We start from the raw sequence: 283,936 nt of genomic DNA, 5'->3' as shown, positions 1-283,936 counted from the left end.
AACTGTGTAAGGACCAATGTAACGGTGCTGGAACGGTCCAAAGTAACACCTCGTCGCTGGGACGGAACGAAACTTGGCGATGGGTTGCATCATAGCGGCACTTGCGGTCTTTCTGGCTAGCTTCCGTGTTGACGCGAGCAAGTCGGCGAGATTTGGCCACTCGGGAAAGGAACTGGTCAGGAAGAGAGGATGAGGAACTGGCATGCGTAGAAAGGAAAGAGGCATCAAGAAAGGTAGCGGGAGAACGGCCGTAAACGAGAAAAAACGGGGTGTAACCTGTGGTCCGCTGTACAGCCGTATTGTAGGCGAACGTAACAAAAGGAAGTATTGCGTCCCAGTTTCGGTGGTCCTGGTTGACGTACATAGACAACGTCAGAAAGCGTGCGGTGGAACCGCTCAGTCAACCCATTGGTCTGCGGGTGATAGCTGGTCAATTTGTAATGTGTGGTTGAGGCCTCAAGAACTTCGGCTACAATCGTCGACAGAAATGTCTGACCACGATCGCTGAGAAGCACTTTAGGGGCCTCATGGCGCAGTACGAGCGATTCCAAAAAGAAGGTCGCGACCTCATGTGCTGAGCCATTAGGCAGGGCAGCGGTCTCAGCGTAGCGTGTTGGTGGTCGACGGCGGTGACGATCCAGCGATTACCTCGTGCGGACAATGGAAGTGGCCCGTATAAGTCTATGCCAACAACGGCGAAAGGAGTAGCAGGGCAAGGTAGCGGCTGTAGTAGGCCAGCAGGAGGAGAAGTCGGCCGTTCGCGGCGCTGGCATGGCAGACAAGAGGCGACGTATTTTGCCACGTTTGAGGTGAGGCCTGGCCAGAAGAAACGGGTTTTCACGCGGTGGTAAGTGTTATAAAAGCCTAAGTGACCGGCGCTGTAGCATCATCGTGGAAAGCCGCCAGGATACGGGTGCGAAGCGCTCTCGGAATAACGGGGACCCAACGGGTGCCTTCAGAACAATAAATATAACGGGAGAGCACGCCGTTGTCAAGTTTGAACTTTTGGAGTTGCCTGCGCATCCTAGCGGTAGGAGGGTGAGAAGCATCGGTGAGAAGGTCGATTAGGGAAAGACAGTAGGGATCTGTTCGCTGGTACGAAATAATGGCGTAGCGATCTGGAGCAGCGGCAGGAGTAGCAGGTGATGTTTGGAGCTCTGGACGACATTGGGACGTCGAGGGTGCACGCAGGAAGGCGCGAAGAAGCACTAGGTGGTGATTCTGGGAGCGGGCAACGGGAAAGAGCATCGGCATCTCGATGTTTGCGACCCGATTTGTATGTGACATCGAAGTGGTATTCCTGCAAACGCAGAATCCAACGGCCCAGGCGCCCAGTAAAATATTTGAGGGTTGATAACCAACACAGAGCGTGGTGATCGGTAACGATCGTGAAATGGCGGCCGTAGGGGTAGGGGCGGAATTTCTGAACTGCCCAAACTACGGCGAGGCACTCTTGCTCAGTGATGGTGTAGTTGCGTTCCGCTGGTGTTAGAGTTCGACTGGCAAACGCAATTACCTTTTCCCGAGAAGCGGTATCACGTTGCAGAAGTACGGCGCCGATACCGATCTGCTGGCATCGGTGTGGAGAATGGTGGCAGCAGTGTCGTCGACGTGAGCGAGAACAGGGTTCGAAGTGAGGACATTCTTCAGGGTTTGAAAAGCTTTTTCGCATTCTTCGGGCCAATTGAAAGTAGTACGGTCGGTAAGGAGGTGGTGGAGCGGTGCAGCAATGGTAGCGAAATTGCGGATGAAACGGCGAAGGTATGAAAATAGGCGAAGGAAACTGCGTAGATCCTTAGTGCGCTGAGGGCGTGCAAAGTTGAAAACTGCAGCAAGCTTGTCGGGGTCGGGTCGAATGCCATCGCGGCTGACGAAGTGGTCCAGTATCATTGATTTCTTTCTTGGCGAAATTACACTTTTTTGTGTTCAGCTGGAGGCAGGCGGATGCCAGGCACGTTAATACTTGATCAAGGCGGCATAAATGATCAGAAAAAGTCGCAGAGAAAAGAACTATGTCGTCCAGGTAGCACAAGCATGTTTTCCACTTAAGTCCTCTAAGAACAGTGTCAATCATGCGCTCAAACGTAGCGGGGGCATTACAAAGTCCAAAAGGCATGACATTGAATTCGTAAAGCCCATCGGGAGTAGCGAATGCGGTCTTTTCTTTGTCGGCTTCGTGCTTCGGAATCTGCCAGTAACCGGAACGCAAATCCAACGTGGAGAAATATTCGGCGCCCTGAAGACAGTCGAGGGAGTCGTCAATTCGTGGCATAGGGTAAACATCTTTGCGAGTGACTTTGTCAAGTGCGCGGTAATCAACGCAAAAACGCACGGACCCATCCTTTTTTTTTTTGTTGACCAAGACGACCGGAGATGATCAGGGGCTAGCTGAGGGCCGAATAATGTCTCGTCGGAGCATATTGTTACCGGGAAACGCGGTACAAAAGTGATGTGCTCACTGACAAAGACGACGACCGAGGAACGCGGGCACGACGAAGCGTTGAAAAAGAGGACGACGATAACAGAGTGGATACTGCATGGCTACTGAAGTCTTAGCGTCGAGTTCAGCCCATCGCAGTGCCGTTACATTAAGTACATCCGCGTAACATCTTGGTGGAGGTCGCGGGTTCGACACAATCTGACGCTGGATCTCCGCAGTGGCCGGCACCTCGGAACCGTCACGATGACAACCGACGCGGCTCCATCTACCTCCGCAACTCCAACTGTCGTCGTAGCCCCCCCCCCCCCCCCCCCGTGACCCTGGCCCATTCTGCGGTACAGATGAGGTCTATGTCGAGGACTGGCTTTCGCTTTATGAGCGTGTTAGCCAGCAGAACAGGTGGGACGCCACGCTGATGCTGGCCAATGTCATCTTCTACCTTACTGGCACGGCACGCGTGTGGTTCGAAATACATGAAGCAGATATACCCTCCTGCGATGTTTGCAAACTCCGTGACCTGTTCGGAAAACCGGTTGGCCGTCAACTCGCCGCAAAGAGTGACCTCGCCACACGTGCCCAGACATCTACCGAGCCTTATATTACGTATATACAAGACATTCTGGCCCTCGGCCGAAAAGTTGAGAATGACAGAACCTGATAAGGTGGGGCACATCCTCAAAGGCATAGCCGACGATGCCTTCAATCTTCTACTCTGTCGGGACTGTTCTACGGTTGACTCCGTTCTGCAGGTTTGTCGACATTTCGAGCAGGCCAAACACAGACGCATTGCACATCGCTTCGATCGGCTCCCCAACACTGCCCCTAGCGCACGTGCGAGGATCTGCCGACCCTAAGGCAACCTTCCAACACTGAAAATGTGACCCGCATCGTGCGTCTTGAACTGGGATAGAGAGATATATATTTTAATGGCAACAGGAGATGTCTGCCTGGTGGTAAGCCTAGCATGCTACTCCTGATGAGGGTTGAGGGATGAGGGTGACAGATAGTGGGAGGGGAAGGGGAAATAAATGAGAAAAAAAGAGAATCGGTGTCGCACACTTTCACACGCACATAAGCACACACAGATGAGTTTTAAAGGGTATTGATGAACCCTGTGTCCTTAAGAAAAGTTAACTTTCACACGCACATAATCACATACAGATGAGTTTTAAAGGGTATTAATCAACCCTGTGTCCTTCAGAAAAGTTAGTAAGGCCTTGGTAGCTCGCGCAGCAGACGATCCGTCGCACCAAGGACCCAGGACATGTTCAAGGCGCAAGGCTGTTTCTTTAGGTAAGCTTAAATTATTGCGCAGTGTCCTGCGATGAGCAGTAAATCGTTGACAGGAGGTTGCCAAATGTTCAAAATTTTCACACACATCACATGTAGAGCACAGAGGCCTGCTCGCTATGCCTATTTTATGTAGGAAGTAGTTTGTGTATGACACATTTAAGCGGATTCTGTGTAGACAGTTTCGATGCCACCTGTTCAAATTGTGAGGAATTCGAAAGACGCAAGTGGGATCTATTCGGTGTAGAGGTCGATATTGATGGTTCGGGTCACACCACAGAGAGCGTTGCAATCGCCACGATCCAGTTGCAGTCGTGAACTGGAAGCGCTCGCTCCTGCTGCATCCTGCTGCTAGGAGGTTAAGATAGATACACAATGAGATGACGAGGTCCATGTTGGCCGTTCCCATCCGTTGGTGTCTGCACCTCCTGTACACGCGGGGAGCAGAATACCAGTTGAGAACCCTTCCGCCGGTGAGAGATATGGCAGCCGTCCGCTGTGTAGAACCCCGGTGCCAGGTCTCGAGGACGTTTGAGGCCTCACAACCTGGGATAAATCTAGATCCAGTCGTGAACTGGAAGCGCTCGCTCCTGCTGCATCCAACCCGCCCTCCTCGGACAGCAACCTAGCGACGATATCCCTCATTCAAGCCGTCGTTCGTCAAGAGGTTGCCAACTTGGGCGTCCCGTATAGCCGCACCGTCGAACACCACAGTTCGAGCCCCGTCCCTCCCATGGTCGCCACCGCTACGCCCCGCAACACCTACACGCCACGCTACCGATACCGCAATCCTGATGAGTGGCGCACCCCTGACGACAGGCCGATCTGTTTCACGTGCTCGCATATTGGCCACATCTCTCGCCACTGCCGCAGCCGCTGGACATCATCACCTCGACGTTTTCCTTACGTTGGCCGCTACTCCGATTAGGGTCACCGCCGTTTCACGCCTCGTTATGAGCCGCCCCGCACCGATACCACTCCGCCTCATCCGGTGTCCAGTCGCTCTCCTTCCCCGCCAGCCCGCCCTTCCCGTTCACATCTTCCTAGCCGCAGTTTCTCGCCGTCCTCTACCGGCCGCTTCACGGGAAACTAGCCAATGCAGCTCCTGCAGGTGACGCTGCATTGGTACCCCGACCTGGAAATCCTCTACTGCCCATTTCTTCGCCCTGTAACCTCCTCTCCCTGTTCGTGGATGGTGTTCCCGTCTCTGCTCTCATTGACACTGGTGCCCAAGTCTCGATCATGAGCTCATCGTTTTGCCGCCGCCTCAAGAAAGTACAGACCCCCGCCGCTTCGCTCACCGTTCGTGTTGCCGATGGCAGTACGGCTGCCGTCACTGGGCTGTGCACTGCCCGAGTCACCCTTGCCGGTCATCACATCCCTGTTTTGTTCACTGTCCTCAACCAGTGCCCTCACAATGTGATCCTAGGCCTTGACTTTTTAACGGCCCACTCTGCCCTTATCCACTGCTCCAGCGGCCTTCTTCGTTTGGACCTACCTGTCTGCTCAGAACATCCTCCATCTACACCCCGCCTTCGCTCCACCGAGTTCGCTCGCCTGCCCCTTGACTCTGCTGTCTACCTACCTCTGTCACCTTTCCCGCCTGTGCCTGATGGTGACTATGTTGCTTGCCCTATCACCGAGGTCTTTCTTGACCGCAACGTCGTTCATCTCATCGTGCACGTTACACAGAACAGCAACTACCTTCCTATCCTGAACTTCAGTCTGTCACCCCAAGTTCTCCCCGAAGGAATATCCCTTGCTACCTTATCCCTTCTCACAGACTGCACCATTTGTGCACTCACTCCTGGCCCACATTCAAGCGTCCTTCCAACACTCGTACTCCCCACCACAATTACCGACCCTATTTCCGCAATGATTGCCTCTGACCTGAGCCCCGAACACGCTCAGGACCTGCACAACCTTTTGTTATCCTCCGACATTTTTGACTTTGCTGCCGGTTCTCTGGGCCAAATATCAGTTGTGATCTAACCGCATTGACACCGGCGATGCAAAACCTGTACATCAGAGGCCTTATCGTGTGTCCTTTCTGAGCGCCAAGTCATCCAGCAGGAGGTCGACAAGATGTTGGGCAACGATATCATCGAACCTTCGAACAGCCCCTGGGCATCTCCTGTCGTGCTCGTTAGAAAGAAAGACAACAGTTGGCGCTTTTGCGTCGACTTTCGACATCTGAACAAGATTACAAGGAAAGATGTTTACCCGCTGCCGCGAATAGACGATGCCTTGGGCTGTTTACATGGAGCCCGCTACTTTTCCTCCATCGACCTTCGTAGCGGCTACTGGCAGATCTCTGTTGACGAACAAGACCGCGAGAAGACAGCTTTTGTCACACCCGATGGACTTTACCAATTTAAGGTTATGACTTTTGGACTTTGCAACACCCCTGCTACGATTGAACGAATGATGGACTCCTTACTCCGCGGCTTCAAATGGATGACTTGTCTATGTTACTTGGAGGACGTGATTGTCTTCTCGCCCTCGTTCGAAAGCCATCTTCGTCGCCTTTCTTCCATCTTAGCACTTTTCAGCCGTGCCGGACTTCAACTGAACTCAAAGAAGTGCAGTTTTGGTCGCCGCGAACTTAAAGTGCTTGGCCATTTGGTGAATGCCACCGGCGTGCAACCCGATCCCAACAAAGTTCGCGCTGTCAGTGCTTTTCCATCTCCCCGTTCACCCCGTGATGTCCGCAGCTTTATAGGACTGCGCTCTTATTTTCGCCGGTTCGTCCCAAACTTTGCCGCTGTTGCTCGTCCTCTCACCAATCTGCTGAAGAAAGGCGTTCCTTTCTCATGGGGACCAGAGCAGGCTAACGCATTCTCCACCGTCATCGCTGTTCTCACCAATCCTCCTGTGTTGGCCCATTTCAACCCGTCTGCCCCGACGGAACTTCGCACCGAAGCCAGTGGCCACGGGATTGGTGCCAGTCTTGCACAGCGACAACGCGGCCAACACTGCGTGATTGCCTACACCAGTCGTCTCCTGTCATCAGCGGAACAGCACTATTCTATTACGGAACGGGAGTGCCTGGCTCTCGTTTGGGCCGTTGGAAAATTCAGACCCTACTTGTTTGGCCGACCCTTCACTGTAATTACCGATCACCACGCCTTATGTTGGCTCTCTTCCCTCAAGGATCCTGCTGGCCGCCTCGGCCGCTGGGCACTGCGCTTGCAGGAGTATACCTTTTTCGTTGTATACAAATCCGGTCGGCTCCACCAGGATGCAGACTGTCTCTCCCGTTATCCCGTCGATCCCCCTTCCTCTACTGACCATGATTCGGACCCCTGTGTCTTCTCTATATCGGACTTTTCCCACATAGCCGACGAACAGCGCTTGGACCCAACCCTCAGTTCTCTTATCGACCGCCTACGCACACACAGCCGTGACTATTCCCTCGCCCTGTTCTTCCTTCATGGGAATACGCTATACCGCCGCAGCATGCGACCTGATGGCGCTAAGCACTTGTTGATCGTTCCCCAACACTTACGCTCTGCCTTTCTCGAACAAATGCACGACGCCCCTACAGCTGGTCATCTTGGCCTCTCACGCACATACGACCGCGTGCGCCGGCGTTTCTTCTGGCCTGGACTCTACCGCTCTGTCCAACGTTATGTAGCCGCTTGCGACCTCTGTCAACGCCGGAAGAAACCCCCTGTGCTACCACCTGGACACCTGCAGCCGATTGCTATCCCGACTGAGCCATTTTCTCGTGTTGGCCTTGACCTCCTAGGGCCCTTCCCCGAGTCCTTGTCAGGAAACAAATGGATCGCTGTGGCCACCGATTATGCCACGCGGTACGTGAGTCCTTGTCAGGAAACAAATGGATCGCTGTGGCCACCGATTATGCCACGCGGTACGTGATCACACGCGCCATTCCAACCAGCTTTGCCACAGACGTTGCTGACTTCCTTTTGTACGACGTCATACTTCACCATGGTGCTCCCCGTCAACTACTTACCGACCGTGGCCGCTGTTTCCTTTCCCGAGTTGTTGATAAAATACTTCGTTCTTGTTCCGTTCGGCACAAGTTCACCACTGCGTATCACCCTCAGACGAACGGCCTTACGGAGCGTATTAACCGCACACTCACCGACATGTTCGCAATGTACGTACCGACAGTCATCACGACTGGGATATTAGTCTGCCATTTGTCACCTTTGCATATAACTCTTCGCGTCATGACACTGCTGGGTATTCTATCTTCTCTTTGGAAGAGACCCCTTACTGCCCTTCGACACTTTGCTTCCCGCCGCTGGCCCCGTCACAACCTATGGCCGCGATACCATCGCCCGAGCCGACGCTGCTCGCCAGATTGTTCGTCACAATCTCACCATCTCTCAAGAAGCTCAAAAAGCCGCTACGACGCTCACCACTGCGATGTGCACTATCCTCCCGGATCTCTGGTGTTGCACTGGCTTCCGTGCCGTCGTGTGGGGTTGTGTCAAAAACTTCTTCCCCACTACACAGGTCCTTACCGTATACTACGCCCAGTGACCAACGTGACCTATGAGATTGCACCGCTTCACCCAAAGTCACCGACTGCTACACCCACTTCCGAAATCGTACATGTCGCCCGCCTCAAGCCATATTACTCCCCCTCCACACCGCACGCCTAATACGCACCGGGATGTTGCCTTTTGCCGAGGGGGTAGAGTTACCGGGAAACGCGGGACCAAAGTGACGTGCTCACTGACAAAGACGACGACCGAGGAACGCGGGCACGACGAAGCGTTGAAAAAGAGGACGACGCTGACAGAGTGGATACGGCACGGCTACTGAAGTCTTAGCGTCGAGTTCAGCCCATCGCAGTGCTGTTACATCAAGTACATCCCCATAACAATATCATTCACATTATCTTCTATGATTTTACGTTCTGATAAGAAAACACGGTAAGGGCGGCGGCTAACAATAGAAGTACCTTCTGTAATAATGCGGTGCTGTGCAGAAGAAGTTCGGCCCAAAGTTGGAGAAGTGACATCAATGGAGGCTTGGTGTTTTCGAAGTAATTCCTGCAAAGCTTGGCGGTGAGTCACAGGAAGGTCAGGTTTGATGGTGCCAAAGAGAACACAGAGAGAAGCATCGGAAGAAGCTGCTGGTGAGGAAGAGGGGGTGATAAGGGTGGTGAGGGACACCGGGTGAATGTCCAGGGCACAAGGAAAACATGTCCCTTTGGTCAGCACAATGGGCTCTGGGTAAGTGTTCGAAGCAGCGACAAGCGCTGTGCCATGCTCAAACCGAACAAGACTTGGTGGTAGCGCGATTCCACGGGTTAGATGGCGATCAGAAGGCATGATCAGCACATCTCCGTTATCAATGTCAGTAGAAGTAAGCGCGACAAGTTGTTCGCATCCAGGGGACAACACTGAGTCAGTAGCTGCAAGCAGGCGATGACGGGGCTCGGGAGGTTCAGAAGACAGATCGCTCTCGTTCATGTAAATGACCCTGTCACTAACGAAATGCTGGCTGATGCGGCAGACAGAAAATTTCAGCCTAAAATAATTGGGTGAGCGCACGGTGACATCACGGCAAATTGTACATGGTGGCGGACACCGTCAACAAAAATTCGCACAGTACACTTAGCAAAATGACGAATTATTGCATCATTAGCTCCACGGAGTTCAGGTCAGCCCGTGTCAACCAAAGCCTCAACAGATAAACCTTCAACACAAACTAAAATAATATTCGAGGGACTTTCCGGAGGATTTTTGGGATGGCCGAAGAGTGCAGTTTTCCCTCCTAAAGCCGCAGTGGTCAGTTTTCCGATAGGCGGGGGGGGGGGGGGGGGGGGTTGTCAGAGAAGCTTGGCGGAGAGGCGAGGTTGAGCGGCGAAAAGGTGAAGGAGAACGGCGTCTTGAAGGCCTGTAACCACTAGGCGGAGCGGGGCTTTCTGGCGGGGGTGATAAACGTCGGGGATAATCAGGGAATGAACGGTGGTTAGAGCCGGAGAAGCGAGGAGGGTAGTCTGCTTCAAATGAGTCGTAGCCGCGGCGTTCATTCTGGAGCCTACGACGACAGAAGCGGGAAATATGGCCTCGGTACCCGCAGTAATAACAAACAGGGCGGGCTGGGCGCCAGGTGGGGTAGTATGTCGGCGTCGTGGCAGGTGGTGCCAATGCGGCGACATGAGCAGTGGTAGGCGTCGGTGGCGTAGGCGCTCCAACTGCAGGCGGCAAGGATGTGACCTGGGCGTACGTTGGCATCTGACAGATGGTAGGAGCGACCGGTGTTGGGGGGGAAAAGGTGCCAGCTCTTCTTTGACAATGCTACACAGGCCGGTACCTGAAGGATGCGGCTCAGATGCAGGGCGGCACAAATTACCTTGAGCCGAGAGCTCTTCACGAATTAATCCGCGAATAAGCGCACGGAGATCAGCGTCGGCAGTGAAACCAAATGAAGTGGGATCAGGCTGCAGGCGTATTGACTGTAGTTCGTCAAGGCGTTGACAAGTCGATATGATGGCGTCGATCGTGGTAGGGTTCTGCACGGCCAGGGCGTTATAGGCGAGTGGCCTAATACCTTTAAGGACGTGTCGAACCCGCTCGGCCTCTGGCATGGTGTCATTTATGCACCGACAAAGTGCAAGAACATCTTCTATATAAGAGGTATAGGTCTCAATGGACCGCTGAAGTCGGACTTCTAGCTTCTTGGCGGACTCCGTGCGAACAGTAGGAGCGCAGAAAATCTGGCGTAACTTTTGTTTAAAGGTAGCCCAGTCCGGAATCGTCGATTCGTAATTTAGGAACCACGTTTTGGCCACATCCGTCAAATAAAAGGACACATTAATTAGTTTAAGAGAATCGTCCCACCGGTTGAAAGCACTGACCCGGCCGAAGCTCTCGAGCCAGTCATTTGCGTCGTCGCCGCGGAGACCGGCGAACATCTGCGGGTCGCGTTGACTGTTACTGACAGTCCAAGTGGCGAGGGGAGCTGGGATCGAGTTGGTAGTAGCCAGAACAGCGGAGTGGCCCTCTTGGGTCATGACGATCGATGGTGGACGGGGTCAAACGGCGGCCAGAACGGAGCTCCAGGTGGATGCAGGTAACGAAACAGCGGGCAAATCAAGGCGCACCTCCACCACGTGTAAGGTAACGCGAAGATCGGACTTAAGGGATCAGGTTTTATCGCAGACCTGAAGCCTTGGTCGCACACTGCAGCCAACCACACTCCGCGGCGACGATGGGTATCTACAAGAGGGAGCAGGATGAAGATGAAGCAGCACGTTCAGCCGTGTGGAAGATGAAGCGCCACACAGTGCTCACAATATCTACACACATACAACAATGATCCGAAGTTTAAAATATGCCAAGTGGAAGGAAAGTTTCGGAAAAAGGTTGACATACGGACTAGCGTCATCATTATTACACTAGTGCTGCCTTTAACGCTGCAGTAAATTCAGAATATGATATAATCAGATCTATTTCATGTGGGAGTAAATTCCAAGTCTTATTGTGTGTGGAAAAAATGATTGTGCAAAGGCTGAGACATGGACAGATATTTCTTTATTCTTGTTGAAGCAATCCTGACACTGCGAATTGTATGTAGGTGGGAAAAGACAGTCATCATTATTCAGTATTGTGCGGCTGTCACGCATGTCACGTAAAATGCTGAGTTGAAAGAATTCTTGGCGAGAAGAAAGGAGAAGCCATTCAAAGTTATTTTTGATGGCTGCCTTGAAATAAATAGTTGTGTGACACAGAACGGGCGGCTCAGTTTCGAATTGTTTCAAGTTTGCTAAGGAGAACGTGCCTGTACGGGTCCCATATGTCGTATGGGTACTTTACTATAAGGCAAACGTTTGTGATGTGCAATAGTTCTTTGATTTCTTGAGGTGCATTTATAAAGCTTGGTGATGAAACAGTGCAGAGGACGGGACACAAGAAAACGAAGGACACAACAGCAGAGAAGGCAGGACGCAAATCCAGCCTGGTAGAAGGCCGCGGCTCGACTTTGTTTCCACTTTCCCTGTTTGGTTACAGTGCCTCAGGGACAAGGGGAGGCGGCACACATCTATTTAGCTAAAAAGAACGAAGCCAGGTTGGCTGGTGACTATTTGGCGGGCGGAGCGCAATACAAGTCCTTTTTTTTTTCTCGGGGCGGTGTACGATTTGAGAAAGCATGCCGGAGGCCGTTTTTAATTGCCAATAGATTTGCTTCTGCATAAACTGGATCGAAAGTGTTTGTGCAATGATAGGCGATTTATAATCTCGTATCGTCAGTTTTTCGTACCCTTCATGGGCAACTTTAACCACAAAATAGCTAGGAAAATGAATAAGGCTGCAGTTAAAGGGCCCCTGAAATGCCACTTGCGGTAAAATTGTAATGCGAGAAATCCATAGAGGTGGCCTTCGTGAGTATTTCAAGCTAAATTTTAAAACTTTGCGTGGAGCCGGTAATTTGAATGCTGAACATTTCAACAGATTTGCCTGTCAGGATGGGTTGATAAATAAGTGAAGTGACTGTCCATGGGTACCTCGAGCGAACGACTCCTCGAACTCTGGGTGCATAACACGTGGGCAGAATTGGCGGAGGCAGTGCCAGTCTCCGAATTAGAGAGACTAAGCACGACTGAGAAGGGCAGGGTGATCCTTGCAAAAGTAGCCCTCAACCCAGACAGAGGAGCTAAAAAAAAATCAAAATTAGTAGGGAAAGCAGGAATGCCTTGGTAGTCACCCCCTGCCCTAGAAACATGAATCCAGAATTTAATGTTGAAAGAAGGGCCAAACGAGCCGAAGCTCTAGAGCCACGGTTCAAGAACATGGGAGTGAAGGAAGTAGTCTATGTTGATAGTGGCAGAACAGGTGCGGCGGTAGCCTCGAGACTGCTCGGACTCTGGGTGCAAAACACGTGGGCAGAATTGGCGGAGGCCGTGCGAGTCTCCCAATTAGACTAAGCACGACCGAGACGGACAGGGTAATCCTTGCAAAAGTAGGCCTCAACTCAGACAGAGGAGTTCAAACAAAAGTCACAATTAATAGTGAAATCAGGAATGCCTTCGTAGCCCCCCCTTCCCTAGAAATATGCATCCAGACTTTATTGTCGAAAGAAGGGCCAAACGAGCCGAAGCTCTAGAGCGACGGTTCAAGAACATGGGAGTGAAGGAAGTATGTCTATGTTGATAGTGGCATAACAGGTGCGGCGGTAGCCTCGGTAGCCGATGGCCGAGGGGCGCCGGTATCCGCGGCAGCCATCAGAGGCCGCAACATAGAGACTGCGGAGGAAGTCGCGATAGCGCTAGCTTGCGTAGGAACGGAAGCCAAGTTCATAATTAGCGACATCAAAACTGCCATCTAAAATTTTGGAAAGGGTAAGATATCGCTGGAGGCAGCCAAAATCCTCACCCAAAGAACGCTGAATAGAAAAATTCAGTTAATTTGGACACCTGCTCACGCTGCCGTCCATGGTAACAAGGCGGCTCACGAGCTAGCCCGAGCTCTTTACTTCCGGGTAGCCGTCGAGCTCCCCGAACACTGGACATACGACAAGCGTCTGCAAAATTACGGGGAAATCATCGACCATTATAAATTGGGATGTAGACTGGTATCCCCGCCTAAATAATAGAGAAGCTGTCGCGCGGAGGCGGCTACAAACTAATACGTTCATGAACCCGGCCTGGGCGTTTCACGCGCTACCATACCGTACACTGTAAAAACATTTTGTGGAAAAATACAGAAATTTTCTGGCAGCTGTCCTGCCAGAAATTTTCTGTTCTGCTATGTTGTCTGTCTTTTTTTATTTTTTTCTGTCATTTTACAGTTTTTTTTTCTGCTCACTACTGATAGAAAGTTTTTGTAAACTGCAAAAATGTTTTGTTATACAGCATTTTTTATTTTTTTTATTTCTCCGTCACAGTAAAAAGTATATGATACAAAAATATATTTTTTACTCGTCTTTTTTTATTTCACGTTTTCTGTCATTAACAAATTGCGTTAAGCGCCAATTTCTTTAATGAAAACCATTTCTAAGGCGAAATCCTTGCCAACTCCATCTCACAAATATCTCGAGCGCTGGCAATACCCTATGGCACCCATAAAGTTGGCCGCGCCACAGTCGTTGACTCAGTTCAGTTCAGTCATTCAGTCGTGTCCGACTCTTCGTGACCTTATGGACCATATCACGCCACGCTTTCCGGTCTCTCGCTATCTTGCTAACATCACATAACTTCATCTGCAGCACCTCGAGGATGCCATCTAACCACCGCATTCGTTGCCTACCCCTTCTCCGGTGACCCTCAACCCTTCCCAACACGAAATCTTTCTCCAGCGACTCCTCTCTTCTCATCAGATGACCAAAGTAGCTGAGCTTTAACTTTAGAATTTGACCCTCCAATGAGCAGTCAGGGTTTATGGTCGACAATATCGACTGATTTGATCTTCTGGCAGTCCAAGGAACTCTCAGGAGTCTCCACCAGCACCACAATTCAAACGCGTCAATTCTTCGGCCGTCAGCCTTCTTCACAGTCCAACTCTCGCATCCATACATCACAACTGGAAAGACCATAGCACGAGTTATACGGACCTTGGTTGGTAGTCTAATGTCTCTGCTCTTTACTAGGTGGTCAAGGCTAGCCATAGCTCTCTTTCCCAGAAGCAGGCGTCTCCTAATTTCATGGCTGCAGTCTCCTTCCGGGGTAATCTTGGAGCCCAAAATGGGAAAATCTGTCACATGTTCCACTTCTTGTCCCTTGATGCTCCAGGACTTGATTGGGCAAGACGCCATAATCTTTGGCTTTTTAATGTTCAGTTCAAGCCCAAACTTCTCACACTCTTCTTGTACGCGCATCAGAAGTCTCTTGAGTTCCACTTCACTTTCTGCCATTAAAGTGGTATCATCCGCATATCTAAGGTTGTTGATACGTTTTCCAACAATCTTCACTCCAGCTGAAGACTCGTCCAGACCGGCCTTCCTCATGATGAACTCAGGATATAGGTTAAATAGGCAGGGCGACAGTATGCAGCCTTGTCTCACTCCTTTCTCAATCGAACCATGCCCAGTTCTGACTGTGGCCTCTTGTAGTTCATACAGGTTCCCGAGGAGACAGATGAGGTGAATTGGAACTCCCATCTCTTGGAGAGCTTGCCATAGTCTGCTGTGATCTACACAGTCAAACGCTTTCGCATAATCAACAGAAGCAGATCGGATTCTGGAACTCTCTTGCTTTTTCCATGATCCAGCAAAGGTTGGCAATCTGGTCTCTAGTTCATCTGCCCTTGCGAAACCCAGCTTGCACGTCCGGAAGCTCCCGATCCATATACTGCTGCAGCCTACCTTGGAGGATTTTCAACATCACCTTGCTAGCATGCGAAATAAGCGCGATCGTGCGGTAGTTGGAACAATCTTTGGCACTGCCTTTCTTTGGAATGGGGATGTAAACTGACCTCCTCCAATCCTATGGCCACTGCAGGGTTGTCCAAATTTAGAACGTTAACCTATCGTTGCCTAGCCACCGAAAAGAGGCAAGTGAGAAATGCCTAGCAGATACCACTGTAGCAGGGAGCCAACCAACAACGGACCTCAATGTGGCGCCACTATTTATATTCTTTCGAATCGAAATTGTTGCGTACCCGTTTGTCGGACTGTGCTTTTGGGGTTGTCATAACATTTTACTTTCCATTCAGCATTTATCTACTATTCAAGTAAAAATGAGTTTCCGGTAGAAAATAGAACAGGCGAGAAAAATAAATCAAATTGTTTGCCTTCCAATTGAGGTTTCGGCTGGAAAACAGAAAATTGTTGTTTTTTTCGTGAACGTATTTCGTTAAATGAGGTAGAACAGATGTTCTCCGTACGGGGACAAATTTTTTCTTTAAAAATACCTGTAATTTCACATACATTTTTTGCAGTGTAGGGACAATGATCTGTGCAAACACTTAGGGGCGAGAGGGACCCTCGACCATATAATTTGGGAGTGCCCACAATCTCCAGGGATAGGACAAACTATTACAAGTAGAGAAGCCTGGGATAACCTACACCGCACCGTCCATCAGGCGGAAGAGGCCGCAACAAGCCAAGGACGACCTGCCAGCCTCTAATCTGCGGGCGCACGATTCCTCGTCTTTCCCGGCTCGAATGCCTGGGGCGGGGAAGAGGACGCGAATTTCCGATAGAAATGAAAATTGTGCAACCAACCAACTGCACGTCGCATTCGCCATGTTTTTTTTCGCGGCAGCTGCCTCAAGTGGTTCGAAATGCGGCGCATAATTAACTTTGGTCATATACAGCAATGGCAGAATATCCTTTACATAATGAAACGTCATCTTGTCGTCATCATTAAATGTTTATGCATGACGTATTTCCCACCACACAACGTCAGCCAATCAGATTGCAGGAGTCGGCTTTTAACAGTGGGCAGTTCATTTCTGCCCATTCGTAATACAAGCGCAAGTGCTTCCCTTCCTATCATATATACCTGTTTTTCCTCCACAGTTACTTCCATCCAGACATCATGAATAGCGCTGCTCACAATCAGTTTTCATGTTCATGTCATTTTTACGTCACCGCAAATAGCCATTTCGACAGACCGCAATTTCGCGTCACAAATTTGAAACACGTGACTTTTCTGACAACCAATCAGAGAAACAACATGGCGCAGGCCATGTGTCGAAAATAGGGCCCCCGGCCACAAGTATAAACCCCAGAACTACAGGAAGAGTGACTGAGCAAGATCAAAAAACAGCGCGGCTACTTGGGACAAACAGAGAAGGGAGAATAACGGACAAGCGCTGACTAACAACTGAAGTTTATTCGAAAAAAAGCACAGGTAATATACACTTTTTTTCTTCAAGAACCAGGACGCATGCGCTCCCAAACAAGCATCAGTCTAATCATGGGAATCCAAATATACAATCTCAGTGTCATGCAGAAGCACCGATGGCGTGCTCACGCAACTATCCCCTTTTTTATGGATGTGATAGGCTTCCGATAACTCCCTGGTTAGTTGATCCTTATGCCTGTAGATTACATTAGTGTTGTTAAAAAGAGGTGTGCATAGTTTTTTATCAGGATATCTCTGATCATTATTTAAAGGGCAGTCCCTGTAGTGCAGGGCAAGGTTCGAAGATGGGGCATTTTTCAAAGATGCCTTATGTTGGCGTAGCCGGGTGTTGATACATTTACCTGTTTGGCCTATATACCTCCTTCCGCAAGAAAATTCTATGTCATACACCACGCCTTCAGCACATGGTACGAACTTAACCTGGTGATTTATTTTACACGACCTCCTCTCGCTTTTTTGTTGATTCTTCATTCTTCTGTCTACTATGGCACATATCTTGGTATGGCACATAGTAGACAGAAGAATGAAGAATCAACAAAAAAGCGAGAGGAGGTCGTGTAAAATAAATCACCAGGTTAAGTTCGTACCATGTGCTGAAGGCGTGGTGTATGACATAGAATTTTCTTGCGGAAGGAGGTATATAGGCCAAACAGGTAAATGTATCAACACCCGGCTACGCCAACATAAGGCATCTTTGAAAAATGCCCCATCTTCGAACCTTGCCCTGCACTACAGGGACTGCCCTTTAAATAATGATCAGAGATATCCTGATAAAAAACTATGCACACCTCTTTTTAACAACACTAATGTAATCTACAGGCATAAGGATCAACTAACCAGGGAGTTATCGGAAGCCTATCACATCCATAAAAAAGGGGATAGTTGCGTGAGCACGCCATCGGTGCTTCTGCATGACACTGAGATTGTATATTTGGATTCCCATGATTAGACTGATGCTTGTTTGGGAGCGCATGCGTCCTGGTTCTTGAAGAAAAAAAGTGTATATTACCTGTGCTTTTTTTCGAATAAACTTCAGTTGTTAGTCAGCGCTTGTCCGTTATTCTCCCTTCTCTGTTTGTCCCAAGTAGCCGCGCTGTTTTTTGATCTTGCAATGCACCAACTAGCTCAGATTTCCGTTCTTCTGCAGTGACTGAGCCTGCATCGACTTCCGGATGGCTACCATCAGATTCGAGACGGTTAATTGTTTCTGTGGATTTACCACATACTGTACATGTGTAACTTCGTCGTTAAATTTCTTTTTGTAGCTGCGTGTTCTAAGGCACCCTGATTCTGCCTCTTCAATTATCAAAGAAAGCTTCCTTCTTGATCTGCCTCTTCCACTTTCAGTATGCTAGCCTGCTTAAGGCTCCTCTATTTAATAAAGAGGAGCCTTAAGCATCAGTTGACTGCAGCGCCACTAGTTCTGGCGACTGCCACCGTGGACACACTCCTCCGCTGGGCGGTATGGGAAGCTGTGAAACTAAGTTTGTTCTAGTAACATTGGTAGTGGAGGGCTTCTGACCACCGCGTGATAGTGAGTGAGTGAGTTAATCAACTTTATTGTTCGACAGAAAAGGCTCTTTTCTACCCCAGGTGCTCCCCTTCAGAGGAGAGGCGCCTTGAGGCAGTTGAGAATCTGCTTCAGATGCTGGCCGAAATCCTCTGGATCGCGGTGGCCTCTTCAGCCAGTCGGACCGCTAGTAGCTGGTGTTCCGGGGTTGGGCTTTTCAGGAAAGCAGTCTCCCAGGCTTCTCTACTTTCAATTTTGTTTGACCTGCCTGGGGAATGCAAGCACTCCGGTTCAGGGTGCCCCTCTTCCCGCAAATCCTACAGCTCTCATCTTCAAAATCTCGAAATATATATTTATTTAAGACCGGATTTGGATAAACATCTGCGATCGTCATGGAGGACAGACGTATTCATATTGGCTCCGTCGCTAATTCCCGCTTTCGCAGGGCTAATTAGTTTGGATCGAGAAGGTTTTAATACCACGGTGTTCGTGAAGGTATCCGCCATCATTCGATACCTGACTTTTATAAAAGGTGCGTCATTTTCGAATTAGCAGACTTCCTGATTCACCGCCAAGAGGAGACGCTAGGCCGAAGCGAACCCTGGGCTCGCTAGGCCTAGCCGGCCCTACTTCAGCCACGACATGGAGGATTCCACCTCCACTTCGGTGCATATCGTCCAGGTTTCCCCGGTGAGCATACAAGTAGCAGGAAAAGAAATTACCCCCGAGGAATTTCAACGCTCGCCCGGATGGCTGCACATCGGCGGGCACAAGAGCCGACCGCGCCTGCAAGGAACGCCGGGTGTGTCTACTTCTCAACCTGATACACTGAGCTCTCAGAAAAACCCTAAATTCATCAAGAGCGTTAGGGCCGCAGTTATTCGGGCGGCTCGCATGCCCGCCATGCCAGCAGAAGAAATTAAGATCGTCGTGCGTCCCCGCGGAGGGCTCGATATTTCCAAGGCAGGAGCTATGCGTCACTACTGCCATCATGGTGGCAGCAGGAATTGAGGTGCCAGATCGAGCTCAGGATACGGCGTGTCCCAATGCACAGCAGAACAATATCGTGGTCAGCACTCCGAGCGAGGAGCGAGCGGAAAAGTATGCTCGAATTCAAGCTATTAATGTCGAAGGCAACACGTACCAAGTGAGTGCTTACGGAACGGCCTCCCACGACACAGTCAAGGGCGTTATCAGGGGCATATCGCTCAAAGACAGCGAAGCTGAAATAATGCAGCAGGTCGTAACCACGTACAACCTCCTCGCCGCGGGTGCGAAGCGTATCGGTAATACGACGACAGTCATCGTAGTGTTCAACGGTATCAAGGTTCCTAAGTATGTGCGATACGGATCCACGCTGTACCCGTGCAGTCTATACAAGAAGCAAATAGAAGTTTGCAAGGTATGCGGCAAGGTCGGCCACAGGCGCGACGTGTGTCTTACACCAAACACACGTGTGTGCCTTGCATGCGGTGCTTCTAATCCAAGAGAGGGCCACACATGTGTCCCCAAATGCAAGCTCTGCGGTGAGCAACACCCCACCGGGGACCGCGTCTGCAAAGCCAAATACGAAGTTTCATACGTCGTGCGGCAACGGCGATGGGAACGCCATAACGTCGAAGAACAGCAAAAGGAAGCAGTTGAACGCAGTAACGCCGAAGAACATCACAAGCACGCACTCGACACAAGCTCGTTTCTACGTCTTGGACGCTCTCACTCGCGCAGTGCTTCCCGTACCGGATACCGAAGAGCGTCGCGCAGTGCGTCGCGTGGCCGTGACTCATCTCACACGAACAGACGCGACGCTAAGCGTTCGCGCTCCCGTGACAGAATCAGTTGGGCGGACGCAGCGAAGGACGAAGTTTAAAGCAGCAACGCAAGCTCTAACAGCGCCACTAGTGGCCGAAGCACACAGAGCAGCTGGCAGGAATGGACTACTACAAGGAACTCGAACAACTCCATGTCGCCAACACAACGCTGTTGGAAACCACGCGCCGGCTTACCCAAGAGCTAGCCGACGCCAAGAAAGAACTACAAGCACGGCGATCTCAGCCAACCATTGGCCCAGCTCAGTCACCCGAGACACTTACACCCGCCGTTATCCCCGAGAACACCGACACGCCATCACATCAAGGTACACAATCAATGAACATATCACAAGACGAGCCCGAAGAGGCGAAAACCACTGACCCAACCCCCAAGAAACGAGCACGGACCTCATCACGACATCATAAGGACGTAACCCAATTGGAAACTCAGCTCGAAACCAAAATTGAAGCGCTCACCAACACCTACGCCGACACGGCTGCCGTCACTGACCAACGCCTGGCGCGGCTGGAGGAACTAATCACCACGTCCTACGGAACCATACAGGAGCGCTTCGACTTCGTTGAACAAACCCTCAAGCCCATAGTATGCAGCCCCATCTCTGCTGCGCAATTTGCAAACCACCCATATCTCCAAAACAGACGCAAGCCTCAACTCCATCACAACCATGTCCCAGCCCAAGCCACAATAGAATCGCTACCGGGCCTTACGGTCTGGCAGCGGAACTGCCACAGTTACAACAACAAAAGAGCAGTGCTGCAACAACACATCACCACGGTAACCAAGAAACCTGACATCGTTATGCTGCAAGAAACGGTGACGGCGAACCCAACCCTCGCTGGGTATCGCGCTCACGTTAGCGCAGCGGAGGGACGAGGCGTCTGCACATTCGTCCGCAAAGGGCTCCCGTTCATTGAACATCAGCTCAGACACGGCCGCCGCAGGGTGGAATACACCTTCACCGAAATCATTCCAAGCAAACAACGGAAAGACAGCGTGTTCATAGCTAACATCTACAGTTACCCCAAGCACCCAACACAGAAATTCAAGACCCTGCTACACACAGCCAGCACCCAAGCCAAAGGCAACACTTTGCTGATTGCAGGAGACTTCAACGCCTCCCATCGAGCGTGGGTGTTGCGCTCATCAACGCGACATACCACACCGCCGGCTTCTGGACTGGCGCCTGCTCGTCGAGAGCGCAGCTGCGGGGCGTGCACTTGAGAGCCGGAGCGCGGTGCGTGCCTTTTCGTTAATTTCGCGTGACCCTGGATCGCGGATTGCCTGGCTGGCGCGGATTTCAAGTCGCCGACGCAACGCCGCCCGCAAGACGACTCCGGATGTCCCGCGTCGGCAAGGCGAACAGCACTATTCCAAACCGCAGATCATGCACAGTGTGTGGAGGTGTGTGTTTGTGTGTGCGCGCGCGCTGGGCTCTTGCGTAAAGGAGCAGCGGAGGCCAGGAAGCTCATTCCCACGGGACTCGGGCTGTCCGGCAAGGACGCACGTGACGACGGCTGCGGATTCGAACTCCATGAAATGTGCACGCGTGATGTGCGTACAGGACTACGGGTGTGAGGAGGAACTATGCTGGATCCTATTGGCCCCGCCCAGAGAGTTTACTTCGTCGCTATTGGCTTAACGATATGGTCTTGTTTAGCGAGCCTATTAACGAGCTGTCAGGGGTGATTTCGGGGGGAAGAGACCAGTTGCAATAAACATGCTGTAAACCTGGTTCGACTCCGAGTAGTTCTCCAAGGTGCCCAGCAGGTACACCTCAACAGACCTCCAGTCAGCGCAACCGAGGACGGCGGGTGAGAGAAGAACCCTTTCAAATGCCAGCAGCTGAACAGACCGTCGCCCTCTGGACGAGCACGGCGGTGACAGCTTAGAGAGCGGCTTCGAAACCTAACTGGCGCAGTCGACAGGATCTGCTGTGGCTGAACTGGAGTCTACGGGAACGACGACGGCGACACTACGAGCCTTGTCAACGACGACGCCTGACCGTGACAACCGCTTGGAAAGCCAATTCGTGAAGACGCTCCCAGCTTCTTGAATCCGGCGCAAGGGAACATACCCCAAGGGACACCAGCGGCAGTCAGGCGAGTACCCCTTTGGCAGCTGCGGGCGCATGCTATGTCAAAGCCCTGGGGTTTGAGGAGCGATTGCGCCAAGGAAGGGGGAAGAATGGCAGAGGGGGATCAGAGTGACGAGTTGGCAGCCGCCGGCAAGGCAGGCGAAGATGAGGTAGACTCCACGCTGGAGGCTACATCAGAGCAGTTGGCACTACTACAATTGCAAATAAAGATTGTAGAGGCCCCGAAAGAGAATCAAAAATTGATTCTAGAAACAGAGCGATTGCGCTATGGACAGAGAGCGAAGCTTAGCGATAGCGGCAGCACCGTCGCGGCTAATGCTGGAATAGATGAAGATAGAAGGCTAAAATACGCGAGCCTATTGAAAGGCGTCCTGGCACCTATGCCGAATCAAGAGCAATTTGTGCCTGGATGGTTTGAGGAGGTGTAGGCGACCCTATGCTCGTACGACGTCCCGACCGAGTGGTGGGCCGGACTGGTTTTACCGAGGTTGAGCGAAAGGGCGCGAGGGCTAACCTCGTACGGTTATCAGCAGACGAGAGGAAAAACTTCGCTAGTTTTAAAGACAAAATTCTTCGCGGACTGCGACTGTCAGCCGCAGAATACAAGAGATTGTTCTCGTCAAGCAGCAAAGCGACAGGAGAAACCTGGGAACAGTTCTCCGTACGACTGGAGAATTATCTCGACTACTACCTTGCGGTTTCTACGTTGACATAGGCCACCAACCACCGCGGGTTCGAGCGTCGCGCGAGCCGAAGCCTCGATCAGCCGTCACCACATGCACACTGAAACACCGCAGCGCGCACTCAACCTCCACCGGGAGGAGAGCACTTCGCTGCAAGGACATAAGCCTCCAAGTTCACAAAGGAGACGTTTATTGAAACGCCACACACACACACACACACACACACACACACACACACACACACACACACACACACACACACACACACACACACACACACACACACACACACACACACACACACACACACACACACACACACACACACACACACACACACACACACACACACACACACACACACACACACACACACACACACACACACACACACACACACACACACACACACACACACACACACACACACACACACACACACACACACACACACACATATATATACAAACGCACATATACACGCACATACTCAGTCACCGTGTTTCGGAGCGCGCGGAACAAGGCTCCCCTGCGCGCACGAAGTGACACGGAGTGCGCGCCGCAAGCACGCAAGGGCGTGCTGTGATCTCTCGCTCGCAGTGATCAGAGGGTTCCTTTGAGAGAGAGTGGGCAACCACCGCAAGGTACGCCTGTCGCGGATCGTTGGATCACGATCGACAGGCTCGAGCTTCGCTCTCAGGTACGACCCGGAGCAGACGAACTCGAGTACACACTGGTGCCGTTGTCAGATGGGAGTAGGTTTGGCACCAGAAGGCATCGCACCTCGAGGTCTCACATAACCTATCTGCCCGTCATCATTCATACATCATCCCCGGCACGTCCCCCCCCCCTCCCGGATGTCCGGGGGGCGAAGGGTTTTGTTTCGGGATGACGGCCGTACCCTGGCAAGGGGGCAGTCGTGTGGTGACAAGCACACAGCAGTCACCGAACACTATGCCAACTGTGTTTAAGGTCCCCGCTGTGACAGCAGGCCGGACTCAGGGAGACCGGACCTTCTTTGGACCTCGGATGTCCTGAAGGACAACTGTAAGCTTAAAGTGCTTCATATTAACACTTATGGTACGCCCAGAAACCTCGCAAATAATCGGTGGCCTGCTCCACGTGTCTATGAACTCTTGCTCGCTGAGGTGACGCTGCTCACGGCTTAAATGAAACCATACCTCCCTGCGGACTCGTGCGAGCACCTCATGAAGGCCTGGAACACTGCGCGCAAACGCAGCGGCGCACCTGGCAGACCAGACATGGTACATGCACTCAACGAGCAAGAGCACAAACTGTCTCACCGCATGCCTGGGTAACAGGTTGAGGTACCTGACAGTTTGATACGGCACTACTGGAACACTAAACAAGGTAGCCACTCTTCGAAAGAGGGCTGCTGGGAGAAGACATTGTGTAAAGATGTGCACCATGTCTTCACGACCACCACAGAACGGGCAAACTGGATGCAAGCTCGCTCGTGTGAATGCCCGGCTGCGGATGGGGAGCCGACCGTGTGCAAAGCGATACATGAACGTTCTGCGCGGACAAAGGCCGGCAGACAAGAACAGTTGCGTACGCACCTTGCGGTGTCTCGGAGGGGTCTCCCCTTGGGCCCCGCTCGGAGGGTTGCGCGAGCGCGGCCGTCGAGGCGGTGCCATGTTCCCACCAAAAGGCGCCAATGGGAACAGCCACTGGGACGCGAGGGCCGAGCTGTGGCCTGAACGACAGTGACAAGTCGTCCGAGCCTCTTTCCGCCGCCTCAGGCGGGAGAAAGGGAACGAGGAGAACAACTGGGAGGCGGGCGGCGGCCGCGCAAAGGGCAGCCGCAACAAGCTCGAATCCCAATCCTCCTCTCCTTAATTGCCCTCCTACCCATCAGCGAAAGCACGCGGCAGGTCCCCGGCATGAAGAAAAGAATGCTATCCTCACGCAACAAGCGAACTACGCTTCAGCTCCATCTAAAAAGATCTCGAAAAGACAGACACTCAAGAAAGACAAACATTAGCAAGGCGCACAAAAAATAACAAGATGGCATGAAGAATAATGTACAAAGTGCCACAAGTTCCGAAGGCGAAGTAACAACAACTATGTACAGAAGTCCCAAAGTTCGTCGGTGCAGCTCAGGCAGCCTGCGGTGACTCACCGCTCGCTGACTTCTGGGTGGCCAACGTTCATCGTTGGCTGCAAACGATCTCGGTCGGTGGTGGTACAGGTTAGGTGCAGGGACAGCGAACACGCCGAAGGGGCCCCAGGTGTGGAAAGTTCGTGACTCCGTGGCGATCAAAGCCGCACATGGGAAGACCGCGCGGGGCTTCCTTTCCACCGCGCTCCGCAGACGCCGGCACATACACATGGCGCGACGTCGTCGCCTCCACGCCCAGGCACGCGCACGCACAGCCACTCACACACCAAACAAAGGGTGATGCCGACCTTCAGCGGCGAACCTGTCCTGAGCACCTTCGCAATCGCGGCGGCCTCGGGTGAAAGGGGCATCGTCCGTGCTCCCCATCCCCAAACGGCCCCAACACACTGAAAAAACCGCGCGTCGGGGCTGCCTAATGAGCAACCCTCGCAATTTCAAGAAGAGGAGAAATGACGCTCTGTACAAAAGAAGGCACTCGCTGTACAATATTCACAAGATAGGAAGCAAGAACGGAAACAGAAGAAAACGAAAAATAGAAAAAGAGACACACAAAACATAAAGCACAAAGGCTGGAACTGAGCGAGCCAGAAAAGGGGGAGACCAACCTTGCTTCCGGGTAGGGTTCGACGAGCAAGCTCGCTCGGTGAGGCGGTATGCCTTCGGTTGCGGAAAAGGCCCGCCGTCTGGCATCAATCACACAGGTGAACGTCGCCTCACCTTGTACCGGTGAGGGGCACGGCTGCGTTCCACCGCATCGGGTGTGCCTTGGCGTTTGCCTGTGGTGACAATGGGCACCAGCGCAAGCTCGTCAGACCGTTACGCATATGCCTTCGGGTCTGCAATGCAGGCACGGCTGGCATTTCCCGTTGGGGGATTCTCCAGCAAAGAGCCCCTGCTTGTTACTGAGGAAATGCCCCATGAAATCGCAGGTGGCCATCTGCCACGGACGCACACTGTCAGTTGGTTTCGTCATGCCCTGTGGCTTGCCACCCCTCGACTTCTCCATTTGACAGACATGGCAGGAACGGCAACAGCGGAAAATGTCGCGCTTCATGCCAGGCTGCAGTCACCGATTGACTTAGTTTCTTGAAACCTTGGAGCCGCTCAGATGACCAGCCAATGGTTTGTCGTGAGAGAAACGCAACAAAGCGCCGCTCAGACATTGGGGAATAGCCACTTCAAATGGTTCATGGACTCATTATCCATGGCTATGTATTTCAGCGCGAGCCCGTCATGGCCGAGCAAATATGAATCCCCGGGCCACGCCGCGACACACGCTGGCTCGTACCCCCCTGCGCTCGCTCAATACAAGTAGCGTAACGGCGCTGAGCCCGCTGCAATACAAGCAGCGTAACGGCGCTTCGTCTCCCAGAGACCGTCTCTGACACCGCGACAAAACGGGTGATTTTGCTGGACCGTCGTAGCTCTTCATGGCCGAAAACGATCCCAGTCATCCCAAAGGAGAGCCTGGTTTCATCCCCCTGCAGGTTCGCAGCAAAATTTCCGCTGGCATCGGCGTCTCAGATGTGCTCACAAAGAGCTTTCACCCTCGCCTGCTTTGCCAAGCGCTGCTTACCCGGATAGCGGAATGGGGAACCCGTCTGCGGGCGTCCCCTCCGTGCCGATCTGCGGCTCGTCCGCTGTTTCGCCCCCTGCGCCCGCCGGCGTAAAAACGCCGCCGCGGGCGAGTGGGGCACGGGATAGCGCGTCAGCTACCACGTTCGTTCTCCCCTGTAGATACTGCACCGAAAAGTCGAAATGCTGTACCAGAAGAGAATGGCGCGCCAGCCGGCTCGCAAGTTCACGAAGCCGCATCAGCCAACTTAGCGCCCTGTCGGCGCGGTTTCCAGAGGGAGCCCGGCAGACGCCTCGCCGTTCCCCAGACAGAAATGACTGCTAGCGGAGTACGGGTGCTGCTGTGCGGACATGCCGGGAGCGGAGGCGTCGCGCACATTGCTTCCGCAACGGCGTAAAGCTGAAACAGCGGAGGCATAGGGTCAATGGTCGCACTGCAAGGCGGTCCGAAGAACCATGTAGCGTGTTTCAGTACCTTTGCCGAGTGCCGCGCAGGGGACGGCAGGCATGGCGCATGAGCTTGATCGTCAAGGCGACCGGCTCGGCCGATGGGCTGTCCAACGACTCATGGAGCCAAGGACAATTCACGTTGGGCGCCAGTTGTGGTTTCTACGTGGACATAGGCCACCAACCACCGCGGGTTCGAGCGTCGCGCGAGCCGAAGCCCCGATCAGCCGTCACCACGCGCACACTGAAACACTCCAGCGCGCACTCAACATCCACCGGGAGGAGAGCACTTCGCTGCAAGGACACAAGCCTACAAGTTCACAAAGGAGACGTTTATTGAAACGCCACACACACACACACACACACACACAAACAAACACACACACACACACACACACACACACACACACACACACACACACACACACACACGCACACACACACACACACACACACACACACACACACACACACACACACACACACACACACACACACACACATAGTCACCCTGTTCGGGAGCGCGCGAGGAGCAAGGCTCCCCTGCACGCACGAAGTGGCATAGAGCGCGCACCGCAAGCACGCAAGGGCGTGCTGTGATCTCTCTCTCGCAATGATCAGAGGGTTCCTTTGAGAGAGAGTGGGCAACCACCGCAAGGTACGCCTGTCGCGGATCGTTGGATCACGATCGACAGGCTCGAGCTTTGCTCTCAGGTACGACCCGGAGCAGACGAACTCGAGTACACACTGGTCTGCGCGGACAAAGGCCGGCAGACAAGAACAGTTGCGTACGCACCTTGCGATGTCTCGTAGTGGTCTCTCCTTGGGCCCTGCTCGGAGGGTCGCGCGAGCGCGGCCGTCGAAGCGGTGCCATGTTCCCGCCAAAAGGCGCCAATGGGAACAGTCACTGGGACGCCCGGGCGGAGCTGTGGCCCGAACGAGTGACAAGTCGTCCGAGCCTCTTTCAGCCGCCTCCGGCGGGAGAAATAGAACGAGGAGAACAACTGGGAAGCGGGCGGCGGCCGCGAAAAGGGCAGCCGCAGCAATCTCCCACAACCTATACAGGTGTAAAATGCGCTCAATCGAGGAGTTCAAACAGCTTACGGTGACAGACCGAATCAAGGAATGCTTAAGCGCCGGTGCAAGAGCACACGTTGCCTTGAGCGAGAAAGGAGGTTTTCTCAAACCTAGTGACCTCGTAGAGCTCGGACAGAACTTCGAAGAGAGTCGGAGGTGTAGGTCAGCGGTAGGACTAGCTGCGTCCGCAACGGCAAACCACCATGCCGAGAAGCGAACCGCTACGGTATCTCAATTGTGAGGCAGCACGGCTGAGAGGCGTCCCGGCGACAGTGCTATAAATGTCACGAGAGAGGCCACTTTGCAAGAGAATGCACGAGAAAAGAAACGGCCTTAACAAAAGATGGATGTAGCAGTCACAGAGGCGAGAGGCAGGTTGTTGCTCCAGTGGAAATTCCAGTTAGCGAGGAGATTGCGACAGGGAGTGTCAGGCGACAGAACGAGGCACGCGACAAACGTATTTTCACAATAGAAAGCACGAGTCAGCAGCTCAGAGCCTCGGTTAATTCGGGTGCCCATGTGACTGTCCTTCGTAAGTCACTTTGCCGCAAGTATAAAGGCGTGGGGTCAACGCTGAAGCTGAGAGGAGCGTTTGGGAGTCAGGTAGTCACCGAGGTGGCTTACGTGCCATTAAAGGCAACGGAGGGTGCTCCCCTAGTGTCGTTCAACCCATCCGAACGAGGAGTGCTGTGTGCGCTTACCGATGATCTAGTCGCAGGCGTAGATGCACTGATTACGCCAGATGATTACATTGAGCTTCTCAGGGAGAGCGCAATAACACAAGCAGATGAGTTGGTAGCTCTGGAATCAGATACAGATGGGCCAGATACAGGACACGCTAACGCGGATGCTATGGCGTGCGTCGTCGAGGCTGCCAGCCAAACCGAAACAAACCAGACAGCTATTCCAGAACGCTGAGCTTGCCGACGAATCGCTAGAAGAAGCATGGGCACAGGCTAAAGAAGGCTCGCATGGCATGCTTATACGAGACGAGCTACTCTTCCATCGAAAGCCAGTTGCCGGACACGAGTATTGTCAATTGGTACTACCTTCGGAACGGCGCTCGGAGGTTTTAAGGTTGGCGCATGATTCGGCGTGGGCAGGGCACCTGGGCGAACTTAAAACGCTTCAGAGATTAAAGGGGTCGTTTTACTGGCCAGGCTTAGCCAGAGATGTCAAGCAATACCGCCGTACGTGCCATTCATGCCAGGTAAAGGCCCCTTCGCGCACTCTCGATCGTGTGCCGATCACACCCCTCTTTAGACCAGACAGCCCGTTTCAAGTCGTCAACATCGATTGCATAGGGCCAATTGAACCACCATCTGCGCGATGGCACAGTTACGCATTCTGCGTTGTTGATGTTAACACTCGGTGGCCAAAGGTCGTATGCTAGCGCGCGCTGACAGCGAAGGCTACGTGCGAGGCGTTGCTACAGATCTTTGCACGCATGGGTATACCGGAAACGATGTGCTGTGATCAAGGCACAAATTTCACGGCTCAGTTAACTAGAGAGATGCTGTCCAGGCTTGGAACATGCCGAAGGGTCTCCACGCCCGACCACCCGCAAATCAATGGACTGGTTGAGCGCTGGAACGGTACCTTCAAGTCCATGTTATTCCGTATTGTGGAGGAGCACGGCAGGGATTGGGACAGATTTGTTACATTTCTGCTGTGGGCATACAGAGAGTGACCTAACGAAACGACGGGCCGCTCTCCGTTTGAGCACATGTACGGGAGGGTGCCAGTGGGGCCTCTTTCCATCTTGCAGAAGTCGTGGAGTGGGGACTGGTCCGTCCTGGACTCTCTAACAATCCCAGCTGAGGAATATCTTTTGGAGCTGCGCAAACGGTTAGCTGAGGCACATGCAACAGCTGAAGGTAATTGCACAGATTCTCAGTGAAAGTACGCGAGTCGCTACAATCTCAGCGCGACGGATAAACAGTTCGCGGAAGGGGACGAAGTGTTGTGGCTGGAGAAGGAAGGCCAAGGCAAATTGATGGGAAAGTGGATAGGACCGGTCAAAGCTGTACAAATGTTGCGGCCCTACAGTCACCTAATCGAGTTGGAAGGCGGCACACGTCGAGCTGTGCACGCCAACAAACTCCGAGCTTACCACGCACGCGGTAATGTTGTGGGCACAGTTTTCGAAGGGGACAGTGACTTCGGCGACGTGCCCACATTCCTAACACCGTCTGACGAAGGAAGTAGCGTGTCAGGCGAAGCTTTGAGCCACCTGACCCCTTCGTAACGGGGAGAGCTGACCGCGGTGCTTGCTAAGCATTGACAAGTATTTGGTAGTAAACCGAGCAAGTGCACCGCTGGCATGCACAGAATAAGGCTGAAGGTAGGATCTGAAGTGGTAGCCGGACATGCGTACAAGGTACCAATGGCGTTTCGGAAGGAAGTGGAAAGGCAGATTAACGAACTGTGTGAGTGGGGTCTGATTTTCCTGGTAGAGAGTGCCCATGCCCATCCCATAGTCTGTGTATCTAAGAAGGACGGCGGCAAAAGACTCTGCTGTGACTATCGCAGGCTCAACAGCATTACGGAACCGGACGCAAAGGCGGCAAAGGCGCGTTACATCACCCTCATTGACATGCTGAGGGGATATTGGCAAATACCTTCAGATGAGCAGTCTCAAGCATTGGCGGCGTTCGTAACGCCGGTCGGGCAATACGCTTGGAAAGTGATGCCTTTCGGGCTGCGGAACGCTAGCTCCACGTTCCAGCGAATCATTAACGAGGTATTAGCACCACACAGAGAGTATTCCTGCGCTTACATTGATGATCTCGCCGTATTCTCCGAGACGTGGGAGGATCATCTGAGGCACATCGACAATGTTCTAAGTTCCGTAGCAGCTGCGGGATTCACTGTGAATGCAACTAAATGCCGATTCGCAAGAAGGGAGGTAGAGTTTCTTGGTCACATAGTAGGATCGGGTAAGCAAAGCGCGAATCCTGCAAAGGTCAGCGCTATCCAGGAGATTCCCCCGCCACAGACGAAGCGGCAGCTGAGGAGTTTTCTCGGGTTGGCAAACTACTATAAACAGTATGTCCCTGACTACTCGCGTATTGTTCTCCCGTTGACTAACCTGGCGAAAAGGAGGACTCCTCATCCGCTACCTTGGGACAGCGAGGCACAGAATGCGTACGAGAGCATTAAAGAGTGGTAAGGACGCGCCACATCGCTGTATGCACCAGATCCTAGTAAGGAGTTTATACTATCCACCGATGTCTCCGCCTACACCGTAGGAGCATGTCTCGCACAGTGCGACGAGGAGGAGAACGAACGCCCAATCGCATTTCCAAGCAAGAAGCTCAGTCCGACCCAGACTCGGTGGGCCACAATCGAGAAGGAAGCCTACGCGATCATATGGGCACTCAGTAAGCTCGAGGCTTGGCTATTCGGTGCACAGGTGTGTGTGTGGTAACGGACCACAATCCCCTCAAGTACCTTACCCTTACCAGTCCGCATAGTGCCAAGCTAACTCGCTGGGCTCTCGCTCTGCAAAGGTTTATTCTTACGATCGAACATAAAAGGGGCACTCAAAATGCCAACGCAGATGCTATGTCAAGGCTGGTGGCGGCCAACTAAATGGAGCTTAGCACATCGAGGGAACGTTTTGGGCTTTGTCATTGCGTGTGGCCGCGGATGGCGGGGGGTATTGAACCTGACGCCAGCCGCGTCGCGTTGTTCGCTTGTGTGTTGTGTGTGGCTGCAGTATAAAGACTTATGCAGCACACTTAGTGGGGAGGTGTTGCGCTCATCAACGCGACATACCACACCACCGGCTTCTGGACTGGCGCCTGCTCGTCGAGAGCGCAGCTGCGGGGCGTGCACTTGAGAGCCGGAGCGCGGTGCGTGCCTTTTCGTTAATTTCGCGTGACCCTGGATCGCGGATTGCCTGGCTGGCGCGGATTTCAAATCGCCGACGCAACGCCGCCCGCAAGACGACTCCGGATGTCCCGCGTCGGCAAGGCGAGCAGCAGTATTCCGAACCGCAGATCATGCACAGTGTGTGGAGGTGTGTGTTTGTGTGTGCGCGCGCGCTGGGCTCTTGTGTAAAGGAGCAGCGGAGGCCAGGAAGCTCATTCCCACGCGACTCGGGCTGTCCGGCAAGGACGCACGTGACGACGGCTGCGGATTCGAACTCCATGGAATGTGCACGCGTGATGTTGTGCTTACAGGACTACGGGTGTGAGGAGGAACTATGCTGGAGCCTATGGCCCCGCCCAGAGAGTTTACGTCGTCGCTATTGTCTTAACGATATGGTCTTTGTTTAGCGAGCCTATTAACGAGCTGTCAGGGGTGATTTCGGGGGGAAGAGACCAGTTGCATTGAACATGCTGTAAACCTGGTTCGACTCCGAGTAGTTCTCCAAGGTGCCCAGCAGGTACACCTCAACAGACCGCCGGCCAGCGCAACCGAGCACGGCGGGTGAGAGAAGAACCCGTTCGAATGCCAGCAGCTGAACAGACCGTCGCCCTCTGGACGAGCACGGCGGGTGACAGCTTGGAGAGCGGCTTCGAAACCTAACTGTGGGGTTACGTGAAAGACACGGCAAAGGGACGGGACCTACTACAGGATACCCTGGACCACGACTGTACCCTGATCACGGATCCCAATCATCTTACCCGAATCGGCAATTCCTTAGCACGAGACACCACACCAGACCTTATATTCATCAAGAACGACCACACCGGCAAAGTAACGTGGCGCAACACAGGCGTTAACCTGGGCAGTGACCACTACATCCTCGAAATTACGATTCCCAATCAATTCCGGGGCAACACCATTACACACAAATGGACGGACGGGGACGGTTTCCGTAAGGGACGACCAACCACACCGAAAGACATCACAGACATTGAAACCTGGTCGGCAGAGCTCCGCGATGCAGTGCACTCGGCCACCAAAACCATTGAAACGGACGAGGACATCATAGCTATGGACAGTCGTCTGGCCCAGCTCATCGAGGCCAAACGTTCGATACAGGCGCGCTGGAAGTGGCAACGGCTGAATCGCAAATTGAGAAAAAAGGTGGCCGACTTAAACAGGGCCACTTAACATCACTGCAAGGTGCTATGCCGTCAGCAGTGGAACGAAGTCTGCAACCGAGCTGACGGGCAACAACATCATGGTTGCACATGAAATCTATTTCGACACCTCCTAAACGAAACTAAGACCAAGTCACACCAGCGCGATTGCCTCGCCTGCCTCATACACACCACCACACAACAGGCAAAAGACGCCGTTATCAAGACCCTGGAAGCCAAGTATCTGCCATACACGCCAATTGAAACCCACCCGCCATACGGGGGGCTGCCCAACGCGTGGCTCGACCGAGACATTACCATGTCAGAGGTACGGGTAGCGCTGCACGAGCTCGACACCCGCTCAGCAGCCGGCCCCGATCGTATTACCAATAAGATGCTACGCAACCTCGACTATGCATCGATCGAAGCCCTAACCCGCTACTACAACGAATGCTGGCGTTCGGGCAAGCTCCCCCATCAGTGGAAAACGGCAAGAACAATCCTAATCCCGAAACCGGGCAAGCCATCGGACATCGGCAACTTGCGTACCATCTCGCTCACGTCCTGCGTGGGCAAGGTGCTAGACCACGTGCTTGCCAACCGGTGGCAGGAGTACCTGGAAAAGGAAGACTTATATCCGGATACAATGATCGGCTTCAGGCACAGACTCAGCACACAAGACCCCATGATACAACTCAAACAAGAAATAATCGACAACAAGACACAAGACAGCAAAGGAATTCTGGGACTTGATTTACAAAGCGCATTCGACAAAGTCAGCCATATTAGCACAAGTATCGAGACTCAACATGGGGATAGTGAGCTACAATTACATCCAAGACTTCTTGACCAACCGCACGGTGGAACTGCATGCCGGAGACCTTAGGGTCCCCGAACACAAACTCGGCAGCACGGGTACCCCGCAAGGTTCAGTCATCTCGCCGTTGCTCTTCAACCGGCCTTGTCATGATCGGGGTAGCGAGGGCAGTAGAAGGGACCGGCGTCCGGCATACGATCTACGCCGACGAAATTACCCTGTGGGCGGCAGGCGGCACCGACGCCAGCATTGAGCAGCAGCTCCAAGAGGCTGGTACTGTCATTGAGCAACATCTTAACGGTACAGGCCTAGTGTGCTCGCCCGCCAAATCCGAGCTGTTCGTCCTCACACCATTACAACGGGGACGGAAACGCACTCCCCCTCGGGGGTGCAATCACATAAAGATCGTGACTGCATCGGGGCAGCGCATCCCCGAAGTTCCCAAGATCAGGGTTCTGGGCCTGCTACTAAACAAGAACGGCCGCAACGACAAGACCATCAACAAGATTACCACCAAGGCAATGGACACTATCCGGCTCATACACCGAGTCTCGACACGACGGGCAGGCATACGTGAAGACAGTCTTCTGCGCCTCGTCCAGTTGTTCGTGATCAGCCACATCGCCTACGTTGCGGCTTACCCCAATTGGCAGGCCACTGACCGGACAAAGATAAACACGCTGATCAGACGGGTTTTCAAGACGGCGCTGGGATTAATGGGGACCACGAGTACGGCTCGGCTCCTGCAGCTCGGCGTCCATAACACCTTGGAAGAAATAGCCGATGCGCAGCTCACTGCGCAAATGGAGCGCCTCTCTGCCACCAAGACAGGCCGCAGTATATTGACGTCCCTGGGTTACAATCCCCGAGCTCCCAGTCGGCAATCGTGCGAGATCAGCAATGAGGCGTGGGCCCACATCCACGTGGACGCCATCCCGAAAAACATGCACCACGAGTACAAACAAGAACTGCGGCAGGCGCGGGCCAAAGCCCTCGTCGAGCAACACACCCAGGACCCGCACGCCCGGTTCGTGGACGCTGCGGAATACGAGCGAGAAGGATTCGTGGCAGTGGCCGTTGCGGCGGCTACCGGCATCAAGACAACGGCAGCGAGCGTGCGGTGCACGGACGCCACAGACGCCTATGATGTTGCCATCGCTCTGGCGATCTCAGAGGCCGAGTGTCGCACCGTGCTCAGCGACACAAGGAACGCTGTGCGCAACATTGCCAAAGGGCGAGTGTGCGCGCCCGCGGCCGCCATCACCAGTAAGCTCCAGCTTCAAGACCGCGGCAACACTATCCACATCAAGTGGTTTCCGGTGCACGCGGGAGAGTGCGCATCCTCACCGAATCACAACGAGACGGCCCATTTGGCGGCGCGAGCGCTTACCTTCTGCGCCCCCGAGAGGGACCGTTCCGATTGGTGGGTCGAAACAAAAGACTGAATGACCAGTTACAAGGAAGTGACTAAATTTTACCGCCTAGCTCGACGGACAATGCCGCCGCCTCACCCCGCACTTAGTCGGGAGGAAGCGGTCATCCTCAGGCAAATGCAAACAGGGTCACTCCTAGCCCTGGCAGTGCTACACGTCCTCCACCCAGACATCTACACAAGTGATATGTGCAGTGTATGTCAAGTAGGCCCGGCGGACCAATGGCACATCATGTGGCACTGTGCCAGGTTCCCGACCGAAGCTGCATCAAGGACATACCTGCCGGAACTTCAAAGTGCTGTGCAGAATACAGACAAGGACATTCAACTATGGGCCGTCCAGCAGGCCTGGGGTGCGCTCGAAAAGCACAAGCCTCACAACCCACCACAAACGGGCCAAACGAGGTAGCGCAGAGTAGGGCTTGACCCCGGGTAGACGCTTGGCCAGCGTCACGACGCTTTAACCCGTCGTTTGCCGGCTCCCTAATAAAGGTATACATACATACATACATACATACATACATACATACATACATACATACATACATACATACATACATACATACATACATACATACATACATACATACATACATACATACATACATACATACATACATACATACATACATACATACATACATACATACATACATACATACATACATACATACATACATACATACATACATAAACATCTGCTTGTAGATGCCGTCATCTGTTTCCCATCTAGAGTCTTGTCTGAAGGGGGCAGTTTCAAATGAAGCCTTTATAATATTGCGTCACATCATAATACGACAGCAGACGCCCTTCTCTGTTGTAGCCTTCCTCAGGTTACTCATAGGGAACCAAAGCTGGAGTTTGGATGGATGGATGGATGGAATGGAATACAGGAGCGTCCCCTTTGAAACGGGGTGGTAGCAGTAGCTATCATGCTCATTTTTCTCCCTATATCTTAATTATTGATTTAGAATGGTTAACTAAACCACCATTCTATTTATTAAATTTTGTTCCTACATTACTAACATTATGTCAATTCTCTGCTTTTAAGCCCCCAATCTTCCGGTCGTTTTTTGCTAGTTTCTACCGCCGGTTTATTCACCCGGCCACTGTTATCTCTAAAGCCCAGAGCTTCAGGAACAGTGATTGCGCCTGCACCAACTTCCGGATAGATACCATTACATTCGAGTATAATATGGTCAATTGTTTCACTGGAGTTTCCACATACAGCACATGCGTCATCTCCATTGTTAAATTTCTTTTTGTAGCTGCGTGTTCTAAGGCACCCTGATCTAGCTTCAAAAAGTAGGGCACTGCCTCTTGAGTTATCAAAGAAATCTTCCTTCCTGATCTGCATTTTCCACTTTCGGTATAATTCCACACTCTGTTTCTTTTCCATCGAATTTATCCAGTTTTTACCTTCTGTGTTTTTCACCCGTTGCTTAATGCTTTTTATTTCTCCGTCCTTGTTACTAGCATACTTACTAGTTAGTTTCCTAGTTCTTTTCCTCCATTGTGAGTCAACGCTTTTTAGGTACAGGTGTTTAAATACTTTAGCTGCCCATCTGTTACTGTCCAATTTCCTCAGGCGTTCCTCATATAATATTTTACTCTGAGCTTCCCGTACTTCGAAAGATGTCCAGCCCATATCTCCCTGTACCGCCTCATTTGTAGTTTTGCCGTGGGCACCTAGTGCTAATCGTCCAACGGATCTCTGATTTATTTCTAATGTCGACTGTACCTCTGATTTTAGGCACAAAACCGCATTTCCGAAAGTAAGTCCGGGCACCATAGTTCCTTTCCAAATACCCCTCAAAACCTCATACCTATTGTATCCCCGCAATGCCTTATGCTCCGCGACGCCAGCGCTCGGTTTCTAGCGGAGCGGAGAGGAACTACAAAACTTACGCGCATCCGCGCCCACGCTGCGCATGGCTGTCTGCGGAGTCTGCGCAGCCCACTCGCTCGGGAGCGCGTGCCACAGGCAGACGCACGTGCAAGCGGAGCGGGAGAAGGAGAGTGAAGACGAGGGGGAATGGTCGTGCGTCTGCGCGAGCAAAGCCGGCGCTCTTTGCCAGTGGGGCTTCTTATTTTTGCTTTTTTCTGTGCCCCGGCTGACATAGAGGCTGGCTGGAGGCACGTTTTTTATCGGTGCTTTCGAAAGTGAGAAATTATGATTAATTGACAGCCGCGGACATCGTTTTCAAAGAGCGTTTTTTGGCAGGTTCAGACAATAAAAAAAAAAAATAAAAACATGAATGCGAATTCGCTACTTGAAGGTAGAGGCAAGCGACAGGTATTTTGAAGGACTTGAGGCGGCACCTCTTGATGTCTCTTCCATGTTGTTCAGAGAATGAAGGGTCGAGCCTTCTCGTTGAGAATTGATACGCGTGTACACAACGACGAGTGCTCCGGGCGCTGGTTGGGGAGCTTCGTTTCCATTTGTGACTGCTGAATTGAAAGGGGCCTATTAAACTCTTTGGGGACAGACGTTTTAGGCGATGCTGCCGGCGCCGTGGTGCCTGTTTTCGGCGCGTTTAGGACGCGTTCCCTACAAAGGCACAAAGCATGCCGCCTTACCCTTTGGTTCCTGCTGACAGCGGTCAGGGGGAGTTCGGTGCTGTGGCGCTGCCATCCGAAATCAATTGTCTATCTACCTTTAACGATGAGGGGTTTCTTAACGACCTGTGTCACTGACGAGAAGCCGAGGCATGCTCTTTTTGCGGCAGTTTCCTCTCTCCACGAGACGAAGAGCGAGGAAATGCTTGACGACTTTTCATGCAGGCGGGGACATCCCTCCACGGAAACCTTTGTCTTCTTAATTCCACAGATACGCTGTGCAATTGCTAGTTCAGTTATCTCCTCTAGCGAATGCGCAGTCTTAAGCTCCCGACGCAGGATCGCGTATGAGGATAGAACGATTGACGTATGTGTTTTCCCTTTATAAGCGCCGAGTGATGGCATTAATGACGTATATCTGTTTCTTGAGGCCGACTTGGTTCCTCGATGGCTGCTGCGGCACCGCCAGTTACAAACAGAGGTGCGAGATGCGAGCTGTACGAGATACCTAAAAAAAAAAAAAACGACAACCACCGTTTCAACAGGAGTTTTGCGAAAAAGCGCGCCGTCCCTTTTTCATTCCAGTTCTTCTTTTTCTTTTTGCCCCCTTTGTTGGAGCGCGACGGCGGCCAGAACGCGGCCGAAGGAGGCGAGACACAACCGAGCGCGCGCGCGCAAACACGTGCTGGAAAGCAGCGCGGAACAGACGACAGCATGCTTTTCGATGCGGTGGGGAGCAGACGACGCGGACGGGGTTTCCACGGAGGGCGCTGACGATGGATGGATGGATGGATGGATGGAATATAGGAGCGTCCCCTTTGAAACGGGGTGGTAGCAGTAGCTATCATGCTCATTTTTCTCCATATATCTTAATTATTGATTTAGAATTGTTAACTAAACCATCATTCTATTTATTAAATTTTGCTCCTACATTACTAACATTATGTCACTTCTCTGCTTTTAAGCCACCAATCTTCCAGCCGTTTTTTGCTAGTTTCCACCGCCGGTTTATTCACCCGGCCACTGTTATCTCTAAACCCCAGAGCTTCAGGAACAGTGATTGCGCCTGCATCAACTTCCGGATGGATACCATTGCATTCGAGTATAATATGGTCAATTGTTTCACTGGAGTTTCCACATACAGCACATGCGTCATCTCCATTGTTAAACTTCTTTTTGTAGCTGCGTGTTCCAAGGCACCCTGATCTAGCTTCAAAAAGTAGGGCACTGCCTCTTGAGTTATCAAAGAAATCTTCCTTCCTGATCTACATTTTCCACTTTCGGTATAATTCCACACTGTTTTTTTTCCATCGAATTTATCCAATTTTTACCTTCTGTGTTTTTCACCTGTTGCTTAATGCTCTTTATTTCTCCGTCCTTGTTACTAACATACTTACTAGTTAGTTTCCTAGTTCTTTTCCTCCATTGTGAGTCAACGCTTTTTAGGTACAGGTATTTAAATACCTTAGCTGCCCATCTGTTACTGTCCAATTTCCTCAGGCGGTACTCATATAATATTTTACTCTGAGCTTCCCGTACTTCGAAAGATGCCCAGCCCATATCTCCCTGTACCGCCTCATTTGTAGTTTTGCCGTGGGCACCTAGTGCTAATCGTCCAACGGATCTCTGATTTGTTTCTAATGTCGACTGTACCTCTGATTTTAGGCACAAAACCGCATTTCCGAAAGTAAGTCCGGGCACCATAATTCCTTTCCAAATACCCCTCAATACCTCATACTATTGTATCCCCACAATGCCTTATGCTTCATTATCCCGGCATTCCTTCGCCCTTTGGCCTTAAGTGATTGCTCATGTTTTCCCATGTATGCCAATTCTTCGTTTATCCATACCCCCAAATATTTATATTCTGCTACTCTAGGTATTTCAAGGCCTTGAATTTTAAGACCCTGATCAGTTGAGCCGTTGAAAATCATCACAAATGACTCACAGAGCGACGCAGCGCCCCCTGGCCCAGGTTTCCTCCCCTATTCCGTCCTGCTCGGCAGTGGAGATCTCGAGCCAGGTTGTGAGCAGCCTCGTTGCCACTAACAGACTCGTGCGCTGGGGTCCAAATCAGATTGTCCTATCCAATTCTTTTTGTCTTAGAATTTTGAGCGCCATGGGAGATATCCTCCCACTACCAAAATTTTGAATTGCGGTTTTACTGTAGCTCAACACGTACGTGGCCTTTGTGCCAACGCAAGCAAGAACTGTTGCAACCTCCTCTGCCACATCAATATCATCACTTTTAATCGATAGTGCCGAGATCGAGCCCCCTCCCCCGTCAACCACTACCGCTAAGGTGCCGTCCTCCCTTTTCCCGCCCGCCGCATTTACAAATGCGATCTGCTCTTTAGCTTCCTTGAATATATGCATTCCAGAGCCTCAGCCTTTTTCTGCCTTCTCTCTTTATTGTACTCCGGGTGCATGTTTCTCGGCAATGGGGGGACTCGAATACACTCTCGTGCTTTCCACCTTATGATGGCCTGCATGCTCCTTCCTCTAATCGGATTCAGCCCCGCTTTTTCCAAAATTACCCTCCCCATCCTTGTGGTGCTGAGCCTTTCTAGCTGCGAGACATTTACCACCTCAATCAGTTCCGCCAAAGTATTATGCATTCCCATAGCCAACAATCTCTCTGTGGATGCCGTCATAAGCAGCCCCAAAGCCCTCTTGATACACTTTCAAGGGTATCAATTTTGCTCCTTTCTGCCGCCTTTAAGTTCAAGTAAGGTGTCGCATAGCTCATTCTACTCGTAATAAAGTTCTTAATCAATTTAATCAAATTTTTCTCTCTAGGCTCCTATCTTACTTGATATCCTCATCTCACTTTAGTGGTCCAAAGTGCCCCCTAGAATTCTTTCACGCACTGAGCAATATGTGGTTGGAAAAGCGATTGACATTGGGAAAAGTGTAGTTGCGGTTACAGTGCGTACTTGCAGCTCGTGGGTCCCCTTCCCCGCCAGCGGTTTCCCCGACCGGGAACAATAGGCGAGCGCGAAGTGCACCCACAATCGGGTTGGGGGGAGGGTGGCTGATCCTGGCCCTGATGGCGCTGGGAAATGTAACGATTTTTATATGTTGTAGGCCGTCATTGCACCTGCCACCGCTTCGGTGGTAGACGACGGCTGCTGCGGCGCGCGTTTCTCTCCCTCTTCTTTTTCTTTCTTCTCTGTTTTCTCTCTTCTGTCCGCACTAGGCATCGGAGGTGGCTCAGCTACAGAGCCAGTAGCAGGCCCGTGCATTTTCTTTTCCTTCTTCCTACAGCCACTACAACAACCCACAATCGGAAAAGAGGCTGTATGAAGATTCTGTTGCCACATGACTTTTAATGAGAGCATTCACAACAGTTATGCACAGGTGTACCACAGAAAGTCAAAATACAACAATAACAATTAACCACCAAAACATGAAAAACCACACAGGCAACCCAGACGATTCACTGACGGCGAAGACTCATCCCGCCGATCCGCGTTTCGGTTTAGCGCTGTTAGCCCCGTCATGCGTGATGCTATGTCACGTGTTTTGTGTATCCCGCGCCACCCGAGCCAAGTGAAAAAGCGGATTGCAAACAGAGCTCGCAAACAGTATTTACAACTACATCATTTAAAGACACTACCTCCATGGTCGTACTGCCAGCTCACGGACAATCGCCCCACTGCTTCCCCGTCGGTATAATCCGCACATCTGCGTGAAGGGTGCATATTATATACCGATGCATCACACACTGCAGAGCGAGGAGTTACTTCTGTGTATAGTCCCTCTCATCCGCATCTCAACACTCACGTGACATATACCGCGGATACGTGCACCCCTCTGGCACTGGAACTTCAAGCCATTTACAATGCCATACATTCCCTTCCGCCAGTTCCTACATTCAATGCAGTTCATCTTTACACAGACTCTCTCACTGCCCTTAAACAGCTTAAGGCCGTTCGACGCATTTTCCAAATAACACAGTCCATACATTTGCTCTGTTCAAAGTATCCATGTCCTGTGCACATACACTGGATTCGCGGCCATGCTCGCGATCCACATAATATTCAAGCGGATGCTATGACGCATATAAACACATCAGGCGATCCACCACCTTCCACTCTTCCTCCAGATCCGTTCCTGTCCCACGTTTCCGATTCGCAAGTTCTGCGCCAGCGAACACGCGCTCTCATTCCTCCGTGTTCGCACCCTCTCCCCCGTAGTCTTACTCGGCAGGAGGAGGTAACAGTGCGCCGGATCCTGGCAGGGGCGGCTCTGACCCCATCTGTTCGACATCGATGGCGTGATAAAGATCTACCAGTGATTGACAGGCGCCCTCACTGTGACACTCCACCTGACGTCTGCGATGTGCGTCACTTGTTGTGGACGTGTCCATCAACGACTCACATTAGGCAACGGATAATCATGAAGGTGGGCATGCGGTGGAATCGCGATTGTGATTATGAGAAGTGGACAATGGACAATCGCTACACTGCTAACCTCAACTTATGCCTTGAGACAAACTTTTCGAAAAAAAAAAGTGAAATAAACGTCTTTCTACGCTCGCCGAGAGCAGACGCTCGTCTGCCAGCTCCGCTAGCACCGGATGCACAGCGTCGAGTGGCGTCGCGCGGTACCGGCGCCTGAGCGGCGAGGCGAATACGTTTCGCGTCCTGCACTGCGTGTAGCCTAAGCTTGACCTCTGTACATTTTTTATCGTGGAAATTTTGACCAATCTTTCCAACTGCACCGAAAAAAATAAAACGGGGAAAAACTAGTTTTTATTACTCCGGAATTTTCCTGTTTCCTTTTTTCGAGCTTCGCATCTCTACTTGCACCTCTACGCTAGTGGATGTCTGCGAGAGCATACAATTCCCAAACTGAGGGATTAGTCAATAAGCGAGCGCGAAATTTCGAATGTACACGCGAGTGAGCCGCAGACTGGAACCATTAAATGCTAAATGTACCAAAGCCATTTAATGAACATGAAAGGCTCAGCTTGAACGTAAACTGACAGCTAAATGATCCCACCAGGGAAGCGAAAAAGGCATCGTATTTGCTCTAAGCACGTGATTATATATAATGGAGACATAGGCAGGCGTCATCTTGACAGTTTTTTTTAATTATGCATGCGAAAAAAGTTAAGCCTCGAGATTTGGACTACAGCAGCAAAAGCACAAAAGAGGAAGCTGGCAAATTTTACAGGAGAATTGTTTGTACACGCGAACAAAATCGTGACATTCATAATAAATATGTAAATAATTTGCAAATATTTAACAGTGTTGCACCCACTGTTTATTTCTCTGGCATTTTTTGTGTGCTGAATTTGGAACTTCGGATGTGCTATGCGCAATCTTTGACAATATACTTATCCGATCCCTTTATTAAGTACGAAAAAATACATGCAACGCAGCCCTTTCTTAAAAAAAAAAAAAAAAAAAAAAAAAATCTACAGTGTGACTAAATGCCTAGGGAGAAATTGTTACAGCACGCGTACAGCTTGCGCGATAGGCTGTGGGTTAAATTTGGCTAGGTCAAGATGGGGGTGATGTCAAGGATGAAGTGCAGGTTATGGTTTGGCGGTGGTCCACTCCTTGCGACGCGAGTGTAGCCTGGCTGTCTCGATGCCAAATGGGGCGCAAAAGCACTGACGCATTGGTCTACTTCGGCCACCCGTTGCTGTTTGTCGCGGGGTTGGATATTTGCGCCAGATTGGGCTCGCTCTGTTGAATGCTGTGCATGTATTCGCAGTAGTTGGTAAGAGGCGATGCACAAAGACGTGCACACAGAAGACTGACAAAGCGCGTAATTTCAAGCAATTTGTTTAGTATGATATGGCGTTTTTATTTCTTCATCTAAAAAGAATGACGTGAAAGAGCAGCAAGAGATAGATAAGATAAACAGTTTGCATCCAAAAAAATTACCTCGACCTTCTTATCTAATCTGGCATGCAGTGACCCCAATCATTTAACTGAGTATACTGTGGAGCTAGTAGATCCATTCAGTTGTAAGTTGTAGCTCTGTCCTATCCTCGTCTCCCTAGGACTGTCTTAACGCTACTTTTTTCCTTGAATTACCCCAATAGCCTTGATCTTGAAAATTTTGATAATATATTTGCCTCTTTTTTTTTCGCGAGACCTAGGCTATAGTATGGTGGTGCCGTCCAGGTGAGGCTTGCATACTACTTAGGCGTAATCTTAGACGGCAGGGTCGTTGTGATCAGGTTTCCATTTGCAGAGGTGACAGTGGGAAGCCAGATTTATGTCCACATAACCGGGGTGCGTTGTCTGGCCACACGAGTTGGCATATTCTCTCAGTCGTGATGCACCTTCCGGTTTATCCTATGTGGGACATTTTTGCCGCATTTAAATTGCATGTCGTAGATTACTTACTTGTCTCACCCAACGAATCTTTGGGCGATTTCGCATGGCGGGTTGCGTCCTTCAGTGATGTTTTTTGCACACACGCCGATAAGTTTTCTACGGGAAGAATACCGTGATATTGTGCTTGCCTGCTATCTTTTTAAGGCCGTGTGACACCCTATGAATATTCAGTAGAATGATCTGCCACATTTTTTTCTTGTAAGGTTCTTCCTTTCTCGAGCTCTTTTTAGTTATTTTTCGTAGCAGCTTTCCTGCGACTGAAATCAATAAGACGCCCGGATTACCGCTTGCCTTTAGTCTTGAAACTTGAGGATTGTACCATTTGTGCAAGTTTTCAGTTCCACAATGACCTATATGCTCATCTGGATGCTATCCTTGACGTTGACGCCATTTTTCTGGATTATGCTAATTCGACATCAACGGTTGATGTTATAACTTTCTCTGCTAAACCCGCTTCCTAAGGTGCTAAATTGGATCGACCTTTTCAGCAAATCGCTCTCAATCAGTGATCGCAAATAACCACTCCTTCAACCCTCTTCTTGTAACATAAGGCTTCCAACGAGATTTCGTCCTTGACCTCTCTTGTTTTTAATGCACATACATTAGTGATCTCCCGCTTCATATATCTTCCCAAATTCGAACGTTTGCTGATGACTGCATAATCCGCCGCCGAGTAACTTCTCATCACTACTTACTCCAACAGGACCGAACGGTGTGAAAATTGGGTCATGACCCTCAACCAAAAAAAATGCAAGCTCCTTTCCATTACCAGTCGACGCAAGAGTCGTGCTTTAAGTACAAATCGCTATCGAGTCCGTAGAGTTTTATCTTTCAAATACTTAGGTGTAACATTATCCAATGACCTATCATGAAATGCACATGTTGCTAACGTGATATTGTCAGGCAACAAAACTATATAGGATTTCTTAAACGTCATTTTCGCCCGCTCCTAAACATGCGCGTTATTCATACGATTTAAAATAGAATATGCACCCGCCATACGGAACCCGCACCATGCTAACTTCAAAAACGATCTAGAAGCGGCCCAAAATTGCGCTAAGAAGTTCATTCTCTTCATTATTATGACGTCAGTGTTGCAGCTTTAAAAATTAAAGCCGTGCAATAGCCTCTTTCCGTTCGTCGTCACATAGCCACTCTATCACTGTACCACAAGTTCTATCACTCAGCCCTTAATATGTACATCATACCAGCATCGTACAACCGCACCAGCCATACGCTTCAAGTTTTGCGCCCACGTGCTCGAACTGCTACTTTTTCAGCCTCCTCCTTCTCACATGCAGCTAAAGATCGGAACGGCCTTGCGTCGACATCACCTGTCCGTTAATATTTGCTGAAATGTTGAAAATTCATGTTTGTATTCGAACACATGTCACATTGTCATTAGCCTTTTCCTTTCACCCATTATGTAATACCCCCCCCCCCCCCCCCAGGGGTATTTAAGAAAATAAAGTGAAAGTGACGTGTAACATGCGAGAGAATTGATCTCTTCATCATCATCAGCCTGACTATACCCACTGCAGGGCGAATGCCTCTCCCATATTTCTCCACTTGACCCTGTTCTGTGCTAGCTGCATCCACTTGACCCCCGCGAACTTCTTAACCTCATCCGCCCACCTTCTGCCGCCCCCTGCTAAGCTTTCCTTCCCATGGAATCCAGTTTATTCTCTGGGTGAGCCAGGAATCGTATTCTTGATGCGACGGGCACTCCACACGTGAATGGCAATGCAGCAGAGGCGCACTGGAAGGGATGCTGCCACTTGCTAGCCAGAGCGAGTCGTCACAAATGTCACCCGCCTATAAAAAGATAACATACTGACCCTGTGTCTCGCTTGCAATCATGCTCAATCGTGCTGCGTGTGACTACTACTATCGCCTGCCACGCAGGAGTTGCACGGGAAGCACCATTTACTGAAGGCATTGCCCATGCCTTGCTTGCCTACGAAGCGCAGTTATCCAGTTAGCACTGTCTGCAGAACTCGCGGGAATGTGTGCTACTGCAGGGCAATTTGTGCAGCACGAGGGGAGGAAGGAAGACGTGGAGGTTTCCGAACGTCTCAAGCTAGCGCTCTTCAACTTTTCTGGATTTTCAATCTCTGTAAGATATTTGTAACCTCGTCATCCTTCAGGGTGGCGGGTGCACGACCCCTGCGCCCACCCGCCGCCGTCGAGCAGGCTGTGGCCTACTCAACGCGTCACCTCAACGTCGCGGACGTGGAGCTTCCAGACTCGGCAGATGAATCTGCAGTGACTGAGATGGACTCCGACAGCAGTTACACGCCTGTTCAGTCACGCCGTCTGAAACGGAAGCTGCGTAGAACATCATCAATGAGTGAGTCATCAAAGAATGCTGACATGCAAAGGATCTTTTCCTTTGCCTTCGTACCAACAAAGGCGACGCCTAGTTTGAATGCTATAAACAGACAGCCCCTTACCCAGTTTTTCGATCAGCTGGTTCGCGGTGAAATTGACGAGGTCAGAATTAATCCCTTGAAGAATGTCCTCACCGTGAATGTCAAATCACAGGCTGCAGTGGACAAGCTGAAAGGAATTAGTGCGCTAGGCAACATGCCGGTCCGTTCCTTTCTTGCACACGGAAAAAAGACTACTGCAGGTGTAATCACTGACGTTGACCTCGAGATAAGTCAAAGCAATCTCTGCACGCGGATCAAATCTACGGCGCGTATTGTAGATGTTCATCGTTTCGGCCGCTCAAAGTGCGTTAAACTAGTCTTTGAAACTGAATCCCTCCCTTCCCACGTTAAAGTGGGCTACGTGAGACATCCAGTTCGGATGTGTGTTCCAAGACCTGTTCAGTACCACAAATGCAACAAGATCGGACATGTGAGTGCCGTATGTCGAAACGAGGTATCCTGCCGTCGATGCGGCGGTACGCACCCTCATGACACATGCCAGACGGATACTGTGAAGTGTGGGAACTGTTTGGGTGCTCATGAAGCGACGGCTAAGGACTGTCTGGAAATTCGGAACGAAAGACGTGTACTAAAGAAGATGGTGAGAGATAACTCGATTCAAGAAGCGGCTTCGTCTATTCATCGTCACAAAAAGCAAGCCTTGCCTGGATAAGACAACTTTACGATTAACGTCACCTCAGGTGCCACAACAGCTTGAGCCGAATCCCGCTAAGAATATTCTGACTGCGATATCACAGGCTAATGCAAAGGATCAGTCAGAAGCTGCTGTATTACCTGCCTCCTATGATGTTGAGTGGCCTGCTCTACCATCAAAGGCCATTGCCATGCCTCATCCCAGTTTGGTTGCCACACGTGCTGACAATACCGACAACCCTGACAGTCAGCAGGTGAAATAAATGATGAAACAGCATATTCATTCAATACGTGTACTGCTCTCTAGCATCAACACGCAAACAGCAAAGTTTGGTTTTGGACGCATTTGATCCGCTCTTGGCGGTATTGCATTGTGAATTATTATTCACAATGGAGCAAAACTAACGCTACCTCTGTGACGATGCACATGCGCCGCAGTGTAGTGATGCACTGGAATGCCCGATGCCTGCATGGTCGTCTGAGTGACTTTCGACAGCGGGTACAGATGTACCGCTTCCCTGCGATTGTGATCTGTGAGCCCAACATGCCGTCTGCTTTCTGCCTTTCTGGATATGTTCTGCAAAGGTCTTGAGAAGCAGACGAAATAAGCAAAGTGTTGGTGTGTGCACACCAAAGCATTGCGCACGTTCGCCATGCTCTACAGCGCCACAACACGAACCACTACATTTCTTTAACGCTAATCCTGAAAGGACGAGTATTTTCTGTCATTGGCACTTAAATTCCCCCGAGAGATGGATTTGACCAGTCATATCTATTTTCAACAATCCAGTGTTGCGCAGCTCCTCATATTATTTTGGGTGACTTTAATGCTCACCACTCTCAGTGGGGTAGTGCCATAATTTGAGCAATCGAGGAAGAGACCTAGCAGACTTTATGCATGCGCAAGATTTCGTCAATATAATTACGACTCACCGACGTTTCTAGGTGGAACAACTTACGGCAGCTGCTTGGCGTTTGTTTCCAGAAGCCTCCATCCCTCTGTTTCTTGGTGCAGTGATGTGGAAACACATAGGAGTGATCACATACCAACGTATGTATACGTCAAGGGGTTTGCACGTACTACTTCGTCTCGTACATGTCCCGCTTTTAGAGCATCTGTGGAGACTTCCTGCATGCACCTCCAGTCACCACCTCAAATAGAGGGCCTCATTACGTCCTCTCTTAGTGAGAACACTCGCTATGTCTGTGTGCCTGTGTCAGTGTCTAACATCGACGTAGAATTCGAGAGGCGTCGGCCGGCTGAAATGAACTACAGGACGAAATCCGCGTACGATCTCGCACTTCCTCGCCCAGCTAAACGACATGTTTTGCGCCACCTGAAGAGGTTAGGACGACAACGTTGGAGACAGTTCTGCTCATCACTAGATTCCCGTAAGCCACTGTCATGTACTGTCAGCAGCTTGCACTAACCTCCGCAAGAAAGGCACCCGTTTCGTGTCCTGGCCCTTTATCAATGCCGCAGTGAAGTTTACGTAGCTGAAGAGTTCGGTAAAATGGTTGTGGGCACAAACCATTCACGGTCACCAATTTCAGAGGTCCTTGCGCCGCATTGGCCGAATGATCAATACGACTTGCCCTTTTCAATACCTGAATTAGACGCCGCTCTTGCCTCTTGTTGGCATTCATCTGCGCCTGGTTCCGATGGGATTACTTATTCAATTTTTATCAAACCTACGCAAGGATAGTCGAACTGCGCTTCTTAATTACTTCAATGATATATGGGCTTCTAGTACTGCTCCTGAAAAATGGAAGATTAGCCGCCTGGTTGCTCTTTTGAAGCCTGGAAAGCCCCCTCTCGAACTTACCTCATACTGGCCAGTTGCCCTTGCAAGCTGTGCTGGTAAAGTTATAGAACGAATGGTTCTGGCAAGACTTGAGTGGTATCTAGAGAGTAATGATCTTTATCCGAATATGATGACTGGATTTCGTCGGGGCGCTTTTCCATCGACAGCGTCACCGACCTTGTGGCGACAATAGAAGAGGAAAAGCGTCACCGTCGACTATTAGCTGCTGTCTTTTCAGATATAAAGGGGGCTTACGACAACGTCCTCCATGATGCTATTCTTGATATGACTTAACGACTTGGGAGTTGGCGGCCGGCTGTACTTGTGGATTGTGAGCTATCTCAACGGCCGCTCTGTTTACATGACTACACCTGATGGAGATACTTTACCCGCTATCAGGCCAGCATATCCTAAAATATATTCACGTATACACTGGCGGATCTGTGTCAACACAGGCATCCACTGCAGTTGTGGTCATATCCGCTCAGAAAACGACTCTACATTTCCTTTTGGGACATACTTGTACGTCAACCGCTGCTGAACTTGTAGCTCTTCGGGAATCTATCTATTCGCTACATATGTGGGGAGCCACCTCAAAAATGGTGTATATTCACGGACTCAAATACTGCGCTGCAAGGTTTGGAAAATTTCTTACGTCACACCGCCTACCAGTCTGGAACTAAACATTATGGAGCTCCTTATATCTGCCCGACTGCAAGGTTACAGGGTAATGTTCCAATGGGTCCCTGCCCACTGCGGGCTCGATGGAAATGAACAGAACGATGTTGAAGCAAAAAGTGGACTCGGCTTCCAAACAGCTGTGCTTTTTTCAAGATACGACGTGCCTTCTTACGAACTGCATGAAGAATGCTACAGCAGCTTACTGGGCGCAGCCGGACACATTCGTCTAAAAAGGCCCGTTTGAACATTGAAATTTTGTGCTCCGCGTGATATTCCGCGTCATTATGCATCAGTCATTGGCAGTATCGAAGATACATGTATCTTCGATACTATCTTTAAGTACATTTTGTATATCGGTATCAAGTATCGAGCGCTGAAAATGAAAGTATCGGAGTATCGGTATCGAAAATACATTTTTGGTGTATCGTGTATTTTAATGATACTCGATACTCTGCAAAATATTGAAGTCGCAGTGTGTCAGAAATTTGCTTGACGGCGCTCACTCAGGCGCTAGTACAAGCCGGGAGGCATCTTTGCTTGCAGTGCATCCTGATTTCCCTCCTGCTCGAAGTTTACTTCAAACGCGCCCGTCTCCTTAGCCTCCATCTATCCATATTTCCTTTCTTTAAAATTGAAGGAGCCAATTGCAAGTAGGCGCTCATGAGGTTGCTCACTTGTGAGCACTGAGTGCGCACCACGAAGCCACTAAGCCGTTAACAGACACGAAGAAACAAAGAACAAAATTGGCGAAGAAACACTAAAGAAGACAAACAGGGAGCAGGTACCACACGCACTTCATCCCTAGCTGCTCTCCCGCCCTTTGCACTGCCCCCTTGTCGGTTTCTCAGGCATGTGAATCTTGTCAAGCAGCATGCTCAGTGTACTGACGAACTCGGCAACTTATGCATGACCCTAACTCTCTAGACCCTTGAGCTTCGCATGGTGGCTTTGCTTGGCGGCAAGAAAATGAGCGTCTAAGGCCTCAGTCGGGCATGATGCAGTCGCCATTATTTTTGTAGCTTACAGCGTTTGATTCGAAACATACAGCTTTTTTTGTCGGGAAGAGGCTTCCACTAGGCTTTGTCTGTAAAAACTATTACGTCTTAAATATTAAGAAACACACGACGTAAAAGCTATGTAACAACACTTTTGTAGCACATAAATTTGAATAACAAATACATGGTCAAAGAATTTTTTTTTGCCAGAAACATTTCAGCGAAATGTGAATAAAACTTGTGATGATACCCTTGTTTCATAAAGCAATACACTGTTAAAATGTTTTTGAAATATGCGAATTGATTGACATCATATTAGCCTCTCTCTCTCTCTTAAAAAGAACACTTCTTTCTTTTTTTCTAAACCTGACTAAGTTATCAAGAGCCGCTAGCGAATCTTGACTTTGTTAACTACCGTCAAGATCCTCGAGTCGACGCGGCTATGCTTCACTCTTATCTTCTGGTAAAGGGCCCCTTCATCAAATGCCACAGTGCGGCGTACTCGACTAATTATATAGAGAGGCGTTTCTTATTTGACACGCTTATAGAACGGCCACAGGGGAAGGGAGTGGGGGAGGGGGAGCTATTTCGGAACTAAAAAAAAAATCATTCAGCCATTTTATTTTTGTTATCCGCTAGCTTTTAACACAGAATGCGAGCTTCAAAAGTCAGCTCACACACTAATATCAAGATACCTGCTCAGTTCCCAAAGCGCACGCAGCACTAAGACTTATAGCAAAGAAAAAAAAGGAGGGGTCCATCGGGTAACTAACGTGTAATAATGAAATGGAAAGCCACAAAAGAAATTCCAGATTCAATTGTATGTAGCCAAGTGCTCACAGGGTGGTTCGTATGAAGAACACTAGCTTAAAGAAATTGTTCGCTAGGCTGCTTGTGGACGCTTTGTAACCATGGCTTCAATTCAATGTGAAGTTCTGACAAGGACAGCAGAGCTTCAATAAATCCGTGCTGTCGGATTCGTTTAAGCCCTTTCAGAGAAACAGAAACTGCGATATATGTACCACTGAAAGGTCTAGAAAGCTTAGTAAAATTTTCTAGCTTCGCTAATAGTATGACCGCCTTACATTGGGATTTCAGAGATGTATCGAAGTATCGAAAATACAGTATCGAGTATCTGTATCGGAAATCGATTTCGGTTAAGTATCTTGTTCGGTATCGAAAATACAATTTTTCAAGGTATCGAGTATCGGTATCAAGATACTTTCTTGCCCAGCCCTGTTATGCGTGCTTGCTGCATAAACTTCGACTTAACATTCACGCGCAGGTACTTACATTTAATTGGAGAGGTGGACTCCCTGGAATGTTCAACTGGTGACATCCCCGAGACATGTGGACCATATATTATTGGTGTGCCCAGTGTATGCGCGTGAATGAGATTAGGAGGAATCTGTTGGAGGAACTGCTACTCGGCGTTTAACAGAACAAGGGGAAGGGTGTCCGGGCAGTGCGGGTGCTTTGCCGTTTTTGTGTGCCACCGGACGCGATTCGCGCTCGTAGAGCAAACTGCCGTGCCTTTATATTTTTTCATGTGCCTTTTCCCACATCATCACCCATCGTGATCCTCTTTCTTCTCCCCTTCCTCTCTCCCAGTACAGGCCAGATTTAATCATTCCGGCCAGACATGCCTTTCCTTTCAATAAATCCATCCATTTATCTATTGTGCAGCACGAGGTCGGGTCAAATGGAGTGTCAAAGCGAAGGGGCACACGCCGCATTGCCTGAACTGGCGCAGAAAGTGCATCAGCGTATGGGTCGGCGCAGCGGACAATGCACACGAGGAAGCGCGTAGAGAAGCTATTCATTTTGCTGAAAAAGAGAAGGTGAAGATGGCAAGCGCCAGCAGGGCCAGCGTCCAGGCGACGTTGGCTCCGACGGCGTACTGCACTTGGCGGTTGGACAAGGTGTAGTTGCGCAGCATGGCCCCGCGTAGCCCGTGCACCGGAAGCGCCTGAGGCACCGCATAGCTCACCGGCCGCAAAACAGTGGGCGTGCCTTCCACCGGCCACAGCACGCCTGCGACATACGAACAGTCAACCTCTGCACTCATGGCCGCCACGCACGTTTTTTTTTCTCGAAAAATAAGTATATTATAGGAGCACATTGCTGGATATACAAAAAATGGCTAATAATAATAATAATAATAATAATAATAATAATAATAATAATAATAATAATAATAATAATAATAATAATAATAATAATAATAATAATTGGTTCACAGGAAGGGAAAGGCGCAATATCTGTCACACTAGTTTTGTGGACACCTGGCCGCGCCGCAAGGGAAGGGATGAAGGTGGAAGTGAAAGTGGAAAGAGATAAAGGGGAACTGTAGTGGAGGGCTACGGAGTAATTTTGACTACCTGGGGATCTTTAACGTGTCACCGGGCACACTGGCGTGAGGTCTTCCCTGATGGGGAGACCTCAACTCGGACAGGCTAGCCTCTCCGAATTTTTACCTGTTGTAGGCCGTCATTACACCCGCCACCGCTTCGGTGGTGGACGAAGGCTGTTGTTGCGGCGCGCGTCTTTCTCTCCCTCTTCCTTTTCTTCCTATTTTACCCGGGTTCGAACCCGACCTCGGCGGCTGCGTTTCGATGGAGGCGAAACAAAGAGGCGTCTGTGTGCTGTGCGATGTCAGTGCACGTTAAATATCCCCAAAGTGGTCGAAATTACTCCGCAGCCCTCCACTACGGCTCCTCTTTCCACTCTCACTCCCACCTTCCTCCTTTCACTTACGGCGCGGTTGAGGTGTCCACAGAAAACAAGTGAGACATTTACCGCACCTTTTCCTTCCTATAAATCAATCAACCTCTTCTGTCGGCACGAGGGAGCGGAGATGGCTCAGCTCCAGAGCCAGCAGCAGGCCCGTGCATTTTAACGCGGTAGCGTTAAGGAGCTCGTGTCGCAAAAGCCGGTGTCGTCGGCGGCGTTGGCCCTGAGCGATAAATCCCGGCATGCACTTCATAAATAAAAAGCATGGAGGAAGGAAACAACTTAGGAGAGGCCCTTGCCATTCCCAATGCATTAGAGAAAGTGTGGCGGAAGTGACGTCAAAATTTAGGGTTAGCCAAGTCGGGCCATTAGCAACGGCGACGCGTTGCTATGAAAACTCGGGCCACTAGCAACAGCGTTGCTAAGGGCCCTACCTACGTGAGCGTCGCGGAGAAAGGTTAAAGGTGGAGGAGAGACGTTGCAGCGCCCGGTCGCGGCGCGGCCGCGCCGGCTTCAAAAAAATGACGTCAGGGCCTCTCCTAAGCTTTCCTTCCTCCATGATAAAAAGCAACTTCCAAGATGGGCGACAGTTTCCGCTACAGTTCTTCTGCGCTCTGCGCACATGCAGAGCCATCTTGCGGCAAACACAGAAGAACCCCTCCTCGCAATGTGCGGCGCTGCCCCGACACGTGGCGCGCCACTCGCCCCTGACGTTTCGCCGTGCACCCTTACGGGTTGTAAAATCAAGCGTCTTTCCTTTCTTTAGATCACTATCTTCGCTCACCCGCTTCTCCCCTTCGGGCCGCGCGGGTACCGGTGCGAGGATGCCCCAATACCCTTGCGTTTAACAAGTTTTCTCGCTCTCTCCCCTTCCAACATCCAGCGTGCGTCACTCGAACAGTGGTGTTTAGGCGACGCGGCTCCTCTTTCCGCTCACAGCGCGATTGCTAGGTGCAGCGTCTGATGCCGGACGCCTCTGATGTGATCGCTGCGCCGTAGCGCTTCTGCTGGGAAAGCGTCCCCTGCGATGTGTGCCGAGCTGCTTCCGAGAAATCATGCTTCTGCGTGGTGCTCCCAAGCGAGATAGAGGACGATCCCATCAAGGCGTCAGCCCCATGATCGCGTCCGCCTTCATGGCGCGTTGCTGCCCGGCTTTCTCCCTCCGAGACACCGAGTTCTTTGGTTCGTTCCGCTTGCTCAGGCGCACGTTTCGTTGCCGCTCCGAACGCTGCGTTGCTCGGCGCTCACCGCGTGATTCGTGAGTGAAGTCCGACGCGGGGCGCCTCATCAGTGATTGCTGCGTAGCGCGTTGTCTTACACTCCTTGGCAGGTCGACGGATGTTGTATTGCAGGGCCTTGCGCGCACGCTCTTGAGACGCGTGTGATGGAAGCGGCGCCGTCTACCAGTGCCGGTAGCGCTGGGCGGTGCGAACGAGGTGCAATAACGCTATCGCGTTCCACTCTTGAAGGCGAAGCTTAAGCGTCCTCCAATTTTTTTCCTTCTTCCTACAGCCACAACAACAACAACAACGCTGACATCGCACAGCACACGGACGCCACTTCGTTTTGCCTTCATCGAAACGCGGCCGCCGTGGTCGGGTTCGAACCCGGGAACTCCGGTACAGTAGTCGGGTGTTATATAATTATAATTGGTTCACAGGAAGGGAAAGGCGCAGTATCTGTCACACTTACTCTGTGGACACCGGAACCACGCCGTAAGAAAAGGGATGAGGGTGGGAGTGAAAGTGGAAAGAGAGAAAGGGGAGCCGTGGTGGAGGGCTACGGAGTAATTGCGACCACCTGGGAATCTTTAACGTGCGCTGACATCGCACAGCACACGGACGCCACTTCGTTTCGCCTCCATCGAAACGCAGCCGCCGTAGTCGGGTTCGAACCCGGGAACTCCGGACAGTAGTCGGGCGTCTTGCCACTGCACTACCCCGGCGGGGCTCGGGAGTCTTACCACTGCACCACCCCGTAATGGTTCAAGCTGGTATTTAGGGAAAGAAGCGCAGTATCTGTATAACTTTTAAATAGATATCTAGCGCATTGATGTCAAATGGACGGGCCGAGGAGGCCGTCACGTGGTAGCCGCCGCGCCGAGAGAAGGAACGACTACGGCCGAAGAGACGAGTTGGGGCCCCTGCTCTCCTTTGGTCGTGACGTCACGCTGTCACGTGGTAGCCGGAGCGAAGGAACGACCTCGACCGACGGCAGAAAAGTGCTAGCAGTATTGCTTTCGCAATAAAAATTCGGTGGCAGGCCAGCCCCCGCCGCAAGCGGCGGTGACCTACCTGTCCCAGCTCCATCAGGGGAGTTTCTTGTCTACCGTGAGGATGATAGCGGGAGTCTGCGAGTGACAGTTAAGTTAAATTGGTTCACAGGAAGGGAAAGGCGCAGTAACTGTCACACTTGCTCTGTGGACACCCGAACTGCGCCGTAAGGGAAGGAGGAGGGTGGGAATGAAAGTAGAAAGAGAGAAAGAGGAGCCGTAGTGGAGGGCTACGGAGTAATTTCGACCACCTGGGGATCTTTAACGTGCGCTGACATCGCACAGCACACGACGCCTCTTCGTTTCGCCTCCATCGAAACGCAGCCGCCGCGGTCGGGTTCGAAGCCGGGAACTCCGGCACAGTAGTCGGGCGTCTTACCACTGCACCACCCCGGCGGGGCTGCGAGTGACAGATACTGCGCCTTTTCTTTCCTGTAAACGAATTATAGAACGCCGGTGAACTTTGATGCCTTCAATGAAATGCTGGTTATGTTCGACAAGGGGTGCGCGATCTACCGTCACGACAGGTCATGACGTCACCAGGCGATTCATGCGAAGCTGACACCTCCGGACGTCCGATCCAGGCGTCCGCGCAGTACCTTTCATTTGCCGCTTTCTCCAACGCCGCACCACACAGCAAACAGATGTCTAGGACAACATTACTAGATAGCGTCAGTTTCAAAACTCGGCTGTTTTGCGCGGAACCAGCACCGGTTCGTGGTGCTGCCGTCGAATCCGGCTTCACGTGCGACCGGTGCCACGGCCAAACCGGCGGCAACGACGGGGCCGCACGCGTCGCGACTCTCCTCGGCCTTTTCGCGGTCACCATGCCCACGTGTTGCGTGCCCGGCTGCACGAGCGGCTACAGGAATGACACGAGCAGCTCGTCATGGAATTGCTTTTCTGCACCCAGCGACGACGCCTTGCGTGCTGCATGGAATAGAGCCATCCCCAGGGAGTTATCTGCCAAGTCGAGAGTATGCGACCTTCACTTCCACGACCAGGATGTCCTGAAAAATTACGTGCACGTAATTGACAGAAATTCCTCGTCGTAAGTGGACCCTCGTCAATGGGGCTATTCCGAAAGTTTTTCCTAATCTTCCTACGTACATGATTAGGAAATATTAGTGCGCACTGCAAATCGCAACGATTTGCAGTGCGGTGGTTATCAGGACGCCGGCTTGTCAAGCTTTGAAGATGCACAGAAATGCAGCCTGAATGACATGGAATGTGTTCAGTTGCCGGGGTCGTGGAAAAAAAAAAACATATTTGAGGACGGAAGCGACAAATTCGACGCATTCTAAACGCTCGTCTCAAGACAGGCTACTGCTGATTGAGAAGTGTGTTGCTGTCGGTGAAGATAATGTGGCCGCGGTAAGTGCTCACGGGCGCGCAGCGAAGGCGTTTAAAAACATGCACATGCGCAACGTCAGTGAGATTTCCTCCCTGGTGGATTCAGTAAATAAGCTGCGCGTCTGCCAAGGCTGCACTGTTGTCGGGAGTGGTTCACAAATGTGTGAAACTCTTTCAATACAGACAATATGTGCTCGATGCCGCACAAAATAGAACAGGAAAGTTAAAAAAAACGTGCCATAAGAAAGTGTGCCTGGCATTCAGGAAGAAGAAAACCAAGAATCTTCACAAAAAGGCCCTGAGAGCAGCAGCTGCCAGAGCGTCCTTTGTGAAGAACATAAACACTTAAAAGGAGCAGCTGAAGAATGAGCGTTCTGAGGTGATGAAGAAAGCACTGAACTCGTTACCTCCACCGCAGCCTTTGGAAAGGAAAGTTGAAGCAAAACGACCGCAGGGGATAAGATACACACGAGTGTGGATCATGAACTGTCTTTTGCTACGCATTGCCAGTCCTAAGGCATACAATATGTTGCGCAGCATGAAGCTGCTTGCACTACCAACGTGTAGCCGCTTAAACCAGATTATTTCAGGTGTGCCATGTGAATATGGTTACAATCAAATAGGCCTGGCAACAGTCCAAACATTCTTTAAAGGACTGCCTTGTTTTGAAAAATATGGCACACTCGTAATTGATGAAATTAAGTTAAGACCATCACTAGATTTCAACAAATCCACGTACAAGTTTGACGGATTTGTGGACTTCGGCGGTTTAAACGGGCCAAGAGGGGCACAATACAGCTGACCAAGCTCTTGATTATGTTTGTGGCAATGTTTCATAAGTGGTTACAGCCAATCGCAAGTTTTACCACAAAGGGTGCTGCGCCTGGGAGCGTACTTGCAAAGCTCGTTCTAGAAGCTGTGCTTGAACTCGAGTGTCATGGAACATTGGTTCTAGCTGTCATCAGCGATGGTGCGGGGAACAATCGTCCTATGTGGACACATGTAGGGATATCAGGGAAACTCTGTGGGCCAGTGAACAAAGTCCCACATCCTTAACTTGAAGATGGACGCTTTCCTACACTTCATGTGTGATGTGCCACATATCATGAATGGTGTGCGAAATAATCTTCTCACTCATACATATGCAAAGGTAAGGGGCATCTTAACTTTTTTCTGATTCAGTTTGTAACTTTTACCTTGTGCTTCATTGCAGGCTGACTCTGATTGCATTAGTTTTAAAACTTTCAGCATCTTTTCGACACAGAAAAGAAGGCGCACCTAAAAGTCGTCCCAAAGCTTACGGCTTCGCATGTGAACCCTGGGAAGCAGGAAAAAATGAATGTCCGGCTAGCAACTCAGGTACATCCATACAACTTCAGTGCTTTTTGTTTATTCTGGCTGACGTTTGATATTGTAGGCATTTTCAACTGTTAATCAGGTTTGAATGCGCCTTTTCTTATCATTTCTTATTGTCCAAATTTTTTTTCCATCTGTTCAGCAGAAGTGTTGCAATAGGTCTAAAGTTTTATAGGGAGCAACATACACCAGGCTTTGAATGCACAGAGGGCACAGAAAAGTTCACCTTGCGCATGAATGATCTGTTCGATGCACTTAATGCCAAGTTTTCAGTTGAGGGAATTGGGAAGAACTCTCACCAAATCAAGGTAAAATTAGGTTTTGTGCCTTCAAACAAGTGCTGTTAACTGAAAGAGAGAGAGAGACATTTATTATCAGTAGGCACATTCAGCCTTAGGTGGGCAGCCTCCTCAGTCCAGGAAGCCGTGGACCTGAGCCACCACCCGAGTCCGGCTGACCAGACTGCGCTGATCCTCCAGGCTGGGGCTTGACAGCAGAGTCTCCCACTGCTCTTCGGTTATGGCCATGGTGTTTATAGTTCCATTTGGTCCCTTGCATCCCCACACCATATGCTGTAGGGTGTTTGGTAAGTTGCAAAATGCGCATTCATAACTGTAGGTGGTGGGCGAGATTCTGTGTAGTAAGGTGCCGTGGACGTGGCTGTTGGTTTGAATTTTTCGGAGGGTGACTGCTTCTTCTCTGGTTAGTTTCTTGTGGGGTGGGGAATATTTTCTTATGTCAAGTCTGTAATGCAGGAGGATGTCAGTATATTTCTTGGGTACATCATGTGTGCTCCTAAATCCCTCTGGACGTGATATCCGGTTAGCATATCATAGGGCTGAGGCGTTGGCGGCCTCGTTTCCTTCCAAGTGTGTGTGTCCCGGAGTCCATATGATGTAGGTGTCTGGGAGGTGATGAGTTGTGGTGCGACGGAGGATTTGAAGTGCTATGCTGGAAATTCTTCCTTTTTGGTAGTGTCTGCATGCAGACTGTGAATCAGTGAGAATGACGACGTGATATTTGCTCGTCGAGACCGCGGCCTCTTCGGCTGCGTCAGTGTCATTTGTTGGAATAGTTGCAGAGGTCTTTTCTGTAAATGTGGAATCCATAACGTTAATGGAGTGGGCTTCTCTTCCCGGGTATTTTACTGCATCAGTGTATCTCGTTTCCGGATTTGTTCTGTGCGCTTTGCTCAGGGCCCGAACTCTTGCCAGGCGCCGGTCTTTGTTGTATGTAGGATGCATATTTCGCGGGATGGGGGCTACGGTGATGTATGAGCAGATTTCGTCCGGGATGCGCTGCTTGGTGTTTGTTCTAAGCCCTCTTTGTGTTCCAGTTTCTTGAGGGTTGCACGTCCAGTTTCTGTTAGTTTTAAAGGGAAGCTGCACCGGTTTTAGAATTTGATGCGCTTCAGAGGGTCGAATCTGCAGGGTTTGTATGTTAAGTATACGAAATATTTTGGCTTTAGCTTTTGAAATAGGGACGTAATCATCGATTAAAGTTGCTACCGCCTTCAGGATTCTCCGCAGTGCACAGCGCTGGAGGGGGGGATGTCAGTAGCAGACGACAGGAGTACGACAGGCGGTAGTGACGTCAAGGATGGCGTCTACCTCTCTTCCGCTTCTATTGACCGAGCAGGCCATGCATCACCTGTCGCTTGCAGGCTACGCAGTGCAACCTTTTTCTTGCCTCGCGCTTGTTTTCTCCTTGCGAACGTTACCGCAAGCTTTTTCAGTGCATCTTGCACCGTTCTTCACGAAAAGAACGACCATGCCGTGCTTCTGCGCAGCCTATGGCTGCACGAACACTGGCGGCCGAGAGGATGTCGCGTTTCATAAATTCCCAAAGGAGCGCAAGCTATCGGCGCTTTGGGTTGCCGCGGTCAAGAGGAAGGATTTCAAGCCTACAAAATCGTCGGTGATCTGCTCAGATCATTTTCGCGACAGTGACTATCACCAAAGCTTATCGTTGATGCGATCTTTTGGGATACTGATCAAATCTGCGCGATTGAAAACCGGTGCTGTGGCTTCTGTCTTCGCACACAAGAGCACCTCTCCGCCGCCAAGAGCTGCTTTCGCAAAAAGAAGAAAATTCGAGGTAAGAGGTCCAATACATCATATTGCTCTTCTGTTCTGTTTACGTTTTATGCGAAGCATAATAGCCGCACAACCGAGCTCTTCCTTGCTGCGCCGCGCGCGGCCGCGTAGCTACCACTTGACCTACATCGGCGCACCACGTGATATGACGTCACAACAGCTGTGAAAGCTGGGGCTCAACTCGTGCGCTCGCTTGCGGACGCGCAGCCTCCGCCGGCGGCCTAACTCCCGCTCCTACAGCTAGGCGATACTGACGTCACGCAATTGTATTAAAGGCGACGCACTCGTTGAGTCAGTTGAGCAGCGAGATGTCGGCCAGGGAGAGGGCGGCTCGCCAGACCGCAAAGCGCAAGTTACAAACAGCCACGGAAACGGGAGAAGAAAATATGATATAAGCGATGTTGAAACAAAGAGCCATTACTTTACTGATCATCATAGTGTATTAATTGGTTTGAGAAAAATAAAGGGAGAAGCAGAGTAGCACATGAGTTGTTCTTGTCTATGAAATGGCTAACCAGGCATAGCCAGGTAATGTCTTGTCTATGAATGGCTAACCAGGTATAGCCAGGTAATGTTTAATTTTTTAGGCTAGTATGCTTCGCATCCTAGGCTTAACCATTAGCTAAGCCAGATGAATTGTTTTGTTCTGTGGGGCAGATGGGTGGCCGGGCAGATGAAGGCACAGGTGAAAGTAAAACAATTCAGCATTGGCGCCCGCTGACGCGGCCGGAAAACTGTGAGAAGTAATGTCAGAGAGTAGGACTTTCTTTTTTTTTAAGAGGAGGGAGTGGGTAATTAGTGGGATGTGAGGAGTGCCATACCTTCTCCACGCGCTCATGCATAGGCGGGAACCCCAACGCCGCACCCAGTGCACGAAGTGCGCGCCTTGCTTTGTAACTTGAACCGGGAGAACGCGAACTACCGCGCTAGCCGCGCGCGTCGGACTGGGGCGCGTTATATATTTCTCTCAAGGTGATCCTGTATTCTTTTTCTCTCTCTACTCGTCCACGGCACTTAGGGCGTTAGCTGCGTTAGCTCCTTTTTGTTTGTGCAATCGGGGCTTGTAGTGACTCGTATTTCCCGTGCAAGATCCGCTCCACTGGCTTGCTCGGCCGTCAATTGAGTACCACCAGGGCTCGCCGGATTTCAGTGCACTAATGTTTTACTTTTCTTTTGAAATTGAGTTGGCTGTCTCAGGGCTAACTACATGCATCATTTTTTTTTTTACCTGCGCCTTCACCTGCCCGACGCTCGTTCGCCTCACGGTGCATTTGGTGGCATGCTCGGCGTACAGACGGGAGCGCGCCTATCTATATGCGCCGGAGAGGAATTGACGGTGTGCTCCGGGATGATTAGAATGAAGGCTAGTGCATATACTATATGGGAGACTCGGCGTTCGTGGCTTTTTTGTTTCACATGCACGCTGCAGCGCTTGAGCGCAATAATTTGTTGTGAAAACCATTATGCGCTTCAAATGTCAGTCGCGCGACAGCCAGCCAGCCTGCCTAATTCATGAAAGTGCAGTGCCGGCTGGCACGCTTATGTTCTAATTTATTTATTTATTATACTGCGCTCTTGTTTCCAAGATCTTGGCGGGGTGGATAGAGAAGTAAAAAAAAAAAAAAGCAGCGGTATATAACTGTAGGTGCATGAGGTCACTCGCTATGTGCAAATGCAAGCATCAGATGACATGTGACACAACACAAAAGGACAACCATGAGAGGATACAGAAATACAGTAAGGTGTCACAGTAAAAATATCGGGCAAGAGCTGTTGAAATTTAGCACAGTGAACTTAATTTCTAAACGATTGCAGCAGGTGTGCTCAGCCAATGGCCACAACGCTGCAGTGTGTGAGCATATTGGCTAATCATGATTAGGCTATCGGTGCGATGCGGAAAGAGTCATCACACTGCTTAAACGACGAATGGAAAGGCAGCCCTTATTTGCTCATGAAAAGTTTTGTTCAGGAAAACGAGCAGTTTTGGACCTCTATACGTTTTGCACTTGGCGATCCATTCTGTTTCTTATGTCGTGTTTATATCTTATGGCCATTTTCTTATTTTCAGGTTCTTGGAGATCTCCTGGGAAATTCAACTATCCCAATTAAGAAAAGAAATCGGGGCAGCATGATGTCTGTGGTCGAAGTCGCGATGTTAAGCGCAGCTAAAGAAGTGCGCTAAACTTACGACATGGCAGCGCGTGACTGCCGATAGCTGTCCTAGCGTTTCGGTATTTTTACCGGTGTTCTACACGGGATTACGCGCGCGCAGCAAGGCAGTGGCCTGGCTTCTCGTCGATACCGCGCTCCCGCGTTAATTTGCTAAATCCCGCCAGAATAAAATGTATACGTACTCGAGGTTGCGGGAGCTGAGAGCATGACTTTTGCTGCTCTTGCTGACATATAAATGACTAAATCCACGCAACAAAACTGGGGCGACAGCTCGTCTGGTGAGCTCATTTGTTCACAATCGTCACATCAAGCGCATTGACGTGACACTGCTTCGTTCGAGTCTGGCAGGAGATTTAGGGCACGAGTAACGCAGATATCTTCAATTGAGAGCGGATCACAGGCGCATACAGCAGTGCAGCGCAGCGGTACGTACCAGTGTGAATTTCCCATGCGGGGAAAGGTTAGCGCTGTCTCCTCTCTCGTCATGTCGCCGCTGCCGCCAGTGTCACCTTGTTCCGAAGCCGCCGCTGGTTCGAACAAGTACGGCTCAATATCATATTCCCCTGAGCAGCGTGATCGTTGCATGTTCAGCAGCATACATCCACAGGAAAGCACGTGAGTGCATGCACAATCGCTTGGACCGCCACTACCACTGAATGGCACGCCGTCATTGACGTCACGGCGCGCTTGACCAATCAGAGGCAAGAGCGCCACTTTCAAAACGCTCCACGGCGTTGGTGCACGTTTTTCTGATTAAAAAGTAGTTTGCGGTCACTTATGACCAAATTTAACGTCGTATTCGTGTTCAGGGGGTCGTAAACTATACATCTGTATTCCGAACTCTTTTTTTTTTAAAGTGATGCAGCTGCTCTTTAAGCGTTCCAACTGATTTACTTTGTGGGCCTCGGCAAGCTCCTCCCACGTGTTATGAAGGCCGAGGTGGAGGAGTCGTTGCGTAGATGCACGTTCGGATATACCGATGGCGATTTTGATGGCTTTACGATGAGGCTATTGAGTTTTTCCACTTCTGCTTTCTTTAGACCTAAATATGGTGTTCCGTATGTTATGCGGCTTATGACGAGAGCCTGGATGATGCGGACGGTATCTTGTTCTTTCATACCGTGTCTTCTGCTGGCCACGATGCGGACCAGGTGCGCCAATTGAGTAACAGTAGCCTGAAGTCTCGGGAGTGTTGCAGACCCTGATCCATCTTTCGGGATGATTAGGCCAAGAATGCGAAGAGAGTCGGCTTGAGGGATAGGGGTTCCGTCAAGAAAGATATCCGGATCAGGAATGTCATCTTTTGGTGGCCTTCCTCGAGTTCTGGCTTTAAGAACCAGGAGTGCAGATTTCTCTGGTGCGCAGATGAGTCCGCAATTTCTTCGGTAGTTATTCGTGCAGTCGACGGTTTCCTGAAGGGCGTCTTGCTGCTGTCCTGGGAAGCCGCCTCGAATCAATATTGTTATATCATCGGCATATAGAGCATGTCGTATGCCGTTGATTTTATCTATAGATCCCTCGGGAGTTTCATCGTAGCGATATTAAATAAGAGGGGCGATATAACAGAGCCTTGCGGGGTGCCTTTGTCCGCTACCAGGAATTGTTCCGTCTTGAGATTCCCCATGCTTATGGTGGCCGTACGATTCGTCAAGAATGTATGAACATAGTTATATGCTCGCTCTCCGCAATTGGTGTCCTGCAGGTTGCGAAGAATTGCGGCGTGTGAAACGTTGTCAAACGCTCCCTTTATATCCATTGCAAGAATGGTACTCTTACTGTATCTGTCAAAATGGTCAATAATATCCTCTTTGAGTTGGAGTAGGATATCTTGTGCGGATAGGTGTTGTCTGAATCCATAGAGCGTATTGGGGATGTGCCCTTGATCTTCCAAATGGTTTGTGAGGCGGCTCAGGACCATGTGTTCGTAGAGCTTCCCTGCTCATGAAGTGAGGGATATATAGGTCGTAGGTTCCCAAGTCCTGGTGGTTTGTGAGGCTTGGGAATCATGATCATCTCAGTGTGTTTCCACGCTTCTGGTATGTCCTCCGTCTCCCAGCTGTTGTTGATTTGCTCAAGGAGGTACTTCGTTGCTTCCTGGTTAAATCTGCGTAAGAGTTTGTTGGTTATTCGGTCCTTGCCAGGTTTGGTATTCCGGGTGAGCTTCGCCAGGGACGCCAGTAGTTCCGTCATCATAAAAGGCCGATTTAGGCCCTCATTCCGGCTCCCTTGGTACGTCGGGTGTATGTTGTGGTGTGAACGTAACAAACTTCCGTTGGTGAATTGCTTCTTAATCTCATTTAGGATTTCTTGCTCCGTTCCATCGTGGGAATGTAATATTTTAGCCAAGTTTTTCCGATATATAGGTTTAGACTCTGTAGTGCCGATGAGATTTCAGAATGTTTCAAGTGTTACGCGTACTCAGAGTTCCTTGTAGTCGATCGCAAAACTGGTTCCAGTTTCGTCTTCCGAGGTCTTCGGCATACTCTTCGGCCTGTTTGGTGATTTTGGCAATCCGCTTTTTTAGGGTTCTGTTTCTTTTCTGCTTTCTCCATCTTTTAAGGAGTCCTCGCCGGGCTTCCCAAAGATGTGGTAGATGAGAATCCACTGCCGGTGTTTGTGTCGTGAGTTGGATATGTTTCGTGTGACGTTCGACCTTTTCAACTAAGGAGTTGGTCCAGGCTTCGAGGTCGACCGTGGATGGGGGTGCGATGTCTTTCCTGAAAGCATCCCAGTTCGTAAGGCGAGCTTTGCCGATGCGAAGCGGTGTCTTCTTATGGAATTTAAATTTGTATTATGTGGTGATCACTGCCAAGAGTCTCTTCGAGCCTGTTCCACGCAACTTGCGAGATGCCCCTGGTGAACGTCAAATCAGGATTTGTGTCTCTGTAAACACTGTTGCCAATTCTGGTGGGCGTGTGGGGGTCGTTCCACAGAGTTAGTTGGTGATGCTGTATCGTATCGTGCACCCGGACACCCTTTTTGTTGGTTTTGATGTATCTTCAAGCAGTGTGGTGGGCGTTGAAATCTCCTACCAAAATAAGCTCCTACCAAATAAACCTGTCCACTTCCCATATGAGGGCATCGAAGCCTGCCAGGGGATCTCTGGGAGGACTGTACAGATTAAGGAGGAACAGGCTTTGCTCACTCTTCCTGTTAGGGATTACTTCAACGAAGGCGTGCTCGATGAGGCAGCTCAGGTGGTGCTGTTGTGCATTGAGAGATTTCTGCACCAAAATGGCTGTACGACTTGTACTATTAGGAGTATATGTTTCATATCCTCGGATATCAGGTGACTTGGTGTGGGTTTCCTGTAGACCTATTATGTCCGGATTATCTTGCTCAGCTAGTTGAAGAAGGTTTTGTTTTTTTGGTCGGAAAGATCTGCAGTTCCACAGCCATATTTTCTATTTTGGTGGCGATGTTCTTCCTTCACTATTGTTGGGAACCATCTTGTTTACAATCGAAGGTGGCACCCGCCTCGTTTGCGTCTGCTTTAGCCTTCTTGCGGGCCTTCTCCTGTTTACCGAGATTCTGTTCGAGGTCAGCCTGGGTAATGTAGTTTTGTTGACCATGCATGCGGAAGTCTTGGAGGGTTGCGTTGATTTTCTGCATTTCATGACTTAACAATTGGGTCATGTGCTGCATGACCTGCGGCGTCACCTGCTGCGTAATTTGTTGTGCCAGAGATGGGAGGGCTTTCTGGATCCCTTCGTTGATAAGTTCCTTGACGCGCTCTTCTGTCAGCGCTGGTGGGTTGGCAGCTTGTGCTTTTGCTCTGGAGCCAGTTATAATGACCTCTTGTTCTTTGCATTTTTATTATTTTTATTTCAGAATACTGTCAATCCCGATTGGGATTATTACAGGAGTGGGATCATGGTAGTCAAACACAGGTACAATGCAGGCCAGACAACCCACACAGGAACCAAACATACATAAAACACAGGCGATTACAATACATGGTATTTCACATTAGTTTTCACAGCTGTTCTTCACAGGTGTTGGTTGTGAAAAACAAGTTTTAGTCACACTGTTCCTTCCAGAGCATTGGTTAATTTTTCGATTGTAGGCTGGGCAGTAATAGCAGGGTTTAACGAATTCCATTCCCGAGCAACTCGCGGAAAATAAGAAAAGCGAAAAGTATCATTGTTACCAAAAAATTCTTCTAGTGTAAAGTCGTGCTTATGTCGTGTCGGTCTCACGAAAGCGGCGGGATTCAGCTGCAGAGCATTGTTTAAAACTGCGTATAAGAATTTTAGGCGTAGGTCATTCAAGATTTCCTTGAATTGTTGAACACAACTGACAAAAAAAAAAAAAAAAAAAAAACAGCCTCCAGCAAAGGAGGCTTTTTGCCTCTCAGATGACAACAGTCTCTCTCCGCGTGACTCTCATGTCGGTCCTGGATATAATTTCTGTGCTACATGAAAAGAATGTCCTATACGTCCCGACTGCAAAGCTTAATCAGGATCCCTTGGAAGTAAGTATCCATTAAATATCATAAATGTTATCTTTATTCTTAGGGGTCACTTCCATCGCAGATTAACTGTTTTTTTTTTTTTTTTTCAAGCTAGTGCCGCGTCAACATGACGCCCATTGAAAAAGCATGCGCCGCTAATCGCTAGGCTGCTCGGCTCCTGGGGGCGGTAGATGCTAGTCGGAACAGCCCGCTTTCTTCCTCTCTTCTGTCGTTTTGTCCCTTGCGGAGCCACCGTACCGAGCAAACCCAAATACGCGTGCCATGTCAGCGCACGGTGGTCGAAATTACTCCGTAGCCCTCCACTACGGCTCCTCTTTCTCTCTTTATACTTTCACTCCCACCTTCCTCCCTTCCCATAAGGCGCGGTTCAGGTGTCCACAGAGCGTGTGACACATGCTGCGCCTTTCCCCTTCCTGTGAACCAATTATTTATTTTTTTATTCTTTGGTACTTAAAATTGCACACCAATCCCTTCCTATGCCTTTTTTTCGGCTCTACTTCCGGTTGCATGACGTCACATGTTTGACGTCATATCCACTAAGGCACCCCTTTTTTATGCTATCACTTCCGCCTTCCCCCCTTCCCTTACGCTCGGTTCAGGGGTTCAGGCGTCCACAGAACAAATGTGGCAGATACTGTGCCTTCTCTTTCCTGTGAAACAGTTATTCTATTTAATTACGTAATAACCCTTTTGGCCTAATTATTTTTTGGGCAACAACATTATGTCACCTTTTACCGATTGACACCACTCATTAACCTCTACCACTTCTCAGTCACTCACAACTGCTACGGACACGATTTTGCGGACACGTTCTGCGGACGCGGCCTGCGGACACGATCTTCGGACACGGCCTGCGAGCACGGTCTGGGAACAGAAATCTGGGGCCGAATCCACGAAAGAGTTCGCTTTCTCTCTCGCCTCCTCGCTCCATTGGTCGCGTGCCGCCACCGCTGGCGGTGACGCCATTTCACGAAGGCGGGACCACGGATTTCGTTGACGTCACGAGACATGTCAATCAAATGAAAGCGAACGCGTTCGGTCGCTGTGTGTGGAACTCGGTAAGTGGCGTTCGCTTCAGCGCGAGAATCATGCCGTACGTGCCCCCTCGTCGCCGCGCTGTTGTTCGCAGTGCTCAGCGAATGTGATCGGTGGCTTCGGCGGTCGCGCGCACATGACGATCCTTTCGACATGCCTGACGATGCCTTCCGAAGGCCCTTCAGACTGTCGAAGGGGCTTGTACGCGGGCTATGCGAAGAGCTAAAACCCCACCTTGGCCTAACGAGGAAACGCGCTCACAACACAGCGGAAAGTACTCGGCGCGCTGCGGTTCTTCGCTACTGGAGGCTTCCAGGCGGCAGTCGTCGGTGAGCCGGACAAGTTTGGCCGTCGCTCAGGCAATCGTGCGTGTCGGCATGGAGAAAAACTGCGTGTCGTTTCCTCCGACTCCCGAGGAGAAGGCACTCGCCAAGGCAGAGCAACCGAGATGGGACCGCCCAGAAAAGCCGATTGGCTGTTCTCTGCCCACAGCGTTCATCCCACCCTTCTCCCCCCAATGCCTACGTCAAATTGACGTCACGGCAAAGCGAACACGTTCCAAAGCGAACTCTTTCGTGGATTCGGCCCCTGTAAACATAGCTAAGTAATGCTTTCGCATTAATAACTATTAGTTTGCAGGAAAGGAAAGGCGCAGCATCTGTTACACTTGTTCTGCGGACACCTGAACCACGCTGTAAGGGAAGGGAGGAAAGTGGGAGTGAAAGCGGAACCCCGCTCCAGTTTAGAAACTGGCTGTGGTTTGACCAATGGTGATCCCGAGTAGAAGCAACATCTGCGGCGAACGCGGCGGCGGCACCTCTGAGACACCGTGCCACGGAGGAGTCGATGGTGGCCCAGGCGCGCCAGCTGCGCACCGTGTGACGTCGCTCCCTCGTGGCGCATGCGCAGCTGGCGCAGTCACCCGTGCAGCGCAGGGGTCGGCGGCGGCTCGGACCATGGCTCGGACCTTGCTGCGACGCCACTATAGTGAACTAGAATATTCTATTCTAGTTCACTATAGACGCCACTCTCCAGCTGTGCTCCGTGCGACTATAGTGCGACGTCACTCGCTCCTCGCGCATGCGCAGCTTGGCTCATCGGGGGCTCCGCGAAATGGCTCATCGACTAGCGTGGTGTTGCTTCCGCAACAAGATGATTTCGATTCTCGTGAAAGGTCACCAGCCTATATCTCATAGATGTCCTCGAAACAGCCGGATTACCTGCTTAGGTGACGAAACCTCAACCATTCATATGAGCCACTTCGTTCTCAGCGTTCCCAGAGTGTGCCGGCCCCGAATAATAATATAATTGGCTCACAGGAAGGGAAAGGCGCAGTATCTGGCACACTTGCTCTGTGGACACCTGAACCGCGCCGTAAGAGAAGGGATGAAGGTGGGAGTGAAAGTGGAAAGACAGAAAGGGGAACGGTAGTGGAGGGTTGCGGAGTACAATTTCCACCTCCCTTGGCTCTCGTCCTGTGGCACGGTTATGACTTGTGCCACTGTAACAGATATTCTGCCCGGCGCCAAATTTCGGATGGCTGTTTTGGAATGGCTCAAAATCAGGCTGGTGTTAGTATTAGATATAGCAAACGCTATTGTTACCTTCTCTGCAGTAACCCTTCATTGTGGCACCTCTTTCCACTTCACTCCTACCTTCTTCCCTTCTCTCACGGCGCGTTTCAGGTGTCTACAAGCCCCGCCGGGGTGGTGCAGTGGTAAGACGCCCGACTACTGTGCCGGAGTACCCGGGTTCGAACCCGACCTCGGCGGCTGCGTTTCGATGGAGGCGAAACGAAGAGGCGTCCGTGTGCTGTGCGATGTCAGCGCACGTTAAAGATCCCCAGGTGGTCGAAATTACTCCGTAGCCCTCCACTACGGCTCCTCTTTCTCTCTTTCCACTTTCACTCCCACCTTCCTCCCTTCCCTTACGGTGTGGTTGAGGTGTCCACAGAAAACAAGTGAGACAGTTACTGCGCCTTTTCTCTTCCTATAAATCAATGTTTTTTTTTCAGGTGTCTACAAAACATTTGACGACTACGTTACTTCCTAAACGCGAAATTTGAGTGCAGCTCACCAGCTGTTTCACCTTTTCGATAGATTGAGGCAAAGATTTTGAGCAAGACATGTATGTAAAATGACGGACAATTCCTTCTAAATTTTTCACACATGTTTCTTCACTGTCAGTTCTTGACTGTCATGAAAGAAGATTTGTGGTCGTTCGAAGCCTTCCACTACGGCACCTGTTTCTTTTATTGCGAAAGCAATACTATAACTTTTCAGCCCTTCGCGTAGCGAGGCGGTAGCTACCATTGACATTTAGCGTGACCTTTGGCGCGCCGCCAAGCACAGCTGCGCAAAAACAGGGGCCCAACCCGCGTCGTCAACTCGCGAGGCGGTAGCTACCAAACGCGGCCTAACTCCCGCTCCCTCCGTGAGGAAGCGCTACAGCCGGAGTGACGTCATCCCATCTTCCGCAAAAACAGGCGCCCCAAACGAGGCGGTAGCTATCAACCACGGCCTAACTCCCACTCCCTCTGTGAGGGAGCGCTACAGCCGGAGTGACGTCATCCCATCTGCCGCAAAAACAGGGCTCGCAACTCGCGCCGTCAACACAGAGGTGATAGAAAGTCCATCCCGCTACTTCATAGTCTGGGCTCCGGCCTTTTATCTCCTACGGCCACTTATCTGCTCGGAAAGAGACATAAGCGCCCAAGGAAAACAAGGAAGCCGCCCATTCTGGGCGACATTCGGCCACCTAAGTGATTATTGGACTGAAACGCTCAGCTTCCGAGCTAAGCCTAACCCAGCTTCGATACCTCGCCGACAATAACGGCGACACCGGCCGTTACCATGGGAGTAACGGTTGAACGTCGCACCGTAACCGCAGAAGAGCTCGAGTCTGGCGACTGGACGCCAGTTATATACAAAGCCTATGCCTGAAGACCAGCCACGTCAACGAGCCTACCTCACCACTCCGGTAACGCTACCAGCGAGGCACATACCCTGAACGCTCGGCAAGCGTTCCATGGAGGTGCGACCACACGGCAGCAGCAAGACGGGGGCCCGCCTTCCGCCTGCGACCAAGGAGGCCTACATCACAGTGCAGCGCAGCAAACAGCTGCCACCACTCTCGCCCAACGCTGTTCGAGTAGTCGTTCGACCGCGCGGTGGCTACTTCGAGAAATTCCAACCCCTCGACTCTGGAAAGCAGTGCAGACCGAGCTCAATATCATACTACCAGAGGACTTCTGCCTGCGCATTCACCCCACCAACAATACGTTCACCGTGGCAACGACTTACATCCCAACAGTCGAGACACTCAGGACACTGACCTCCCTCACCATTGGAGAGCGAGCCTACCCATGCGTGGCCTACGTGGCACCCCCACCGGGTGCTACCAGAGGTATCACAAACGCCTACGACGACGAGAGCCCAACAGAGCTATATCAAGATCTGGTCAGGCGAAATCCAGAGCACACCATACTAGCCGCCCGGCGCATGGGCAAGACGCACTCAATTCTAATCACCTTTGACGCAACCACAGTGCCGCGTTCCATCAAATACATGGGAGCCATCCACCGCTGCACCCCATACCGCGGCAACCCGGACGCCTGCACCAACTGTAGACAGCCGGGTCACTGTCATGACGTATGCCCAAGCCCCAAGAACAATCTCTGTCCCCGCTGTGGAACGCAGCATCTGCAAGACCAGCCTTGTACACCCAAGTGCATTCTGTGCGAGGGTCCTCACCTTACAGGCACGGGATCGTGTAAAGGACGCAGCCTTCACCAGCCACGCAAGCAATCAAGCAAGCAACGAACGCAGCTACAAGAATCGGACGCACCCAAGGACCAGTTTCCCCAGTTGCCCGAACTCAACCAGCATAAGCAGGCCTGGGTAGTGCCGCTAAAACAACCCTGGAACTCCTCTGCCTCTTCACCCACTCAAACATCCGCGACGCCGACTACGAGTCTACAACACGCTCTTGTGAAATCTCGGGAAGAGGCAGCGGCGGCGAAAGCGGAAGCTACAGCAGCGCGAGCAGAAGCCGCCGCCCTTCGGCAACACATCGCCAGACTGGAAGCCCAGATAAGTGCCATCGCCACTGCATCTCCAGTTCCTCCTGCCCCCACTACTACCGTATCTAAGTTTTCCTCACCTTACTTATCAACCGTCGATACCTTGTCCAAAATCTCAAACGCTAATTCCCCTCCTGATTCACTACCAATGGAAGCTGACACGGAACCCCATACAAACACTACTCCGTGTATAACGACCCCTCCTTCCACCCCCAGCTCACTATAGATGGCTTGCCAGCCATACGTGAGTCATTGGCTGCTCGATTTGAGGCAAAGTTGCAGGAAGCTATAACACACATCAATCAGGAATGTCCTACACTCAAAGATGCGGTAATCCGCATAACGCAAGACAACGCTATTCTTAATCACAGATTAGATGCCCTAACGCAAGAATTCTCTATCCGCTATATAGATATTGAGACTCGGCTCAATACTAGCGCAACGCGTCTTCCAAAGCGCAAAAAACCCAAAGCAGCAGGAGGACAGGAAAATCATCTCCCTGCTATAGCTCAGGAATCCCACCCCACCGTTTCGACTACTCCTCCGATATGTTCTCATGATGGCATATCGAAACCGTAATCTTACCGTTTGGCAGTGAAACTGCCCGGGCTTTGGCCAGAAGTGTCATGTAGTCCACCAACTGCTGTCCTGCGCTACGGGACCCGACATCCTTGCTCTACAGGAACCCTCCAACCCACTCACCCTCCCCGGCTATACTCCCATTCTGCCTGCATCTCCTGCTTCCTCTCGAGTAGCCCTTTTAGTTAATCGCTCTCTCACCACCATCTCACATCCCCTAGCGATTACTGACATTGATAATCTTCTAATCGAACTTGTGCCACAACACACTCGAGCGAAGAGTGTTTTTATCTTAAATATATATAGCCATCCTAAGTGCTATAAAAACAACCATGAACGGCTATTTACAATTGCGAAGCGCGTAGCTAACAAGTGTCCCTTACTCGTTGTTGGTGACTTTAACGCTCCACATACAGCCTGGGTTATACCCGCATGACAAACCTAAAGGACGTCGCGTGTGGTTAGCCGCGCAACTAACCGGTCTCTCTCTCACTGACCCTACCTTTCCTACCCGCACGGGGACCAGTGTCTGTAGAGACACTACACCAGACCTTACTTTCGCACATCGTCTCCCTCACGCGTCTTGGTGCAATACAAAAGAGAATCTAGGAAGCGATCATTTCATCATAGAAATTCTTCTAAACTGTTGTAACTCAGTCGGACGCCAGGGTGGAACTGAACAATCTTTATTGATGCACAGCCGTTTTTATAGCATGAAGAACGAGTGATACGCCCACCGCTACTTGCGTGGCTGATAAGTGATGGCGCAAGAAATGCAGTGTCGTGACGATGCGATAAAGATACACTACATTCCTTTCCCCTAAGATTATTAACACAATCATGATGTTGGCTAATCATTAATGCCGTAACGCACAACAGGTCGTCGAACACGTGCTGATCTTCTCGGTTCGATTGATTCCTGTGTAGCTTGACCTGAACGTGCTTCCGGCGTTGCTTCCGCGGTGGCAGGCGATTTCTCTGGCCGCCTGGCAGTAGGAGGGAGCCTGACGTGGTAGTCCGCACTTGTGAGTTGGTCAGGCTCGGGTCTGGTCCAGGCGCACCTCAACTGGTTCCGGTGCCTGTGATGGCGCTCACCGTTGTCCAGCAGAACCGTGTACGACACAGGGCCTCTCACAGCCACAACCCTGGCCGCTTTCCACCTTGGACCTGGACAAAAGCTTTTAGCATAAACTGAGTCACCGACACGAAACCTTTTAGTATCTGGCCGTGGGAGCTCAGGCACGTGTTGCCTATCCGGATGAAGCTTGTCCAACGCTGTCCTCAGCCTACGCCCGAACATCAACTCTGCCGGAGATTTCCCTGTGATGGCATGCGGCGTCGTGTGCTGTTTAAACAGGAACCGCGAAATCTTGCACTGCGTCGACCCTTCCTGCTGCTTCTTTAATGCTTCTTTAACTTCTCTTACCATCCTCTCCGCCCTGCCGTTGCTGGCTGGATGATAAGGTGCAGTGAAAACTGCACGCACACCATTACACTTCAAAAATGTTTGCATCTCTGAGCTTGTGAAGGCTGTGCCGTTATCTGAAACGATAACATCTGGCACGCCATGAGTCGCGAACATCTTTCTTAAACTGGTGATAACCGCCGTAGCCTTCATGGAAGGCATGATTTCGACCTCTGCCCAGTTGCTATATGCGTCCACTACGACTAAAAATACTTCTCCCTTGACGGGGCCCGCGAAGTCAATGTGTAGTCGACTCCAAGGTTGATCTGGCTTTATCCAAAAATGCACTGGAGCCTTCGGATCGCTTTGCCGATTACTCTGGCATGGTTGACAGTGCCGCACGAATTCCTCAATTTCGTGGTCCATTTTCGGCCACCACATGAGTCCTCTAGCTGAAGCTTTCATGGCACTCATCCCTGGGTGATTGGCATGCAGGAGTTGAAGCACCCTTTCTCTAGCTGCGTTCGGAATGACTACGCGATTCCCCCACAGTACGCAATCACGATGCAGAGACAATTCAGTCTTCCTCACCTCGTAAGGCGCGAACTTGCTGTCCAGTTGCGTTGAAGGCCAGCCACTGAGCAGCCATTCCTTTACCGTGGATAGGACTTTGTCCGTCTTGATCAGCTTTGCGATGTCCGTCGCCTGCAGTGGCGCGTCTTCAACAGCTTCTAACAGCAGCACGTCTCCAGGTGGTTGTGGCTCATCTTCGTCTCCCGGAGCTGGCAGACGACTAAGTGCATCGGCATTGGCGTTGTCTTCGCCTCGTCTGTACTCCAAGCGATAGTTATATGCAGACAACAACAAAATCCAACGAAGCATTCTGGGCGACAGAACTTCGGGCACTCGCTTGTCTGGGTTAAACAAGCCGAGTAGCGGCTTGTGATCAGTTATCACCGTAAATTCTCGTCCTGCCAGATACTGGTGGAACCTTTTTACGCCGAATACCACAGCCAATCCCTCTTTATCAATTTGGGCATAGTTTCGCTCACTACAGCCAAGAGTTCGTGAAGCATAGGCAATAGGCTGCTCTTTTCCATCATCTGCACGATGAGCTAGTACTGCCCCCACCCCAACAGGAGATGCGTCGCAACACAAAACCAAAGGACGCTTGCTGTCATAAGGAGCTAGTACAGAGTCTGAGCTGAGCAATTGTTTCAGCTTGTCAAAGGCACATTGGTGCTCACCTGTCCACTCCCATTCATGGTCACGATCGAGGAGTCTGTACAGTGGCTCGGCCGCTTCCGTCTTTCCCTTGAGGAAACTGCTGTAAAAATTGAGCAACCCCAAGAAAGCTTGCAGCTCTCTCTTGCTCTTGGGCGCCGGCGCTTGCTGGATGGCGTCCGTCTTGCTTTGACTGGGGTGTATGCCTGCGTCATCAATCTTGTGACCCAAAAATTCAATGCTTGTTTGTTTGAATTCACACTTTTCTTTATTTACTCTTAGCTGTGCCTTCTGAAGACGCTCTAGTACGGTCTGCAATCGCTCGGCGTGCTCCTCGGCATTGCTTCCAGATATCAAGATGTCATCGAGATAAGCTTTCACGCCGGGAATGCCTGCTAAGAGTGTGTCGATGACGCGTTGAAACACCCACGGAGCCACTGAGATACCAAAAGGTAAACGTTTAACCTTGAAAAGTCCTTTAATCGTGTTAACTGTGAGCACCTCAGCCGACTCGTCGTCTAGCGTAAGCTGTTGATAAGCCTGGGCTAGATCTAGCTTAGTAAACCACTTGCTTGAACCCAAAGTAGTCAGCATTTCCATTGTAGTGGGCAGTAGGTACCCGCTGTTTTTTAGAGACTTGTTTACTGTGCTACGATAGTCGCCGCACAAACGCAAAGTGCCGTCTTTTTTTCTTACCACTACCAGTGGCGTAGCCCAGTTTGAGTATTCAACGGGTTCCCATACGCCTTGTTGCACCAAGCGGTCAATTTCTTCGGCCACGGCATCCTTGAGTGCCAGTGGCACTGGTCGACTTTTGAGAAACACTGGTTGGGCGTAGTCTTTCAGCTCGATATGAACTGGGGGTCCGTTGAAGCCAGGAAGGTCCCTGCGAAACACTTCACAAAATCTTGAAGGCACGTCTTCCACGCTCATTTGTTGGATTCCTCGCAAGCCAATGCCTAACGGAGTAAACCAGTTTCGTCCAATAAGGCTGTTGCCTTGCTTCTTTACTACCAGCAAAGGTAGCTTTGCCTTCCGGCCTTTGAATTCCACAAAGACTACTGCACGACCCAAAACAGGTAACGCCTCTTTGGACCATGTTACGATAGTTGTTCCGGAATCTTTCAGCGGAATTTTACACCCGCTTCCCTCGATTGCTCGAAATGTGTCTTCACTCACAATTGAGCACGACGCTCCGGAATCAACCTCCATCGGGACTTCATGCCCTTCAATTACGACTTGAACAATGAACTTCTGGTCCTGCTCATTCACTTCGCAGAGTGAAAATAATGCACTCATTTCGTACACGCCCTTGTCGTTATTTGCCCTTTTTTCCTGACGTATGGTCTTCCGGGCCTCTCTAGGTTCGTCTTTTGAACGGCAAGCCTTTGCTATGTGGCCAACGTTTTTGCATTTGAAGCATGTCGCTTTTCTGAAACGGCATAAATGAGGAGCGTGCTTACCGTTGCACCGGTAGCAGTTCCAGCTCTCTCTCTTGAAGGCTTGTTTCGGGCGGGTTACTTGTATCACACCCTGGTTGTCCGCTGTCTCGTCTCGGCCTTGCTTCCGTATGTCTTGCTGTTGCTTGGCTGTTGCTTCTGCGGTCGCGGCCAAGTCGTATGCAACCGTAAATGTAAGGTCGCTTTCTGCGAGTAGTCGCTGCTGAACTCCTTCGTTTTGGAGACCACATACGAAACGATCCCGCATCATGATGTCCAGTGGGAGTTGCTTGTCGCTGAACCCGCAGTCTTCGGCTAGCTTCCGCAGCGCCGTTACGTAGTCCGCAACAGATTCCTCGGCAGCCTGGTTTCTTCTGTAGAACAAAAATCTTGCGTACAGCTCTGAAGGCCTCGGATGCAGGTGCTTGCGAACCGCTGTCTTAATTTCATCGTAAGTTGCTGTTGTCGGTCTTGCTGGCTTCACCAAAGTTACGATGAGCCCGTACGCCTCTTCGCCGCAGCAACTCAGCAGGACTGCCCTCTTCTGCTCTTCCTTCGTTATCTGGTTCGCTTCGCAGAACATTTCCAGGCGCTCGACGTATTCGTCCCATGACGCGTTCGTGCCGAGACGGTACTCGCCGATCCTGCCGACGGCCATCGCCGGCCGTCACCGTCGCCGCCTCGTCGCCAGCTGTTGTAACTCAGTCGGACGCCAGGGTGGAACTGAACAATCTTTATTGATGCACAGCCGTTTTTATAGCATGAAGAACGAGTGATACGCCCACCGCTACTTGCGTGGCTGATAAGTGATGGCGCAAGAAATGCAGTGTCGTGACGATGCGATAAAGATACACTACATAAACATTCAGCTGCCCTGTAGGCCTCTCAGAGGTTCAACTTTCACGAAGTGGGATTCTTTCCGAACGTGTAGAGAAGCCCGCGCCTACGCCCCCATAAATGACATAACCGAATGGCCCAAACAACTACAAAGCGATGTCCAATCAGTAACTTGTCCCCTACCAGATGACTGCCCAAGCGACATGGTTGACTCCCGCCTCCTGCATTTATGGGAGGCTAAAGGCGGTCTAGAACGACGCTGGAAACGGCAGCGTTGGAACCGGACCCTGAAACGCCGCCTCGCCCGTCTGAACAGAGAGATAGAGACGCATGTAGCGACTCTTTCACGACAGAATTGGGAATCGCTATGCAGCAAGATAGATGGAAATATGAGTGTATCTCAGACTTGGAACCTTTTTAGGCACTTATTAGACTCTAGTAAGACTAAGACAACCCAACGAGATAACCTCACTAGACTAATACATACTTGCGATACACCTCCACTGGAAATTCTCCAAGAACTACGCGATCACTACTTCCCCAAGTATCCTTCTATAACATACCCCGACTATTCAGGGCCCCCTAACGACTTCCTCGACCAACCCATCACAGTATCAGAGATGCAGGCTGAGCTTCAGAGGCTTAACACATCTTCAGCCCCCGGTCCAGATGAAGTGTATAATAAGGCACTTCGGAATCTCGATTCCCAATCTATTGCCACCCTTACTGAATACTTTAACGAGTGCTGGAAACGGGGAACCCTTTCGCCGCAATGGAAAGAGGCCAAAGTTGTGTTTATACCAAAACCTGGGAAACCTCTGCTAATTTCAAACCTTAGGCCCATCTCTCTAACCTCTGCGATCGGCAAACTAATGGAGCATGTACTTCATACGAGAATTTCTCAATATCTAGAAGGCAAAAATCTCATGGCCGCCTTCATGTTTGGATTTCGTCCTGGCCTTTCTACACAAGATGTCTTCTTACAGCTAAAACATATTCTCGACTGTCAAGCCTATGATTCCAAAGCCATCCTAGGTGTGGATCTTACCAAAGCATTCGATAATGTTACACATTCAGCAATCCTTCAGAATCTTACAACCCTGGGAGTCGGCGCCAAGTTGTATAATGACGTCCGAGACTTCCTCAGCCAGCGCACAGCCACACTTACCTTACGCAACCGCTGCCTTCCAGAGATCACGCTAGGTGCACGAGGTACGCCCCAGGGCGCCGTCCTCTCCCCTATACTATTTAACATAGCACTTCTCCACCTACCTAAAAAATTAGCCCAAATTCCCGACATTCATTTCAGCCTCTACGCTGACGACATCACTGTCTGGGCTAACCGCGGCAGTGATGCCGGATTAGAGGGACATCTACAATTGGCACTAAACACCATCGACACCTATGTAAGGAAACGTGGCCTAACTTGCTCCCCTTCAAAATCAGAACTCTTTCTCTACCGCCCCAAACAATACAATTCAGGCAGTCCGCCTATTTCCCTCAAGCTAGGTACCCATTTGATCCCACTAGTATCCACAATCCGTGTACTGGGTCTAGTTCTTCACTCTCATGGTGCGCACGGAGAAGTCATAAAGACTCTCCATGCACAAAGTCAACAGACCACCCGATTGATTTGCCGCATAGCCAACCGTTGGGGTGGCTTACGGGAGCGAAACACACTTCGCCTCACCCAGGCTTACATTATAAGACGCGCCACATATGCCCTCCCATACCTCCCCCTCAAACAAAAGGAGAGAGACCGGGTGAACGCGCTCCTACGAAGTTGCACGAAAACGGCTCTACGACTTCCTCCCAGCACATCTAATGCCCGACTCCTTAAACTCGGTGTACACAACACTTTAGAGGAACTTACAGAGGCTACATTAACGGCACAAATAGCCCACCTATTCAACTCGGCGGCTGGCCGCACTTTATTATCCCACTTAAACCTAAGCCCAGTTACACATCCCATTGACGGTGTTCCCCTTTCTCCTAACCTCCGCTCTAATCTCATCGTACCTACAATCCCTAAAAACATGCACCCTGAGCGAGACCAGGGCCGCAGAATAGCCAGAGCTCATGCCCTTCACAGACAATATAGCGAGGACCAAGAGGTGGTCTACGTGGACGCAGCAGAATATACGTCAGGCTCCCGTATGGTCCTGGCTGTAGCTGACAACTAAGCAAAGCTGCTTACTTCCAGCTCTATAATCACCAATTCTACCACAGAGGCAGATGAGGCAGCCATCGCGTTTGCTGTCATTTCTACATCTGCCACAAAAATTATCTCCGACTCCAAATCTGCGATTCTAAATTATGCCAACGGCTATATATCCCGCACCGCTGCTCGCATATTACGCTTCTGGCAGCCCCGGCACCCCATAACCCTCATCTGGACGCCAGCACATGCTGGCCTCCCTGGCAACGAGGAGGTTAATTCCCTAGCCCGAGGTCTTACATTCCGGGCTAGTGGAACGGAGCCCTCGCTACAGGCCGGGGAGCGCCTTCTCTCTTTCCGTGATATTCTCTTGTACTACCGGGACAAACGAAGGAAATATACACCCCCAGCCCCCTCTCTCACCATAGCGCAGGCCATACACTGGCGAAGCTTGCAGACTCGGACGGCTCCATATCCTACACGTCTACATGTCCGATACCCAGACCAGTTTTCCTCATCATGCAGACTCTGTGGCAAACCAGGACACTTCCTACACATCCTTCTTACATGCCCCACCTTTCCTCATCCCCCATCACCGAACGTCGCAGAGTCCTACTGGGAGTCTCTCATGAAGAGCACTTCAAGTCAACAACAACGGAAGATTATCTCCAGTGCTATGAGGAGGATTGCTCTTCAAGGACTTTCTTTGCTTTATAAGGGTGTCTCCCACATAGTAAGGGAGCACCCAAGTGCCATGCAGGGGGCTTCGCCCCCACTGTTTGTTCAATGGCAATAAAATGTTTCTACCACCACCACCATTCTGGGCTAGGAGGAAACGAGGCAGCAGATGCCGCCTCCCGCGCGCTTTCTAACCGGGCAGCATCGTCTCCTTCCTCCTCAGAAGAATTCACACCAGCCTACACTTTCAGAGAAATTACGCAACTGTACCAAAACAGACAAAATATCTACCCCCACCCGTTTAAAGGGTTAACAAGAGCGGAGGAACGCATGTTTATTCGCCTCACGAATACCATGATGTGCCCGGCGTCACTTAAACACTTTGACAGTGCCTTCTCCGGGGAGTGCCCGCACTGCGGGGAAATGTCCTCGGACCTTTTCGACATGGTGTGGGCGTGCCCCTCCAACCCTGCCTTTGCACCTAACCCAAACACCACCTGGGAGGACTGGGAGGTGACCCTACTCGCCTGCTCCGACCTGAAAGCCCGAAAGGCCTTGGTCAAACGAGCAATGGCGGCAGCGGAAGTCACTGGGGTCCCGTAATAGGTACTCCACCTTGTGTTTGTGAGGGGAAGGGCACTAAGCCTGACCCCAGAGCAACCTTTATGTAAATTTTATTAAACGTTTTCACCACCACCACCAACCGCGGCCTAACTCCCGCTCCTACCGCAGCGCTGTGGGTGCAACGTTGGATACTATAGGAGGTGGCCTAGCGGAGGTAGAACAAACGCAGTCTCCAGGGATGCTTTCATTTCTGCTGGCGTAAAGAATGCCGTTGCAGCCGGTGCTGGAGCGGCAGTTGTACATTCTGCCTTAACCTCACCCACAACCAAGTATATACCAAGTATATCGCTGCAGCCGCGGCACTCCATGCCTCGCTACTAGTTATAGTTAAACAATAGTTAAACCATATGCCGTGGCCAGAGTGAATCACTGCATAACCATAAGCATAACCACAAGCACCACAACCAGCTACACCACCAGCTGAACCTAGGCGTAGCCATAGCTATTGCTTTCGCAATTACCAGGCTTAACCAAGCTAAGCCACTGCCAATTTTTACGCTGCCACCTTACTCTTTTTCTTTACAGCTCGGTTAAGGTGTCCGCGCAGAATTGTGACAGATACTGGGCCTTTTCTTTGATGTCAACCAATTTTAAACGCCGCTGATGCCTGCTGTACTGCATCTATTTCATATGCTCTGTGGTGCGGCGTTCAATTGACAGGTGGTTTTCCTTGCCGTACAGGGCTGGACTGGTAGGTCATTGCCGCTTGCTGTGGGCTAGCCAGCCAGCATAAATTTATCGGTTGTAAGCCGTCATTGCACCCGCTACCGTTTCGGTGGTGGATGACGGCTGTTGTGACGTGCGTCTTTCTCTCCCTCTTCGTTTTCTTTCTACTCTAATTTCTCTTTTGTCCGCACGAGGCAGCGGAAGTGGCTCAGCTACAGTCAGTAGCAGATCCGTGTATTGTCTTTTCTTTCTTCCTTCAGTCGCAACAACAACGATGTTGGAGGAAGCGCCATACGAAAGGCGTCGCACGGACGCCTGGATCGAACGCAAGGCGGGGTCAGCTTGAATCTCTTGAGGATGTCATTGCCAGTAATGATGTCATGACAGGATGTGATGTCATTATCACTTCCGGTTATTAAAATTGGCTGGATGTGATATTATGATGGCGTCACATCTTTTCATGACGTCACCGATGGCGACAGCAATGGCGATGACGACTCTAAATGCAGAAACGGGTGCGATGTCAGCGCACGTTAAACATCCCCAGGTGGTCGAAATTACTCCGTAGCCCTCCACTACGGCTCCTCTTTCTCTCTCTCCACTTTCATTCCCACCTTCCTCCCTTCCCTTACGGCGCGGTTCAGGTGTCCACAGACACAAGTGTGACAGATACTGCGCCTTTCCCTTCCTCTGAACCAATTTAGTTAGGCGCCCTGTGGTTTCACTAATGGCCATCCCAAGCAGAACTGGGGAAAATATGTGGCGAACGCGGCGGCGGGGGTGGCAATTCCTTTCCTGGCTCTACGGGGCTGGGACTGTAGGTCAACGCCGCTTGCGGCGGGGGCTGGCCAGTCACCGAATATTTATCTGTTCTAGGCCGTCATTGCACCCGCCACCGCCTCGGTGGCGCACGACGGCTATTTTTGCGGCACGCGTCTTTCTCTCCCCCTTCTTTTTCTTTCTTCTCTATTTTCTCTTCTCTCCGCACGAGGCAGCGGAGGTTGCCCCACCGGGGTGGTGCAGTTTAAGACGCCCGACTACTGTGCCGGAGTACCCGGGTACCATAACCCGGGTTTGAACCCGACCTCGGCGGCTGCGTTTCGATGGAGGTGAAACGAAGAGGCGTCCGTGTGCTGTGCGATGTCAGCGCACGGTAAGATCCCCAGGTGGTCGAAATTACTCCGTAGCCCCCCCACTATGGCTCCTCTTTCTCTCTTTCCACTTTCACTCCCACCTTCCTTCCTTCCCTTACGGCGCGGTTGAGGTGTCCACAGAAACCAAGTGAGGTAGTTACCGCGCCTTTCTCTTCCTATAAATCAATCAAATCAATCAATCAGGCAGCGGAGGGGGCTCCGCTACAGAGCCAGTAGCAGGCCCGTGCATTTCCATCTCCTTCTTCGTACAGCCACCATGGTAGAACAAATGGTAGCGTAACTCCCATAGAAGCCTGCGTGTCGACTCTGAGCGAGGCTTTAGTTTCCCAGCGCCCCCTGCGAACTGTGAGGCACATCAAACACGTGACGTTGCTTGTGACGTCAGTGACGTACTTTTCGGCGGGGAATTTGATTGTCTTTTTACTTATGGACGAAAAACAAGGCCAACAACGACGGAGGCTGAACGATGCTCGGATAATGCAGAAAAATGGACACCGTAACTGTTCAGCCAACTTTACTTGACATGAATTTCTACTGTCAAGTTTTACGTTAACTGAAATGTTACGGCATCTTTAACCACCTTATCATAGCATCGTTCTGCCTCCGTCGTCGTTAGCCTAGTCTTTCGTCGCGCGTCATGTAAACGCATTCTGGGGCTTATTTCTTCGGGCACGTTTGTGAACAAGGGCCTTCAAGTGAATTCGGCAAGCACATGGATAGAACCAATGGCTTGAGGCATTTCACTAAGGGCATAAATGAGTGAAGCTGCGCTGCACAGAAAGCCAGGCTTTATTAATTCACGATTACTGACATAGAGGCTTCACGACAATGAAATCTAAGTGTAGGAGAGCGACCGCCGCTCATTCGTCACGGTCTTCATGAAATCCTCGTGATAACAAAATGACCTGAGCGTAGGTCTCCAAACGAGACGCGGTGAGATTATAAAAGGGTAAAAGATCTTGCTAACAAACAAAGTATACATATCAGCTTCAAAGAACAACAAAAACAAACGAACGGAATAACTAACGCTAGCGCTAGAACGCCAACCTGTAAGAGCTTAGGTAAGCAATTCAAATTGGGATTGCTAGTATTTAGAAGTTAATGCGTCTGAGAAGTGAAAATATCTACGATATAGCTTCGCTCCAATAAATCTTGTCCTGTTCATGATTCCCATATTTTACTCGCGCTTCATTTGCCACTGAAAGGAGTCAATGTGAGGTTACAAATTTACAACTTAAGCATTTAACATGTTCATGAGAAAGATCCCATTGACAATAGGAACATCACTGTAATAACAGCTAAAGCACGTTCAGCGAACGTTGGTGCGGTAATACGACGCAGTAAGCAAAACACGCAGCAAGGGGAGCGGAACGGAAGTCTTTGAGCAATGCGACACGCTTCTTGGGGGCAATAAAATCTCACCTTCACCGCTCAATTAAAACATGCAGCGATACGCCGCTCAAGCAGACGTGTATCCGTAAAACAAGCCACCACTTTTGCGACGTGCCTGGGAGGCCGAGCCGAGCCGCCGAGCTGTGACGCAGCATTGTGGCATTGTCCCATCGTCCGGAAATGCGCACATGCCGCGGCAATCAGTTTCTCATCGAGTACAGACAGTCTTCGCCTTGCAGTAAAGCTCTACCAAAACCAGCAGAAGGAAATACTGACTGTTTGTTACAGATAACCCACTCTGTACGCAGCACGCAACGATGAACGTTGAACCGGGGCCGACGACGCACCCATTCCGCGGATGAAAAGGCAACTACGCAGCGGATAACAAGTGGCCGAGAGAGGCCGTTAGAAACAAGTTAAAATATTATTAAAAACGTGACACGTTTTTTCTTACGCAAGAAACAAAAACTGCATTCATTCCTGAGCGCGAATATTATGTTTACTTTCTAGTTCTTTGGAGTTCTGGCAGATCTTATTTTCTGTGCGTTAGTAATTTGCCTCACAGTTCGCAGGAGCCCTCATCATCGAGTTGATGCCGCTGGCAGTAGGCAGCTGCACGCGTTTTCTTCCGAGTTGCGCGACCAGTTGTACATTGATCTTGCAGCCACAACAAAGCGGCGGCGGAATGGCCATTGGTTAAACCACAGCCAAATTAAGTGCAGCTCTTTGTACCCCGTTCCTGCGTTTCGCGTCGTCGTCGCCCAGTAGAATTTGCGGAAAATATGTGGCGAACGCGGCGGCGGTGGTGGTGGCTGCTCTCGGCCGTACGGGGCTGGGACTGGTAGGTCATGCCGCTTGCGGCGAGCTAACATGCCACCATATTTTAACGCGGTAGCGTTAAGGAGCTCGTGTCGCAGAAAAGCCGGTGTCGTCGGCGGCGTTGGCCGTGAGAGATAAATCCCGGCATGCACTTCATAAATAAACATGCACTTCATAAATAAAAAGCAACTTCCAAGATGGGCTGGGTGGGAATCAAACCAGAGTCTCCGGAGTGTGAGACGGAGACGCTACCACTCAGCCACGAGTTCGATGCTTGAAAGCGGTAGAAAAGCGCTTCTAGTGAATGCGGTGTTGCCTTAGAAACGTGCCGTAGAACGTTATACTGCGGTGTATATCGGTAATCATGAGCACAGAAGTCGCAGTTACACGAGTAGCGAAGTACGTTTCCGCTACATTTCTTCTGCGCTCTGCGCACATGCAGAGCCATCTTGCGGCAAACACAGAAGAACCCCTCCTCGCAACGTGCGGCGCTGCCCCGACACGTGGCGCGCCACTCGCCCCTGACGTTTCGCCGTGCACCCTCACGGGTTGTAGAATCAAGCGTCTTTCCTTTCTTTAGATCACTATCTTCGCTCACCCGCTTCTCCCCTTCGGGCCGCGCGGGTACCGGTGCGAGGATGCCCCAATACCCTTGCTTTTAATAAGTTTTCTCGACGAGGTGCAATAACGCTATCGCGTTCCACTCTTGAAGGCGAAGCTTAAGCGCCCTCCAAATTTTTTTAGCTTGTGTAGGCTGTCATTGCACTCGCTACCATTGCTGTAGTGGACGACGGCTGTTACGGCGCGCGTATTTCTGTCGCTGTTTTTCCTTCTCTATTTTCTGTTCTGTCCGCAGGAGGCAGCGGAGGTGCCGCGCCGGGGTGGTGCAGTGGTACAACGCCCGACTACTGTGCCGGAGTACCCGGGTTCGAACCCGACCTCGGCGGCTGCGTTTCGTTGGAGGTGAAACGAAGAGGCGTCCGTGTGCTGTGCGATGTGAGCGCACTTTAAAGATCCCCAGGTGGTCGAAATTACTCCGTAGCCCTCCACTATGGCTCCTCTTTCTCTCTTTCCACTTTCACTCCCACCTTCCTCTCTTCCCTTACGGCGCGGTTGAGGGGTCTACAGAAAACGAGTGAGACAGTTACCGCGCCTTTCCCTTCCTATACATCAATCAGACAAGGCAGCAGAGGTGGCTCAGCTACAGAGCCAGTAGCAGGCCCGTGCATTTTGTTTCCTTCTTCAGTAGCAAGAACACGGCGGTGGCACCACTGAGTCACCGCGCCGCGGAGGAGTCGGCGGTGGTGCCAGCGTGCCAGCTGTGTATCGTGTGACGTCACTCCCTCCTGGCGCATGCGCAACTGGCGCGGCGTCACCCGCGCAGTGGAGGAGTCGGTGGCGGCTCCGACGCGCCTCTCCAGCTATGCTTCGTGTGACGTCACTCGCTCCTCGCGCACGCGCAGCTTGGCTCATCGGAGGTTCCGCGATATTGCCCAGCGACTTGCGTAGTGTTGCTTTCGCAACAAAAAGGTAGATACTGCGTCTTTCCCTTCCTATTAACCAATTAATATTATTCTTAAGTGAAGTGGTATAACGTCACTCTGAACACGGCGCAAACTATGGGTGCGTCACAGTTTTGATATGAAATCACGCGCGTATTGTTCTGACACGTTTTGTTAAGAGACATTTCTATTACGTCGTACGGCGACCGCTTTTCGGCCGAACAATCCGAATACGACATCGTCTAATGGCCTATTGAGAGCTGCTGAGTTTCTGTCCCTGAGTTTCGCTTCGGCGTAGCGGTAATCGGCGTATCCGGAAAGTGGTTTATAGTAAAAATAAAAAAATAAAAAGGGTGTTGTCCTGCTCACTCTAAACTCAAATAATCCGATAAGAAAGTAAGAATAGAGTAGCATGTTCTCTTGCGCAGTCCCTCATAGGGGCAAGGTGTTCTCTCCAAGCCATCATATCGAGACCTTGCACCGGCCGCGTGCGATGCAAAGTGTGCGCTGGCCCCCATTCGCACAAAACGTGCACCTCGAGAGCGCAAGCTAAATGCGCAAACTGCGATGGCTCACACCCTGCTTCATACGGAGGGTGTGGTAAAAAGAAAGCTGCTACACTTGAACGCTCAATGGAGCAAGCACAAGGGAAACCGCCCAAGCGTCATAATCCATCACCTAACCCTGACTTGGATTTTGCAAATACGTTACATGCATCCCAAAATCAGTCATCACAACGTGAAAAAACACATGATGAAAAAACGCGTGATGACACATACACGGCTGCAGACAAAAAGAAGCGTGGAAAGTCCGTTGGCTTTTCTCCTCCATCAAAGCAGCAGTGATACTCCGCACAAAACCCGACAGACAACCTCTCTAACTTTCAGCCTAAGGCAATGCAACGTAACAGAAAGATCAGCGAAAGGCAGCAAAACGGAAGCACCGAACAAGAAATCACATGCCTACTGATTCCGATGCTGTTTGCCGCCGTCAAGGAACTTGATTTCTTGATACTTTCTTGATAGTTTTTGTTGGTTTCTTTCGTATACAGGAAAAAGCGAAGGGAAGGCTAAAGGCTGCTAGCCTGACGAGGCCTTCCATCCGGATACAGTTTGACAGCATTACAGTGAGACACTTTTAAAATACAATCAAAAACACTTCTTTGTCATGCAGGCTTTCGTCATGGGTATAATACAAATGCAAGACTTATTGCCGTACAGGTGTCAAAAAACAAACAAACAACAACAAAAAAACCAACATCAGAAGGGTGAACACAGACGCAAAGCTCAGTCATCTGGACAGACGTGTGCAGATAAAAAAAAAGTAAGAACATGTAACATCAAAATTCAGGAAAAAAAATTACGGTTTTACAGAGGTCATGCAAGAATGGCAAGTAAAAGTCACTTTCTTTCTCCATAACCAGTGCTTTTAGTTTTTTTCTTCATTCGTTTGCTCAAATTGACATCATGTGGTAGTTTATTCAAAAGGAGTGGAATTTGGTAATCTAAATTTTGTTTACCATAATTTCTGCGCGTTCGAGGCTTTCTGCGCTCTTGTCTGCGAAGGGTGAGGGTGTGTGTATGGGCAGAATTACCAGTTACGTGGAGTTTATGTTTTTGCACGTGCTGAAATAACCTGAAGTAATAAACTTCATCAGCTCTTAGCAAAGAGTACTTCGCAAACAGGGGACCTGTTGACAAGTCTTGTGGGTGTCCAACATACCTTTCAAGTAACCGAAGTACGCGCTTCTGTAATTTTAGTAACCGGAGGTAATTTGTACTAGTTGTTGTGCTCCAAACCAAAATGCAGTACGAAAGTCTGGAATAAAAAGTCTGGAAAGTCTGGAGTATAATAGAGAGAGATTTTCAACCACAAAGGTATAAGTTAACTTATTCTGTATAGGCACCCGAGAGTTCAACTTATTTCTGGAGCGAGATTGTCAATGTGGGTGTCCCAAGACAAGTTTTTCTGGAACCATACTCCCAGAAATTTTTGCTCTTGTCTTGTTTAAGCTGAGTGCCACGGAAGGTGATATGAACATCTTTGTTCATGGGCTTATTAATGGGAGCGATTATAACGTATATGGTTTTATTAGTTTTCAACTGCAACTTGTTGGTACATAGCCCGGCGGAAAGTGATTCCATATCAAAATAACGGCTTGAGGGGCTAGTTGGTGCTGTATCGTATTCAGAAATGTGGCGCAACAAACACAAACTGAAGAGAAGATACACAACACACGCGCACACTACCAACTGTAATAAGAATCTGAAAACACTTCCTCTTCACCACTCCTCCTCTTCTACACTCAGGCACATCTCATCTTCCTCTTCTTCTCATCTTCCTCTTCTTTGCCAAGTGGATGGTGGAACTTTCTTCCTCGCAGACCATACACATCGTCCAAACATGGCAGTGACCAATCTCATCTTCCTCTTCTTCTCTTCTTCCTCTTCTTTACCAAGGGGCTAGTGGCACTTTCTTCCTCGCAGACCATAAACATCGTCCAAACAAGACAGTCACAAATTCTACACTGTCTTGTTACTCCACACCTCTGCTTTGCCCAGTAACTCATACCACCCTGGACAAGCAAATATCACCAAATAGTCACATAGTCATACACTAAAAACCACCGCCACACATATACAGTAGGACATGTCCATCCACACCAAATAACTTGTGTAGTCCCTATGTATTGAAAAACTTTACCCTGCCAACGTCTACGAAGCCACGAATCCCATGTACTTGAGGAAAAAGATTCATTAAACTACCATGGCCCCAAAACGTAAGATCAGTCCAAGAATAACAGCTTTAGGCCAAGAATAACAGCTTGAGGCCCGATAATAATCTCATTCTTTGCATTACTCAGGAGGGTTGCTCAATAAAAGTAAATTCTTTTCTACGTAAACTCAACGAAGCTTCACTAATACATCTCTCTTCTTTCTTCTGTATCCAGTACGCCTCTAAAATTTCGCGCGCCATCTTATCCCGACTCTTTCCTAAAATGTTAAGCCTGCTAAACAACGGCTCACACTTGCACTTTTGACAGTGCAAGGGTAAATTTGACCCCTTGCCATTTTCTATGGACTTCTCGGGTTCCCTCATTCTATCATTAATACATCTTCCTGTTTGCCCAATATATACTTTACCGCACGTCAGAGGCACGTCATAAATCACTCCCACCCGACATCCAATCAAACTCTTTACATGCTTCTTCTCGCATTGTCCTTTCTTTTTCCTCCCTATTAATGCACATAACCCACCCAGTTTTTTGGGGGCAGAAAACACTACTGGCACCTCAAACCTACCTGCCACCGTTTTCAGGCAGTGTGCAACTCTATGTATATAGAGGATCACTTGTGGTCGTTTATTTCTCAACTTATCTGGCGTTCTTTTTTTCCCTTTCATTTTCTGAAGCAGAGACTGCCACCCCACATATAATCATAACCGGGAAACCAGCCACCTCAAGTCTTTGTAATTGATTATTAAAGCTTTCTTCTGCCATATGTACACATGATTTTAACAAGGCCGACTCCAAACAAAGGGAAGCTATCCCTCTTTTAATAGTCTTTGAATGGGCTGATCCATATGGAAGTAACTCTTTTTTAGCCCTGGGAAAATACTTCCAACACACTTCCCCATTACAAACTTTCATATTTAAATCAAGAAACTGCAATTTGTTGTCCACCGGTAGCTCATGAGTAAACGTAAGCCCTTTTCCTTGTAGCTTAAAAATAGAAAGCACACTTTCCACACTTTGATTCACTGCAGAGCCCATATCCACAATGACTAAGAAATCGTCAACATATCTAAATATTTTAAAACCTGAACCATTAAGGGATGTATAAATTGCTCTGTCAACACAGGATAAAAAGATGTTACATAGAACTGGGGCAACATATGACCCTATACAAATGCCCTTCTCTGCACATACAAATCGGACCCAAACGACACAACAGTGGACTTAAGGTAAAACTCAAGTAGGGCTAGAAAATTGTCCACATTGACACCAGCAGAGTTCTGAAAGTCTATAGTCCCATTACTTTCAATGCGTTCCCGCACCGATTCAAACAATTCTAAATGTGGCACCGAATAGAACAAATCCTCTACATCAATAGAAAAAAAGTACCCAAGTACCCAAGTAATGCAAAGAACGAGATTATTATCGGGCCTCAAGCTGTTATTCTTGGCCTAAAGCTGTTATTCTTGGACTCATCTTACGTTTTGGGGCCATGGTAGTTTAATGAATCTTTTTCCTCAAGTACATGGGATTCGTGGCTTCGTAGACGTTGGCAGGGTAAAGTTTTTCAATACATAGGGACTACACAAGTTATTTGGTGTGGATGGACATGCCCTACTGTATATGTGTGGCGGTGGTTTTTAGTGTATGACTATGTGACTATTTGGTGATATTTGCTTGTCCAGGGTGGTATGAGTTACTGCGCAAAGCAGAGGTGTGGAGTAACAAGACAGTGTAGAATTTGTGACTGTCATGTTCGGACGATGTTTATGGCCTGCGAGGAAGAATGTGCCACTAGCCCCTTGGGAAAGAAGAGGAAGAAGAGAAGAAGAGGAAGATGAGATTGGTCACTGCCGTGTTTGGACGATGTGTATGGTCTGCGAGGAAGAAAGTGCCACCATCCCCTTGGCAAAGAAGAGGAAGATGAGATGAAGAGGAAGATGAGATGTGCCTGAGTGTAGAAGAGGAGGAGTGGTGAAGAGGAAGTGTTTTCAGATTCTTATTACAGTTGGTAGTGTGCGCGTGTGTTGTGTATCTTCTCTTGTGTTTGTGTTTGTTGCGCCACATTTCTGAATATGATTCCATATATTCATTAACGATCGCCTGCAACTCGGAAAGGGTGCATGCAGTGAAGAAAATATTCGTGTTATCTGCGTACATTATTAGTTTCGGAGAGTTATGGATGCTACAGAGGTCATTAATGTAGACTAGGAATAATAGCGGTCCAAGAATAAAACGTTGAGAAACATCGTTTCTTGGTTTACGCTAACATATTGAAGCCTATTTCTTAAGTAGCTTTCTATAAGTTTAAGGGTGACACCGCGAACCCCGTACTTCTTTAGTTTAACTAACAGCACTTCGTGGCACACTGAATCAAAAGCCTTCCGTAAATCGACAAACAATCCTAACGTGTAAAACCTGTGCTCAAAATTATATATAATGCCATGCTTGATACTTGTCCGCGCTACCCCTCGTCACGAGGACTCCCAGAAGTAGAAGCTGTTCTAGCAATGGAACCGTTACTGTCGGTCTCTTATGCTCCGCAGGGGCGTAATATCACACATCTGTAATCATGGCTTCGACAGGAAGAGCTTCACCACAGCTGACTATCTACTACATCACCATTATCCAGGGGAATGCTCGTGGTTTACGCTCGAAACACTCTGATTTTCGGCAGCTTGTGCGAGCGTACGACTTCCTTTTCATAGTCGTCTCTGAATCGTGCGTGGAGGAAACTTTAAGCGTACACGGATACTATTTTCATCATTCACAACGACCACATGATGTCAGCAGATTGCTGATAGGCTTTCGGAAGGATATCCTGGCCTCCTTGGTTGAAGGTCCGCCTCACAATGGCAACGAATATATGTGCGACGTAACAGTAATGGGGAGGTATACTCTTATTAGAGTATACCTTGAGCGAGGCAGGTCATTCGATGCTTCGAGGCTTGAAAATTTGATAATAAGGACGCCCACTACACATATTATTTGTGGAGACTTCAACGCTCCCAATGTAATTTGGGGAAGTTTACACACATGTGCCCGAGGTGCCAAGCTTGTAGAACGTCTCGCAAAACATTAAATTGAACCACTGAATTACGGCAGCATAACCTATCTCCGAGGCTTGACGACCACCACCAGCATTGACGTGACCCTTGTGACAAGTTCAGCTGTCCACCGATCTGGAAAACGTGGAAGTTACCATTGCCCAATCCTCATATCAGCTGTCAATGCACATATGGCGCCAAATAAATTTCTTATGAAATCTACAGACTGGGATGTATACAAAGACGCTGCAAGCAGAGAAAATTACTGCCGCAACCCGAAATGAGGGACTAATATCGACAATGGCGATTGCCTGAGAGAAAGTACACGAATCACAGCTAAAAGCGGTAGCTTACCTTCAAATGATGAGACATTTCAAAGGTTGTGCGCTATTCGCAGGCGAGCTTAAAGGGAAGCTTTGCGCACAAAAAAACAAACAAACATTGAAGACCTTTGTGCCTGCCGACGCGCACAACGTCACATTCGAGGCTACCTGGATAAGCTTAGTCGGCAAAGATGGCGTAACTTTTGTAATACGCTGGATCTGCGCCAATCAGTAGCCAAAATTTGGCGGATAGTTCGCGGTATGCGCAGGCCCCTTCAAAAGCTTCACCCTTTCACAGCACTATCTCTGAATGAACGAAAGTCTATTAAAGAAGTCTCAGAAGAATGCTGCAGACTACTTCCCGCGAGTTCCACAGATGGTCTGTCAGGCATCCCCCAGGCGACAGTGCCAGCGATGGACCTACCTTTCACAATTGAAGAGCTATCCACAGCTATCGCGGAATTAAACAGACGGACGTCCCCGGGTGATGAGGAGGTGACAAATTACGCAATCGCAAAGCTACCTCACAATTCCTGTCTTCGACTCCTGGAATATTACAGTTATCCTAGATGTCTGGTGAGGTCCCCACGAAAGGAAGTTGGCAAAAATTGTGCCTGTTTTGAAACCTTCCAAACAGCGAACAAGTTATGCATCCTTCCGACCCATCGCTCTACTGAGCTGCGTAAGCTTATGGAGCGAATGATCTCCAAGCGCGTCACCTGGTTCCTCCAGAGCCGAAATGAGTATCCTCAATGAATGAACAGGTTTCGCCAGAATAGGTCTGCCACTGATAATGTTATTATCCTTGTATCATCATTTGAAGAGTACCTTCACGCTGGGTACATCCTGATAGCCGTTTTTCTTGACAGCAAGGCTGCTTTTGACTGTGTTTCATCATGCAATTCTCACAGCCTTGGCCAGCCTTGGTCTCGGAGGAAAGCTTTAGAACTGGATTGGACACTATTTACAAGAGCTGCAAATTTTTATGAGCACTCCACAGGGTCCAACTTTTCTTCACGGAGTGAAAGGGGCGTACTTCAGGGAGCTGTGCTCAGCCTTCTCCTGTTCAATATTGCCCTTATACATATAACAAGAAACCTGCCACGAGGTGTACGCATAACAATTTTTGCAGATAATATCTACATCTGGAGTGCATCACGTTCGCGTTATACAACGCGGTAACGAGTTCAGAGAGCGTTAATGTACATCTCAATGTACCTGCTTCCCGGGGTCTTCGCCTCTCACCAGAAAAGAGTGTTGCTATGACTTTTACAAGAAAAAAGATGACTCGATGCCCGCTCTTTCTGAGTGAACGGTCACCATCGTATATAAGATCAAGCCGATTCCTAGGTGTTATAATTGACAGCAACCTCTCTTGGGGACTTCAGATTAAAAACCTGCTGCATGAGAGAATCACTGCAGCATCGCAGGTTTTCAGATTCATGGACCTTGGCGTACTGACCGTGACGGTGTTGCTCTAATTTGGTCGGCGCTCGCTGGCTCCGACGCAAACATAACCGCCCTCTCAAACTTCGCCTCGCACGCCTTGAGCGAAAAATCGAAACTTAAGCCACCAAGCTTAGCCGGGAACAATGTCATCAAACATGCCACCGCCTAAACGGATAGCTAGGCTGTAAAAGCTCATGGTATCTGCTTAAACATCTCCTCGATCCGACCCACACTAAGGCCACATCCCACAAGAACCTCGCCCTATAATACACGCTTTTCAGGGCCCAAATCAGGAACTGCTCGACTCTCTGACAGACAAGTACATTAACACCACGACCGAAATCCCCATCTCCGCGGCATACACGGGACTTCCAAACACCGACATGGACGAGGACATCACTACAGCCGAAGTTCATGCAGCCCTAAATCACAAGACCACCGCCGCCGCAGGTAACGATCATATAACTAACAAAATGCTCCGTAACCTCGATGACCAGCCAATCGAAGCACACACGGGACTTTTCAACACCCATTAGCATGATGGTCGCCTTCCGGATATCTGGAAGCATGCCAAAATGATATTTATCCCTAAACCGGGCAAAAAACTTCAGCTGGGCAATCTCAAGCCTATTTCCCTTACATCTTGTCTCGGTAAGCACATGGAACATGTTATCCTTAACAGACTTAAAAACCACACAGACAAAGATCTCTTTCCGGCCACTATGATCGAGTTCAGAGCCGGACTCTCCGCTCAAGACATCATGTGGCAAATACAACATGACATACTCGACCCGGGTCCCATCCGGGCCACACGGACAATTCTCGGCCTCGATATTAGCAAGGCGTTTGACAACGTATCACACGCCTCCATTTTGACAAATCTCGCTCAGATGAATGTAGGCACCCGTACCTACAATTACATCGCAAACTTCCTACACAACCGCACCGCAGAACTCCACATTGGCGAACTCATCAGTGACATGGTTACCCTGGGCACCAGAGGAACCCCACAAGGTGCAGTCCTTTCCCCTTTCCTCTTTAATGTCACCATGAGGGGCCTTCCCCCACTTTTAAACGCCATACCTCACGTAAAACACTCCCTATACGCCGACGATATCACAATCTGGGCCAAACCTGGTTCAGACGGGGACATCCAGAGCTCCCTCCAGACAGCCATTGACACCGTCCACACCTATGCACAGGCGAACGGCCTCACATGCTCCCCAACAAAATCGGAGCTGCATGTCATCCGCGACAGGAGAGTGCGCCGACCCGCTTCCGCAGTTCTTGAGCTCATCAAGCTCTACATCGACACACACCCTATACCTTCCGTCCAGACCATTCGTGTCCTGGGCATGCTAATACAGAACAATACACAGAACTCGGAAGCAATACAACGCATCTGCTCCACAGCTCACCAAATAATCGACCTTATCCGCCGCATCTCCGCACGTCGTAGAGGCATGATGGAGGATGACCTCTGCCGGCTACCACAGGCATTGCTCGTTAGCAGGATAGTATACTCCTATTCCTACTATCACCTTCACCGAAAAGATGAGGAGGCAGTTAACAGCATCATCCACTCGGTGTACAAGGCTGCCCTAGGGTTGCCACAATACGCTAGCACACGACACCTCCTCCAACTGGGCATTTACAACACTCTTTCCGAACTTATTCAGGCACACAAGACAGCCCAAATTCATCGCCTCTCTAGGACAAATCACAGCCGTCTCATCCTGGACCGGTTAAACGTCAACCCAATAGGCGATCCCTATCCCCGACATGTGTACACAGCCGCCTCGTTGTCAAACCGCTACCAAAAATGTTCCCTGGCCGACACGACGCACGCCGTCAGCACAAAGACAGAGCACTCGATGACACCTACCATACCGACGAACACGAAACATACGTGGATGCGGCAAGGCAAGATGCAACAACCTATGTGGCCTGTGCTACCACACCGCAATCTATCCTTATCTCCGCCGCCACGGTGCGCGCCTCCTCCCCCACCGCAGCGGAAGAAACAGCGATAGCGCTGGCTATCGCTGACCCGCGTACGCGTACAGCCCTCAGTGACTCAAAAAGAGCAATTCTAAATTTCTCGGCAGGCTACATCTGCCTTCCTGCCGCATGCATCCTGCGCGGCTGCACTCCCGACCACAAAATTAACCTAGTCTGGGTAGCCGCCCACACGGGCAACTCTGGAAACGATGGGGCCGACCAATTTGGCCGAGGATTAACAATCCGGGCAGTCGGTTTCACGCATCCGGACGCATTCGCTGAAGCCCCCAGACTTTCGCTGAAATTACCAATTTTCAAAAGAGACGCGACGCCTTTTCCCGCCTCCCCACCCCGACCTCGACAGAGCACAAGCACCCTGCTCCGCAGATTACAACACAAATTCAATTCTTAGTAACCCCAGGCTATCACTAATTGCTAATGGGGAATACGACCCCGCATGTCCAAACTGCGACAACGGAGAAGCCGTCACTCAGGCGCACATCCTCTGGGGATGCGAAAATAAGCCGCCCCCAAGGGCCCTCCTGCCAGCTCCCTCTGCGGAAAGCTGGCACCAACTCCTTACCAAGCCCGACAAGAACACACAACTTGAACTTATTTCGGGGGCCCAGGATGTCGCTCCCACCTGGGGGCCACACAGGACCCACCTGCCCTAATTCACGACATCTGGGGCAAATAAAGTTGTTTCTCTCTCTCTCTCAGATTCATGGCGGGAACACGATGGGGCAGCAACTGCCGGCCGATGGTTCTGCTATTATCTCCAACAAGCAAGAATAGTCTTGAAGCCGCGCGGAATAACTGCTTGCGGATATGCCTTGGACTCCCAGAGAGATCCTCTGCATCAGGAACACTTGCAGAAGCACGATGTCTTCCGCTAGATGTGATTGCCGCCCAAGAAACTATGCGCACCCATTTCCGACATGTCCTCCAAGGCAAGAAGCACTTCTTGCCCCGTGTCCATCTCACTGCAACTCTGGCTTTGGTCAAGCTGTACAGTTTCTGCCCCTCCCTACTTTTATTCAGCCACGTAATCTACTACCACTCACCTTTCCCCCATGGACACTACCGTCGCTAAAAATGAATATGTCTGTTTCTAGCGTGGATGCGAAGAGCCGCATGCCACAGGCAGCACTTCCGCAAGCTGCTTTCGCCTACTTAGCCAAGGAATATGCACAGTACACCCGCATATTCACCGACGGTTAACTGCTCAAGACACTCCTTCCTGTGGCCTTTATGTGCCCTCAACAAACCATGTCCTATCTTACCGGTTGCAGCGGAAGGCAACATCTACGACAGCTGAGCTCAATGGCATCAAAGAAGCTGTTTTCTATATCCTGTGCCAAACTCTCGGACAATGGGCTATCTTCACTGATTCCAGAGCATCTCTGCAAATCTTGAATAACCTACTGAAGAGATCCAATCATCATACTGTTTCCATTGACATCGGGTATCTAAATCATTTGGCTATTGCCGCAGGCCACTGCATATCATTGCAGTGGATACCAGCTCACTGTGGCATTAAAGCCAATGAAAAAGCCGATGCGGCTCGTAAAGGCCACCAACATCAAATATACATTCAGATCTTCTTCGCGAAATTAGATCCATCCCAACTGGCTAAAAAACTTGCTTCTGAAACAAAGTATCGAATTTGGAGCTTGCCGACACATCACTACCAATTTCTTTACTCAATTGATCCACATCTAAGATCAAGACTCCCTCCGAAATTTCCTCACCAACTAGACTTTACCACCGACTTCGCCTGAACTGTGCATATAGAAATGGCTTGCGCTACCGTTTCGGTTAAATGAGCAGTCCGCATTGTGACAACTGTGGAACATATCCTACTTGAGTGCCCTGCGTACGCTGATGATCGTGCGCACTATGAACATAGCATGAGGTTCTCCCCAGTGTCTTTAGCAATGAACACTTTTAGGTCGCTTAGCTTGCCCTAGGCAACAAAGACTGGTAATGAACTTTTTATTTGCGTATTTGAAAGACATGGGACTCCTTGAGAAACTCTAAATTCACCTTACATGTTACCCACCGGCATTTTTCAAGCTGTGAACTCTATAAGCTCATTTGTCGGATTATGCATTTCATCATTTTATTTTATACCATTATTCCACGAAGCACCTTACAACGTATTTAATGGCCGCATTTTATCTCCCCCTTCATTTCTTTTATTTTCTTCGCCATTCTTTTTCAATGTTTCCCTCCCCGATTCCCCTTCTTACACAAAGTAGCATGCCAGCGAAATCTAAACGCCGGTAAAATTATCTATTTTTCATTAGCGGGTCTCTCCCTCTCTTTCTCTACCAAGCCATCTGGTCAATTTTTACCAGTAAATTATACGAAATGCTATATTTAGGGAATGGAAGTATACACTCTTCCTAAATCCTATTTATTTGTTAGCAATCAGAGCCGTTGAAACCTCAGTTAAAATCTTCGTAATTGCTATAATTTGCATATTTTGAACTGAGCCGATGATATGTATTCCGTATTTCTAGTGAGGAAAATCTACCTCACTGCTCGAGAAGCATGTCCCGTCTTAAGTAGGGAGCGCGCTAGAAGGTATTCCTTTTCGTACTCCCTTAAAGGCTATCTTATTCCTATTTAGGGTGTGTATACTCCAGCATACGGTGCAATGCCCCCTCACCGAATATCTCCTGTTGCACAGCGGGAACCGTCCAGTGAGCTCAGCATCATTGGGCGGGTTCTTGTCGCCTGACAAAAACCTAATCGCAAGACAAATTGTAACCATGGAATGAAGTTACAAAATCCACATAGCGAAGGGAAATTTTCACTCGATAACGTCGCCTCAAGTCCTGCCTTTCGCGGCCGGGGCCTAAGTAACTCTGAGAACTGAGCACTTCTGGTGTCTGAAGGAATCAACCTCGGTTGGTTCACTCCGGCTTGCAACTGATCAGCTCAGAACGTGGGACGGCAGGGCTGTCCTTAGGTGCAAGAAGCGATCTCGAGTTCTGCCGCCGGCAAGTGTTCTTCGGCGAGGAGGCTTGTCTCATAGAAACTGAGCTTGTCTATTTTTTTTTCTGGCACATGCCAGGTGCTCCTGTAGCAACCGCCTTTCATGAAAATCGTGTCGAATTCGAATCGGCGATCCTCTGCGAAACCAAACGAGTGTTCAAATTGGCGGTCTGAATCCGGATACCTAGTTTCGGGAAACGAAAGAACATACGACTAAACACCACAAAGAAAACAGCGCGACACAACAGCCAAGTACGGTACAGTGCTGAGAGAGCGATGAATTATCACTCCTAACCGCGAAAGGTAAATCACAATTCACAGACGACTGTGGTATTTGGAGCTAGAGATTGCTGTTTTAGGTAATTAACTAAAATAACTGCTCTTGTAAATGAGTTAGTTCTTATCCTGCTATTAATTGTTTCGACCACTTCAGATTTATTGCAGCTTCCAGAACGCGATCTTGCTTCAGGATATATTCATAAACTCTCTCGAACTTCAAGCGCAAGTTCAGCTTTACTTGCAGGTTAAACGCGCGCTCTGTTACTCTAATCACTCCACAACTATTCTTTACGGTGAAAACCCTCACATCTAATTCCAAGAGGTTTTGTCTGCTTGGAGAACATTTGAGGATATCCACCCACTTCAGGTCGGCAGTGCTTGCAAACCTTGTCATCCACGCAGAATGTCGTACTCCTTGTACAGGCCGGGGGCCTTGACCGCACATATGAGTTCGTCGAAATAAAACTCTGCTTTAGCCGTAGCACTGAAAAGGCCATTAGTGGGAACTTGCTTTATGCATCACGGCCTGCCCAATGTTTCCGCAGCTCTTTTGGTGTTAAGGCTGTGAGCGCAACTCACTTAGTCGACCCACATTATGAACTAAGAAAGCATTCAGACTCAATCCAGGTGAAATCGCCGTCCCAACAAGGGTAAGTCGAGTCTCAGGAATTCGTATGAAAGTGAGGGCCAGTCCCGCAAAATCCGGGAGGTGCACGCCGCTTCGGGTGCACCTCCCGCTAGCGGTTTGCGCTGACTCGACTGTGGATCCCTTACGTCAGCTGAAAAAACGTGATAAACTTTTTGTTCGCGTACATATTGTTACGGGGGCGGACGATAGTAGTGAGGTTGTTCTGACTTGAAGGCTGCCTCAAAGTGGGCAGATCGTCACATGACGATGTAGTCGCCGTGTTGGGAAGGCGCTCAAAGCGATGGACGATGCGGCGCTGCTTCGCCTGTTCGAAACGGAGACAGACTTGTAGGATTGAGTCCACCGTAGATCAGTCTTTGCAGAAAAGTATGTTGAATGCATCTTCAGCGATACTTTTAAGTATATATGGCCCACTTTATCATCTTGGGTCATAGAAGTGTTCACCTTTCGACACAGGGCGAGGACGTCCTGTATGTAGGCGAGGTATGATTCGGTTGACGATTGAGCACGAGTAGCCAGTTCTTTTTTGGCTGCTAGAGCTCGCCCAATAGGCTTGCCGAACAAGTCCTGAAGTTTTTGTTTGCAGATGTCCCAAGTAGGAATCTTCTGTTCGTGGTTGGTAAACCAGGTCTTCGCCGTTCCCGCTAGGTAGAAGATGATGTTGGCAAGCATTATGCTAGCATCTCACCGGTTGCTCGTGCTGCACCTTTCGTATTCATCGAGCCAATCTTCAACATCCGTCTTTTCTTCGCCGTTAAAAATAGGCGGATGGCGGATTTTGGTTAAGACCATGGGGGCAGGTGGAGTTTGCGTAGCTGGTGATGTGTCTTGGGATGCCATGCTTACTGTGGCAATCGTTGGGGTGAGCCCGGGGAGATGGCGTCCACTGCGTAAATCCAGGTTTCTGGCGCGGAAATACGAGGAGCTGTGGCAAGGGGATCGAAAGCGCCTCCACCAAGATGTTACGGGGGTACTTCAGCTTGAGGGTTGAGAGAGCGGAGACGGGAGACAAGGCTTCCACAGAACAGCCCTTTCCTGCAGGCACCAGCCGACACTGCTCGAACGTCGTCGTCTTCGCCGAAACTACTCATTCTTCTTTTTCCTTCTTATGCGCATATCAGCGCATGCATCGCCTAACGTAACAATATTATGCCGAGTGTCAAAAACGTGTCATTTTGAAGATAGTTGACCCGCACCAAGTTGCTGGTAGCAGGTGCAACTGCGATACAAGTACGTTTCTGCTCACAGCTGTATGCCGCAGGCGCGGCGCGGCTGCTCCGGTTCACTTGCACGCTAAGTCGCCACTAAAGTGTTGTAGAAATTAACCATACTTTGCTGTTACTATGAGGAAATGGGATTGAAAATCATTAGGTCTAAAGATGAAAATTCGCAGCGCTTTAATTATGTTTGAAGCGAGTTAAAGGAGATATACTTTGGTCTTACGTGGTTTAGTGATTGTTTTTGAATTCTAAACGCCGAGACCTTTTGGGAAATCAGACGATGCTGTAAAGTTCAATTCCTAATCACAAAATGATAACAGCAGTTAATTACGACCTGCAATTGGTGTAGTGTAGTCGTACTGAACGTTAGCTATTTAGCGACATATGGGTACTTGATGCAGAGCTCAGCTTTAATCCCCAATTAAAGCTAAAGAAATACAACTTGCCCCGCAACGGTGGCGCCATGGTTAAGATGCCCATCTACTGCGCCGGAGTACCCGAGTTCGAACCCAACGGTCGGCGGTGGTTGAAATTACTCCCAAACCCTCCACTACGGCTCTTCATTCCCTTCACTTTCCCTTCCATCTTCCTGCCTCCCTCCCCTTTGGGCGCGGCTTAGGTGCCCAAAGGAAAAACTGACAGATGCTGCGTCTTTCCTCTGCTGTAAATCAATTTATATTTATACATTTTTAAATACGTTCTACAGTTTATCCCATGCGATTATAATTGACAAGCTATCCAATGATCTGTGAGAGTGTTTAGCATGAAATTATAAATTGGTTCACAGGAAGGGAAAGGCGCAGTAACTGTCACACTTGCTCTGTGGACACCCGAACCGCGCCGTAAGGAAGGGAGGAAGGTGGGAATGAAAGTGGAAAGAGAGAAAGAGGAGCCGTAGTGGAGGGCTACGGAGTAATTTCGACCACCTGGGGATCTTTAACGTGCGCTGACATCGCACAGCACACGACGCCTCTTCGTTTCGCCTCCATCGAAACGCAGCCGCCGCGGTCGGGTTCGAACCCGGGAACTCCGGCACAGTAGTCGGGCGTCTTACCACTGCACCACCCCGGCGGGGCAGAGTGTTTAGCATGAAGTTCAATTTTTAATCACAATTTTCTAATTATCTGTAATTATGATGCGTAATTAGCAAAGATAAATTAGCCTGTACATAAGCAATCCAACGAAATAATAGGTTTGGTTTAGTTTATGTTGTTTTACATCCCGAAGTGACTCAGGCTATGAGAAGGCCGTAGTGGAGGGCTGCGGAAATTTCGATCACCTGGAGTTAAGTGCACTGACCGCGTGACTAGGCGGAGGTTTTACAACTGCTTCGCCGGCGCTTGGTTGCTCAGTCTCAACATGGAGGAAATGTGTGTTGGTCTGAGCGTCTGAGTCCGTCAACGCTTTGGCGCGTACGCCTAATGTGTATAGCCATGCTTAATTAACAGAGCTGACGTTCGCATAAACGTTCACAATTATTTTTCGATGCATGCAGTGCAGCATGATGACGGTGCGTCGGCGCCCTGTTCGGTTTGCCGTGGAAGTTCACTCCATATGGGTTGTTCTAAATACAGTGGCGGTGAGTGCACGTTCGGAAGCATCGCTGAGCTTAAAACGTGACACACAATGAAGAACATGACGGTGCATTGCCTCGTGTTATCTCACACTTAGGGGAAGAGAAGTATACGCACCTCCCATGAGCAATGCTGGGTAGAGGGCAGCCATGGATAACAGCAGCGCCGTCGCCTCGTCCTTGGACACGGACGAAGTGAAGAAGCCTACGCAACAAAAGGTTTGTTTCTTTGGAACAGTGCGTTTCTTTTGTCGTTTAAGTTTCAATGCAGAATAATCACTAGACGCGCCCTTGGATTTTGACCGTATTTGTGTGTAGTCTCTAGAAAAGTTTACAGCAGTGCGATACAAGGTCCTATACTGTGACATCCTAAGCAAATACTAGTTAACATTAACCAAGATTACTTAGACGAATTATGGTCGACCATGAAAATTATGAATAGGCGCCTACTCACGAGAAACGGAGAAATAAATCATGACCACAGCGCTGACACTCGCCGCTTCCCGTAGAGACTGTATTCGCTAGAGTTACTTATAGGCTTTAGTAGCTTTAGTGTTCGCTAAGTGTTCACAGATGACCTTGAGTCAGCGGTAGTTTTCGCCGCAAGAATACAGACGGTGTTGTAGTATGGGAGCCCGCCCGCGCCAGGCTTGCATTCGGGAATTTGCACGCCGGACTTGCTGAAACTGTGTGTGTGTGGAGGGGGGGGGGGGGGCTGGTCTGTGTCCTAAAAAAATGTTGGGTTATGCCTGTGAGGCCCAGCGTGTCCTGGTCCAGAGAGCTCGGGCAGCGGCGGCGGCCAGTGGCGTCCCGGAATAGGGTCTGCCACTCAGCTCCACAACAAAACGCACCTCTCTTCTCAAATCATATCATCGTAAATAAATGTTTTCTCCTCCTCCTCCTGTGTGTATCCTGTGAGTGCATTGTTGGGCTGATTCGTATTCTGCTGGAATTCACTAAACGTATAGCACACCGCGGCATGTGATGCCGAGTGCCAGTTACCTGCGCTCATGCTTGCTGCGCTTCAAAATGGGCAAGAAGTGCTTTGTACCGAAATGCAAGTCGGGGTATTGCACTTGTACAGAGCGTGTGTCGCTTTTCAAGGCTCCACATGAACCTAAACGTTTAGAAAAATGGCGACGGGAAATTCCGAGAGCAGATAGAGTTTTGCAGCCTACTGACCACGTATGCGCGAAGTATTTCCCGAATGAAGTTACCTCTGCAGCATGTGACGCCGACTACAAGATTTGTGCTTACCGCAAAGAAGAGGTCTCTGCACAAATTCTGCACCATTTCTTAACGATAAAAATGAGGTAGCACTGCAAGGTTGTAACCATGAACTTGAAAAATGCTCAAGAGAAAAATAGCAAGCAAAATTTTGTTCTCCTGAATTTTGTGGCCAATTTTACAGAATGCACTAATTTTTGTTATACTTCTTGTGAATTTATGTTTTAAAGAGGTTATGCCATGCAATGTATAATTTTGTGACAGAATAAAGTATATGTTCAGCCCTCATTTCAGCATACCATTCTTAACGTTCTGTACAAGTGTAAGAGCTTTGTACACACCACCAGTGTACGCAGTGCCATGCGACTTCTGACATTAATTCTATCTTGTCTTACTTAAGGTTGGGGATTTTTTGTTTCTCTAATATAAGAGCGCCTATTGCTCTCTCGAAATGACAGGGACAGAAAATTATGCCCATTCATGGGCAACTAGCACAACATATACTGGTTTAGAAGCTGCGGTGGACTTAACCGTGTGACATGCCCTTCATCAAGCTGTACTGCACACGGCTTGCTGTACTGGCGCAAAGTATAGCCGCCATCGCCTTAACACTTAGCAGAAAACTGCGCAGGGTGTCGTGTGTCGAGAGAAAATTGTAACCAAGTACATGTGTAAGCTCAAGATGCAGTTGTTCAAGGTACCTTGATTTTTTTCTAGCTTTAATTTGCTAACATATTGGCCGGCGCAACTAGAAAAGGCGATCGATATATATATGGCTTCAATGCTTGCTAGTTTTTGGAGCTATTACAAAAACGCCGGCAAGGTATCAGCAGTACATCCATTTAGATAATCAGTGTGGTTAGTACAGAATCCCGGCGTATTCCTGCATGTGCATACTTTTTTGTACTCGGATATCGAGCTCGACAAACGAGCAACGCTTAGCATCGATAACCTGTGAGCGTCTAGGGAGCCTACATTGGCCTACATGTTGTGCCGCGGCGCCCGGGTTACTTAGTGAGCCTCCGCTTTAGAGCCATCTGTCGCCGGGAAACGGAAACAGCGCCGGCGGCGAACACAATTTAGACGCGGTGCCAGCCGCAGTGCCATCACCTAAACTATTCTTACACTGTGATCATGATTAATTAGGCCTAAGACAATAACGTCAGCCATGGAAATTGCCATTAGTGCGCCTATTTAGGGGCAACAACAATAAGAGCACTCAATACTAATTAAGAATAATCAGGACTGATTCGCTTTCATTAAGACTGAGTTGGCCGACAAGCCTCAGTGCAGTTAAATCTTTCTAAACATAAATCAGTATTTAGACGTACGTTGTGATCCACGTAGCCTTTCACGAATGAGCAGCGGTCATGTGACTTCTGACATTAATTCTAACCTTGTCTTGACTTTGTTAACGTACTTTACCGCGGGAATGATTAAAACGCTCTCTTGACGCACAGCCTCATCCTTTACAGCGTCATAGGGACACTGGCGACTATGAGCCGCATGATCATGTGGTACAGTTCATAGCAAGCACGCTCTGATTCCCCGTTTAGTCGATCATTTTGTCGTCGCTGTGCTGCTGTCCTCTGGATTCGCTCTTCATGGCGGTCCCTCGGGATTAATGTATGTGGTGATCCTTCGAGGTCCGGATCCGGGGGAAGTTAGCTAAACGATTTATGAATACTGGTTCTATATCCATGCTTAGACAAGCTATAAGCTGCCACGTAATATTTCAGAAAAAAAAAATCAATATCTCACCTTGAAACTGAGCGCGTTAGTTGTTATCGACACCTTATTAAGGTCCCTCTACTCATATTTTGCTCCATATCAGTTCCATTTTTGGAAGGTTACCAAAGGCGCCACAGAAAGGCCCACTGTCCACCCTCCGGTCGAAAATATTTTCTGCTCCGGTGACTGTGAGACTTCGCCCACAGAACGCAAGGCCGCAAAATGTTTTTGAAAAGAGTATCTAATAACGCAGTTACAGCCACCCCAATCACCCGATTCGGTCGTGTTTCTCTCGTTCCGTTTCCTCGCAAAGGTTTTTCACTCTCCTACCCTGTCGTCTAGCCTCCGCAAGACAAATTCCCCTTCCTCCTCCGCGTTTGGCGGGAGGTGGGGCGTGGCACTCCGCCTGCTTGAAAAAAAAAAAAAAAAAAAAAAAGAAAATGGGCGAGGGAGCGCGCGCCTCTGGATTCAGTCTGGCCGTGGCGAGGGAAAAGCGCGCAGTGAGCGGTAGACACCTATCCTTCACCCTCAGACAGCGAGACGGACCAATGGACGTCGTTCGCGGGAAGTACGTCATTACTGTGGCTCGACGGACCAGCACAGGAAACGGGGATGCTGGCTTCCCGAAGGAGAGCATGAGAAAGCTTTGATTTGTATTTTCGTTGCTTTGCGGCGCGCGTGTCACTATAGCATTTTGCACAGACTATCTCCGGTACCTGATCGAAACACTGGGCTAGCTCCTTCGCCTAAAAGGTCCTTCCCTGGACAGTGGCCCTTTAACGCGAGAACGTTAAGGTCCCCGCGTCGCAAAAAAGCCGATGTAGGCCTTGTGGTTGTAGCGTGAAAATAATGAAGCAATAAAAGTCTTGCGTAAACCCGCGGAGTCGTACACGGTTCCTTCGCACTGAGGCGAGCACGCAACCACTTCGCCACAGAACCGCATTGCTTCTCTCCGAATAAAGGTGGGCATAACGCATTCATCGCCTTATGACTGTCAGCTAATGCTAGGTGCAGCACTAGAAAGAAACTAAATACGAAAGTAGTAGTTAAACGAGTAGCAAAGAACATTTCTGCTTTGCTCCCCAGCGGTGCGGCGCTTACTTTGAAGATTCCTTCGATAGTACGGCGCTACCTCAACATATGGCACGAGCCGCCGCCCGATTCGAAGCATTATACATTCATTCATCGTCTTCAAAGTACTGGGTTTTAAGGACAGCAAACAGGGGCCCAATAATGCTATCGCGTTGAACTCTTAAAGGCGAAGATAAAGCGTCGTCCACTTTTATTTATTGTGTTCTCTCTACTACACGCGTGCCTGGTGCTGCCACGCGGCATTGAATTCTGGCTGACACAGTTACTTGCTACCCACCGGTCACCTTCATCGGCCGAATGCCGTGCTATATATGTCTACTCCATGCCACAAACAGTTTTCAGCGCCACTAAAGGTCTGGCCTGGTCACTTGAACCAATCAGGATGACGGGCACCCCATGACTGTGCTCCTGCCACTGATTCTTACTCTGTTGTCGACAGGCGAGTCAATCAGGTAGTGCGCGCCATCTTGATTGGCCCAAGTAGCCCCTACCTTTCGTGGCGCTGTAGACTGCTTGTGATACGGAGTATATATAGTGCCCCCCCCCCCCCCCCCCCCCCCCCCCCCCCCCCCCCATGGTTGGTTTAAAAAAATAGCATTACAAGTTCAGTACCCGCATGTGAATTCGTCATTCTTCTTGTCCCATCGCTATGCAACGCAGCTAACGGTCGATAAATAATATTGCTTTGATATTTGTACGGGGCACGAGGCGTACACACCATGTGAAACACTGGCACATACACACCGAACGGGATACAAGCACAGGACGCGCTGGGCGTCAAAACGCAGACCTCTGCGGATGATTCGGACCCCGAGCACGCACCATACGCACATATTTCGTCTGCCTCATCTACGCTGACGGTCCGTAGCAATATCTTCTCTCCTGTTCTTTCGCTTCCAAGAGCTGCAAGCGTGAACGTAGTCACAGATGAGTTAAAGTCATATGAGGCACGCATAAACTGTGTTTTGGTCGCCGATTCCTCTATTTATTTTAATCGAATTACGCCAGCCAAGAGGAAAGTATATACAACAGTTGCGTTCAGCTTAAGTTGAGGACAACCCAGAGGGCTATGGAAAGAAAAATGGTAGGGATAACGTTAAGAGATAGGAAACGTGCAGAATGGGTCAGAGAAATAACTCAAGCTACTGACATTCTAGTGAAAATTAAGAAGAAGAAATGGGCATGGGCAGGACATGTAGTGCGAAGAAAGGATAGCCGATGGTCGCTTACGGTGACAAACTGGATTCCAAAGGAAGGAAAGCGTAGCAGGGGCGGCACAAAATTAGGTGTGCGGAGGAGGTTAAGAAGTTCGCAGGGGTCAAGTGGATGCAGCTAGCACTGAACCGGGTTAAGTGGAGAAATATGGGAGAGGCCTTCGCCCTGCAGTGGGTATAATCAGGCTGATGATGATTATGATGACGCCGGCGTTCATCGTGAACGCCGGAATGACAACCAGATAGCAGTTATGAGCCGTGCTAAAGTTCTCACGTAACCTCAGTTCGCATGCGGCACCGTCCCAGCGTTGATAGCGAAGCTACATCGGAGAAGATATTCAGTTACACATTTTTTTTACTCGGTAAATGCGTATTCCGAATGACGAATCATGTTGTGAATGCCTGGTGTGTTACTCTAAAGAGATAGCGCACGGCGGAAGTGTGGCTTCTCTGCTACCTTATTTATCGCTACTCACGTGGGAGAGCCTTTCGGGCTGGAATATGTGCGTTGGAACCGGCGAAATTTCCTTCTGCTGACGCAGGCTTCCCGGTTCACCACAGATGGCAGTGCTTGCCTATGTTAATAGGTAAAGGCTGCCACGTGTGCACAATACTGTACATTGAAAACTTCTGTGCTGTATCTGTGGTTATTTTAATTGGAGTTTATTGCCACACTCCCTCAACTATGATGCCTCATAATGCTGTCGAATATTGTATTAATAAATTTTAGGAACACTGGCACCACGCAGAAGCCTAACTAATGCCGAAATAATTTGTGTAAGTTCGAAAGCTGTCAGCTGAGGAACGCCAAATACCATTTCTGCAGAGATATAGATGTAATAAGTGTAGAGCGATGTCGGAGCCGCTTGAACAGGGATCTAGCGTGTGCGTGCACTTACCGAAGTTCATTCCGGTGAAGGCCATGAGCACGGGTATGAGGAAGGCCACCACGAGGGATCCTCGCACGGGCGTGTCGAAGACGCTCACGAACACCACCAGTGTGAACACGGTCTGCACGTAGGCCAGCGCCGTCTGCACCAGCGCGTGGCCCACGATCACCTCGGTGGTGGTAATCCCTGCACCAATAAGCTCTATCATGCCATCCCATTCACTTTTCCTTCCATCCTGATAGTGCATCGCCGGCCATTGCAGTTGGCTCCAAGTTCGGTCTCATGGGCGAATGCTTACAGGATGCATCGGTCAGATGCCGTAATTCAGAGAGATATCTGCCTGCCGAATGAAAATCCTTATTCTGCTGTTTTCGACCAGTTTTATCTTTTCTGGCTCCGCCAAAGTTCATCCTTTTCTTTACTGCACAACGGGAGATGCTCACTTCTGTCGCTTAAGAGTACTGTCAGTGTCCACAAGTGCTACAATGAACTACGCAATATTTCAGATGGCGCAAGTAGTCTATACAGGTTGTCTCAGCTAAACTAGATCAGTTTAAAAAAAAATAAGTGCCCTTTTCGAAATAAAATCATGAGGATCAGCCAAATAACAGCTAGGACAACAATCACTTGATATCGATGCAGAAGCGAGCTTTCATTTCATTTAAATATTGATACACTGTAGCTGGGCAACATTGCATATCTTTGAATTTTGTCAAGCACTTAATAAAGCGCGTCAAGATTGACTACAGACAGCGCCTGTCAGTCAGAGATGCAAAAAGATTAATTTTACAAATTTCAGTGCGGTTTCACTCCGCTTAAACGGATCAAGACGTGCAAAACACTGTTTGGAATGTTTTTTCTTGGCAGTCTAGAACTTAGAGATTGCCACGGAGTTTCGCAAACTGTTAAACGTCTTTATTTCACGGCATGCAATCTAAGGTACAGCGTTTGCCAAGAGTACAGAGCCCAGGGCGTTTGCTTCGGAGGCATACCACGTGGCTCGAAATGCGTTCCCAGCCTTCCAAATATTCTGAAGGTGAAGATTTTCTTATGCGCAGGACTTACACGATTGCTTAAGGAGCGCCACTACACGGTTTAGAAGCCGACACTCCGGGCTCTAACCTTTTGACATATACATGCGTCGGTTCGAATCCCTGTTGCAAACAAGCCTCCAACTTCACCGGCAGATGGGTGCTAACTGGGAAACGAAATGATATCGCCACCGACAAAGAGTCGAAGCAGCTAAGATAGCTTTGCTCGTTAAGTCCAGGGACGCGTGCATGACCGCAGCGCTGACCACCAACATAAACAAAGTGAGGCCATATATCAAGTAGTGCAGTCCGGCAGCGTGCCGGCGTCACAAGAGCGGTTGTGGCATTGCTTTCCCCCTGAAAAGGGAAGCGATGCCTCACTTGCCTAGCACCAGACGGCCGGTAGCGTCAGGCATCTGGCGGTAGGCACAAGTAAGCGGCTAACGGGCGTGGTAAAGCTTCACTCTTGCGCCATGAGCAACTTGGGAGAATGATCGTCTAGAGGAACTAAGAGTTCCTTGACGAAGAACGTCGTAGTTTTCTTCGCCGAGTAGGAGGATCACTTCGTAGGGGCCAAAGTATCTGCGAAGCAGCTTTTCAGCGCGTCTTCTGTTATATTTGGCTCGCGGCCCCATCGGTAGCATTGGCTTGGCGGCTCCGTTGCTCGGCGGGTGGCATCAGCGGTCCCAGCAAAGGCGTCGACTAACAAACCAACGTTTATACAGCATTTCGTGGGAACGGGCAGAGAAGCAGGCCCGGAGAGAAAATGGACACGCTCACAAACAGGTGTCTGGCGTCGTCTCAGCGACGTCTCTTAAGTCTCTCTGTAGTCTCTCTCGCAGCGGAATCAGCCGCTGCTTTTTATACGCTCGTCAGTTCAGAGGGAAAGGGAGAAGAATTCATGTCCGAGCAAGTTCTATTGACTCAGACTCAGTGGCGCGACATAAACCTCCTCCACCTCCTGTTGACGGATGACGCTCTCTCCCTCGGGCGCCGGGACTAGCCAGCGTTTGCACATACATTTCGGCACGCGTAAGTTCAGCACGTCGGAACACGTTCGCGGGAGGAAGCATTGGGCGGCCGATTGCACGGCGATGAAATGACCGAAATGCTGGCTGCTTTGACTGATGCTGCGATGCGGCCGCCTCGTTGTCGCACATGACGGTGGCGAATCGTAACACCTCTCACACGAATTTGGTGCCATACCCAAACTTGTTCTTCGGGCTGGCGACATCGAAGGTTATAACAGTGAGCGTTTTTCTCTTGCTGCTGCCGGACACCATAGCCATTGAGTTGGCGGTCGGCCTCGGCGTGACATTGGACTTAAAACCGCCAGGAAGTAGCATTGCTTCCAGCATTGTCATGTATTTGCGACCGTGGACTGAAGGAAACAGAGTGAAGTTTCTTGTAGCACTGTATTATACGCGAAGGTCGCGTGGGGGCTGTTGCGTCCCAGTTCCGATGGCCCTCAGCGACATACATTGAAGTCACGTCGGCGATCGCCTTACTGAGTCGTTCCGCGAGTCCATTTCTTCGCTAGTGATAAGGGGTTGTTCTTTGCTGTGACTTGTACCGCTGAGTCGCATTACCTTCTTTGTGAGTGCCGAGGTAGAAGCCGTTCTCACATTTGTTCAGCGTCGTCTTCGTTGTTTAGTCAGAATGGACGTGGAAATAGCGCAAAAAAAGAAACAGAATAGTCTTCGAACTCAGAATTGCTTCTCTAAATAGGGGAGCGGGATAGACAGTCTGAATTACTGTGCTTCTTCCTTAACGCCTCTTCTTGGGCTAGTTGGTGCACACTTGAACTGGTGAAAAGTGGCTGTGTCTCGTCTTCTTTCTAGTACTCTGCATGATTCGGCGCAATTATTTCACCAGTTCAAGTATGCTTCTTCTCTGATTTATAAACGATTGTGAATTCCAGTTCCTCCAAATAAAGGCGCCAGCGTGCAAGCCGTCCTGTGAGATCTATGAGGGTCGCTAACCAACACAGCAAATGGTGGTTGCTCACTACTCGGAAAGGCTTGCCATACAAATATGGGAGAATTTTCGTTACTTCCCACACGATAGATGAGCATTCCACCTCGGTGATGGAATAATTCACCTCAGACCGCGACAAGGTGCGGCTTGCGTAAGCGACTACATGTTCAACACCATCCAGGTCCGGCAATATGCCGAAGTTACTGCGTCTCTGTGCGCAGTTCTGTGTCGTCTGCCTGGTTGACATGCCCAGTATGGACATACCTTGGAAACTTGTTCGTAGTTCTTCAAATGTTCACTGTTGCTCCAAGCCTTAAAAAAAATGGTCCTTTATCTTTTACGAGGCGGGTTAGGGTCTCAGTTATACCTGAGAAGGTATTAACGCCGATAATAGGCACAGAGACGCACAAAACGACGCACTGTCCCTTGTCGAATGGAATAGGGAAGCAGCGATGGCGGCTGTGCTGTCGGGGTCTAGGCTAACGCCCGTTGCGCTCACAGTGTGGCCTGTGAAACACCCCCACCAGCTGTATCGTGCCCTACACTTTTCCTTTTCTTTCACGTTTGTTTTCTTCTGTTTTAGTTTCGCGAGATGGTTAATTATTCTGCGCTTTTCCATAAAAGTTTTAGCTGAGAAAAAGCGCTCGTGTTGTGTTTTTCTGCTCCTTGGTCCTTGGCGCTACCTTCAATAATAAATAATGATAATACTTTATTTATTTCAGCATCATAATGCAGGACGCATAATACATAATACATACACATAATACAGGAAGGTGGTCTTCCCCCGATGACATTCATCCACCTCTACTTGCCAGTAACCACCCCGTAGATTGAGTGAAGATATATGGCGCGCCGCAGCCAGTCTTCAATGCGCGGCAGTGAATAAACGTCTTGTTTTAGTAACTTTTATCATCATCACCATCATCATCAGCCGGACCATACCCACTGCAAGGCAATGGACTCTCCCATACTCCTCCCCTTAACTCGGTCTTGCGCTAGCTGCATCCACTTTAGCCTTGCGAACTTCTTAACCTCCTCCTCCCACCTAATTTTCTGCAGCCCCCAGCTAGGCTTTCCTTCCCTTGAAATCCAATTTGTCACCCTTAGAGACTATCGGTTGTCTTCTCTATGCACTACATGCTCTGCCCATGCCCACACCTTCTTCTTGATTTCCGCTAAAGTGTCAATAACTCGAGGTATTTTTCTGAACCACTCTGCGCTCTTTCTATCTCTCAACCTCTTATGAATACTTTAACTTTGATCAGACGTCGACAATCAACGCTGAACCGTATGCTGCAATCGTTTTTCGCCACTAGAACAACGGGTGACGCCCGAGGGCTTGTCGATGGCTGTATCATTCCGTCCTGGAGTATTATCTGAAATTGCTGATGAATTGCATCCCGCTCCTTTGAAGAGACCCGGTAAGGTGACCGGCATAACGGCCTCTGGATTTCGTCGACTGTAATTCGATGATTTATGAGCGGCGTCAGCCTAACCGTGGAGGTCGACAGTCGAGTTCTAGGAGGGTCGCGGACAAGTCCGGCAAACAACTCCTCCTTCAAACCCTTCATTAGGTGGCGCACAGTCTTGACCTCGGGCATAGCTGGATGGCTCGATTAAGAAGTCACGTCATGTCTTCGATGAAAATGGTAACGCTTTCGTTCGCCTGCTGAGATCTCGAGTGCAGGGCGAGTTCGGTCTTCTTTATGCTCTCGTTGTAAGAAAATTCCGCCAACAACACTCGGCGAAAGGCTTCTCATGAAGCTTCGTGATTTTCATACCAGGTTTTTGCCGAATCCTGCAGTGCTGAGAGACGTTTTGCAGCTTACTTTGACCATCCCACTAATTGCAGCTTACCACATGGTCAAAAGTGGCCACCAGTCTTCAATCTCTTCTATCTAATGAAGGCGGCGAGCGAGGCGCGTGCAAGACCAACGGCGGGACAGCGCCAGAAGGCTGAGTATACTTTGGGTGCCCGTCGTAGAAGTCATAACTGTTGCAGGTGTTTTCACGCCGCTGAACTCGGGCTGAAGGCCTCGCAGGCGGCGGCTCACATGTCTAAAGGTTCTGAACTCGCTGTGTCCAAAGGAAAGAACTCGCTTCAAAGGTTCCTTCGAAGTCCTCGTACATATGGGATGACACGCTGCACCTCTATAAAATATGTCACCGAAAGGGTCGACTCAGACGCTTTGGGAAACGCACAAGGAAGTATTGAGCTCGAGATCACTGGTGGTGGTGGTGAAAAACGTTTATTCATTTAAAAGGGGTGGATGTACGCATGGGCCGGATCTTTGACTATCAGCCCTTACAGATACTGGGTGGGGTCCCTAGTACGGGACCCCAGTGGCGTCGGCCGCTGCCCGGGCGCGTTCGACCAAGGCCCTTTGGGCCTGCAGGTCATAGCAGCCGAGCAGGGTTGCCTCCCAGTCCTCCCGAGTGGGGTTGGGGTGAGCAGGAATAGCTGGGTTGGATGGGCAGGCCCACACCATGTGGTAGATGTCCGAAGACTTCTCCGCACAGTGCGGACAACTGCCCGCGAAGGAGGGATTAAAATGTTTTAGTGCTGCCGGGCACAGCAGAGTATTGGTATACAGACGGAGTAGAAGCCGCTCCTCCGTCTTAGATAGACCTTTACTCGGGCGAGGGTAAAGGCTATGACAAGATTGATAGTAAAGAACAATGTCTTTAAAAGAATACGCGGGTTCTAATTCGAGATCCTGATCTAGGGGGTCGAGATGGGAAGCCCGGAAAGAGAGCCCGGAAAAAGAGGCGTCGGCTGCCTCATTCCCTTCGAGACCCATATGAGCAGGAGCCCATACTATTTTCCGGTAAGCGGGGTCCCCGGTATAGGTACAATTTTGAAGTAGTCGGTAGGCTAAGTATGGGGCCCAGCCTTGCTCGACGTTCCGACAGGCCCCTCGCGAGTCGGAGATAATTGTTTTAGAATCAGAGTGAGTAGCTGCCAGCGCAATGGCGACCTCCTCCGCGTGGGTTATGTCACGGGCGCGAAATGTAAGCCCGTTAACAGTTTTGGACTGGTGGACCACTGCGGCCGTGTACCATCCCCCATGGTGGGGGCCGGAGGCGTCCACGTAGTAAATGCCGGGTTTCGACCCATAATGGCGGCCCAGGGCTTCCGCCCGCGCCAGGCGCCGACCATTGTGGTCTTCACGTGTCATGTTTTTAGGAAGAGGGCGTACGTGGAGGGCGCATCTCCACTCGAAAGGGAGGCGTACACAATCTTCCATAAGAGTGGTATGTTGGATGTGTAGCCGGGCAAGGAGGCGGCGACACGACAGTGTTTTAGAAAGACGTGTGTATTGGTTGGTTAAGTGAGCCTCTCGGATCTCCCGGAACGTATTCACCATGCCCAGGCCAAGTAGACGCTGGTTGGAGGTGTTCACGGGGAGATCGAGGGCTCTCTTAAAAATTTTGCGCAGGACGACTTCGAGTGCATCCTCGTCTTGTTTCTGAAGGTGGAGGTAAGGAGTCGAATACAAGATTCGACTGGTCACAAATGCATGCGCCAGCCGCAAGGCGTCTTTGCACCGCAACCCCCCACGTTTGTTAGAAACCCGGCGGACCATGCGGCCCACCTGGTCCCCCACCTTACGGAGTTTCGCCAAGGTAGTGTCCGACCGTCTATGTTGATGAATGAAGAGCCCCAGTACCCGCACTTCTGTTCGTTCAGGAATTGATCCTGTCTCTAAAAAAAGCTCAATTTTGGCCGTACACTTTGGTGAGGGACGTATGTGTACAAATTCAGATTTTTGAGGGGAGCATTGAAGGCCGCAGCGGCGAGCATAACGGTCAACTATGGTTGCCGCTTGCTGCAGGTTGGCCTCAATATCTCCAAGAGAACCTTGCGTGGCCCACAGGGTGATGTCATCGGCATACAGCGCATGCTGCACACCAGCGACAGCACCCAACTGGGCTGGCAGGTGCATCATAGCCAGATTAAATAAGAGAGGAGACAGCACTGCACCCTGTGGTGTTCCTCTGGTTCCAAGTTGGAACGGGCCATGTTCGGTGTCCTGGATTTTAATGTAGGATTGGCGATCTGTCAAAAATTGCCGAATGTATCTGAACGCGTTGCGTCCGCAACCGGTTTGTGAAAGATGAGTGAGTATTACCTCATGAGTAACGTTGTCAAATGCTCCTTTCAAGTCTAAGGCGAGTATGACCTTGTCGTTGTGAGGGCATTCGACAGGATCAAGAACGTCCCGATTAAGTTGTAGCAAAACATCCTGTGCGGACCTGTACGGGCGAAATCCGAACATGGAGTCTGCGAAGATGTGTTGATTTTCCATGAACTCGGACAACCTGTCACGCACCATCGTCTCCATTAGTTTGCCCGCACACGAAGTTAGAGAGATGGGGCGAAGGTTGTCCGTGTTGATAGCCTTGCCAGCTTTTGGAATGAAAGTGACCAGAGCAGTCTTCCAATCGATGGGGAGTGGCGCGTCCCCAAGCCAAATTGAATTGATGTAATCCAATAAGGACTGGTAGGCCGGGTCGGGTAAGTTAGCTAGTAATTTGACTGTAATTTTGTCCCGACCCGGGGCTGTGCCACGTTTCATTTTCGCCAGGGCCGCCCGCAGATCGTGGAGCTGAAACGGCTGATCCAGCTCAGCGTTCTCCGAACCTGCATAAGAGTGCGCCGGTCCGCGGGGGTCTTGGGTAGTGCACAAGTATTGGTCCCGCAACTTGTGCGCTAGCTGAGTTGTGTTGCCCTGAAAGCTGTGTATGGCACGTTGTAGATGTTTCTGAGTTTCTGTGTGTGTCTGCGTTGGGTCGATAAGAGCGCGGAAGAGCCGCCAGGTGTTCCTGCTGGACATCTCCCGCGCCGCCGAGATCACTGGCCACGAACATAAAGCAAGGCAGTGCAGCCAGGCCACGTGCCGGCGCCACAAGAATGGTTAGGAACGCGGAAATATGACGTACCTTGAGCGGCGGCGCACAAAGCCAAAGAGATCTGGCCTCACGTGGAGGTCTATCAGTGATCTCGTGCGAGCAAATGGCACTTGAAAGGCTACAAGGGGCTTTCACTAAAGCACCTTGATAGCTAGTTTTAAAGTAGTGACACTCTCCTCTTTCGCGGCGGTTTCCTCCTCGTTTCTCCTCGCCCGTCCGCCGCCTGCGCTGCACATGGCACTGTTGTGCCGGTGGGGTTATCACACAGTAGCCCACCGTCAACAGGGTTGTGCCAGTGGATCCCGCAACTGCCACCAATGTTGTGCCGGTGGGGTTATCACACAGTAGCCCACCGTCAACAGGGTTGTGCCAGTGGATCCCGCAACTTCCACCAATGTTGTGCCGGTGGGGTTATCACACAGTAGCCCACCGTCAACAGGGTTGTGCCAAGGAGTTGGTAATGCTGCGCTCGTCACCCGTTTCGTGAACGAGGGCTGTCAGCTCCCTGGGCGGTAGCGATGAATCCGAGTCGGCGTTGGTGAGATAAAGAAAAGGCTTTATACACTATTTACATGTATTTACACAACAAGATCGGCTCTGGGGCCGAAAGCTAGCATAGCCATACGCGACTGTTCTCGCGCAGCGACGGCCGGGGAGATTCCGCCGCGTCCGCACTGTCAGGGGGCGAACTGCTCCCGATGGACGCTAGTGACGAACTCACACTCGGAGTCTCGAACGGAAGCACTTGAGACTCCGTTGCCGAGAACCGTTGACGCTCAAAATGGTCCAATCCGACGGCAGCACTTTCGCACGGCCAATGGGAGAGCTTGCTGCGCTCTCGCTTCAAATATGCCGCGGGGCGAGAAGGGGTTCACCGTCAGGGCCACGGCGCGTCGTGCTGTCTGGACGTTCAGCGCATGTTAAAACACGTCGCTTCTGTCCTTTTGGTACGGCTCGCCTCCAGTGCACTGGTGCTTTGCAGAGAAGTATCCAGAGTTTGTGAAGGAGGCGTTCGCCGAAGAAGTTTGGCGTCCGGCTGAATTTCTGGGCGGCTTTGGCCAGGCACAACAGCACCCCCGCCATCAGACAATGCGCCGGGAAGACGAGCTGCTCGCATGTGGCTCGGATGCCGGGCGCGCTCGTTCGCCAGGTTCCTCCAAGCTCACGTACAGTGTCCGGGCGCCAGGTAGCCTCACGTGCCTCGGGTTCCACTCGCCAGGTCAGGATCTTTGCCTACAGCCTTGTTGCCGGGGCACGCCGATCAACTTCGCTCGGGTCGCTCCGATGCCCTTGCCACTCGCCACTGGTAACGGTAGACTTTTCTGCGGCTTGCAAAACCGACCGACAACAGGCAACACCCAACTCAAGCAAGTACCCTCGGTCACCCGTCAAACACCAGACAGAGGCAAAATTTCAAATTCAATTAGCTAAATTGTTGTCCCCTTTTTGCTCCCACTACAACAAGAGACAAGTGTATAGGATGCAGTACACAAGGTTCAAACAACAATTTTGCACATTAATGATATATAGCAGGGAAAGTAATAATCAGTAATGGAAAAGAGTCTCCTTGAAATCACTTAGACCGTAAACCACAACTGAGGAAGCAAGGAGGTCATTCAATTTTGCCCCGATCTGCCTACAGCATTACCGTTGGCGACGAAACGCTCGTCTTAGGTAGCTATGTCTCAAATGCATGACTGAAGGCATCCGAGTTCGCATTGTGCTGCTCTCTTAAGCGGCAGAATGCGTAGATGTATTCGGGCGGTTTGGCTCTCCTCCCTCCGCTACAGCCTCGGCTGTCCATTTCTCTACGAGACCTTTCTTTCCACTTTGTGCGTGAAAGAACAGACGAGCCCAAGTTGCTCGCTTTGCTGGACGATCTGTCTCGTTCCTTACGCTTGGCGCACCAATCGCGCATTTTCAGAGCACGGGTGCATTTGTGCCACTGAGATCGCCGCTTCTTTTCCTTTCGCGATCGTTTGCGTTTTCTCACCTTTCGGTGACAGCATTCTTTCATGCACCTGCCTTTCCGCTCTTTTCGGTGGCTGCGCTTGAATGTTTGCTTTCTTTCTTTTTGTGCCAGCTCTTTCAAGCTGCCGGTAACCGGAGCTAGTATGGCGCCGGCATCGCTGAAGTGCGGCGCCGTGCCTGCATCGCGGCCAGCAGCGCATGACTCACTGCCAGTCGCGTCCGAACAAGGACAAGGCTCGCTCACGCCAGCCCCCGAGCTAGGCATATCCTCTGCAGGCTCGCCACTCAAGTTACACTGATCTGCCGGTGTGCCGCATCGCTCAGCGCTAACCGGCGCGCGATCACGTTCGTCCGACAGCTGCGGCGCTTCGGATCGCGTGAGGTCCATGTTCGCACCAAGGTTGTTTTCGCCAATACAATTGAGCGCGTCAGGACAGGAAGGTTCATGGTTCCTATCTAGTCGCTCGCTGTCGACTTCACAGGTGTGATTCTCGACAGCGTCCGCGTCATGGGTTTGCCTTCGCTGTTCACCACTCGTGGGCTGCGCAGTTTCCATGAGCGCCACTTCGTTTTTCTGCGAGTGATGATCTACGACAACGCTGATCTCGGACATCGCCAATTTGTCGTCTATTAGCCTGACTACATCTCCGCCATGCTTGACAACTTCTGCTTCTGAGTTGTCAGGCGGTTGATTTACTGCTAGTTTCCCACTCTCGATTGGTGGAATGCTTACAGCTACGTGGGAATGCGTGCAGGACGGTGTCACTTCGGATTTCTTGCCGATGGAGTCGGCTCCAACCGTCTCAGCTGCCAATGGTTCGACCAAGGTAACCCTAGACACTTCTGTTCGAGACTCGATCAGCTCGCTGCTGCGGTCGCTTTGCTCGGCCGCTTTCCCAAGTTGTGTCACATTCTCTGGTGCAAGCACAATTTGCTCCGAGCCTTCCTGACTTTCTAGCCATTCGCTTACAGCGGCTTTCAACTGATAGGCCAAATCAAAGTATGCCTTGTTACAATGTTTCTCGCTCTCATATCTCTTCCGAAGATCCTGAGGCGTTATCTGATATCGTATCAGCAATGACTCTTTTAGTTCATCGTAATTTTTCAAGCGGTCGCCTACCAATCGCTTGATTTCTTCCGACGCTTCAGCGGAGAGAAGAGCTACCATATTCTGTGCCCAACTATCTCGCTCGAAACGTTTACTTCTGCAGACATTCTCGAAGTCTGCCAAATACACTGCCATATCCTCGGCGATGAGGAACGGTGGTGGACAGTCTTGCGGTATTGAACCGTTACAATGAATGGCATTAAAAGCTTTCATCTTTTCCACGCTCATTCTATGTGTTGAAACCTCCAGCTGCATCAGTTGCCATACGCGGGCGTCCTCTTTCTCGTGACGTTCCCTACGTTCACGTATCTCTTTCTCGTGACGTTCCCTGCGTTCACGCATCTCTTTCTCGTGACGTTCTCTACGTTCACGTTGCATTTTTTTGTAACGTTCTCTACGTTCACACATCTCTTTCTCGAAACGTTCCCTACGTTCACGTTGCATTTTCTCGCGACGTTCTTTCTCCTCCTCTTTCTCGCGACGTTCATCGCGCTTTTGGCGTTCTAGCCTTTCACGCTCCTCGCGCTTTTGGAGTTCTTGCATTTTGGCTTCCTCCTTCCCTTTTCTCTCTTGAATATCATCCCAGGCCTCTGCGGCTTCCTCAACCGTCACTTCTTCTGCCTGCATGATCTCAAGAATTTCCTTTTTTCTTTTTGTTGAGCCCAAATCGATGCCCAACTCATCACAAATTTGGAGAAGTTCTCTGACCTTGTAACTCTCCATCTTTTACACCGGCCTCTTGTTGATTGCCTTTTTAGAATAGTGTACTTTACGTTCGCTATCTCGCTCCTAGCAAGAGATGCGCAAGCCTTTCTCACACTGATTCCCTTCCCAGCATCCCCTGGTTTTCAAAACACTTCCTGTAGGCTTGAAACACGCAAGGTTAACACAATGCTACGCTCAGCCTTTCTCTAAGCTACCCTGTGTGTTAGAGAAGTCTGGCGTTTGAGGGAAACTTCAGGCACTCACCGCGCCGAGGTGCCTGACGCCGGTCAATCCCGCAGCTGCCATCCAATGTTGTGCCGGTGGGGTTATCACACAGTAGCCCACCGTCAACAGGGTTGTGCCAGTGGATCCCGCAACTGCCACCAATGTTGTGCCGGTGGGGTTATCACACAGTAGCCCACCGTCAACAGGGTTGTGCCAAGGATCCTGCAACTTCCACCAATGTTGTGCCGGTGGGGTTATCACACAGTAGCCCACCGTCAACAGGGTTGTGCCAAGGAGTTGGTAATGCTGCGCTCGTCACCCGTTTCGTGAACGAGGGCTGTCAGCTCCCTGGGCGGTAGCGATGAATCCGAGTCGGCGTTGGTGAGATAAAGAAAAGGCTTTATACACTATTTACATGTATTTACACAACAAGATCGGCTCTGGGGCCGAAAGCTAGCATAGCCATACGCGACTGTTCTCGCGCAGCGACGGCCGGGGAGATTCCGCCGCGTCCGCACTGTCAGGGGGCGAACTGCTCCCGATGGACGCTAGTGACGAACTCACACTCGGAGTCTCGAACGGAAGCACTTGAGACTCCGTTGCCGAGAACCGTTGACGCTCAAAATGGTCCAATCCGACGGCAGCACTTTCGCAGGGCCAATGGGAGAGCTTGCTGCGCTCTCGCTTCAAATATGCCGCGGGGCGAGAAGGGGTTCACCGTCAGGGCCACGGCGCGTCGTGCTGTCTGGACGTTCAGCGCATGTTAAAACACGTCGCTTCTGTCCTTTTGGTACGGCTCGCCTCCAGTGCACTGGTGCTTTGCAGAGAAGTATCCAGAGTTTGTGAAGGAGGCGTTCGCCGAAGAAGTTTGGCGTCCGGCTGAATTTCTGGGCGGCTTTGGCCAGGCACAACAGCACATTTTTCACCCTAGAGCCCGCCGGCCAGCCGCGCCTTTGAACACTGGCGTGCTTTTTAGGACAGTTTACAGTCTCGAGGGTGAATTGTTCTCATAAACGGTTACCAAAGCGATGAGAGTGCTGAGAAAAAAAAATCTGTAGCTTTTTCCGTTTTCAGACAACCTAATATTTCCCCAAAACAGACATATCTGGGAGTTTCGTTTTACAATAGTATGCTATAGTATGCATGCATAACATGGCATCATCACACTAAGTCAAAAATCAACCGCCTTGAAAAATTACAAATGGCAGTTCGATATATATATTTAATAAATTCGCTAGGTTTGACTCGCCCTCTCAAACAATGATAGAAAATTCTATTCCCAGACTTGAATCCTGCAGAAAACAGCTGAAGCTTGAATTCCTTTCTCTCCTGTAAAGTAAGAAGCTTGCAATAAAATAGTCCCCTTAATTATATATCTCCTACAATAACACGCCACACAAGACATCATCATATTGACTCACTGACACCCTATTATGCTCGAACTGACACGTTTAAGCTTTCTTTTTTCCCTTGGACAGTATCAGACTGGAACAATGCTTTACAGATATACAGTGCTATACAGTGCGACTGATATTGCGCAAATTTCTATCGCTTTTTTGTTGTTTCGTCTTGTTCGTATGCATCTATGCCCCCTGCTTGAACCCAAAGGTCTGCAGTATGTAATAAATAAATAAATAAATAAATAAATAAATAAATAAATAAATAAATAAATAAATAAATAAATGAAACCTGCCTGTGAAAGGGGATGTCATGTTTTGCGGCGCGTAACCAACTAAGTACTACTACAGACATATATTGATGTGTTTAAGCTTATTAGTGCAACACATCTAAAGTGTTGCTTGTGTTTATCACAGCGTACAATAAATTTGTTGAACTGCCGCGCAAGACCATATGTTTAGTTTCGTGATGTGAACGTAAGTGCATTGCAATGCAGTGCAGAAGTGATGGACTTACAAAAAACTTTCAGTGTACAAAAGAAATATCACTCCATGCATAAGGCCAAAATGGTCTCAAGCATGGGCTGCTTACGATTTTCAAATGGATACTGATGTAATGACGCCGATGCTGCAAAGGGCTAGCACATTCTATTTTAGCCGTAGCTCTGACTTGAAAAGAAGTTAAACGCACAAAACGCAGTTTTCTTAAGTTTATTCTCACTCCCTCAACGCGTATGGACGTTCCGAAGCTTCGTTTTTGTTTCTTTTTGCACTTATCTATTGAACGCCTTAACTCTTTTATAGAAAATTGAAAGCGCGCCAAAATAAAAAAAAAAAGTCGTTTCTGCTGCGAATAAAACGAGAACACGGTAAAACAGCGCAAAATCACACACATGACGCAGAAAGGTGAGACGAACACTGGCGCTGACTGACAACTAACGGTTTATTGTTCTGATACCTCAGCAGATATACAGTCGGCATCAAAAAGAAGGAAAAAAAAAGAAAGATAAAAATCATTTCGACATGAAAAGCTAAATCCTCATGTTAGATATTAAGAACATAGTTGCAAAATTTTACAATCTATTCTACACTGTCGCGTGCTACTTATGAACAATATCTATTATAAAAGGGTCATATAAAGGTCATTTGCTTTGCAAGTAATGAAATGTCAACACATTATTTAATTTAAAACAGTGACGCGCATAATTTTTTTACTGGAACGTTTGAAAACCTCAATAAATATTTTAGCCGCTTTTGACGCCCGTGTACTGTGCGATGTCAGTGCACGTTAAGAGAGAGAGAGAGAGAGAGAGAGAGAACTTTATTGTCGGGAGTAGTCTTAGTGGAAGAGCCAAGTGGCCGTTAGCTTGCGGTGACTTCTTCAGCGCGGTTTACGGCGCCCAATTGTATATCGGGGCTCGCGTTACGCAGCGCTACCTCCCAGGATTCAGGTGAGGGAGCTTCTATGAGAGCCTTGGGAGGCGGCTCCTCTGAGCAATCCCACAGAATATGATTAAGGTCGGCTTTCTCTCCGCACTTAGTGCATGATGAGCGTATGCTGTCCGGAAATATGTGTGAGTAAACCGCAGGGTTGGGGAAGGAGTTCGTTTGTAGTTTCCTCCAAACAATTTCTGGTTGTCTTGTTAGTGATTTGTGTGGTGGTGGGTATGTTCTCCTAGAGAGTTTGAAGTGTTGTGTTATGGTCGCTGTATGTGAGAAATCCTTCCATTTCAAGTTCCTCGGCATTAGGTCTCACCTCTCGGCCGACAAAACCACAAGCGTGTTGGTGAGCAGCCTCATTGCATCGGTTCCCTGAGTGGGCAGGTGTCCATACGAGTTCTATCTCTCTGTCGAGTCTGATATCCGCGAGGATGTTTCTGGCAGTATTTGATATTCTGCCACGCGAGAAGTTACGTATGGCAGTTTTTGAATCAGTGACAATTATGTCCGCATCTGTTCTAGCGATGGCTAAAGCGATTGCGGCATCTTCCGCCTGGTCCGAGTAGCGGACTTTGAAGCGGCTGATACGCATTTACTGACGTTACTGTACTGCTTAATTACACAGATGGCAAAGACACCTTCAGCCATATTGTAGTCCGAGGCGTCGGTATATACCACCCCATCGTGATTTCCGTACTTTCTGTTTATGGCCCTAGCTCTAGCTTTCCTCCTGCCTTGCTGGAAGGAGGGATGCATGTTTTTGGGCAAAGGTTTGGAGATAATTTTGTCGCGCACTCCTCTTGTTAGTGGTCCTGGGTGGTTGGCTAGTGGTTGGGCATTAATTCCCACGCGGTTGAGAATGTGTCTGCCTGCTTTAGAGTTTGTTAGTCTTTGTAGCTGTGCTGTCTTATGTGTGGTGATCAGCTCCTCTACAGTGTTGTGTATCCCAAGTGAGAGTTTGTCGGTTGAAGTGTTTCTGGGTAGACCTAGCCCAGCCTTGTAGGTGCTCCTAATGAGTCTAATTTCTCCTTGTCGGATTGAATGAGGCGGAGATAAGGGACTGAGTATGTTTATCGACTTAGTACAAAGACATGGCTAAGACGACAAATGTCAGCCTCTTTCATTCCTCGCTTTCTTGCCATTACATTGTGTATCAGTCTAGTGATTTGTTGCACAGTCATTTCCAGCCTGTTAATAGTAATATTGCTCTCCCTATTGCTCTGGATGTAGAGCCCGAGTACTCTAATGGTATCGACTGTGGGTATAGGTAGTCCGTGCAGGCAGACTTTTATGTCTCCTTTGTCTTGCGTTTTTCATCTGACTGCTGGTAGTTCTGACTTAGGTTGTGAGCATTTCAGCCCAATCTGGTTAGCGTATGACTGGACTACATTCACTGCTTCTTGAAGCGTTTCCTCAATGTGAGCGTCCGAACCTTTTGTTACCCACAAGGTGACATCGTCACCATATAGGGAGTGTTGAAGATTTCGGATTTCTTCAAGTTTGGAAGGCAGACCTATCAGTGCTAGGTTGAATAAGAAGGGAGAGAGGACTGATCCTTGCGGGGCTCCTCTGTCTCCTATTGCTATTTTGTCCGATCTAAGTCCTGCGATACTTAGCTCCGCAGTCCTTCCCGAGAGAAAGGAAGGAATGTAATTAAAGGTTTTGTTCCCCGCGTTTATGGTGGAGAGGGTTTGGAGAATGGCTTCGTGAGAGACATTGTCGAAAGCTTTTTTCCAGATCCAAGGCAAGAATCGATTTGATTCCAGGTTTGTTAGGGGGATCTATCACTTCTGCATGCAGCTGAAGCACTACGTCCTGAGTAGAGAGTTGACTTCTGAAGCCAATCATTGAGCTGGGCAGGTCATTCTCTTCTGCGTAGTTCTGAAGCCTATTTAGAATAACATATTCCATAAGTTTACCTAAGCACGACGTAAGAAAGATGGGCCTTAAGTTCTTTATGCTTAGTTTCTTTTTGGGTTTAGGAATAAAGACAACCTTCGCGTGTTTCCACATCTGCGGAAGTTCCCCTTTTTGTTCCAATAGTCATTCATTAAGCCCTTAATTTCTGAGCGTGACTTTAGGTCTAAGTTTCTTAATATTTTATTGGTTACGCCATCTGGCCCTGGCGCCGAGGTGGTACGTAAATGGCCAATCGCGGCCCAAATTTCTGCTTCCGCGATCTCTCTAAGTCTTCATTAGGAACCCCTTTGTACTCGTAGGAGGCAGTCTTCATTAGGAACCCCTTTGTACTCGTAGGAGGCATTGGGGTTGCTACCGATATTGAGATATCTGCTTCGGAGTTCGCTTAGCAGATCTGTATCTGTACCTGGGTATTCGTGTATGATTTGATTCATGTGAGATCTACTTGCTGTTTTAGTGAGCGTGGGATCTAAGAGGTGTCTAAGCAGAAGCCAGGCTCTTTTGTTCCCAAGTTGGCCGTTCAGCCCATCGCAGATCTGTCCCCATTGTTTGCCTAGTTCCTGTGCGTGGGATTCGATCTGTCGTTCAATTGATGCTAGCCAGGACCTTAATTTCTTGTTACAGCTCTGTTTCCACCATCTGTTTAGGATGATTCTGTGTGCCTCCCAGAGATGCAAGAGTTTAGGATCAGCGAGGGACTGTTGCCCTGGTGTTTCTATATCCTGGGTGGCGATAGTAGCGTCTTCTTTGAGCTGTGTAACCCATGCTTCCAGATCTTCTATATTATTAGGGGCTGTGTCCTCTCTTCTTTTTCGAAAGCTGTCCCAGTCCGTAATTCTGGATTTGGCTGATGTTGATTTGTGTGATGTAGTGTGGAAGGTGATTTGTATGATGCAATGATCGCTGCCTGCTGGGTTTCCTGTGCTCAGCCATTTCGCTGCTACTATGTCTTTAGTGAAGGCTAGGTCCGGCATTGTATCGCTGCTTACGCTGTTTCCTATGCGCGTATATGCTTGAGGGTCGTTGAGAAGAGAGAGTCATAAATCTCTCCTGGCTTCCCATACCTTAATTCCTTTCCTGTTGGATTTAAATGTATCCCCATTCCGCGTGGGGAGCGTTAAAGAAACCCAGGTGGTCGAAATTTCCGGAGTCCTCCACTACGGCGTCTCTCATAGTCTGAGTTGCTTTGGGACGTTAAACCCCACAAACAACAACATATTTTAGCCGCTTTACTTCTCCCTAAGATTTCCATGTTCAAATTACGCACGACACCAATTTCGGTAAAATTTAGGAGGAGTCGAATTGCAGAGGTCCGATGGACCAAATTTTGAGGTGGCGGCCAACCTAAATGTAAGAGTCACCACTGAGTTGGCAACACCCAAATTAGGTTGAACACCGATTTCGGTCGAATTCGGATGAGATATACTGAGTGACGTCAGCAGAGGACATGACACCTTTTGTGCCCACCTTTTTGCGGATACCTTTTCCATCATGATCCTGTAAATGCAAGTGCGTATTAAATAGCAGTTTTTAGGCTGCTAGAAACAGCTGGTACGATTAAGCACGTGAACCTGCCCGCATGGCCTCCACACAAGAAAGCAGACTCTTCAGTGGTAGCCAAAATTCTTCAGTGGTAGCCCACCAGTAGCCCAAATGCGAGGCAGGCAATAATAAGGTAATAATGAAGCAGGTAATAAAATATTCAAAATAGAGCGTCAACCGTGTTTAGTTAAGCAGAAATAATAGGGATGAGCATGAACAGCAAAATGAAGCATCAGAATGATGCGCTAATGCGGGAAAAAGAGATAGGCACCTTACCTCGCACACAATGCTGCTGCTTGTCGGTACGATAGCTAGATAGGCTAAACTTTAATGTCCAACGGATAAGGTTATCTACCCACCCCCCGACACGCAGGTGCCGCCGCCTCAGATGTAGGCTGGGAGGTGTTGGGTCCCAGCAGCCTCTTTTTTTTTTCGCCCGATATAATGAAGCCATTTCTTTGTCGGCAAGCGATCCTGCTTTCCTTGTGGTATCAAGAAAACTGCATAGCCATCCTCAGGCCGGTTATAATAGCTAACACTGGAGAATTTGGCGAGCGCGCCGCAGCGAGAAACAACGTATGCAAGATCTCCTTAGCCTGAGCCGGTGAAAAATGGCGCGTGAGAAACGTAAACTTGACAAAGAAAGCAAAAATCGCGTGTAACCATGGGCGACCCCGGGGACAGCCAGAGAAACCAATTAGCGCGTCGCGCGGAGCTCGGAATCCGACTAGGTGGCGACGATGTGACGCGGCAAAGTACAAAGCGTGGCGGTACTTTCTTGTCATCGAGGGAGCTTCCACAAGGGTATGTTGTGCATGCCGTCGTCCCACCCGCCACTTCAATGGCTGCACGACGGCTGGTGTCGCAGCTGCTGTGAAAACATCGATGCGTGCAAGCACGATTTTTGTTCGGCTCTAACGATCGTATACGCTTTCACACCTGCATGAATTGAGGGACAAACGATTTACAACAAGAACGCCTGAGTCGAAGGCTAGCGCAGCTACACGCTCCACCAGAAGCTTTAGTCGAGCTGGCATTAAGGCGAACAGCACGCGGATGCTCAGTTATAAGATGGCAGAAGGAATAAATGATCGTTTTTGGTGAATCATGACCTTAAAAGTGGAGCTAAATGAATACGCAAATTATCCGCGATGAAATATGTTTGCGGATAAGAGAAGCGGACCCCCGACGCGCTGCTCGAGGTGAGGTCGACGAAAGGCGGCATTGGTAGTTATGCGTCGTTTATAACAATTCAGAAATGAAATTTCTGGGCACTGGTTGAAGGGTCGTTATGTCGGAAAATATAGGTAGCGTGCATATAAATCTAATAGCGCGTGTATTAAGCATATGTCTCTCTCAAGTTCGTTACTTCACCATATGGCCAACAAGAATACCCAGCTCAGATTTCACACACTCAATTCGTAATCGCTGGCCTAATTTTTTCATGCCGATATTCCGCCTCTATATTTACGCGTTTTTTCTGCTAGACTGTAGGATAGATTTGGTTTCGCTCTTTTGTGTTTTATTTGTTGTGACTATCGTTTCTTGTCGTTTTAAATGTTGTTACATGGTGCATAGCACACTTTTACTAAAACGGCCCTTCAGACGAATGTCGGCCATTTTAAGAGAAAGTACTTCAAGAGAAAAAACAAAAAACACGAAAATCACAAAGGTTTCGACATAGAATGCGTGTCGTGCGCTTTGTTCTGTGTGAATGTCGCTCTTGGCAGCTTTGCTGTGGACAAACTTGGCCAATTCGCGGTGAAGGTGGCATGCGCAACCAAGAGGGCCAACATTCCCCTAAGTCCGGGTACCGCTGCACCGTCCAAGTACCAAATTATGGCGGCAGGGTTGAAGCTCTGGTGCAGACCGCGCTTCACTTAAACGAATAGCAGAGCTGTGTGATCCTTTCTCATGCTTCCTACTGTACGGTATGCAAAACTATTTTAACAACCTTATTTAATCTTTCATTCGTCTAAGTCCGTTGCGTTGGGAGACGGCGCGAGCAAGATACTATTATTTCTTTTTTTCATTGCGCTCTGTAACGTTTGTACGACTACAATTTAGCACATTGTGCTTTAGGCGGTCCGAGCTGGGCAATGTTATTTGTTGTTATTATCTATATTGGTAATATTCCATTCGTGCGTCTTTCTCAATGACGCTGCACCTGCACGCGCGCTTGGCATTGGCAGTGAGTGTGGCTTAAAGCGCGTCGCTAGCTCACTCCAGAGGACGTGATGGTGGCAGTGAGGGAGCCTACATGCTATGTGCCATCTCGCAGAGAGAAGCGCGCGTTCCCGATCGCCCACGGTGCGCACCTGCGACGACGCATCGTCCTCGGATCCCGCCCTGGTCCTCGCTCACCAGCAGCAACGCCGTCAGCGAAATGGACAGCGCGAACAGGGTGCTGCGAACACAAGGAAAATGATGATGACGATGGTCATAGCAGCAATAATCATACCAAGAGAAGCCGCCTGGGCTAGTGTAGATTCTATAGGTGTATAACAGCGCAAACACAAGTCACTACTGAAACCAATTGCCGAGATAGTGCATTCTGAATAAAGGAAACTTTGCACACCGCTTCCATAATTTGTTCGGCTATTAATTATTGGACCCAGCATTCTGTTTGTCCTACCATTGATAGTGCATTGAAATTCGCCCCTTCCATTACTCAGAAAGCGGCAGCCGATTGTATATTACTAAGGTATCCTCCATTAACTCTGTTTCCAATTCAGTTGCCTGAGCACGTCCTGTAAACACGCGATGAATGCACATACCTTGCTTCCCAGCCTGACCCTTTTCCTGTTCCATTCTTTCTGTGGAGCACCATTTATATCTTCTAGTACTTTTATGTACTGCTCTTCTACACCCCGCAATGCCTGCATGACTGCTGAAATTATGGCTTAACCAAAAAGTTGTAATACACTGCTTATACGGGGGGGGGGGGGGGGGGGGGGTGCAAATTTCCCTAGTACAATGTCTCCACCGTCATTCAGCAGATCTGCATTTACCCGCTCCTCCTTATGCTTGTGATCCTTTCATGGCTTCCTCTTCCAATGTTCTGAACCCATTGGCTCTAATCATAGTCTCGATTACTTCGGACACTGTATAGATCTGTGTAGAACTGCTCGCCTGCTCTAGTTACCCACAATGGAAATGACGATTTCTCCTTGCCTCTCAGCGCATGCGCCTCATTTGATTAACAGAATACACTAGCGCTCGTCCCTCGTTTTCCATTGTGGTACAGTGTTCTGAACTCTTTGACTGATCACTCTTTTCAGGCGCGCTCTTGCACGTTATCCATGGAGCTAGTATCAAAGAATAACGGCTAGGGAACGCATGAAAGTCACGGCCTCAAAATTTCTATCACCCCTGAAAATAAGAATGCCGTGATGTCAGCTGACCGCTTTCGTTGTTTCTTTCCCTGATAGCGGCGGGGATAGCGGAATTTATTGAAAGTCGGCGCCATTCATATACAGACAGGAATGCCGAGATAGCGAAGTGACGCAGGTGTACTGATCTAGATTGTTTAGTTCCTCGAGATTTCTCCTTCTCACAGTCCACGGATCGGCGGCTGCAGTGGGGGAAACCGTACGACGGACGGAGTGCATGGCGCGATGTTCAAAGAGGTGCCGGAGACCGGTAAACGAGTTCGGCCGGAGCCGGGCGGCTACGACGTAAAGCCCCTCCATGCCGTTTTCCGCCGACCAAAAGCGCCAGCGTACATTGAGGGGCTTTGCTCCCACGCAACTGAGCATAAACAAAAAAATAAAAAAAAATAAAAACGGCTCATATCCATGTGGCTCTATCAGCTGCTTGGAGTAGAAACGCGTTTTTACCTCAGCTTCAGTAGCTGTATACAAACGTCGCGCATATTGCGCCGTAACAAATGAATGTTTGTAGATTGGCGTTATTACAGCTCTGCATAAATGCTTATTCTTGTAGTATTATTCGGGCGGTCAGGGAAATTGTAGCACACGAACATAATGAACTCTATTACAAATAAAGCAAAGGTCAGGCAATAAAAGCATTGTTCACCAGAACTTGCAAGATTGCTGTTGACACCGCCAATCGCGAATTAAGGTAGGTAATGAACTTAAATAATATTTCGCTGGTACCGGCTAGTGGAAAAAATGCGGCTTCATAAGCTCTGGCTGCCTCTGAAGCGCGGTTTCGCCAAGCTTTTCATGAGAGGACCAGGACAAACGTTCTCCGCCTGCGAGGATGCTTGCGGCCTTTTATAGTTTGCTACTGATGCGCTTTTTCTCTTTTCCCTTCCTTAGAGCTCCTCTGTTGACGATGCTTTCTTAGCGCTCGACAAAAGCAGTTGTTAGGCGAGCTGGCGTTTTCGATGATCCATAACTAGAGCCCAAAAGATGGGACAAAGATGAAGGAGGGACCATAGAGTTCCTTACACTAACTAGAGGGAAAGCTGAGGGCGCTGCACTTCAGCCACCATGGGCGCGCTAAGAATCATGGGCCGGTGTGCTACTTGTTGCGGGACAGTCGGTTTTTCTCGGGTACGTGGAGTGGCGTTACTGCGATGTTTCTTTTTCGTTATCATCATCATCTGAAGGTGCGTACATAGACCGCGAAAGCCATAGTAGCGAAGGCGCAAAAGCAGACGTCGCCAATAAATGGTTTCTGTTTCCCGAAATGCCACTAAAAACTTCCTTAAGTGATGGCACAACGATAAATATTTTCATAACATTTTTTTATTTCAAAGTTTGCCTAATAAGTGCGAAATATTGGTATTTGTGCTGCTCAAAACTAAGCCAATAGGAGAAAGGGCCATCGCTTATATTGGATAAATCTCACACTGGCATTCTGTTTCTCTCTGTTTTTGCAATTTATAGTCACAATATTCAATCTTAGGACATTATTTACGGTAGAACAACGTTTATCTTTGCATTAGTTTTGGCCAAAAGTTGTAGTTCTGCACTCGGTAGCTCTCCGGCCCATGATGCTTTGAGCGCCCATGGTGGCTGAACTGGCCGTCTGGAAACTCCATGTAAACTCCCATAGACGGCAAGACAGCTTTCCCTCTAGGTAAGAGTAAGAAACTCTATGGGAGGGACCCCACACAGCCCTGACTCACAACTAAAAGCCTTATTGAATGCCAGCAGGCATAGATACCTCCCTGGCGGCCAGAAAGAGTACAGTGCGCAATTGACATGCATAAATGACATACCCCTAATATACCAGGCACGTGCCAACGCGCAATAGACATGCGCGTGAATACGATGTGATCAGTGAGCAGGCACCTGTTAATATTCACAATCAAGGTACCATCTTTCTTTTTCTGACAGCGCGACAGATGAAGCCCTGATGCATTCTTCCGAGAGCCTCCCTATCATGTGAGCTTTTATTATCTCCCTAGCTAATGAGTCGCGGTTCTTTCCTATCACTGTACATTCCTTACACTCTGGCGCACAGACGTCGGTATCATCGTCATCTCCATTGTCTTTGCAGTGCCTGCAGTGTTTCGCCACGTGGCCAGTGATAGCGACACGTGAGACAGTATACTCATGCTCTTCGAGTCTTTCGTTAATACAGCGGCCAGTATGGCCGGTGTATCGCTTACCACAAGACAGTGGCAGCGAATAGACCACCCCTTCCTGGCAAGGCACGAATTGTTTTGCGTGCTTTATCAAGCACTTGCGTGATTCTTTGTACTCTGAATTTACTTTCTTTGGGGCGCCGAAAAGGCAACGTCAACGCCTGCATGTTTACCAATTCTTTTTAGATTGTGCGACACTTTGTGAAGATATGGCAACGTAACAGTCCTTACGAGTACGCTTTTGCAGGCTAGTTGGTGCCTAAGCATTCTGTTTTTTTGCGCAAAAAACACGACACAAAAGAAACGAGGTAGACAGGACAAGCGCTTGCTAACAACTCAGGTTTTTATTGACGGAACATTTTCTTAAATACAGCAGCTGCTCTTATCAACAAGAAGAAGAAAAGAAGGGACTTCGCATACATACATATCAGATCAGCACAGATCCCATCATCGCGCGAGTGAATGCATGCTTCGAGTTTTAATTCTGCGCAAGATAACTGAATTCTTTTTTGAGAGCAAAATTGAAGGATTGCTGACACACGAGTTACCCGATTTTTCTATCTCATTAGCCTCAATTATCTCTCTTCCAAGTTGAGTCTTGCACCGGCGCAGTACTGACGTTTTATCGAGCGCGGGAGTGCAGTTGCGGCAATTCCGAATATGGTCAATCATTTTGTTACCTGAATAGTTTCTGACATCTCTAGCGTGCTCCCTCAGCCTATTATTAAGGCCCCTCCCAGACTGGCCAACATATTGGTCAATCATTTTGCTACCTGAATAGTTCCTGACATCTCTAGCGTGCTCCCTCAGCCTATCATTAAGGCAAATCCCAGACTGGCCAATATACTGCTTACAGTATATTGCCCAGTCTGGGAGGTGTCTTAATGATAGGCTGAGGGAGCACGCTAGAGATGTCAGGAACTATTCAGGTAACAAAATGATTCACCATATTCGGAATTGCCGCAACTGCACTCCCGCCCTCGAAAAAATGTCAGTACTGCGCCGGTGCAAGACTCAACTTGGAAGAGAGATAATTGAGGCTAATGAGATAGAAAAATCGGGTGACTCGTGTGTCAGCAATCCTTCAGTTTTGCTCTCAAAAAAGAATTCAGTTATCTTGCGCAGAATTAAAACTCGAAGCATGCTGCATTCACTCGCGCGATGATGGGATCTGTGCTGATCTGATATGTATGTATGCGAAGTCCCTTCTTTTCTTCTTCTTGTTGATAAGAGCAGCTGCTGTATTTAAGCAAATGTTCCGTCAATAAAAACCTGAGTTGTTAGTAAGCGCTTGTCCTGTCTACCTCGTTTCTTTTGTGTCGTGTGTTTTGCGCAAAAAAAAAAAAGAAACAGAATGCAACAATCCTTCTTTTCTTCTTCTCTTTCATGCATCAGTTTTTGCCTTTGATCTCAACTTTTTCTGTAGTTTTTCTGCCACGGAAACTAATAGTTCAGACGGGCAGCCAGCCTTTGCCAGGCGGTCTACTTGGTTGCTGAAGCTATGCTCCAATCTGTGTTCACAGCATTTGTCCACTGTGTTGCTAAAAACAGTACGTACAATTGCTCTCTTCATCAGCTTGCAGTGAGCTGATGAAAAAAAAAACAAAACAAGATTGGCTTAATCCAACGGGGCTCATAAGCCCAACAAACATGAGATGGAGTGAAATGAAGCGAGAGGTCTAAAAACCTAATAAAATCATTGAATGGTACTACGTGTGTTAAAATCAATGGTGTGAGGCATTCTGATAACACCGAAATGACTTCAGGGAATAGCTGCTTGAAATCAAGGTTGTCACAATCTAAAAACACGAAGTAGTCGTGCACAAATCTACAAATGCTACAGACGCTCGATCCTTGAAATCGCTCTTTCAACATTCTGTCTCGGGCAGCTACGAATACGTCGCTTAGGAAAAGCGCTAGACATGAGCCAATAGATTCCCTCTTTCTGAATAAAACCCTCGTCATTCCATTCCGCAGAAGTCGAGAGGAGATAAGAAAACCAACAGAAGAAATTCCGCTCTCATTCTGAAATTCAACAGCATCATGTTCATCACTGAGGTCGTTGACAGAAAACATGATTTCTGCTTGAGGAATGGTGCAATAAAGATTCTTTACAATGACTGAAAATCTACAAAGCTTTTTATTGTAGTTAAATTCTAGGAACGCGATTCCATCGTCCGATCTTTTCAATTTAAAAGGGTCATTCGATTGACAAAAGATTAAGTTTTTCCTGCAGGAACTTCGCTACAAGCAGCTGCCATGTTTCAATTTACGAGACAATTACGCGGAACGGCCAATCTGGTTTACGTGTTTTTGCAGTGAGAAACATTTGCAACGACATTTTTGAGCTGCTGTCGATCTTACTTAATAGCCTGTTTAATTCCAGCCTATTAACAAGTTCCTTCGCCTTGCTCTTAACTTTTGATACAGACACATCGCTGCGTTTGTCAATCATCATAAGAACAGCTTTCGCTGGTTTCGAAATATACGCATTCCTATATGCAAGAAAGCAAAATCTCCGTCCTTATCAGCAAGTAGCAGCGAGAATGAGTTCTCTTTCAGCCAACTAACCGTCTTATGCAGAGATAGCTTCTTCCCCGAAGCCCTGTACCTCGTTGTCAGCCGTTAATAATTAGAAGGATTATTAACGATGCGCCCTTAACGGTGCGCACATTCCCAGACACCCTTAGAGTGAGTGGGGGTAGCTCTTCCGGTCGCAAAGGAGATGCCCTCGACCTGCGTGGCAAGCTCAGCCGGAATTCATATACCTTGTAGTGACAGAAAGGGGTGGCCATTTGGTGCCCAGCTTTCGCCGGTTCAAGTCACAGTAAGGGTCGGAGTCAGAAGAAACAAACAAAATGAAATTTATATCCACAGCAAGAGACGATACAGAGGAATACACAAACACTAAAAGTGCACAGACGACAGGGTCACAGAAAAACAAACGCTAAGCATGCAACTACAGAGGTATTCAATAACACAGAGGCTTCACAACACAGATCAAACACCAGAGAGTCACATAAACAAACACTAAATTGTTCACCGGGCACTGTTGCAGTCCGACGCCTCGAGTCACGACGTGGCCGCCATGCAAGACGAGCGCGGCTCCATCGCAGGTCCGTGGGCTTGCCAGCAGTGGGTGATCCCCGGGAGTCCAGTTGCCGCACTTGTGATCACGCCGCAACCACTGACTGACTGACTGACTACACGGCGCGGCCTCAATAAATAGGGCGCACCGCGTCTGTCTGTTAAGGCGCGCCAAGGCTAGCGCGCACACACACTTAGCTTCGCTGGTTAGAGCGCTCCGTTTTGCTCCCGTCGAGCCGCGCGTCGTCATTGGCTAGGTCCCGTAGAATTTTCTGGAGCCCTCTGGCATTTTTCGAAATGATGAATCACCTTCATCGCTGGGTGGTGAGAAAGAGGGCGCCGGTGAAAGTAGCGACACTCTCCTCCGCGCCGCGCTTTCCTCCTCGATTCTCCTCGCGCGGCGGCGGAGAGCGCTGCGCACGACACGCTTTTTCTCTTTGGCGGCCGCCGGCCGGCCGCAGCAGTGAGTGAAGCGCGAGCTTTTGGGCCAGGTCTGCGCTCCAGGAGTGCACAAAATTTTTGAAAAATTGCGAGAAAAGCATTGAGAATGCCGATAGTAAAGTTCATAAATTGATTGGTTTCTTCTTAGAACTGTTTGAATGGGGAATACTGATAAACAAAGCTTTCAGGCGAGTTCTGTGCTACAGACACTTTTTAAGTCTCATGATAAGGTTTTACTTTGTGCACTTAATCTAGTACTGCCTCTGACTTTGCGTTTGTTTTTTTTTAGAGCTTGAAATCTGTCACCGCGGTAAAACTTCAGATAACGATCCAGGCCGGTGCTTTGAACTTCAAGATTAGAGAAGGTTAAAGCAGGACTTAGTCTATTTCGCTACTGTCAAGCTATCTCTCTAAGCATAGTATATGTCACGTGATCAACCATGAGATTGGATTATTGGTTAATTGTACATGTATTTCAATCAATTACTGGGCCAAATTAATTTATATTTAGTAAATTGCAATTAAAATCTAAATTTTAGCTGCAACACCGAACCGTGTACCGTTGGAAAGCTTAGGCCAAGTGTAATGGCACTGTGCTAGTTAGCGATCCGCGATAATCTGCGTTCATTAGTTAATTTTGTATAAAATCAAATTTTGAGCTGTTCCTTGCTGCTTCGAGGCAAGGAACAGGTTTGCCACGGCAATCTTGATATGATGCTGATGGAGGAATTAAATAATTTTATGAGTACGTGGCCCCTCACTGACTTCGCGTGGGGTTAAAAGACAGCAGGGTACACTGGGAGAAGTGGTGGGCCCTATTGCCGATACACTGAAGTTCTGGGGCAAGCATGCTGTGGTCTCATGCGCTGTGTAAAAGAGCTTGATTTCATTGAACGCAACAATCAAATAAAAAAATTACAAGGTGCACATAAGTCTTCAACGTGCGGAGATGAGAAAGCGTATAACTGCCAATTCATTAACTATCGCTATCCTATCTATCACTATATCTACTAATGCCAGAGACCTATCGTAACTGTCACTATCCGCAACGAACACTATCACCTCACTATCCGGGCCTATTACTATAATTTACTATTATTATCCGTAACAGTCACCATCATTACCTATCACTATTCATAACCATCACTATTTAATCTGATGCCGTCCCATGACCCATTGATATACTTCAATTTTCATTGACTTACGTTGTCAGTCATATCTCTATTATCTCATAATATCTGACGAGACAACTATACATTGACTTTTAATTCTTATACTTTCTTGTTTTCTCATAAATGGAGGTGGGAAAAGAGCAAGCCACAGAAATAACTGACTACTATCAGCGCGAGGTTCATGTCTCTGTCGAGGAGGCTTCCTTTACTTCAGGACAGGTCGGTGAGAGAAAATTGATGGAACTGCGTTTGGTCTGTTTTTTTTTTTTCGAGTTCGTGTAATATTGGCGGCTCAAACTGGTCTTCAGTGAAATGTAGCTAGAACATAGAGCGATGAGATAATTACTCAGGCTAGGTGAAAAAAAAAATCTTGCATACAATTGAAATGAGTAATATGTTACAGTGTTAAGAATTGTTGCTCGCAAAATGTTCCCCTATTTTTACATAATAACTATAATCATCATTGATTGTTTAAGTTTCGTAAATACAGAAAATTGATGCAATGATTCCGGCTGATTTGACATCGATGGGATAACTTTTCTCGCAATAAATGAATACGCGGAATCGCGCTTTTAGAGCTCCAGCTTTCAAAGCGAAGGTAACCTGCCAACGCCTAGTAGTCATGGTCAAAGTGAAGCGTGTGTGATCATATGAACACCTCCTGCACATTGGCCGTATCCCTGATAAAACGAACGCATATTTTTTAACCCACGCGTGCGTCGAAGCATGGCAAGACACATTCAAAAATTGAAAAAAAAAAAAAAAACGCCATACGACCTAACTAGTGCAGATTACCCGCAATACCTCGGGTTTACTTGCCAAAGAGTTTTTCAGGGCCAGCATTCATTGCTCCCGAGTAACCGACGCACACTACAAGTAAAAGCTGGAAAGGCTAGCTCCTCTACAAGCCCGAATTTTGATTTTTAGTGAAGGAGGCTAGGGATCCTAGCATAATCGCGACAAATGCAATCGAGAGACTGTAATTTTCCAGTTATTTCTGACAGCAAAAAGCAGATCATAGCGCCCTGTTTCTGACTGTACAGAAGTCGAAGCGTGTTAAATGATGGAGCCTTGGAGCCTCGCAGAATATTCAGCATGCTGCAGAGAACAACCTTATTTTTATACAATGAACATGCTGCCGCCGCAAAAATATTGAGCAGCAAGCAAGAATAAAAAACGCAGCGTCAGGTGACGCGTTATTACGGGGAGTGAGAAAGCCACTCGACGTCGCAAACAACTCTGTTGTTTCTAGGAATAAACGTCTTTCGACTAATCTTGTGAATCCATTGACTCGTGCGCAAGCCGTCACGCTTGCCTTGAGATATCATGAATACCGCATAACCATCTTCAGGTCGCTTGCTGCAGTTGTACGCGCAACAGCACGGCATAGAGCTTGCACGCTGCAATCAAAGCACAGCGCGCAATATTCGCTCGCAGAGACTAGGGGAAAAATGGCGCGAAGGAAAAAGAAAACACAAGGAAAACGCCGGACGCGCGTCGGTTTCCAATGGCAACGGCAGGGAGACCAATCGTCGCTCAGGAAATCGGGCGGAGAGCCGGCCTTCAGCGAAGGGGCGCGCAAGGGGCGAGGAGGAGGCGAGGAGGTAGCGCGGCGGCGGCAAAGTTCAATCGTTGGCGTAACTTTCAAAGTATCAAGGGGTTTTAGTACAAAGCTAAGCTATTCTAGGCACTATAGCTAAGCGCTCTCTCGCGCGGGGAAGGAGGCTTTTCTCGAACATTGTGGAAGTCTCCATGCGGCGACGCGCGGGCCTCGCGCCGCGCCTGCTTAGTAAAAATGCGCGCCGATTTCGTGACACTCAAAGAATATTGTCCTACAATATTCTCCATACACACGAACATCGCGCGCACATGCAAGCGCTCACAAACTACACGGGCAAATGTCCACATCACGCACATACATTGCACAAATTTCACAAATTGCAATCGCAAATTACAATTCACTCATCACTTCTATGATGTTACAAACATAGCAACACACTGTTATCGGATGCACATAGGAATCAGCAACACAGAAACACAGAGTTTTTCAAATGCGAAGCGCACAAACCTAATGCAGGTTTTCACCTATATTTCCAAACTCGTGTTATATGTACCTCCTTTTTGGAACGTGTCAGTTCCTCTCCATCTTTCAGGCATGCCAGTTTTCTTTCTTACAAAGCATTGGCTTTTCTTTCGTTCGTGCGTCCTGCTCCCCTCTGAGTTCCTCTTACGTGCGCGGTTCCCAATTCTCCTGCTGCCCACACCTAAGTGAGATTTCCGACTGCAGATTTGACATGGCGCTCTCAAAACGCCTTGGGGTTGTTAATCTCTGTCAGCGCAGGTCGTTTTGCTCTTCCGTTTCCAATCCTTAAGGAACTTCTTCCTTGTTTTTCTTCCCGCTGGACTTTGCCTACATCAGTAGTGTTGAGCTTTCTTTTCTTTCTTACTTTCGCCTGCACAGCTGGCCGAGGCACGTTTGGTCCGGTTTCATTCGCATTTTCTGAAGAGCATCTCTGAGAACCACGTTGTGCTTCCTTGATTCTTTCATTTTTCTTCATTTTCTTTACCACCTTCAGTCGTTTTCTACTGGAGAATCATTCTCCTTACTTTTAATTAATTCTTGTTCCTTATAGGTTTCCTTGAATTCTTTCATTGTAGTGCAGTCCTCGATTTCTTCCATATCCGAATCCTCAAGTTTAGGATCTGCACTGTCACTCTGCTCAGTGAAAGTTTCCTCATCTTGCTCAGCGGGAAGAACCTCCTCGGTATTCGAGCCGTCCTTCAAGACTAGTTCTTGAATTTCTAGACGATTGCTGTCATCAGCTTTAGCTTCATCTGAACTTTCGTGCTCGCTGTTATTTGACAGCTCTCCTCCCGGTTAGTCATGCACTCCGACATGGTGCAATCTAAAGTGGAGCTAGAATTCTGACCCTCTTCATCTTCTGTCGATGAACACATGAATGGGGTTTCTTGCTCGATAACTTCCTTCGGAGCTTCGGCGCAACCTGTCCTCTCGGAGGGCACGGTCTCAATATCATGAGCTCCAGTTACGTCCCCTGTTTCTGAAATTTCTGTTGCCGGAACGGTCAGTTCTAAAACTTTACTCTGCCTTCTGGAGCTAGTTTCAACAGCACCTGTAGTCGTCAACGAATCACTCGTTTCGCTGCACCTCCTAATGCAGGGAAAGGTAACCTCCAGAGGCTCAGTGATGCCTTTCAACCGCTGAACTTCAGCCAGCTTCTTCAGAAGGATATCTCTCTCTTTTAAGTATACGTTTTCTTTCTCAAGCCTACGCTTGTTCCGTTCTCTCTTTTTCGGCCTGCTTCCGGAGCCATTCTTTCTCCTTTTCTTCTCGTTGTCTTTCTGCTTCGGCTTGCTTTCTGAGCCATTCTTTCTTTCGGCTCGCTTCCTGAGCCATTCTTTCTCTCCTACTTCTCGTTTCCTCTCTGCCTCGGCTCGCTTCTTGAGCCATTCTCTCTCTCGTGCTTCTCTTTGCCTCTCTCTTTCTTTCTCAGCCTCTTCTCTTTTCTTCTTAGCCTGTTCTAGAACCTCCCTTTCTTTTCGGTCCACCAATTCTTGCAGTTCAGCTCCTTTAAGACCTTTATCTAGGCCCAACGCAATAATCTCTTTAAGATTCATCTTCAATCTGAACTGCCTAATGCTAACACATAGCACTACTCAATGGACCACAACTGCTTCAGCGCGGTACCTCTCGTTATCGCTCTGCTCCTACACTGCTTACGAGCTCTTCGTAAACTCTTCCAACTCGTTCTCCGTCCTCTGAGCTTGAGTGCACCAAACGTCCTGACGCGGTCGCCAGAATAATTTTCACCCGTTAATAATTAGAAGCTATTATTAACAATGCACCCTTAACGGTGCGCACACTCCCAGACACCCTTAGAGTGAGGGGGGGGGGGGGGGGGTAGCTGTTCCGGTTGCAAAGGAGATGCCCTCGACTTGCGTGGCAAGCTCAGCCGGAATTCATCTGCCTTGTAGTGACAGCTTTCGCCGGTTCAAGTCACAGTAAGAGTCGGAGTCAGAAGAGACAAACAAAACAAAATTTATATACACAGCAAGAGACGATACAGAAAAATACATAAACACTAAAATTGCACAGACAAGAGGGTCACAGAAAAACAAATGCTAAGCATGCAACTACAGAGATATTCAATAACAGAGGCTTTACAACACAAATCAAACACGAGAGAGTCACATAAACAAACACCAAATTGTTCACCGGGCACTGTTGCAGTCCGACGCCTCGAGTCACGACGTGGCCGCCATGCAAGACGAGCGCGGCTCCATCGCAGGTCCGTGGGCTTGCCAGCAGTGGGTGATCCCCGGGAGTCCAGTTGCCGCACTTGTGATCACGCCGCAACCACTGACTGACTGACTGACTACACGGCGCGGCCTCAATAAATAGGGCGCACTGCGTCTGTCTGTTAAGGCGCGCCAAGGCTAGCGCGCACACACACTTAGCTTCGCTGGTTAGAGCGCTCCCTTTTCCTCCCGTCGAGCCGCGCGTCATCATTGGCTAGGTCCTGTAGAATTTTCTGGAGACCTCTGGCATGTTCCGGACTGATGAATCACCGTCATCGCCGGCTGGTGAGAAAGAGGGCGACGGCGACGCGTACAAAGCTACGCGCTCTCTCGCGCGGGGAAGGAGGCTTTTCTCGAACCTTGTGGAAGTTTCGATGCGGCGCCGCACGGGCCTCGCGCCGCGCCGGCTTAATAAAAATGTGCACCGATTTCGTGACACTCGTTAACATGTCCACACCCACCGAAATGCAACAGAAATGCAGAGTGGCCGTTCCGTGTAATTGTCTCGGAAATTGGAACATGTCAGCATCATGTAGCGAAGTTCCTGAAGGAAAAAGTGAATCTTTTGGCAATTGACGACCTTTTTTTAAGACAAAAATCTTATACATCGAATATAGTTGAGATGTATCGCCATTTCGAGCGGCAATTTCGAGCTGAAATGCGTTTTCATCTAAGTCTCAGAGAAGTACAAACAGCGCGCGTACTGTGAAAAAAAAAGAAAGAAATTACATACGGATATAGAAGGCCAGTATTAAAGCACCGCATAAATGCACACTCCAGTAAAACTATTCTTGGCAGTTAGTGAAATCGAAGAGATCGAGAAACTAACCAAGTCTTATCAATACAGGACTGGTTCACCAGAACTTATGAGATTGCTGCTGATAGCGGCCGTCGCCGCCGTTTGACGGTGCCGTGGAGCAAGGGCCCACGGCGCAGGCTGCCCGATTTCGAGGAGTAACCGGCCTTCGTCAGATGCTGGGGCGACGAAGGAGGGAATGAGGCCTTAGAGGGGTAGCTCATCCAGATACGAACCCGGGATCATTCAGTCCGGATGACCTTGAAGCTAGCCAATTGGGACTTCGCCTGTCTAGCGACAAGTCTCGCCCAGTAAGCTGGTGCATGACCACATTGTTACCTGACCACTTTATCACGAACCTTTAATCTTGAAAGGTGATTGATTCGCAGTAACGTTAGAGGTCAGGTGATCGGCGCGTGATGGCGTCAGGTAAACGGGCGGTTTTAGCAAAACCAAGCACTACAGCCATAGCTCGTCAAACTTGCATGGTTTACCCATTTTTAACCACTGGTAATTTTTATCCAATTGCGGCCACGCTCCGTCAGAGACATTTCGACTATGATAAATCTGCTTTAAGTAGACAATCGTATTGGCTAGCCGAGAAAGAACCGAGGCTCTATGCACCACCCCTAAGTTGTCCCAAATTGTTGCCAGCGCATCTGTTCACAACCAGATAAATCCAAGATCACGTTTTGACGTTTATTTTCTCTGTCCGAATATAGGCTGAACGTCTAACGAATAAAATTGTACTCGCATCACCTGTGAATTTGATAGCGATGAATCCAAATCATAGACAAGCGCACACTAATCTAGTTTTGTTTCATCGATAATCTTTATGATTTCCTGCTTTCTTTTGTTAGCAAAACTCACGGAGGAGACAATTCGAAACCCAATAAAGCAGTGGTCAGCAACTATTTGGGTAATAACTAAGGCAACGTTTGGGTTTCCGGGTATTAACGTTATTAAGACAAGACGAAACTGGTTTACTACTTTGACTTCCACTTAAACCACGAGATTATTCACAGAGTAAACGCCACAGTTAGCCAAGATTTTTGAGCACTTAGGAAGGGTGCATTTTTCCACTTTCAGGTGAAGCAAAAGCTTCAGATTGCAACGAAATCCTTACACGCTGTGTTTGTTTCCACGATAGGAAATGAGACATTGCTCAATGGCAGTCGACAAGTCGCGACCATTTATTGAATATTTCGAGACACAGAACTCACCACCTATGTAAATACGTGTCCTCTCTCCAGATAAATGGATACTCGCCTTCCGAGGAAGGTTCAAACGTTCTCTCGCCGTCAGGTTCTGAGTCCTCGAGCGCATGGCATCCATGCATAATTGCAGCTAAGCTGGGCACTGAGGCTGGGCCTAGTGCCTCCGCTGCCACGCAGGCAGAGGTAGTTTCACCGGTGTCACTCGCGGCAACGCCTGCCCCGCATTCGACATCCCAACCTGAACCTCGGCCCCAAGTTCAGCTTGATGCTCCCGGTTCATCAGCAACAACGCCGATCTCGCCTTCCCAAAATGCCCAACAGCCCGTAAGTGACCTGTCCCCTGGGCGGAGTACGACAATGACCACCCAGTCAACACGACGAGATGGGCATCCAACAGTGCGACAGGATGAGACGTGCTCTCCAATGGACTTATCAGCACCACCATCCGTGTCAACAAGCCCCCGTACCTCTCACAAACGTCAATCAGAAAACCATCAACCGAATTCGTCTTCGCAAGTGGTGCCTGTCAAGGAAAGCGCTCTTATTTAACGATCGAGAACCAACACCCGGATCGACATTTTATAAAGTGACGACTAAATTTCTAGCTAACAAAAGCCTGGCGGATATACCGAACAGGGTTCTCCAGGCTAACTTGGACGCTTGTCTCGGAACCAGAGGTTTTCGGGGCTTCACGGCCAGGAAGAAGTCAAACACTATAGCTGTGTGGCTTCCGACACTCGCTGTGGTGGAACGTATGCAAACGCTTAGTTGTATTTCAATCACAAGTGAGATCTCAGTGCCTTTTCAGGAGTATCTAATTGAAGGCTCCGACTCGCAGCGTTGCGTCGTTTACAACGTCGACATAAACGAGGATCAAGCCAAACTTCAACGTGAGCTGTACTGCCCCACGCACCACGTCATCCAGGCACGACATATGGGAAAAGGGCGTTCTTGCATCGCCATCTTGCAAGGCCCTCCGATACTTCCAGCCTGTCTGCACTACTACGGCTGCATTTTAAGACCTCGGCAATAAGAACCGAGTGTGGTTTACTGTTACAACTGTTTCCGGGCTGGGCACATGCGCAAATCTTGCCCTTTCGCTAATGCCGACGAAGGTGCGTCTGAAGGAAAAGTTACGTACCGATGCGGCCTCTGCAAATCGGACGACCACGAGATTATATCTTCAAGTTGTCCGACAAAGCAAAAGGCAATGCATAAGGCTCGTCTTCGGAACACTAAGCATTGGCCAATGCAAGACATGACACCATTACAGACATCCAATCGCTTCGCTGCTCTCCAGTGGGATGACGAAGAGTGGCCAGAGCTTCCTGAGCCCGCTTCGAGTGCACCTCCACCTAAGACGAAGTCTAGCGATACGGTGCTCAAGGAACGCCGTCGACAACAGCCAATACAAAAACGCACTGAACTACAGGAGGACTATATGGCTGCAAATCACGAGACGAGCAAATCACTCGTCTCTTAGCAGATGTCTCCAAGCTCTGACAACATCGCGAAACGCTTGCTTGACGCCGACGAGCTGTGGAATTAGCAACCAATTCTATCAATGGCACAGTACCGTCGTCTCCTTCCCGCGCAACTGTGCCATTTGCTGCCTCTACCAAGTGTACCACAATGCCCACGGATAACTCTGCAGCATCGTTGCTCCGCTATATGGTCAACCAGTTGTCCAACCTGACGTCCGTGATACTGCGACGCTTGGACTAGTACCAGAAAATGGCGAATACCGGTCGTCCTGGTGTGCTACAGTGGGACTGTAGAGGCATTTCAACGAAGGTGGGCGAGCTCAAGACCCGACTACGAATTAACAAGCTCCGGGTATGGGCTATGTTACTACTGGAAACAAACGCCTTATCAACACTTCCGGGCTTCAGTGGCTACGCGTCTCCTTCGATGATCGACTGTCGCGTGCAGACTTCTGTTCCACCGGGAAAAGCGGCGGTAATGTTAATACGCGGTTTCATCATGTACGCCTTTCTCTCGAAACCTGGTGCACTTCATATCAAGAGGTTGTAGCGGTTGCTGTGAAATTTCTGAAAGGAACCGTTGTGATTGTTTCATATGACGTTAGACCAGCCGGAGGCTCCCCTTCTCGTATTAATCTTGGCTGGTTATTAGGTGTCCGTCGGCAATACCCCGGTTGTCCGATTCTAGTCGGAGGCGACTTCAACGCCCCTCATCCGGATTGGGAGTATCCCACTGCAAGCCCTCGTGGTAGGCATGTGCGGGACGCCTTCACTGATGCCTTGTTTGTACTGCTCCATCACCCTGGGACAGCAACATGACCTGTTCGTCAGATACGTAATGCTGCCTATGATCTGGACTTGACGTGGTGTTCGGGCGCGGGAACTCCCTCGTGGCACATGGAGCCAGACTGCTGGGGAAGTGATCACCACCCTATCATCATCGGTCTCCATCCCTCACGTCTCCGCCCTTTACGCCGCAAATGTTCTGTGATCAACTGGGACAACTTTCGCTCACGTCTCGATAGTCTGTCTTCAGATTCGTCGTCACTTCTTGTTGAGCGCGTACAAAGTGCACTAAATAGTGCTACGACTACTACCTGGATTTATGCTGGTTGACCGGCACCAGATCTCGGCCTGCTTAACTTGTGGGCTGCCCGCCGTCAGCCGAACTGGTTTGCAAGGCGAGACCCTGCTTCGAAGCAGGCACGTACACGACTGCATTATCTTACTGCTAAGGCTCGGAGATATGAATGCGATCTCTTGCGACGCCAGTGGCATGCATGGTGTGAACAATGTTCCGCTAAATCCTCGAATTCCTCACTCTGGCGAACGTTTTGTGCAACGGAACATGGTCGCCATTCTACTGACGCAGCAGGAACAGCATGCTTTGCAGCTAATTTGTCGCCGGATGATTTCGCCAAAGAAGCAGCACGAAAATTTTTCCCAAAGTATGATACATTGCCTCCTTCAGCTGCTAATTTTAATTTGGCAAGTATCCCTGCAGATGCCTACACAATACCATCTGCTGCTGACGCAGATGGAATTGCGAGTCCCTTTTCTATGCCTGAGTTGCTGGCTGCAATTGATGAGGCGAAACGAAAAACAGCGCCCGGCCCGGACAGAATTCAGTATGAACCTGAGTGCCGCTGCACTCCCTCAACTACTAGACACATAAACAATATATGGCTGCATGGTGTCGTACCTGAGTGCTGTAAATCCGCTGTGGTGATGCCTATTCCCAAACCAGGAAATCCACCAACAGACCTCGCTGACTTGCGGCCAATCTCATTAACATCAACGCTGTGAAAGCTTACAGAGAAAATACTGGCTACATGACTTTCTTGGTGGCTGGAGCAGCACGGTTACAGAGGTACAGGGGACCGGTTGGTGGTCTTGGCATCAGCAGTACTGTCATCTACCCGCAGCCGCAATGTGCGTACCATATTGGCAATGGACGTTGAAAAAGCATACGACAACATCAGTCATGCTGCAATCCTGAACGCCATTGACTTGCTCCACCTTCCTTTGAGAGTACGCAGTTTTGTCGCATCATTTTTGGACGGAAGAACATTTGCAATACGTCTCAGTGGTGACGCAGTTGGTTCATTCGTTTCGCTACGTGGCATGCCCCAGGGATTAGTATTGTCACCGAAATTGTTCAATATTGCTCTCATCCCACTGGCACATTCTTTTATCCTACCTGCGTCTCCTCCCCCCGCCGGGCCGGTGCCTCTCCGAACCTGGGAGGACTGGGAGACCACACTGCGATCAGCGGACCCGGCCAGGCAGAAGATCGTCGTCAGCCGGGCCGCATACGTCATGGATAAACATAATATTGTTACGACGTTTATTAGGCAGATCTTAGGCTGCGCTGGAGAATAGCACACAAGAGCGGGGCAGAACCAGCTTCCTCTTCTTCTGCTTATCCCGCCAAACCTCATCTTTCTTTAATAAGGACCGCGGGAAGTGCGTGACACTGCCCCCTTCGCAGACGATGCCCGCCGGGCGAGTCAAGGTTCGTCACGTTGATAGAAGGGCTTCATGCGGGCCACGTGGACTACTTGAGTCTTCCGAGAACGACGCCCTTGGGTGGTCACGCGAGAGACTACAAAGTTTACTGCGCTGAGACGTTCCGATACAACGAAAGGGCCAGTATAGTGGTGCAACAGTTTCTGGCACAAGCCGCGCTTACGCAACGGCGTCCAAAGCCACACCAAGTCACCAGGGACATAATGAACATCTTGATGACGCTTGTCGTAGCGTTGCTTGTAGCGTTCCTGGGAAGCTAGAGTGCGAAGTCTAGCGAGTTGACGAGCTTCTTCAGCCAAAGAGAGAGTATGCGCTAGTGAAGTTTCAGCAGGGAGTGAGAAAGGCAGAAACGTGTCCAAAGTGCTTCGTGGAGGTCGTGCATAGAGAAGAAAAAAACGGACTGTAGCCTGTCGTTTCGTGCTTAGCAGTGTTAAATGCGTATGTTATAAACGGAAGGACTTCATCCCAGTTTTTCTGGCGGGAGTCGACATACATTGCGAGCATATTGCTGAGCGTCCGATTGGTGCGTTCGGTAAGACCGTTTGTTTGTGGGTGGTAAGGAGTTGAATGGCGAAAATGGGATGAGCAGAGGCGAAGAAGTTCTTCTACAACTTCTGCCGTAAACTGTCGGCCACGATCGCTTATTAACACACGAGGAGGCCCATGTCGAAGAATGATGGACCGTAGGAGGAACGCCGAGACATCAGAAGCAGTGGCTGACGATATAGCAGCAGTTTCACAGTACCGCGTGAGGTAGTCTACGCACACTATGACCCAGCAATTTCCGTTGGAGGAACGGGGAAACGGTACTAGAAGATCAATTCCCGCCTGTTCAAATGAGGTTCGTGGTGGCGTTATAGGCTGAAGATTACCCGGCGGTGAGCAGGTTGGGTGCTTGAAACGCTGGCACTGGAGGCAGCTGGCCACATAACGTTGAGTAGTTCGACTCATCTTCGGCCAATAAAAACGTTCTTTAGTCCTGTGCAATGTCCTTGCGAAACCCAAGTGGCCAGCTGTGGCATCGTCGTGCATTACCCGAAGAACCTGACACCTAAGACTTGTAGGAACTACCAGAAGAAGCCGCGCACCTCCTGACGAGTAGTTCTTCCTGTATAATACACCGTCACGAATGCAGAATGAGGTCGTAGGGTTCCGGGATTTTGCTGCCTCAAAAAGCGGCGCCAACTCGTTGTCGTGCCGCTGCGCAATCTTGAATTCACCAACATCAGGGAAACTTGTAGAGATAGCAGCTATATATTCATCCAAGACCTCATTGTCGCAATCAGTAGTTTCTAGTGGCAACCGTGACAAGCAGTCAGCATCACCGTGCTTACGACCACTCTTAAAAGACACAGTAAAATTGAATTCTTGAAGGCGCAAAGCCCACCGCGCAAGGCGTCCACAGGGGTCACGAAGGTTTACAAGCCAACATAAGGAATGATGGTCCGTCACAATTTTAAATGAACATCCATAAAGATATTACCTAAACCGTTGTACACCGAATACAACAGCTAAGCATTCCTGTTCAGTTACTGTGTAATTACGCTCAGCCTTGCTCAAAGAACGGCTTGCATACGCAACGACATGTTCATAGCCATTGTGGCGCTGTATGAGCACAGCACCAATTCCAACTGCGCTGGCGTCAGTGTGAAGTTCTGTTGGAGCTGATGGACAGAAGTGGCGTAGTACTGGTCCTGATGTCAAAATAAACTTTAACTGACGAAAGGCGGAGTCACATTCGGCAGTCCACTTGAAAGGCACATCTTTTTGCAGAAGACAAGTAAGGGGATATGCTAGGTCAGCAAATTTCGGAACAAAACGCCGAAAATAGGAGCAAAGCCCCAAAAAACTCCCGAGCTGTTTTAACGATTTCGGCGGTTTAAAACAAGTGACAGCTTCGATCTTTTTCGGATCAGGCCTGATTCCATCCTTGTCTATGAGATGTCCAAGTACCACAGTCTGGCGTTCTCCAAAACGACATTTCTTGGAATTGAGTACCAGACCAGCTTTCTCAATACACTCCAAGACAACCTCTAATCGACTGTTGTGTTCATGAAAAGTTTTCCCGAATATCACTACATCGTCCAAATAACACATACAAATGTGCCACTTCAGCCCGTGCAAAACTGTATTTATGAATCTTTCGAACGTGGCTGGAGCGTTACATAATCCAAACGGCATCACATTAAATTCATACAGCCCGTCTGGGGTGATGAATGCCGTCTTTTCTTTATCTTCCGGGTGCATGGGGATCTGCCAATAGCCTGATCGCAGGTCAACTGAGGAAAAATAGGAGGCAGAATGTAAGCAATCAATGGCGTCATCAATACGTGGCAGGGGATACACGTCCTTCTTGGTAACAGTATTCAGACGTCGATAATCAACACAAAATCGCCATGTGCCATCTTTTTGACTAGAATCACAGGGGCAGCCCACGGACTAGACGATTCCTGAATGATGCCCTTATGCAGCATGTCACGAACTTGTTCTTCGATTGTTTGGCGCTCTGATGGGGATACACGATAAGGCTTCTGGCGGATTGGATCAGCAGTTCCTGTATTGATTCGGTGCTGAGTACGGGAAATGGTAATCCGTGGTGGCGAGTCCCGAGAGAAATCGAAAGCCGCAGTATGTTTCGCCAGAACTTCCACTAAACTGTGACGGTCACTTGTTGGCAGGCATTTATTAATCATGGCAAGCAATTTTGTCTCATCTTCTTCTGAGCATACGGTAGGCTGGGAATTGTCTGTGCTGAGCACGGCCACTGATTTAAAAGTGTCTTCGTCAAAGTTGGCAAGTTTTAGACCACGTGGTAATACAACAGGTTCGTTAGAGCAGTTAGTCGTCCACAAAGAAGAATGGCCGTTCATGACTGCGATGGTGCAGTGGGGAATCAGAATACTTTTCTTCGCGCAGTTGAGGGTGAGTGGTTCAACCACAGCGTCGAACGCATCACTGGCACAGCTGGAACTAACAACTCGTATAAACTCTGCTGACATTGCAGGAATGACCATTGCAAGAATGACCGCACCTCCACCACACTTGTTACGATGTTTATTTAGACAGATCTTAGGCTGCGCTGGAGAATAGCACACAAGAGCGGGGCAGAACCAGCTTCCTATTCTTCTGCTTATCCCGCCAAACCTCATCTTCCTTTAATAAGGACCGCGGGAAGTGCGTGACAATATGAAAATTTAGATCGTGAGTGGGGTCGTGCGGAGACCCAGGAGGCCTGCGTGCCTCGAATTCTTCTGCAAATAAAGTTTTTTCCTCCTCCTCCATGGCGCTTACATGACATCCCTGAAATCAAGTTTTTGCAATACGCTGATGACATCACGGTATGGAGCACTCACCAAGATCTGCTCACTCAGGAGGCTGCTCTTCAATAAGCTTTAGATATTACCTATGATTCAGTTTCTTCCATTAGCCTTCAGCTTTCCGTGTGTAAAACTACATACACGTGTGTCGCCAACCGCTGAAGACGCCATAAACTTACTGCAAATCCAATTCGTCTTTGTCTATCAGGCATCCCACTGCAGGAAAGTCCGAGTGTAAAAATTCTGGGCTTAACGATTCACCAATCAGGATCAGCGACTGCTTGGCTTTCTCAGGCAAAAAAGCAAGCTATTCAGACTATGGGTTTGATTAGAAGAATTTCTGCTAAAACAGGTGGCGCTGGCTCGTCTGTTACACGCCAGTTGGTGAGGGAGGTGCTGCAGCCACGTATTGTTTATCAGGCCCAGTTCCAGCATCTTACAAGAGCACAATGGGATCGCCTTGAAGCCGTGAACCGAGAAGCAATGAGAACCATTACATGCCTTCCACGAATCACTCCGGTCGTAGCATTACAGGAGAATACGCAGCTCAACACCATCGATGAGCTGGTTCAGCAGTGCCGTGATTCGCGCAGACCTAAAGCCTCCTTATCACAATCCACGCAAGCACTGAGGGCGTATGCAACTTCCCGTATTATTCAGCAGGCACCTGCGCTTGTTCTCCCTCCCTGGAAGTTTGTACAGTTAGGCGACAATATTTACTTATTTATTTCAGTTACCCTCTTGGGCCGGTGGGCATTATAGTGAGGAGTGGGACTTGGCAAAAAAAAGAAGGGGAGGTAAGAACATGGGTACATGGCATTGTAAGTTATGAAGGCAAATGTTTACAATGCAGAATTCACACAATAAAATAATAACAGAAAACAAAACAAATTATACAGGTTGCAAATTATTGAATGCATAAATACAGGATAGGGTGAAAAAAAAAACAATGACGCACACGATATCGCATACAAACAGCAACACTCGATAAAAAAAGGGAAGCAGGTAAGAAGTCGCGTACAACGCGCATGATCGCTGGAAGGCCAAAGTGCACAACTTAACCTACAAAACTATGGAACTAAAATAAATATTACTATCAATCGTTGCTGCACAGTACACACAGTTTTTTTTTTAAATTCATCGACATTGTCAGCAAGCACCAGCGTTTCAGGCAGGCAGTTCCACTCCGTTGCTGTTTTGGGTAAAAATGAATATTGATAAGATTCGAAAATGAGGTATTCCTACAAGAGTTATCGATGCGTGATGAGACGTATGCCGGCGATGTTATGTGAATTTTTCAGCGTTAGATTATTGTGATACATTTTAAAGAAAAGGCACAAGCGGGAAATTTTTCTGCGTCGCGACAAAGGTTCTAATGACAATGTGTGCTTCATGAGTGTTACACTTGATAAACGCCCATAGTCACCGAGAATGAAACGTGCAGCGCGATTTTGAAGAGTTTCTAGAGCATTAGTTCATAAATCTGTGTGGGGGGTCCCATACTGACGCAGCATATTCCAGTTTTGAACAGACGAGTGATTTATAAAGAAGTAGTTTCACAGATTATGGTGCCATAGAAAAATTACGTTTAATATAGCCTAGCATGCGGTTAGTATTTGTGATAATGGAAATAATGTGCTCATTCCAAGTTAGGTTTGACGCGACAATAACGCCAAGATATTGACATATATGCCCTGCATCGCTGGACGTTAAAGAAGACAATGATCAGCAACAGTGACACAGAAGACGAGGAAGTGGTAGCAACGTTTAGTGCTAGAAGAAGGTTGATGCTGCTGTGCTTCTGTGCTTTGCGTGCTGTACGTGTCATCCTGGACTAACCTTCGTGCACTGACCTTGCCACGTATCATCTTGGTGGGGGTGACTAAAGATCCCCGTGTGCAGACATAAATCCATTTAAGCAGCCGAAAGCTGGATTTGCGCAGTGGCCGCCACCTACCTGGGATCACAACGTCAACAACGACCACTATGACCTCTGAGGTAGCTCCTACCACCGCAACAACATCGGCGCAACCACTCGTCCTCACAAAAATCCGCCACCTCTTTAATGGCGAAGACAAGACAGATTTTGACGACTGGCTGAATGAATACGAGCGATGCATCAGGAACAGTCATTGGGACGCGACCATCATGCTGGTCAATCTAATATTCTATTTGGCGGGAACCGCTCGCACGTGGTTTCAAAATCACGAGCACGAGCTGGTGACCTGGGAAATTTGCAAGCAGAAGCTTCAAGACTTGTTCGGGAAGCCCATTGAACGGGCTCTCGCAGCCAAAACCGAACTTTCGTCCCGCGCCCAATCCACCATGGAGTCCTACCTGGCCTACATTCAAGACGTGCTCGCGTTGTGTCGCAAGGCGAACAGCTCTATTCTGGAAAGTGAAAAGGTAGGGCACATCCGCAAGGGCATCGTAGATGACGCGTTCAACATCCTGTTCTGCATGGATTGCTCTACCGTCGAGTCGGTGCTTCAAGTTTGCCGAAGATTCGAGCAAGCTAAACAACGACGCCTGGTACATCGCTTTGAGCGCCTTCCGAACATGGCAGCTACATCATCCTGCGATGATCTGGCTCCTCTGTAACAGCGTTCTTAGTCCACAACAATGACTCGGATCGTCAGGCAAGAACTCGAGGCCTTAGCTCCTGCACCATTCCCATCTCCAGTGCCTGACACCGTGGCCATGATACAGGCTGTTGTCCGACAGGAACTTGCCAACGTCGGTCTTTCCTCCAACCCCGTACCGGCCTCGTCACCATCGCCTCCTGTTCCTGTAGTGGCTGCTGCAACCACTAGCCAAGCTCCCCCACGTCGCTACGTTAGTCGCAATCCTGCAGAGTGGCGCACCTCAGATGACAGGCCAATTTGTTTTATTTGCTGTCGAGCCGGCCACACCTCCAGTTATTGCCGCAGTCGCACCTTCCCCACACCTCGTTCCTATTACAACGCTGACCATCGGTACTACTACGGACCTCGACGCTTCCCTGCCCAACCTGAACAGCTCCGCCCCGCATATAAAGGACCTGGATACTTAGCTTCTCACCCAGATGAACCTCACACCGAAGCCGTCTCAAGTGTCCGTCACTCCAGCCAATCTCCATCTCCACGGTCTCGTCGATCTCGTTCACTGCTGCCTCGTCGCAACTCCTCCCCATCATACGCCGGCGCCTACTCGGGAAACTAGCGAGTGCAGCGCCCAGGAGTGACGCTGCATTACCGACCCGGACTGTCAACTCGGAGCTGACCTTCGCACCCAGACGTAACCTCATTGAAATGTTTGTGGACGGAGTCTCAGTTTCTGCCCTTATTGACACTGGCGCCCACATTTCCGTCCTCAGTTCCTCGCTCCGTCAACGCCTCAACAAAGTCCTCACACCCGCTTCCTCATCTACCGTTCGTGTTGCTGATGGCAGCACAGCTACTGTGATTGGTATGTGTACTGCGAGAATTACCATTGCCGACTGCCATATCCCTGTGCTATTTACAGTCCTCACCAGTTGCCCTCACGACGTTATATTAGGACTCGACTTTTTAACTGCACATTCCGCGCTCATTGACTGTTCTTCTGGACTGCTTCATCTGGACCTGCCACTCTGTCCTGACAAACAGGCCTCTGATACTTCAACGCTCCGTCTCCGCTCATCTACATTTACTCGTCTGCCACCAGAAGCTGCAGTGTACGTGCTCATGTCGCCTTTCCCCTCCGTTCCTGATGGCGACTACATTGTTTGCCCCATAACCGACGTGACACTGCAGCGTAGAATCGCTCTCCCTCATAACATCGTGCACGTAGAAAATAACAACGCTTATATTCCAATCTTGAACTTCAGTCTTTTTGTGCACGTTCTTCCTGAGGGCATTACTCTCGCCGAACTGACCGCACTGTCTGACGTCACAGTTGCCGCTCTTTTACCTGACCCTACTTCTAAAGTGTCGACACGACCTGCACCGTCCCCATCTCCGGAGGCCCGCATATCAGGAATGGTTGCACCTAATTTGCGCCCTGACCGTGCTACAGCACTTACGAGTCTTCTGAATTCGTACAGCGATATTTCCGATTTTGGTGACCGCCCCTTAGGACAAACGTCCCTCGTTAAACATCGTATCGACACCGAAGACGCCCGCCCAATTCACAGAGGACCTTATCGAGTCGCCATTTCTGAACGACGCGTCATTCAAGATGAAGTAGACAAGATGTTAGCAAAAAACATTATAGAGCCTTCGAGCAGTCTCTGGGAGTCGCCTGTCGTGCTTGTTAAAAAGAAGGACAATACCTGGAGATTCTGCGTTGATTACCGACACCTCAACAAAATTACAAAGACGTGTACCCGCTCCCCAGGATAGATGATACCCTCGAATGCTTGCACGGTGCCACCTATTTCTCTTCCATTGATCTTCGTTCCGGTTATTGGCAGATCGCAGTCGACGAACGGGACCGAGAGAAGACCGCCTTCGTCACTCCCGATGGCCTGTATCAATTCAAGGTGATGCCTTTCGGCTTATGTAATGCGCCCGCAACATTCGAGCGCATGATGGACTCTCTCCTGCGCGGCTTGAAATGGACGACGTGCTTGTGCTATCTCGATGACGTCATTGTATTTTCTTCTACATTCGAGAGCCATCTTCATCGCCTTGATGCCATTCTTGGCGTCTTCCAAAGAGCTGGCCTTCAGCTGAACTCGAAGAAATGTAGCTTCGGCCGACGTGAACTCAAGGTGCTCGGTCACGTGGTCGACGTCCGTGGCGTTCAACCCGATCCAGACAAAATCCGTGCTGTAAGTGCATTTCCTACACCCCGTTGTACCAGTGACGTGCTTAGTTCTCTTGGTATTTGCTCTTATTTTCGGCGGTTTGTACCCAACTTTGCGGAGACGGCTCGTCCACTCACCAATCTTTTGAAGAACGACACTCCATTTTGCTGGGACCAAGAACAATCCCGAGCATTTTCTGCGCTCATTGCAGCCCTCACCAACCCGCCCGTCCTGGCACACTTCAATCCTTCGGCACCAACGGAGGTACGCACTGACGCCAGTGGTCACGGTATTGGTGCCATACTCGCCCAGCAGCAGATGGCTCGCACTCGCGTCATTGCTTATGCCAGTCGCCTCCTTTCTGCGGCTGAACGAAATTACTCGATCACAGAACGTGAGTGCTTAGCCCTCGTGCGGGCAATTACAAAGTTTCGCCCTTACTTGTTTGGCCACCCGTTTTCCGTCATCACCGACCACCATGCGTTATGCTGACTTTCTACGCTGAAGGACCCTACTGGTCGCCTAGGCCGTTGGGCCCTCCGACTTCAGGAATACACTTTTTCTGCCGTCCACAACCCGGTAGATCCGCCACCTGCGAGCGAGTGCGACGATGATACATATATGTTGGCCGTCTCTGACCTTTCAAGCATTCGCCATGAGCAGCGCTTAGATCCCAAGTTTTGCAGCATTATTAATCGCCTCAGCACTGATCACCTTGATGCTACCCTTGATCTGTTTGTGCTCCACAACGGCACCTTATACCGACGGAATATGTGATCAGATGGCGCCGAGCTTCTGCTCGTAGTCCCCGAACACCTGCCTACCACCGTTCTTCAACAGCTGCATGACGCACCCACAGTGGGTCATCTTGGCGTGTCTCGTACGTACGATAGCGTTCGCCGCCGCTTCTTTTGGCCAGGCCTCTATCGCTCTGTTCGTCGTTACGTGGCTTCTTGTGACCGGTGTCAGCGACGGAAGAAGCCCTCGGTGATGCCTGCTGGATCCCTGCAGCCGATCGACATCCCAGTAGACCCGTTTTCCCGAGTTGGCCTTGACCTCCTCGGGCCTTTCCCACTTTCTGCGTCGGGAAATAAATGGATTGCGGTAGCCACAGATTATACTATGCGCTACGCTGTCACCCGAGCGATACCCACCAGCTGTGCAACTGACATGGCTGCGTTTCTTCTCCATGACGTCATCCTGCTCCATGGTGCTCCACGCCAGCTGCTCATCTGACCGTGGCCGTTGCTTTCTTGCTCGAGTAGTCGACGAAATTCTTCAGTACTGCTCCATTAAGCACCATTTTACCACCGCTTACCATCCACAAACGAACGGCCTCACCGAACGCCTAAACCGCACGCTCACGGACATGCTGTCAATGTATGTCTCGGATGATCACCGTGACTGGGATATCACATTGCCGTTTGTAACATTCGGGTACAATTCTTCTCGTCACGACACAATGGGCTACTCACCGTTTTATCTTCTATACGGCCGCGACCCTCCCCTTCCGTTTGACAGCGTACTGCCTCCCACCGCTAACGCCAGTTGCTACGTTCGTGATGCCATCTCCCGAGCTGACGCCGCCCGTGTTATTGCTCGCCGCCGACTGGCCTCCTCCTAGAATTCTCAAAAAAGACGCCATGATTCTCGCCACCGGGATGTCCACTACTCTCCGGGCTCTCCCGTCTTGCTCGGTACTCCCGCTCGTAGAGTTGGGCTGTGTGAGAAGCTCTTGCCACGCTACGCAGGACCCTACCGTGTTTTACGGCCAGTCACTCCTGTGACATACGAGGTCGCCCCTGTACATCGGCCGCGACAGTCCTCTATGCCACGCACCGAGATTGTTCATGTCGCCAGAACGAAGCCGTACTACCCCTGCAGTAGTTAGTCCTAGTGCGCACCGGGACTGTGCTTTTCGTGGGCGGGGGAGGGGGGGGGGGGGTAATGTGACATATATGCCCTGCATCGCTGGACGTTAAAGAAGACAACGATCAGCAACAGTGACACAGAAGACGAGGAAGTGGTAGCAACGTTTAGTGCTAGAAGGTTGACGCTGCTGTGCTTCTGTACTTTGTGTGCTGTACGTGTCATCCTGGACTAACCTTCGTGCACTAACCTTGCCACGTATCAATATATGATTTTACTGATGTTAATGATGCACCTTTAAGGTTATATGAAATAGGACAATAAATGCCGCGACGAGAAAAGCGCATTACTTTGCATTTAGCCGTGTTAAGTGTCATATTCCATGCAAAGCACCAGTCAGAAACAGCATCCAGGTCAGCTTGAAGCACACTTAGATCATTAGTAGTTTTTACTGAGCAATATATGACACAATCATAGGCAAAAAGTCTTACTGTTGATTTAATGTTGTTAGGCACATCGTTTATGTAAATCAGAAATAAAAGAGGGCCAAACACAGATCCTTGCGGGACACCTGAAGTTACAAGGACTGACGAGGAGAGGTAGCCATTAGCGCGAACAAACTGCGAGCGATTAGTCAAAAAGCATTCAATTCATTTCAGTAAGTTGTTCTCAATATTAAGCATGCTCAATTTATAAAGAAGTAGCCTGTGAGACACTTTATCGAAAGCACGACAAAAATCTAAATATATGCAGTCAATCTCATACCCACGGTCAAGTGAAGAATGTATATCGTTTACAAATGCCACTAACTGTGTTTCACAAGAAAACTGTTTTCTAAAATCATGTTGAAGAGGCGAAAAAAAATAAGCCAACAGATAACCGCAGACCAACATCTGACAACTCGGCATCGTCCCTTCGCCAGAGATTTCAAGAGCAAGATGCTCACCTCCCTCAAGGATCCATTGTAATGTACGTCGATGCAAGCATACAAGGCTGTGAAGCAAAAACAGCACTCTAGTTTCTGTTGAGACCTAGCCTGAATCAGACATTTACGTTTAAACTTTCGGAACAACCTACATCTTTCTGCGCTGAGCTCGTGGCAGTTCAGGAGGCGCTCTGCTCTGTGGCCACCATTACTATGCTCCCTACGGCCCAAGTTGTCATCCGTACTGACGCACTTCAAGCGGTACGTTTACTCCGACGTGTCAGCCGTTGCCCCAAAAAATGTAAATTCATTCACGAGCTTGCGGCACGCATCCTGCAGTCAATACGTATTGAGTGGGTCCCACGGGAGGGACCTTCTGCCTTCACAAAGTCAAGCTGATTTAGCGACGCGCCTCGTGACCCAAGATTTATCATTACCACGGCTCCTTGATTTGGAGGACGCTACCCTCCTTTTATCAAGAAAGGAACACCTCCGGCGCCGCACATGTCCTCTTATCCCTCCGTGTGCGGTATCCCTCCCCCGCGGTCTTACCCGTGCAGAGGTTGCGCTTAGGAGGATCCGGGTAAGGGTTGCCCTCACACCAGCTGTCACTCGGACGTGGTCTCATTTTCTTTACTTATATCCCTGCCCAGGGTGTCCGATATGTAAAGACGCAAATGTTGAAGCCGACATTCACCATTTGCTGTAGGTCTGCCCAGCTTTGAAGCCAACACGTATCCGGCACTTGACGATAGCTGGCCTTTCAGCCAACAATCCTGCCTCATATCTCGCTTGGACTCAGGGACCACATCGTCGCTCACTCTTGGACTTCATAAAATCAGCCAAAATTTTTCCATTCATTTATTCACTAGCTCATTATTCATCCCATACTTACTGATGCCATGAGGCAATAAATATCGCTACCAAACAAATTCTCAATAGAGAAATTTTTACAAGACTGTACGTATGTTTGCTTTGTTTGTTTGTGTGGACATCACTCCTGCAATATCTTCACCGAGGCCGCGGTGTGCAAAAATAGGCAAGTTATAATAATAGAAATCAGTTAAAACTAGATCCCTGCATGAATTCTGCTTATAGACGGGATCAGTAACTACCTGAAATGTTTCTGGTATATATCAGACTATCTACGCGCAAGACCGAAAACACGACACCCTTTTTCAAATGCCGAGTTAACTCGTAGTTGCGGAGAAGTAATTAAACTAAAGTTTCAGTGAAGCATTTCATTTCATCGAAACTTTTTACCACCTTCAGCCTTACGAACGTGGCCCAGCTGCTTAGCCCTTCTCCTTCCCATTCAAAAGATCTGGCTACTTCGCTATGTTACATTTTAGTGAACAAAATTGCACCTGTTCTTTTCCAAAGAGCGGAGACAGTTTGTATGGCGCTGCAACGACCCAGGAGTCCCTTGTAGACGATGAAAATCTAACTTGGCCTCGAGGCGCTATAGCCCTATATTGCGGAAGAAGATGGCCATAGTTTGGATCTGCACCATCTGCGGACTGCACAGTGGGCCTCCCTTAAAACTGGCGCAACCTTTGTGACGTACACCGTGTATGACGTCAGCAGTTCTGCCTTTCTAAGGATCCGTTGCACCGCTAAGTCATTATTCAAATGCAAATCGGGGCCGTTGGTAGACATACGAAGGAAGCCAAAAGTCAGTGAAACCTTCCTCATTAATCTATACACAGCATGGCGGCCGGGCGGCGTTATGCGATGAGCTGCCGCTGGAATTCACAGTATTTTTGATGGCGGTATTCTCTCCCTCTCTTATATTTCGTAAACTCTGATTCACTCTCATAGGACACTCTCATACGAGCAGGCATCACTTGCTTCCCACTTTAGATCCGTGGTATCCGTGCCTCTAGTCCACGTTATGAGTAAACTTAGCATGTGGAAGAGAATCCACTCATCACCACCACGAAAGGCGAAGGTTCGAGAAATAGACGGCGACGACCTAGCATAGTACTTGGTCCAAAAGCAAGAGTGTGGTGGCCTCTATCTAGGTTCCCATGCGCGCTGTCGAACGCCACACTTGCTTGAAGGCCAGAGAGCGTATCATTTTGCTTAAGGTATGTGACCCAGCCGCTGTGAGAAGGAGCTTCTCAAAGCGAAACTTACCACGCAATTATGCCGGGACTCATGAACTCCCGGAAAGTGAATTCGAAGGCGTCGTAGAAGGGGTCCGAAATCTGCGACAAGCAGGGGGAATTCAAACCATAGTAAACAAGAGGGAACAGCGCACATCCCTTCTGCTCAGGGCAAAGTGAATGACGTCACGCAGTTTAATCGTTTCTGTGCTGACGCATGACTGACGACGTTAATGTTAATGGTCGAGAGTGTCGCTTGTTTGGAGCGGCAGGCATGTCCGCGACCCTCTGTCTTCGGAGAAGTTCGTGCCTGATTTTATTAGCCGGGGGCGAATGTAGCTGACGCAGGCGTTTCAAACACGCTACGCTATAGGCGACGCTCGAGAGGAGCTTTATATATCTATGTCGCTCCTGGCAGCCTACATCACGATCTTCCTGACGACAGTGCCTCTGGCAGGTGGCAAGTCTAACGGCTTGGCTTCACTGCCGCATCGGGACGAGGTTGCCAAGTGGCAAGTACCGTCCAATGGCAGCACTTGCCTTGAGCAGCTCGATGGAGATGTTGATGCCGGTCAGGTTGCTGGAGATGTACTTGAGGAAAGTTTCGTGAGCCCGGTGAAGTTCTTTGATGATGACGCCTCGGATAGTGTTGTCTGCGCCACACCGAAACTCTGTCAGTGTTTCGCCTTTCAATAAAGATAAATATATTTCGTTCAGGCTACGCAGATAGCGAGCATAACCTTGACGATACGATGACGAAATTATATCGAACACTAAGAGCCAAGGCTGGGTACAGCTATAGTGTATGTACAGCCTCGTCCACTTCTAGCTATAACACGGTCACTGGTTTCAAAGCGTCATTGCGTCCGACTCGGCCAAGCAATATAGCTTAGTGGCAGGCCATGTGAAGCAACACGCCCGGGTCCTTGTGTGCTCGCATCGCTTTGCATCGATATATGCCTACGTCGGGCGCAGTGTTGCTTTGAAAGCAGTGACCGTGTTATAGCTAGAAGTGGACGACCCTGTACGTCTGATGGGAGAAAGCGTTAACTTTCATAGCTGTTCAATTCAGACTGACTAACCGAACAACAATTTCTCATATGATAGAATCGCCATTCGAAAAGCTTTCAGAAACGTGTCGAAGTCCATTTTATTGCGTGTTAGCGAAATATACGTTATATAACAAGTGTTTTCAGACGGAGGTCCTAAATTCGAGGATTGCGAGAGGTAGGTTTGGTTTGGTTTGTAGTGTTTAACGTCCAAAAGCGACTGAGGTTATGCGAAGCGCCGTAGTGGAGGGCTCCAGAAATTTCGACCACCCAGGGTTCTTTAATGTGGGAGGTAGCGGCACTTCCTGTAACAACTACCACAAACAATATGCAATGCGCAGCTGCATTGTTCATTAGCATCAGAAGGGCACCGCGAGCAATAAAAAAAATAAAATACGAGCAATATGGATTCATTGGGACTAATCAGATATCTGGTCGCCCAATGAGTAGAAATATGTATTAATTGCATAAATAATAATACTAATCAAATATACCTTGCAAATTTTACCCTAGGTGACAAAGGCCGCACGAAGATGATTTAAAGGTGTAATATGTTTAGTGATTGTTTAACAGTAATTGGTAATAGAGTGGTAACTGAGTACTGAACTATTTGTTTGGTGAAAAGGAGAACCAATTAAGAAAGGACAAGGGCTAGAGAGGAGAACACCACCACAACGAATCGGCCAGCAATTGTGTGCTTGAGTGAAAACAGCCCAGCAAGGCTTACAGGCATGCGCAGCACAATCGGCGCCACATTACCGCAATAACAAAGCAAGGCGTCGCCGGCGATCCAAGAAGGCAAATACTTTCTTGCAACAAGCGCACTCTGCTATAGCCGAGCTTTGTTTCCCGGACCAGGAAGAATTTTTCTTTAAGTACGAAGTTTCTGAAAAAGCTGTGCAGCTTTCCTTTGCAGCCGCATGACTGCGTTTGGTTGGATGCTAATGAGCAATTACTTCCTTATTACAAATCTAATCCACCTTGGGGGATTCCCCTAAGTATTTGACCAAACGAATTTAAGCGTGCATACTGTTCCTTGCTTTGTCTATGGCAGCTTGAAACCGCGCTGTCTGCGTTAGCCAGCCTGCCCGCCATTCCTTTCACCCTTTCCGCACTGCTAGGGGGAAAAAATGAAAGAGTAAGTGCTCCTGTGTGCTTTGCTGGCAGGACGGCTAAATCCTCCTCACCCTCCTTCCACCACACAATTGAGCTAGCGGCAAGAGCAGCTCGAAGCCGTCACTCGTTTGTCCTTTCCGCGCAATGGAGTACAGCCCGCTCCCTCCCAGTGAAATGACAAAAACAAAACACCGGCAGGACACGCAGGAGTGACGCAGACGTTACGTCAGTTTTTATCCCGTGACTACGCACCCAGGTTTCCCCTTCATAAAAAAGCGGCCCGGATTCAACCCTTGGATACAGCAGTCGAGCGCCCTAACCACTGCACCAGCGCGGCGGGTGTTTGCGTGAATGCCACCCTTTTCAATGCGGAAATGGCTTCCTTTGAACTTTTTTCATCCTTTTGTTTTTCTTGCATATGTGTAGCACAAGAGTGCGCACATTCTTACGATGGTGAAACTTCGTGTTTGTAGAAATACGCTTGCTCTCATTGCAGTGTGTACAAACAAGAAAGCTTCCTCATGCCTATGATCATTGGCCAAACAGGCCGATGATCGGCTGCATGAAGACTACAAATCCTTGGGTTCTGCTGATGACGGAGCAAGTTTGTCTTGCCATAGCGGAAAGTGTGGTTGCCGCCCTATTTTAGGCAGTTTCACCATTCTTCGCAGAGGTAGAAGCGGATAATTTTATAGAAGCTACCTTCACCAGTATGCAAGGCGATATTAATCTGTACTGGAACGAACCCGGCACCACCGCCTTTCCGGGGCAGTCGCTCTATACTGACTGAGCTAACCAGGGCGGTTAGCATATCAGATGGTAGGACGAGAGCGAATTGATTTGTAAATATAAGTAGGAATGGTGTTGGTCAAATATTTAGGGGAATCCCCCAAGGTGGAGGAAGTAATTACTCACTGACATCCACCCAAAGCGCAGCCATACGGCTACAAAGAAAAGCTATACAGCTTTCTCAGAAACTGTAACTACATAAAAAAGTTCAATAGACGATGACATGCACAACAGTCCTAGGTGTAAAACTTAATTACATGAAGAGAGAAAAAAAGTGGAAAGAAAGAGACAGGCAGCAGAATATACACAAGAGCAGAGCAGTTCTTTAAGGTATAGGTTAAGCAAAAACAATAAAAACCTCAAGATTCAAACATGTGCTGTTTTAGCTTTTTTTTTTTTTTTTGAATTCGTAAAATGGCACTGGTGATTTCAGTGAAGGATATTATTTCAAGATGAGATGGCAAGGAAAGAAGTCTATTGCTTCCCGTAATTAGCGCGTGCTTTCGGTAACAGGAAATGGTTTTATTGAGCAAAACGCATTACGTTATTATTTATAATTATATTATCAGGGAAGAACTCAACGAATATATATTTATTGACGATCTTGAAAAGAAGGACCAGAATCTGAAATTGGTGTTAGTCTCTCGAAGGCAAGGATATATTTAATGACTGGAACAACGTTGCAGATGGATGGTCGAAAGAAGGGGATGATTTTAAGCGCTTGTTTTTGCAGAGAAATAAGCCTAGAAAGGTGAGTTTTGTCTGTGCTACCCTATGAAGTGATAAAATAATTCATATGGGAGCGTATTAATGCGGAATATATAGACAGCAATGTGTCTATATTGAAAAATGGTTATGTTCTGATTAGTGCTCGTATTCCAAAACCAATTTTGTTAACAACAGAAGCACCCTGGCGATTAAACCTTAAATTAGAGTTAAGGATCACATTAGGAATAACAATGTGTTCGGGATATAGCTACATTATTATTGTGTGTTGATAGGTCTGACACGTGATTTTATTTTGTGGGCCGTGAAATACCACGAAATTTGTTTTTGATGGTTTGATTTGAATGGAGCTAACACGGCTCCAGTTCTCTAAGGTTCGTATCATTGATTCAGGTTTTGCAAGCAGTTGTGAAGGTGTGCCAGCATATGCCATTAAGGTTGTGTCATCGGTGTACAAGAGACAATGAGTTGTATTTAAACAAGACTGAATATCATTTGCATATGTTAAAAAAAAGGAGGGGCCCAAGAATTGAACTCCTTCATTCGTTACTCTAGCGGATGAAAGTGTGCTTTTCTATACATACACTCTGGTACCTGTCGGAGAAATAACTTTTTATCAGAGTTAATGCCGGGCCAGTTACGCCACAGCTTTCGAGTTTAGAAAAGACGATACAATGACTAATAGTATCAAAAACTTTAGTATGATCAATGAAGGAAGCTCCTCAGTGAAGTTACTTAAAGTCTTCCCTGAAAAACACCGTATAATATACTACGTTATAGAATAACGTTGTTCGGTCACTGTACGATTTGATGAAAAAATAAAAGAAACATTATCCTTTCATCTATTCCGGAAATTATTAGCTATGATTTAGGATTAGATTACTGCACTGACATGTGCAAAACCTTAAGATACACAAATATTAAAACTACTCGCAGAAACGGGCTCGCAATTGCTTCGTACCCTCCTTGCGGAAGCAACTATCAACAAAAATGCCTTTCGCAAGAAAATAAAGTTTAAATGCTTCGCCGCATTAACCTTCAATATTCTATAGCCGTCGCCCTCGCCCCCCCCCCCCCCCCCTTTATTTTTTTCGGATTCACTCCAATCGCAGATAACTGTATGGAAACGGAGCCTGAACAGGATGATATATTGTTACGGACACTTGATTATGCAGCTTCCTTCGTGAAGGGAGTGTGTTTATTTTTGGTTTGGTTTGCTGATACCGTATACCCTGATGCCATTATGAATATTTCTGTACAGTTCTCATTTCATTCACAAATAATAACGTTGGCTCTGAGCACGAAAAAAAAATTGATGGTTTGTAACCATCATCATCCAGTTGTGATGTATGGATGCGAGAGTTGGACTGTGAAAAAGGCTGACCGCCGAAGAATTGAAGCGTTTGAATTGTGGTGCTGGCGAAGACTCTTGAGAGTTCCTTGGACTGCAAGAAGATCAAATCAGTCGACATTGTCGACCATAAACCCTGACTGCTCATTGGAGGGTCAAATTCTAAAGTTAAAGCTCAGCTACTTTGGTCATCTGATGAGAAGAGAGGAGTCGCTGGAGAAAGATTTGATGTTGGGAAAGGTTGAGGGTCGCCGGAAAAGGGGTAGGCAGCGAACGCGATGGTTAGATGGCATCCTCGAGGCACTGCAGATGAAGTTATGTGATGTTAGGAAGGTAGTAAGAGACCGGAAAGCGTGGCGTGACATGGTCCATAGGGTCACGAAGAGTCGGATACGACTGAACGACTGAACTGAACTGAACCATCATATAACTGCTTGACGACTATTTATTTGTTTATAATGAAAGAGCTTGTGGGAACCTTTGTCAAAAGCTTTTGAGTGATCTAAAATAAACAGTCGGCTCAAGATGAACGATTTATAATGTCATGTAGTTCGTACTTAAATGATAGCCGCATTACACAAGAATATGATTTGCAGAAGGCATGTTAAGATGAGGTGGAAAATGAATTTGATTCATAGAAATTAATTAACTAAAGAAATTACACGTTACACAAGCTTGCAGCAAGTACTAGTGAAAGAAGTCGGTCGGTAGTTGTTAGGGCTAGTTTTATCGCCGGATTTGTGTGATGATTCTACCTTCCCTATTTTCCAAGCAGCAGGAAGTGAGCATGTATGCAGTGACTGTTGAAAAATGTGTCATGATTAATGATTTACAAGCACGTGAATTCTTGAAGGACTATAGATACCAAGTTTTTGGTGGCATTTTTCTTCTTGTTGATAACGCGTAAGTCATTCCTGTTTATCGATTCGCATGCAGTTTTCGCCTACGGTGGCTAAATAATTTATAACTGAATGTTATTTTCTCACCAGTTTCGGTTTCGATAGCCGAGAGATGGAGGTGACGTCCCAATCATGTCTTGATGCGTGGCATGAAAAAAAAGCGATATAATCGCTCATTCTTCACTTGTAGTGATTCCTGTTCTTGAAACAGGCTGGCTTTATCATTGTAGTGAATTCAAATGACGCAGCAATGATTATATAGCTGCATTTTCATCCCTCGCGTGACCTAGGCTTTACTGTGACGTCTCAGCCATCGCTCTGCCGTTGAAACCTAAACCGAAACAGGTGAGAAAAGAAATTCGATTATTAATCATTCAGCAGTCATAGGCGAATATGACGTGGTGATCTGTGTGCAGTAATGTCGCAGGCGTCATTGCAAATAATAAAACATGAACCCAAAAATTACGTGTCTATAGTCGTTTCACAAACGACCGTTATTCGATTATAATCAGGAAAATAGTTATTTGGCAGGTTATAAATTAACTTAACAATGCCTTGCACATCCACAACGATTTTGGGCACCTGATCGAGGTTGTGATGATGTGTAGGAGGCGAAGGAAGGTTTGTGGCCCCAGAAAAGTTTTATTGTGAAAGCAATACTACGCCAGGTCTAACCGCTTGTCGCTGTGAGCCCTGTCCGTGTCCATGGTACCTCACAAAAAAATCAACCTGCCAAGACGTTTGAATGCACGTTACCCCTATGCCACGTGCAGGAGCTGCCAACTCGGGTCCCTCCTTTTATACGGGAGGGTGATACCAGAATCAGACTGCCGGAACCGTTTGCATTCTTGTCACCCCTACGACACGCAGGCACGTATAGGGGAATAATGTAGCAGGCAAAAGAAGCTTCCGCCGTGGGTTTCGCAATTCAACTAGGGTTAACCAGAGCTAAACCACAAAAATGTTTTCATGGAGCAACTGTTAAGAACGGTCGCACACTGATTAGCGTGAATAGGGTTATGTGATGAATCTTGAAGATAAATATGGTCATAAGTCAATAGGTTAACCAATTGGGTCAAAATTTCTTGCCAATTCTTTTCAGCACTGATGGAAGAGTGTTAGAGAGAAAATTTGTTTTTGCGTCTTTTAATGCGGTGATGCCACTTTGCTATTTTTTATTCAGGTGAAAACTTAGCCAAGCCACAAAGAGGTTTATTTTTATTACAAAACTTTTGGTGTGTGTGTTACACCATGGCGCGTTGATGTTAGCAGTAATGCAAAAGCAAGAAATATGTGTTTATCGATAAGTTCATGTATTATTATTGTTTTGTTTCCTTGTCACATTTGTCACGGCTAGCATGTCCTTCGCTCTCAGTAAACTGACCGCATTTTCAGCAACAATCATGTTGGCTATTCGTGATTGCCTTTCCGCTCTGCCTCCCTTTTCGAAGAACTGGTTCACGTATTACCGACGCGCGCGACGATCACGTAGTTAGTGCCTCTGAGAGATGATGCGCACAGGGCTACGCACCAGTCGCATCCAGGTAGACGTCAATGGTGCCCAGGTCTGCAATATGCTTTTGGACGACGAACTTTTTCACCAGCCTGCGGGGAAAGAATGTAAGTTTATATCTGGCTGGCCGGCACATGCCGCAAAAAGCGCTTGGATTCGATTGGGACAGAAGCTCGCTCGTTTTACCTACACGTTAAGATAGTACAAGGAAGATAGCGCACAAAGATTCGGAGAGGATTCGTCACCCTGTTTACGAATTCATTTACCATTCATGATAATTGTCCCTTCTTGGTGCCCTACCGGAAAGAAAACATTCTAAAACATTTGCGGGCCATTACGTGTGCTGCTCGAATATAATCAATTCAAAATCCAGCGCGCTCTTCACCCTGACTGCAGGAGATGAAGAACCCTCGAACTGTGTCGTCGCCTGCGCGATAGTGCACCAGTTGCGTCAACAAATAATCGTCGTGAGATCATTCAAGTCGCGAGCAAACAGTAGACAAGTTTTTCATGGATAGTTTAAGCAATGCTCATTTGGGAAACTTCATTTTTGTGCTTAGTTAACCGAACGTTAGTTAAACAATTCCACCTCCATGCAACCAGAGGCATGCATGATACGTCTTCGTTTGGACATTTATTTTATTGCGCAGGTGCAATAAAAATGCCGCTAAGGAATGCTAGCATAACCCAGTTTTGCATACTGGATATTTCCAGGGTACATTTTATGCAGATTCTGTCGGCGCACGTGACTGCGTCGCTTTGGGCCCCCAGTGAATAAAACAGGGTGGATGCTTCTGCCTCACAGTATGTGGCTCCCCTTGCGGATCCCCGCTCACGTGCATCAGATCAAACAAAATCAATTTTTTTTGTTATTGTCTCCGGGTATATGTTGCATATAGGACTGGTGCAAAGGATGACCCGATGCATATCTCTGCCCTTTGGGCGTAATGTTTGCCTTTGTGCTCGATGTCCGCTGATTCCAGGTAGGCCTGTAGCAGGGCGAAGACGTTGTCAGGCCCGTCACATTTTGGAAGAGAACTACTTCCGCAGAATCCAACTTGTCCTTAAGCAAGCCTGAAGGCAGCATTGAATAGAATCAATGGCGAACAGTGAGGGTCGCAATATGAACGTTTCAAACTTCTGAGGAGATCTTCGCCATAAAAGGGTCGTCGTTTTCGAGGCTATAGCGGAATAACTTCACCGGACAAATGTGCGAAGGATAACTTTCATGTAAATGTGGAGTTATCACCGGACATTCCGGCAATATTTAATTTCTTGAGTCATTCTTACTTTCACTGGGGAAGTGCCAGGGAAAGACCTAGATTTACGCTTATTCGTTTCTAAAGGAGTCGTCTATGTTGGTTTTACAACCCGTGTTCACAGAAAGCCCCACTTACATTTAACAGCGCCCATTCTAAGCTTGTGAAACGAGGCATATAGTTTCCAACAGCCTTCGCGCAGCTGGAGCGAAAAGCTGTGAGCATTGTCGAAAGGATAGCTTCAAGTCGCAGATTAAGCGACTAGAGGGCACAGGCTACCCAGCAAATATGATATCAAGTGTTTGTGATAGCCTTCTACTTTTTTCTGGGCAATGAAAACTGTCTATAAAATATGCAGCATTAGAGCAAATAAAAAGAAAAAGGGTGAAGAATGCACAAAAATCATGCATTGCAAGCCACAAAATTGTGCGACTGGGGTGGTATATACGAGATCCCGTTAGTATATTCCAGTTCCTTTATCGTGTAGACCGGCCGGTGCGTAAATGAAGGAATGAAAGAACATATAGGCGGTGTGTGGATAACAGTGCAGGTGGTCATCTTGCCGACCACTGGAAGAAATGCAAAAAAAAAAAAAAAGATTTTCGCGTATGATTGCGGACCCGAGTGCGATTTCAAATGTGAGCCACTGTATGATGAATCTGAGATGAGGGCACCCGCAAAAGACTTACGTAGAAGGGGAGTAGTTGAAGCACGGCTTATGTTTAGGGATGGAGACTGGTGCATCAGCATGCCGTCAGTTTGTTTGTCAGAAAAAAAATTGCCTTTTTGGATGGCTAAATCAAATTATTTGTTTCCTTTTTAAGGCTGCTCTATGCCTTCGGTTTTCTTGTGATGCTCTATTAAAGAAACTTCCTTTACCCCTGACATTGCCTTGGCGCTGTTATGCGACGTCTATGTCTGATGTTTGCATTTATTGGTGTTGGTGTTGCTTTTTGATTATAGTAGCCTTAGTTTTGACTCTGCTTTTGCTGCGATGTACTGACTTTGCTTTTGCTATGCCGTTAACTAACGCACCCGCCGGTGATCTAAACTCCCCCCCCCCCTCCCCCCTTAGGCATCAACCCCCTAGATTGCATCTGGCCTTCCTGGTTTGATCAGATGATTGTCGGGTCGCAAATGATTGTGCTTCATGTTCCCCGATTACTGATCTTGTGTGATTTTGGAGTATAAAATACGGCTTGTTTTTCAATAAACATTCAGTTGGTAGGCTGTGCCAGTCCTGTTCTCCTTGTGTCTTGTCGTCCTTTGCGCTGCACCTCTCCATGATGGCATTTAGAATTTTGGACAGATTCCTGTAGTTTTCTACAGCTGTAAGCACTAGCTGGCGTAAGTGAAGGCAGCATTTGATAGGTCCAATTTTGCAGCGAGGAGGAAGAGCTCACCATGATAACCCCCCACAGAATCTGTTGGGATACTCCGTGTTTCCGAAAATCAGTTGCGCGGAGTTCGCTTCTGGAAGCACCAGCTGCTGCATGTGCTCTGTAAATTCAGGAAAGGTGGGCGTGATCACTGCGGTCCTGGATCGAAGCCAGCTTTTACCTATGTCATGGGAAATGTTTTTAACGCGATAGCAACCCTCGTTCTCAAGAGAATCCGGCGTCGGCGTTGTGGACGTTGTGAGCGAAGTATGACAGGCATGGCTCCAGGACCTTGTAGTCGGTTGCTGGCCTAACAGGGCGTTGATTCGTCGTTATGTTGTCTCACGTCAGGCGGCCACATGACATGGTCGATATGGCAATAGCTGTAAGGCCTCTCTTTCCAGATAGGTGATCAGAGCTAGCTTTCAAGGACGTTTGCAATCTTTGTCAAATAGGCTACCCCTAGGCCATGCGTCAGTATTGGCTGGCATTTCATGTACGACTGTGTGCTAAAGGGTAGGCGTGAGATAATGGAGGAACAAATTAAGAGGTCCGTAAATAGAAGTGTAATGAGGTCCGTGTGCGCGAACAGGGAGCCACAAGGAGAACCGACAAATGGGAGCCGTAAACGCTGTCACGTCGGGCCCTGAAGGCGGGACTTAAGTGCCGCCTGTCCCCCTCTCATATTTTGCTGCTGAATGCCACTCCGACAGAGAATACATAACTGCTGTATGAGGGTTCGACACCAGGTTACGTTTCAGGTTAGGGACGCTGTTCGTCAGAGTTTGCCGAGAAGGAAAGCTGCAAACAATTTCTGCTGCATAAAGGTGGCATGAAAAGCAGCCTTTCTCCATCTACGCACTCTGACAGCCGCGGGACAGCACCACAGCCGAGGTGCGGAGCAGTGACTCGAGGTAACATTGACTATCACGGTATAAGAAAAGAAAAGGAAGGAGGGGGGGGGGGGGGACTTACCGCAACTTGAAGCTTTCGGTGTAGTTTTCGGGGATGTAGATGACGCCCCAGGCGTCTTCTCTCCTGACGGCCGCAAACGCCTCATCTCGTGTTGGGTACGGCTTCTGCGGGGGTTCACCACAGAGGTGCTGGATCTATGCACTCGCTACTCAGGATCGGAAACTGCAGATGAGGGCACGGCTACACAGGGATTAGGCGCACCCCAAAGAATGCGTGTTCGTTTCCCGCTCTTCATCGTTGAACGCCCACGTGTCAAGTGGAAAGCTTCAAAACGTGAACTCCAGTGCGGGTTATAACCGATTCGTAGGCTTTCTTCTTCACGAATTACATAATAATTATAGCAATTACGCGATAGCTGTTAGCAACCACTTTATGACCTGAAAGATAGGAAGCATTTTCCCCCATTTTTGCGTCATACATCGTACGACGCAATCAACGGATAATATACGTATATGCCGTCTACTCTTTCGAAATACATACCTTTACGATGATCTCGGCGTCGATGTATTCAAGGAAGAGGCGTGGGTAGAGGCCTTCCGGGTCTTGGTTTACCACGGCCATGGACAGGTCTGTCGGGTTGCCGCCCACAAACAGGCAGAAGACCACGCCCACGCAGGACGGCATCACCAGCTGGAACACGATGGTCCTGCGCGTCGCAGCCAGTTCCTGCTCTGAGTGGCTCGCTCACGGCAGCGCCGCGACTGATCGCGATGCCTCGAGGTGCGGCTGGAAACAGCTGCACGATGTGCACCACGCACGAACCTCTCTCTCTCTCTCTCTCTCTCTCTCTACAGGCACTGGGAAGCGTGCTGTTAGCCTTCGCTTAAACCGATTAAGATGTTCGGCGTGATTTTGCATGGCGGTTTAGCGTCGAAAGACTGGTACAGTGTTCGGCAAAGTGTTAAACGTTGTAGTGCGGTGGTTAAGATGCCGGACTACTGCGCCGGAGTACCCGCGATCGAATCCGATCTCTGGCGGCTGCGTTTCGATAGATGCCAAACGAAGAGGCGTCCGTGCGCTGTGCGATGTCTGTGCTTGCTGTGGACGTTGTTCTCCGCCGGGTTCACAAACATATAAACTTAGCATTCCTTCTAATATCTCATCCGAGCGTCTTCTTCAAACAGCCATCCTCAACACCCTTCCTGAGATAGTAGAAGCTCATCTTATCTCAAATTATGTCTGACTTGACCGGACCACTGGTCGGCATATACCTCAATCTGTACCCATAAACTTTAATTCGGTAATTAAATCTATGCACACTATCCCCTACCATATTCATCAACACTTACACGTATCTAAAATATGCACCCTTTTCACCACCCTAGCGACGTCAAAAACAGGCGAAAGCCTTTCAAGGACGACCGTCCAATGCCAAGAATGCGACGAAATATTCCTCCGGCCTTGCCTTTCAGTCGTCAACGGCCGCTACCATATACGCCTTCTCTTCATATGAAGCGGAAGAGGCAGCCCTCGCTCTTGCTCTGAACACTCCCGATATTACCACCATAGTCAGTAATTTTAAGTCAGCCATCCATAATATCGGCGCGGGTCGGATATCCCGTCCAGCCCAGTTACTCCTCCTAAAACACCCTTTAACCCACTCAATCACCCTTCTCTGGAACTCGCATATGCGAGCCTAAATGGTGAAGATGTGGCTCACGCCTGTGCCCGAGATTTCACTGTCCGGCCGCAAGCAGAGTCCGCCTTCAGCCACGCGGCTCCGCTTAGTGCGCGGGACCTTTCATGATACATGTCGATACATGCCATTATTGCCGCTTCGGTCGCCTTGTGTATCCCCAGGCACACCGCAAAACCTCTCGTTATCGTGAGATTCTCTGGCACCAGCTTCAGACTCCTGCCTTCCTACAATAGATATCGAGATTTATGACATGTTGTTTGCTAACGAGGTTAAGCGCTATGTGCCATTGTTTGAGCTTCCTTGTTATAGCACGACTTTGGCGCAAGAAGCACGCTGCAGAGGAATGACTGTAGAATCATGACAGTGCTGTTATTCGGAGGCACCGAGCCTGTATTTCTGAAAATACGATTTGCAACAGCCTGCAGGAACATACAGGCTAGGGCATTCCCAGACACAGCAAAGTACCAGAAAACCTGGCCCCAAAAATTCGAAAATAACACATGCACTGCATGCGGTGAAGTCTCGGACATCCTTCACATTATATGGAACTGCAAAGAGCAATTAGAGAAATATAAAGCTCGAGCGCTCAGCCAAGCGGAGTGGGAGGCAGAGCTGGCCCACACTTGTCTCTCTGAGCAGCGCAGACTGCTCACCAGGACCCGGGAGACAGCCCAGACCAATGGCATCCTGGACTGAGCAAACAACCCACGCTTTTCTGTTAACCGATTAAAGTTTACTCTCTCTTTCTCTCTCCCTGTTACAGAAACGCCGTGCGAAAATAAACATCACTGAGCTCATCTACCTTACAGGCACATTTGCAGGCCTTATCATATGCGTGTATGATATTACCGGTACTTGCTATTCACGGAACTCAGAAATAAATTTATGTAATGGTTTTATTCGAATTCGAACTCTAATTTCGCCTTACGTTTTTGTACTTGAATTGTTCTTTTTACTCGGTGTCACTCGGTGCACATAGGCGGGCGCATGCCAAGAATAGAATGCAATGAGATGCAAAAATTGTATCAAATTGCCCGACCATTTCAACTTCCCCTACTTCTCATCGTATCAGTTGGGAAACTGCGTTTGAAAAAAAGCAGTTTTAGTAAACGCTTTTGGGCCAATAACGTTTTTCCCACGCCAGCCATAATTTTCAAAAATCCGTTATTTCTTTTCTCAGCTCTTAATTTATCTGTTTTAATGGTATGTCTACAATTTTTTAGTGCATCCTTATAACTGTCTGTTGCCAGATGACTGTGTGTTTATCAGTCACCTCAGTTGGCAATTTGGACGCGATTCACATAATATCCACGGTCGCCACTAAAATCCATGAATATTCGAATTTAGTCCAACTCTAACCGCCACTTTTTGATGCATGAAACCGATAGGAAGTTTTGCATAATGATAAAGAGCCTTGATATTTATTATATATATTTTTGATATATGAGCTCTGTGAGAAAGTACGCGGAAGAAAGTGACCTCTTGATTTTTCTTTTCACCTGTACGTAGAAACAAAAACCTAGATATGAGTATTAGCTTTAGTTGTAGTAGCAGTAGCAGTAGCAGTTTACTTTAAGCGCCCAACGGTCTGCAGAAGCTAACTCAAATATACGGTAATCATACTATAGTAGGATACAACTTAAAAAATCAGCCGTTGTTAACTATGGTACGCGCCGTGTTTATTACTTCACAGAACAGTAAACGAAATCAGGCTTTGAAATGGGACTAAACAAGCCAAAAACATCAAAAGTATTGAGGTTATATGGTACGATGATTAGCTTTTCATTTAGGTAACTCTGCAAAAGCATTAAACAGCGGAGTAATGTCTGTCACGGAGGAAACGCATGTGACGCTTACTGCAGACTCTATATAGTAGTATCTCCATCTACAACTGATATTTCAAGTGACATAAATTTATGAGCGCGAGGAAACGCAAAGTTGAAACGGAAGCCACTGTGACTGCTGGCAACCATCTCTAGCTTATTTACAGCGAAGTAGGATGAAAACGCGTGGTCAAACATCGTTGAGGTTTTGAAAAACTTGCACACAGAACAGAAAACGACACGAAACGCAGGTGCGCAATAGGATGAAAAGTTGACAGTCGCCGGATCTGTTTTTTTTTTTCATTCACCGTTGGGGATGTATCTTCATACGTAGGCGTCACTATAAACAAGCCGGTTCCAAAGCGCGCGTCGATACTCAGCTGTTCTGATTTCACGTCAGCCGTTTGCAAGTTTTTAACCATTTGTACGAGTCAGTATAGGACACACACTGTATTTTGCAAACAAACATTGATATATGATTACTGTGCAAATGAGGCGCGTAGAAATTGTTCTAAAAATTTCACTAATGCAAATACTTTAATAGAAAAAGTGGGATGTATTCGTTTCATTGGCATTATAAGTGGGAAAGAAGAAAGTGGGACGTATATGCCCCACTGACAGTCAGGGGTTTCGTACTAAATTTTTTTCCACAGCCGCATCATGGAATAGTCCAAAAAATGTTGCATAAAGCAGTGCTGAGCTTTCCTTACACAGAACATTTGTTCACAGTTATTTACCCTTGGCGGAACACCAACGGCGTCTGTACCTTTCTCTTACTCTCACAGGGCCATGGTAGTTTCTAGTAAACACAACTTCATTGCCGACGCCCACCAGTTTTGGGCGTTCTTTTCGCCTGTCTTATTTATAACCTTTATATATGCAGCTTCACATAAATTATGTGAATATACGGGTATGTTGATAACCATGATATAAAATGTGGGAAAGTTAGCGGGCAAAAATCAGCAGGTATGGTTAGCTAAACGGTGCGTTATTTTTCTCATGATTAACAATAATTGCTTTTCTCTTAGATCCTAAAACGTGAGCTGAATACTGTCTACTGTCTAGCGTTGTCCTCTGTGCCGAGCAAACAAATGGCTTCCCAGGTTTCTAGATTTCCTCTTCTGCCATCTCCCTTCTAATGAAAAATATGCTGCCAAAAAAAAAAAAAGAACTAAGCTTTAAACTCTGGACTCGCTACCACATCTAACGGATGTGGCTGGAACCATTTAAAAAGCTAGCAGTTGCACCTGTAGATATACGACAGCACAGTATTAGTGAAACTCCCGCACCTCGCTGCCTTTTACAAGCCGTTAGGCAAGGAGAGCGAAGTGGGACGCATATATCTCAAAGTCCTATAAAGGTCCAAGCGCTAGGCAACGATCAATTTCTTGCATCGTCTGCATATTTTTTCATGTTTGAGCAACAGCTGTGCCGTTCACACGAGATTGCTACAAACGAGGAATGAGATCGAGTTCATAGTGTATTTGTTTGTTAAAAAAAGGATTGTTTTTTTTTATTTGCAGGAGCCCGAAGGATTTCTGAGTAGAGCCGCCGTATAGGATCACTCGAGGGATTCCTTTCCACGCACTCTTGGAAATCAGCAATAAGGAAACCGCGCGGGCATGACCCAATACTTAAAGGCCAATGCTAAAAGAAGGCGCTGGTGGTAAACGCGCGCTGAGCGTACGCACACGACGCGGCGCATGATCTTGAGCAGGTTTTTGGCGACCAGCGCTCGGACTCGGGTGACGCAGCGCACGGATGCCCAGTTGGTCCAAGTCTTCATGGCGGCCGGAAGCGGCGCCGGCGTGGCCCGCTTGGGGGCGGCCAGTACCGGCTGCACTTCGCCGCCCGGAAAGTCCAGCCTCTGGCACACCTGCGAACAGAAGAGGATTCATCAATGCGCCCTTCAGCAGCTACACATTCATTCATTCATTCATTCATTCATTCATTCATTCATTCATTCATTCATTCATTCATTCATTCATTCATTCATTCATTCATTCATTCATTAATTCACTCATTCATTCGTTCATTCATTCATACTTTATTCTTCCAACGATAAAAACTGGGTTAAAAGCGAAATAAGTAGTAGTGGTAGGGAAATGCAGTCAGATGTTCCGCCAAAGACAAAGGACGAAGATAAGAAAGCATTAAAACTATGAAACTGGGGAAAGCAGCTGGAGAGGATCAGGTAACTACAGATTGGTTGAAGGACGGGAGGGATATCGTGCTAGAAAAACTGGCCATCCTGTATACGCAGTGCCTGGTGTCATCGACGGTTCCAAAACCATGGAAGAACGCAAAAATTACCTCATTTTATAAGAAAGGGGACACTGAGGACTCGAAAAATTACAGACCGATCAGCTTACCGTCTGTTACGTATCAGGTAATTTACCAAAGTAATCGCTAATAGAATCGGGACAACTTTAGACTGCAATGAAGCAAAATATCAAGCAGGTGTTTGGAAAGGATACTCTACTATCGATCATATCCATACCGTCAACAAGGTGATAGAAAAATGCTCGGAATATAACCAGCCCTTATACATAGCATTCATTGATTACGAAAAAGCATTTGACTCAGTAGAAACTTCGGCGGTCATGCAGGCATTGCGAAATCAGGGTGTAAACGAGCCGTACGTGAAAGTGCTGGAAGATATATACATAGAGGGTGCACAGCAACCATAGTTCTGCATAAAGAAAGTAACACGAAGAAAATAACAAAATTCCTAGAAAGTTAGGCAAGGAGACACGATCTCCCCGGTACTATTCACAGCTTGTTTAGAGGAAGAATTCAGAGACTTGGAATGGGAGCAGTTAGGGATAAGGGTAGATGGAGAATACCTCAGTAATCTGCGATTTGCTGATGACATTGCCTTTTTAAGTAACTCAGGAGATCAATTGCAAAGAATGATGGATGACCTAGTCAGGAAAAGTAGAAAGGTAGGCTTGAAAATCGATATGCAGAAGACTGAGGTAATGTTCAACAGCCTAGGGAAGGAACAGCAGTTTACGTTAGGTAGCGAAGCGCTGGTAGTAGTGGGCAAATATGTCTACTTAGGACAGGTAGTAACCGCAGATCCGGACCATGAAATGGAAATAACGAGAAGAACAAGACTGGGATGGAGCGCATTTGGCAAGTATCAAGCAACCCTGAGTTTTCATGCGCCCTGGCTAACCTTGAGGAGAACGCTATTAAAGTTAGTGATTGGTTTTCCTGAAACCTAATACAAATATATAGCACCCTATCCAGACTTGTCTGTTTTCGTAACGAGCACAAAGATGTACCAAGTGTAGGTTCTATATATTTACACCACTCATATTGCTCTTTGTGTTCCTGTCAACCTTTAGCTAGCGTCCCGTCGGTTAAGTATCTTAGTGTGCACATAGACAGCGATCTGACATGGAATACTCCGTTGACCCACATTTGTTAGAAACTTAGCAGTGTTGTATGTTTGTTCTTTAATTTGAAAACCATGATACCTTTTTCTATCAGAAGACTAATCGCCCAGGCTCTGGGGTATAGTGTTTTAAGATACGGTATGTGTTGTTTTTTTAACTGCTCTTTCACATGCAAATGTCGAGTTAATAGGATTTTGAAAAACATCGCTACAAGCGTCCTCTACATGTCACAGGAGAATTTGCCCAGCAGTGTCTTTAGAACAGCCTTCTATTGACAATCGTTTTAAACAAATTGTAGTACTAAAATATTTTTGGAGCACTTCATACAGGCACACAAACACGAAACCGGTACCGTTGAGACATGTTCCTCGTTATCTCAAATCGAGAGTGCGCACTCACTACGGTAAAGCAACAAGACGCTATTATATTCCAGCTATCTTTAATGAACTACCGGATGATGTATTTTCTTTGACCACCCGCAAAACACTGAGAGTTGCTGTTCAAGCGTTAGAGAACCTTTAATATGTATTAATGTTATCGGGGCAGTTTTGATAATATGTTGTGCCAAATGTTTCTTTTTTTCTTGTTTCTTTTTTTTTGCCCCTGATGGAGTTCGGATGTAGCGCGTACATTGCCGCGGCTGCCGGTTGTCGCCGCACAAGCCCACATGTGGCTTCGGCGCTTCGGTTTGTGTATGCATTTCAATATACTGAATAAAGATTATTATTATTATTATTATTATTATTATTATTAAGAGAGGAAACGTGCAGAGTGGGTCAGAGAAATAACTCAAGTCACTGACATTCTAGTGGAAATCAAGAAAACGAAATGGGCATGGGCAGGACATGTAGCGCGAAGAAAGGATAACCGAAGAGACAAGTTGGGGCCCCTGCTCCCCTCTGGTCGGGACGTCACGCTGTCACGTGGCAGCCGGAGCGAAGGAACGACCTCCACCGACGACAGAAAAATGCTATTGCTTTTATTGCTTTCGCAATAAAAGAAGAGTGAGAAAACGGCACACGCCGCAACAACCGTCGTCCACCACCTCAGCGGTGGCGGGTGCAATGACGGCCTACAACATATAAACATTCGGTGGCTGGCTAGCCTCCGCCGAAGGCACATGGTTCATGGTTCAAGGGGTTTAATGTCCCAAAGCGACTCAGGCTATGAGAGACGCCGTAGTGGAGGGCTTCAGAGATATCAGTTGGTTTGGTTGGTTTGTGGGGTTTAACGCTCCAAAGCAACTCAGGCTACTAGAGACGCCGTGGTGGAGGACTCCGGAAATTTCGACCACCTGAGGTTCTTTAACGTGCACTGACATTGTACAGCACTCGGGCGCCTTGCTTTTCGCCTCCATCGAAAAGCTGCCGCCGAGGCCGGGATGCGATTCCGCGTCCTTGGGAACAGTAGTCGAGCGTCGTAACCACTGCGCCACCCCGGCGGGGAATATCGACCACCTGGGGTACTTTAACGTGCACTGACATTATGATGGGGCTGGGACAGTTAGGTCACCGCCGCTTGCGGCGGGGGCTTGCCTGCCGCGGAATTCTAACGCGGTAGCGTTAAGGAGCCGGTGTCGCAGAAAAGCCGGTGTCGTCGGCGTCGGCGGCGTTGGCCGTGAGCGATAAATCCCGGCATGCACTTCATAAATAAAAAGCAACTTCCAAGATGGGCTGGGTGGGAATCGAACCAGGGTCTCCGGAGTGTGAGACGGAGACGCTACCACTCAGCCACGAGTTCGATGCTTGAAAGCGGTACAAAAGCGCTTCTAGTGAATGCGGTGTTGCCTTAGAAACGCGCCGTAGAACGTTATACTGCGGTGTATATCGATAATTATGAGCATGTTACTTACAGAAGTCGCAGTTACACGAGTAGCGAAGTACGTTTCCGCTACATTTCTTCTGCGCTCTGCGCACATGCAGAGCCATCTTGCGGCAAGCACAGAAGAACCCCTCCTCGCAATGTGCGGCGCTGCCCCGACACGTGGCGCGCCACTCGCCCCTGACGGTTCGCCGTGCACCCTCACGGGTTGTAGAATCAAGCGTCTTTCCTTTCTTTAGATCACTATCTTCGCTCACCCGCTTCTCCCCTTCGGGCCGCGCGGGTACCGGTGCGAGGATGCCCCAATGCCCTTGCGTTTAATAAGTTTTCTCGACAAGGTGCAATAACGCTATCGGGTTCCACTCTTGAAGGCGAAGCTTAAGCGTCCTCCAAATTTTTTATCTGTTGTTGGCCGTCATTGCACCCGCCACCGCTTCGGTGGTGAACGACGGCTGTTGTGGCGGCGCGCGTCTTTCCCTCCCTTTTCCCTTTCTTTCTTTACTTTCTCTTCTGTCTGCACGAGGCAGCGGAGGTGCCCCGCCGGGGTGGTGCAGTGGTACAACGCCCGACTACTGTGCCGGAGTACCCGGGTTCGAGCCCGACCTCGGCGGCTGCGTTGCGATGGAGGCGAAACGAAGAGGCGTCCGTGTGCTGTGCGATGTAAGCGCACGTTAAAGATCCCCAGGTGGTCGAAATTACTCCGTAGCCCTCCACTACGGCTCCTCTTTCTCTCTTTACACTTTCACTCCCACCTCCCTCCCTTCCCTTAGGTCGCGGTTGCGGTGTCCACAGAAAACAAGTGAGAGTTACCGCGCGCCTTTCCCTTCCTATAAATCAATCAGTTAAGGCAGCGGAGGTGGCTCAGCTACAGAGCCAGTAGCAGGCCAGTGCATTTTCTTTTCCTTCTTTCTACAGCCACAACAACAACAGCACTGACATCGCACACCACACGGGAGCCTTGCGTTTCGCTTTCGGTGTTCGTCTCTTACCCCCGCCAGGGTGGCGCAGTGGTTAGGGCGCTTGCCTACTGTGCCTACTGTGCCCAAGGACGCGGGATCGCATCCCGGCCTCGGCGGCCGCTTTTCGATGGAGGCGAAAAGCTAGGCGCCCGCGTGCTGTGCGATGTCAGTGCACGTTAAAGAACCCCAGATTGAAATTTCTGGAGTCCTCCACTACGGCGTCTCTCATAGCCTGAGTCGCTTTGGGCCGTTAAACCCCAAAACCAAACCAGACCAAACCATTCTCCTCTTAAGAGACATCTAAGATACCCTCTAATTTTTTTCCCTATTGGCCTCGAGATCGAGCAGAGTCGCCGCCTTGCGGCTCAGCGGCGAAACCTACTCAATGTGGATGCGTTTTCGCGTCGCGTGCCAGCCCGCAGTGATGTACGCGCGCGCATGCGGCGTGTACACGAGTGTTTTTGTCTTTTCGTGGTTCCTGTGAGCTTTTGCTTGCCTATATGCCTCTTGCAAAATAAATATGAACAGTCTATAACCCCACGCTTCATTAAAAAAAAAAATATATATATACTTGTCCGTAACGAGCATGTCATGCTTGGATAAGGACATCATCCATCGCGGTCTTCGGCGCTTGAGATCCTTTGACATGCAATGTCTCAAACGAAGTGGTACTGTCGTTACCGCCGTGTCAAAGCAAAACAGGTAGTTGCCGTCAATAAAAGTTATTGCAAACGCTCAGAAATGGTTGGTTGGTTGGTTGGTTCATAGGAAGGGAAAGGCGCAGTATCTGTCATACTTGAGCTGTGGACACCTGAACCGCGCCGTAAGGGAAGGGATGAAGGTGGGAGTGAAAGTGGATAGAGAGAAAGGGGGGCCGTAGTGCAGGGCTATACGGAGTAATTTCGACCACCTGGGGATCTCATATTCCCGTTCTGTTTGGAATACCGCAGCTACTGAAACTTGTGCCACCGCAGACTGCTTCATATAGCAGAACGCAGTTTGAACAGACCACTCTATGCTTACTATGCCGTCTGTATGCACGTTAGAGGTGATTTGTTTTTCTTTTTTTTTCGTTTTTTTTTTGCTTTTAAACCTCTGTCACAGTGTCTCAATGGTAAGGGCGCTCGACTGCTGATTTCGAGAACGGGGGATTCAATAACAATCGTTTCGAAAGGCGTTCCCCTGCTGTGGGATTTGACTGCACAATAAACAATCTCACGTGCTAAATGCGGTGTTAATACTGGAAAAAAAAAACGACACCAAAACCAGCCTCTGCAAACATCCGTCATAGCCGATGCCGCTTTCATGCGTTAAAGGGGCCCAAAACAGCCTTAGCGATACAGTTTCCCTATGCCTAGTATGTGAAAGAATGTCGATGTAAGATAACCTTCCCGCAAAAATTTTTTAAATGCGGCATTTGGAAGCAGAGTTATTTGCAATCAAATTTTGAATATCTGCGCCTTCGCGGCTTTCCTCCTCTTTTCAACTTTTTAGCGCGCGCAAAGGCTGGCCCTCCTCCAAGGCCTCGCCCACTGACACGTCACAACTGACGCATCTGCGCTTTTACTTTTTTTGCTTAGCGCCACAAGCCGCAACTTCCGTTTTGTCGCGCTTGCTTGCCGACGCGCCGCCGGGGGCCTCTCGTCGTCTGCTTCATCGTCATCGCCCTTCGGCACGAACTCGCAAGTTTTGTTGCCACGCTATACATCCCTGGCGTTGACCTCACCTTCGATTTTGTGTTACGTTGTGTGCGCGACGGGTGCAGAACAGTTCTGGGCTAGACTGGTCACTCTCTTGAGTTCGCGAAGGCAGTTATCGAAGCGCTGAATTGTTGTTGACGGGACATGAGCGGGAGGTTGTTACAGTGTGCAGTCCCTGGCTGCGAAGGTATTGCTAGTGACGGCAGGAAAAACATTCTGCATCAAGTGCTTAAAAACGCCAACCTCCGGAAACAGTGGCTACAGATCATCGGATAGCCAGCATCGGTGAAGACAGCGTTTATCTACGTTTGCTTTACCCGGATATGTGGTTCGCGATTTGGGGATCCCAACAAGACAGTCTGCGTGAAGGAGCGGTACCAACGCTGTTTCTTCCAACCCTGCCGGTAAGTGTAAAATGAAAAGAGTGGGATAATATTAGCTTTAGACGCGTTATCACAGTACAGAGTGGATTGGTTTTTTTAACTCAGGCGATCTTGCTCGGCGTTGTGGCATGCATATAGCAAGATTTGTCATGATCACTGTGAACTACAGTCTACACTGCTCAAAATAAACCAGTGGCGAGCTTACGATGGGATTTTATTATTTTTTAATGTTATGCTAGTCGACCCCACGCACCAATGCACCCATATAAGCCGTATACTATCATCGTCGGGGTTCAGCAGCGGATTCTTCAACGGCGTGTACTTGTGGGGGTCGAGTCCCATCTCGGTACTCATTCGCCGAAGTCGCTTTTCAAGCTCGGGGTCCATAATATCCGTACCGCAGCAAGGGCATGAGATGTTAGCGAAAGACTAGAAATTCAGAATCGAGATCGCAGAGAGCGGTCTTCCGGGCGTTGCGGAGGGAAACTCTCTCGTGCACCTTGCCCGAACCTTGAAACCTCCGTGTTTAAGTTCCTCTTGCTTTTGACTATATGATGCCCCTTCGTGAAAGAGAACGATAGATTGTAAAGAAAAAAAAAGGAAGGGGATGAGGAGAAGGGGACTGCGTAGTTGTGCGCTGTGGTGTAGTTTGTCAGCCGCGGTTCGGCGTCAGCTGACTGCAACGACGAACACGCGCGCCGACAGGAAGTAAACAAACTCTGTTCGGTGCCAGATTATTATCGCAGCATGACTCCCGCCCTGTAGCTTTCTTCTTTTTTTTTTTTTTTAACGCCGTGTGGTGTTTGTACAGAGCGCACTCTGAAATGTCGCGCGGATGGAGCCGCGTCCAAGTTTACCAACCGAGGCGGCCAGGAATTAGAAACACGTGAAAACCGAGATGGGCGTTGATAAGAAGAAAGAGGAGAAAGTCAGGAATGAAGAGATGGAAACAGAAAAAAAAAAAGTGCCAAGAGGCTTCACCCTTCAGCAGGAAGGGGGGGGGGGGGGGGTCGCGAATGAAACGTTATCACTCGCGTGAACTGGCTTAGTCGCTCAAAGTTGTGCCTCTTTATCCCTAAGCGATCAGCTGCCGATCGGAAGTGTAAGAGTTGGTTTTGACAGGAGCATAGACAGGAGTTATACACAACTAGATTTTTCCTGCGGAAAGGGGGGGGGGGGGGGATTAACCGCAACAAAGGAAGAGGATCGACTTCTCCAAATGGCTCACCGGCAGCAATAAGAGCAAGAGCCTTCTCCGGTTCCTAACGGAAAATAATTTGCACGGGTTCTTATAATATGCCTTATGGCAAGCTTGCGTAATAAAAAAAGAAAAAACAGCGCGCGCATGCAGTAGTGCAACGATCGAGTGACACAGTTCGGCACAATGTTACAAGTGGCTCACAAATGCACATTTATTTTTGTCCCAGCTTTTCCAGGAACAGCGGGTGCAGATCATCAGCCAGCTGGATTGAATGGAAGTGGACCTCGCAGGAGATGAGCGCTGCGACTCCCCGGGCTACAGCGCCGAGTACTGCACGTACAACGTTGTTATCATTCAGACTGACCATATTCTACAATGGGAAAAGGTAAGAATAGGAGAGGTAAGGCAATGCTGCGATATGAAAATTGGCAAGCTGCAATTCATATTAACTGTGTGAAGTCAGCTGCAGTGCCCAATAGTACGAGCATGGGGCCTGGCCTCAACTTAACGAGTCTCAGTGCAGTCTTTAACAAAAGGCGACAATTTGTGCATATTATTAGGAGAAATTATTTTCAGCCTCACCAAGAGTGCCCTTGGCATGTGCTGCTTGCATGTCTATACATAAAAAGAATCAAATTAATCATTATATAATACAAACAATTGAATTACAAAATGTTTTATCGTTGCAAACCATTGGTGAAGAGGTACATTTGCTGACATATATTATTATGTAATGAGTTTTTAATTTCATCTATCTACAGACCATCACCCAGCTATCTGGACATATTGCAAGAGCAGCAAATTGCCCATACAGCACTACTTTGATGCTTGGTGTATTACTAAAGATGCATGCAGTTGCTTGCTTTAATAATTAGGGCAAATACATGGTAATAACAATATTCTATACTGCATTTAAGAAGTTGGAAGCTGTGAGCAGGTCAAAGGGCTGTGAAGCAATAGAACCATGGATCCAGACAATCACAAGTCTATGTTGCTGCCCTGGGCCAGGGTAATGGTGACCTGATCATCAACATGTAGCAGCCTGTTGAACCACATATGTAATAAGCGTGATGGCCATGATAGACCATACATCAAATGCCTGCATTAGCTCCTTGCAAACAGGCAATGGATGAGCAGAGGTAATTTGTTCTGTATAGTTTTTTTTTTGTAAAGTTTTCACTTTGATGTTGTTTGGAAGGTGCACGGCTCACACTTGTGGCATTTGTCAACCAATGATAAATTTAAGAGATAGGTAATGCAACTAGAACTTCACAGAAAAAACTTTGTATACATTCGCACATAACAGGAAGTTCACATATGACATAGCTGAGAAAGAAACCCCTAATGAAGTGATGAAACAAAATAATGTAAATGTGAGTGCTGAGACTGCAAGATATTTTAATACTGAGGCAGCTTGGTTATACATGCTAGTATGGAACACAAATACAATGGGATTTTCCATACTGTCCTATACTGACAATTTTAAAGAAGACAAAGTGTAGCATGTTTGCTCGACAACATCTCTTAGATTTCTTTTCACCGTAATATAGTAGTACAAGACCTGGGGTGTTTTTAAGAATATGATGCTAAAACTGTTTTCAGCTGCAATGCAGCAGCTGTAAGCAGGTTCAGCATCTACGATTGACTGGAACACACATCAACACTGCAACTCATCAGCCAAATATTTATATATATTTTTTATGTATATATTTTTAACAGATTCATGTGCTTTCAAGAAGCTGAACTCCATGCTGAAGAACTCCCAGTTTTTGATTGACACTCGACAACTGTCTCCCAAAGCCCAAACATCTTCCCTTGAATCTTTTCACAACTTTGTCATCAAGTTTGCTCCCAAATCAATTGCATACTCGGATGGTGGGATGCAAGTAAGGTTTGTTGAATGAAAGAGAAGACTAAGACATTATTTTTCCCTCCAGTGTGACTATGTAGTCCAACTTTTCTGCATGGCATGTGCAAACAATAAGTCTTTGCATGAAGCTTTTAATGTATGTACATAATATTGTCATTATAAAAGGAACAGAGACCATAGGAAATAGAACACAGTGCGAAAAAGAAAACCAGAAGTTCATATCATTTGCTCCATTTCCTTTTGCTCCTTTTGATTCTTCAACTTGCTAAGCAGCCCATTGGAACTTGCAACTAAGCAGATTGCTTTTAGTTCATGCTATGGAATAGCCCTGGAGGGCTGAAAAATTGCTTTGTGACCAATTTCAATGACCTCAAAACAGTCATTCTCATGGTCTAGTGCTGAGGTTTAGAGAAAAAAAGTTCAAAGGTTTTTTTTTTTTTTTTTAATGTGAGGAGCGAGAAGCTGCTGTGTTACTGGACGCATTTGGCGCCTTCTTTTTATGGAAGTTGGGCTTGACTTCAGTCTCCTTAGTGCAGTGCTTGATCTGGAGTTCTCATGTTATCAGGCCAGGTAAAACAAGACCCTACAATTGCGATTCACAGGAGTCCACCCTCACATCTGCCAAAAAAAAAGCGCCCACCACGTAACTCAATCCAACTTCTGCATAAAGTAGGCACTCAATGCACCTTATGAGCCAGCTGCCACAATCCTTCCATCCTGATAGTAAATACACTGCTGTAAAATTAGCTGAACTTATCTTGTGTCTTTCTTTTCAAAACTTGGAACACTTCCATGTCAAAGGTAGTTATTATACATTTGGAGGAGACTGCAGTGCACACTTCTGACATTCAAGGATGCTTCATATAATATGGTAAAACCATATTTGGTAGAATGGTAGCACTAGCCATTCTGTTATCCCCTTCCATGGAAAAAGTGAGACAGGAGGCTATAGACGCACTGCACAGGCCACCAAGGGTCCTCATTGAAAGTCAGTGCTGTTATATTAAAATAGGCAGATGGGATGAGATAAAGAACAGTGCACCAGGAATACATACAGACAGAAATGACATGAGCTGAGACACTGCAATGACACAAAGTTGAGGGCAAGCATGGAGGGCTGGCTGGAAAAACACCTTGTCTCTCTTTTTTGCTCATCTTAGTGCAGTCCCAAGACAAAGGTAGTTTTTAAAGAACTGGAAGTTATCAGCGCAAGTTTCCGACCCCTCTAGAACCATCTCGAATGTCCCGAAGCTAATGTGTTGATATTGAAAGAATGCTCAAGGTTCACTTGATCACTTGGACTAATGATGATCGCTAGAATACCACAGCAGGGAGAACATGGGTGATCCACGATATGAAGTTGTATAGCCGATGTCATACATTCATTTTGCTGATTGAAGATCATTGCAACACATTTTTAATTTGATATAAAGGCGCTGGATATAGAAGCTAAAACAGAAGCAATCTCTGCTGCAGTGATGTGAATATAATGCATAATGGTTTCTTATAGTAGCCTCTACTTGGTATAATTTTGCTAGTAGGCAACAAGAAACACATTTTTTTCCAAAGTATGAGAAATTAATTCATATTTACCTTCTTTTTAGGTCACATCTGGCTGTTATTCACTTCAATGAAAATTCTTCTAAGCTCCAGGCACAGAAAAAGAAAGGAGAGGACGGCTGGAAAGTGAAAATGGCAAAATCAAGAAAAGGACATTTCAGTGCCGCTTCAGTGAAAATGGAGCATACTTTTTGTAAGTTAAAACTTCGTTTTACTTATATTATTACACAAAAAACTAAGTGAACTGTTGTAATCACGATGGCTATTTCGCGCAGCGTACGTCCAGAGGCTCCTCCAGGATGCGGAGAAACGGTCTCAGGGCTCTTCACACAGAGACACAGCTGCAAGCATAGCTTCAGAGCGCCACCTTATGACTGATGCCTATGAAAGACCGTCAAAAGAAGTAATTGCTGCACACAGGCACAGGCTTCATCATGACTATTCAATTGCACAGCACAACTGTCAGTATACTTAACCCAAATGCTCAACAGACTGGCATCATCGAGGCACAGCATTGGCCGCTGGAGCCAAAACAATTGTTTCAATATGTTTGCTGCGACTAACAATAACTGGAGCGCAGTTTCATATGACTTTTTTTGTCGTAGTGAGTGCAGTCTTGTACCCATGTCTCTGTGTTTCGCTTCTGGCTGCGGCCAAGCAAACGTGCACACAAAGCATGTTGCTGTTTGCTTATCGCGGCAGCTCCACATGGTGTGCGACCGCTCGCAGGCCCTTCAAGTATTGCATCAAAGCTGCCACTTGAAACAAAAAGTAGGAAAGACAGAGCAACTGTGGGTTCAGGGTGTGTGTAAAGCTAGATAGCGAATAATTATGCCGATCAGAGTTGTTCAGCTTCTTGAGGTCAAGCTGGAAGTAAATGGAAGTAATTAAAGTGAGCCGACTTCACAAGTGACCATGTCACATCTCTCTTTTCACAGGCTCGCTGTTCCGCATCCGTTAAGGTCCACAGTTTAGAAGACAACAGTGTAATTGCGCTTATTATTATTATGTGGGCGATATAATACTGTGTTCTTAGCGATAATTTATACTGCTGAGCGACTAAGAAAGCACAACGCTTCGCTGCGGAGAGAAGTTTTTTTTTTTTTTTTTTTTTTTTTAATAACGTCAATTGTTTACCCTCAGGACATAATGGAATATGCTCTAGGACTTATCTAGAGAAATTCTGTAGGCCTTCTCTCGAAATAAAGTTGTTTTCTTTGTTTCTTCGGTGCCTCCTCATCACTGCACGTCATGTGAAACCTTGCAAGGGGCAGATACAGCATGCGAATGCTAATACGTGATTACTGCGGCGTCTTGTATCTCACCGGCCTAACCGCTCAGTAGTTTGTGGTGAAACTGCACACGGAGCTTTGATATTGCGGTAACTTCTATTTGCTCGCAGTAAGTTAGGTAAGGGTGCTTAATTCGCTGCTGCTGCGTACAATGCGAACCCGCAATCTGCGCCAGTATCGGGGGCCGAAAGCTGCCAACGCCAGCACATGATACCACGGGTTCGCGCATCGCCACGGCCAAGCCAGGTAGGTACAGTTGTCTTAGCTAATTTACTATAAGGCAAAAGTTTATAACCTACAAACTTACTACGAGACAAAATGCAACCTCCGTGAGTAGTTTCACGCAATCAAGTCAACGGTTAAGACGGTAGGATTTTAATAGCCGCCACAGTAATGATGCATTACAACAATGACTAACTCGTTGCACCTGTGAAACCGTCGCTTATCTGTGCGCTAATGGTCAAGCTAGTAAACACATTACTTACCAGCGTATGTTGTCGCCTTGACTTGATCCGAGGTGCGTATTTTGGTTTGGTGGACACAGGAACGGAGCAGCGGTTGCCTCCGAAATTTTGCTGCACTACGTAAGGCGCAGTGGATTGGGGCCCGACATTTAAAGCACCGACTTAATGTTGTAAACCTGTAAGCCGACTTCGAAGTTCATTTCGCATGGGCGACACAATAAACGAGAACATTCACAGGCGGAAAGTGCCCCGCAAGTACACTGCAAGGAACTGAAACGAGATCGCCGCTCGCGACCGCGCCGCGATTGCCGTGGTGCCTGCGCGAAGGGCAAAGATGCGCGCGTGCGCGCGCGAGACCGGAAGTGCAGGAAAAAAAAGCTTTGAAAAAATGTTTCTGTCTACAGAACATCCTAATTTTCTTTCCTGATAATTAAAAGTTAAGCGTATTTCGATTTTTCTGGCATAAGCGATAGTTTAATGGCTGTGTGACGTCGCAAAGAAGCAGACCAATAGTCATTCGAAAACGCATGCACGTAGCAGCGTTGCACAGAGGAGGAGGAGGACTGGCAAAAGTCGAAGGAAAGAACGCGCCAACTTTCGAATGGGATTGTGGGACCTGCACTGCGCGTAGACGTGTATTATTGCGTTCAAATGTGTATCGCAGCATAATCTAGCGACTGAGATAGTTTGTGAGGAGTGCTCGGGAGGTGTTTGTGGGCCCCTTTAAACCCGGGCCAATATGCATTTCTTTTCTTTTCATTTTTTTTGTCGTTGAAGGCTTCAGTGCATCCGTAAACGGTTCAGTGAGCACATTTTGCTTTAGAGAAATGCTCGAATGTTTGGTAAACATATTCCCCACACCTAATTGTTACCCTAAATATTACATAATACACCTAGATCAATGTACTTTACTGGTAGCCTATTATAATCACTATAATCCCTTTTCGTCCAAGTGCTGTCTTCCGACAAAACTCGTCATTTCTGACAAGGGGAGTAAAACAGCTTCACGCGGGCTTAAATATCAGTGTTTAGTTCGGGGATAAATACATTTCTATAGTCGCATGATAAGATGGTCTCCATTTCTTTCGGAATAGTTTTATATCCGGCATCTGTTTTGGAAGCATCCCTAATATTTTACTTCGCATAAGATTTAGTCACTGCTAAATAATTAGCGATAAAAAAATTTTCAGCCTGTAAAATTGCTTCCCAGAACATGACAGTGCTCATGTGCAATTTATAACGATGTCTTCGCAGCGAGTAATTAGTAACTTGCACTTTAACGTTACTAAAAATTATACGCTGATTATTGTAAATTCTGTCAAGTGTGTAAAAGTTCTCTCACACGGGGAAATTTATTCGCATTGCAAAACAAAATAATTACACTACTAATTTACCGTTATATATTAACATCACACACATCAGAAATCCCTTATACTTTCCTCGGTTTCAGGAAATCATTTACAGTTAGTGGCGCATGCATTAATACGCTATCACATTCTATGACAGTGGTCGCAAAAAAGCATCTCGGCAAATTCAATCCACTCAGCGCTGTACACGTGAACATTCAGCTTTCCAGTGCGGCGAGGTTTCCAGTACAGTGTCGGCGTGATCTCATTTTCGGGGAATACTTGTGCGTGGTTGCCTGGGGGCCAGAGTTGATGTGCACTCAGTCTAAAGCAACTCGCCATGCAGTGCGCTGCCAATGCTACATTTAACCTGCTTAATCCTCGAGTCAAGTACGATATAATGAACCAGGCTTTCTCTATTCAATCCAAATTACTGCAGGTCAGAACACGAACCTTGTATCTGCGTGGGTTTGACACTATATTCGCCGGTCTCACTCGCATGAGACACGCGCAAACTGTTTAAAAGTCGATAGAAAAACAAAGCTGTCATTAGGCAGGCCCAAGCATTAGGCGCGTGAGCGCGGTACAGCGCAAGAAACGTGCAAAGTAAATCTAGAAGACTGGTGGTTGCGTGCTTTGTTTTCCTAAAATCCGCTCTTCTTCTGCTGCATTGGCGAAATCCTTGGATTTCTTTCTGCAATATTGCAGAAATACTGCAGAAGACACGTTTTCATCGCCGACAAACCCGCTGTAAACTCGGAAGCAGACCTACGCAGCGTGCGTTTCTGCGAGCGCCGCCGGCTGCCGATCCACACTCCCGGAGTGACGGTGGCGCCACCTCTAGGTCGATCTCACGGCGAATTGTGGGCATGCTTTTACGGTCTTGGCTGTGTCATCTAGTCCCATCTGCAACCCTGGTTGGTTGGTTGCACAACTTTTAATTCTATCGGAAATGGGCTTCCTCTTCCCCGCCCCCGGCACGCGTGCCGGGGAAGACGAGGAGTCGTGCGCCCGCGGATTAGAGGCTGGCAGGTAGCCCTTGGCTTGTTGCGGCCTCTTCCGCCAGATGGACGATGCGGTGCTGGATCGCAGGGTCCGCGCTTCGCAGCAGGGTATCCTATGCTTCTGTACTTGTAATATTTTTATTGCGAAAGCAATACTGCTAGCACCTTTCTGCTGTCGGTGGAGGTCGTTCCTTCGCTTCGTGACGCACGCTGTCACGACCAGAGGAGAGCAAGGGCCCCAACTCGATCGTCTCTTCAGCCGTAGTCGTTCCTTCGCTCGGCGCGGCGGCTACCACGTGATGGCCTCCTCGGCCCGCCGCGTGAGGGCGCTCGCTAGAAGAGGACTAACCTAGCGCCGCAGGCGCGCTCCGCTTTAGCTAGAGAATTCAGACAAAATTTGGTGATTCCCCCGCTGCCAAAAAACATGCACCCAGAATATAACAAAGACAGGAGGAAAAAACGAGTCGAAGCATTAGAAATTAGATTCGGCGAAATTTCGGAACATGAAGTGGCCTATGTAGACACGGCGGGAGGTGGTGGCAGTTTCACGGTAGCAACGGTCGTCAGCGGCCGGAGCAATCCCGTGACAGCTGCCACTTTGCGCGGGCGGAACATAGAAATAGCCGAGGAAACTGCGATCGCGTTAGCTTGCGTCGGAACGGAAGCGAAGTTTGTCATCAGTGACAGCAAAACTGCCATACAAAATTTTAGCAAGGGCAGGATCTCGCCCTTAGCAGCCAGAATCCTGGGCCAGAAAAAGTTGGATAGGAAAATTCAAATAATTTGGACTCCTGCGCACGAAGCCGTCCCCGGCAACAAGGCGGCCCACAAGCTGGCTCGAGATCTCTACCGCCGAGCCGCTACAGGGCCACTGGATGACCGAGGAAGCGGAGAGCGCTTGCTAAAATATGGGGAGATCACGCAGCACTACAGATTGGATCGTAGACTGGTACCCCCACCAGACCCGAAATTAAACAGCAGACAAGCAGTGGCGTGGGGGCGACTGCAAACTTATACATATCCGCACCCGGTTATGGCGAACCACATGTTCCCTGAGGCTAGGAGTGACAAGTGCAATCTTTGTGGGGTGAGAGGGACCCTCGACCCCATAATATGGGAATGCCCGTATTCTCCCAGGAGGCTGTAAAGACACCTGGGAGACCCTGCTGCGCAGCTTGGACCCTGAGCTCCAGCTCCTACTCGTCCAACTGGCTGAAGAGGCTGCTGGGACTCAAGACCTCCCGGCCTGCCTTTGAGGCGGCGGCGCCCGCCCCTTGACCTGCGTGTCGGGGGGTGGGTAGATCACCTTATCTGTTGGACATTAAAGTTTAGTCCATCCATCCTATATCGGTCTCCATTGGGCGAACAGGAGCAAGAGCAACGAGCAGCCAGAGCAGCGTACGAAAGCACTGGGGACGCGCGTTCTCGTCTCCCCAATGGAACATTCACGCTGCTCGCTGTACCGAGGCGGAGCGCGTGACGTCAGGCGTCATGTGATCAAACTTTTCCCGCGCTTGCGTTGCCCATATCTGCCGGCCAAACGCCACCGCTGCCGTCTTCCGCCATTTTTCTCGACCGTCCTGTCCGGGCTCCGGGCGGCGAATAACCAGAAGAACGGCCGGTCCCGAGGGAGAGAGCGCGCGCGCTCTCCCTCGAGACCGACCGTGCCAGAAGTGACACCAAAAAGGTCACGCCCCGCCGGGGTGGTGCAGTGGTAAGACGCCCGACTACTGTGCCGGAGTACCCGGGTTCGAACCCGACCTCGGCGGCTGCGTTTCGATGGAGGCGAAACGAAGAGGCGTCGTGTGCTGTGCGATGTCAGCGCACGTTAAAGATACCCAGGTGGTCGAAATTACTCCGTAGCCCTCCACTACGGCTCCTCTTTCTCTCTTTCTACTTTCACTCCCATCTTCCTCCCTTCCCTTACGGCGCGGTTGCGGTGTCCACAGAAATCAAGTGAGACAGTTACCGTGCCTTTCCCTTCCTATAAATAAATCAAATAAAAAAGGTCACGTGACTTTCTCCGTTCTCCCTGTACTCCGCCGCTGGCGACGGAGCACCGAGGACAGCTCTCGGCTGCTCCCAGGACCCCAACAGCGCGCCTCCTCTGCCAATGGAACACAACGCTACTGCTCCTGTTCGACCACTGGGCGCTGAAACTCGCGGAAGCACTTTTAGTGCAGCTAAAAGTGCTCCTGTTCGCCTAATGGAAACCAGTATTAGTTATGCCTGAGGAGTTGTACAAGGCGTCGCTGGAGCGACGTGCGCGCAAACGCCGGCGCCGTGCCGAGGAGACAGATCAAGAAAGGCAAGAGCGGTTGGCTAAGCAACGCGCCTATCCCCAGGTGCTCGAAATTACTTCGTAGCCCCCCACTACGGCTCCTCTTTCTCTCTTTCCACTTTCACTCCCACCTTCCTCCCTTCCCTTACGGTGCGGTTGAGATGTCCACAGAAAACAAGTGAGACAGTTACCGGACCTTTCCCCTCTTATAAATAAATCAGTTATCCGCAGAATGGCGAGCCCGGCGGCGTTCTACAAGTTCAGTGAGCGAGAGTAGTTTCATGGACTTTCTGAATGCCGAAGAATCGTCTATGAGTAGTGCAGAGTGATATAATTACCACAGAAGAAAGCACCGTGTAGAAGAGCCAGTGTTCAGACCAAGAGTCACTACTTTATGGACCACCAAAGCATGTTCATTGGAATAAACAAACAGTTGATACCGTATTGTGTCCAGAGTAAATTCTTTAGTTGCACAAAAGGCGAAGCCATGCAAAACCACCAACAGAGCCAAGCGCAACCAGAATCACTCAGGCTTAACCAGAGCTAAGCCACAGCTAATTTTTTTCCTATCCCTGGAGATTGTGGGCACTCCCAAATTATGTTGTCGAGGATCCCTCTCGCCCCACAGTGTTTGCATTGATCCTTGTCCCTAAGGTCTGGTAGCGCGTGAAACGCCCAGACCGGGTAAATGAATGTATTAGTTTGTAGCCGCCTCCACGCGACAGCTTCTCTATTATTTAGTCTAGCATCTGGCGGGGGTGCCAGTCTACGTCCCAATTTATAATGGTCGATGATTTCCCCGTAATTTTGCAGACGCTCGTCGTATGCCCAGTGTTCGGGGGGCTCGACGGCTACCCGGAAGTAGAGAGCTCGAGCTAGCTCGTGAGCCGCCTCGTTACCAGGAACGGCAGCGTGAGCGGGTGTCCAAATTAACTGAATTTTCCTATTCAGCGTTCTTTGGGTGATAATTTTGGCCGCCTCCGGCGATATGCTCCCCTTCCCTAAATTTTGAATGATAGTTTTGCTGTCGCTAATTATGAACTTGGCTTCCGTTCCTACGCAAGCTAGCGCTATCGCACCTTCCTCCGCAGTCTCTACGTTGCGGCCTCTCATGGCTGCCGCGGATACCGGTGCCCCTCGGCCATCGACTACCGAAGCTACCGCCGCACCTGTTCTGCCACTTGCCGCATCAACATAGACTTCTTCCTTTGCTCTCATGTTCCTGTACCGTCGCTCTAGAGCTTCGGCTCGTTTGGCCCTTCTTTCGACAATAAAGTCTGGATGCATATTTCTAGGGAAGGGGGGGCTACGAAGGCATTCCTGATTTCACTATTAATTGTGACTTTTGGTTGAACTCCTCTGTCTGAGTTGAGGCCTACTTTTGCAAGGATCACCCTGCCCATCTCGGTCGTGCTTAGTCTCTCTAATTGGAAGACTCGCACGGACTCCGCCAATTCATCCCACGTGTTATGCACCCCGAGTCGGAGCAGTCGTTCGCTCGAGGTACCCATGGGCAGTCCCCTATACTCGGGGACACTTTTTCTTGGCAATGAAGCCAAAGCTACAGAGCCAAAACACACCATCTTCCTACGCAGCTGAATATAGCCCCTAGTTACATGAGTAGTTTCTGCAAACGCAAATTGAAATCACAGCGCTAGTTATTTACGGTATATTTTTATAACAGAACTGATTTTCCGAAATGAAGCTTCTATGCCTAAAACACTTGTCTTGGTTCCACCTGGTTTTCTTCTGTGATGTCTGTCGCGAGGTTTAGAGAGGCCCCGACTTTGCAGACAAGATGGCGACTGCCGCCTCTTCGGGTCGTTCCGGTTCGGGTTCGTTCACTCCGCAACGACTTGAAGCGTTTTCACCAGACAAGATTTGAGTGAAGTTGAAGAGACGCTGGCTGTCGAAGCAAACGAAAGAAATGATCTCCAACGTCTATGCAGGCCGAAAGCCGTGCGGTCGAACTACATGGCGGAGCGACACGTTTAAAGGCCCCGCCTCCCCTACCTTTGCGCCCATTGCCAAGAAAAAGTGTCCCAGAGTATAGTTTGGCATAACACATAATAATGGCGGGTTTAAATAATAATAATTGGTTCACAGGAAAGGAAAGACGCAGTATCTGTCACACTTGGTTCTGTGGATACCTGAACCCCGCCGCAATGGATAAAAACTGATTGATTGATTTATAGAAAGGGAAAGGCGAGATAACTGTCTCAACTGTTTTCTGTGGACACCTCAACCGCGCCGTTAGGGAAGAGAGGAAGGTGGGAGTGAAAGAGGAGCCGTAGTGGAGGGCTACGGAGTAATTTCGACCACCTGGGGATTTTTAACGTGCGCTGACATCGCACAGCACACGGACGCCTCTTCGTTTCGCCTCTATCCAAATGCAGCCGCCGCGGTCGGGATCGAACCCGGGTACTCCGGCACAGTAGTCGGGCGTCTTACCACTGCACAACCCCAGCGGGGCACGGGTTTGTCACTGATTTCAGTTCTGAAGAGACGCTTAGAACCACCCATATTTTCCACAACAGAAGCTGCTTACTTCGTAAAGAAATTCCCTAATTGGCCGAGAAAGGGCACTTTACCTTGTGACGACTTAAACTTCTTAATTATCGCCAAGTGATCAGGTAACCGGGTCACATGACCTGATCACTGAGCGCAGGTTGGTCGGCGATGAAGCCCACGTGATTGCACTTGACGAGTCCACGTGACATGACCTAATTGGCTTCTGCTGTAGCTGGCGGCAACTGATGGGTGACATGGCCTAGCGCGGACTGGTCGGTGGCTTGATGGCAAAGTGGTGAAGATGCCCGACTAATGTTCTCGTGGAGTACCCGGGTTCGGTTCCGACAGCCGGCGGCTGCGTGTCGATAGAGGCGAAACGGAGAGGCGTCCGTACGTGTAGGTCGAAATTACTCGTAGCCCTCCACTATGGCTCCTCTTTCTCTCTTTCCGCTTTCACTGCCACCTTCCACCCTTCTCTTATGCCGCGGTTCAAGTGTCCACAGAATAAGTGCGACAGATACTGAGCCTTTCCTTTCCTTTAAACCTATTATTATTATTATTATTATTATTATTATTATTATTATTATTATTATTATTATTATTATTATTATTATTATTATTATTATTATTATTATTATTATTATTATTATTATTCATGTTTGTTCGGGCGGAAACGATGTGACTATTGCCGAGAAGAAAATATTTGCGGCGTCATCAAAGTTGGGCCGTGGAAACGTCTAGAGGCAGCGATGTCTTCATTCCTTTTCCTTGGTGTTTCCTGTTTTAAATCTTTGACCGTTTCTGATGAAGGCAGCCTTCCTGTTACCAGAGGCGGCAGTCTAGAGAGTTAAGGCACGCTCACACTAGCGGGAAAACGCGCAACGCTGGACGTTCTCCGCGTGCCGCTTCCCGCAGAAGCCGGTTTTTTTCCCGCAGGCTGACTTGTTTGACGTTCCGCGGAGCGATGGGGTCGGGAGCTATTTTTCCCGTCCCGCAGAACGGAGTAGCCAATCGGAGCGGAGCGCAGACCGTGACGTCAGTCCAAGTTCATGACTCCCGGCGGCGGCTGCGCGGGCGAACAGAGCATCGCTGCGGTTGCTGTTCCAGCATGAGCATGCGGCTTGAGGAATTTGAGCGTTTTTTGGAATGCATTCGACCCTACCGCTTCCTCTACGACAAGACACACGGCGACTATAAGGACACGGATCTAAAAAGCAACCGATGGGAATTAATCGGACTGGAGTTTGGCCTGACAGGTAAGTTTATTTTGTTGTGGAGTGTCTAGTATCTGTTGTCGATACAAGTGTCTGTCAGCATGAGAAAAACATTTTCTGCAGCTTCCCAGGCGTCCGCAAAATTTAGAAATGCAAGGGACCGTTGGCTGAAGATAGTCAGCGGCATTGACGCCACATGTCGGAGTGGGGCACCCGGCAACGGCGACAACGGCGCGAAAAAGTGGGCGCTTTTCCCCCTGATTGACGGCATGCTGCGAAGCACGCCGCACTACGCCAGCAGGTTAGTATACTGACACCTTTGCCGCTATGTTTTACCTTTTCAGTGTGAATATTTTTATGACTTGGTACATAGCCACAGTGCTCCAAAAGAGGTTCCGCTACCATTTGCGCAGTGGGAAGCTGTAGCAGTGATGTATGTTTCCTTCTTTGCTTGCCCTACTCAGAACTTTTTCAGCGCCATAATTCTTTCTCAACAACCCGTACCGCTTCTTTTCATGCACACCTTTTCGTTCGCACTTTCGAAACGCGTGCTTAGCCCCAATATCATTGAAAAGCTAGTTAGATTTGGGTCCGACCAGGCTGCGCTAGTGGCAGGCCATACTTAGCAGTTTCCGGCTCCATTTGTGCTTGCGGCACTTTGCTATTGTGAAGTGCGAATTTAAAACATTCTTTGATATCTCCCGGGAAATATTGCAAATTCCATGTTCTCATTTCGCGTCGTTTGAACGTTTACGCCTCGGAGAGTTAGAAGAATTAAGCATATTGCCTCACTGACAGTGCTGTAAACATGTTTTTTTTTTTTTTTTGCACTTCAGGATCACGACAAACATACGAAAGAAAACCGGGTATGTATAGTTATAACCTGCAGCTGTGATCTGCATGCATGCTTGTATGCCTGAGCACCAAAATGTTCTTGTGTGGCGTCTGTTATGCAGACAATCACAGGGGCCGAGTCAACCGAGTTGCAGCAGGTTTGCTACCCCAGAAAGGTAGGCAGTATTGTCGGCATGTTTGGCTGGCAAACGTATGCAATAATGTCAAGCTTCTGATTGTATTTTAAGCAGTGTTGAGGCAAGGTGAGAGGGCATTTCAATCTTCAGTGGGCTTATTTCATGCAGTACTGACACAAGACAGAGCTCTCCAGACATGGAGCTTCTAGGAATGTAAGTACACACTCAATAAGCAAGTGTGTACTGTGCTATACACTACACACTACAGATTTCGACGTTTTTGTACCTTACAAGGATAAACCATACATTTGTGCTTCTCAGTATGTTTTCAAGCAGTGTTGGTACCTGGAGAGTACAAGGAATGTCATATTTCAATACAATTATTTCATGCAGTGCTGATACAAGCAGCCAGAGCCCTGCAGAGGCACAACTTCTCGCATTGTAAGTAGACACATCCATATATAAGTCATATCATGCCGTAAGTTCAGTGAACTGACATTTTATGCAATCCAGATATGACGACACAGTTGTCAACTCGGATGACGACGACAGCAGGTAAGCATCTACCAGCCTTTTTACTGAAATTAGCAGGAACTGCCTGCAGTAATTGATATATATCAGAAAGTTTGGAAATGCATTGTTTGTCATGCAGCCCGGCACCTGCCCAAGCTAGGGTTCCAGGGTCTAGCAGCCCTACAACGGCTCAAAACTGGGGGCCGCCGCCTCTTAGCCCTGCACCAGCTGAGACTGAGCTACTTGGGCGATACACACCCCCAGCCAGGTAGACAAGCAAGCAAGCAAACTTTGTCATGTAGTCATTTATTAACTTTTTTGTGCTTTTTCTTCTCAAGGCTGTCCAAAGGAACACCTTCAGGTGGGCCACCTTCACGGTATGTACTTGCAAGTGTCATACTTCCTAAGATAAAAGATAAAAAAAATGGTGTGAAACAATGCAGTTTTCATCATTTTGCAGAAGAAAGAAAAGGACAGAGGACACTTTTGAAGACTGCGTCAAGGCGAGCCTTGACAGATGTGCTGGCAGTCTTGCTAGCATGACGAAAAAAAAAAAGAATGAACAAGAATGTGACGACAGTGACGCCACGGGCCGCTTAGTCACTGCGAAGCTTCGTGCTCTAACACCAAGGCAGCGATCGGAAGCTATATTTAAGATTTCTAAAATTTTGTACGAAGCCGAGCAAGAAAGTCTGGAATTTTGAAGGGAAATAAAGCTAACAATTGTTTGAATTCAAGAGTATCATGCCTGCATTAATTTTAAAGAATATCTTTTAGAGCAGATGCAGCATTATCCTGCTTGTTTTACCTTCCGTCCTGCACGGTTGACAATCCTTTCTTGCCATGGAACTTTGCCATCCGTGACAAAATATTGTGCAAGTCTGTCACGCACATCCATAGCAGACCTGCAACACAACATCGGAGTAGCTCAAGATACACTGCATAAAAATGTTGATTGACATAGGCTTTCCCTATTTACCTTGCAGAGTGGCAACCTTGTCTACTTATTCCTCTAAGTCCTGGAAGGTCATTGCCGTCTGTCCTCCATAAGCCAGCAGTCTCATTTCCCTGCCAGTCCTCACTGTCGGCATAGCCAGTTGGGCTGTAGGCAGATCGTGCCAATGCGCTCTCCGACATCATGAAGTTATGCAGCACAACACATGCCTTGCAGATATTTTCCGTCGTTTCCTCTGATGCTCTAAAGGGCCTCCTTAATATTCGCCATCTTGCTGCCATAATTCCAAACGAATTTTCAATGACCCGACGAGCCCGGCTTAAACGATAATTAAAAGTAGCTCTCTGCTGGTACTCCTCACGTCCAGATGGGCTTAATCTGTGCTTCTGCAGGTCTGTAAATGAAAGCATGAGGCATATTAATTGAAAGCAACTTGCCACATTAAATCATTTTAAATTTTTAGCACTACAGCATAAAGGAACAATGAAAAATAAAGTGGATAATGGCTGTATTTGACCAATGCTTACTGCTCTAGATCATCATCACCAGCAGCAGCCTGACTATACCCACTGCAGGGCAAAGGCCTCTCCCATATTTCTCCACTTAACCCGGTTCTGTACCAGCTGCATCCACTTGACCCCTGCGAACTTCTTAATTTTATCCGCCACCTAACTTTCTGCCGCCCCCTGCTACGCTTTCCTTCCCTTGGAATCCAGTTTGTTACCCTTAGCGACCATCGGTTATCCTCTCTTCGCACTACATGTCCTGCCCATGTCCATTTCTTCTTCTTAATTTCTACTAGAATGTTGGTAACTTGAGTTAGTTCTCTGACCCACTCTGCACGTTTCCTATATCTTAATGTTACCCCTACCATTTTTCGTTCCATAGCCCTCTGGGTTGTCCTCAACTTAAGTAGAACTCTCTTGGTTAGCCTCCAAGTCTCAACGCCATAGGTGAGTACAGGTAAGATGCAACTGTTATATACTCTCCTCTTTAGCAATACCGGTAAGCTGCTAGTCATAATCTGCGAGTGCTTGCCAAATGCGCTCCATCCCAATCTTATTCTTCTTGTTATTTCCTTTTCATGGTCCGGATCTGCGGTTACTACCTGTCCTAAGTAGACATATTCGCCTACTACTTCCAGTACTTCGCGACCTAATGTAAACTGCTGTTCCTTCCGACGCTGTTGAACATTACCTTAGTCTTCTGCATATTGATTTTCAAGCCTACCTTTCTAGTTTTCCTGTCTAGGTCATCAATCATTATTTGCAGTTCATCCCCCGAGTTGCTTAGCAAGGCAATGTCATCAGCAAATCGCAGATTACTGAGGATTACTGCTCTAGATGGCGCATTACAAAATGCGTTATGTCACTAAGGATGACTTGCATTCTATATTTGACTTAAAAAAACGAGTTTGATTACTGCAAGTACCGTTGCTTTTGAGAAAAAATATGTGGCTGGTTACTGTGACAAAAAAAAAATAGAGATTTTAATGTGGACTTCAAAGATCACAAACTAAACTGTCTGTTTAAATGAGCATAATGCTCTTTGGTCGCATTCGACTAGGGTACTTCACCCAGATATTTGCTCTAAAATGGAAAACAAATAACAGAATTACCTCCTGGGCAACAAGAGCAACTTTAGTGAGCATCAGGAAATTACTGGCTATAAAATGCATAATGCTAATCATAAACAGGCTCACCACGACGGGCATAGGGACGCATGAGGAATGTCTTCAAAGGGAAGGCTTCATCACCTACAATAACGTAGGGAATGTCACCTGCCGACCCGACAGTGGTGGGGGCTGGAACACCACACCAGTTGTTGGTGAGATCTTTCAGCAAATCTGAACGTAAAAATATTCCTGAGTCCCCTTCACCACCATAGTGGCAAAGATCCACATATGTGAATCTGAAACAAATGTCATAAGAGAAGGAAATCAGTAAACTAATAATGAGTGCTATACTAGCAGGTGAGAAAGACTAGGTTAAACCTCTCCAAAATAAATGACGCCACTATAGAAGAATATTTTACTCTGATATTGCTAAAAATATTAAATGCATGCTATCAGAACGTGGTGTTTTTATAGCGCTCCGTCGTAAAATATTTCTCTGCAGATGCTCATTGTCTGCTGCTGCATTTCTTACAGCAATCAGTCAGCTTTGACATTAACGTTTACCGTTGCTACAACCAAAAAAGCAAAACACCGAGCTGTAGATGGCTAGAAATAAGTTGAAACCAAGTGCAGGTAATAGCTTTACCTGTAATGTGCATCACAGCAGGCCAAAAGGACAACACTGAAAGTTTTTTTGTAGTTCATGTTTCTTGACCCAGAGTTATTCGGGCATTCAATGTTTACATGCTTGCCGTCAAGGCTTCCAATGCAATTTGGAAAATTCCAATAGTTTTCCATGTCCAATGCAATCTGAAACAGACACAAATTTGGCAGCAGTAGCTGGCTTAGTAAACAATTTCATAGAAGTGGGGAGAGAGAATAGTGCATATAATGATCAACCAATTAAAATTATGCAAACATAAATGTCCTCATCTCTGCTTCCTGTTTGTTCGGCTGAAACTATTTTCTTTATGAAACATAAATAATTTCACGAGTTTCAAACATTTACACGTAGGTCTCGCAAAACAAAACAATTCATATAAAAAAATACTTAAAAACCTCTGAAGATGCGAGATTTCACTGCGTAATCACAGCACAAAAAGAATAAAGTAAAGGAGGCACTCCAGGGTGTAGCACTGACCATTCCATTCAACTTGCACTACATGTCACGGCAACATGTGCATACAATGTTTTAACAAGTTCTGCGGTTTGTTCAAGAAAAGAGATGTTTGTTTCCCAAATTTGTTTCCTTAATTTTAGATTAAGGGTTATCTGAACTGTCACTGCAAGGTGGCGTAAACAGTAACGTGAAATTTATAGTCGTCCATGCAATGAGCTAGTACTGAACACCTTTGCACTGTTAGGAATGAGGTGGCAAGGTTCATATGGATAAGTAGAGTGCATATTTTTTCAACGCAAAATTAAAGACTGGACTAAAAGAGGAGACAGACAAGGGACAAACGCTGAAAAATTCATATTGGATGTTGCAACACAGCATCTATGGCCTCTATATTACGTTTTCACATTGCTATTCGTTTTCTTTGTTTTTTTTTTTAAATAATTTTCTTACCTTTCTCCATTCTACCTCAGTCTGAGGAAAAGGAATGTATTCATCCCATAGATTCGTCCATATTGCAGCTGTGGTTTCTCTTATGAGGACTGAAGCTGTTGATCGGCCAATTAAAAAATTATACGACAAGCTGCGGAACGTGTCCCCATTTGCAAGAAACCTGGAAAACAATCACATATATAATAGAGATATTGAGCAGCAATAAACTGATCGGTACGTTTTGTAAGAAGACAGAACTAATTAAAAATTAAAACAACAATGTGTCTAGTTGCACTGCATTGAAAGGTACTAACAGCGCACCACATTATACGGAGCAGGTTCAGCAAATACATCTGCGGTAAGCTGTCAACCATTTTAATTGGATAAGATTCGTCATAGACACTCACCGTACTGTAATTGCCAGTCGATCGTGGGCCGAAATCGGATCTCTAAATGAAGTCACCTGACGGCTGAGGCTGTGCTTGACGAAGCCCAGCAAAGTGTCAAAGGTGCTTGGAGGCATCCGAAGGTAGCTAAAAAGGGACAGGTGATATGTCAGTTATACCCCGTACGACGAGCACCGACTTTACGAATGCATCACAAGAAACAGTACTTACTCGCGAAAGTAGGCCTCGTCTTCCGCTCGCAGCCGTGGCAACAATAGGCGTGCCTGTCCTTCTTGATCTCGACGGCGAAACATGGGTCGCACCCAAAATCGGCGCTTCCGTGCATTCCGTGCACGGCGACGGTGCACAAGCAACGAACAGACAAGTATTAGTACGTTGACCGTAGCCAAACGTTCATCGTTAGAACCAGGCATCCTCCGGACAAAAAGGGCGACGGGAGAAAAGCTAGCAGACGATCAAGACGACGCCGCCTTCTCTGGTGTCACGTGACTATCACGTTCTCGCTCAACTGGTTTGGGTACTCCCTCAGCGCCTCATTCCACGACAACCGTAGCGGAAAAACGCGCGTAGTGTGAGCTTCATTCCGAGGAGCTGCGACGCAGCGGGAAGTTTCCCGCCAGTGTGAGCGTGCCAACACGCCGCCGCGCGGGCGCTTAGCCGATCTCTCTAGTTGGTTCACAGGAAGGGAAAGGCGCAGTATCTGTCACACGTCCACAGAGCAAGTGTGACAGATACTGCGCCTTTCCCTTCCTGTGAACCAACTAGAGAGATCAGCTAACCTCGGTTTGTCTCTTTCGATACCTTTGCAGAAAAAAATAGCTGTGGTTTAGCTTGTAGTTAAACCTGGAGTTACGCGAGAGCAATCTGCGTGGCTAGCGGCGTCCGTGTGCTGTGCGATATCAGTACACGTTAAGGATCCCCAGGTGGTCGAAATTACAGCGAAGCCTTCGACTACGGCACCCCTTTCTCTCTTTCCGCTTTCACTCCCTCCCCTCTATTACGGCGCGGTTCAGGTGTGCACAAAACACGTGTGACAGATACTGCGCCTTTCCGTCCCTGTGAACCAATTATTTTATTGCGAAAGCAATACTACGCCAGGTTTCGAGCCTTCAGCGTAGCGTGGTCTGGTAGTTACGCCTTGCACCACGTGACTACTGACGTCATACCAGCGCAAGAGCTGGGCTACCAAGTCGGCTCTTCAGCGTAGCGTGGCTCATAACCACACCGGGCGTTTCGCGCTTCGCCCACTAGGTGCGCTGTGGTTGCAGGTTACAGGGTTACAGGTTACAGGGAGATATGGGCTGAGCTTGTTTCGAAGTACGAGAAGCTCAGAGTAAAATAATATATGAGGACCCCTGAGGAAATTGGACAGTAAGTGATGGGCAGCTAAAGTATTTAAATACCTATACCTAAAAAGCATTGACTCTCAATGGAGGAAAATTAGTAGGAAACTAACCAGTAGGTATGCTGGTCACAAGGACAAGGAAATAAAGAACGTTAAGCAACAGGTGAAATACACAGAAGGTAAAAATTGGATAAATTCGATGGAAAAGAAACAGTGTGGAATTATACCGAAAGTGGAAAAGGCAGATGTCACCCGTTAATAATTAAGGGGGTATTATTAACGATGCGCCCTTAACGGTGCGCACACTCCCAGACACCCTTTGAGTGAGTGGGGGTAGCTGTTCCGGTCGCAAAGGAGATGCCCTCGACCTGCGTGGCAAGCTCAGCCGGAAATCAACTACCTTGTGGTGACAGAAGGGGGTGGTAGTTTGGTGCCCAGCGGTCGCCGGTTCAAACCAGAGAAAGGATCGGAGTCAGAAGTAACAAACAAAACACAATTTATGCACAGCAAGAGACGATACAAAGGAATACACAAGATCACTTGAAATATAACAGGCGAGAGGTTCACAGAATACAAACGCTAAGCATGCAATTACACAGGTATCCAATAACGTAGAGGCTTTACAACAGATGAAACACGAGAGAGTACATAAACAAACACCAAATTGTTCACCGGGCACTGTTGCAGTCCGACGCCTCAAGAGTCACGATGTGGCCGCCATACGAGACGAGCGCCGCTCCCTTAAGTCCGTGGGCTTGCCAGCAGCGGGTGATCCCCGGGAGTCCAGCCGAAGCGCAGGCGAATACGTCGCAAAACACGGACGAACTGACTGACTGACTGACTGACTCAACAAGCGGCGCGGTCGCTTCAAATAGGGCGCGCCGCGTCTGTTTGTTAACACGCGCCAAAGCTAGCGCGCACACACACATAACTTCGCTGGTTATAGCTCCCTCTTCTCCCGTCGAGCCGCGCGTCGTCATTGGCCAGGTCCCATAGAACCTTCTCGAAAGGCCTGGTACATTCCAGGCCGATGAACCACCGTCTTCCCCGGGCAAGGGGAAAGAGGGTGACAACAACGCGTACAAAGCTACGCGCTCTCCCGCGCGGGGAAGGGGCTTTGCTCTCCATGCCTTCCACGCGACGCCGTGCGGGCCTCGCGCCGTACCGGCTTGATGAAAATGGGCGCCGATTTCGTGACAGCAGATCAGGAAGGAAGCTTTCTTTGATAACTCAAAAAGCAGTGCCCTACTTTTTTAAGCTAGATCAGGGTGCCTTAGAACACCCAGCTACAAAAAGAAATTTAACAATGAAGATGACGCATGGGCTGTATGTGGTAACTCCAGTGAAACAATTGCCCACATTATACTCGAATGTAATGGTATCCACCCGGAATTCGATGCAGGCGCAGTCACTGCTCCTGAAGCTCTGGGGTTTAGAGATAACAGTGGCCGGGTGAATAAACCGGCGGTGGAAGCTAGCAAAAAACGACAGGAAGATTGGTGGCTTAAAAGCAGAGAAGTGACATAATGTTAGTAATGTAGGAGCAAAATTGAATAAATAGAATGATGGTATAGTTAACCAATCTAAAACAATAATTAATATATAGAGGGAAAAATGAGCATCATAGCAACTGCTACCACCCCGTTTCAAAGGGGACGCTCCTATATTCTATCCATCCATCCTGGTGTGACGTCATAAGCGAGGCGAAGATGGGCTATCAAGTCGGCTCATCAGAATAGCGTGGCTCGTAGCCCCGCCGGGCGTTTCGCGCTTCTCCCACTAGGTGCGCTCTGATATAACAGGTGGTGTCGTTTTCCATTGGAGACACTTCTCCTCTCTTCTCTCTTCGGTAAGTAGAGGAAAGGAGGCTGCACTGTATAAAGCATGCCATTTCAGCGCTTGTAAGACAGTTCGTCATGCTGTCTGAGAAGCAGAGGGAGAAGGCGGCTCGCCAGTGTGAAGCCAGGAAGCGGCAGCGAGCTACGGAGATGGAGGAACAACGCGAAGAGTGTCGAGCCAGACGTCGTTCTCAAGATGCGTCTCGGCGAATGCGTGCTTCTTCTCAAGCCATCGAAGCAGTTGCTTTCGCAGTCTGCTAGGCTTAACTACAACTAAGCCATTGTGAATTTTTGATTATTTATATTTGTTCGGGCGGAAAAGATGCGACTATTGCCGAGAATAACGGACAAAATATATTCGGCGTCATCATGGCCGTGGAAATGTCTCGAGGCAGCGATGTCTTCGTTCTTTTTCCTTGGTGTTTCCCACTTTATAGCTGTGACCGTTTCCGGTGAAGACAGTAATTCTGTCACCCCCAGACGCGGCTATCTAGATATACAAACTAACCTCAGTTTGTTTCTTTCGGTGCCCCAGCAGAAAAGAAAAGTAGCTGTGGTTTAGCTTGTGATTAAACTGGAGTTAAGAGCAATCAGCATGGCTACGCTTAGGTTCGGCTTGAAAGACATGTCTTTTGCACATAGTAGTGACCTCCGGGTGCTGTGCGATGTCAGTGCATGTTGAAAATCCCCAGGTGGCCGAAAATACTCCGGAGCCGAACACAACGGCACTCCTTTCTCACTTTCCACTTTCACTCGCACCTTCCTCCCGTCCCTTACGCCGCGGTCAGGTGTCCAGAGAACAAGTGTGACAGATACTCCGCCTTTCCGTTCCTGTGAACCAGTTATTATTATTATTATTATTATTATTATTATTATTATTATTATTATTATTATTATTATTATTATTATTATTATTATTATTATTATTATTATTATTATTAATATTATTATTATTATTGTTATTAGGGGAATCACTTCACGTACGTGCGCTCTTTGCCTCTCGACGTTGACGATTCAAATTCGGGTGTAGAAGACTTCTAATGGTATAACATTGTCCCTACGTCAACTCCGGGGCACACCGCCGTCACGACGTTCGAACGAACTTTCTGTCCTAGCAATACGCTGTTGTCGTTCGCGTGTACCAACTACAGAGTTATCTTTTTTTTTCCTTCTCTTTTACATTCTTGTTCTTGTTTCTTTTGCTTCTTATGCTTCTTTCTCTTCTTCTCCTTCTCCTTTTTCTTCTTCTCTTTCTTCTTGTTCTTCTTTTCCTTCTCCTTTTGTAGCGAGGTCTACATTGGACACAGCCTCGCCATTTCTCCGTGCCTGTCCGAAGAGTGAAGAAAAAGGAGTTGTGGGAGGCAGTAGCTGGCAGCTGACATGGCCGAGCACGAACTGGATGTAGGGCTTCCTGAAATAACATTTGGCAGGAGCTGCCAACTCGGGTCTCTACTTTCATGCGTGAGGCTGATATCATAATGCGCCTGCCAATACCATTGCATTCACATTATCCCTAGGCCACGCAGGCACATTCATACGGCTCGTTTATGTTGGCTGGTGGCTTACGCTATTGCGTAATAGCGAATGATGATGAAAAACTATTATTGTTTTATACAGCGCTGGTACGGGAGCGTTCCTTAAGGGGTCTCCCTCTTACGGAAGCCCATTGGCGTCGGCCCGCTCGACCAAGGCTCGTTGTGCGTCAGAGTAGTCGAACAGGGCCACTCCTCCTGGGAAATGTTGGGTAGAGGGGGTAGTTTTTGACATGCCCACATCATGTGGAAAATGTTCGAGGACGTTTCCTCGCGGTTCGGACATTTCCCCGTGTAAAGGGTCGAAGTATTTTATTACTGCTGAGAACAGTAGGGTTTTGGTGTAAAGGCGAATGAGAATGCGCTCCTCCGCCTTTGTAAGGCCCTTGCACGGATTACTATATATATTGTATGGCTGGATTGATAAAACTTAATTATTTCTTTGAAAGCGTAGGCGGGATTGGGTTTGGAGTCCGGATCGGTGGGAGAGAGGTTGGTGCCCGGAAAGTGAGCGCGCAGGTGGCGGCATTGGCCGTTTCGTTTCCCTCAAGGCCAGTGCGAGCCGGAGTCCAGATATTCGTTCGATGCGCGGGAGCACCGAGATATTCGCTATTGTGTAAAATATTGCTGCCGAAGTATGCACCCCTGCTCAATATTGCGGCAGGTACCCCTCGAGTCGGTCATGATGACCTGTGAGTCCTGATCTGCGGCGGCTAGGGCGATGGTAACCTCTTCGGCGTGTGTTATATTGCTTGCACGGAAAGTGAGTCCCTTTTTACAGTGTTTTGATGGACGACTGCGGCCGTGTACTAACCCCCATGGTGCGGGCTGGAGGCATCTACGTAGAAGACTCCATGTTTGTTCCGTATTGGCGAACCAAGGCATCTGCCCGTGCGAGACGTCTGCCACTATGGTCCTCTGGTGTGATGTTGCCCGGAAAAGGGCGTCACGTAAGGCATATCTCCACTCTGTTGAGATACGTACACGCTATTACAAATGTATTGAGTGGTGGATGTGTAGCCGGGCAAGGAGACGGCGACCCAACAGCGTTTTAGACAGCCCTGTGTATTTGTTCATCAAGTGTGTCTCTAGCAGTTCATTAAAGGCACTGGTTGGAGGTGTTGACCGGGAGGTCGAGGGCACGCTTGTATATTGTATGGAGAATGACGTCTAGTGCATTCTGGTTAAATCGCGAAGGTGGGAGTGAAAATAGGGAGAAAGAGGTGCCGTAGTGGAGGGCTTCGGGCCACCACGCGATATAGGCTTTCGCCTCATCACACTTTAGTGGTCAAAGGTTCCCATATAACAGAAATACAGCTGAAACCAGAGAGTAAACTACTATGTGCAATCTTTACTTTCAAGCCGAACCTAAGCGTACCCATGCAGATAGCTCTCGCGTAACTGCAGATTTAACCAAAAGCTAAACCACAGCTATTTTTTTTCTTATTTGGACAGGCACGTCGCAAGAGCGAAACTGTGGCCAATGTAGCTCTCACTACAAAGAATAATGACCAATTAAAGGGGGGTTCGGGTTCGATCACTGTGCCGGTCTGCGTCGCCCGGATTGGACATACGGTTATCCGCGAAAGAATGCGTGCTACACACCGGTTTCTGCAGATTTAACCTTTATGTCCTAGTCTAGGGCATTTTGAAATATTAGCTGTGGTTTAGCTTGTGGTTAAACCTGCACTTACGCAAGAGCAATCTGCATGGGTACGCTTATAGCTTCTGCTGGAAAGTAAAGACATGAATTTTGCCCATAGTAGTTTGCTCTATGGTTTCAGCTTTATTTATGCCATGGGGGGTACTTTTGACCACTAAAGTGCGATGAGGCGAAAGCCTCTATTCCGCGGTGCTCTTAAGACCTCCACTACGGCACCTCTTTCTCTCTATTTTAACTCCCACCTTTGCGATGACGCGATAGCATAAGCTACCAGCCAACATATAAAGCCCCGCTTTAACCGAGTCGTATGAACGCGCCTGCGTGGCTTAGCGATAACGTGAATGCAAGGGTTTTGGCAGGCTGATTGTGATATCACCCTCCCATATGAAAGGAGAGGACCGAGTTGGCAGCTCCTGCCAAATGTAATGTCAAGAAGCCCGACGCCCAGTTAGCGCTCGGCTATTTCAGCTGCCAGCTACCGCCTCCCACGACTTTTCTTCGCTCTTCGGACAGGCACGGACAGACACGGCGAAATGGCAAGACTGGCCAATGTAGCTCTCGCTACAAAATAAAAATAAAAATGAGACTGCAAGCATGCTTACGGCTAGGCTGCTATCAGAGCGAAACATGGTTTCCGATATCTGTGATTAATAATTTATCGACAGCTTTTCATCACATCATATTTGTGCTTTACTCAGTGTTTTCACGAATAACCGAGTTTCAGTAAATGTCACTCTCCTCCACCACCTCGCGGCCGACAGTCTTCATATTCGCTATGCTGATGCTGACGCGGCTGAAGCAGTTATGGCGAATGCAACAGCAGTAAAAGCAAGCTTGCTGCTGAAGGTGCCTGTAAGTGTATCCGCACAAGCTCGTTGTCGCGCTTTTGTTTTTAAATGTTTTAAAGCGAAAGTCTTTAAAGCTCATACTGTCAACATTCGTTCGTCCAGTCAAACTATAGCTGTCAATCAAATGACGTCATCACAAAAATACAAATCCTGTCTCCGGGAATCGAACCTCCATTCTTTGGACCACGCGCTTTACAACCGCGCCATTCTTGGGATCGTACATCATAATTCTCCTTGTCAATCGTGAAGAAGTTAAAAAAAGTTGAGATGGCTTAGCTTCGTTAAGCCTGGATATCAGAAGCGAAAAGGTTCGGCGATGCCATGGCTTAGCTTGTGGTTCCTTGGCGTAGTTGGCCTACTACACACACTTTCAAATGGATTGTCTGGGAAGCGAGGCTGAAACTCGCGAGTAGCATAGCCAAGCTCCCTCACCCGAATGTCAAGGTCCACTTTTCGTAAACGGTTAACCTCATCGTCAAATCCAGTTTTCTTCTCAGCAGTAAAACGCGCCCGTCTTGCTGCCTCACTCATACGTTTCTTTTCCAACCGCTCGGCCCGCCGCATCCTCTCGTTTTCATTCCGCCGTGCAGCAGTGGCTTCGGCCTGAGCAGCAGCACCCGACGCATCGTCTCCTGTGATTCTTCTTCTCTTTCCCGACATACAGTGTCACGGTGCCTCGCCGATGGCTTGAAAACATAGCCCAGTGCATTATTATTATTATTATTATTATTATTATTATTATTATTATTATTATTATTATTATTATTATTATTATTATTATTATTATTATTATTATTATTATTATTATTATTATTATTATTATTCTCCTGTGACGTCACGTGGCTTGGCATGCGCAGCTGTGGCTTTTTCTGACGACGGAGCACACGCGAGACTCGGAGTTGCGAGATTCCGTTCTCTCAATGGTAGGGTCCTCAAAACAGTGTCACCTGGAGACAGATAGCGGAAATATTGTAAAAATGAATAAAAGTGCATTTGAAGCCGATCGCACTTGTTGCTTCAATGGCGCAATCAATTGACACTACTTACCTTAGCGCTGTGCGAAATAAAACATCTGTTCGTATCCTCTCAGTGCAACTTATTTGTGATTTTTTAAACGAAACGTTAAAATTAGGCTAACAAGAAGTAACTTCACCGTAATCATTTCCTGCCTTCAGTGAGTGCATGTTACCTTTAGGTTGCGTTCAGAGACACCTCTCGGTAACAATCGCCGTTTAACCCGCTCGCAGGCAACCAGTGAGGAGCAAGAAGTTGCGGACCCTATCGTTGAGGAGACGGAATTACGCCTCGGAGTTGACTAGCCTAGTGAAGCTTTTCGCTTCAATAAATAAACACTGTCACCACCGGGAACCAAACCTCGATCTCTTGGCTGCCCAGCCGAGCGCTTTAACCTACTGCGCCACTATTGGGATCTTGAAACTAACATAATTTTCCCTGTATACCGTGAGGAAGATAGCTAAAAAATAAATAACTCCAGTCTCTACCGGCAATCGAACCACCATACCTTGCATTCCCAGCCGAGCACTTGGTAACCGACTGCGGATCGCGAAAGACACGTCATAATTATTCTTATCTACCGTGAGGATGATATTAGTGATGAAAACAACGCTGCAATTAGTGATAATGATAATGATGACATTTACGGCGCATTTAGTTGATAATGGTAGTGACAGTCAATGTGACGCACCGTGTGCGCCAGCAACACTTAGGCTTTCGCATTTCGGAGTGTAGATTCCACAGTGCTCTCGGAATTTCTTTTAGCGGTCGTAGTAGGTTGTGGAACCAACCTGCCGTCACTACTGACGGCATATCCATGTGACCAGAGAATTTGCAAACTGTCAAAGCACCTACACGGCAAGCTTGTCATGCGGTTTTGGAAGTTGACACAACTTGGCGTCCTATCAGCGATCGGCCATGCAGGTCGTCTCTTGACGCCACACGCCCCATCGACCACTCAGCTCTCAGCCATATCACGTGGTTTCATGACGTCACACTCCCCATCGACCAATCAGCTCTCTGTCATGTCGTGTGGTTTCATGATGTCAGCGTGACGATGTCGTCTTGCGCTGCTCACCGGATTCAGTGCTCCACCGAGCCTTTATAATGCTATCGCACAATGCGCCTTTGCGCCCGTGGTGCAATGACACTCGGCTTGCTCTAACGAGGCCACCCGGTTCACGTCACTGCTATGGACCACACTATCACAACAAGACGTAGAAGTCTAGACGCAATTGCTTCCAGTTTTAAAATAAACCATCGCCGCTTTTGGGACTTACTGCGCGAGGCACAAATGGTGCAGCACAAGCCTTGAGCTGGCACTGCGCACAAGGCTCGCAAGGTGAAGGTAGAAGGCAAGCCGCCGGTCGAGGCTCTTCTTGGGCGTTTATAACGCTGACAATGGCGACAGCACTGGTAGGAAAGCACGCACTATGCATGCAGCGTAACGATCTGCAGCCTCCAATACTCATCTCGCGATAGAAGCCATTCAGGATTTCGTGTTAGTAAAAACCGCAGCACATGCATACCGTACACTTTTGCGGATCGTTGCTCGTTGACATGCAGGCTAACATTAGGGTGTTTTAGAATACGAAGAACCAAGAAAATTGCGTCCCCAGCCCAACATGCGAGCCTACCGGGGTGTTCCCGATGCAGCGGAGCTGGGTTTTCGTTCATCGATTGCAGCGCCTCTGCGGTAAACCATGGAAAACCATTTAAATATATAAAAGCTAACAATATTTTATTTGTCAAAAAGTGCTATTGTTGTAAAAAACTAAATTTAAAAGTGGTAGTAATATAAGTTGTTCTCTTCAGACAAGATAAAATTGGCCAGTCTTAGCCTTTCCAGGCTGAGCCTGGTAACCTCATTTGAACTTTCCGCGCTCTAATGTGCTGACGTCTGGTATCCATTGCTACTAAACGAGGCGAACTGCTAAGCCTAGCAGTTCTGTAAACCCGGAAGCAATCAGGATACACGCTGCGTTTTAGCGCTAAAATTTGGTGGTGTGGGCATCTTTAGATATAACGTAAGCTTCTTTTGCGTTTCGTTTGCGGTCAATGCGTTACACGATGAAGCGGTAACGACGCGCTGCTGAGACGAGAGGCCGCCGCTTGGCCGGGAGCCATGTTGCCGTAACCCAAGTGATCCAACGTGTGCAAAACTACAAAGAAAAATAGGGTCTTCCCCAAACGTTAACCCAAGTCCCCAGGCATGCCTTCCGTTCTGCGCATACGCATTTCGACGCCCCAAGCTCCATGGGGGCCCCTAATATAAAGGTTTTTACTAGTTCCTCTAATCCAGGGGTTCTCAAGCTGGGTTTCGCGGGCCCCAAAGCTTCCGTCGGATGCTCTTTTGGTTTCAGCGATGTACCACTGGACTGCATCCTCCCCACCCTACCCGCTAATCAGGCACAGTGCATGGTTCATTCAAACCTATCTTAGAACGTTAGAGTTTCGAATACTAGCTCCTTTATCCGTTTTGCGCAAACAAATGCTTGAAGAAGTACTAAAGGAGCCGAGCGCGTGCTGGCGGGCGCTGGACGTGAAGTGTCTATTGCTACATGCCCCTTAAAAGGAAGCATTGGCTTCGGGCAAGCCTGAAACGTTCTAGACAGACTGGCGTCAGTGCCCGGCGAACTACCCCTTCTCTCCCACTCGCGCCGCGGCAGATTCGAAGCGGGAGACCAGGGTGCTCGCTATTAGACATCTTGAGCCGCTGCCAACTGCTGCGTCCGGATTGGGCAGTTCAAGTGGTAACGATTTCCTGGCCTATCAAAGAAGGCGTGCTGTCGGTCGGAGAGACCGTCGAGAGCGTCCGTCAAGTACAGTGCTGCTCGTTCAGAGGGGATGCGGCGGAATATTCCTGGCCGTCGTTGCGCGAAGACAGTCCCGTGTGGCCAGTTGCTTTCGGCCAATGCAGTTTTGTTCTTGTGCCACGATTGTACATAGTCACATTTTGTTCACCTCACCTCGTGAACTGGGAGCCTTGATACCCGGACGCGGAACCGCGATATTCTTGGCTTCAAATATCGGATTAGCGCTATTGAGAAGCACACGAGTGATGTATCCGGCATTAAGAAAAATGTCTGTCGGGACGATGTCTGTCGGGAATCTGGAGTAGCAAGCACAAGCAAGGACCTTGGCAACGTGGCTGATAATCTTACCAATAGAATGAGGCGAAATAACCTGTTGGTAAAAGGCATGCCTGAAACAGAAGATGATGACTATGAGGCAAAATACTGCATTTCATTTCCACCCAACTAAAGGTAAAACTGGACGCAAACGACATCGAACGAGCCTACATCATTGGTCAGAGTCGTGATGACTACAGGCGTATCATAAACATTACTGCGGAAGGCTTTCAACATAAAAGACGTCGGGCCAAAAGGGTGGGTGGAAAAAGACTATTCACTCAAAATTCAACTACAACGAAAAACAAATTGAAGGAATATGCAAAACGTATTTTGAAAGAAAATGAGCGATTCACTACCCTTCGGTTCAATAAGCTTCAACTCCGTGGTACTACTTAAAGATGGCCCCATTTTGCAACAGGTGGTGAGGTAAGCGAACAAGGTGTGCGCAGAACTTTATGAGGAAACACTCAAAGCAGAGGGCTATCAGAAAAAAAAAAGCTCTGTGCTCCTTGCAAATTTCCGCAGTATTGCTCCTAAACTTGAAGCAGTGACAGTGACCTCAATTATCCTGCCATAACTGGATAGCACCATCTGTCACATCTACACGCATGTTTCCGCCTACTTGATACAATGGCCGAGTTCCCTGAGCCTGCACGAGGTGATCATTTTACTAACCTCACCAAATTCCTTCCCGCGCTTACGTACTCCAAGAAATAAGCGATCACAGATTTATTCACTGTTTAGTGCACATGTACCTTCCTATCAAGCAGATTAAAACTGAATGTCTACTAAAACACCCGAAATGTGACTGTAAAAAAATGAAATATTTTCGAAACCACCCTTGAGACTCGCACTACGAATGAAATTCGCTAGAATTTTGCGATAACTTCAAGGAAATTTAGCATGTCTGCATTCCAAAAATACACATAAAACAAAGGACAAAAGGTGTTAAGAAATGTCTTAACAAAAGACATGGGGCTGTGCCGCAGAACGAAAGAAATTAACTCCGACAACGCGTGCCAAAAGTAAAAATATGTACCCAATACGACGGAAATCGCCAGTAACGAGGCTAAAAACAAGTTTTTTAACCACACATTACCCGGCTTGCTAAAAGCAGCCCTGCGAACTTCTGGCAATTAACCGAAAGAATATCCACGAGATTCGAGTATTGAAAGAAGTGGCTGGACATGTGGTACATACAGAGGCAGTGCCTGACTTATTTAACAAAGATTTTACAGAAATGTTTACTGCCGAATCAGTGCCTTTTAATTTCCCCTGAATCTCTAGAACCATTATAGTTGTTCATCCATCCGAATCCGTCATAATATAGCGCAGCTTGCCCTTATACATAGCGCATCTAATATATAATAGAACTTAGAATGATTCGCTGACGACTGCGTATCTATAGAAGCAGAGTTGACGAAGTTATTGCATAAGGTGAGATTTATTTCGTCTAAATAATTGGTTTGGACTAGTGTGTTTAACGTCCCAAAGCGACTCAGGCTATGTGAGAGACGCCGAGGGTTGCGTAAATTTCTACAGCCTGGGCTTTTTTACGTGCACTGACATTTCACACGAACGCCTAGCTTTTCGCCTCCATTGAAATGTGGCCGCCGCGTCCGGGATTGATCCGGCATCCTTGAACAGCACATTCTAGCACCTTAACCACCCGACTACCGCGACGAGGAATTGATCTCAATGAGTGGTGTCAGCGATGGCAGATTAAAAAAAAGAGCAAACTTATGATCTTTCCCACACGCAATAACACACCTTCTAATGTGTGCACGATTAATGGCAATTTAGTTAAAAGAAGGGATCGTTTCAAGCACTTTGGTGTTTTTTTTTCAGTTGTGATTTAATCTGGAGCGCACACACAAACCACATCACAAATAAAGCATTTCAAAAAATGGGACCCATTAAACGCCGTTTATACCTTTCCAAATCCGAGATAAAGCTTCAGCGCATACTATTCCCATAAGGTTAGCTTTAGAGTGTGCCTCCATAATATGAAATCCAAGCAGTGTTTGATCAGTTAACCGTCTTGATACTTTCCAAAATAAGTCTAAGGTTCATCCTTTCGTCATACTCACTGTACCAAAGCGTGGCATTACGAAAGAAAACTCTCAGTATTTCCGCCCCCTAATATCACTTGACGTTGTCTCGTTTGTCGTTCTTTCGTTCTTGATATGACGGTGACTTCCCATTAGCAGCGGATCGTATACAGCTCCTGTCCAACATATCTGATCCCGGAATGACTATCCCTGCAAGGCGCAACCCATATTTACACGAAAGCTAAAATATCAGACCTTATCCTTACTATTATCCATGGGTGACGGGAACTCATTACCGAGTCATATAGTGACCGAAACTGTTCATTCAATTTTAAGCAAAATTTTCAACGTACCTTGGTTGTCTAAATTCACCGTAATATTGTTTTAACTGTTGCGTGAGTGAATAGTGGTTATTTTATTATATACACAAAAGGAAGGAAAAGATGTTTCTTAAGTATTTCGTGTTATGTACTGAAGCTATGTATCTATCAGTGAATGGTGTGCTGTGTATTTCAATTTGTATGTATAGCTTTTAATGCATTTGTTAACTAATATATGTGAATATTGTTACTTAGCTGTATTCGCTGTTCGTGATGAGGATGAAGAAGTGCAACAGACTCGGAGAAGACGACGACGCTGAGAGTTGTGAAATCGGTGCCCTCATCAACGCTAGTTGTGCGGACAGCTTTGAGACTGTAAATCTTCCACGTAACATCTCTTGGTGGAGGTGAATCTATTCGATCCCTCTTCACAAGCTGGATCTCCGCAGCGGCCGCCACATCGGATTCACCACGATGACTACCGACGCCTCTACCTCTAAGCCGCCGCACCTGCTGTTGTAATGGCCCACCCCCGTGACCCCGGAACCTTCTGCGGGACCGACGACGTCGACGTAGACGACTGGCTAGGCCTATACGAGCGCGTGAGCAAGCACAACAGGTGGGATGCCACACTTATGCTCGCGAATGTAATATTTTACTTGGCTGGGACCGCGAGGGTGTGGTTTGAAACCCACGAAGACGAGCTAACATCTTGGGATATTTGCAAACAGAAGCTGCACGACCTATTCGGAAAACCTATTGGCCGCCACATTGCCGCCAAAAAAGCGCTCGCCTCTCGCGCCCAAACGTCTACGGAGTCTTATCTCACTTACATCCAAGACGTCCTGTCTCTATGCCGCAAGTCGACCAAGGCATGCCTGAGGAGGATAAAGTCGGCCATATAGTAAAAGGCATTGCCGACGATGCCTTCAACCTCCTGTTGTGCAGGGATTGCTCCACCCTGGACTCTGTGCTACAGGTGTGCCGACGTTTCGAGCAGGCGAAACAGAGGCGCATATCACCGTTTCGACCGGCCGCCGAACACGGCTGCTAGCTCCTCCTGTATCGATCTCCCGACTCCTCGACCGCCTGCTAACGACGGCACTTTGACACGCATTGTCCGCCAAGAGCTTGAGGCAATGACTCCCGCGGCCTCCCTGTCGCATACACCCGACAACACCCTGGCTACCATATCACTTATTAAGGATGTTGTTCGCCAAGAGGTTGCGAATATGGGCCTCCCTTCTACCAGCACCACCGACACCATGGATTCAGGACCTGCCCCTCCAGTAATTGCTGCCACCTCAACCAACGCCGGTTTCTCGCCCCGATATGGTTACCGCAACCCAAATGAATGGCGTACCCACGACAATCGCCCCATCTGTTTTACTTGTTCTCGCGTTGGCCACATTTCCCGCCACTGCCGTAGTCGCTGGTACACGCCATCTCGTCAGTACACCTACGTCGACCGCCGCGGAGACTATGCCCCTCGCTATTCCCCACCTCGCCCCGACCAGACCCTTGCTGACCCCGGTTCCACTGTCCGTGCTGCCAACCGTTCACCATCCCCGCAAGCACGACGTTCGCGTTCTCCTCTTCCTCGCCGCAGTTCGCCACCATCATATTCTGGCCACGTACTGGAAAACTAGCCAATGCAGCTCCCGGAGGTGACGCTGCATTTATGACCCGGACCGAAAAACCTCTGTTGACCCCTGCCCTACAAAATAACCGCATCGACGTCCTTGTGGATGGAGTTCCCGTTTCTGCTCTAATTTATACAGGCGGCCAACTGTCCGTTCTCAGCTCCTCATTTCGCCGTCGCCTCAAGAAAGTCTTTACGCCAGCCGTCTCGTCCACAGTTCGCGTCGCCAATGGCAGCCCTGCTTCCGTGGTTGGCATGTGTACGGCGCGGGTTACAATTGCTGACCGTCATGCCCCAGTGTTGTTCACCGTCCTACATGAATGCCCCCACGAAGATATCCTTGGCATTGACTTCTTAACAGCCCACTCTGCCCTTATTGACTGCTCTAGCGGCCTACTTCGCTTGGACCTTCCGCTCTGCTCTGAAGACCCCTCCTGCTCAACCTGCCTTCAATCAGCACAATTTAGCCGCCTTCCTCCTGAAACTGCCGTTTACATCCCTATGTCGCCATTTCCACCCGTCTCAGATGGCGATTATCTCGCTTGTCCCATTACTGATGTCATGCTGCAGCGGCACGTCACCCTTCCTCATCTAATTGTGCACATCTCCCAGAACCGCACCACTCTCTCTGTCCTTAACTTCAGCTTTTCAACTCAAGTTCTGCCCGAGGGAATTTCATTAGCTGCGCTGTCCCCGATTACCGATTGTGCCATTTCAGCTCTGTCTACAGATCATACAACTGCCGTCCCTGCCAACAACCCCTCGTCGTCAACATCGCGCCCTGATCCGCTTAACAGCATGATTGCAGCTGATCTGCAACCTGAATTCGCCGCTGAGTTACACAAGCTTTTATTTACCTACAGTGACCGTTTCGACTTCGGTACCCGCCCATTGGGTCAAACGACAGTTGTCACTCACCGCATTGATACCGGTGACGCCAGTCCTATTCACAGGCGGCCCTATCGTGTTTCGCTTGCCGAGCGACGCGTCATTCAAACGGAGGTCGAAAAGATGTTAGCGAACGACATAATCGAGCCTTCCAGTAGCCCCTGGGCATCCCCTGTCGTGTTGGTCAAGACGAAGGATAACAGTTGGAGATTCTGCGTTGACTACTGTCATTTGAATAAGATAACCCAAAAAGATGTATATCCTCTTCCGCGCATCGACGACGCGCTTGATAGTTTGCACGGAGCCAGCTACTTTTCATCCATCGACCTTCGTTCCGGCTACTGGCAGATTTGTGTCGACGAAAGAGACCGTGAAAAAATAGCGTTCATCACCCCTGACGGCCTTTATCAATTCAAAGTCATGCCTTTTGGCCTATGTAACGTCCCTGCAACTTTCGAACGGATGATGGACTCGTTGCTGCGCGGCTTCAAGTGGACGACTTGTCTTTGTTACTTAGACGACGTCTCTGGTTTCTCGTCCACTTTTGACAGCCACCTCTCTCGCCTTTCTACCATTCTCGAGCTGTTCCGCCGCGCCGGCCTTCAACTCAACTCAAAGAAATGCAGTTTCGGCAATCGGGAAATCAAGTGCTTGGTTACTTGGTTAATGCTTCCGGTGTTCAGCCTGACCCTGACAAGATACGTGCCATCAGAGATTTTCCCACTCCGCGTTCATCCAGCGATGTCCGAAGCTTCATTGGTCTATGTTCCTATTTCCGACGATTCGTCCCGAACTTCGCAGTCCTTGCTCGTCCGCTCACCCAGCTTCTCAAGAAAGACGTTTCATTCTATTGGGGGCCTGAACAAGTTGCAGCTTTCGCAGAGCTTATTGCTGCTCTAACTACTCCACCAGTCTTGGCCCACTTCAACCCTTCCGCCAATACTGAACTCCGTACCGACGCAAGTGGCCATGGAATAGGAGCTATACTCGCTCAGCGACAACACGGCCGTACAAGGGTGATTGCGTGTGCCAGCCGCCTCCTCTCAACACCCGAACAAAATTATTCTATTACAGAGCGAGAGTGCCTGGCGCTTGTCTGGGCTATTACGAAATTCCGCCCTTATTTGTTTGGCCGCCATTTTATTGTGATAACAGACCATCATGCCTTGTGCTGGCTTTCCTCTCTCAAAGATCCTACTGGCCGTTTGGGGCGCTGGGCGCTACGATTACAAGAATACACCTTTTCCGTCGTCTACAAGTTCGGCCGGCTTCACCAAGATGCAGACTGTTTGTCACGTCATCCCGTCGCTCCCCTAGTCCTACAGACTCTGACGATGATGCATATGTCTTGTCTGTCTCCGCCTTTGCCAACATTGCCAAGGAACAGCACTTAGATCCTTCTCTGCATTCCATTATCCTCCGTCTTACCTCCGACCGCCCTGACCCATCTCTCGCCTTATTTGTGCTTCACGAGAACACCCTATACCGACTTAATATGCGACCAGATGGCACAGACCATTTGCTCGTCGTTCCCCAACACCTGCGTTCCACCATCCTCGAACAGTTCCATGATGCTCCCACGGCTGGCCACTTGGGTGTCTCTCGCACATACGACAGCCTGCGCCGACGTTTCTACTGGCCGGGGCTCTACCGCTCTGTCCAGCAGTACATTGCCGCATGCGAACTGTGTCAGCGTCGGAAGAAGCCCACAATTTCGCCTTCAGGTCATATGCAGCCGATACCCATACCAACTGACCCGTTTTCCCGTATAGGCGTTGACGTCCTTGGCCCGAACAAATGGATCGCCGTCGCCACCGATTACGCTACTCGGTACGCTATTACCCGAGCCATCCCGACCAGCTGCGCCACAGACGTCGCTGACTTCCTTCTAGAAAACGTAATTCTTCATCATGGTGCTCCTCGCGAACTACTAACTGACCGTGGCCGCTGTTTCCTGTCGCGAGTGGTTGACGAAATTCTCCGTTCGTGCTCCGTCCGCCACAAATTCACCACTGCATATCACCCCCAGACCAACGGCCTCACGGAACGTCTAAACCGTACCCTCACAGACATGCTGGCCATGTATGTGTCTGACGACCATCGAGATTGGGACATTCATCTCCCCTTTGTCACATTCGTCTACAATTCATCTGTCCATTCTTCCGCTGGATACTCCCCATTTTATTTATTATTTGGCCGACACCCGTTACTACCCTTCGACACCTCTCTACCCGCGGCAGACGCCACCAGTACTTACACCAGTGATGCCGTCACCCGCGCTCATGATGCCCGCCGGATAGCTCATGCCAGGCTCTCTGCATCCCAAGACTCTCAAAAGATCCGGTACGACAGCCGCCATCGTGATGTTCACTACACTCCTGGATATCTCGTTTTGCTGTGGCTCCCGTGCCGTCGAGTGGGCTTGTGTGAAAAACTTTTGCACCGTTACACTGGCCCTTACCGTGTTTTGAGCCCTGTGACCGACGTCACCTACGAAGTTGAATCTGTGGTTCCGAAGTCCCCGTCCACAGCTCTAACCTCTGAAATAGTGCATGTGTCCCGTCTAAAGCCCTATCATCAACGTTCTATTTCGCTAACATAGACCGCACCGGGACTGTGCTTTTCCCGCGGGGGGGGGGGGGGGGTAGTGTTACTTAGCTGTATTCGCTGTTCGTGATGAGGATGAAGAAGTGCAACAGACTCGGAGAAGACGACGACGCTGAGAGTTGTGAAATCGGTGCCCTCATCAACGTTAGTTGTGCGGACAGCTTTGGGACTGTAAATCTTCCACGTAACAATATTATGCATTGTGCTATTCTTATGTCATCTCCCCAAGAAATGCCCAATTGGACCTTCTGAGTATTTAAAATAATTCTAGAGGTCACTCTGGACAACTAAAGTGCGATGAGGCGAAAGCTATTATAGCGCGGTGGACCGCTGCCCTCAGCTACGGCACCTATATCTCCCTCTCTTGTTTCATTCCCACCTTCCTTCCTTCTTTTACGGTGAAAGATACGGCGTCTTTTCTATCTTGTAATTTCAAACGCCGCTGATGCCTGCTGTACTAATGCCTCCTAGACATCTGGGTCTGCTTCTGTTTGCTGTGTGGTGAAGTGCTCCCGACCCCACGGGGGAGGATCCGCCGGGCATTGGAATAGTATGTGGGCGAGGGTGGAAGAGGGGTGGTTGCAAAGGGTGGTGGTGGTGGTGGTGGTGAGAACAGTTATTTACACAAGGGCCAGGAGGTATGTTTGGATCGGCCCATAAGGGACCGGCCCTTACAAGCACTAGGTGGAGGTCCCTAGTTGGGGCCCCAGTGGCGGTTGCCGCCGCTCGGGCGAGTCCGACTAAGGCTTGTTGGGCCTGTACGTCGTGGCAGCCGAGCAGGACCGCCTCCCAGTTCTCCCGGGTTGGGTTGGGGATGGGGGCAATAGCCGGGTTGGAGGGGCAGGCCTGCACCATGTGATAGATGTCAGAATACACCGCTCCACAGTGTGGACAGCTGCCACTGAAGGAGGGGTCAAAATGTTTTAGGGCTGTCGGGCACAGCAATGTATTGGTGAAAAGGCGGAGAAGGAGCCGCTCATCCGCCTTTTTGAGACCTTTACATGGGCTGGGGTAAAGGCGATGACAATTTTGATAGTACGTCGTGATATCTTTGAAGGTGTAGGCCGGATTGAAATCGGGTTCCTGATCGGGTAGGGAGGACAAAACAGCCCGGTGAGAGAGCGCGCGGGCGGCTGCGTCTGCTGCCTCGTTTCCTGCCAAACCCTGATGAGCAGGGTCTCATATAAGGTAGCGGTGTGCGGGGTCTGTATCCCGTATGCAATTTAGGTAAATTTTATAGGCTAGTAAGGGAGTCCAGCCTTGTCTGACGTTCCGACAGGCTCCTCGCGAGTCGGTAATTATGTATTTTGAGTCGGAATGAGAGGCCGCGAGAGCAATCGCCACCTCTTCTGCGTGTGTTGTACTGTGGGCTCTGAAGGTGAGACCGTTAACCGTTTTGCTGTTGTGAACTACAGCGGCCGTGTACCATCCCCCGTGGTGAGGGCCGGAGGCGTCCACGTAGTATACACCTGTTTTGTTGCCATAATGTCGGGCTAGGGCTTCCGCTCGTGCCAGGCGCCGACCATTATGATCTTCGTGTGACATATTCGCTGGCAGAGGCCGCACGCAGAGGGCGCGTCTCCACAATTCTGGGATGCGAAACCTGTCTTCCATGAGTGTGGTGTGTTGGATATGGAGTCGAGCAAGAAGGCGGCGACCCGACTCCGTTTGCGACAAACGCGTGTACTGATTTGTAAGGTGCGCCTCCCGGAGCTCCCGGAAAGTATTCACCACCCCAAGGGCCATAAGACGGCTGTTTGAAGTAGTGATGAGGAGGTCCAGGGCACGCTTGACAATTTTTCGAAGGATAACCTCAAGGGCATCCTCCTCTTGTTTCCTTAGGTGGAGATAAGGTGTCGAATATAGAATCTGACTGGTCACGAAGGCGTTTGCCAGCCGCAAGGCATCCTTACTTCGCAATCCCCCGCGTTTGTTTGAAACCCGGTGGACCATGCGGCCTACCTGGTCCCCCTCCTTACGGCGTTTGGCCAATGTAATGTCTGACCGTCTGTGCTTGTGTATGTAGAGTCCGAGTACCCGTATCTCGTCAACTTCGTGTATGGGACCACTGTATAAAGAAAGAGTGATTTGAGTTGTGCACTTTCGCGAGGGGCGGAGGTGCACAAATTCTGATTTTTGTGGGGAACACTGAAGACCACAGCGGCGGGCGTAGCGGTCTACTATCGTCGCCGCTGTTTGCAGGCTAGTTTCAATGTCTCCGATACTGCCATGCGTGGCCCACAGGGTGATGTCATCGGCATACAGGGCGTGCTGCACACCAATGACGCCATCGAGCTGGGCAGGCAGGTGCATCATAGCCAAATTGAAGAGCAGCGGGGAAAGTACTGCGCCTCGGGGGGTTGCCCGCGTGCCAAGTAGGTAAGGACCATGCTCATTATCTTGGATGCGAATGTAGGATTGACGATCCGTGAGAAATTGCTTGATGTATTGGAATGTGTTGAGACCACAGTCGGTCTGGCTTAGGTGGGTGAGTATAATCTCGTGTGTTACATTATCAAATGCCCCTTTGAGATCTAAGGCGAGTACTACCCGGTCATTATGGGGGCATTCGAGTGGGTCAAGGACTTCCCGATTGATTTGCAGGAGGACATCTTGAGCGGATCTGTGTGGGCGGAATCCGAACATGGTGCCTGCAAATACATGTTTTTGTTCAAGATATTCAGATAGCCGGTCCCGCACCATCGTCTCCATTAGTTCGCCCACACAGGAGGTGAGAGAGATTGGACGGAGGTTATCTGTGTCAATTGGTTTCCCTGATTTAGGAATAAAGGTTACCAGAACCGTTTTCGAGTCGCTTGGCAGGGGGTGTCCCCGCGCCAAATCGCATTGATGTAGTCGAGGAGGGACTGATATGCCCAGTCGGGCAGGTTCGTCAAAAGCTTGACGGTGATCCTTATCCCTTCCTGGGGCAGTGCCCCGTTTCATTTTGGCAAGAGCCGCCCGCAGATCATGGAGCTGGAAAAGTTGATCCAGTTCTGTGTTCTCTCTGCCTGCATAAGAGTATGATGATCCACGGGGGTCTTGGGCTGTACACAGATACTGGTCCGGAGTTTCTGTGCCAGTTGAGTCGTGTTGCCAGAGAAAGCATGCATGGCTCTCTGCAAATGTTTGTGTTTCGGTTCCTGTTTGGGTTGGGTCGATGAGGGCTCGAAAGAGGCGCCATGTGTTGCGGCTAGACATTTGTCGCGCGGCCGTGTTGCATCTATCCGCCCAGTTGGAGTCGGCGAGATGGGCCGCGTACTCAGCCGCTTTCTGGGTGAACTCGGAAATTCGAGCTCTAAGCTTTCTGTTGTGTTTCTGGCATCGCCAACGGCGGACGAGGCTGCGACGGGCTTCCCAGAGGTGTAGGAGGTGGTTATCCACGTCCGTAACCGCCTCTGAGAGCTGGATCTGTGTTTCATGCGAGCGAAGGTGTGTCAGCAGCTGTTAGGACCATGCTGAGTAGCCCTGCTCGGAAATGGGTGTGTTATCAAGTGAGTCTAAGTTTGGCCTGAATTTCGTCCAATCTGTGATACGGGCCTGTGTTGTGGGACGTTTGAGCGGGCGTGTGTGTATTGTAATGTTAAGGATGCAGTGGTCACTACCGAGGGTTTCCTCGGTGTTGAGCCAGTCTGCGTGTCTTATGTTTCGAGTGAAGGTTAAGTCCGGACACGTGTCCCGTGTCACAGAGTTTCCTAACCGTGTTGGGCAGACCGGGTCAGTGTGGACGGTGAGGCCCAACGTGGACGCAAGTTCCGCCAACTTACGTCCGCGCGACTCCTCCTTGCGATACCCCCACAGCTGACTGGGAGCGTTGAAGTCGCCCACGATCAGGAGGGGATCGCGACCCGCTACTCTTAGCGCGCGGCTGAAGAGGTGCGCGAGTGTCACTCGCTTGAGTTTGGGAGGGCAGTCCACGTTGAGTAAATGCAATGGGGGGTCCCTGCGGCGGAGTGGTAGGATTGTCACCATTACATAGGAATAATCTAGTTGGAGATCGAGATCTACTAAGTTGGCTGTGCATACTTTGTGTACGAGAAGACAAGACGCGGGATCCTGTTGGAACGTCGTGTAATCTTAAAGTGTGGCGCCCAGGCCTGGCTCCTGGAGGGCAACCACGGCTGGTACAGACTCGAATGTTTCAAGGTAGAGGCGGAACTTGGCCCGCTTAGTGCGGTCCTTGAAGCCTCTACAGTTCCATTGTGTTATTAATGTTGAGATGGCCGAATTGGAGGTAGAAGAGCGCCTTTGAGAAGAGCGCCTTTGACTAAGGTGTCTCGCCATGATTGAACATTTTTGGAGGGGAGGAGGAGGGAGTGGCTGCCCCAGAACCAGCTGGAGGGGTCGATGAGAGTTGGGTGGTAACGGGATCACCTGGGAGGAATAGGAGACCCTGCTACGCTCTGAGGACCCGGTCCGGCAAAAGACCGCCACAGACCAAGCTGCCGACGTCATGAACCGTAGGCATATGAACGTTTGAGTGTAGTGGGGCCGTGCTGAGGCCCAGGGGCCTGCGCGTCCCGAACTCCTCTGCGCGCCCCTAACTCCCGAACGCCGCACCACACAGTAGTAACTGGGTGGTGCGGCGTTCGGGGATGCAGCAAATGAAAGGCGCCGTACGGACGCCCGGCGGGGTCGAATCGCCTGGTGACGTCATGACTAGTCATGACGGTACATGGCGCGCCACTTGTCGAACACAACCAGCCGTTTATGAACAAATCAAAGTTCACCGGCGTTCTGTAATTAGTTTACAGGAAAGGCGCAGTATCTATCACTCGCCGGATCCCGCTATTGTCCTCATGGTAGACAAGGGGAATTATGAAAAGCGTCTCACGATCCGGGGCGTGGCGCAGTTGGTAAAGCTACGGTCCCTGGAAAGACACAAAGAATGGACGTTCGATCCCGGGTGGAGACAAGGTTTATTACTCTCGCAAGCATGACACCTCTGCTGACAACCTTCTGTCGACAACGATGAGGCTATAAAGGCCTTAATAAGATTTGAGCTTCAACCGGACATCAATATCAAGCGGAGTGTTGAGTGTGAAGCTGAGATGGGAAACTTGAACTCACGCCATTTTTGTTAGCGTTTGATGATCACGTCTTGCTAGCCAAGTGGGCAATACAAACAAACGGCACAGGCACATATGTCCTTTGGATGGCAGATGACAGCAAGAACTTGGTTTTCGCATTGCCTTGCTTTCTGGAGCCCTCTGAGTTTACCATATGAATTTAGTGTTGGCGTATCGGTCATTTTGTTAGCCAGCTCTCATGTCCCCTTTTCTTCTTTTTTTTCACATTAGTTTGAGCACTACTCGCAGACTCTGCTGTTGCGGCTGTGGCGAACGAAGGTTATACGAACATCTTTTAGAGCGTTATCTCTACCCAATGCAAATGTTTAAAACTGAATGCGTCCATCGCTACGGCTTTTAAGGTCAAACTAGTGTTTAGACTCTGCGCGCTTCCTATCTCTTAATGTTACCGCTACCATTTTTCGTTCCATAGCCCTCTGGGTTGTCCTCAACTTAAGTAGAACCCGTTTGGTTAGCCTCCACGTTTCAGCCCCATAGATGAGTACAGGTAAGATGCAACTGTTGTATACTTTCCTCTTGAGCGATACCGGTAAGCTGCTAGTCATAATCTGCGAGTGCTTGCCAAATGCGCTCCATCCCAATCTTATTCTTTTTGTTATTTCCTTTTCATGGTCCGGATCTGCGGTTACCACCTGTCCTAAGTAGACATATTTGCCTACTACTTCCAGTATTTCGCTACCTAATGTAAACTGCTGTTCCTTTCCGAAGCTGCTGAACATTACCTTATTCTTCTGCATATTGATTTTTAAGCCTACCTTTCTACTTTTCCTGTCTAGGTCATCAATCATTATTTGCAGTTCATCCCCCGAGTTACTTAGCAAGGCAATGTCATCAGCAAATCGCAGATTACTGAGGTATTCTCCATCTACCCTTATCCCTAACTGCTCCCATTCCAAGTCGCTGAATACTTCCTTTAAGCAAGAATAGTTCTGGGGAGATCATCTCTTCATGCCTAACACTTTATATATGGGAATTTTGTTACTTTCTTTATGCAGAACTATGGTTGCTGTGCAGCCCCTATATATATCTTCCAGCACTTTCACGTACGGCTCATCTACCCCCAAATTTCGCAATGCCTGCTTCACCGCCGTGGTTTCAACTGAGTCAAATGCTTTTTCGTAATCAATGAATGCTATGTATAAGGGCTGGTTATATTCCGAGCATTTTTCTATCACCTGGTTGATGGTATGTATATGACGGATTGTAGAGTACCGTTTCCGAAAACCTGCTTGATCCTTTGCTTGATTGCAGTCTAAGGTTGTCCTGATTCTATTAGCAATTACCTTAGTAAATACCTTATACGTAACAGACAGTAAGCTAATTGGTCTCTAATTTTTAATGTCCTTAGAGTCCCCTTTCTTATGAATGAGGATAATGTTTGCATTCTTCCATGGTTCCGGTACCGTCGATGACACCAGGCACTGCGTATACAGGATGGCCAATTTTTCCAGTACGATATGCCCCCCCCCCCCCCCCCCGTCCTTCAACAAATCTGTAGTTATCTGATCCTCTCCAGCTGATTTCCCCCTTTTCATAATTTCTAATGCTTTCTTGACCTCGTCCTTCGTTACTGGTGGACCGTCTGACTGTTTTTCCCTGCCGCCAATCTCATTACGGTCCTGACTACGTTGGCTACTGTAGAGATCTGTATAGAACTCCTCGGCTACTTTGACTATCTTGTCCATATTTGTGATGACGTTGCCCGCCTTGTCCCTTATCGCATAATCTGGTTTTTGCCTATGCCCAATTTCTTCTTTACCGCTTTAAGGCTTCCCCCGTTCTTTACAGCGCGCTCAATTTTGTGCATGTTATACTTCCTTATATCGGCCACCTTACGCTTATTGATTAGCTTTGATATCTCGGCCAATTCTATCTGGTCTGTTTGATTGGAAGCTTTCATACTCTGGGTCAGAGAAATAACTTAAGTTACTGACATTCTAGGGGAAATCAAGAAGAAATGAGCATGGGCAGGACATGTAATGCGAAGAGAGGATAACCGATGGTCGCTTAAGGTGGATTCACACGGCGGACCAAATCGCGAATCGCCCTCACGATTGGGTGTCACGTGGCCCTACGTCATTTCCGCTGCTTCGCTTCAGTCCGCGAGCAGCAATTCGCGATAAGGCCGCGAGTCCTTTTCACAATTCGGATCCTTCACGAACAAGACATTTTTTATTTATATATTTTTCTCGCGGAACACTTTCCAGCTATGCTACCGGTGCCAAAAGCAGAGACAACGCAACATACATTGCACTAAAACGCTGGAGGAAAGCCAGAAGTGGTTTCAAACAACTGACGGCAGTCGTTTCTATATTGCAGTCGAACTAGTCTGTTTTTGCCTTCATTCGCAGTACATGGTTTTCACAGAAATTACAATGGCAGGCACTTGCACTGCGCTATACCGAATGCGTGAGTTTTGTGACTGCACAGAGCAGTCGCTTGGATGTATTCATCGCTTTCTTTAAGCATTTTGGCGCGCTTACAGTTGCGCTGCATAAGCTCTGGCATTTGGCACGGGCAGCAGTCTGAATGGTCGTCTTCCAGGGGTTGAAAGCAGCATGTTCATGCGGCTCTCATAGAGTAAGCGCGATCGCTTGCACTGCAGAGAACTGCCTGCATAGTATACCACATCGAGTGGAACAGTCACCAAACAATACTTTGGCAAAACGGCGCAGCAAGCTGCAGGCCGCCGCACCCTGCGCGTTCGCTCACCGTCCATACATCGTCCACAGTAGGCTACCCTCGATAACAGTATGCCAGAACAAGGCTCTCCTCTCGCGCAGTGCTCTGGGAGCAAGAGTAAATCCGCTCTGTCGTCTGCTATTCTCTCTCACCGTGTGAATGCTCGCCGCGGACGGGCGGACCCCGGATCAAAGGTCACGTGACCGATTGCTTCGCTATTCGGTCCGTCGTGTGAATCCACCTTAAGCATTCACACGGTGAGAGAGAATAGCAGACGACAGAGCGGACTTACTCTTTCTCCCAGGCACTGCGCGAGAGGAGAGCCTTGTTCTGGCGCGCTGTTATCGAGGGTAGCCTACCATGGACGATGCATGGACGGTGGGTGAATGCGCGGGTTGCGGCGGCCTACAGCTACTGCTGCTGCGCCGTTTTGCCAAAGTATTGTGGTGACTGTTTCGCTCGATGTGGTATACTACGCAGGCAGTTCTCTGCAGTGCAAACGATCGCGCTTACTCTATGAGAGCTGCATGAAAATACTGCTTTCAACCCTTGGAAGACGACCATTCGGACTGCTGCCCCTATGCTCCCGGTACGTGCCAAATGCCAAAACGCTTGAGGAAAGCGATGAATACATTCAAGCGACTGCTCTGTGCAGTCACAAAACTCACACATTCGGTATCGCGTAGTGCAAGAGCCTGTCACTGTAAATTCTGTGAAAACCATGTACTGCGAATGAAGGCAAAAACAGGCTAGTTCGACTCCAAAATAGAAACGACTGCCGTCAGTCGTCAGAAGCCGCTTCTCGCTCTCCTACAGCGTTTTAGTGCAATGTATGCTACGTTGTCTATGCTTGGGCACCGGGAGCATAGCTGAAAAGCGTTCCGCGAGAGAAATAAATAAATAAAAAAATGTCTTGTCCGTGAAGGATCCGAATTGTGAAAAGGACTCTCGACCTTGTCGCGAATTGCTGCTCGCGGACTGAAGCGAAGCAGCGGAAATCACTGACGTAGGGCCACGTCACAGCGAATCGTGAGAGCGATTCGCGATTTGGTCCGCCGTGTGAATCCACCTTTAAGGTGGATTCACACGACGGACCGAATAGCGAAGCGATCGGTCACGTGACCTCTGATCCGAGGTCCGTCCGTCCGCGGCGAGCATTCACACGGTGGGAGAGAATAGCAGACGACAGAGCGGACTTACTCTTTCTCCCAGGCACTGCGCGAGAGGAGAGCCTTGTTCTGGCGCGCTGTTATCGAGGGTAGCCTACCATGGACGATGCATGGACGGTGGGTGAATGCGCGGGTTGCGGCGGCCTACAGCTACTGCTGCTGCGCCGTTTTGCCAAAGTATTGTGGTGACTGTTTCGCTCGACGTGGTATACTACGCAGGCAGTTCTCTGCAGTGCAAACGATCGCGCTTACTCTATGAGAGCTGCATGAAAATACTGCTTTCAACCCTTGGAAGACGACCATTCGGACTGCTGCCCCTATGCTCCCGGTACGTGCCAAATGCCAAAACTTATGCAGCGTAACTGTAAGCGCGCCAAAACGCTTGAGGAAAGCGATGAATACATTCAAGCGACTGCTCTGTGCAGCCACAAAACTCACGCATTCGGTATCGCGCAGTGCAAGAGCCTGTCACTGTAAATTCTGTGAAAACCATGTACTGCGAATGAAGGCAAAAACAGGCTAGTTCGACTCCAATATAGAAACGACTGCCGTCAGTCGTCAGAAGCCGCTTCTCGCTTTCCTCCAGCGTTTTAGTGCAATGTATGTTACGTTGTCTATGCTTGGGCACCGGGAGCATAGCTGGAAAGCGTTCCGCGAGAGAAATAAATAAATAAAAAAATGTCTTGTCCGTGAAGGATCCGAATTGTGAAAAGGACTCTCGACCTGGATTCACACGGCGGACCAAATCGCGAATCGCTCTCACGATTCGCTGTGACGTGGCCCTACGTCAGTGATTTCCGCTGCTTCGCTTCAGTCCGCGAGCAGCAATTCGCGACAAGGTCGAGAGTCCTTTTCACAATTCGGATCCTTCACGGACAAGACATTTTTTTATTTATTTATTTCTCTCGCGGAACGCTTTTCAGCTATGCTCCCGGTGCCCAAGCATAGACAACATAACATACATTGCACTAAAACGCTGTAGGAAAGCGAGAAGCGGCTTCTGACGACTGACGGCAGTCGTTTCTATTTTGGAGTCGAACTAGCCTGTTTTTGCCTTCATTCGCAGTACATGGTTTTCACAGAATTTACAGTGACAGGCTCTTGCACTGCGCGATACCGAATGCGTGAGTTTTGTGACTGCACAGAGCAGTCGCTTGAATGTATTCATCGCTTTCCTCAAGCGTTTTGGCATTTGGCACGTACCGGGAGCATAGGGGCAGTCCGAATGGTCGTCTTCCAAGGGTTGAAAGCAGTATTTTCATGCAGCTCTCATAGAGTAAGCGCGATCGTTTGCACTGCAGAGAACTGCCTGCGTAGTATACCACATCGAGCGAAACAGTCACCACAATACTTTGGCAAAACGGCGCAGCAGCAGTAGCTGTAGGCCGCCGCAACCCGCGCATTCACCCACCGTCCATGCATCGTCCATGGTAGGCTACCCTCGATAACAGCGCGCCAGAACAAGGCTCTCCTCTCGCGCAGTGCCTGGGAGAAAGAGTAAGTCCGCTCTGTCGTCTGCTATTCTCTCCCACCGTGTGAATGCTCGCCGCGGACGGACGGACCTCGGATCAGAGGTCACGTGACCGATCGCTTCGCTATTCGGTCCGTCGTGTGAATCCACCTTTAGGGTAACAAACTGGATTCCAAGGGAAGGAAAGCGTAGCAGGGGGCGGCAGAAAGTTAGATGGGCGGATGAGGTTAAGAAGTTCGCAGGGGTCAAGTGGATGCAGCTAGCATAGAACTGGGTTAATTTGGAGAAATATGGGAGAGGCCTTCGCCCTGAAGTGGGTATAGTCAGGCTGATGATGATGATGATGCGTGTTTAGACTGCCTAGAAACAAGTCATGCATGCTAGTTTACGATGATAACCTGGCATATTGCCATATAACTTACTGACGTGTAGTATTTATTAAGTTAATTAGTTCACTGTGATTGAAAAACTGGACGCTACATAATCAAGTCACATATCGTTGGATAGCTTATGTCGAGCATAACTGCACCACACTAATTATAGGTCAGAAATATTGCTATTAATTTTAATTCTAAATTTAACTTTACGCTGCAATGTCAAGTCATATATGGTTGGATAGCTGACATCGAGTACGGTTGCGCTCTAGTACCGTTATTATTTGAGTGTGATTACAAATTGAACTGTACGCTAAAATGCCGCCACATATCGCTGAAAAGAGAATCTGAAATGAAACGTCAAACCACACAAGACCATGTAAAGACAAGGTAACGCTCGTCAAACTCGGTTCAACCATGGTTAGAGCTGCCAATCTTCAGCTCTTTGACTTCACTGCTCCGCTTCGCAGGCAGCAAAGCGCAGTCTATGTACTATGTGTCCTCTGCCACTGGAGTAGCACAACAACACTGCGCGTGGAAACTGCGTGCACATGTGCCAAACGAAGAAATCGCTAGCCCATTGCCGGCAGCACCATGCGCGCAGTCTTCATATTGCTGTGGCGCTGTCAGTGAACCTTGCCAAGACTTACTGCCAAAAAAAAGAAATCTGGTTTCGTTTGGTTCGGTTTATGGGGTCCCAAAGCGACTCAGGCTATGAGAGACACCGCAGTAGACACCACTCCGGAAGTTTCAACCACCTAGGGTTCTTTAACGTGCAACTGATATGGCACAGCACTCGGGTCGCTCCGTTAGAAAAGCCGCCGCTGCTGGAATACGATCCCGCATCATTGGGAACAGCAGTAGAGCACCCTGATCAATGCGACACCCTGGCCGGGAACAAATAAATCCGATGTTTGCGAATGCTGCCTAGAACGTTTGATTAGTCTGAAATGTTAGAAACCTATCGGAGATTGAGCTCTGGAGTCTAATACCGATATTAAAAGCATAATTAACATTCCGAAAGCCTAATATTTTTGCCAGCTTTCGCGAACCCTTAAATGAATAGCTTCGTGGAAGCTGGCATGAGAAACGCAACATGGTCAGGTACCGTGTGGCGTGAAAAAGCCTCGAAATACATGTAAACTTATTGTGCTTTTCTGTGCAAGAGCCTTTTAAGGTAACATTGGCACTCACCTTGAGGTAGGCGTCAGACAGTGTTTTCGCTCTGTAGATGCTGATCAGCTCCGAAGGCGGCCTCTCACACCATATCTTGGCGTTGCGCATGATGCCCACCTGCACAAAAATGGGAGGACAGCTAAGCTGTGGTTTGAACACTGCGATGCAATAGCGTTATTAATGCAAATGCCTTTCTAGGCTATGTAGGCTCTTAAAGTGTTCGCAAAATCTACCCGAAAATGTGCCGCCGGTTGTGACGTTATCAGTTGGTGACGCCCCATCCATGATCCGAAGAGTAGTGCGTTCAAGTATATAAAGGCAATCAATAATAAATACAGCCATAGTGCTGGAGAGCCTTTGTTTCAGCGTAACGCGTGAGGTAATCTGTAGCGACAATTATCCACCTGTTGCCCGAATCAGAATTTGGAAAAGGACCCAAATGATCCATGCCAACTTGTTCAAATGGGTATCTTGGCACTTGAACAGGATGCAGTAAACCTGCCGGTTTCACAGGTGGTGTTTACTGTCGCTGGTAATCATGGCATGTTCGAGCGTAATGTCGTGCTGCAGACGCAAGGTTTGGTCAGTAATAACTCTTCTTAATTCAGGCCAGAGTTCGAGTATACCCCAGGTGACCCGCGGTGGCTCGTCATGACATGCCTGAAAGATTTCTTCGCGAAGAGACTCTGGTACGACGAGGAGATAATCTCTTCACGTCGGAGCGAAATTGATCTTGTATAAAACATTTTTTTGCATGAAAAACGATGAATGCGTTTTGGCGAAGAGACGGGGAACTTCTGTAGTACGCACTTCCAGAAAATCGATAAGTGGTAGGAGAGCCGGGTCGTCACGTTGCTGCTGCGAAACAGTGATCACGTCGACGGCTGCGATAAGGGGGAAGTCTCGTTCTTCGTCTTCCCGCGCAGCCTCGACAGGTGAACGGGACAAGCCGTCGGCGTCGTTGTGCTGACGTCCAGACTTGTACACGATGGTCACGTCGAATTCCTCTAGCTGTAAACTCCGTCGTGCAAGGCGTCCGAAGGGATCTCGCAAGTTCGTTAACCAGCACAGAGCGTGGTGGTCGCTCACGACCCGAAAGCGCCGGCCTTAAAGATAGGGTCGAAATTTCCTCACCGCCCATACAACAGCCAGATATTCTTTTTCGGTGGTAGAATAGTTTGATTCGGCACGTGGCAGAGTCCGTCTGGCGTATGCGATAACTCGCTCGGCACCGTCTTGCCACTGGAGGAGTACAGCGCCTAGACCCACGTTGCTGGCACCTGTGTCTCGGCACTCGCATCAAAACGGGCAAGCACCGATGTTATCTGCAAGCGGTGCCGTAACTCGTTCGAATGCCTTTTGTTGTTCGTCCGTTCAGGTGAAGGTGACATTGAAATGCTTTACACAAGATAATTTTTTAAGTTCGCACAATTTTTTTAAGAAGGCGATGTTAAAGGCGTTTCGCGTCTACTATAAAGGCGAAGCTTCAGCGTCTCTCTAGTTTTTTTCTCCTTTTTGTTTCATTGGGAGTGTAATGTTCAAGTTCAATACACTTCACTTCTCAAGATTTTATTTTTAATTTTAAAGAGCAAGCTTGTATCATCACGCGATAGTGTCAGCGCCGCAAAAAATTAAAATTGGCGCTTTAACGAGTAGTTTATGTGGACTCACTTGCCCCGCAAAGTGCTTAAAAATCAGGAATTATGCGGCGGCGACAGCAACAAGCATGGCAATCGGCGGCTGTAAACCAGAATCACCGCCCTTCAGTGCTGCGCTCGATTTAGAACCGACAAATACCTTTTGAAGAGAAAGTCCCTTCCCCGATTCCCGGAGAAAGATCATAAATATGTCTACAGATCCACGGGTGGCGTCGACAATACGCGTTACACCGACAAGTTCATGAGACAAGCGATCGCAGTAGCGAGCAGAATCAACGCGACGGAGGCCCAAAAAGATAAGTCCAGGACCAACCAGGCAAACTACGCCTTCCCAATATCGATGACGGCGCTAGCAAACGCACTGCGCTACGTCGAAGTCAAGCCCCCTCAGATAGGGTCCCGCAGGGCACCACCTGCCGGGCTTACGATCGAGAAACACAAATAGAAATTATGAATAAACTTCGAAATCGAAACCCTGAAGTCATCCGAGCACGAAAGATGCGAAGAACTTTCAAGGCCCTTCTGCTTCACTTCGATGCAGATGAACTCCCTGAAAGCATCATATACTTTGGAGATTTATATTCAGTCTACCACTTCCTTCAAAATTGGACGCATGCACACACTATAGAAGGGCCGGACATTGAAAAGACATGTCCGAAGGCAACGCAACAATGGTGCCCATACCGAACCAAACACTTGGAATGGGAAAATAGTAGACTTAAAGCACTTGTCCAATCTAAGAACCAACCTTCAAAATCAGTACGAATACAGGAAATCGCAGAAATGAAAAGTAATGTGACTGCTTCGATCGAAACTCCAGTAAGCGCAGCAAGCAAGGAAGAAACACACACACAAAACAAACAAGAAATAGCCGAGGTACGAAATTCGTCTTTGCAGGGAAGGGTTCCGAAACACGAAGAAATAGTGGAAGAGCATAGCCAGAAGCTCGACAACTGAACGCAAAGACTTGAACCCATCCAAGATGTCAATCACAAATTTGAAACAATCGACACCATTCTACAGAAAATTTTACGCCGTCTTCCCCTGTTAGGTTAAGCGGAACCACTAACGACGCAAAATGGTAAATCCTAAAACTATCAGCAATTTAGCAGAGCAACCTTCAGATCCATACGCAACAAAGAAGTTCATCTGCATTTACCCGTTCAATCGCGATGCCAAAAACCTGATGATATAGTCACCCAAGATCCAGGATACCTCGACTTAGACTACGAGGGTAGCGGTCAGTTCTGTCATATCACATTAAAGAACAACCTTTCACCACCACAATGTAACATATAGAAACCTTACCGTGGTTATACACAAGGTATAAACCATAGAGCTTGACTGTATATTAAGCGAACTTCTACCTAGCAAAAGAACCCCCTCCCCCCCTCCTCATTCGTACCGAGCGCATCAGCCACTGTAAAGCCCATCCTCGACCAGTGAAAGCCGCTATACTCAAGGTCTTCACAGCTGCAGGCCGAAATTCAATTCTAATCGTGGGCGACTTCAACGCTCAGCATACGCAGTGGGGACAACTTTCGAGAAGGGCACAGCTTTAACGGATCTTATAGAACAAGAGGGCTAATCCGGTACACGGATCCATTGCAAGCTACTGGGACAAGTAATAGCGCGTATAGAAATATTGTGCAGACCTCACAATATGATAAAACATCGCAAATTTAAGCTGGGCTAACTCCAGATACACTATGGGAAGTGATAATTATATCACAACGCCTAAAGTCATAATTGGTAATCTCAAATCCAGACTTCGAAAGAACAAAATAATCGACTGGGACAAATTCAGGACTATTCGCGACCAAAATAAGGAACCGATCATTGACCTAGATCACTGGACGCAAAACTTCTTGTCAAATGTAGGAAAGGCCACTGAAGAAATTATAAGCGACTTTGGAATATATACGACTCACACACGTGTTAGAGGCAGTACAAAGCCTAGAAAAAGATGGCTGAAGAAAAATACAATAAAAAGCTTAGAAACAGAAGAAATTTATCGCCACTCCGCAGAACTCGCGAAATAAATTTGTGAAAATGTAAATGGCAGTCTAGGCACGACAGATACATGGAATCTTCTGCGGCATCTCATTGACCCGGAACACAGGCACGATACGACTCAAAAAGAATATCGATCTCCTGGCCGTCCACGGAACTCTCAAGTGTCTCCGACAGCACCACAATTCAAACGCGTCATTTCTTCGGCGGTCAGCCTTCTTCACAGTCCAACTCTCGCATCCATACATCCCAACTGGAAAGACCATAGCACAAGTTATACGGATCTTGGTTGGCAGTCTAATGTCTCTGCTCTTTACTAGGCGGTCAAGGCTAGTCATGGCTCTCTTTCCCAGAATCTTCTGCGGCATCCAATTGACCCGGAACACAAGCAAGATACGACTCAAAAAGAAATCACCAAAATCCTAAACGTAGGGGCGGCGCAGTGGTAAGACGCCCGACTACTGTGCAGGAGCTCCCGGGTTGGAACCCGACCTCGGCGGCTGCGTTTCGATGGAGGCGAAACGAAGAGGCGTCCGTGTGCTGTGCGATGTCAGCGCACGTTAAAGATCCCCAGGTAGTCGAAATTGCTCCGTAGCCCTCTACTACGGCTCCGCTTTCTCTCTTTCCACTTTCACTCCCACTTTCCTCCCTTCCCTTACGGCGCGGTTCAGGTGTCCACAGAGCAAGCGTGACAGATACTGCGCCTTTCCCTTCCTGTGAACCAACCAACCAACCAACTCGGCTACGGATCAGGAGATCATAAACGCACTACAGTAGAAATACGCCCGCACATCCCGAAACACGAAGTACTTGCCAGAATATGACGGATAACCTAACCCCGTCCTGGACGCGGATATAAAAATGGCGGAAATAAGTACCCTAAAAAGTTTGCGTGTAGACACAAAGACAAGTCAGAAAAACAAGGACGAGCGCTCGACTTTCTCGACTTGTCCTTGTTTCTACGAGAAAACTTTCAGCATGTATTTCAACCACCTCGCCCAACTTTCTGCTCTCCGGGGAAATAAGAGCAGCCCTCCAAAAGATCCGCAGGCCATCTGCCCCAGGAGAGGACGGCATTAACAACAAAATGTCAAGAAATCTAGATGATGCTTTATCACAACCCTAGCAGAATTTGCAAACGAGTGTTGGAGAAAGGGAAGATTTCCATCTTCTTGGAAACATGTCATTATTAAATTCATCTTGAAACCAGCTAGGCAATAAGCTCGTGCTTGAAAACCTGCTACCTATTTAACTTACTTCCTGCATAAGCAAACTGACAGAACATGTAATACTAGACATGCTCCAATCCCATATGTAGAAAGAGAATTTATACCCAAACGCTATGATTGGCTTTAGACCACATTTATCAACACCGTATACGATGCTTAAACTAGCAAGTGAGGTTTTGTCTCTGGAGTAAGGAAAGAGCACGAGGGCAATCCTAGTCCTAGATTTAACCAGAATATTTGATAACATCGGACACAAAGCTATCCTGCAATCACTATTACTCTTATAGGTAGGCGAAAAGTGTACAATTTCATCAAAGACTTCCTGTAGAGTAGAATCCGACACCTGTGGTTTAGGAGACAGAGGAGCACCGCATGACCATTCCTCTCCCTTTTTCTGTTAAAAATAATTCTCATCAAAATGGCACACAAACTTGTGAAAATTCCAGACCTGAAACACTCCATTTAGACGGGCAATATTACGCTTTGGACCACCAAGGAAAATATTGCCACAGCAGAAGACACGCTACAACAAGCAGCGAATGTGAAGTAGAAGCACTATAGTTGCAGGAGTTACGTGTTCTTCCTAAAATTCGGAAATCCTTGTACTACACCCCAAGTGTCAAAAAAAGAATAAAGCGCCCAAATTTAAATCTACGCATAATGAGAAGTTATTCTGGAACTGGAAACACCGAGAAATTTGCGAATGATTACAGAATAGAGTCAAATAATATTCACACACTAATTAAAAAACTGAGAAACAGTGAATCAAATGTACCTTCTCATCAGGCGTATTGCAAATAGACGAGGAGGATTAAAGAAGCCGAGACCAGGGGACTATCACAGGCCTTCGTTCTTAGCAGTCATCTACTCTACACCATACCTCATCCTCACATTCAAAGAGAGGGACGAACTAGAGGAGCTAATTAGACAGTCCTACAAAGCTGCACTCAACCTGTCCTGTCATACGCCAGATAACAAACTGCTACACTTAGGAATTTATAACAACTTAGCGGAAATGATGGAAGGACATTTCACAGTACAATATTTCACAGGACATTTCACAGCACAAGTCTATCAGGCACTAAAACAGCTCGTTTCGTCCTAAAAGAAACAGGCATATAATACGAAGGAATCTATACACCTACCTTGCCGATTCAAAGGCCTGTGCACGAGCGCTTAATATCTCTCTTCTGCCAAAAACCAACCATGCATCCGCGTCTTCTACCAAGGGCAGAAGACGCGGTGCACATGGACACGGCAGAATATGCTGACACATTCTAGCAACCCTCGACAATCACGGCCGTCATTTAGCATCGGCAATGATCGATGAAACGAAATATCCGGAGGAGGCCGAAGAAGCTGCCACATAGCTTTGGCCGTTACATCCACCACTGCCAAATACATAATCAGCGACTCTAAAACCGAAATTCGAAATTTTGCAAAAGGAAGGGCCCACATTGCGGCCTTCAAAATCTTAAGAAATTTTACATGCACCCACCAGATCACATTGGTTTGGGTCCCCGCTTTTTCAGGCCATCTTGGAAACAAGGCGGCGTACCATTTGCTAGAGGTTTTGATGTTAACCGCGGAAGTACGCTACCCCGAGCTCAGGTCGGCCAAAGAGCGAGTGACATCCAAAGATATAACGACCGAATTCGAGAAAGAAAATATTTCCAGAGCCCCATAGATCTCTGAGTAAAGCACAAGGTAGCTGGCGGCAGCTCCAAACTAACATTTTCGTTATGGTTTATACGATTGAACAACCGAAAGTTGCTCAGGCTATGAGTGGCGCCACAGCGAAGGGCTCCAGAAATTTCTACCACCTGGGATTCTTTACGTGCTCTGACATCGCACAGCACACGGACACCTTGCTTTTCGCCTACATCGAAAAGCGGTCGCGGCGGCAGGGATTCGGTCCCTTATCCTCGGGCACAGTAGTCGAGCGCCCTATAACTGCACCACCATGGCGGGGAGGACACTTTCTTTAATCGACCCAAATGGTCCTCAGATTAGTACAGCCTAGTCTGTTCCTTCTGCGGGCACCAAAGGGAAGACACAGCTTATACCCATGTGAAAAGCCACTGAACAGTCTGCAGCTAATCGCAGTGGGAGGCTGCGCTGCTCAGCCCAGAGGTTCAACCCCGTCGGTCGACCACCTGGCGTCCGGCTTAGAATCGCGGAAAGGGGAACACCTTCCCAACCCACGCCTAAAGCCTCTTTCTCAATAAAGTTTTCCTCCTCCTTCTACATAAGTATACAAGCATGGCAATGTCGAATAAAGAAGCAACAGCGCGCGGATGCTTTCACGGAGATGATCGCAATCGATAATCTCCGAACACAATCGGGATCGATGAGATGATTACCTCGCAACCCGAAGGCCCTGGGGTCGATCCAAACCCCGGCTTAAATTAAGTGAATGTACATTTGAGCTCAGTAAATTTCCTTTGGTTACGTAAATCTTTCTGAGGAGTCTGACGCCCATCCGAATATTTGTGACCTGCTCTTCAATTTCATTGTTAATCGGAATTTTTAACTCACGGCCAACGACGACGACGCGGGCTCTTCTGGGAAACGGGAACCTTAAAGATTTCACGCTAAATTTGGAGAGCACTAACACCGATGGTTATAACAGTCTGTAATATTCGGAATAGGCATTGTGGGCTGAAGTATAGAACATAACAAAACGCCTTTGAAAGCGCTTTAGCCTCGGTATTTTGCATGTTGCACATTGATCTCCCGGCATTGCTCGAAATTTTAAGGAAAGAAATGCAGAAAAGGTTATTGTGTTTCATTACGTAGAACGTATTGACGTGGTTGCCATGACACCCCTTGAGCACTGTGCATGCAGGGGTTTGAATTCTTATTGAGCCTCTGAAAGCAGTGTGAAGGAAAGGAAGCGTGACTCACGAGTGCGGCGTCGGCGATCTCCTCGATGAAGTGCGTGGTGACCACGATGGTGGTGTCCTGCTCGCGCGACAGCACCACGAAGTACCGCCAGATGGCGTCGCGCAGCACCGGGTCCAGCCCCACCGTCGGTTCGTCCAGAATCATGAAGGGCGGAGAGTGCATCAGTGCCACGGCCAGGGATACGCGCCGCTGCTGGCCGCCGCTGTGGTGCAGAGCCCAACGCGTCGCCGAGAGAGTTCAAACCTGACGGGCTAGACCACAGTGCTCCCAAACAACCCTACGTCTTTTCACCAAACTGCCACATTGCGCCCAAACTGTCACATAATGCCAAGCTGTCATAGCGCACTAGAGAGCTATAAAGAGCGGCTCGTCCTGCCTTTTGACGCCAGTACTGGTCCCTCCACCAGCAGATGAGCTGCCGCACGTGGCTCACCTGAGCGTCTTGACGAACCGGTCGGCGGGCAGCAGCTGGAAGAAGGAGCAGAGGAAGGTGATCCTGCTGTAGATCAGGCTTCCCGGCATCCCCAGCAGTTGGCCGAAGAAGTACATGTTCTCCGCTATGGTGAAGTCATCGTGCAGGGCCAACTCCTGCAGCGCAAAGGGATTCTCTCACGTATATCCCGTGGTCTCTGATGCAGAGTGAAAAACGCGGCCTCATGGTTGAAACAGCGCACACACAGGACGACGCAAGGAACACTGCACAACTTGTCCTGTGTCAGCGCTGTTTCAACCATTTTCTTGAACCCTCTCCACCCTTATGAGTTGCAAAACACGACACAAAGTGAGCCAAACACACGCCTCTATTTTAAATGCGTTTTTCTGCCCGTATGGACAGCGCTTAAATGCTGCGTGTTGCCGGATATTGGGGAATCCGCCAAAGTGTTCCGATCATCGAATCGCATTTTACAACTTGTAAAAACGAGGTGCTGCCGCAGTCGCGCAGCGCGGTTAGAAAACGAAAAGTTTCTCCCGTGAGATGAAACTTGGAGAGGAAGGCTTGAGACAGAGAGAGAAAGCACGCGGGGAGAAGGAAGAGAAAGCGCGTGGAGTCGAGTCCATTGTTTTCAGATGAAGGTTGTGCGCGCGGGAAAATGGAACCAACTCATGTAACTGCACACTCCCCGTCTGGTTATATACCAATATATGGTGTTTAAGTCCTAGCGCGAAATAAGCAGGACAGTTTCAGTCACAAAACGGTCTTTATCATTTCCCGGGTTGCCGTCTTGATCTCGAGCTTTCGCAGGTTGCCGTCCACACTTTCGATAGCGTTCACAATGAGTCCCATGGGCCACTCGTTGCGATGAACCTGGCTGTCCCTCAGGAGCACGAAGTCGCCTGCCAGGAGGTTACGAGTTGGGTACTGTCACTTGCGGCGACCCTGTAGCTTAGCAAGGAACTCGCGTCGCCAACGGCACCGAAACGAGTCTTCCAACCACTGAACTTGCCGCCACTGTCGTCGGTATATATCCTTTTAATTAAAGACTGGTAGCACTGTGTTGCCGCCGACCTTTCGGGTCAGAAGAATTGCAGGACTGAGCACTTCCCAGCACTCGGGATCTGTTGAAACAGGAATGAGTGGTCTTGCATTTATTATTCCCGAGACTTCTGCCAAGAAGGTATCCAAGACCTTGTGAGTAAGGCAACCAGGGGCGTTCTCAAGTAGCATGGAATCCAGAATTTGACGTGCGACTCCGGTCATCCTTTCCCACGCTCCTCCCATGTGCGAAGCGTGAGGGGGGTTGAATACCCATGTGCACCCATGGTCCGACAAGAATGTTCCCAGCTTCTCGTGGTCTAGACGACAGGTCTTCAGTTTTAGCTCGGAGCATGCTCCTACAAAATTTGTCCCGCAATCAGACCTCAGTTGCTTTGCCGGGCCTCTTATGGCAAAGAATCTCCGGAGAGCATTAATGAAACTTGAAGTACCCATAATCTCGATTACTTCAATATGAACAGCGCGAATGCTCATGCAAATGAAGAGCACGGCCCAACGTTTGCTGTTGGCCTCGCCGCATCTGGTCCGACGGGATATGATTTGCCACGGTCCAAATATATCCAGTCCGACATAAGTGAACGGTGGGTCGGTGCTTAGTCTTTCTGGTGGCAGGTCTGCCATCTTTTGCTGTAGCTGTCTCCCTCGGAGTTTGCAACATGTAACACAATTTTGTATGTAGGAAGCAATGTTACGCTTAGCTCTGACGATCCAGAACCCAGCTTTTCTGACTGCTCCCTCAGTGAAGTGGCGTCCTTGATGCCTGACCTGCTCGTGGCAATGCCGCACAATCAGGGTGGTGACGTGGTGTAGCCCCGGCACGATAATGGGCTTCTGCTGGTCGAAGTGGTTGGCTCTCTCGATGCGGGCACCAAATCTCAAAAGGCCGTCGGAATCAATTCATGGATCCAGTCTCCACGGAGAGCTTGACTTCGAAAGTCGCTTTCCTTGTTGCAAGCTCTTCAACTCGCTTAAATACACTTCTTTCTGCACAGACAGGATAATGACTGCTTTCGCTTGAGTCAGGTGTTCTGCCGAAGGTCGTAGTTGGTCTAATGAGCTGTTACGCGACAGGACGCCGACGCATCGTGAGAAGTGCTCCGAAATCTCCTCGCCAGACGTATGAGCACTGCAATTGCACGAGTCAACCTAATCCAGCTTGAAAAGCGCTCGAACCGAAAACTGCCGAGTTCTTTCGCATTTACGCAAATTGCGAGAACATTTGCCTGGGGCCGCACCTCCGTGTCAGAATCAGCATCAACCAGGTCGAAATTGCTCTTCAGTTCCGGCGAACAGTATTCTTGATGATACGAGAACTCAGGGCCCGTCAGCCAGGTTGATCCTGCCATTTGGGCTGCAGGCATAAACCTTGTTCCGAGATCCGCAGGGTTCATGTCAGAAGGAAAGTAATGCCACTGTTCTGGACGTGTCGAGCTTCTGATGCGTTCCACCCTGTTAGGGAAGGAAAGCGTAGCAGGGGGCAGCAGAACGTTAGGTGGGCGGATGAGATTAAGAAATTCGCACGGGTCAAGTGGATGCAGCTAGCACAGAACCGGGTTAATTGCAGAAATATGGGAGAGGCCTTCGCCCTGCAGTGGGTATAGTCAGGCTGATAATGATGATGATGATGACTAACATACACGTAAAACCTTCGGGTCTCATTATGTATGTACCTAGGACCGCCTTGTTGTGGGTAGAGAAGTTTACAGCATCAAGTCCCATGTCCATTTCACGATTGATGAGACCTGGTAGCTCTACTGCCAACACTGCAGCGCAAAGCTGCAGACTTGGGATGGTGTGTTCCGGATGCGGTGCTAGTTTACCCTTTCCGATGACGCACCCGACGTAGCACGCGCCATGTGGACATATCACTCTGAGGTAAGCCACTGCAGCCACAGCCTTGGTTGATGGATCTGAGAAGATGTACAGTTCCTTGCACTGTGCGGTAGTGAGTGAGGTAGGGGCATAAGTGCGAGGTATGGCCAGCTGCTCGAGTACTTGTAAGGAGGCTTTCCAAGTCTCCCATGTGTCTCTCTTTTTATCAGGAGGTGGACAGTCCCAGTCGCTAGCTCTCGGAGGAGTGACTTCCCTTGAATGGTGATTGGAGCAACAAACCCAAGTGGGTCATACAGACTGTTCATTTCTGAGAAGACACCGCGCCGAGTAAATAATTTTTCTTGGATTGGAGTCAGGAAGCAGAAGGTGTCCTTCGTCAGGTCCCAAGAAATTCCCAGATTGCGTTCGATTGGCGGTGCACCATTATACAAATCAAGATTCATCAAATTCTTAGCGCGATCTTCCTCAGGAAATGCCTCTAACGCGGTTGGGCTGTCAGAGGCTATTTTTGTGGAGCCTAAGGTTTGATGCTGCCAGCATTTGTTGTGTGCGGCGTATCAGGCTGATGGCTTCTTTGTCTATAGAGAGAGACCTCACACCATCGTCGACATAGAAACCTCTCTCGACGAACTGCCTGACGTCGCTGCCAAATTATTCCTCTCCTTCTAGTGCTGTTCTTCGAAGCCCATAGGTTGCAACTGCTGGTGAAGGGCTATTTCCAAACACATCTACCTTCATTCGGTACTCCACTATGTCATCTTGGATGTCGTTGTTGCGGAACCACAGAAATCTTAGATAATTCCGATGGTCATCTCGCACCAGGAAGCAGTAGAACATGTGCTGAATGTCAACGGTTACGGTCACAGGCTCTTTCCGGAATCGGATGAGCACTACAAGCAGGCTATTCATCACAGGCCTGGTACAAAAAGCAGAACTCTCTTCAGTGACACGCCCTCTAGCTGTGCACTAGAATCAAACACGACTAGCGTTTCACTGGACTTTCATGGGTGGCAAACACCAAAAATAGGAAGGTACCAGCATTCTTCTCCATATCGAAGCGGTGGGGCTTCCTCGGCATGGACGTTCTTGAACATCTTGACCATGAAGTTCGTGAATTGTTCCCTCAGTTCTGGACTCTTGTTCAAGGTCCGTTGGGGAGAAGCGAGACGAGCTTGGGCCAGGTTCTTGTTATTCGGAAGCCTAGGTGTTTCGGAACGGAAGGAGTAAAAATCACAGGTTCTTCTTTAAATCTTCCGCACCTCTCCAAGCCAGGTGCTCCTCGATTCGGCAGGCGACGTGTAGTTCACACACAACCACACAATGAGACGTAGGACGACGAACTTGCCGTAACAAAACGAACATTAACTTTATATAACAAGAACACGAAGCACAGGGTACAGATAACTTATTCACACGAGACAGAGAGGCGACACGTTTTACAAATGAGACAAAGAATAACTAACGGCAATACGAGCGCATCACTCTTTTTAACGACTCCTCAGTCGGGGCCTGCCTGCTACGCGACTAGCCTCAGCACAAAAGCCAGAACCGTCAGTAACTGCGCGGCGCGCTCTTAAATAGCCAGCGCCGAGCCTTCTAGAAGCGGGGAGGAACGGAAAAACAGCTTAGCGCTGCCAAAGCTATGCCTTCCCCCCTTGGCCTTCTGGAGAAGCCTGGAACATTCTCGAACGTGGTCAACACGGGCGGCCCTCCCGCGAGAAGCGAGGAGGAGGGCCGGGACCATGCGGGGGGATGCACGCTTGACTCCGCGCATGGCGACGAGGGCGAGGAGGCGCAGCACGGTGGCCGAGATGACGCAATCGGTCGCGTCGATTTCTCGTAGCTTGGGGAAGCTTCCATCGCCGTTTTCTGCGGCGCGCGCGCCGAAACATTAAAAAAAGGGCCACCGCGGCCTTACACGCCCCACCATAAGAGGATTGCTGGGCTTTTTTGCCCAGCCAAGCCGAATACACACTAAAGGCCGCGGGCCTTCGTCCGCTGACACACGGTCTACATGCACAGTTCCCTTTGCTCACAGTCTCGGGGTGGCACGAATGACATTCAAAGTTGGTCGCAGTTCCTGGCGCAGAAAGCTCACAAGCACAAAGTTCAAAAGCACTTCTCTCGCGCACAGTCACTGCACAGCAAGCAAAACGTTCAGAGCAAGTCCCAGATCCTGGAGTTCCGCACACATCACATGTGGTCAAGTCCGGCAAGTGTTCTTCGCGCGCTTCGCTTGTCACTCCGTGCTCGCGAGCGCACACACTTTCATGCATAGGCGAGCAGGACCGCTCACGCCCGCCGGCGCTACGCTGCTCAGGCTCAAGTGGAGAATTTGTTTCATCTCGACACTCGTTAGAGCTAGGGAGGGGCGCGGCATCATGCGGCGCGTGTAGGTCTGCAACAATGCAGCCTGCCAAACACTCGCCTTCGAATGGTAGACTCGTCGCTTTACTGAGCGTCTCGTGATCACAAGTGGTAGCGGCGGCCAATTCCGCGGCTGTTGCAGTGCTGACTTTGATGTTCGCGACAGCTGCTGGGACTTCTTCCCTACAAACAGCATCTGCAGCGGTCAACGTAAGATCGCTGATCTCGCTGATCGCATCGCTCGTGCCCGCCGTCACTGAACCAACTGTGGCGCCCTGTTCTTGGTAAGCGCTCGCGCCCGGTGTCGCTGTTTCAGCCGCATTTGCTACATTTAACGCGTCAGGATCAGTCTGTAAACACGCTGCAGCTTTACGTTCTTCTATTACCTCGTCTACAGCGAGTTTTAGTTCGGTCTCCTGCTGCCGCGCGTCTTCCCATGCACCTGACTGGATGCTGACGCCTTCGGTAATCTGAGCGCACGTGGGCACTTCTATCGCTACGGCTTCCGCAGTTGTTTTGGGGTTGTTTACTTCCTTAGCCGACGACGCGCCGTTCATGCCGACTGAATTTCTCTCCTCGGCGAAGGTCGTCTCCGCCGGATCTATGCTCGCGGTAGTGTCTGGCGCTGAAGCTGCAGTGTTACCTGACACATTCCCTTCGAGCACTATTCGGGGCCGCTCTTTCGGAGGGTTCTTTTTAGTTTCTTCTGCTTGAGTACCTGTTTCGATTTGGCGTTCGAGGGGCATTTGTCTTATTTCTAATAACTGGACCTCTGCTGGTACCTTTCGAGCTTCAGCTATTGCTTTTTGAGTTTCCAGTTCGTACATTCTCAATTCTGCCTCCATCTTAGCGATTTCCAACTTAGCTGCTATCTTTCTCATTTCTAACTCGGCTTCCATCTTTCTCATTTCTAATTCAACCTCTGCTTTCGCCTCTGCCTCTCGACGCTTCGCTAGGTCCTTACTATTCGTCTTTGTTACGCAATTCTTCCGTCTCAGTGAGGCTATGGGGACTCTTACGGACACTCTGGTCCATCCGGAAAACACTGACTTTCTGGTGTTCATGTTTGCTAACCAAACTAACTACACGTCGACACTGCGCACCTCCCGCTCCTAATGCCTGAGCCACGCACACCAACGGACGCAAGAAATCCAGCTCACCTGAGCAACGGTTCCGCCTTTCTCGCCGCGTCGCTCCTCGCTGTGGGGCACTTCCGATCGTCGCTGCCTCTGACCGTCACTGCTGGGGGTCCCTGGGTCCTTGCACGCGTCGATGAAGTTCCTACCCCGAACGACCGGGAGATCTCTGCACCTCAGCAACGGTTGCTCCCTCCTTGCCGCGCCGCTCCTCGCTGGTGGGCACTCATATTCGCCGCTGCCTCTGACCATCTCCTCTTGGGGTCCCTAGGTCCTTGCACACGACGAAGCTCTTCCACCTTGAACGGCCGGCAGACTTCGGTGAGCGCCGATAACGTTGCGACGGCTCGAGTAACGGGCTGGGCTTGCGGAGTGCTGCAGTTGCCGAATCGTACTGTCGGCTGCGCCAGTAAAAATCACACAGGTTCTTCTTCTTCTTCTTCTTTAAATCTTCCGCACCTCTCCAAGCCAGGTGCTCCTCGATTCGGCAGGCGACGTGTAGTTCACACACAACCACACAATGAGACGTAGGACGACGAACTTGCCGTAACAAAACGAACATTAACTTTATATAACAAGAACACGAAGCACAGGGTACAGATAACTTATTCACACGAGACAGAGAGGCGACACGTTTTACAAAAGAGACAAAGAATAACTAACGGCAATACGAGCGCATCACTCTTTTTAACGACTCCTCAGTCGGGGCCAGCCTGCTACGCTATCTTCCATCAAAGACTAGCCTCAGCACAAAAGCCAGAACCGTCAGTAACTGCCCGGCGCGCTCTTAAATAGCCAGCGCCGAGCCTTCTAGAAGCGGGGGAGGAACGGAAAAACAGCTTAGCGCTGCCAAAGCTATGCCTTCCCCCCTTGGACTTCTGGAGAAGCCAGGAACATTCTCGAACGTGGTCAACACGGGCGGCCCTCCCGCGAGAAGCGAGGAGGAGGGCCGGGACCATGCGGGGGGATGCACGCTTGACTCCGCGCATGGCGACGAGGGCGAGGAGGCGCAGCACGGTGGCCGAGATGACGCAATCGGTCGCGTCGATTTCTCGTGCGCGCCGAAACATTAAAAAAAGGGCCACCGCGGCCTTACAGAAGGGAAGAGGCGCTGCCCAACTGTTTGATTCGTCCTGTGAGAACTCGCCATCCATTAGGGAGTTTTAGAATAGGGGAACCCAAGGATTGGGGCCCCCGAGAAAATACCGTGCCGTGGCGTAACGTTCGAGCCGACCGGAGAGCCGACGCAGCGGAGCGGGGCTTGCGTTCGTCGATCGCAGCGCCCTGACTGTAAACCGTGAAAGCATTTAAATATATAAAAGCCAAAAAAACGCTATCTTATTAAACAGAAACTGCTGTCATTGTACAAAAATATCCTAAAAATATCAGTTATATAATCTGTTTTCTTCAGACAAGACGAAATCGTACAATCCTAATCAATCCAGGCTGAGCCGGGAAACCTCATTTGAACCTTCCGCGCTTTCCGACGCCTGGTCCCCATGGCAACCACACGATGCGAACTCGCTAAGCCTAGCAGCTCGGTAAATCCGGAAGCAATCAGGCAATATGGGGCGTTTTATCGCTTAAATTTGGTGGTGCGGGCATCATGAGACATAGCACAAGCTTCGTTGGCCTTTCGTTTGCCGTGAACGCGTGACACCATACAGCGGTAACGACGAATGTGTGCCGAGGCGAGCGGCGGCCGCTTGACCGGACGCCGCCATATTGCCCGACCCTATCCGGCAATAGGGTCCACGCTATTTCGCCGAGATAGGGTCGCCGTCGTCCGCTGACCCAAAAACCCAAGGCCCGCTTGGGTTCTGCGCATGCGCACTCGCGCCCCGCTATTACCCTATCCCCCTAACCGATAGGGTCCCCCTATTCTAAAACTCCCTATTATCTTCAGGAACGTCCTGTCCTCCACGTTCCGTAGCTTCAGACGGAAAAGGGCATCCCTACAACTCTACATTCAGAACCACGCAACTACTCCGGATGTCATAGCCATTCAGGAAACAGGCTGCTCGCCCACTTTGACCGGATACAATACCACCTCCCTATCTGCACGCACTGCAATTCTCGTCAAAAACACTCTCACGGCCATAGACCATACACTCAGCAATCAAGTAATTGAGCATACGCTCACTGAAATACTGCCGCCTACACCAGATGCCCCCAGCCTTTTCATAACGAACGTTTACGACCCACCCCGAGCCAAAGGACACGGCTTCCTCAGATTTCTATCCGACATCAAACGCATATCTGGTTCACATACACTGATAGTAGGTGATTTCAACGCTGGACACACAGCCTGGGAATACCTTAAAAACACTCCCAAGGGCACACGTCTGTACAACGCATTTATGCAACTCTCTCTCACCCTCATCACGGACCCCAACGCCCCTACCCGCATCGGCACTAGCACCGCCAGAGACACCACCCCAGACATTACACTGACCAACATTCGCTCTCCCATTTTCTACAACGTACTACCAGACACACTGGGCAGCGACCATTATATTATCCAAACTCAAGTGCAATATGGCGCAAAACAGTTCACATCCAAGAGCCAGCGTCTCAATAATTGGAAAGAATTTCGTGAGCAATTAGCGGTAGTCACTTCCGAGGACAGCAATCTCCCACTGGACGCCTGGGTAGATAAGCTTCAGACTGCACTCAAACGCACCACTAAAAACATCAAAATCACTCCGCAAGCACCTCAAATCGACCCTCATCTTCTGCATCTCTGGGAGGCAAGGCGAAGCCTCGTTAGGAGATGGAAAAGACAACGACACAACAGAAAACTCCGCCTCCGAATCGCACATATTACCACTGAGGCCATAGAGTATGCATCAAATCTGGCAAACTCGAACTGGCGAAACCTCTGCAATAGCCTTCAGGGTACTTTAGGCACGCGAAAAACTTGGAATATTCTCCGAACCCTGCTCGACCCCACAGCCACCAAACAACAGACAGCCATCAACACGCACCGCCTCATTCACACTACAGCACAACAAGGCACAGACATCCTTCAATACCTCACACAGCGATACATTTCGCCCCCGCTCCCACCTTCTTCCACGCCCCCATCCCCTCCCCCACCTAACCCAAGGCTAGATGAGGACATAACCACCGCGGAGGTACGGTCCACCCTCGCCCATATCACTCGTAGCACCGCACCCGGGCCCGACCAAATTACATACAAACTCCTTCGAAACCTTGATGATACATCTCTTTCTCAACTCACAGCTTACTACAACCAACATTGGAGGGAGGGTACTTTACCAGCCTCTTGGAAATATGCTGCAATCAACTTCATTCCTAAGCCCGGAAAACCCCTTTCCTTAGACAACCTACGCCCCATTTCTCTCACAAGCTGTCTTGGCAAACTCTATGAACATGTAATCCTTAGACGGCTTCAACCTGAACTCGAATCTACCGGTTTTTTTGCTCACTCTCAATTCGGCTTCCGCCCACATCTCTGTACCCACGACATTCTACTGCACCTGAAAGAGACCATCCTAAACAATACCCTCCATAAACATGTCACACGGGCTATACTTGCCCTTGATATACAAAAGGCATTTGACAACGTGAGCCATGACCACATTCTGTCTACCCTTGCCACAACTAACTGCGGGCTACGCATCTGGCGCTACGTTGAGGCATTCCTAAACAAACGCACGGCTCATATCACACTCGGATCCTACACCTCCCCGACCATCTATTTACCCAACCGAGGCACACCGCAGGGCTCAGTCCTCTCACCCATCCTCTTTAACATCGCCCTAACTCCCTTAGCCCGGATACTCGAGACTATACCTGACCTTCAGCACGCAATATACGCAGACGACATCACACTATGGACTACTAAGGGTTGCCCTGGCCAAGTTGAACAAACTTTGCAATTCGCTACAGATGCCATCCACACATATACAAAGGCTATAGGTCTTGCGTGTGCACCACAGAAATCTGAGCTCCTAGTCATCAAGCCTTCTCCACGTGCCCCAACCATCACCGTACTCCTTGACAACGCTCCGATTCCCAAAGTGCCACGGCTCCGACTGCTAGGTCTCCACATTCAACAGGACACTAGAGCCACCTACACCATACACCTCCTGCAGCGCCAAATCAACCAGATAACACATCTCATTCGTCGCATTTCAAGCCGCAATCATGGCCTCAAGGAAAAAGACACTTTAAGACTCGTAGATGCCCTTATCGTTAGTCGACTAGCTTACCACCTCCCCTACCATCACATCACCAAAACCCAACTCAATAAACTTAACGTCCTACACCGCTCAGCCGTTAAAGCAGCCCTCCATTTACCTCGTCATACCAGTACAATTCGGCTCCTTCAATTAGGCATTCATAACAATGTTGAGGAGATCATAGAGGCGCACCTCTCCAGCCAGCAACGTCGACTCCGCACAACATCTACAGGCGCTCATCTCTTGCGCTCAATGGGCTACAATACCCCTGATCCCTCACCTCATACTCATATACCCATCCCTCCGCATCTGCGGAGCCTCCTCGAGCTCAAACCCCTCCCACAAAATATGGATCCCGAACACCACAAAGGTCGTCGCGCAGCCCGTGCCTCATATTTTTCCAAACAGTACTCCACACGCCAAGACATCATCTACACGGATGCTTCACACAATCCGGACATTCCTCACATCTGCACTGCTGTATTCACGGACATTCGCCGCTCAACATTCAATGCCGCCTCCATCCACTGCACTAGCATCGCCGAGGCCGAATGCTTGGCCATTACACTTGCAATTGCACACATCAGTCAGTTGCAGACTCAGCACACCACAATATGTACAGACTCCCAAACAGCATACAGATATCTACTGCGAGGTACCCTCCCACACTCATCTGCTAAAATATTATCTACTCTACCTACCCCTCCCGATACCATCACCATCACATGGGTTCCTGGGCATGAGGACATCCTCGGAAATGAGCGCGCTCATGCGTTTGCCCGAGAACTAAGCTTCCGGGCGCCGGTGGATGTCCTCCCCAAACCTTCATTATACACCACCATCGAACCTCTTGACTACACTACAATTGTTCAGTACTATCGTCGCTGCCGTGCCACGTTCCCGCCACCACATCCCACGCTTTCTCACATCGACAGCACATACTGGCGACAACTCCAAACACATTCGTTTCCATCTCCTCAATTTGCCCACATATTTCACCCCACGGACTTCCCACCGTACTGCACCACATGCAATGCCACCCCACCCACCCTCTACCATTACTTATGGGAATGCCCACATCCAATCCGCGTTCCTCCCGTCAAACACCCCACCCCCTCCTCCTGGGAGGCTGCCCTTCTAGCCACGCAACCTGCAGATCAGTTACGGCTGGTCGAGCGGGCTAAGCTAGAAGGAACAGCCAGAGGGCTCCTGGACTAAGAGGTCCTCCTGGGAGTGTTTACATTTTTTTTAATAAAGTTTTTTCCTCCTCCTCCTCCTCCTCCTCCACGGAAAGGGAAGGTCTGTTGTCATCTTTCGTAGTCTGGAATAGCGTTTCTGTGATTCCATTATCATAGCTGTCGTTCCAAGAAGCGTGCTGAGCAGGTTGGAAGCAGTGTATCAACTCAGGAGGGCTTGCGATCTTCTCCTTGACCAGGAAGTGATTCTGGCATAGTTCGAAAAGGGAGGGACGTCCATTTTCGAGGACGTTTGTTTTGAAGTTGTTGACACAGTCTGGTGTGCGGCTTCAACTTACGCAGACATTCTCTACGATAACTCATCCCAGGTCCAGTCTCTGAGCAAATGGTGCATCGGCTGGCCCATTGCGCTGTTGTCGAACATTGTGTACTCTGAGGATATCTCGCCCGAGGAGAAGTGGATTTTTGGTCTCCGAGTTCAAACAAGGAATGAATCTAGCTACAGATTTGAGATTAGGGTGATGCAATGCCGCTTCCGGTGTAGGAATCTGGTTCCTGTTGTTAGGCATCTCGGTGCACTCAATGAGTGTTGGTAAGGGCAGCTTCAAGGAGCCGTGAATGTCTTCAATAAGAAATCCGGATGCCCTTCTCCCAAATTTTTCCCTAATTCCAGCATGCGTACTTGGAGTGTTGGCAGAACTTTGTCCATTAAGACCGGAAATGTCGAAGAACTTCGTTCTTGCAAGGGACCTGTTGCTCTGGTCGTCTAGGATGGCATACATTTTTGCACTCTTGGGAGGCTGGCTCAGAGGACTGACTTTAACCAAACAGATCTTCGAGCCCGACTTGTCACTGTGCCTTGTCTGCATACTTCTGTACACTTTGACGATACTGCCAGGAATCCTGGTCTCCTCTGGCGTCTGTAGTACTGTGCTCGTTTCCTGCTTGGAGTGGTGTGGCATGCCTATCGCTACCCTAATGGGCACACTTGAGAAGTATTTTGCAGTCTCTTGCTAAGTGGTTTGTAGAAGCGCAGCACCTGAAGCAGATCCCATATTTTTTCAGCAGACACTGCCGTTCATCCAATGGCTTTTCTCTGAAGGCGCAACACTTCCGGAGAGGGTGAGGTTTCTTGTGCAGAGGACAGTGCTTGATTGCATCCTGCAGCTTCGGCGTGTTTGGGGGTGGATGCTCAGTGCCTGCCTCCATGTCAGTCAGTTGGACTGAGATGGGTGCTCTTCTCATGCCCTCATTCGTTGCCCATCTGTATGCTTTTGGGAGACTTGAAGAGGTGCTACTTGCTGAGCTCAATTTGAAGCTGGGGTCGATTCTCAATTTCGCCCGGTCCCTGACAAAGCTGGAGAAGATCGAGAAGGGGGGAAAGAGGACCTGATGATCTTGCTTGTACTTTGAGCCTTTGTGATCCACATCTCCTGCAAGCGGTGCGGCAGCTTTTCTACGATGGGGTTTACCCCTCTTGCGGTGTCCAGATAAGCTAGCCCAGTCAAGTGAGGGTCCTCTTTTGCAGCCTCAACCTCAAGAAGCAGACTTCCAAGCTCTCTCAATTTATGGGTGTCTTTCTCGGACAATCTGGGGAAGCTTGAAATTCTCCTGAAGATGGTCTTTTCTATAATTTCCGGGCGGCCATAACATTCCTCGAGTCTTTCCCCGACTATCTTTAGCCCGGCTTCCGAGTTGTCCACATGCACTGAACGTAGCCTCTTTGCATAGCTTGACGACTCTGTCCCAAGCCACTTCACGAGAAAGTAAAGTTCCTCGCTTGGCGTGACTTCAAGAGTCCGTGTCATTCCCTTGAACGTAGATTTCCACGACCGGTAGTTGTCAGGGCAGTCATCGAACTTCGTAAGGGCGGTACTCACAAGATCGCGTCGAATCAGATACTTCGCCATGGCGGTCAGCTCCGGAGCATTAGCTTGATCAGCTTGCTGACTCGAAAAGTTCGGCGTGACCTCTTGGTTGCGAGCGCTTGGTGTGTATGGAGCGTGGCTCTCAGGTGCCGTTGTAGCGTCCCAAGAGACGTGGTGCTCTCCGCCGTCATGCTGCTGCGATTGCGGACGCCGTTGTTGCGAACGTGCGTGAGCCTGGTCAAGTACGTTGTCCAAAGTGCGTTGAGCGCGGTGTTCGGATGCCTCGGAGACAGTCCGACAGATGCGATGCTCGCGCCGCGCAGATCTACGGCAGCTTCCAGGACCTCCGCTTGTGCTTCCGCAGAGGCCGCTTGCCTTTCCAACTGCGTGACTTCTAACTCTGTATCCAGCTCGGCTTTCTTCCGCTCGATTGCTGCAGCTGTGCTCTTTTCCTGCTCTTCGAGCCTTGCTTTTCCCAGCCTCACAGCCGCTTTTTTCTTAGAGATGCTTGCACTCGCGCCGCGGCGGCCTCCGCCCTTGCTCTGGCGACGAGCATGCTCGGCGTGGTCGAGGTGGCCGAACGCTCCGAACGAGCTGACCGTGACGAATGCCGTGATTGCAGAGAGCTTTCCGTTTTCTCAGAGCGTACAAAGAGGGGTTGGTCTGGACTCACGTGAGCAGGGGGCGACTTTCGGTCGGGAGACGCCATACCGTCCATGACTGCGATGTGAAGTGACGAACCTCTTCAAGAGCCTAGCCAGCCAGCGCAGCGGCGACGCCTAGGCCTAGGTGCCAACTACACGGTGGACCGGCGATCATCGCGTTTTTACTGTTCTGATTCCACGGTACGCGTTTGGGGTGCGGCCACTCCTCAGATAGATGAAAGGTCGCAGAAACACAAGGTAAATAATCTGTATTCGTGCATTTTACAACTTGTAAAAACGCAGTGCTGCCGCAGTCACGCAGCGCGATTAGAAAACAGAGAGAGAGAGAGAATACTTTGTTGTAGGGAGTAGTCTTAGTGGAAGAGCCAAGTGGCCGTTAGCTGGTGGCTTGCGGCGACTTCTTCAGCGCGGTTTAAGGTGCCCAATTGTATACTGGGGCTCACGTTACGCAGCACTTCTTCCGATGATTCAAGCGAGGGAGCTTCTATGAGAGCCTTGGGAGGCGGGTCCTCTGAGCAATCACACAGGATATGATTAAGGTAGGCTTTCTCTCCGCACTTAGTGCATGACGGAGTTTCTCCCGTAAGATGAAACTTGGAGAGGGAGGTCTGAGACAGAGAGAGAAATCACGAGGGCGAAAGAGAAGGCATGTGGGGAAGAGAAAGCGCGTGGAGAGGCGTCCAGTATTTCCAGATGAAGGTTGTACGCGAAAGGAAAAAATTGAACCATCTCATGTAACAGCACACTTCTCCTTTTCCACCGTGATGATAGTATCGATGAAAATGACGCTGAAATTAGTGATAATGACGGTGCATTTAGTTGATAATAATAGTGAGAGCAAACGTGTGCACCAACAACGCTTAGGTTTTCGCATTTCTGCAGTGTGCATTGCGCAGTGCTCTCCGAATTGTTACACTTTGGGGCACATTTGCAGTACCGAAAAGTGGACTAGGCTCTTGCACTCCATTCTTCATCATCTGTTTCATGTTTGCAATTCCTGCAGTCGACTGTTGTGTGTTCATCATTTTGCCTTGTGTTTTCATGTTCCATCAAACGCTTGTTCAAGCACCTTCCGGTCTGTCCGATGTAGTACGTAGTGGCGCACGAAAAAGGGATCCGATAAACAACTCCTATAGTTTGCACGTAGAGCGCCGTTTCCTAGGTTCTGAAAACACGCATTTTCAGCCCATATGTGACATAGAATGTGCGTATAGGAAAACATTGCAAGCGTCTTCTTCATTTCTGCGTTTAGCAGAGCTCCTCTCTTAAGTTTCTCGGCATCCCTCTAAGTGATTATCGCGCATAACCTCCCTACTTGGGCTGAAACGTTGACCCTACCTTTTCACAGCAATACTTTCTGAGGGAGGATTGAGGCCAGAGGCAACAATTTCTTCCTTTGTGATTTTAGCATAGCGAGACCGCAAGTTTACAATGTTTTAGCAGACCCTGGATGATAGCACCAACACAGTGTTCATATTCGCTAAACAATTCAAAATCCAAAAATTGTAGTGCATTGTTGCTGGGTGGGTCGGTTGTGAATTTCTGGGAAGTTCTGGGAGCTTAGGAATGGTCTACTAAAACGTTGCTAAACTTCCGGTCTGGCCATACTAAACTCATAAAAGAAGGCATTGTTGCCTCTGGCCTATAATGCCCTCTAAAAAAGGGTCTTCCAAAAAATAAAAAGAAGGATAGGGGCAGCTTCAGCCCAAGTAGGGCGTTGTGCGCGATAGTCATTTCGAGGGATGCCGAGAAACGTAGCTTAAGAGAGGGGTTCTGACAAACGCAGAAAAAGAAAAGGCTTGCAATAGTTCCCTGCGCACATTCTATATCACATATGTCCTGAGCAAAGTTACGACATTGATGATGTGTTTTCAGCACCTAGGAAACTACGCTCCACGTGCGAAGAAGTCATGCAGAGGCAAGGTGGAAACAGAGAGGCGCTTGTAAAGTGCGTCGCATAGCACCTTTTATTCCCTGCAAACTAGGAGTGTTTATCGGATCCCTTTCTCGGGCGTCGCTACGTACTACATCGGACAGACCGGAACGTGTTTGAACAAGCGTTTGATGGAACATGAAAACAAAAGGCAAAATGATGAGCTATCACACACAGCCGTCGCCTACAGGAATTGCAAATGCAAACACGAAACAGATAATGGAGAAGAGCGGACTCTCTTGTCTAGTCCGCATTTCGGTGCCAGAAGAGTAAATGTTCCCCATACTACAAAAACGCAGGCATTCTGTTCCGCCAACAGAATAAGGTAACAGGAGAGATAATGGGCACCTTCCACGTCTATACTATCCGCACCACATGCATCAGCATTTCTTCCATCGTGTTATATGAAAAGGAATTGAGCTATCTTTCTTCCCACGTGTAGTGCTGTCTACTTTCTTGTACTGACAATTTTCACGCCTATATATTTGTTTCATTCCTCCAATAAACTTCAGTGGATAGTCACCGCTTGTTTATGCGCGCCCTTTGTCTTTTGGGCCGTTCGCGCGTGCTGTGACCAAATGACTTCGGGGTACGGCAGGCGCCCGTATATGCAAGAGGTCACGAGGAGACCGCACCTGGGGCATGAATCCGACTGCGGGTCCCGGGACGAGGCCCTTGTGCAATTCCTCGCCGAAGACGAGCACCGAGCCGGAGTTTGGCTTGCTCAGACCTACCAGGCACTTGAGCAGGCTCGTCTTGCCGCACCCGCTGGCGCCCAGCAGCCCGTATCTGCAACGGACGAGGATTGCATGAAAGCGCACGTGATACAAAATAAAGGAATGCAGAAGACGAAATACGGGTGCTTTATTTTGTCTTAATTCCTTGCTCTAAACTCACATTAAGAAGGGCGAAAGTCAGCCAGCTCATAAATTATATATCTCCTTTGATCGAAAAGGGAAAAAGTGATGTTTCATTCGTGAAACATTTCCTTTTTCCGGGAATTTCCGTTCCAAGATGGGGCCTAAAGTGAATGCAGATGAGATTTTGGTGGATTTTAGAAATCAAGGAAAATGTTTTTGGCAGAAGATATAGCGGCTCCAAACATATATCATGAGATCTGGCGCAATCACAGAACGTCCTTCATATCTTTCGAGGTTATACTCATGCAGTCGTCGCAGTAGTTTCGCAAGGACAGGTTTATTTCCCTGCGCTACGTCCCAACTCGTTGGAACGATGTAAAAATACACACTGTCCCAAAGGGTCCGTTTGCGTGGAGGCTTAGTTAACTCGGTCCCTCTCCATCTCCGACCAAATGCCGAGACTGGAGTGGCCGAGTAAGTTTAGGGGCTTGAGAGCGGTGCCACAGCGGAGCAGAGCCTAAAGTTCAGGGACTTTAGCAGAGCTCAACCCCCCCTCCCCCCCCCCGACGAGTTCGAGGCGGCTGGAGCCCGGAGAGGACCCTGCGCGGCTTTCCTCCATGCGCCGAAAATGGGTGGCTTCTCCGTCGACAATACTCATATGCGATAGTTACTATCACCGCTGCTGGAAAAAAAGGCTTCACGCAGCTCCTCTCTGAAGAGACCAGTGAAAAATAGTCGGGTGCCAACACACCACATTGTTGTCTTTTTTACCTACAGCACACTCAGTCTACGGTTGCTTCGTTGTTTAACAAAATACATGGCAGCGTTGAATGTCCATACCTTATGTGCTGCCGAACATATATACAAAAAAAAAAAATAGGGTCGGTTTGATTGTGACTGTACCAGGTAAGACGAACATTAGCTCGGTTTTACATGGTTTTTGAGTGTTTTTTTAAGGTTACATTGTTTTGAGTTTTATTTCGAATTCTATTCTGCGAGACCTTTTCAACAATGTATAAGCTGGCGTTGCAGCATAAGTTAAATCTTTAATCACAGTTAACTAATTAAAGGTAAATTATAAAGACCTGCAATTAGTGTAGCGCAATCATACTCGTACATAATCACGGTGCACTCATATTTGATATGGACTCGAAGAACGTAGTCTGCCAAGTCACTAAGCAGAATTCTGCTCTGAAGTTTGCAGCTCGACAGGCGACTGCACGTGTTCGCGAGCTGGTGACAACGTCGGCACCTACCGGCTTCGTTTGCCCTATTTTGCCGACTAGATTATAGCGCGGGCATTTCCTGATAACGTGATTCCGCTAGCGACGCCACCTGGCATTCGTGGTCTGACATCATCTGACCAGATCGCTATAAAGGAAGGGTCTCACAAATTCGTCTTCTATGGGCATGGCAGACACCGTCTAATTATATTAGGAATTACTACTCTGTTTTGCATTCTGCGCAGTTCAGTCCTCGTATCAGTGTCTCGACCTAATATATGAGCGTGTTCATGTTTGTAAGTTGCTTATTTGCGGGGATATCGAGGGGATATCCTGGCCCAACACAGAAAAAACTTTTTAACAAATTGCTTGAAGGTCGAACTGCTATTTACAATAATATTTCTGAAATGAAAGCTCACTTAACGCAAAAAAATATGATAAGCAACCTCCAACTGATGTTCAATAAAATTGAAGAAAAAGAAAACCTTTTAGAAGCTTCTCGGTATGAGCACGCTGAAACTACCTTTAAATTATTGGAACATTTCATTGTCTTTCAGACAAAACATTTAGCAGATATGGAGGATCGAAACAGGCGATCAAATAGTTATTCATGGCATAACTGACACTCCTGATGAAACAGAAAAGCTGCTGAAAGAAAAGGCAATCATTGATGTAATGAATGAAAGATAAGTTGAATTTGGAGTGCCATCCTTTCGGCCATATTCACAGGCTTTGCCAAGAGCCGTCCAGTTATCATCTATCTATCTATGAAAAGAAACTGATACTCGAAAACTGCATAAAACTTAAATGATTGAGCGTAAGTATTAGGAACGAACTCACAAGCTACACTGAAAGAAAGAAAACTTCTGTTTGGAGCGCAAGTCAAGAGACTTGAGGGTAAAATTATGCCTAGTTCATGAAAAACTCAGCATTGGTAAGGAACCTTTTTTATGAAGGGGCAAAAAACATGCTCTCAACTTTAATTATTAGCGAGGAACTTGACGTTCTTGCCCAAAGTTCGAAAAGCACTTGCGTAATATTAACCTAAACGCTCGTAGCGCGTTCAACAAAGCAGAAATGTTGAAATTACTTTGTTTCAGCACAACCCACACATCGCTATGACAAGGATGCGTACCCGCAGTGTTATCAAGTTTTACGCATGGATCGAAATTCTGCAGTCCTTATACTTTAAACACCATATAGAAGCTGTTCTCCTGGAAGGCGATCAAAGTATAGAATGCTTAATTATGCATAAAACCACGTGCTGGGCCGCCAAATTTGTTTTGTATGCTACTTACAGACCTCCAGATGTCCCACATGAGTATTTAGCGAAGTATGCAAGAAAACGTGTTTCAATTCTTGTCAAATAAGTTGCTACCCCTCCTAATTGGCCACCTAAACTTACCCGACATCAGTTGGGAGAATTTGCAAGCACAGTGCAGTACCCATTTAAACAGCATGCTTGACATAATGCTAACGCATGACTTAGTTCAAATAGACCAGGAACCAACACGTGTGCAATGACGTTGCCAATCTGTGCTTGATCTGATATTTTTGAATGATGAATGCGCTGTTTCAGTTGTAGAGGGTATATCTGATCACCGACTGGTAAGTGTCAGTGTGCCCATTGTCTCTCCCACCCCATCTGAGAAACCTGTGAAGCGTTCCTTCCAGAACTACTCACGTGCAAATGATGCAACATAATAAAACTTATGATAGCGTGCCTCACAGACTTTAACGACAATGACGTGACAAAACATACGCGCCATTTGAAATACATGTCAGTTTTGTATTGATGCAAACTAGTCCGTTAATAAAATTTGTGGACAACACGTGAAATTGCCCACATGACACGCGAGATAAAAAGATCAAGAGAAAGCATTTACAACTCGACCAGGTTAAAGAAATAAAAGAAAAACTTGAGCCTGCAGTACGAAGCTAAAAGGAGGGCCACACTATTATGGTATTACCGAACCTTATTGTTGAACAGCTCAAAAAGTTCTGAAGTTATTTGAGCGAAAAAAAAAAAGAAACCAGTGCCACAAATTTGTATTGATGGATCATTCATTACTGATCACCAGGGTATTGCGAGTCACTTCAAGTGTTATTTGTAGTGTTTTCTAGCTGTGGAATTTGTTCGTCCAAGGACAAAACGTTTCACTCATGGGAAGTGAATTTTATTTCTTATCCTAGAATAGTTTCTATACTATTAAACTTGGGAACTAAATCTTCTTGCGGTCCTGACAACCTTCCAAACATTTTTTAAATGATATGCTGAATCCATTGTACAGTTCCTTGTTATTCGAGCTTCACTGCTTGCTGGAAAATCAATGGGTGACTGTAATATAGCTGGAGTCGTTTAGTATTCAAGGAGGGCGACCATTAATTGTTAGAAAATTACCGCCCGATATCACTGGCATCGCCATGCTGTAAACTAATTGAACATATTGTTGCCAATCGGATTCACTAACTTCTGAATATGCACTCACTACTGTCTAATTTTCAACATGATTTAGAAAAGGCGAGTCGACAGTCACTCTAGTCAGAGTAGTGCATTCATTCGCCTGATGATTTATCAAAGGGGTCAAACCGATGCTGTACTTCTTGATTTTAGCAAAGCTTTCGATACGGTTCCACATGACAAACTAATAAGAAGTTTTACTTAAACATTTTGAGCTTGCAGAAATTTTGATCGCGTAGATAACGGAATATCTAACAAATTGCCACCCGTTCGTAGCAATTAATAAGCAAACAATGTGGCTGTCTTCCGATAAACTCAGGAGTCCCTCGAGGAAGTTGATAAAATCTGTTCTTCGGCTTTGCCTTTATTTGTTTTTGCGACATAAGCTTAAAAAATCTTCACCTAACTTAAAATTGATTGCTTATTATTTATTAGTAAATTACACATAAAGCTTAATATTTTTTATTTTATTTTTTTATTTGCAAGTACTGTTAGCCCTTGCGGGCTGTTACAGGGTGGGCAATGTACATTCAAGCAGTACAACAAATTTCCAACTCTTTCTCAAAAGTTTCTAAAGAACAAGTTTTTTCAAATACGCTTCGGTCAAGGTTGTTCCATTCAATGATTGTTTTAGGCAGAAATATTCATGCGTTGTTTGAGGCCCGTTTACTAATCAAAACATTCGGCGTCTTTCAAGATTACAGATGAAAGCTGTGCTGTTTAGCTATTAAAAGTCCCTAGGATTCTCACTCACAAATAAAACAGGATGACGGCACTGAACTTATTCCGCAGCGAAGGAAAAACTTGGGAAGGCGGTTGTTTTTCATGCTTTCTAATGGAGATTTAGCAAGTAACCCTTCATCCTATCTGTCTTGTCCAAAGTCTAGGCTTACTCGACACAATCATCGGAAATCGATAACACCTTATTTTGCGCGGACGGATGTATTCAAGTTTTCATGTCATCCCCGCACTATAAAAGATTGGAATGATTCGTTGTGGCCTGTTTTTACTGACTGATGAGTTTATTTGTATTTATGCATTATTTACCACCCCTGCTTAGACCTGAACAACATTTAAAGTGTGGCCAAAAAATAAAAATAAGAACGATATATGACTTGATCTTAAAGCATAAAGTTGAATTTTTATTCCCAAATGACTAATTAGAGGTAATACATCAAGACCTAAAATTAGACCTGCGAAATTATTTCATTCAATGGAATATAAGTCTTCAATGATGAATATAAGCCATTCAATGATATACAAGGCTTGATAGTGAAAGGTTCACTTTTTTGATAATTTACGAATTAACTTTAAGAGGCCTGTTAGTAATGTGCCAGTTAGTCATGTGGTCATATACCAGCTGATTACACCAGCATGTGTGGCTTGTTGGTAGACAGAGTAAGTCCTAGTTTGACCTTGAAGGTCGAGCTGAAGGTTGTTACTATGAATGGAATCAGTTCCTGACCTCTCAGCAGAACTTGTCGAGCTAGTTGGTTCATAATTCGATGCACTGAAAAGCTGCGCTATCGAGACAGGGACGAAGGAAAGCCTTTCCTTCGTCCTTGTCTGGATAGCGCAGCTGGCCTCGAATTCTGACCTTTGCGTTGAGTAGAGGTAACGCTTCAAGAAAGACCTGGATGTGCAAACTCGACATAAGACGATTGTGATCACTTATCTCGAGCCGGGCATCCTGAATAGTGAAGTTGAATTGGCCTTAGCCAGCCTTGCTAAGAACAAAGCTAGCGGAATTGATGGCATTTCAGCTGAGTTGCTTCAAAACCTTAACGATGACGCTGTTAACGTTCTGTATAACTTATGTCAGCAAATTTGGACAACCCTGCAGTGGCCACAGGATTGGAGGAGGTCAGTTTACATCCCCATTCTAAGGAAAGCAGTGCCAAATATTGTTCCAACTACCGCACGATCACGCTTATTTCGCATGCCAGCAAGGTGATGTTGAAAATCCTCCAAGGTAGGCTGCAGCAGTATGTGGATCGGGAACTTCCGTATGTGCGAGCCGGGTTTCGCAAGGGCAAAGGAACTAGAGACCAGATTGCCAACCTTCGCTGGATCATGGAAAAAGCAAGAGTTCCAGAAACCCATCTACTTCAGCTTTATTGATTATGCGAAAGCGTTTGACTGCGTAGATCACAGCAGATTGTGGCAAGCTCTGCAAGAGATGGGAGTTCCAACTCACCTTATCTGTCTCCTCAGGAACCTGTATGAAGGGCAAGAGGCCACAGTCAGAACTGGGCATAGTCTTACTGATTGGTTTCCGATTGAGAAAGGAGTGAGGCAAGGCTGCATACTGTCGCCCTGCCTATTTAACCTATATGCAGAGTGCATCATGAGGAAGGCCGGTCTGGACGAATCTTCAGCTGGAGTGAAGATTGCTGGAAAACGTATCAACAACCTTAGATATGCGGATGATACCACTTTAATGGCAGAAAGTGAAGTGGAACTCAAGTGACTTCTGGTGCGCGTATAAGAAGAGAGTGAGAAGTTTGGGCTTAAACTGAACATTAAAAAGACAAAGATCATGGCGTCTTGCCCTATCAAGTCCTGCAGCATCAAGGGACAAGAAGCGGAAGCCGTGACAGATTTTCTCTTCTTGGGCTCCAAGATTACCCCGGAAGGTGACTGCAGCCATGAAATTAGGAGACTTTTTTTTTTAAATACACAGCGCTGACTATCAACTATCAAAGTTGATAGTCAGCGCTGTTCCCGTCTACTCGCTTGTCCTATGTTTGTTGCGCTGTGTATTTTTAAAAAATGAAGCACCAACTAGCTCAACTCACAGTTCTTTTGCAGTTTTTTTGAAATTAGGAGACGCCTGCTTTTGGGAAAGAGAGCCATGGCTAGCCTTGAAAGCCTAGTAAGGAGCAGAGACCTCAGAGTGTCAACCAAGATCCGTATAACTCGTGCTATGGTCCCTTCAGTTGTGATGTATGGATGCGAGAGTTGGACTGTAAAGAAGGCTGACCGCCGAAGAATTCATGCGTTTGAATTGTGGCGCTGGCGGAGACTTTTGAGAGTTCCTTGGACTGCCAGAAGATCAAATCAATCGACATTGTCGACCATAAACCCTGACTGCTAATTGGAGGGTCAAATTCTAAAGTTAAAGCTTAGCTACTTTGGTCATCTGATGAGAAGAGAGGGGTCGCTGGAGAAAGCTTTGATTTTGGGAAAGGTTCAGGGTTACCGGAGAAGGAGTAGGCTGCGAACGCGATGGTTAGATGGCATCCTGGAGGCTCTGGAGATGAAGTTATGTGATGTTGGGAAGATAGTGACAGACCGGAAAGCATGGCGTGATATGGTCCATAGGGGCACGAAGAGTCGGACACGACTGAACGACTGAACTGAACTGAACCTAACTGAACGCTCTAAAAGTGATGGTTTATTTTGCTTACTCTTTCGCACTCTCCACTGCATATCGCGATTTTACGCGCGTATTGCGCTGTATGAAAATACAGCACTGTCCCGAGTGGCATCTGCGTTGGCGGTGCATCGGAACTGGCGCTAGCACACCTCAAAATTAAGCGCGCGGGGGGGGGGGGGGGGGGGGGGAGGTGCTGAGGAGGCAGCCATTCTTGAGGACCAAAAGGCCTTGTTCTAGAGAGCCAGGACTGCGACAAACGGGGTCTCGGGCTAAGGAAACCATCTAATATGTAGGCTCTCACTAGGTGGTCTACATCTCTTTTTAGTGTGCAAAATATTTTCACCACCATCACCATGGACGGAGTTGTTGGCGGACACGCATGGGGCCCCGCAATATACATGGGCTCCACCCGGGACGCACATATATAGCCACGTTGAGTTGACATAAGCACGTGTTATAAAATCCACGCATGTAGAACGAGAGGAAGATGGCTAAACTGATGAAAGATCACTGAACAAGGGTAGAGGGAGGGGGGGGGGGGGTGTGCCAGGAGGGCACACACGATATACGAGTTCACGCTTCCATTTGTGCAACTATTTCTTTAACATTTTATTACGGAAAGTATTCTCATTTACTAAAACATTGGAAATCTCGAACTTCGGTTTCTTCAAGTGGCTGCCAGCTTTCCATCCAGCTCGCCCCCTCCGCTTTTACCCTTGCTTTCAATATGCAGGTAGTATCTACCAAATTCCAGCGCTCTTGTGGTTATTAATCTCGACGAAGAGCATTGGTAGAGATCATGTGCCGAAATAGCAACTTTTGGACTAAGCAAATTTGTAGCTGCATCCTGGAACGCCACTATTGTATGAACAAGAATCATGGAGCATAATTCACCATCTGAGTGAGTGAAAGCCCGCAATAAGCACTTTATGCTCACTGCTTGGGACATAAAACGCCCTCTGCTGAATTTTACATTGCGCTTGCGTACAAACCTCAATCCTGATCAGTTTCCACCGCTGAAGAGCTGATAACAGCTCTTATGGACGGTGTGGTGTGGTGGCGCTGCATATGGTGTCGTCATGTGCCTGCAGGCGTCCGGCTGTTACCACTGACAACTGAGCAAGGCCCATTATGGTCTTTCCCACCAGCGAGCGTCACGACTGCGGATAGATAACAAAAGGCCAGCAAAAGAATCTTCGTGCACGTGTATGCGCAAAGTGAAGAGGGGAAACCGCGTGACTCGAATCAGATCCACGCTCGCAGCTTCATTTGCCAATCTACGGTCGTAACTTTCGCTGCTGGCGTGCGCTGGCCTTGTCAAGATCCCTGTAGTGACGGTCCGACAGGGAGGACTAGGACGCAAACACGCAATAGAGTGAAGTATCTTGACGGGGAACTCTTGCCACCATATTGGATGCCGAAGCAGGTGGGAACCAAAAACGTGCTGATTCTAGAACGACGAAACGACGTCCATGAGTAACAAGCGTATATACGACCACAGATCTTTAGCGAACGCTGATAGACCATTCCTTAGCGGCACATTAAAGAAGCTCGAAAATTAACAGTTTGAGTCGCTATTATTATCAACCGGACTATACTAACAGCAAGGACTTTCCCATATCCCTCCCATTATCCCGCTCTTGCACCAGCTACATCCATCCGATCCCCGTGAACTTCCGAATCCTATCGGTTCACCTGATTTTCTGTCACTTCCTGCTAGGCTTGCCTTCCCTTAGAATCCAGTCTGTCTCCTTAGAGACCGCCGGTTATTTTGCCTTCGCATTACATTACCTGCTCATGCCATTTCTTCTCCTTGACTTTGTCTAGAGTGTCATTAACTTCCGTTTGTTCTCTGACCTACTCTTCCGCTTTCTGTCTTTCACTGTACCTGAATTTAAATTGAACCTTGTTTTTTAGCCTTTGCCTTTCTGCCCCGTAGGTGAGTACCGGTAACAAGCAGTTTTTGTCTACTTCGCTCTCGAAAGATACTGGTACGCTGCCATTCATTATCTGCGAGTACTTGAAACATGCACTCCATCGCAATCTGATATCACCTAGTTATTTTGCTTTCGCGGTCTGGATGTGCTGCGACTGTCTGTCCCAAGCAACAGTGTCATCAGCGCGGCCACTCCGCAACGTGGTACTGTTGCCTACGTTCAGCGTGGTGATTGCTGAGCTCTTTCTACTAATCTCTAGAATTTCTGAAAAGCTCTATGGGACGACGACATCACGATATGGAAGGCTCAGATGAAAACTTGTAAGAAAGAGATGATGCATTTCTACGCTGCCGAGTGCAGGCTCACGTGGGCTCCAGAGAAGCCCGAACTAGCATTCCTGTATATGCTCCCAAAGGGCAACAATAGCCGCAACTGCTTGTCATCCGCGTGCGTGCGAGGGCCCAAAAAGCCGAAGCCGATATCAAACTGCAACTCGAAGACTCCCGCCGCGTGAGCAGAAGAGTTAATGTGCTGGGTCTGTACCTCTGTTGCAGAGCACGAGCGACCCACAGTGTTAGATGCTCCAGAAGCAGTTCCCACAGGTGATTCCGCCGCACCTTCAGCGGTTGCAAAGGGCTCAAGAAAAACAGACACCCTGTGAACCGTGCAAGCCTTGCTGATAAGCCATGCCACGTATCGTGCACATTATCATCGACTGAACCAAACCGAATTGAGTAGACTGAACGTTGTTCTACGAAAGGAGCTCACGAAGACGCTCGGACTGTCCCCGTAAAGATCACCCACCGCTTGCTCGAACTAGGCCTTCACAACATATGGCGGTAAAGTTGGTGAAAGCCCACCACGAGAACGGACTGGGCCGTCCTACGCCGACTGGGCTAAGCGGAGCTAACACATGCACCCCAATAGCTCTATACTGGCCATAAGAAAGTTAGGAGTCAAACAGTTCCAGTGCCGATACAGTACCGGACAAAACATGGTCATTTTGTTAACGCTTTACTCTAAACATGAAAGTGTTTCACCTCTCACAAGAACACACTATTTTCCCAGTCGCCTGAGCCTTGTCACCGCCTCAAACCTCCCATCGCGTCGACCATACCTAAAAAGTGTGTCCTATGTTTGTCCAGCCGGACAATACTCAAATTGCCCGCTACCTCCGTCTAAAAACTGCAGAATGCGTTACCATCCAGCATTCGCATAATACCACAGTCCTCATATTTTTTTATATGCGTTATTAATTTATCAATCTGGAGCCCTCGTATTTCAGTGAGCAAATCTCCTTTGTCGGTCGACCCATTCACAACCTGTATTTTTATCTTGTGTTTTGTTTTCCTTATTGTGAATCTTAGTGTTTAAATGTAATATTTCTGGACGTGCCGCTCCTCAGTGCGATTTAACCACCAGTACTGCTTTTTTCGATTCTTAAGCCCTCTGTTCCGGTTTACTCAATCCCTATGCAATGCTCCTAGTGGCGTTTATGATACATGAATAAGTAAGCAAGAATAAATGTAGGAGGCGCTTAGCGAGTCAAATAAAAGCGAAGAGCACTGAATTTTAAACGATGCCAGCAGAACATTCCATACGTAAGCGCTGGACTTGGAAATAACTTATTAAAAATAATTTGGTGTCTGTGCAAACATGCGTATAAAAGTAATGGCACAGACGCAGACGAGGTTCTGCGCAAAAAAAAAAAAACGTGTAGAAAACACATCTGCACTGCTTCCAAGACCTTCTTTCCCTACCGTAATATCCCAAGTTATCGCGCATTCTTCCAGCACCGGACATACATATAAAATATATTAACGCACAATAAAGGCCCAATTATCCTTAGCCGGCGTCATTGTAGGCGTTGTGAGCGAAAAATAGGAGCATCGCGCTGGCAGTTGATAGAGCTGGCAGCTGACATGGCCGAGCACTAACTTGACATAGGGTTGCGTGAAATTACTTTTGGCGGAAGATGTCATCTGGGGCAGCTTCTTTCACATGGGAGGGTGATGTGAGAATCAGCCAGCCAGGACCCTTGGATTCACGTTACCCCACGCGGCACGCAGGCACGCTCATAAAAATTGGTTAAAGCGCGCGACTTTATGTGTGGGCTGGTAGCCTACCGTATCGCGTCATACCCTTAAAGGCGGTGCTTAAGTGTTCCCCAAATTTTTTAAAGCTTCCGCAGTCTTATGCGTAAGCAGTCTTAAGTGTCCCTGCAGAGTATTGTATGGACTGCATGCCGTTTTCCCCCTCACCGCTTCGGTGAGTCGACAACGGTTGGCGTCACAGTTACTACGGCAACTGTGAGGCGACCGAGCCAGCCACGACGGATGTGGATCGAGGCAAGACGCGATATCCGATCTTGATTAGTTCTCGTGACGGTATACTGCGCCCTCATCCACTTAATTTATGCCGAACTACTACAACTGATTAAGTTTTAGGGATGTGTACTCGGTTTGACCATGAGTGCGACGGGCATTTGTAGCTCGACGATCAGAGAGCACGCTTGTCGCTATAGCCACTGCCGAGTTGCTGAGTTCTTTTGAGGGCGCAAGTCACCCAATAAAGTGTTTTCAGCGCAATTACGCCTGCCTTTTATGCGAAGCATATTAACGTAGGTTTCGGGCCTTCGCGCGGCGCCCGGCGGTGGCCACCATTGACCCTGAAGTGTGGTCACGTGACATGACGTCACGTGATGACGTCACACTGGCTGCAGATGGGGCCTCATATCGCTGAGCACTATAATATCGCGCCGTCGGTCGCCTCCCGGCGGTGGCCACCATTGACCTTGAAGTGAGATCACATGATGTGACGTCACGTGATGACGTCACACCTGCTGCAGATGGGGTCTCATATCGCACCGTCGGACGTCGCCCGGCGGAGGCCTCCACGCTTCAGTTCGCGCCGTCGCGCGCGACGCGGCGGCGGCGCCACCATCGCTGCATCACGTGATATGTGACGTCACGCCAAGGATGAAGCGGCGCGCGCCCGCCGTCGCGTCAGTCTCTGTGCCCGCAACGGCGCCAGCGTCTTTGCGCCGGGCGTGTGTGCGGTCAAGATGGGGAAACAGTTTAGACTTGGTGTTGTGTAGAAATGCTCAAAGACAATACAGAATAAGTGACGTGCAAACCAAGAGTCGTGCATTTACGGACCATAAGAGTGTGTTTGTCGGGCTGCAAAGAATAAAGTACGACGATTAACCTAAAACCACGCCTCCGTTACTTAGCCCCATCCACACTGAGGCAGCTGCTTAACATGCTTCGCATCCACTGGGCTTAACCTTGATAAGCCTCCAATTTTTTTTTTGTGCTTTTCGCCTTGTCACCACCATGTGAAAATATGTTGAGGATGTATGGTGCTCCTTTCGTGATTATAAAACGTACTTTCAGAGCTTATTAGGCTTTTACGCCCTTGGGCATGCGCAGAATGCTGATAATAATCTGGATAAGCGGCCCCACACCCCGGTGAACAGCAGGGCGTGTCAGAGCTGGTACTCACATGACTCCCTTGGGCACAGTAAGATTGGCACCGTCGATGACAGGTGGCGCACGACTGCTGTAGCGCAGCGTCAGGTTGCGCACGATCACGGCAGCAGGCAAGTCCGACACAGCCCTGGCATATATGAGAGATACAAGGCATGCTTCATTCAGGCGTGACGTGCAGTGCGACGCTTTATGGTAACGCGGAACTCGAAGGGGCCCGACCGCAATGACGTCACGAGGGAACGCAAACTGCAGCATCACGCTGCCCTGAGACGAAGATAAATCGGAACGAGGTAACGACAAAAATCAACGGCTGCAATATCTTCCACTGAATGTTGAATTCCTACTTAGTTATTGTTCGCCGCGCCTGGGTCGACTCGCTGTCACTGCCTTGGTGCAAAGATTTGAAATGCACATACAACCTCGCTGACCTCGGTGAACTAAGCTAAAATCGCCCCAATCTGAAGAACATTGTGAAACCAAACTAGAAGAAGAACCTGGACATGTCGGAAATATTCGCAACTTTTCTGTCAGAATTGCAAGCAGAAATAAAAAAAAAAGCTTGCTCATGCTTCCAGCCCCGGCTGGGATTCGAACCAGCGCCGGCGCAATGAAGCACAAACCGCTGCATGTTCCTAGAACAGGAAAAATAGCGCAGAAAAGAAAAAGAGGCTCGTAAACGAAAAACACTCCCACACACTCGTTTCCAGGCCGTGCATACCGGTGGAGCCAAGAAGCAACGAGAAATGTATATGTATATAGCCAACCAAGGCCTCTATACACATCGAAGCGACAAAATTTCTCATCAATTTGTATCAGTAGCGCAAACACAACCAGATAGAACAGAGCGCTGAACTTTCAACTTTATTTGAAGGAACTGAAACCCGCACTGTACACGCGCACACGCACGCGAACACACGCACACACACACACAACACAACACACACACAGTAAAAGTCCACCACGGCAATAATCTAGGTAACGTGACAGTCAGGGTGCTGGTGTGTGCAATCTTCTCTTCCTATCTGTCCGTGTTCTAGCGCTGTTTTAACATAATGTTCAACCAATGCGCCCAGCATGCCACTCTTGCAATCACACGTTGTCTAGGACATCGAAAGATAACAAGACATCATTGCTAAAACCGAACAAGACGATGAAATCCATGACGAACAGCAAGTGGAAAAAAGAATGGAAAAGCAGGGTTGATGGTGAATGACGGATGAGGGCGCAATTATGTTAGAACTACATAGAACTTGGGAAGGCGAGAAACGTAAAAGGATTAGCGATATCAAGGATGAACGCCAACATTTGCACAGCTAAAACAGAAAAGAGAAACATTTAAAGGGTGCCTCCGAACTCCGGGTGAAATCAAATAAAACCAGTGAGACAGAAGGGATGCTGACGCAACCTTTCCTAAGCCCTGAGATGAAGGCGACTTCAACAATTTCGCGCGTCAGTTGGTTCTTATGCTTCTTCAGGGCGTTTTTTTTTTCTTCTTAAAACGGAGAATGCATTAATTTTTGCTGTCACAGCCACGGCAGCGGGCAGGCAAGTCACAGTGATGCCTAAGATAAGTCGTTCTTGTGTTCCAATAACGTTTTATGTAAACATCTTCCTGTTTGGCAAATGCATGCCTCACCGCAAGCTACAGGAATGGTGTAAACGACGCTTTCCTGACAAGCCACAAAAGGGTCTCAGTGCCTAATTGTACAGTCACTTTTCTCGGTTACTAGTCAGCGCATGTGTCTGTCCCTTATCCGTCCCTTCTTGCCTCTCGCTGTATTATTCCGTTGTTCAACATGTACTAACCAGGCCGTATTCGCCCTCTTTGGGAATGATAGGGCTTGCCGATAATTTCATTTTATAGCGGTGTTAAGGAAAGCTATCGGGAGGCATTTGTTGCAAAGGTTTGGGGCGCGGACAAACCACAGTTACAGGTGCTACAAAATATTCAAACGGTAGCCCTAACACGGGGGTAGTGCTATAGGTTTATACAACGTAGAATGAGCAAAGAGGATTGGCAGTCACTCACACTGTTCCCATGGCGAATATCTGGCAGTCAGGCTGGTTGGCGACACGTCGTCTTCCTTAAGTCTGGCATGAGGCGCGTGGCCGGGTGCACTGTGATGAGCTAGTCTTAACTGGCACAATAAAAAATGTTGTTCTCGTTATTTTTGAATCAAGAAATGCGAGCTAATTTTGAAAACAAATGCCATAATAATGAAACGGGTAACAGGGGGGGCGGGGGGGAAGGGTTAGGCCATATATTATTTTCCCTTTTCCTCGCTGCAACGCCTCCATTCAAATACTGACTGTTCAAGAAGGAACGAGTCTACATCAAACACCAAAGAAGAACAGAGGATACCTTGCGTCCATATCCTTTCTCCGGGCAACCTTCTTTTCATTCATTTAACATCCCGTCCCTTTTTCATCAGAAAGCTCCGAGGAAATAACACGTTATCAAAAAAAGAAATAGCATGGCGTACGACTCAGGCCTTCTCCGTACGTTCGGGCAGGCACGCATAAAAATTATGGGGGACACTTAAGGTCCGCCTTTAAGGGTATGACGGGATACCGGTGGCAACCAGCCCACATATAAAGCCCCGCTTTAACCAATTCACACGAGAGTGATTTCGTGCCACCTGGGGTAACGCGAATGCACGGGTCCTGGCAGGCTGATTCTGATATTACCCGCCCATATGAAAGGAGAGACCCAAGGTGGCAGCTCCTGCCAAAGGTAACGTCAGGCAACCCTACGTCCAGTTAGTGCTCCACCATGTGAGCTACCAGCGCTATGGTCGTGAGTTTTCTCTCTCGACGCCTATGCCGGCCGCCGACGTCGGGCTTTCGGCGAACGGAGCCTTTAATGCTATCGAGTTACAAGGAGAAGCGTATGGTGATGACAATGGGAATGGTGATGATGAGTGCATTATTTATTTGGCATAATATTTGTGGTGGTACCCCTATTCCGGAAGTCCGCCGGAGCGTACAGCCACAATTGTCCTAATCACACCGTCCTGCATGCTAAACAATCTTCGACAACAAGCAACGATAAAAGAAAACGTAATGAAGGTTACCAGCAAAAGTGGGTCGGAACCGTTCGATTCCGGTTTTCGGTTCGGTAGCGGTTCATGCCACCGCAACCGAGGATGTCTTCACTCCTACCACCAAAAGCACACTCGAACTATTCTTGCGATGGACTTTACAAAGGCGTTCAACAACGTACACTACACCGCCATTATGCATGGACGTTCGCTCATCCCTCCTTGTAAGATCCCATGTCCATTGCTTACATCACCGCGTTCCTCGCCCGCCACACAGCCGAAATCTCATACGGCCCACTTGCTTTCTCTTCCTTCTCTCTTGGCAACAAAGTACCCCTCAAGCTTCTGTCTCTTCCCCTCTTTTCAACGTCACCTTCTTCCTAATGGCACGTGCTTTACGCACTACCTAATCTCTGTCTCATGCATCTACGCGGATTATATCAGCCTCTGGATGACCACCGGTAACCTTCTTGACATGGAGGTCACTCTCTAGGCAGGACTAGATGCGGTGGAGACTCATGCCTGGGATATCGGATTCAGTTGCTCCCCGACCAAATCGGAGCTTTTGAGTTTTATGCATCGGGGCGTAGGCCCCCTGTCGCCTTCTCCCTTCACCGTCTACCCAAATTCCTCTCGTCTCTACACCCCCCCCCCCCCCCCCCGCATCCTTGGGCTCTTTTTTCAGTCCAATGGCAAACACACCATCCTCATCACTTGACTTACACTGTACACCAAACCGTATACGCCTGCCCTCATACGCCGCATTGCAAACCGACGACACGGTATGCGCGAACACGATCTCCGCCGATCTCCGTGGTATATCTGACAGCCAGGGTCACTGATGTGATTTCTGCCTCTTGTGGGTGATCCGCACAAACTGGGGCTTATATGACCGGTTCGAGCTGAGTTCACAACTACCGCTGCGAACGTATGGCTCGGGGTATACAGGACGTGAGCTCCATCCAGCTTCTTCCTCTGAGCTTTTATTCTTGCCTGCCTTCTGCTTTGATGTCTGGCGTGATGCACAGGGGATGTATGGCTGGATCATGGAAAAAGCAAGAGAGTTCCAGAAACCCATTTACTTCTGCTTTATTGATTATGCGAAAGCGTTTGACTGCGTAGATCACAGCAGATTGTGGCAAGCTCTCCAAGAGATGGGAGTTCCAAGTCACCTCATCTGTCTCCTCAGGAACCTTTATGAAGGGCAAGAGGCCACAGTCAAAACTGGGCATGGTCTTACTGATTGGTTTCCGATTGAGAAAGGGGTGAGGCAAGGCTGCATACTGTCGCCCTGCCTATTTAACCTATATGCAGAGTGCATCATGAGGAAGGCCGGTCTGGACGAGTCTTCAGCTGGAGTGAAGATTGCTGGAAAACGTATCAACAACCTTAGATATGCGGATGATACCACTTTAATGGCAGAAAGTGAAGTGGAACTCAAGAGACTTCTGATGCGCGTACAAGAAGAGAGTGAGAAGTTTGGGCTTAAACTGAACATTAAAAAGACGAAGATCATGGCGTCTTGCCCTATCAAGTCCTGGAGCATCAATGGACAAGTGGAAGCTGTGACAGATTTTCTGTTCTTGGGCGCCAAGATTACCGCGGAAGGAGACTGCAGCCATGAAATTAGGAGACGCCTGCTTCTGGGAAAGAGAGCAATGGTTAGCCTTGACCGCCTAATAAAGAGCAGAGACATTAGTCTGCCAACCAAGATCCGTATAACCCGTGCTATGGTCTTTCCAGTTGTGATGTATGGATGCGAGAGTTGGACTGTGAAAAAGGCTGACCGCCGAAGAATTGACGCGTTTGAATTGTGGTGCTGGCGAAGACTCTTAAGAGTTCCGTGGACTGCCAGAAGATCAAATCAGTCGATATTGTCGACCATAAACCCTGACTGCTCATTGGAGGGTCAAATTCTAAAGTTAAAGCTCAGCTACTTTGGTCATCTGATGAGAAGAGAGGAGTCGCTGGAGAAAGATTTGATGTTGGGAAAGGTTGAGGGTCGCCGGAGAAGGGGTAGGCAGCGAACGCGATGGTTAGATGGCATTCTCGAGGCATTGCAGATGAAGCTATGTGATGTTAAAAAGATAGTGAGAGACCGGAAAGCGTGGCGTGACATGGTCCATAGGGTCACGAAGAGTCGGACACGACTGAACGCCTGAACTGAACTGAACTGGTGAATAGTGCTTCCCAACTTTTCAAATGTATTATGAATTCCCAGACTTAGGACCTTCTCTGTGGATGTCTGTTTGGAAAGGCTGAGAGTTGTTTTGATTCCTCCACTAGGGAAGGTGTATCTTCTGTTAAGTTCCGCAAGGTTGAGGTGTTGGTACGATAGGCTGTAGGTAGGTGAGGTGACTACCCGCTAGTGCATTCATTAAGCGGGCAGTGTGTTCCTTTCTCATGCCCTTCTTGTGCCGTGTTAACCCTTGCTATCATCTTTGCTACTGATTGGATGACACTTAGATTACCGTGGATGGCATGATCGCCAAGGTTGCTTGATTGGATCCACATTCCCAGGACTCGGATCTTATCCACTTCTGGTATTCAATGGCCTGCCAAATAAAAGTCAACCTCTTCAGATGAAATGCGTATTTTGCCTTTCATTTGTGCAACTACCACTTCTAAGGAGAGAATTCGAATTCGCTGGCACTTGCAAATTCAGCTACCCTGTCGACCGCCTCTAGAACTTCCACGTTCCAGGCAACGCACCCTTGGTTGCCCAGATGGTGGGGTCGTCAGCAAATAAAACGTAGCCAATTTTTTAGAGTGTCCAGCTCTTGGGCCAGTCGCTTTATTGCAATATCGAATAGTCGAGACAAATTGATGACTTCTTTTGGCGTGCCTTCGTTTGGTCTTTTTATGGGATCGGCGCTCGTGTCCGCCATATCAGTCGTCGCTGTTCTGTTTATTAGTAAGATCTTCATATAGTTGAAGAGTCGTTCTCCGCAGTCAGACTTATTTAACTCTTGTAGGATTGCCTCGGGCAACGCGTTCTCAAACACCCCCTTAAGTACAAGGCTACCAAGAGATCCTTGCAGTGTTTGGGAATGTGAAGTAGAATTTCCTCCCGGATGCGGAGAAACGTACGTTGCGCAGACAACCTTTGCGAAATTCTAACATTGCAATGGGCGACCTAAGGGACGCCGAGTGTCGTGTTTTGTCGGGGGACAGCAGACGAAGGCCCGGTGGGCGGGTAACCGAACAAGGGTTATTCCATCACAGCTTGTAGTGGGATGCGGCCCGGTGGCCGAACGACAGGGCTTATCTTATAGCCAACTCTCGCGATAATCTCGCCACCGCTATCGCTCTAGCCGCGATTGCACAACACTCCTCCCCTTTTATTTAAAGGGTGCAATTGTAGCCTTATACAATCGTTAAAAATTATTGACGGCCACCAAACTTATTTGGGAGCTACTTCCTTGGTCCGCACGATGCGGGGTGACCTTGGTGCAGTTCTTTGAGCATGGACTCTCGGAGAGGAGATGGAATAACAACCCTCATTCCATACTTGAGGCACCCTTGATGCATGCTGGCCTGCAACCGTCTGTCAAAAAATTGCTTTAGGCTCGCATTTTGCAAGTGCAGTGGCCAGGCTATGCTTGTAAACTGGAGCACTTTTGAAAGCACCGCATCACGTGATGTGGCTCACTCAACCTCTTTAGAAGACACAGGTATCGACTCCAGGCACAAAGCATCGGACGGTTCCTTGCCTTCGGATGCGCCATTCTCCTGACTGCGAAGAGGGAACTTTGAAAGAAAATCTGCTTCTGCGTTGTCACTGGACTTCCTATCACTCCTCTATTTTATTTCCTCTTATTATCCATTCGTTCACTCGTACTGCCAGCCGTGGATCTCATGCTCGAGGCCGCTGCGCACACAAATCTTTTCATTCCTCGTTGTCTTATTTTTAAATATATAACCTCTTTTCTCGGCGTCAGTTACTGTGCACGACCACCAGGCAAGTGCTTCCACTTCCTGCAACATGAGAAAGTACTGCCTCTACGCCGTACAGGAAGCGTCACATGCCACTTGAAAATATTTATTGGGATCGTAATGCACCAGCATCGAGGATGTCGTCTTAATTTTCTCGAACACCACTTGACATGATTTATCCCAACGCCATGGCTGGTCACGACGCAGCAGTTTGTAGAGGACTAGCAAGACTAGACAATCGTGGATCCCGTAGTAATTCCCGATGCCCAGAAACGATGGCAGCTGCTTCTTGTATGTGGGCGCAGAAGCTTTTACTAGCACTTCTATCTTCTCTGGCGTTGTGCTGACCCCTACCGCGCTCATAACATGACCCAGATACCGCAGTTTTTGTAAGAACCCCTATTTTTATTTCTTTACTCGAACCCTGCGCTCAATGAACCGTTTTAAGACCACTTCGAGGTTTGCATTATGCTCGTCCGACTTCCTGCCTGTGATGCGAACATCGTCAAAATAGCAGCTGACGCCTTTCAAGTCTTTCAACATTTCCCGTAATTCGTTGGAAAATGGAAGGCACCGAAGAAACCTCGAACGGCAGCCTATTTACGGCAAAAAGTCCTTTATCAGTATTCATGGTCAAGGATTTTCTTGAAGACTCCGTCATTACTACCTGCTGATAGGCTCGGTTGAGGTCAATCTTAGAAAGCTCTTGGCCCCCTTCGAGCGCTGCCGACAACTCGTCGACTTTCGGGAGTGGGTACCGGTCAGTTTCAAGACAATGATTTAGGGTGGCCTTGTAATCTCAGCATAGGCAAGGCGAAACAATTTCCTTCATGTTAACAGACGCTTAACCGGGAATCAACACCTTTCTCGAGTTTCGCCGCACTCCCTTTGCCTTTCGGTGCTTGCTAGCTTGGCACACACGTTGAATGTATCCTTTCTTATTATCTTTGAAACAGGTGGCTGCGATGTGCGAACACAGCTTTCCATCCATCCATCCGTCTGTCCATCCGTCCGTCCCTCCGATCCATCCATCCATCCATCCATCCATCCATCCATCCATCCATCCATCCATCCATCCATCCATCCATCCATCCATCCATCCATCCATCCATCCATCCATCCATCCATCCATTCATTCATCGTTTCTGCCTGCCTGCCTGCCCGCTCGCCCGCCCGCCTTTGTCGGTTTCTGACCGGGCTTGTGAAGTCAGGACGTGATGCTCCGACCTAAAAACGACATAATAGACTCGCGTTCTAGAGACGCCAAAGTTATTCTCGGCCTGCACTTGACAAAGGCTTTGGATAAAAGTTAAACACGAAGCGATCCTCCGCGGTCTCCATGAAGTCGGGGTAGGTACAGGAACATACATCAAGGACTCTTTGTCAGACAGATCTGTCTGCATGAAGTTTCAACACATTCAGTCTCCTACTGTGAAGAAAGGGAGCAGGTGCATGCCGCAGGGCTCAGTTCTCTCCACGTACCTCTTCAACGTGGCGATGAGGGGCCGCCCAGAAACTCTGAGGAGCATAAAGGGGCTAAATGTCAGTATTTATGCGGATGACATCAATCTCTGGATTAATATGGGTATCGATGCGAGCACTGAGGAGTGTCTGCAGGTGGCAGCGGGCATTGTCGTAGACTATGCTGCCAGTAGAGGCCTATCATGCTCTGTTCTATTCATTCAGAAGAATGAATATAACGATGGGGCAACCAAAAAGCTAGAGGAATTCGCCACACGAGCCACTGGCATATTTAAAAGGGTCACGCTGAAAGGACGAGTCCTGAAGGAAAGACGCTTGCTTAAACCATAACCTAAGCGTACGTAAAAGCCCCGTGAGCTATGCCACGCCATTCTTAAACACCAGGTCGAAGGAGAAGAGGATCCCTAGACACTCTAATTCGACGGTGCATAAAGAGGGCTTACCAATTACCACATCCACAGAGAAGCTCCTTTCTATGGGAGTGCACAACCTGGTACTAAATATCAGAGGCTTTCACAGGCTCCGCCGGGGTGGCGCAGTGCACCTGATGCAGATGTGTTAAAAAGAGTAAAAAGAATGCAGGTGACGCCAGGAGCAAAACCTTCTTTTTTAAGTTGCACACCGGAACCTTGCCGGTAATAACATTTTTGGAAGAAAAGGGATTATTTATACCCTGGGGATCATACTCTTTAATATGCAGGAAGCCGGAAACAATAGACCATGTTTTTTTACACTGTTGGGGAGGAGTATATTTTTGGGATGTATTGCAAAGAATGCTAATGAAAGATTTTCCGCTATACCCGCATGGCATCCGGTACTTATACGTAGAAAGTGAGGACGGGGTACCATTTGATTTAATTATATGGCGCTAAAGAATGGCGGGTTACCATTGTGATAAAGATGCACGGCCTGGCAGAATTTATTTTCGGGGAAGCGTGGACAGGTTTTTGGCAATCCAGAAAGCTGCAGCAGAACCTCCCCAGTGACTCTCAAGGCTAGAGACTTTGTTGTGTATGCGTGAATTTTAGTGTGTCATATGTAAATAGCGTATGTAAATAGCATTTGTGTGATTTTTGTTGATTTTGTTTTCGTGAAATGCAATGTGTCAAGATCAGGCAATAAAGAAAAAAAAGCCAGGGTGGCGCAGTCGTTAGGGCATTCGAACACTGTGCCCAAGGACGCGGGGTCGAATCCCGGTCTTAGCGGCGGCTTTTCGATGGAGGTGAAAAGCTAGGCGCCCATGTGCTGTGCGATGTGGCCCAGTGGTTAGAGCGCCCGTCTCGGCTGCGGGAAGCGGTTAGTTCAAAACCCACCGCCAGACACCTACCGGTCAAAATGGGTACAAGCGTCCCGCGGCCTGGCGCTCGGCTTTTCTAGGGGTGTGCGCTTTAACGTGCACTGGCACGTTAAAGAACCCCAGGTGGTCGAAATTTCCGGAGTCCTCCACTACGGCGTATCTCATAGCCTGAGTCGCTTTAGGACTTTAAACCCCAAATGTAAGCCAAACCAATATTACAGCTGGAAAATTAAGTAGAGCGACCACGGGCAGAACTATCCTGGAAATGGTAGGCCTGCAGACAGAGGGAACTGCGAGAAAAATCAAGCATCCAGCAGGGCTGCCCAGAAAATCTAATCGTTCTTTCTTCCCTTGTAACATGCATCCCATATTCAACACAGAGAGGAGGGAGAAGAGAGCAAAAGCACTAATCAGACGCTTCGATTCGATGGACAGCAAGTCGGTTGCGTATGTGGACGCGGAAAGTAGCAAGTCGGGTGCGGCGGTCGCCTCGGTGGTCGACGGCCGAGGCGGCCTGGCATCGGCGCCACCATTAGAAGCCTCAACACGGAAACGGCTGAAGAAATTGCAATAGCGTTCGCTTTCGTCGGAGCGGAAGCCAATTTCATAATTAGCGATAGAAAAAAAGCCATCCGGAATTTTGGAAAGGGTATACGGTCTCGCCGAAGCGGCAAGGATTCTGGCCAGTAGGTGACTAAACAGAAAAATTAGCCTAATTGGACCACTGCACACACGAAGCGCCCCACGAGTTAGCCCTAGCTCTCTATTTCCGGGTAACTGCGGAGCCACCCGACTACCGGAATATTGACGAGCGTCTGCAAAATTGTACAGATATTCTCGAAAATTACAGGTTAAGCACGAGACTATAGTGCCACCACTAGATAAAAGTCTATACAATAGGGAGGCAGTCGCATGGCGGCACGCCTCGAAGCTGGGAAATTCGTAAACCTGGTCTGGGCATATTATGGGAAGATACTAGAAG

The 283,936-nt window shown here is 48.7% G+C and overlaps 1 protein-coding gene, 1 long non-coding RNA gene and 2 pseudogenes across 2 annotated transcripts; 3 read left to right on the top strand and 1 right to left on the bottom strand.

Moving 5' to 3' along the window:
* Nucleotides 1–52,355: 52,355 nt before the first annotated feature.
* On the bottom strand, nt 52,356–260,506 carry LOC146201116 (ABC transporter G family member 20-like; annotated as a pseudogene).
* LOC146201119 (uncharacterized) lies at nt 70,997–72,804 on the top strand (annotated as a pseudogene).
* On the top strand, nt 186,713–188,853 carry LOC146201118 (uncharacterized). The gene is made up of 3 exons (XR_014704864.1): nt 186,713–186,829; nt 188,418–188,566; nt 188,649–188,853. It is a non-coding gene; the product is annotated as an uncharacterized LOC146201118 (long non-coding RNA).
* On the top strand, nt 198,380–199,910 carry LOC146201117 (uncharacterized). Its single transcript, XM_084591795.1, has 6 exons — nt 198,380–198,527; nt 198,609–198,786; nt 199,322–199,351; nt 199,442–199,495; nt 199,625–199,669; nt 199,850–199,910. Exons 1-6 carry the CDS (start codon nt 198,380–198,382, stop codon nt 199,899–199,901), a joined length of 507 nt encoding a protein of 168 aa, XP_084447921.1. The 3' UTR covers nt 199,902–199,910.
* Nucleotides 260,507–283,936: the final 23,430 nt, after the last annotated feature.

Source organism: Amblyomma maculatum, chromosome 2 (assembly GCF_055883805.1).
Source record: "Amblyomma maculatum isolate TAMU_Amacu chromosome 2, ASM5588380v1, whole genome shotgun sequence".
Taxonomy (NCBI): Eukaryota; Metazoa; Arthropoda; class Arachnida; order Ixodida; family Ixodidae; genus Amblyomma; species Amblyomma maculatum.
Note: the sequence above shows the minus strand (reverse complement) of the source record. Positions and strands in the feature narration are given on the sequence as shown.

Excerpts from the sequence above, each read along its gene's own strand:
- LOC146201117 (XM_084591795.1), top strand. The coding sequence starts at position 198,380 with ATGAGCATGCGGCTTGAGGAATTTGAGCGTTTTTTGGAATGCATTCGA. Across the intron at positions 198,787-199,321 it reads ACGCCGCACTACGCCAGCAG|GATCACGACAAACATACGAA; the intron begins GTTAGTATACTG and ends TTTGCACTTCAG. Across the intron at positions 199,496-199,624 it reads AGGTTTGCTACCCCAGAAAG|TACTGACACAAGACAGAGCT; the intron begins GTAGGCAGTATT and ends TATTTCATGCAG.